Source organism: Myotis daubentonii, chromosome 6 (genome assembly GCF_963259705.1).
Source record: "Myotis daubentonii chromosome 6, mMyoDau2.1, whole genome shotgun sequence".
NCBI classification, from domain to species: Eukaryota; Metazoa; Chordata; class Mammalia; order Chiroptera; family Vespertilionidae; genus Myotis; species Myotis daubentonii.
Window position 1 is genome coordinate 12,780,830 of NC_081845.1, and position 225,471 is coordinate 13,006,300.

The following is a 225,471-nucleotide window of genomic DNA, read 5'->3' on the forward strand; positions in this document are numbered from 1 at the left end:
TGAAATGCGAGGAAGCAAAAAACACCCAACCGGAAAAGCAAAATGAAAAAAGAATCCAAAAATGCGAGGATAGTGTAAGGAGCCTCTGGGACAGCTTCAAGCGTACCAACATCAGAATTATAGGGGTGCCAGAAGATGAGGGAGAGCAAGATATTGAAAACCTATTTGAAGAAATAATGACAGAAAACTTCCCCCACCTGGTGAAAGAAATGGACTTACAAGTCCAGGAAGCGCAGAGAACCCCAAACAAAAGGAATCCAAAGAGGACCACACCAAGACACATCATAATTAAAATGCCAAGAGCAAAAGACAAAGAGAGAATCTTAAAAGCAGCAAGAGAAAGAAACTCAGTTACCTACAAGGGAATACCCATACGACTGTCAGCTGATTTCTCATCAGAAACTTTGCAGGCCAGAAGGGAGTGGCAAGAAATATTCAAAGTGATGAATACCAAGAACCTACAACCAAGATTACTTTATCCAGCAAAGCTATCATTCAGAATTGAAGGTCAGATAAAGAGCTTCACAGATAAGGAAAAGCTAAAGGAGTTCATCACCACCAAACCAGGATTATATGAAATGCTGAAAGGTATCCTTTAAGAAGAGGAAGAGGAAGAAAAAAGGTAAAGATACAAATTATGAACAACAAATATGCATCTATCAACAAGTGAATCTAAAAATCAAGTGAATAAATAATCTGATGAACAGAATGAACTGGTGATTATAATAGAATCAGGGACATAGAAAGGGAATGGACTGACTATTCTTGGGGGGGAAAGGGGTGTGGGAGATGCGGGAAGAGACTGGACAAAAATCGTGCACCTATGGATGAGGACAGTGGGTGGGGAGTGAGGGCGGAGGGTGGGGCGGGAACTGGGAGGAGGGGAGATATGGGGGGGAAAAAAAGAGGAACAAATGTAATAATCTGAACAATAAAGATTTAATTAAAAAAAAAAAGAAGAAGTTCTTCTTTTCTTTCACAGCCGAAACATGATCCTGCAATTCAAACTCTTGTGGTTGGTCCTACCCCCTAACGCAGTGGTTCTCAACCTTCTGGCCCTTTAAATACAGTTCCTCATGTTGTGGTGACCCCCAACCATAAAATTATTTTCGTTGCTACTTCATAACTGTAATGTTGCTACTGTTATGAGTCATCATGTAAATATCTGATATGCAGGATGGTCTTAGGCGACCCCTGTGAAAGGGTCGTTCGACCGCCAAAGGGGTCGCGACCCACAGGTTGAGAACCGCTGCCCAACGCAAAGCACAAGTCAGAATCGAGCTGGCTGGGGCTGGGCCTGGCCTTGTCCCGTTACACCAACCTGAGCAGAGTGAGCTGAGCTTGACAGCCTCGTCAGCTCTTCAGCCTCAGACTAACCACCTGGAGGTTAACACATAACACACCGGGGCTGCGGGTGTGCTCGGGCGGCAAACGCAACTGCCAGTGGTTGCTGGGCTTTGGGGAGCCCACGGCATCTTTAAGAAGGTTCACAAACCCACGTTTGTAATTCCTCAGTCTGATGGAATACACAGACTAGGAAGACAAACCTAACTGGTTTCTGAGCTTCAGTCAGCATTATTCGATCATGTAAATGAGCCCAAAACCTACAGCCAGATTATTAACTTTTAAATATTCAGGAAATCAAACCGATGGTAAACAATACTACTAACTTACAAAAAATGCACTGTGTTGAGTCCTGAAACGAAAATATAATATTTGAAATCACCGTCCTAATGCATGGTCACCTTATGCAGAGGACATAAAGCTTATAGCAATTTCCTGCTCCCAGCATTGCAAGATCTATGCAGAAAATGCAAAATAAAACACACACACACACACACACACACACACACACGCACTGATTTATGGGAATGGAGAAAGAAGCTAGCTTTCCCCCTGATAAATATATATTAACGGTTTAGGTATTTGAAAGGTAATTTGAGCTCTGGGAAAAGGTGAGGCTCATCTATTGAGTGATCGTTGGGATGTCCCAAGGCGACTGCAGATCCTCAATGTGATCATTTCAAGGTCAGCACTTCCACTCTGTTGTGCAGCCGTACAGAGAGCTCTATTGTCTACTCTCAGGCCGCTCTTGCTGACAGATTCCTCAGGAGACAGAGGACAGCTCTCCTGCCTTGGCCATGGGCATGCCGGGGAGACCTCCACTCTGCCTGTTAGTCAAGCTCAGCTCCAGCCCCCTGGAGGGTGGGCTCGGGAGGATGGGCACTGACAGGTGAGGAGGTCTCCGGCGTGGCCAGGCCCCGTAGCTGTCCTGGCACCAGGCGAAGCAGGACTGCCAAGCATCCCGGTTGCACCAGGCCAGCTAAGCCCTGTGTCTGTGCTGAAATCCAGATTTGAGGGGCTCCTCTCAGATGGCACCCAGAGGCAACTGAAGGACACTGAGTTCTGAGCAAACAGAAAGAATTTGCATGGAATGAAAGAAAAGATGATCTCCCCTGTGTGTGGGGGGGGGGGGGGGCAGTGCCTTACTGGGCACACATTTAGTATTATTAATAATAGTTCCACCATGTAATGAGTGCCTGTATGTACCAACCAATCCTCAATACAGCATCTCTGATTTTTGCAACAGGGTTCTGAGAGTTTGGAATTATCCCTGACCTGAGGCTGAGAAGGGTTAAGAAACTTGTCCAGTATCACAGAGCCTAGTGCTAGAGGAGGATTCCTACCTGTATCCATCCGGTAGCAAGGCTCATATTCCGCCCACCGCAGCCCATGCCACCTCAGTTGTGAGAAGGAAGTTTCAGAGAAAGACCAGAAACATTTTAGTGGGGATGATGGCTGGTCTGCTTACCTTCCTCGAATGACTACCACAACCCCATTTCCTGGTTTGCTGCCCTATTTTATTTGACCCCTATTATTGCCAATTCATAGTAATCCCTCAGCCCTTGCCCATTAGCATCTCTTCTCGAAGGTAGAGATTAATGGTGTTTTCTTCACAGCTGATTAGAAACCTGTGTGTGAGGAAATGGGCTAAGAAGGACTGAGTCATGCATGATGTAAGACAACAATGACAGGAAGAAGACGTTGAACTGACCCTGGACAGCAATGAGAAAGTAACCCATGACCTCATCGCCCAGTCGGCGGGGTTTAATATGCATCCCGGGAAACCGGAGCTGGGAGCTCACGTCTGCAAGTCTTCCCCACGGGGGCTCATTTGAGGAATGGCTGCCATCCAGCCCTGAATTTCCAGGAAATGAGACTTCGATTCCTTGTAGTGTTAACTTTAAAGGAAAGGCATTGGGATGATTCTTGGAAAGAGAGGAGCATTTGAAACAAAGCTGAAAGAAAAGAGAGGAAAATCCGTAACTCACTTTCACCCTCAGTCTCCTGGCACCTGCTGCACAATGCGCTGGCTCTGAATTCCCTGTGGTCCCCGATCAGGCGGCAGAAGATCCGCGAACTGGGCCACTAACCCATACGTCTCCAAGCTCCTCTATTTTCCCAGAATTCACTGACCCTCTCAACCTTGGGGATGCCTTGGAGCATGGAAGATTTGAAAACAAATGCGTGTTTACAAATTCACCCCTGCCACCAATTGCAATACTATTGTACTTTCCCCGGCAGAGTTTTTGTTCCTAGATGCCTTCAGGATAAAGCCAAGGGTGCGCACACTCTAGAATAGATCAGGACCCAATAGCTTACTGTTTGTTTGAACGGTCATCAGAGTTGAGTAGGCAAAAACGATACAGGTAAGAAGCCATTTGGAGAGGCAGAGATTAGGGCAGAGAACAGAAGAGGAACAGGGAGATGGTTCCAAAAGTTAGAGCGGGAAACATATTTGTACGTGGGACTAACTGGATTGGCCAAGTCACTGAGGCTAATCAAGAAGGCCCCGCAAAGGGCAAGAAATGTGAGAATCGTCCTCCTCCCTCCCTAGATGTTTCTTCTCACCCCAGCTCTTCCCATTCTGCAGAGTCCTGGTAGGCCCGGCCTCCGGAACTCACTGGTGAGGGAGTGCTGCGGTGCAGAGAACAAGGACAAGACTGCAGGAGGGTGCACCCCAGGCAGGTTCCTACAGCGAAGAAGAGAAAATCAAGAATGAGTGCAGTTCTGACTTTGCTTACCCACAAGCCTCTGGGCACTTCTGCATCCATTCAAACCCGCCAGTTTGCAGCCCTGCCCACCCAGCGAGCTGTGGACCAGTGTTTGGGGCTGATGTAAATCGCCATCACTGCAAGTCTCCTCACTCTGACCAGAAGCCGAGCACACCATGGTTTCGTTGGCAAAACAGTATATTCTCTCATTATCCCAAAGCATCGTGTGTGTGTGTGTGTGTGTGTGTGTGTGTGTGTGTGGTTGGGGGGGGGGGGGAGATATGCACTCACATGTGGAAAGAGGTGAAGTGAGAAATCCCAGCCCAGTCAGATTAAGCCTACGACATTATTTTATTCTGGCTTGTGAAACAAGGTTTATTTCTTGTTGATTTTTTGTTGTTGTTGTGGTTGTTGCTTTTGTTTTTTATTGATTTCAGAGAGGAAGGGAGAGGGAGAGAGAGATAGCAACATCAATAATGAGAGAGAATCATTGATCAGCTGCCTCCTGCACACTCCACACTGGGGATCGAGCCCACACCCCAGGCACATGCCCTGACTGGGAATTGAGCCGGGACCTCCTGGTTCATGGGTAGACACTCAACCACTGAGCCACACCAGCTGGGCTCTTGTTTATGTTTTTAATTTGGGTGTTTTGATTTTGATTTTGAAGTGAAAAATATGGCACAGCTTTTAAAGCAATAGTATTTTTTTTTAATTTTTGTGAGTTTATTTGAGCCAAACTGTTGACATATGCTGGGAAGCAGAACCTCAACGAATTGAGATAGTGCTCTGGAGAATGGCAGGGTTACATCCATATTTATACATGAAATTCAAAGGAGGAACATAGGTGGGTTACATAAAATTCATTGGTGATAGATTAAGGAGGAGGGATAAAGAGAAGCGGGGAAACCTCTGGGATTGGATAAAAAGTAAAATGATGAACACATACTTAGGTGGGTGCAGGATCAATTCACATGATAAATGAAGGAATCTGCTGCATCTGTCCTGGGCCCAGCACACCTGGCTGTGCCCCAGGGGTTCCATAAAAAGAGAAGTCACAAGTTACCCAGACATCCCAAGGACATGTTACCTTAGATGCAAAAAGACAGATAGGCTCAGTTACGGTAAAGCGGACCTTGTCAGTGACGATACAGGCCTAGGGCGTAACTGCCCACCATTACTGCTTTTAGTTTCAGTTTAATTTCAGACCATCCTTTGTGGTTATTTTAGGTCTCTGAGTCTGCTAGGCTGCCACGCAGGCCTTCCCTGAGCTTGTCAGGTCAGCGTGTGGCCCCTTTCGTCCACACATCCCCCTTTTGGTCATAAATCAGTCCAAAGGATAAAGCAATAGTATTTAAAGATGAGGTGTGGAATGTCATGAAAGCTGGGTTATGATGATGCCAATATGAACCTGTATATGTATATGTATTTCTGCCTATATTTTTCTGGGCCTGGGCACATCTGTCTCTGCTTTTGTCTCTGCATCACTTCTCTTTTTTTATTTGTCTCTTTCTATCTGTCTCTTCTCTTTTGCCTCTTTTCCCCACCCTTTTCTCTCCTTGTCTTCCCATTAATTTATCCAAAGTTAGATTGAGTGCCACCCACTGTATATTGTCTCCAAGAATTATAAAATTCCTTCTCCCCAAACTCTGACTCAAAATTGATCTTACTTTCAAAGGTGAGTGCCCTTGAGAAAAAAAAATGTTCTTGGCCATCTTCCTGACCCACGATGGAGTTTTCTAAGGGTGTCCATCATGTCGGCCCTATATCAGTCTACACAGAGTGTTGGTGCCCTTATAGGCTAATCTATAATAATGAAAGTGTAATAAGCTAATTAGACCAGATGTCATTCCGGACGTGATTCCAGACATCCTTCCGGATGAAGCTGGGGCCAGAGCGAAGCCTGGGTCCCGGGTGCCCAAGGGAAGCCGGTGCCGGCAGCCAGGGGAAGGAAGGCCTACTCTTGAATGAATTTCGTGCATCGGGCCTCTAGTAAGAAATAAGTCGGTAAAAGGAGAACCCAGATTTTCCGATGTACAGATAAATGAGATAATGCTTTCTGTAAAAAGAAAACATTTAGATTGCCTGATAGGAAATTTTTTAAACATGAAACACATGGCTCTAAAAAAGCATGGAACAGGAACTGAATATGGAATAACCCGGTCAAAGTTTGAGTTGTTTTCAAATCTACAAACAAGGCTCTTCAATCTTAAAATGACGCAGACCTGTACCTGGAACACTATTTTATTTCTTTTAAATGGTCAGAAAACAGGCCTCCTCAGGGCCTCAGGCCAGGAGTACTTCTGGAATCCTAAACACAAGGAAGCCTGCAGCACCAGCACCACCTTGCAGGTAATCGGACCAGATACACGTGGGTTGAAATTTGTCAGAGAAAAAACAAGTTCGCTTGAAATGATTCCGCCCCTAGAATAGGCTGTCATGCTTCCTAAGAATCTCTCCATTGCCTACACTAGTAGTTACTGGAAGGCCTCAGGTTTCACACCAATCATTCCAGTGTCAGTGGGAGACTCGGCGGACAGGAGGGAAGACAGAATTCATTATTAATGAAAACGCTGCCCCCCTCTGAGGAAACACAGTGCACTTAATGCTCAGCTGACCTCATCCTTCCATCAATAAATCCATGCTCTCTAGTTGGTTATGACATCCCTGGGTAGGCTCGCTGGAGTGGATGACAGCTAATGAGCAAAAACACTTTGGCCTTAATTAAGCTACGCTTTCCTGCCTATGATACGACTTCAATATAAATGGAGACTGTTCCTGATTTACATTATCCCCATTACAGAACCGATTTCAGGTTAATTCTCTTAAGCCATGATTCAATTAAGCTTCCCTTATCTAATGAAATGCACATAGTTTGAATTTTAATGAGAAGGGGAATTCTCTTAAACGAGTCACTTCTTTTTTGCTTCCCCTTTCTTTGGCTCCTTCTTAACTGATGGTTTATGAGGGTATTAGTTCGCTAGCGCTGCTGCAACAAAGTGCCACTGACTGGGTGGCTTAAACAGCGGGAATTTATTTTCTCACAGTCCTAGAGGCTGGAAGTTGCAGATGAAGGTGTAGGCGGGGTTCTGTCTCCTTAGGCCTCTCCCCTGGGCTTGCCCATGGCCGTCTTCTCCCTGTGTCTTCACATCATCCTCCCTCTGTAAGTGTCTGTGTCCATATTTCCTCTTCTTATCAGAACACCCATCAGATTGGATCAGGGTACACCTCACAGGCTCATTTTAATGCAATCACCTCTTTAAAAAACATTTCTCCAAATACAGTCTCATTCTGAGGTACTAGGAGTTAGGACTTCAACATGGGAAGTTTGAGAGGACAAAATTCAGCCCCAACAGGAGGAAGAGGTGACGTTTTCAAGGCGAGGCAGGCGAGTGTGGTTAAGGGCACCCCCTCAGAGCCAGACTATCTGGGTTCAGACCTCAGCGCCTCACCTGCCACTTGTGTGACCTTGGGCAGGTCATTTAAATTCTCTGCCCTGTAGTTCCTTCATCTATAAAACAGGTTAGTAATGATGTCCACCTCAGGGGGCTCTTATGAAGGATAAATAAATGCTTTATACATAGAAAGACCTTTAGCAGTGTTTGCTACAACTATTTCAAGCTTTTTCCTTAAAATGTTAATGAGTGCTTATACATTTTCCACATAGGGTGAATTAATGCAGTATCGATACACTAATAATATGTAAATAACATCTTGATCTCAATGTTATAGTGAAATGCAATGATTATTTTTAAACGTCTGTATATTCACAATTTTCTATTATACTCAAAATATTTAATGACCCTTGCATTAAGGCATGAAATGAATTTCGGGCCTATGTGGCAGATTTCAGCTGAGACTAGACCCTGCCACCCTCCTCACCACAATTCTATACATTCTCCCCATCTGAGCCCAGAGCAGGTTTAAATTGTGTGCCTAGTTCCATCTGAGCAAACCTGGACCAAGATCAGAGGCCGCAAATCCAGATGCCTGCCTTTGTCTTCACAATGAGACCCTAATCCTGAACCAATGTTCCCTTTACTGCCATAGGTACATTGGCACCTAAGTATTTCTGGAGAAAGTCACCTTACATGGGTGAGTTCCTCTAAAATATCCTGGTCTCCTGGGCCCTCTGCCCCCCAAATCTTCCTCCTTATCCTTGGTCCGTACCACCTCCCATTCTCCTAAGCAGCTAGTCCCAGGTCTCAACTCTGTGAGCATAGGAGTAAGTCCTATACCAGCCGTGGGCAAACTACGGCCCGCGGGCTGGATCCGGCCCGTTTGAAATGAATAAAACAAACAAAAAAAAAAAGACCGTACCCTTTTATGCAATGATGTTTACTTTGAATTTATATTAGTTCACACAAACACTCCATCCACGCTTTTGTTCCGGCCCTCCGGTCCAGTTTAAGAACGCATTGTGGCCCTCGAGTCAAAAAGTTTGCCCACCCCTGTGACCTATACCCAAAGCACACCTCTCTTTCTCAGGCCATGACCACTTGCCTCTTCTTCCCCAGGAGCACGGTGCGGTGGTCCTGGCAGCACCAAGCTGCTTCATTTCCCAGGCGCCATGCTGAAGCCCTCCTCTGGCCTTGGCTCTTGCACATGGGAGGTCCCCTTCTCCTCCAGGCTCCTCTGTCTTGGCCTGACTTTCTTTTATTCGTCTTTTAAGACTTGGCACAAACTCCGCCTTCTTAGATCAGCACCCCCTCACCTCGTCAGGACTGGATTCGTCCTTGGTGCTTCCACCTCTCCTGCACACACCTCCAGCACTGCTTTTATGGCCTGGCTCTACCGTTGTCTGTTCACGTGTCTCTCTCCCCCAGGAGAGTGAGTCTCTTGTTGTCAGGAGTCCTGTGCGTTCATTACTGACTCACCGCAGCACAGTAGATGCTCCGAAAGTGTCCTGTCTCGCCTCCAGGACCCACTGCACTGACCTCACTTGTGTGCGGAGCTCCTGAGGGTCAGGGGTCAGGCTTCATGGGTGTCCCTCCTGTGTCCATCAGGATTTTGCAAAAAGGAATTGAGTAGCTCACCGAACCAGTGGGAAGATCAGAAAGTTGGGCCTGAACATAGGTGTGAAAAAGGTAGTCATATTTCAATATATAAATGTAATCAACTCAGCAAGTTGTACACCTTGAATTTACCCAATGTTACATGTTGGTTATATTTTTAAAAGATAGTGCAGGCCATTGATTGTGCGAGATGCAATTTTTTGAAGCTTTTAATCAAAATCTCTGAGGGCCTTGAAGCTTTGGAATCGGACTGCCTGCTCCCCAGGTCCCCCCACAAAAATCGCCTCATTATCGGCATATGCTGCTGTAAAACGGTCTGATCTCAGGGCTCTGAGGGTTTCAAAGCGCTGCTGCAGCCAGCTCTTGAGGTTCACATTCCAAAGCCTTCAGAACACGGGGCCGTTTTCATTGTGATGCACACCTGTCCTGCCCCCTCCTCCGCGGGACCGTGTGTCTGCCGGAGGCGCCCGAGTGAGACCGACCCTGGAAGAAGAGTCTTCATCAGGAGAGCTGAAGGCAGGCGTGCCTCCGGCTTTTGTGTGTGGATTTGTACTCCAGCCTTTCCGGTCCTCTGCCCGCGGTGCCCCGCGCCCCCTAGTGGCGAGAGCAGCAGGACGACAGGCTGACCTAGATTCCCTCTCCAGAGCCGACGACTCACTTGTGAGAGCGGTCATTGTGCAAGGCCAGTGAGCGCAGGAAACGAACCAACAAAAACCCCTTTGGAGGGTTACCCAGGGTCTAGCGACTGGACACTTTTTAATGAGGGAAAGTGCTCTTTGGGAAATGAAAGGGAACTGTGGCAGGGCCACCCCCTGTAATCCAGGGGTCTCCATGGACGGTGCCTGAGCCCAGCGCCAGGCGGATGGCCCCCAGGCCTGCCTCCTCACAGCCGCCCTGTGGTGTTACTGCAGTTTCTTAGGTGCCAGGCATCCACGGTCCAGGGGAGCAGCTGCTTGTAGAGCAAAGGGACCTGCCCTCAGCCTGGCACTGCTGCCGGGCTTGGTGACCACCAGGGAGGGTGCCCCCCACTTCTCTTCCTGAAAGCACCCTATGACTGTGGCCTGGCCGGGACACAGTCGCACTTCTTGGGGGAGCTGTGCTGATGGAGCTGACAGGGCACTGACTTCGCACACAAACACTTCCTCCTCCACCACCATCCATGTGTTAGCTGTGTTACCTTGAAAATTTTAAGCCCTTCTGATCAAAAGTTGCCATGTATTATGTTTTGAAAATTAAGCACCAATAAAAGTTTCTAAGAAACTTTGAGCCTCAGTTTACTTTAGCATTTTTAAAGAAAATTATTATATCTACATATCCTATACTAATAAAAGAGAAAAATGGTAATTGGCGTACAACCGATACCTTTTTCATTGGCTAATCAGCGAGATATGCAAATTAACTGTCAGCCAAGATGGCGGCTGGCAGCCAGGCAGCTGAGAATAGGAGGCTTGGTTGCCCCAGCGATGGAGAAAGTCAAGGATCACCGCAGCGGCGGGGCTCTGAGCTCCTGAAGCAACAACTCCAAAAGATACAATGTTTCGATTATAGAAGCTAAAAGATGGCGGTTAATTTGCATACTCAGGCTCCAAGCAGAGCGAAGCCAAACAGCCCTGAAGCAGCAGGGCAGAGAGGCCTCAGGGCCTGGGATCAGCGGAGCCGAGAGGCCTCCCGGCCCAGGTGATCAGCGGAGCCGAGAGGCCTCCGGGCCAGGGATCAGGGGAGCCGAGAGGCGTCCTGGCCCTGGGATCAGCGGAGCAGCGAGGCTTCCCAGCACCGGGATCAGTGTGACAGGGTGCGGAGCCCCAACCCTCTGATCGGCCCTGCTCTGTGCATGACAGGAGTGGCGCTGCAACCTCCCTATGGACCCTGCCTTGAGTGTGACAGGGGGTGGTGCCCCAACCCCCCAATCGGCCCTACCCTGAGCATGACTGAGGGTGGCATGGCAACCTCCCAATCCGCCCTGCTCTGTGCATGACAGGAGGCGGGGCCCCAACTCCCCAATGGGCCCTGCTCTGAGCCCGACCAGGGGTTACACCTAGGATTAGGCCTGCCCTCTGCCACCCGGGAGCAGGCCTAAACCAGCAGGTCCTTATCTCCTGATGGGTCCCAGACTGTGAGAGGGCACAGGCCAGGCTGAGGGACCTCCTCTCCCAACCCCGAGTGCACAAATTTTTGTGCACTGGGCCTCTAGTCTAATTATAATGAAATTAAAATTCTATTGCTGTTGTAACCTTCAACACATGATATTGGCAAGAAAAACAACTGGGCAGTGCCCGCCAGGTACCTTCCCATTCAAGGGTGGTTTATAAGATACTTTGTTTTTCCCAAAGGTCTACAAACGGGAGTCTTCTAGGGATTTGTCTGCCCCAGGCAACAGTGTCATCCCCCATTCACCTTGAGTCCCCTCAGGGCAGCAGGTCAAAGGTCTTTGATATGCTCAGTCCCTCCAGGTAGCTTTGGATTCTCCTCTTTAAAAAGCAATTTAGTAACCAAGATGGCGGCATAGGTAAACACCGGAGTTTGCTGCCTCGAACAACCACTTCAAAAATACAACTAAAAGACAGAACGGACATCATCCAGAACCACAGGAAGGCTGGCTGAGTGGAAGCTCTACAACTAGGAGGAAAGAGAATATCATACCCAGACTCAGAGGAGGCGCAGTGCTGAAGTAAAATACTAAGGTGCAGAGTGCATGCGGAGCCGGCTGGCGGCTGAGGGTGTGGTTGTTGTTTTCAATCGGGAGGGAGTCTCAGACTCTGAGCTCCAGATCCGGGCGAGTCTCTAGGGACCCAGACTCATACGGGAGAAGCGGGACTGTTTGGCTTCGGTCAGAACTCAAAGGCAGCTTTCTCTCCGAGGTTTGCAGCGGTTGCTGGGACTCTGAGAGGCAGAGCCCCTGGGGACGGGACTGAGAGCAGCCATAACTGCTCGCTCCGCCCGCCCTGTAGATCCCCTGGGACCTGCCCTGCCTAAGCCCTGCAGGGAGACTTTTGCTGGATAGCCTCAGGCAAAGGCTAGATTAGCACCTCCCTAGAGATCCAGGAGCCAGGAAGCCCAGAGGTCAGAGTGGGACCATCCAGTTTGCAGCTCCATGGAACCATAAAAGACACACTCAGGGGGCAGACTCAGTGAGCACCAAAGCCCCATCGAAGCAAGTCTACCCCCAGAGGGGTGTCTCCAGCACAGAAGTTCTCCCACTGCAGACACAGCTGATTCTCACAGCCAATTGGCCTGGAGGTCAATTCCTCACAGTGATAACTACAACAATCAAGGCTTAATTACAACAAGACTGTGCACAAAGTCCACAAGGGGGTGCACCAAGAGTGTCCACCTCAGGTAATTGGGACACTTAGCACAGAAAGGCACTCTATCGACACAGCGAAGCATAAAAAATGCCGAGACAAAGAAACAGGACACAAACGACAGAATGGGAGGAAAGCAAACTGCTGGATATAGAGTTCAAAACCACACTTTTAAGGTCTTTAAAGAACTGTCTAGAAGCTGCCGATAAATTTAATAAGGCCCTCAAAAAGACTGGTGAGACTGCCGATAAATGTAGTGAGATCTTCAAGAAGACTGGTGAGACCGCCGATAAATGTAGTGAGATCCTCAAGAAATCTAATGAGACCCTCGATGTTGTGATAAAGGACCAACTAGAAACTAAGCATACACCGACTGAAATAAAGAATATTATACAGACTCCCAACAGCAGACCAGAGGATCGCAAGAATCAAGTCAAAGATTTGAAATACGAAGAAGCAAAAAACACCCAACCAGAAAAGCAAAATGAAAAAAGAATCCAAAAATACGAAGATAGTGTAAGGAGCCTCTGGGGCAGCTTCAAGCGTACCAACATCCTAATTATAGGGGTGCCAGAAGAAGAGAGAGAGCAAGATATTGAAAACCTATTTGAAGAAATGACAGAAAACTTCCCCCACCTGGTGAAAGAAATGGACTTACAGGTCCAAGAAGCACGGAGAACCCCAAACAAAAGGAATCCAAAGAGGACCACACCAAGACACATCATAATTAAAATGCCAAGAGCAAAAGACAAAGAGAGAATCTTAAAGGCAACAAGACAAAGAAAATCAGTTACCTACAAGGGAGTACCCATACGACTGTCAGCTGATTTATCAACAGAAACTTTGCAGGCCAGAAGGGAGTGGCAAGAAATATTCAAAGTGATGAATAGCAAGAACCTAATACCAAGACTACTTTATCCAGCAAAGCTATCATTCAGAAGTGAAGGCCAGATAAAGAGCTTCACAGATAAGAAAAAGCTAAAGGAGTTCATCACCACCAAACCAGTATTATATGAAATGCTGAAATGTATCCTTTAAGAAGAGGAAGAAGAAGAAAAAGGTAAAGATACAAATTATGAACAACAAATACACATCTATCAACAAGTGAATCTAAAAATCAAGTGAATAAATAATCTGATGAACAGTATGAACTGGTGATTGTAATAGAATCAGGGACATAGAAAGGGAATGGACTATTCTTGGGGGCGGGGGGGGGAGGGAAGGGGTGTGGGGTGAGGGAAGAGATTGGACAATAATCATGCACCTCTGGATGAGGACAGTGGGTGGGGAGTGAGGGCAGAGGGTGGGGTGGGAACTGGGTGGAGGGGAGTTATGGTGGGAAAAAAGAGTAACTAATGTAATAATCTGAACAATAAAGATTTAATTAAAAAAAAGCAATTTAATCTCGCAGCAATGAAAAAATAGTATTATTAAGGATCAATATCACATTACTTGTCAATTTAGTGATTCTGGGCCCCCTGTAATTCTAAAAAGGATTAAAGTGGGTCTGTGACACCTACGTATTTCCCTCTCCTCATCATGGATCTCTAGTCCCTGCTTTGTTGGAAGGTATAAAACTAAAGATCTGGGAAATGTTAAAATGTATCTTTACTGCAGAGAGTATTCCTAACGTATATTTCAGAGTAATATCCTCACATACTCCCATCTATTTTTACTCCTATTTAGGGATTTCTCAATGCCATGGTGTTGTTATGTTGAGCAACTTATGCTTAGGAAAACAGAAGCCTGAAACCAGGTGAGATAGCAAACAGCTTCCTATGTGGCCTGGAACATAAGTTGCACTTTAAAAAAAAAAAAAATTATCTTTATTGTTTAATGTTACAGATGTCCCCTTCAATACTGTCGAAGTGGCCTGGAAATGCTGGTTGCTGTCGGGTCAGGAATTTACATGGCTTCCTTGGGAAAGATGATCCAAGTACCTTTAGAAGCAAGCTCAACTCAGTAACTGATAAACACAATAAAGTTTATTGAATTTTTAGAACCTATAACAAAAACGCGTGAAGACAGTGTGATAGACTGGCCAATGGCTGCCTCCCACCCCATACTTTTGGAGGCTCTAGCTGCTGTTTGTACCAGGTGGCCACCTGCCCCATGACGCCCCTTCCCCACTTCCTCTTGAACCAAGGAACACAGAGCCTGAATCAGTAAGACGAAAACAGGTGCATTATCTGGATGGTCAAAGGCACAGCTGGAGCCAGACCCCAAACCAGACCCCAAAGTCACATGGTACCTGGAGCGGAGAAGCCTAAGGGGCACATACAGCAGGGCCCTGGAGAAGGGCAGCACCTGGGAGTAACTCGCCCAGAGGAGCAGTGACGAGGGACCTTGAGGCCCAGGAGAGGCTGAGAGAACGCCCAGTTCCAGGGCCAGGCAGCCTGGTTAGATTTTGTTTCCCGCCTTTACTGAGACTCCCTGATGTATCCTTAGGGGAAACCCACTTTTATGTCAGCTAGCTTGAGGTTTCCTTTTTTGTAACTCAAGAATGCCTGACTCAGGGATCCTGGCTCAAAGAGGGCAGGAGTGCCTGTGGGGCTCACCATGTGACCTGGAGCCTGAACCAGCTGTTTGCCCAACTGTTCTGCTGCATTGCATTTAGTTATATTCAACTTACCTGTGATCACAAGGCCGGTGGTCTACTGAAGAAAGCTTCACACACCTTTCTGATTCAGGCCCATGCCCACATGTGCATGCAAACACACACACACATTGATTGATGCTACCTAAAAATGCCTTCACCACACTAGTATTGTACGGTTGTTCTTTTCCTTTCTCTAAACAATATTTTTTTTTTTACAATTTGTTTTACATCCTACCAAAAATTTAACATTTGAAGTTACCCCTCAGAGTACAGATTCATAAGCATGTTTTTTTCAGATGTCAACTTTAATGAGAATGAGGAAGACTATCTTTAAGTCTAAAAAGAAAAGAATACCTGACTGAGAAATGCCCAATCTGCTCTGCTGTGGACGAGGTCACTCATTGAAGACAGCGAGGTCACCCTGCAGGCAGTGATCATTCGGGTCTAGAACCCAATTTGCCTGATTCCTAATTGTGCTATGCTACCTGGTCTTGTTGCACTGAAAAAGTTAGGTTGGAAATATTAAGCAACATACATGAACAGTGGCTTGGATTGTTATGGAAGTCCTAAATGAAACCAAGTTTGTCCCACAGAAAATGCTCTGCTTCAGATGCTTTTCTGGTGGTCCGACTCGGCCAAGGTTTACGCTTCCAGCCAAACACAGAGTGGCCTAAAAACCATCTGCGCTCAAACACAATCGCCACCCTACTTCCTGGTGAGGTCGGGCCCGGCGTGAACATCCCATTTCCCTTCCTGGCTTGCATTGGAGTGTTCACATACATATGCCATCAGTTTAAGCCTAATTTAACATTATTGTTAAGTTCTCTTCTACAAATATTACCTTTAGACATATTTTTAAGCCTTGAAGAGGGGAAGACAGTGGAACTGCTATAAGAACAACAGAAGAGGGCATCATAGGAGGCAGCTTCCTATGAGACAGGGGATGCATTTCCTGCATGAACTCTGAGTGGCAGTGAAGGAGATAGTGTGGGTAATGGCTCCTCATATACCTGGGTACTATGCCACCTGCAAGATGGGACACAGAAAGCAAAATCCTGATTGGAGTGAATATTAATATGAGCCAGGAGCCTCTATTTTTTTTAATCTTTGTTGAAAGTTAAAAATATGGAAAGCAGATACAAAGGTTATTATTCTGAACACTGAGGAATATGCATTGCCTAGCATTCCACATTATGAGCTTGCTAAATTTGGAATTAGGTTGTCTGATAGGCTGCATCTGAAAGATTAACCTGGTTTCCGGGTAGTCCCCATGACCTAGACTTCAGGGTAGGTTGGTCTGAACTCCCAAATGTTGTGCATTGGCTAAACGTGAGCTCTAAAGATTTTTCCTAGGATTGGTTTTCCAGTAATTCCACCAGTTAGGCAGGTTTAGCACCTGGGAAAGGCATAGAAACCAATATACACATAAAAAATATGTAGGTTTGTTGGAATTAAAATTTGTCAACCAAGAATAAATCTCTATTACTAAAGTTTTGGTATACCTTCAGAAAAAGTTTAAAGTTTGGTTGAATTCAGCCAGAGTTAAAGATACCAAAATAATATGCTTGTTTTGTCTGTAAAGAAACACTAAAAAGTACAATGAAATCCCTGTTATAAATTATAGAATATCACATATACACTGAAGAGCATATCTTTTACAGTGTACATTATTCAAATGTTTTCAAGGAGTCCACTGGCCTGCAATAAAAATATTCTGATATGTTGATTCAGAATTAAAGGTTATTTCACACTCTCCTTTATCTGACTTCTGAGACTGTACATATTTCCCTGAGACACCTATGTGCTTTGTTGGTACACTGCTGAATACCATGTAAGAGAAAGTCTTAGTTGTGAAATCACACAGTTGGCCTCTAACACCATTAGACTCTAAAGGAAATAGAGTGCCTTGATTCTATGATTCGAGGGAGGGAAGAGTATCAAACTGGGTCTAGAACATGCTGCTATTTTCAGATAGCATGGATGCTCTTAGCAACGTCAGGCATGAAAGAACACTGGTGTCGGCATAAAGGACTTCCTATTGGCCCAGTTGTGAGACTTTGAGCATCAAATACAAACACAGCAAGGCAGTCATAACACAAAAGCAGGCTGTGATACAAGTTTAATTTTTTAGCAAATAGGAGAGTGTTCACACTGAATATTTTATTACTTCTAATAATTATGTCTATTTATAATATTTACATATATAGTTATTTTTATCTGGGTAAGCACTGAAGAATAAACACATGGAACTGTAACGTGGTCAAATGATCCTGTCAGAAATTACTAAAATAAAAAATAGGGTGGCTTCATTAGCACAAATAATAGGATATGTGCTGAGTACAAGTAATAACCAGGTAGAAAGTGACATGGTGGTCAAATACAATCACTAAGGAAGAGAGACAGTTCAACACTGTATTGTAAAATATCAATTATTCAAAGTCCTGAAGAGACAAGTTAATTGCATAAACCAAATCCCTTACTGCTAAAAAATAAAAACCCTAGAATCAAGATTCCTGATAAAGAATACATTTTTCCTTTCCTTCTTTTTTTTTAAAAAAAACATATTGTTATTGATTCAGAGAGTAAGGGAGAGAGGGAGAGACATAGAACCATCATTGATGAGAGAGAAACACTGATTGGCTGTCTCCTGTACACCCCCCACTGGGGATTGAGTCCGCAACCCAGGCATGTGCCCTGACTGGGAATTGAACCATGACCTCCTGGTTCATAGGTCAATGCTCAATCACTGAGCAACACTGGCCAGGCAGGAATACAACCATTTTAAATGACAAAAAAGAACAGATCAAAGTACCCTAAATGATAAGCCAAGAGGTTAGGTGTTATCATCTATGTAAAGCTTAATACATCATTACTGCAAAAGACACCAAGTTTCAAAGACAAAAATTTGTAATAAAGGTATTTAAAAAGTTTATCATAAATAAAGCAAAACAAAACAGTCAGCCCCACACGGTGGCTCAGGCTTAACTGAATTACCCTAGTTTACACAATCAGAACCAGTCCAGTCCAAGAATCAACTAGTCAATAACCCAAATTCTTTCCTTTTCCCTTAAGTTCTAGTAAAAATACTAAAACCCAGGAAAGTATTAATATCGAAAGGTTAGGAATATATTACGCTAAGACTCATACTAAGAATGAGGTTACTAACACAGAAATAATAAAGAAATGTTCAAAACCATAGTCTTGATGTTTTAGAATGGGTTTAAGAGAATGTGCAATAAGAAATTTTAAATCACTGCTTATGTATGTCTTGTATCAGCTGTTTGAGGTGTTTAAAGATTTCAAAAGACTCATTCATACTAAGTTTGTACTCGTAGCTTAAAATTTTTCAGAAAATTTAATGAGTCACTTTTGGAATTAATGCTTAAATAAATGCTGAAGAAAAACTCGGGTACCTAAATTTTTCTGTGTAAATTTAATGCAATGATCATTAAACAAAGTACATACAGTTTTGAGTATTCTGCATGTCTAAGAATCTCTCAGACAATGAAATAATCTTTTTTTTTTTTTTTTTTTTACAAATTCATACTTCAGAAGATAAATCCTGTAACTGTGAATTCCTAAGAGCCTCTGCTAGAATTCAAAGAGTGACTTTAAAGGACTTAAGACACGGCTTGGGTTGTCTATTACTACCCAATACAGTCATTTGTTTGGATTTAAAGACAAATGAGTCACAATAGTAGGAATCACATTTCCATATTAACTATTTGGGTAGATGCCATGATATATGATTGGGACAACTGCATACTCTCTTTCCTTCCAATGACAAGACTGAAGTTGTGTTGAAGCGAAGTCCCCAAAAGATAAAAACAATCTGAAGCACAAAATATTGGCTGAAGGAGGAAAGAAAAACTCAAAGGCCACTACTTCAGAAAGCTATCTGACCAGTTGCCAGATCTTTAGGAATACCATGGAATTGTGAGGTGCCTCTCAAAGAAAGAAAAGCATTAGTCACCTTTACTCTTACCCATAATAAACACAAAAACAATATTAGAAAAATCATACGATTCTGTCAAATCATAATAAATATTCACCACACTTGGCACATCATGGGTTTTAAAAAAGGAAAAACTAGAAGAGTTCACCTATCTTGTTAGCTCTATGAGTGCTACTATCCTGACATTTGTTCCTGAGTGAATGAAAGAAGGAATCCGGGGAAGACCCACCCCTTAAAAACAAAACAAACAAACATCTTTGGGAATGTAAGTATTCCATTCAGCAAAATTACGCACAATGTCAATTCAATCCAAGGGCTGGTATCACATAAATCTGTAAGGATTAAACAACTTGATGAATCATGAAGATAAACCTGAAACTACAAAATGTGATTGGGGAGCTGGTATTTAGAATGGCACTCAACATGGCCAATAGTCTGGACATATATAAATACCATGTAGGTATCCCAAAGGTACTGTGTCGAGTTGGGAAAGATGCAATTTGACCAGCAAGCTTTCCATGATTATGGCTTTTTTCTCATCTCTTCATCCCAATCAAAATCTAATGCTTCGTCTTCTAGTTCTGGTAAAGTAAAGAGAGACTTTTTGGAAAGACTGGGTTTCTCAGGGGGCCCCTCCAACTGAAAAGTTTTCCTTTTCCTGCCAAGCACTGTCGCTGTGGCGGTGGGAGGCGGGCTTGGGCCTCTCTCACCCGAGCTCTTACTTTCAGGAGGCCGGGATGCCGATTTGGATTCAGGGGAGGAAGTAAAGGAGAAGTTGGCCAACTTGGCTAATGTGCAAGCATGAACCTGGCTGCTTTTATTCCTGCACGAAAGCCCTTCCTTTTTGTCTCTCTCACCAGTGAGGGGCAAATGCCCAGTCTCGTTCCCAAGCTCAAATTCAGGCTGAATCTCTCTCTTTCCAGGGCCACATGCCCTCTCTGCTCTTGACCTGTCTTTCCCTGATGACTGCTGTGACACCCCCGTGGCCCTCCCCTGCAGCAGATCTGAGCCTCCCTTTCCTGAGGTCAACTTTTCTGGACCCTTCACCGACAGAGCTGCTTCTCCCCTTGTTCCGTGCTGGGAAATTTTCAGACTCCGAACTGCTAGGTCAGTTCTGCCAGGAGACACAAGGCTTTGGTCCTCAGGGGAGTGGATCAGTCTTGACTTCTGTTTGAAAGTAAATTTTGCTAGTTTGGCCACAGGGGCACCCGAACTCTCAACACTTTCAGGTTCAGGCTCTTTCACCCGAGGGAGGGACTTCTGTCTCTTTCTTTCTGGGCCACGTACAGGGATGGATGGAGGGTGAGGAGGGCTTACGGGCTGTGAAGGCGGCCTGGCAGGATTGCTGTACAACTCCTGGGCCCTCTCCTTGCGCAGCCTGTGCAGTTTCCTGGGGACATGATGAGTCAGCACCGAGTCTGGTTCATCAGCAGTTCCTGCTGTTTCAGAAACGGCTGCTGCCTTTTTTCCCTTTTTCCCCTTAACACTCTCTGGCCTCAATGGAGCTTCTGTCTCTCCTGGTGCTGGAAGCAGTCCAGTTTCCAATTTGCTCCTTTGGTCTGGCTCCCTCTCTTCTTTACCCTGAGATGTGTTGTTGGATTTTTTCAAAACCACTTTCCGCTCAGTTGTTTTGGGACCAGGAGACACAGAAACGGTGCTTTTCGGTTCAATCCGATGAGTTGTCAGGGAGTCAAACCAATCCAAACCAGCATCTCTGCTGTCGTGCTGAGCTGAATCTTTTCTACGTGCTGACCTATTAGGCCCCAGGTGGGGTGGAGGGTCAAGAGGTGGGCTTCCCCTGGGGCTGCCTCCGGTAGAAGAGGAAGGGATACCACAGTTCACGTCCTGCTGTGTTGACGTTCTGAATTTGGATTCTCCTCCTGGGTCACATCCCGAGGAACCTGGAGTAGTCTCTGCCTCTGTCCTTGGCTGGGATTGGTACACACTCTGATTCTGTAACCTATAGCAGAAATAAGGAAAACATGTATTGAAGAGAAGGAAAGTTGCTTTACCCTTTTCATTTCTTTAGTGTCTGAGATGCCATCTAAAGGGATAAGTCCAACATAATTCCAGGTTAATACCAAATACAGTCTCTAAAAACAGCAAGAGGGAATTATCTGTTTTCATTAGAATAGAGATTAAGTGACCTGATAATCATTCTAATTTAGCCTTAAATTGAAGTAAAATTTAAAAAATGAAGTGTTGAGTTTGCCTACATTTTCCTTCTCTCTGAAAGTCCACTGAATTCATTTAAGATAGTTTGAAGGCCAATGTAAAAATGCTGTCTTATCTCTCGTGTTATATGTGTAACTACAATACAGACTGTTAGCTATTTGCACAGTAGCTTATTGCTGATCAAGAAAGTAGCTCTATCCGGTTGGTGTGGCTCAGTGGTTGAGTGTTGACCTATGAACTAGGAGGCCATGGCTCGATTCCCAGTCAGGGCACCTGCCCAGGTTGCGGGCTTGAGCCCTACTAGGGGGTCAAGGAGGCAGCCGATCAATGATTCTCTCTCTCTCTAATCATTAATGTTTCTCTCTCCCCTTCTTCCTTCCTCTATGAAATCAATAAAAATATTTTTTGGGGGGAAAAAATCCCCAAAAAACCAAGTAGCTTTCAAAGTTACTACTATCTAGTATACTTTCAGCAGCAAGTTGAGGTAAGGGATACTAGTAATTATTAAAGCTCCATAATAATGTCCTAAAAGACAGGAAGTTTTCAGGGGTAGAATAATAATTTAGCCCACTATTTTAGTCCAATTCTGACTTTGGGAATTAACTTCTCCCCTACATAAAAAGTACAGTTTTACTATAACTTCCTAGAAAGATGGCATCTTTGCACTCTGATTAGAGGTAGGTAGAATGGCCACCATTTGAGGCAGGATGTCACTAAAAGCATTTTCCAGAAGGAAAGTGTGATAAAAATACACATAGTTTTATGATTGATATGTGATCTCCTTAAGGAACAGAGAACCCTTACCTAAGGGGATATACCGTATGCTACTTGGGGCTTTCCCACTGTTAAGATTAGCTTTAGATTGTGTTCTATAGGTAATGCACTTTCGTCTGTGGGGCACCTGGTTTTGTTGCTTTGAGGATCAATACCCAACAGGCCTCTACATTACAAAGAGATACTAGAAGAAAAGAACATTTTAAGGCCAAATCCTATCTTTCAGATCATCACCTACTCTTTTTTTCTTCTTCCCCCTGTTTTCCTTGCAGGAAAATCGTTCTGAACTTGGATAGTCCAATTGCTATTTTTCTATCACATAACTGATTCTGAGCCTCGCGTTCCTTCCCTTCCCGAATCCAACATGTTTTTGGTAGTCAAAATGATCCGTTCATGGTCAGTCTAAACAAGCAGTATCTCCAAAAGCCAAGGCAAGCCCAGGGCAGGCCTGAAAAGGATCTGTGACATCAAACCATAAAAGAACCAAAGGAATCTCTTTGATCTTAACACTATGCTCTGGGCCATTAAAAAACCAGGAGACCAAAGGCAGGGGATTGATTTTATACAAAGTAAAGTTTACCGAGGCTGGCACCTGGTGCATTAGTAGGACAAAGCCAGCCCCACACATCCCCAGGAAGGCTGTGCTGAGCTTTATAAATCAGAAAGAGAATTCTGTTGGATGAAGGGAAGAAACAAATAGGAGAGAAAGCCAGGACAAGAATTCTCAGTGTTTTACTTAATACAGTCAGCAATCCCACCAGGGACCCCACATTCTTCTTCTGCAGCTGTTCCACTTCCTCACGCACCCCATTCCCAGACCCCAGCTTTGAGAGCAACACCAATAACCAGATTCAGGTCAATTATCCAGCCACTCAACTGATCATGCAGATACGCAAACGGATACACTCGCCATTCTTCACTCCTGCTTCACAGGCACAGACTCACAGTCTAGCTTTTTAGAAGCTCATCTATATAGGGACATGCAACATTCAGTTCCAGGCAACAATTCTTCAGGTGATGCGCTTTCCTTCCCATACATCCGCATTGTAACAAGTCCTTAAAAAGGTGAGTTTTGAAACATTGCTGTTGTCATTCCCGAGTTGTTTGGATGTTCCAAACCAGTAGGATGATCTCCCTCTTTAAAATAAAATACATCATTCTCACTGAGGATTTTTTAAGTCTATTAGATATGTAAATTTTTAAAGGTCATGGATTTGGGCACGCAGGAAAGGAAAACTGCTGCCGAGGAACCAGGTGGAGGTCAGTATAATTATCTCTATTTCTAACTTGCCCAGCATACTAGCTTAGGCTGGCCTAAAACCATTCTGCGCCTCAGTCTTCTACCTGTCATTTTTTTCACCAGGGTTATCTAAGGACTAATATCAAATATTTATTATGTTTGGAAGAGAGCTTTAGAAACAATAAGAATAAAATTAAAATATTAATAAGCACTAAGATTCTTTATGTAAGCTCCCGTGCACGTCCTCTCCTGGTGAGGGAAGACGGTGAGGCCAAGTCGATATTTTGTGTTGGGGTCTGGGCTGGGATAGATGGCTCCTGGAATCTAACTTCCTCTTTCTTAATAGCAGTCCCAGCGCCTTGTTGCTCTGGTTTGCACAGGGAGCCAACGAAAGAGAAGAGGAAGAAGTGGTGAAAGCAAACATGATAGAGGCCACTCACCAAGGTGTCTTGGTTCCGCAGCAACTGTGCATACTGGGTGTGAACTGTAGGTAGCTTACCTTAGTGCTTCTCACGTAATGGAGACCCAGTGCTATACATTTTACTACACAGAGTAAATTTATATATAGTTTACAACATCGATACAGCAAACAACCAATCAGTGTTCTCCATGAGGCTCACCAAAGCAGCAAGTCCAGAAGATGGAGCTTTGGAAGGTGGTCTCTAAAGATGGCAGCCATCAATTCCTCCGTTCCCGTATGTCTGTGCCACACCTCCCATCACCCAGTGGTGTCTATTTCCTTTCACTTTGCTTGTGACTTGCTCTAACCTATAGCACGTGGCAGAAATGATTCTGCTCTAGTCCTGGCCCAGCCCGTAAGAGGCCTGGCAGCTCAGGCTCTTGCTATACTGGAGTCCTAAGCTACCATGGCAGAATTCTGACTACCCTACAGCAGAGAGAGCCCAGCCAGCCCCCAGACATTTATGCCACCCAGTGAAGACATCACACATGTGATGGAAGTATCCTGGATGATCCGAAACCAGCTGAGCTGCCAGTTAAAGGCAGGTGTGTGAGTAATTCCAGCTGCTACTACATTGATTAGAGATGAGCCATCCCTGTAAGACTCCTGAATTTCTGTCTTCTAGGACCCTGGTCAGCAAACTGCAGCTCGCGAGCCACATGCAGCTCTTTGGCCCCTTGAGTGTGGCTCTTACACAAAATACCACGTGCGGGTGCGCACATCCAGTGCGATTGAAACTTCGTGGCCCACGTGCAGAAGTCGGTTTTTGGCCCGGGGGAGTCTATTTTGAAGAAGTACTGTTGATATTTGGCTCTGTTGACTAATGAGTTTGACGACAACTGTCCTAGGAAAATGAGCACTATAATGGGGGTGATGTCTTTTTTTAAGCCACTGAGTTTTGGGGTAGCTGATTATAAGCAATAGATAACTGAAACAATCCCCTACAGATAGCACAGACAGATTTTCCACTTAATGCATTACTTCCTTTGTTTCACTAAATGCCAAATGATTTCCCATTGCATGCCTATCTTGGCTTTCTTTTCTCACCTTTCAAGTCTTCTTAGCTCTTCACTCAGGAGGCTGTGCAGCTCCAGCTTTTCCAGAATAAGTTCACACTGCCTCTGGTACTGCTCCAAAGGGTTTTCAGGGAAGGAAGTGTGGAGTGCGTTCACGCCTCCCAGCAGTGCGCCTCCCTGAGGGTGAGGAATGGAGAACACCAGGGAGTCACCAGGCCAGCCTGCAGAGAAGTCCACACTAGGCACCACTGGTCCCAGATGGCTGAGCCCAGCCCTCCACACTCCCACCTTGAATGAGAATCACCTGGGCATTTTTCAAATTTCAATCATCTTCTCCCCCGGTTCTTGCTGGCAAGCATTGCTCTGAAGCCACGCTCTCACTAGTGAGACCATGACCATCCCTCAGGTACGTCAAGGAGAAGATGGACTGAGACCCACCACTTTACACCGATGGGAAAAGCCATTATACTGAGGCAGAGAATGTTTGCATGACAGTATTTTTCCTTCTTTTAAATGGTCTCCTTTGGATATATTTCCAGAAATTATTAGGTCTGGAATATAATCATTTAAATAATAGCTCCTGATATGCTACAAACTGTCTTTTATTTGATGCCTGTGACTACAGTTCAGATATTAGCACCCAATGTCCTCACCTGCATGGAGGACTCCATGACTGACACCACTGTAATGGCGTCTTCTAGAGTCACAGTGTCACGAAACATCAGGCGAGCATGAGCTGAGAAAACAAGGGGCATTTTAAACCATGAAGACAGAAATGCTTAAAAGAAATATCTGAAGTGATAAATGCAGTACTCTACCTGATCCCCCTCAAAAATTTGTATGTTATGAATGAGCTACTAATAACAAATTAATTTTTCCCAGAACAAGCACAAAAGTCTAAGTTCAACTCGCTTTAAGGCTGTTCCTGTAATAAAGGGCCACATCCTTCTGCACATCCCATGGCAACTCTGTGTATTTCTATGAAAAGCACTCGGCTCCAGCAAAGAAAGGGGCTACCTAAGCATATGTTTAATATTCAACAGCTTTTAATCCTCACTTTCTAGTCTATTATAGAAACACACAAAATTAAACTCATTTCTCATCTCTGGCAATTTTCTTTATCTGTGAGCTTTTCAAAACTACCAAACTCATGAGCATAAAATTTATGTATTTCTTGCTCTAATATTAGCTACAAATCTTTGAATAAGTTAAGTGCATCTGTTTTATAGAACTTTTTATTAAGCATACATAATGTTATCACATGGTACAGTCAGTTCATGTTAAATTTTTTTATTTATTAAAACAAGGGCTAAATGTAAAAGCCAATGTTAAAGAAAACATCTTGAGATACATGTTAGCTGCAAGTCTGCATGTCTCTCATGCCTTAGGGATGGGCTAGGGCAGTGATGGCGAACCTTTGAGCTCGGCATGTCAGCATTTTGAAAAACCCTAACTTAACTCTGGTGCCGTGTCACATATAGAAATTTTTTGATATTTGCAACCATAGTAAACCAAAGATTTATATCTTTGATATTTATTTTATATATTTAAATGCCATTTAACAAAGAAAAATCAACCAAAAAAATGAGTTCGCGTGTCCCCTCTGACATGTGTGTCATAGGTTCGCCATCACTGGGCTAGGGCCTGGCATTATTAATTTGGTGTCATTATGTTAGCGGTGGGTTGCTACATAGGAAACAATTCCAAACAAGGCAGTATCTCACCCAAAATGCTAACAGACTGCCACTGAGAAATAAAACCTTAGTAAATAAGAACTGAATGACACCTTAAGTTACAGGAGCTATCATAAAGCCTGAGCTATCATAAAGATTCCTCTTTCTTAATGACACTACATTTCACTCAACACCCATAAATGTCCCAGAAGAGTGGAGGCTTCATAGCTCAGAGCCTTTACTTTAATAAGCACCTGTGAGCACCTTAGAGTAGGGATTATTCATCTTTGAGCTCATGGTGTCAATCCCCATTCCTTGTACATAACGGGAACCCAATAAAAAATTCATTTGCTGAATGAAATAAACCTTCTGCTAATCGTATCAAGCTCTCCAACAGGCGGATGGTGGTCCGGGCGGCGTTCCGGGAGTCACTCTGCCTCTGCATCTGGTAGTACCGGAGGAGAACCTGATTGCCCACGTCAGACAGCGTGGGCTGAAGCTTCCTAATGAGGCTGAAGTAGGTTTTCATCTTTTCCATGCTCCACAGCTTCTCTGATTTGCTTGGGTAACCTGTACATATTAGGTGTGGGTCAGTAATTTCTAAGAACAGGCAAACATCTCATTTTAAAGGCTTTGATAAAGTTTTTATACTCTTTATTTTTTTAAATAAAGTTTCTAGCCTTCCCAATCATCCCCTCAAATATGACAAGATTTTTTTTTTTTAATTTTAGAGATTGGAAAGGGGGCAGGGGAGAGAGGGAGAGGGAGAGAGAGAGAAAGAGAGAGAAAGAGAGAGAGAGAGAGAGAGAGAGAAAGAAACATCAATATGAGAAACATTGATTGGTTGCCTCCTGCACACACCCCGATCAGGGATTGAATCTGCAACCTGGGTATGTGCCCTGAACAGAAATCGAACCCACCACCTTTTGGTATATGGGATAATGCTCCAAGCAACTGAGCCACACCGGCCAAGGTCTTATACGTTTTTAAAAGGATTAGCTTTAGGTTGGTGGCCATTGAAATCTAGACCTGTTTCAGCACAGCATATACTAGTAGTTCTAAAACAAACAGTCTTAGGATCTAAGATTAATAAAGGTAAGCTTCCTACAGGGGTTAATTATGAATAATTCTGGTCTACCCTATAGTATGCTATATAATAAAAGCCCAATATGCAAATTGTCCCCTCAGGCGGTTGTTTGACAGGGAGTTCAACCACTTGCTATAATGAGCACTGACCACCAGGGGGTGGTGCAGAACATGGCGGGCATTGGCAACGTGATGCTGGCAGCAGGCGGCAGTGGAGGCACTGCCAGCCTCGATGGGCCCGGATGAGAGTAGGACCGCAGCAGGATGGTGGAGAAGATGAGCGGGCGGCACCAGGTCAAGGCAGATGGGAGCGAGGGCCTGATGGCCCTGCCGATTGCCCCACAGACAGCAACCAGTGGTGGCAGTGGGGGTCAGGGCTGCCGTCTGGCTCCCAGGTGCTGAGGAAGCCGGGCAGGGGGCCCGGCCCCGACTGATCGCCCTGCAGGCAGGATGGTGGGGCAGGTGAGGGGGTAGCAGCAGGCCAAGGCGGGGTGTCAGGCGGGGCTGTGGGGCGGCGGGGCTGGGGGTGCGAGCTGGGGGTGGGAGGCTGGGGCCCTGAGCTGGGGCCCAATCTCTGCAGGCCACCCCAGGGACTCCACCAGTGCACAAATTCGTGCACCAGGCCTCTAGTTAAGTAATACTTGAGTAAATCAAATTTAATTGAAAGAGAAGCCTATATTTAGATTTCTGTTTCATAATTCAACCCAGTTTTCTTTGCATGCAAGAAGTAATAATTATATATCATAAGATTTCCCCCCTTTCATCACAAAAACATATTCACAACCATAATCTCATCAATGGCAGACAAAGAAGGGCCCTTTACCTCTTACCCATTATTCTGGCTCACTAACTGGTCCTCTCACTGCTTTCAGTCTAAGCAACTCTCTGTTGCCCATTAGTAGGGTACCTTGGGTATTTATTTAATTTTCTTCAAAGAGAATTTCATTTGGCTGTGTCTACATTTTTTCTTTGTCAATAATTTGCTTGTCTCCACATACCTTTGTTTTCTAAGATAAAAGAGGAAATTATACGATCCCAGTCTTCATTCTTGGTATCAAGCAAAACCAGGATCAAGTCAAATCGACTTAAGAGTGGGCTGCCAAGGGCAATATTCACAGACACAGACTCCTGCGGGTCATACTGGCCTTTCGGGTTAGTTGCTGCCAGGATGGTGGTCCTTGTGTTCAGCTTGCACACGAGGCTACCAAAAGAGAGGGTACAACTCACTGACTGTTGAGGTTCAAATAAAAAGCAAGATTAAACTTGTTAATGAAAGGGGCTTCTCTTGCATCTTGAAAATCTAGGGAAACTTATGTAAAAGAGAATGTGGAATGATATCAGGATGTATCACAAACACCAAGTCCAACCCAGTACATTTACACTAGCCTATCTTGTAGAGAAATAAACGCTCATAAACATTTTTCATAACACTGCTATGCGCACACCCTCTGCTGGGTGCTGAGTCATACAAAGTAAACCGAACATGGATACTGTCGTAAGGAGCTTGCAATCTACTAGCTATAATGGTAAGACCAAGAAGGATATGGTAAGTTCCAGAAGTATAAAGGTCCCGGGAGAAATAAAGTTGATATCTATTCATCTATGTGGACGGAAGTGATGATCAGGAGAACATTACAAAGTAGCTTTTGAACCGGGCCCTTAATGATGTGGACTTTTTAAGTGGAGAATATATATATTCACGGAGAGGGTGAAGGTGGAGGGTGAGAGTGATTTTGTAGAATTTTGAGTTGGCTGAAGCAAAAACTTTGTGTGTCACCTTGTTTTGATTTTTCTAAAAGTGAAAGAAACAAAAAAATAAAAATAGAGAGATGGAGGGAGGGATGAAGAGAGGGAGGAAAGAAGCAGGGGAAATGAGGAAAAATAAATGCCGTTTAGCATCGAGTTTTTGAGGAGTAACAGCAAAGGGAAGATTGAAGGGGCCTAGGAGTGGTGGGTGGGTTAGATGGGGAGGACCATGGATGGACACAGCGAGGAGACGAGGACAATGGTCCAGGAAGAGGCATGAAGTCCTAAATCAAGCATGTCCAACTCGCAGCTGGCGGGCCACATGCGGCCCGCAACAAATATTTTTGCAGCCCAGCCAATATAATGGTATGTAAGAAACACTTTAAAATTTTGTAACTTAATTTTTACAATATCCTTTATACATAATTATTAATAAGGAGCTACAACATTCATTAATGACTGATTACTATAATCGTGTTGCATTCATTTCCCTTGTGCATCTTTTGTACAGGTGCACCATTTCTCTAATACCAGCAGGGAATATTTTAGCAGCTGATGGCCACATCATTAGTCTTGGACTGACTTGTTTGGTGTGCGCAACAGGAAGTATTTTGCTTTCAAAGAACAAGAAAAATCGGTTTATTTGCATTACATTTATTAATTTGTGCAGTTATTCAGTGTCTGGTAAGTTAATGTTCAAGAAGAAATATTAATTTTTATTAAAATGTTATATTATTTTATGTTAACGATTACTCATTTATGTCAGCCCTTTGTATTCAGCATGTCTATCGAAAGAAACCTACGTTTCTATGAAAATTGAAGCTTTTGTTTTTTTGCAGCCCACATAAACTTAAACTCTATTTATCTGGCCCATGTTAGCCTTTGTGTTTGAATTGCTTGTCCTAAATGGAGCAGTGGCAAGATAGGTATGGGTATGCCTGACTTAGATATTGTTTTTAAACTTACGAATGATGGGCAAGTCCTCAAGGTAATACAGCATATTCGTTGACAATCACAAATGCAACGTTTTCCCCTATACATTGCTCTGCTGCTGACTGCTTTTAATTATAGTGGCATGTTTGCCTCTCAGCAGTCACGGCACATGGCATCAGTGACATGTGCTGCGTCTGTTAATCCCCGATCTATTTCCAGTTGGCTCTAGCAATCACCTTGTGCCCTAAGACTAGAAAAGTTTGAGAATCCTAGTGTGTGGTAAATGGCATAAGAAGACACCCATTAAAGGAGAGAAAGACAAACAAGGTACTTTCACTGAAAACTAAGTCCCCTTTTAAGAAAAATTACTGAAAAGGAAATATTCTGAACAGACAGTCCACATCTTATAAATTATGTGGCCAAATGGCTTTGTAAAGGTAAAATCCAGTTTGCCCTAAAAACAATGTAATAAGTGGTTCCTAATGAATCCCACCAAAGCACATTTAATTCATGTTGAAGTGAGGCCGTTGGCATTTATCATAAAAAAGGATACTGCTGCAATACTGGCAATGAGATAAAATTCAATTGCATGTAAAACAATTTCTTAAAATTATTTTCAATGTAGGCGAAAGTAATTGATTGTTCTTCCTCTCTGATCAACAAATATTTATAAGCCATTTCCTATGTGCAAAGAGCAATACTGAGAATTCAAAAAGCTGGCCTCTGCCTCCACTAGTTTACAGTAGAAATGCTGGCAGATGAGGAAGCGCAACACAGCGCCCAGCAGACAGTACGTGTGCAACGGATGGGGGTTATCAGCATTAGCATCAGCAAAGAGAAACTTCTGTGGAGACGCCTGGGTATCTGTAAGGTATCTGATCTTAAAGCAGCGCATGTGTTAGAAGGAAATGAACTAGCAAAGAGAGAAAGAAGGTGGTGAATTATTTCTGAGGTAACTAAAAAAAATAACATAAAAAAAAGACAAGAGTAAGGGAGGGGGCTAAGGAAGGAGTATGTGAAGCAAAATGGCTGCCTGAGGAGCAGTCAGCAGAAGTGCCAGCGATGGAAGTAGAGGGGTGGGCAGGGGAAGCGGAAACCATGTGGGGTAATAAGCCAGGCAGCTGCCTGTAGCACAGAAAGGGCCTGGGGACGGTGCCAAGAGGGACAGAGTGGTCTCTGCTCATTTGAAAGAAGGGAAGACAGATACTGTATAAGCCTGGCGCTTGCAGACCTGTGATACAAACATTACTGCATTCAAAACTGAATGAGGCTTTTGAAAACAGATACAAAGACACAGTCTAATCCTAAGTACTTCCTGCATAGTAAGTACTTCCTGATGTTTTAGGCATTTATTTACTTACCTTACTTTTTTTCCTATTAAATTTGATCTTCCTTGAGGGACTGTCACTTATTGTTATAATCCTCATATTGTCTATCACATATTAAATGCTCAATAAATATGCACTAGATTAGTGACAAGAAATAAACCTTTACTTAGTTCAGTATTTCTAAAATTCAGGGTCATCTTATATTCACAGGCTTCAACAGTTATAAACTAATCATGCTAATATTTTTTATGGTTAATTTGCAGTGGAAACATTTCAGTTTTTCCAAAGAACTATTGTCCCATTTTTTTTATCTATATAGGTTAACTTTCCTACATAGTAGTGACTCTTCTAAATAATACTGTACACATTATTTTCAGCACTGCAGGCCCGGCAGAAAGTGCCCTTTTCGTGTGACAGTCTCTCATTACAGCCTTTATAGGGGATCCCTGTCTTCACTCATGGCTTTATTCACCTACATTCTGTCACTTCCAAACTTAACTCTGGGCTGTGGTGGTAGATGCTATATGTTCACCAAGCCTTATTTCCCTTTCCCCTGGGAACAGAGCAAGATGTATTTCCCACCCCCCTTTACAGTTAAGTAGGGCTGTAATACTAAGTGCAGCCGATGGAGTGAAGGTAAAAGAACCTATGCTACTGTCAGGTCAGGCAATCATCAAATTCACAGAAACAGAAAGTAACACGGTGGTCGCCAGGCACTGGGAAAGGTGCAATGGCAAGTTGTTGCTTAATGGGTATAGAGTTTCAGTTTTGCAAGATGGAAAAGGTCTGAAGATCGGTTGCCCAACACTGGGACTACCCTTAACACTACTGAACTACACACTTAAAAATAATTAGGATGGTAAATTTCATGTTACGTGTTTTTAACCACAATTAAAAAAGAAAGTAATGGAGGCTGTTATGGACTGAATATTTGTGTCCCACCAAAATTCATTATGCGGAAGCCCTAACTACCAGGGTGATGATATGAGTTGGGACCTCAGACAGGTATTAGGCTTGGATGAGGTGTTGAGGGTGGAGCCCCATAATGGGATTGATGTCCTCATAAAAAGAAGCAGGGAGACACAGCTCACTCTCCCCACACTCACGCACTGCGGAAAGGCCGAGTGAGCACATGGTGGGAAGGTAGTGGCCATAAAAAAGAACCAAACTACTGACATGACAACCTGGATGAACCTTAAAAACTACATTATGCCAAGTGAAAGTTGTCAGAGGCAAAAAGTTAGATCTTGTATGATTCCGTTTACATGGGATGTCCAGAGCAGGCAAATCCACAGTGACAGAAAGTGGATTGGGGAGACAGACATACGGAGTGGAGGGCTGAGGACTGACAGCTAAAGAGCACGAGGCTTCTCTTTGGGGTGATGAAAACATTCAGGAATTAGACAGTGGTGGTAGTTGCACACTCTATGAATATACTATGATCCAAGAAACTGTATGCTTTAAAAGAGTGGATTTTATCTGGTATGTGAATTATGTCTCAAAGCTGTGATGAGAAAAGGTCAGAGAAAAGTATCAAAATAAATGGTATGTTTATAAAAAAAACAAACAAAAACAATCTTTGCGCCCCTAAAGAGGAGTATGCCAAAAATGGGATAAAAATCCCACACAACTATATAAAATGAAAACATATTAATGATATTCTCACAAGAATACCATTGAAAGCAGACATTATGTTTTGTCTTTTTGAATCTTTCAAAATTCCTAACATAATAATATACCCAGAATAGACACACAATTATTGAATGAGATAATAGGTTGGAGCCTGAATTGAAAGCTCTTCATAAGTCCCCTTCATGAATTCAATCAACTTACATTTATTTTACACTTTAGTTTTCCTTTCTTTGTTCCAACAACTAATTTTTACTTCCCTCATTCACCTCCATGGGAAAATTAATATGTGTTTTGAAGGGTGATAACTGTGTCTCCGAGAGGACCAAATATACCTTACAGGTCAATAAGGTTCGCATTTTCCATAATCAGATATTAACTAATCTCAATGATTCAAATAGATTTAACACTTACCCAGCCTTAGCAACACTTATGGTTTGTTGCTCCATTGCTTCATGGATACTGGTTCTATCATGCTCTTTGAGGCTATTAAACTCATCGATACAGCAAAGGCCCGCATCTGCAAGCACTAATGCCCCAGCCTCCAAATTCCATTCTCCTGAGTCTTTTACAGCAGTTACCGTCAGACCTAAGGAAAGAAGAAGGTTGTGTCAGCTTTTATTTTCAAAAGCCTATCTTATACCTATGAAGGGAAATAAACACCTACATTTTAAAGGGCAGGAAATAAATACCTACATTTTAAAGGGCAGAATCAAGGCTTTTATTTGTACTCCACCAAGAATGGATGGCATCAGAACAACTATTTCAGGTTGTTACTAGAGGGTCTTGGAATATCCTATGTTCTGAAATTTTAATAGGCATTAATAAGTATTTTGTGGAAACCAGAAGTCTTCAAATTTTGTCTCTTCTTGATAAGTACACTCACTGAGTGGCCGAAACTTTTAGAAGGAGCTAACAGATCTCCAAAGATCTTATGACAAGAGGTTTTGTACTATGTACTGTTTATGGAAAAAGGTCCAAAGACAGAGAACAGTGAATATTAGTCCAATGATGAAAATGAAAAATTTGCTCCCAGTTACAGAGGATTCCCTTCATAGGTCTTATCTGATTATAATTCATCCTTTAAACCAGTCAATAAAGCAGAGTGGTCAAAAACAAAGCCTTTGGAGTCACCTAGACTTGGATTTGAATCTGGATTTGTCATTCTGGCTATCATATAGTAGGGAGTTTCATAACATAGTGAGACCTAAGTTTATCTACCTATAAAAGAGGATAACAATGGAAAATATTTTATAGATTCTTTCTTGAATATTTAAAAAGAATATAAATAAAGTTCTTTACAAGCTGTATGATACATAATGAGTATTTATAATAACTACTAGAGGCCCAGTGCACAAAATTTGTGCGGGGGGGGGGGGGGGTTGGGGGGTTGGGCAGGTAAGTCCCCTCAGCCCAGCCTGCACCCTCTCCAATCTGGGACCCCTCGGGGGATGTCCGACTGCCGGTTTAGGCCCGATCCCAGGGATTGGGCCTAAACTGACAGTCAGACATCCCTCTCACAATCCTGGACCGCTGGCTCCTAACTGCTCACCTGCCTGCCTGCCTGATCGCCCCACGCAGCCTGCTTGTTCAGGCGTTTGGTCGTCCCTCACTAACCCCCCTGCTGGCCTGGTCATAGGCAGCCATCTTGTGAGGGTTAATTACCTCTTTATTGTATAGGATTGTTGATAAAAAAAATTGATAAACCTCTGGCTAGACTGATTAAGAAAAAAAAAAAGAAGATAAAAGCTACAAATGTCAGGAATGAAAGGCGGGACACCATTATAGATCCTACAGATACTAAACTAATAATACAGAAATAAAATGAACAACCTATGTCCTAAGTTTAATAACTTAAATGAAATTGTCAAAATATATAAACTGTCAAAGTTTATCTTAAAAAAAGATAACTTACATAATCTTATATCTACTTTGAAAATTGACTATGTAGTTAAACATCTTGCAACACACAAATCTACAGGCTGTGATGACGTCATGATGAAGTCTACCAAACATTTACGGAAGAAATAATACGAATTCTATACAAAATTTTTAGAACTGTAGAAAAACAAGAAACACGTCCCAACTCAGATAATGACGTCGGCATTATCATGATATCCAAAACAGATAAAGATATAGTAAAATGAAACTACAGACCAGTATCCCTCATTAACATAGATTCAAAAATCCTCAAAAAAAAGCAAATTAAAAAATACATAAAATGATAATAGATCATAACTAAGTTGGGTTTATTTTGGGAATGCAACACTACTTTTCAAAGACTAATAAATGCAATTCATCACATCAACTGAGGAAGAAAAAGCAAACGACCACCTCAACAGATACAGAAATAACACTTGACAAAACTCTATGGTCATTCATAATAAAAAAAAAATTCTCAGATAACTAGGACTAGACGAAACTCCTTCAATTTGATAAAGGGTATTTAAAAAAATCTTTCAGCTAACACTTAATGATAAAAGATTGAATGCTTTGAGTCCCATACCCTTCTACCCTCGAGATCAGAACAAGGCAAGGAGATTTGCTCTCAACACTTTTTCTTGAAAAGGAAAACCTAAATTTTAAAAAATATATTTACAGACAATATGATTATGTAGAAAATTCCAAAAATTACAATAAAGCTGCTAGAACTAATAAATGAGAATAGCAGGGTTGCTGTTTGAAAGTCAATATACAAAAATTAATCATATGTCTACATATGAGAAAACATTAGAAATTACAATTTAAAAATAATAGATGATAGCATCCAAAAATATTAAATACCTAGATATAGATCTTTTAAAATGATGTGTAAGACCTGTATGCAAAAACTACAAAACATTTTTAAAGAAAATTAAAGATGACCTAATCAAATAAAGATATCCCATATTCATTGAATGAATTAAAAATCTCAATATTTTGCTCTAGCCGGTTTGGCTCAGTGGATAGAGTGTCAGCCTGGGAACTGAAAGGTCCCAGGTTCGATTCCGGTCAAGGGCACATGCCCGGGTTGTGGGCTCGATCCCCAGTGAAAACTTGCAGGAGGCAGCCAATCCATGATTCTCTCTCATCATGGATGTTTCTATCTCTCTCGCTCTCTTCCTTCCTCTCTGAAATCAATAAAAATATATATTTTAAAAAAAAAATCTCAATATTTTAAGATGTTTCCCCAAAGTGCTCTCTGTCCCCAAAATGCTTTATAGATTCAATACAACTGCAAACAAAATCCTAGGAAGATTTTTCTTTTTCTAGAAATTAACAAGGTGATTGTAAAATTTATATGGAGAAGCAAAGAAAACAGAAGAGTCAACCAAAAAATAAAGTAGGAAGTCTCACATGACCCATTTCCAGATTTACTACAAAGCTAGAGCAATCCAGAGTAGTAATGGAGAAAGAATATAAACAGATAGAACAATGGAAAGAATAGAGCCCAAAAAATAGGCCCACACATATATGATCAAGTATATAAAAGTAAAAGCAATTTAATAGAGAAAGGATACTCCATCCCACAAATAATTGGATAGCCTTATAAAAAAGAAAAAAAATCAATCTTGATCCATACCTAATTTTGTAATACAAAAATAAGTCATAAGAATTAAAGACCTAAAAAAAAAAGAATTAAAGACCTAAATGAAAAATGTAAAACTTACGGAAGAAAACATCTGGTTTCTGGTCCAGTATTTAAGGAACTTAGAAGTTACTGCTCCATCTTAACACTAAGTAAACTCTAAACAAACTGAGAAATCAGTAATTCTGAGATCCATCAGAGAAATGAGGTCACAGGTCAAACCCCTGCTCCCCAAATTGGAAAGACATAAAGACAGAGAATCACAACTTACTAGAGCAGAAACCTCCATGGGAACCTGTACTGGGATAGGAAAATCTGACCATAATTCTCAAATTACTGGAGACTCAGTGTGGACAATTCTGAGAATTAAAAACTCCAGAGGAACACATTCATGGGAGGAAGAGAGTTCCCACACTTTTGTGAGTGTTAGTTCCAGGAGCTCTTACAGGTTCTCACATTAAATATTGACAATATTTCTCTGATATTATAAACAAAGAGATGGAAAGTCTAAGAAATAGTAAGAAAGACGTTCCAGAGATCAAAAACACTACAAAAGAAATGAAGAATGCCTTTGATGGACTCATTAGTAGACTGGACATGGCTGAGGGGAAAAAAATATCTGAGAGTAAGGTTAGTCAATAGAAGCTTTTAAAACTGAAAGCAAAGAGAAAAAGATGGAAATAACAGAACAGAATATCCAAGAACTATGAAAACAACTACAAAAGATATAACATACATGTAATTTATGTAATGGCAATACCAGAAGAAGTAAGAGAAGGAACAGAGCAATATTTGAAGCCAATAATATTCCCTATATTAATGTCAGACACCAAACCACAAATCTAGAAAACTCAGAAAACACAGAGCAGGAAAAACATTAAAATGAAAGATGAAGAAAAAATCTTGAAAGAAGCCAGAGGGTAAAACACTTACTTATAGAGGAGCAAATATGAGAATAATATCTAACTTCCCCTCAGAATATTTTAATACAGTCTTCAACATACACTAATGCAACAGCATTCATAAGTGATGATATAATCACACTAGGTTCTGCACTGGTTAGATAACATCTAGCAAATTATGATCTATGGTCAAAATCTGGCGCAGACACCTGTTTCTGTAAAAACAGTTGTTGTTTAACACAGTCATGCTTATTATATATGGCAGTTTCATATTACAATCAGAGTTTAGTAATTGTGACAAACATTGAATGGCCCTCAAAATCTAAAATATTTGTATCTGGCCCTTTATAGGAGATTGCTCACTCCTATTCTAGGACTTAATGTCTACTTTGAGACATTAAATTTTAAAAGAAATAATAATTTTTTAAAAGGATAAACGGATTATAAAGGACATCTTAATAATGCCTTAAATTTAAGGAATATAGCATGGGATATAATTAGCCTTAAGGAAAGACTTAGAGAAGTGAAAATAATGTTTATATATTTAGAGAACTATCCTATGGAAGAAGCATTAAACAAATTTGGGGCAACTTCAAAAGAAATAACCTAGAACAACATGTAGAGTTTTACATGCTGGATACATTGAGATGTTTAAAAATGAGTGGGCTACCTTACAAAGTAGTGAACTTTTCCTCAAAGTAACTATTTAAGCAAAAATGAAATGTCCATTTGTCAGAGGTAGTGTAAAGAGGTGTTCATGCGATGAACAGATAGCTGGACAAAAGAAAAATTAGAAAACACTGAGATGAAAGAAAATGAAGATACAACATACCACAACTATGGGATGCATATAAAGCAGTGCTTAGAGAGTAACATACTCATCATTAAAAAAAGACATTGCAAAAATACTAAAAACCAATATCTCTTATGATTACAGATACAAATATCCTCAACAAAATGCTAGCAAATCAAATTCAGCAATACATAAAAAGGATTACACATCATGACCAAGTAGTGCAACACCTGAAAATCAACAAATGTAATATCCTTACACTTATAGAATAAGGCACAAAAAGCATATGATCACTTCAACAGAAGCAGGAAAAGCATTTGACAAAAATTCAACAAATTAGGACCCTGATAAAGGGCAGCTACACAAAAACCAGCTACTATCATTCTTAATGGTGTAAGACTGACTGTTTTCACGTTAAGATTAGAAACAAGACAGAGAGGTTCATTCTCACTACTTCTATTCAATATTGTACCGAAGGTACTGGAGGTTCTAGGAAGGGCAATTAGGCATGAAATGTAATAATAGTCATTAGGAAGGGAAAAGAAGTCAAATTATCTCTATTTGCAAATGTCATGATCTTGCATATAGAATAATCTTAAGGAATTTACTAAAAAATTATTACAACTAATAAACAAGTTCAGCAAGGCTGAAGGATAAAAAAAGCAATCTTTAAAAATCAATCATATGTCTATATACATGCAATGAAGAATACAAAAATATATTAAGAAAATACTAATTCCCTTTTCAACAGCCTCAAAAAAAACACACAAACCACTTAGGAATAAATTTAACAAAAGATGTACAAAATCTTACTTATACCCTGAAACTACAAAACATTGTTGAAAGAAATGAAAGATTACTAAAATAAATGAAAATACGTCCCATGTTCACTGACAGGAATTTTAACATTGTTAAAATGGCAATATTCCTCAAAGGGATCTACAGATTCAATGTAGATTTCAGTTGGCTTCTTTGCAGACATTGACAAAGTGATCATAAAATTTATATGGAAATTCAAGGAATCCCGAATAGATATAATATGGGGGGGGGGGGGGAAGGGGTTTGGAGGTCTCAAATTTCCTGACTACAGAGTGACAATAATCAATACAGTGTAGTAATGACAGAAGATATAGATCAACAAAAAAAATTAATTTTGCAGAAATGAACGCACACATTTATGGTTAACTCATGTTTGATAAGGGTTCCAAGCCAATTCATTGAGGAAAGAATAATTTTTTAAGATGCTGCTGGGAAATTGAACATCCACATATAAAAATAGGAATTTGGACCCCTTCTTGATACCATATACAAAAAATAATTCAAAGTAGATCAAACTTAAATGTAAGGTGCTAAAGGTATAAAATGGTTAGAAGAAAACACAAATATAAATCTTCATGGCTCTTGATTAGGCAATATTTTTGAGAAATGACACCAAAAGCACAAGCAAAAAAAGACAAAATAAAGTGGACTTCATCAAATTAAAAGCTTTGAGCTGCAAAGGACACCCTCAAGAAAATGAAAAGATAATCCACAGAAGGGGAGAAAATTTTCCCAAACCTGATCAATATGTCTCTGATGAAAGACTTGTATTTAGAATCAAGAACTCTTACAGCTCAATAATAATAATAAAAAATTACCCAATTTTTTAAAAGGCCAAGGATCCAAATAGACATTTCTCCACAGAAGATATACAAATGATCAATAAGCAAATGAAAAACAGTCAAACATTTTTAGCCCTCAGGGAAATGTAAATCAAAACCACAATGAGACTCTACTTCACACATCACCAAAGTCTATAATCAAAAAAGCTAATAAGGGTGGGGAGGGAGGTGAAGATGCTGGAATGCTCATACACTGCTGGTGGGAATGTAAGTGCAGCCACTTGGGAAAACAGCCTGGTAGTTCCTCATAAGGAGGTACCATATGGATCCAGCAATTCCAATCTCAAGACCCAGAAAAATGAAAACATATGCGCCTCCAACAGAAATCTGAACACAAAAATTCACGGTAGCATAGCTGTTATTAAAAAAAAGTCACTATAAAGTCATAATAGAGGTACTTGGAGATAGGTTCTTTTATGCTGGATTCAAGACTAGCAGGCACAAAACTACCAACCTAAATCCACCAATTAATTACCTATCAGCTCATTTGTGAAACCTTTCTCCTTCCTATCTTGTCCAGTTTTGACCTTTTTTAGACAATCCTGCATATAAGGCATCCAATCTCACAAAGCTTACTTGCCTAACTTCCCTCAAGCATGTCTCCATTTAATGCCATTTGTCTCTATAGTAACCAACTAAAAAAGCTGCTGTGTTTAGCAGTGGCTTTGTGCAAGCAGTAGTCTAGCCAAGAGCTGTTTTAAAGATTTGAATCCTCTTTCTACCTATGACCACATTTCTCCTGGTTATCTGATGAATGGGAGAGGTGGGCGGTTAGAGAGAAAAGAATGGAATGTAAAACATGAGAAGATGTATTATAAGTGGAGAGTGAGGTCAGGAGGAAAACAAGTTTAGAAGGAGCTTCATATAAGAGGACTAAGAACACAGGGTAAAAAAACTAGATACATGAAACAGAAAATAATTACTAAGCATTTCCATTAATATTCTTCTGGTCAGAAAGATATTAACATCAACAAGTTGTCAACAGCAAACATAATTATGGTGCTTCAGAAAGAACAATAATCTCATTGATAGATATCCAAAGGGTGTTTAACAGTATAGTCCAGCTATGGATAAGGGCTCAGACACAGCTTATATCTTCAACAAAATTGTAACCTAATGGTGGGTAGTGATCAACACAAAACAGTGAAACTGTTATTAAAGAGGGGGAGCAAAAAATGGGGGAGGAGGACACACTTTATGTAATAAATATGGAAACCATAAAGCATGAGGATGCATTCCAGGACTCATTCCACCCCCCCCACCCCACCCTCACCCCCCCCACCCCCGTCATCCCTTCTGCAATAGGAGGCTTATCATCTGCAGTGCCTCATGGGGAGATTCTCACGGCTTTGCCTTGGCTTGGGCCTCCTCTCACTCCCAGTATGTACCTGGGCCAACTTCATTCATGGAGCTTTGTTCCTCAAGAGTTCATTAATCAAGTCATTACTACAGTGTTTGCCAGCCTGTGGAAACTGATATCATTTCTGCCAGCCGGTGGAAATTGATATCATTTCTTCCAGGAAATGATATCAATTGCTTTTTCTACACATAAAGTCCACTTTAAGTATTATCTGACACAGTGACCAAAAAGTAGAGAAGCACTTGGTCAGCAATTAAAGGAACAGGTTTCTGAGCACCACTGTCCTCCTTTGTTATGTGGGGATGATAACACCCTCCCGTCCTACCATTCCAGGATGTTTTGAGGATCAAAATGTTATCTATACATACATACCATATCACCACAGTATGACTCATACTTAATGCGCACAAACAACTGGGCTTGAGGAAACCATTTTTTTGGTAGGTCCTATTTGATTATTTAATCCATTGACAATAAAATGGGACCCCCCACTCTAAGTAATTTTCCTAAATGTGGGAAGTCCTGGTATTAGCTGTCCAATATTAACTTTCAAAAGACCGTCAGGCCCCAGGTTGTGGGCTCAATCCCCAGTAAGGGGGGCTGGACGAGGCAGCCAATCGATGATTCTCCCTCATCACTGATGTTTCTCTCTCTCCCTCTTCTTTCCTCTCTGAAATCATTAAAAACATATTTAAAAAAGACCATCAGATGAAAAAGTTTTCATCAAAAGCAACCTACTTAAGTATGAACAATGCCCAAAGAATGACAACTCAAAATTCTGGGCACTATACTAAGAGAAAATTATTCCAGCATAGATGATACTTAAGAATTAGTTTTCTCGATTTCGGCTGGAACCGCCATCTTCCAGTAATTCGCCAAAATGACTAACACAAAGGGAAAGAGGAGAGGCACCCGCTATATGTTCTCTAGGCCTTTTAGAAAACATGGAGTTGTTCCTTTGGCCACATACATGCGCATCTACAAGAAAGGTGACATTGTGGACATCAGGGGAATGGGCGCTGTTCAAAAAGGAATGCCCACAACTGTTACTGTGGCAACACTGGAAGAGTCTACAGTGTCACCCAGCATGCAGTGGGCATTACTGTGGACAAGCAAGGTAAGGGCAAGATTCTTGCCAAGAGAATGAAAGTACGTATTGAGCATATTAAGTTCTCTAAGAGCCAAGAAGCTTCCTGAAAGGTGTGAAGGAAAATGATCAGAAAAAGAAGGAAGCCAAAGAGAAAGGCACATGGGTTCAACTGAAGCCTTAGCCTGCTCCACCCAGAGAAGCACACTTTGTGAGAACCAATGGAAAGGAGCCTGAGCTGCTGGAACCCATTCCCTATGAATTCATCGCGTAAATGGCGAAAAAATAAAAAAGACTTCTGTGTTGATAAAAATGTTTCTCTTAATTGAGTGGAAGTGTGGTGTCCCTTCCCCCCAAAGAATTATTAAAGAAAACTTTGTGAAACCCTCCCCCTGGAAAAGAATTAATTTTCTCTCTGAATTTAATTAGCCAAGTTCAGTGGTTTCATTCACACCTCTTGAGGAAAAATAATGGTTTATAAAAAGCAAGCAATAACCTAAACCTTTATACCACTTTTATTTAGTAAACAGAAACAGTTCAACAACCTCATAAATGTGTTAAAAGCTCTCCCTTTTCCAGCAATGGTAGTTAAGCAGCGTAAATGAATCCACACTGAATGTCCATGAATCAAGCAAAGGCTCCTTGGAACTCGTGTGCGGTGCCACACATTTTTATTTACTGACAGTTTAGGTCATACATTTTTTTGAAAAATCACACTTGCTATCCCTTTGTGTTCTCTACTGGCCTTTTCCCTTATATTTGTTGCCCTCTGGTATCCTTACTTCCATGTTCTCTCCATTTACGTTCCTGTTATGCCCTCAAACGGTAGAAACATGGGGTGTAACTAACCACATCTCTAGTAATCTTTTTCTTATTCTAGGACTTTCCAGACTGGAAGGAGAGGAAGACCGAGGTGCAGCCCAAATAATATCTATTCAGATTTTCCAAGCCAAGTGTGTGTGCAAATGTGTCTCCTCGCCCTACATTTTGTATCTACTTAACTAACAGCCCTGTCGTGCCCAAACGCAGAGATTGGCTAAGAACTAGATTTCCAAAATGGCTTTGCTCCTTTTGAGCTGGCATCGGTCTATAAAATATGATTTATTTCCACTGCAACCAATCCTTCACTCTACCGCAAATATTATCCAATACAGAGGCAGCTAAACCTAATCTAGTGTATACAACCGAGTCATATCTGCTCAATTAAGCAGACCCAGCATAGCCGTTGGACAAATGAAAAAAGGGAAAAAAAAAACCATACCACTAAGCAGACCCGAGGGGCGGGCGTGGCCCAGAATCGCGCCCTCCCACCGCAGAGGCAGCCGCGAGCACACCTCCCCGCCTCGGCCACGCCCCCCACCGCCTCTGCGATGGCCACGCCCCTTCCGACCCGCGACCCGCCCCGCCGCGGCCACGCCCGACGTGAGGCGCGGGAGCCGCCGGGCCGGGGGCGGGGCCTGCGCTGCCCCGCCCCCCGCCGGCGGCAACGGCGGCGGCCTCCGCGCGGGCCTCCCAGCCTGCATTCCACTCACTTTGTTCTCCGCCTTTGTCCTAATCCGCACCAGCAGGTGGAGCCGCAGTTAAAGTTTCCGAGTCCATTCCGGGAGCGGGAGCCCCTCTTGCTCGCCGCGGAGGCCTCGCTGGAGGAGGAGGGTCAGAGCTCGGGTGCAGCCAATCGCGAGCAACGCTGCTAGTTATCAGAGCAGAATGGGCCGTAGTTTAGTGAAATAGGAAAGCTGCACAACACCGTGGAGTGCTCCCGTGTAAATAAAAAGGGGAAAAAGTTTCTCAAGTCGCCGCTGCACGACGTCGGGCCGGCGCCGGGCGGGGGTCTGCGCTCTCCGGGGACGGCCGCGCGCTGGGCTGGACTGTGCCGCACAAGCCCCGTCCCCATTGTTTGTGCTTCTTTCAAAATATGGCAAAGGTTCAGGTGAACAATGTAGTGGTGCTGGACAACCCGTCTCCCTTCTACAACCCCTTCCAGTTCGAGATCACCTTCGAGTGCATCGAGGACCTGTCTGAAGGTGAGTGGGCGCCCGCCCGCCGGGCTGTCAGTTGCGGCTGCAGACGTTGAAAGTTTCCCGGGCCCGGCCTCGCGAGGGCGGCGGCGCTCGGCGCCGGGCGGGCTGCGGGCTCGGCTCTGGAGGGAAACTTGAAGTTGATGGACGACGGCCGCCGGGGCGCGGGAGGCGTTCGCCGTGGCCGGGCGCCTGCCGCCGCTCAACTTGCTCGGAACTTGTTGGGGCGGAGGTAGCCATGTTGTCAGCTTTGTCTGGCGGGCGGCGACTCGCGAGACCCGCACTCGCGCCCGCGGCGCCGGCCGGGGGTCCCGCCGGGCTGGCCCCGCGTCGCGAACGGCCTTGGCGGTCCCCGCGGCCCCGACGGGAAGGCCGGGAAGGGAGAGGCGCGTCTGTGGTCGCGCCGGCGAGTTCGCAGCGGAGCCATCTTACCCCGAGGAGAGGAGCGGGCCACCGACCCGGCGTCACGACGCCTCCTCTCCGTGGGTGACGAACGCGGCGCCGCCGGCCCACCTTCCTGCCCCGTGGAAGGGCGAGTCCCTGCGTAGAGCTAACGCTGGAGTTGCCGGCTCTCCCGGTGGCCATGGCCGGCCGCGGTGGGGAGGAGAGCGAGGCTGTCCTCGCGCGGATTTCCCGCTGCCTCGACCAACCAGCGGGGGAGGCGGGCGCAGGCTCCGCGCTCCCGGCCCGCACTCGCCGCCGGCGCCGGGATGCTCGGATGCTCGGCGCCCGGACGCTGGGGCACGGGCTCCCCGACCAACGGAACTCCGTTCCTAGCGACTGAAGTCTTCTCTCTCGGGAAGAAAGGCATGGCTCAGCTGTAGCGTCACATTTCACCCAAGAGCAGAAATAAGAAAAATACTTAAGTAACTGCCAGGACCGAATCACTACTGGCTTCTAAGTAGTCTGAAAGGTTGAATTCAAAAAACGTGTTGAAAGCTAATGAAAATAACTCGATATCCAAACACCCTGAACATAAAACACGAAAGTGGGCTAGGAAGTAAAAGGTAAAGTCATAATGGCAATGCACAAATTTTGATAATTTTTTCTAAGTAATAAAGTAATAAAAAAGATAAATATTCTTAATATGTGCAGTGATAAATATTTAGAAAGCTGAAACTTGCCAAGGTCTTATCGTTGGGAATTTACTTAAAATACTCCGGCGCTTTATTTTCAAAATTTGAGGGGAAAAAGTTTAACTTCATCAATGGTAATTTAAAAATTTAAATAGGGGGACACACATCTTTGAACTTAACAAATCTATTTAACAAAGTGCATTTAATATTATTGTACTAATCAAAGCATATAAAGCACTTTCGACTTAAATTAGTTTTGAATCTATAAAATATATTTTAGGGGGTTAATTTTTTAAATTATGAAAATACGCACTCATTGTAATAAACTTTCAAAACATACAGAGTAACAGTCTGCTGTACTCAGTACCTTTCCCATTTCATTCCTATAAGTAACCATAGTTAACACTTTAATCTGTGCTCTTCCATACAGTTTAAATACATTTATAAAGCATATATGCACATGTATAACATGTAGTGCACATTTTGAAACTTGTTAAATTTCTAAATAGGCCATTGATAATAAAATTAAAGGGGAATGTTCTTACTATTTTGAAACCATTTGAGTACTTTACCTTAGTAATACTATAAACATTTCAGCTACCAGCCCCATTTTTTTTTAATAAGTCTGTAATTTTTCCCATCTTATTGCCATTGCCAATTGCATATAAAATGGGTGAATGTAATGAAACCATTGATTGGTCCATTCCAACTTATACTATAGTGGTTTAGGCATTAGAAGTTCTTCAGATTACAGGTATTTCTCAAGTGATAACTTTCATTTTAGGAGACAATTCTGAACAAGGAAGTTAGACGACTAAAGATGTTGTTCCAGGGCCTTGACATGGGATGGTTGAAGTCTGCCGTTCATGGAGGCAGAACTGTGTTCCCTTTTTTACTGGAATCTATTCAGTTAAATCACTTCAGAATTTTCACAATACTCATGTTAACAATTCACCTCCTTCCATTTGTGTACTTCACTTCCCATGATACCTAGACTCGGCATTTATTTAGTGTTTTTTTTAAAGAGTTTAAGCTGAGTCATACCAAAACTGCAAAGGAATCTTTCAAAAAGGTGCCATGCTTGTGTACTCCACCTAGAGGTTGTGTGAATTAAGGAAACCGAGTTTACTTGGCAAAGGCTTCTTATCGGTTCCATAATTTTATACTATTGAAATTCTTTATTTAAAAATTTTTTCTTTTCACTTTATAATTGTCTCAATCCCAAGCCAGAGATGGGCCACCATTTTTGATACTTTAACTTGTCAGTAGCCCCCTCATTGTTTTACGTTCCTTTAAAAGCTTTGTTTCAGAAAAGCCTTGAGGAGTAATTGTATTTATTATTTCTTTAAAATTTGTTTTTACAATATGTTCTTTTGATTTCAGAGAGAGGAAGGGAGAGAAAGAGAGATAGAAACATCAATGATGAGAGAATCTTTGGCTTCCTCCTGCACGCCCCCTACTGGGGATGGAGCCCACAACCCCGGCATGTGCCCTGACGGGAATGGAACTGGGACCTCCTGGATCATGGGCTGATGCTCAGCCACTGAGCCACACCTGCAGTGCAGAGGAGTATTTGCTTTTAAAATAATTTAGTTGTTTCCAATAATGGCTACATGTTAGTTGAATACTTACAACGTACCAGAGTAAAGCATAGTGCTTCATACTTTCAAATTTTCCAAAGACTACATACTTTCCACTAGACAACAAGTCTTGCCAAGTAGTGCAATTAGTTGAAAATTCCCTTGGTGAATCCCTCACTCCCAACACAGATACCTGCAGTCTGGGATTACCATAAGTAAGTGAAACAATCAGTTAACTTTTAAAATAAGTGAGTAAACGCCTTCAACTAATAACCTGTGCAAAGCATCTGCGCCTTTCCCTGCTTCCAATACAGGAAGAGGGGAATAAAATCTAAGTTCTAAGAATAAAACAATTGATGCTAATTTAGAAATGACTACTGAGCATTTCAAACTCAGTGGTTACAGCAAGCATCCCATAAACAAAAATCAAGGCATTGGTGTTACCCTGAGTTACAGCCTAGATTATCTCCCCATGGCTAGAAAGGGAAGAATTTATCTTCCTAGTTAAATTTTTGGAAAGAGCCCAGGCTTTCGAGTTGCAGAGACATAACTTTGATTCTAATTCTTTGATTTACTAACTAGGAGGTAGATTACTTGGCCTCTCGGAGCCTCAACTTCCTTGTTTGCATAATAGGTATAATTAAATCCATATGATAAAGCTATTGAAGTGTAAACAACAGGTGTGAAGTGGCCAGCATGTAATAGGTATTTTATAAAAGGTTTATAAATCATGACTGTGTTCCTGTCAGACACAAATGCCAACTTATGCCAATTAGGAGGCCAAGGGCTCTATATTTTGAGGTACAAATACATATGAAATGAACAAAATATGCAAATCTACACTTGACAATTCCTAGTCATATCCTCACTTGGCTAGTTTAATAGGTTCACACCCTTAAAACAGTCCTGCCGCTTGGCTTTTGGGTTACTACCTCATTGGCCACTAGTTTTGTAACCTACTTTATTGAGTCTTCCTCATCTCCATGACATTTTTGGACAGTCTCAAGGCTCACTCCCTAGGAATCCTACCTATTTACAATTTCCAAACTTTTACCAGATCTATTCATTATCTCCACTTAGATATCTAGTAGACACCTCAAACTGAACAAGTCTAAAATTAATGCCTGAACACGTCCTCTGCCGCTGTGCTTTATGAACCCTCAAGACAAGGCTGAAGCATTTCCCAGGTTTTGAGCCACCCTGTTTGTGAGGAGACCTGCCCAGGTACTAGTGTTTCACAAAAGAACATTTTGAGAAACTGGTACAAAATGTAAGAATTTTTTAAGGAACCGTTTAGTGCCTTCCTGGATTTTCTGCTATGAAAAGCCAATCTCAGCAGCCAGTAAATGGCTAAGTGGACATTAAAAGGGTTTTTGATGTCATATTGTAATATAATCACTGAATATGAAATAATGTTTTGGTTTTAACCCTAGACCTGGAATGGAAAATTATCTATGTGGGCTCTGCAGAAAGTGAAGAATACGATCAAGTTTTAGACTCTGTTTTAGTGGGCCCTGTTCCTGCGGGAAGGCATATGTTTGTATTTCAGGTAAGATCATTCTTGGTAAATATGTATGTAAAATATGTTTCTTAACAGACTACATCAGATGGTTCTTATCCCTTTCCTTGTGGGTTAAATCACTCAGCTTCTGCTGCATTCGCTTTTTATCTGCTTCTCTCACAGTTTAGGAAGTCTCTGTGTTATGCAGGAACACCGCCTCTTGATTTTGTTTGCTGAGAGATGTTAATGTGATATTTACTTCAGGGATTGCACAGCATGCAGTAACTTTATACGTGGTGGTTAATTTTGGGCTTTTCTGTGACTAGTCTCTTAGTATCAGACATTCAGGGGGGTGCTGTCCAGCAGCCCCAAACAGAGATTAAAGATGCACACTACTGATTGGTGTAGTCAGTCATATGCAGCTTTATGGTTTCAGCCACTAGGAGTGATGATAATAAAAAAGGCAACAACTTGATATCAGCATAATCAGTAATGAAGCTAGGTTAAAAGGTATGTTAGTAGAAAGAGAGATGTGTGATCTTGGGTCATTGGAATTGAAGTCCAGTTTACTAAAGTATCTAATCTACACATTTTATAAAGGGTTACTGTTATAAAGCTACTACTCTGTTTACTGACTGTGAGGGGAAATTCTAATATAAAATATGTTCTCAGATATTACGGACAGTATTGAGATCTGTGCCAAGATTACAGCATTGTCTTCTGTATTCAAAAGTTCTTTTAATCCATGCTAAATTGTATAAAACTATTCAGTCACTTTCCAATTATCCATGCTTATTAGAGAGATACTTATAATAGTTGAAAGAGTAACTAGCCACAGGTTTTTACAAAACTATTAAATTTATTGCAAATGTTTCTACAACAGGGTCCCTTCAGTTAAGTAGAACCCACAGAAGAGACTTCATCCAGAGAAAAAATGAACTCTTCCTATTGCTGACTCCTGTTTTCTCACTTCACAGATGAGACCCATTTAAATGAATACTGCTGCTCAGATAATCCCATGAGATACGGGCTAAGACTAATTCAAACCTATGGCATCTTTAGAGCTGCTATCTTTCCCTCCCCTCTCCTAAACAGGGAATTCCAAAGTGCTGTTAACCCAGATTGTGAGTGTGCATAATCTTGGTGAAAGACATGGGTACCAGAGAATGAGTGTGTAGGGGAAGCACTGCAGTTATAGATCTCGTTCAAATCCCACTTCAGTGCTTATTATGCACACTAGTAGCCCTGCGCACGAATCTGTGCGCCAGTAGCTCGCTGCCGCCCTCCAGTTGCTCTCTGCCCGCTGCCCCGTTCTCCCCCCTCATAGCTTGCTGCCCTGCCCCTTCCTGTAGCTCTCTGCTGCCCACTTGTAGCTCGCTGCCCCACCCTCCTGCTGATCCGTGATCCAGTCGTTAGGCGGTCGGTCCTTATGCTTCACGGACTAATAACCATTTGCAAATTACATATTTATTATATAGGATATAGCTTCAGACAAGCTCCCTAACCTCTGTTAGTCACCTATAAAATGTGGCGAATATCCCACCTCATAAGAATGTTTTGAGGATTAAATGAGGAATGAAGCAGTCAAGTACAATCACTGACAAATAGTGCCCTATTTCTATGTTTAGAACTAAAATTTCAATCTTTTAGCTTCTTGAAATTGTTATATAAAGAAGTAGTATTTGCTTTGACCCACAAACCTGGAGAACCTGACCTTTACTGATAATTCATGATGTAGTAAAGAAACTTAGTTTGAGATGCAGTGAGCGATATATGCACCTTTTTATGCCACTATAAAAACTTCTAAAGAAATCCCTTGTTTTTTAAACAAACCCTTAAAAATATGTCCTATGTATTTGTTGTTAAGAACATTCCTAAGCTTTTGGCTTAGAGTGCTGAAGAAAAAAATTATTCAAAAATATTTGCTTCTAGTGGTTTTCCACTGGTTTTACCTTGGTAACTGCACATTGACAAAAAGCAACAGAGGAAGCACATGTGATTTAGATCATGTGTTCAGCCTATAAGTTTTACAAAATGTACCATTATCAGCAGAAAGGGACTGAAATACAGTTTTTTGTTTTGTGCTTCAAACAAACTGCCATAGTATTCTCCTGATCTGTCCTATTTTGCCTCTCACTTCTCCATCCCGTGACTTCTCCATCCTAAATGATCCGAGAGGTTTACAGGTTTTTCTACTTAAATTTGCCCACGCTGAATCCTTTGGCCAACAAATTTTAGAACACAAATATGCCTAGAACCAATTTGCTGAAGAAATGTGAAGCACTATGCGGGGAAGTCCCCATCGCTCTGCTAAAATACCTCTCTGTTTCTTATCTCTACCCACTCCCAGGTACACGGGGAACTCTTTGGGGACCCCGCAAATAACAGAACACCTCCATGGAGGGGTGCTCAGGATTCCTAAGATAAACAGCATGTTCTCAGGACAGACTCTCTCTCTGTCCCCATTCTGGTGTCTCCAAAGAGATCATAAACCACTTCAGGGCAGGAACTGAGTTATGAACGAATTTCAAAATACTAAGTACACAGTGTGTGCTCAGAGCTGTGCCAGACATGAGATTATATATGAAGACTAGAGGCCTGATGCACGAAATTTGTGCAAGAGTAGGCCTTCTTTCCCCTGGCTGCCGGCACTGGCTTCCCTCCAGGACCCGGGCTTCCCCCCAGCTGCCGGCAGGCACCTGGGACCCAGGCTTCCCTTGCAGCCCTGGCTTTATCCGGAAGGATGTCCAGAAGGATGTCTGGTCTAATTAGCATATTATGCTTTTATTATTATAGACGAACTGGATAGGACTCCTGCCCAAGATAAAACTTAGAATGACAGGCAAGATTGAAGGGTAAACATATTTGGGTTGTTAGACATTGCTAGTAGAGGATTTATGTCAAATAATATGAGTGCATAAAAAAGATTGCTATTAATTCTAACTTTTGAGCTAAGAAGAATACATTTGATGCAAACTTTAAATGATGAATTTTTCAGGCTATTAGGCAAGAACATTTCAGGCCAAAGGGACAGTGTATGCAAGGCAGAGGCATGAAAGATCACTCTATTTTAAAGAACCTGTGTAATTCCAGAACAAGAGAGGTGTGGAGTTAAAGCAGTGGTTCTCAACCTTCTGGCCCTTTAAATACAGTTCCTCATGTTGTGACCTAACCATAAAATTATTTTTGTTGCTACTTCATAACTGTAATGTTGCTACTGTTATGAATCGTAATGTAAGTATCTGATATGCAGGATGGTCTTAGGCGACCCCTGTGAAAGGGTCGTTCGACCACCAATGGGGTCGTGACCCACAGGTTGAGAAATGCTGAGTTAAAGGGAGTGTGAATGGAGATGTGGGTTGGAGACAAATTGTGAAGGGCCTTACAGGTGAAGTTAACTGAGATTTTTATTTTAGAAATGGGGGTAATCATCTGAAGTGTTAAAACCTGGTGAAGGAATAGGATTAGAACTGAGCTTAGGTAACTAATGCTGGCAACAGTGCAAATGATAGGCTAATTTAGGGCTGAAAATTATGACTGGAAAAGGTTGCAATAAATAAAACTATTGATTGTGTATTATATTTTATGAAAGGTTTTATAATTGAATATTGCATAAACCTCATAAACGACAACATGCTGTAGCCAGATTTATTTTACTCTGAAGTAGTGATGCTTTCAAGCACCCATGGTACTTGGGTATACCGTGGAGAAACACGTGAACTGTATTTCCTGGCTATACGTCAGTCTCAAAAATGAGCATTTGTCTTCCCCAATATGATGCCCTCAACTGATGGTGTTCAAAGTAACCAAAATTCTAGTCTTCCTTGTAGTTAACGGCCTTTTGTGATATGTGTTTCTTTTCTTTTAAAATTATTCTAGGCTGATGCACCTAATCCAGGACTCATTCCAGATGCAGATGCCGTAGGTGTAACAGTTGTGCTAATTACATGCACCTATCGAGGTCAAGAATTTATTAGAGTTGGCTATTATGTAAATAACGAATATACCGAGATAGAACTAAGGGAAAATCCACCAGTAAAACCAGACTTTTCTAAGGTAATGTTCTGACTGTTCCTTTTTACAGTTTTTTACACAATTGCCATTTCACAGTGTACCATGAAAATGGTAAATTTGAGGTCCTTGTGCCAAGTAGGAAAACTAGTCATGGTTCCATTACCATGGATGACCTCAGACTCTCTCCAGATGAGTCATAAGTACTGTTGGTCAGGCACCTTGAGTCTCTGGTTTCAGAAATTGAAAATGCCTCCTGTGAAAAACAGACCTTTGTTTATGACTTTCTGTATGGCATTTTCCTTGCATCATAATTCTATTCATTTTAATCCTTAGGAGATTCAAATTCATGTTTGTTGTACTGATTATACAATAATAGTTTTGTCTGTAACTCTTCTCAAAATTGCAGGAGGAAGTTTTATGTTTGTTTTTCATATCAACACTGTTCTCAGAACATCTATATGCCTTGTTTTATCTGCTACTCTTACAAGTTTAAATTAAAGGTATTAAAGATTTTTAGTGATAGAAAGCAGCTTAGCTTCTGAGTGAAAAGTTGAAATCAATGATTCAATATTCTCAAAAATAATTAGTACTTTATGATTCCATTGGGAACTGTAACAGTTTAGTGACTAGTGATTTTTGAGATTGAATACGACACTACCATGTAAGAAAATTTACATAAGTAGAAAGTAATAAGGCTAGAATGTTTTTTATCCTGGTGTAGGGCCTTCCATTGATCCAATTTATTAGTTACCTGTATGGCACGGCACCTTGTATATAAAAAAATGAAGAAATTAGAATGTTGGGTTTTTTTTTTTAATCCTCACCCAAGGATATGTTCATTGACTTTACAGAGAGGATGAGAGGGAGGGAGAGAGAAAGAAACCTTGGTGTGAGAGAGAAACATCAATTGGCTGCCTCCCATACACACCCCAACCAGGGACTGAACCTGCAACCTAGGTTTGTGCCCTGACTAGGAATTGAACCTACAACCTTTCAGTGTATGGAACAGTGCACCAACCAACTGAGCCACACCAGCCAGGGCTAGAACACTGTTTTTAAGAATGAGCCATAACAATTAAAAGGTAGGAAGCCACTAATAACAAGAGGTTATATTTGAGGGAATTTTTCATTCTCTTTGAAATATTACTGAAGAGACACCATATCTCTCTAGAAAGCATCCTCTGAAACATTCACCTTTTAAAACCAAAAGTATTGAGGACTTGGGTATTTTCTTGGATAGTATAAGTATGAATTCTTATTTTCATTAGGCTAAATAGTTTCTTTGCAGCAGCCCTAGTTCTTCTTTATTAGTTATGTTTTAGGTGCTTTGACTTACACATTTGTATGTATATGAACTTAGCCCTTGTGGAGTATTAATATAAAAAACCATTCTATCAAGCTCCTGTTTGTATATGGTGATCTAACTTTCTTCATGTTTACAATTTATATATTTTCTTCTTCCTATAGCTTCAAAGGAACATTTTGGCATCTAATCCCAGAGTCACAAGATTCCACATTAACTGGGAAGATAACACAGAAAAACTGGAAGATGCAGAGAGCAGTAATCCAAATCTACAGTCACTTCTTTCAACAGATGCATTACCTTCAGCATCAAAGGGATGGTCCACGTCAGAAAACTCACTAAATGTTATGTTAGAATCCCACATGGACTGCATGTGACCGCCTCCCATCTCTTTAGTACAAACTAAGCTATTAAAACACAGAACTATTTCCCTGAAATTCTGTAAGTCATACTCACTAAGACACAATGTGAAGAATTTGTTTAAAAACCATCCTGTAGAAAGTTTATAAGAAAACCAGTATTTGAGCAAATTGTGGAATATAAATACAACTATTTTTAAGTAATTTTTCTCTAATGTGTTATTTTATTTGTTCTGAAACTAATCTGATTAAATCATATATATTATTTTCTTCTCTATATGTAATTAAAGCACTTATAAAGAAATATGAATTACTGGACCAGGTTGTAAAGATGTCTTAGCCTCTTGGACAATAATCTTTGGACCACTATTTTACTGACCTTCAAAAGAACAAAGTTCACTTCAACTAAAATGTTTCTTCCTGTAATAACATAGTTTGGTTTAATTTAAGGAGTGAATTTCCATTATTTTTTGGCATGTCCTTAAAGAAGGGATTTGAAATCAATTATATGCTACCAAGAACTTTAGAATCTGAATTTCCAGGCCATCTTAAAGCCTTCTATGGCTACTATTGTAGTTCATGTAATGTTAGATAGCATTCATTTTGTTTTCTAAGATAATAACAAGTGTGGTTAATTCTTTATAAAGTCCTCTGGCTATGGTTTTTGTTTTTATGAGAGTTTAGGACATCAGAACACTTAATGAATCATATACATAATTACCCAGTGCAATCAACATGTCAAGAGCAAATACAAACTCCCTCAGTTTAAAAACAGGAGAATATAATGACTTAGATCTATTCATTAGATTTATAATAATACTATAAACTTAACTCTTTAAAACTGTTTCATAGATCATCTGTTGTTAGCATTTATATAAAAACTGGATTTGGGGCAGTATATTTAGCTTTACCCTAACAGGTAAGTTATTATTTTGGAAATGTATATATCTTCACACATGTAGTACTCTTTCCATTATCCCCAACACTCATGCAGAATAAGATTGACATATTCTTGATAGCTTTTCCAGATAAGTTTTTTTAAAAGCAGTCTTGGAAAGGAATTCATAAACTAAATGGGCCAAAAGGTTCTTTTTCTTTGTTAAGAGCTAGGTCCTTCCTCAAAAAGTTTCTTATACTCCATTAACTTAAGTGTAGAATATTCTTGTTGCTCTTGCTGCTAAGCAAGACATCAGCCATATGATGCAGTTATGCAGTGCCTTCATATCGGAAACTTTTATACTATACTAAACTTTAAAGCTTTTATTTTGAGGAAGAGGAAAGGGCATTTGTCTGAATATGGAATCTAAGTTGTACATATTTCCTGTCATTCTAAAAGTGAGTTTGTGAAGCAAAATTTTGCTAAATGTTAAAGTTTGAAATTTAATATACCAGATTATTAAAATACTATCCACTAGTCCATAGACTATAAAAATAAAATACATCCTACTGTCAAAACTATAAAGAAAAATTTTATATTTGTCTAATTGCAATGAAAATAAAATGTTAAAAGTATTAAAAATAAAAGCAATATTTTCCAACGAAGAGCTCAGTGATTAATATAACAGGCAAGATATGTGCTTATTAGAAATAAAGCATATATAAGCCAGATTACCAATTATAGTTCACTGCTAAGGTGTGTTTGTTTTAGTTTTTTTAAAATTGATTTTTAGAGAGAGAGGGAGAGGGAGGGAGAGAAACATAGATCAGCTGCCTCCTGCAGGCCCCCGACTGGGCTTTGAGCCTGCAACCCGGGCATGTGCCTGACCAGGAATCCAACGAGCAACCTTTCGCTGCACAGGATGATGCCCAACGAGCCACACTGCTGAGTTTTTATTCTGATAAATTATAATACTGGTTTGTATTGACAACTGAGGGTTAAGTCTTTTTATTGTAAATGGACAGCCAATTTTCACAGAAGTTTGAGACTTTAAAACTATTATTAAAAATTATGGTTCTATGCCCTAGCCAGTTTGGCTCAATGGATACAGTGTCAGCCTGTGGACTGAAGGGTCCCAGGTTCGATTCGTGTCAAGGGCACATGCCTGGGTTGCGGGCTTGATCCCATTGTGGGCCTGCAGGAGGCACCCGATCAATGATTCTCTCTCTCCCTCTCCCTTCCTCTCTGAAATCAATAAAAATATATTTTAAAAAAAATATGGTTCTATAAGATAATTTTAAATATTAAAATTAAAGTAGAAAAATTTAGAATTCAAACATTAAGAACTGAGAAACTAGTTTTTTCCCCCTATTTAGCCTCATTTACAGACACTATATGAATTATGACTAGAAGGTTTGGAACTATTTTTCCCCTTTTTTGATCATAGCAAATAGCTGTGTCCTGGGAAAATAAATAAAAACAAACAATATGCTACAGAAGAGACCGAAGGGGAGGTTGGAGGGAATGAGGGTATCATCTGAGCTAAGAAAACATTCAGAAATAGGAGGAGCATGCTTTGTTCAGCTCCTTAGAATGGAGCTCTCATTATGTAGGACCATTAATGGAGATTTGCTGCTTTATGATAACTTTAAAATATACATTTCTCATAAGCAATCTGAGCACAGGGTTAGGCTCCCCTGACAAGTAATAAATAACATTTATAAAATGTGTAAAATCAAAGGCCCATTATAGAAGAACAGGAGAAATATTTCCCCAGTCAAAATGGAGTAAAAATACAAAATGGGAGCAAACATGTCTTTTAAAATAAATTTTTCCTAAAATCACTTTGTAATCAAATCTTGATATCCTATCTGCAAAGGCTTTTAAGTGCATTGTTGGAGAATCATTAGAATTTGTGAATAAAGCTGCACAATGCAATGATGAAAAGCCACTTTTCACATATTGAGACATTTTCTACCTAAGAATTTTCCACAGGAGCTTCCATTGCCCGTGAGATCTATGAGCATAAAAATGCCTTAAGCGCAACATGATCTATCTATGTACAGTGAAATTTTTACCCTCCTATTTAATTTATTTCATTGTTCTGCTCACTGGGTCCTCAAACAATGCCAGCTAATACATACTTTTTCATGCATAAGTATGTATGAAGATAATCACTAGATTATGAGAAAAGTGAATAGCATCATTCAAAACTAAGATGCAAAAAGATGTATAGAATAAGTTTTTGGAAAATAAGTGATGGTGGAGCCTTTAAAATATTTTCTTAAGAGCTACAAAAGAAATGCTACATATTTCCTTCCATTTTTGGCAGTAACTCAGAAATTAGTTTGAAATTTATCATACTGTAGGTACTTTTTAATAAGAAAAAAAAACATTGTATTAGTTTCTGTAGTGACATTAAATGAAATTGTCATGTAAAATACCTGCACTAGTAGATCCAATTCCTGTGGTAAGCACAGATCTTGGTGTAATCTTTGCTGCATATTTGAGGAATTGAGATTTCCCTGTGCCAGGATCCCCAACCAATAAAAGATGAGATTCACCTAGAAAAAAGTAAACGTCAAGTTTTAAATTTCTATGAACAAGTATAATTAATCAAAAAGGAAATGGCCCACTTGGATTGTCAACACAATGTATAATTTATACTAGAGGACCAGTGCACGAATTCGTGCACGGGTGGGGTCCGGCTGGGTGGCCGGCCCCATGGCCAGCCCTGATGGGGGCCCATTGGGCCGGGTCAGCCAGGGGGAGGGGCCGCGGGTAGTTGGCCAGCCAGCCCCACACCCAATCCGGGTGTTGGGGGCAGATCAGGGGTGGGGCCAGCCAGGGGGGCGGGCCCAATCGGAGCCTGGATCAAGCTGATTGGCTGCTGCAGTGTGTGTCATAGCCACCGGTCGTTCTGGTCGTTCCACTGTTCCAGTTGCTGGGCTTTTATATATATAGATAATGCTTTTGTTGTATACTTGGTCATCTGAGGAAAGATTTAACTAAAATATCTTTAGTAAAGTTAACTGTCATCATAAATAACAACCTTTAAATGATTTCTGAAGGTGACATTTAAAATAAAAATTTTCTTAACAGACTTTGTGTTATTTCTAGATGTCCAGGCCTATGTTTACTGTTTTTTTAAAATTTGGCTTATGAAATTTCTGATTTTATTTATTATATTTTTATTTGAGCACTTTGAAAAAGTGGAACTTTTACCTTGGCCAGTTTATTTCAGTGGTTAGAGCTTTGAACCAAAGGGTCACAGGTTTGATTCCTGTTTCCTGGTCAAGGGCACTTATCTAGGTTGAAGGTTTGTTTCCGCCCCAGTCAGGGCATGTGCAGGAGGCAACCAATTGATGTGTCTATCTCACATCAATGTTTCTCTCCCTCCTCCTCCTTCCCTTCCCCTCTGTCTGAAAATCAATGGGAAAAATATCCTTGGGTGAGAATTTTTAAAAATAAAAAATAAATACCAAATGCTTGGGGGGGGGGGGCAGTGGGAGCAGCTGGGAGAGGTCAATGGGGGGAAAAAGGAGACATGTAATACTTTAAACAATAAAGAATTTAAATAAAATAAATACTGAAAATGTGGGACTTAAATGTAACACAAATGAACATGAATATTCTGTGGCTGTATTATATCACTGATCAAACAAATTTCTTCAGTAATATTTAAGTATTTTCTAAATGTATTAATAGGAAACTCCTATTTAGGTACAACATTTGGCAGAGTGCCTTGCAAACAGTGGGTTATCAAAACATACCATACACATAAACCTTATGACATTTACTATTCTATACTGCAGTACATGGTTTTAGAGTACCTACTAACCGCCTGATTGACATTAATGTATTTGGAGTCTTTTGATCTAGTCTCTGGTTATTATGACTCTCATATGCCCTACACAAAGACATAATAAACCTACTTTGTGCCAGATTCAGGTAGTTAAGTGTGTTAGCAGCAAAAGAGCTTTCTGCCACTTGGACATAATTACATACATAGAGTAATATTTGCCTGAATGTGTGACCTACAGCAGCACCAAATGGCAGATGGCACATTTGCAACCCATTGGCAGAAGGGGAATCAGCAGGCAGATGACTGAGAGCAGCAGTCTGAGAGAAACACACTGACAGTCACAGATGGAGGGACGCTGACTTGGTGACATTAAAAAGCACTATTTCTAATCTTTTCCTCTTTTTAAACAAATTTTTTAAAATATATATATATTTTTTATTTCAGAGAGGAAGAGAGAGAGAGAAACATCAATGATGAAAATCATTGATAGGCTGCCTCTTGCATGCTCCCTACTGGGGATCGAGCACACAACCCAGACATATGCCCTGACAAGAAATCGAATCGGAACCTCCTGGTTCATAGGTCGAAGCTCAACCACTGAACCACCCTGGCTGGACTCTAATCTTTCCCTCTTAAAGAAGATGGTGGATCTGATGAAAAACACAGACAGAAATAGAAATGTGAAGATTTTATTTTGTGACACCCTGAGAGGTTAGAGCAAAACTTACTCATTGAAAAATTTATGATTTCTTTTAGTTTTTGTAATTCTAGAAAGTAGCTACTGATATACAGATGTTGGGCTAAGTATTAGCCAGACAACTGTCAGCTTTAAAGACTATATTTGCAAAGTAAAGCTCAAAAAGCAATTTTTACTCAGGAAAAACAAATTCTCGTTTCTCTCCTTATATGTGTTAGAACTTTTCAAAAGTTTTAAATAGGTACTAACCTCTGACTCGTGTTCCTGTAGCATCAGTCCTTTGAATCCCACCAGCCAGTACCATGGCCACAGCAAGCTTTACTAGATACATCCCAAAAACTTGAGGGCATAAACTGGCCAATATTTCATTCCTTCCTAGAAAAGGTAGAAAGACCAGAAGTTGCCAACAATTTTTAAGAAATCATAACTGAAAATTTCCTCCCTACCCTATAACACACACTACCATCTAAAATGATTTAAAGGCCCTGGCCCAATAGCTCAGTTGGTAGAGTGTCATCTTGGTATGCCAAGGTTGAGGGTTTGATCTCCAGTCAGGCACATACAAGAATCAACCAATGAATGCATAAATAAGTGGAACAACAAATTGATGTTTCTGTCTCTGTCTCACTTCCTCTGTCTCTCTAAAATCAATCAATAAAAAAAATAAAACGGTCAAGAGGACCATTTCCAAATGACTAAAAGCAGTGAACGATTTAGTTCTCTTCTTAATGCCATGAGGTGAAATGTCTGCTTTATTCCTGGGTGCTACCTGCTTAAGTTTCCATAAACTTATCATACTTTAGAAGGGACAGAAAAGAATCTCATTTTCTCCTTCATCAGGCTAGCATTACCCTTAAAAATAGAACTGGCTGCACTTTCTGTGCAGTAATTTCAGTAAAATCACTACACTGTGTAAATAAAAGGAGAGTGCTTGATCTCAGAACAGTAAGTTGGATTGTAGGAGCCAGAACCTTTACAGATACTTGGAACTTCTCCAGGGGAGTCAGAGAAATAAAATCAGTCCACCCTGTGAGGCAGTTCAGCATCTGCTCTGAGCAGTTTGGTAAATTCTGTTGTACTTAGAATAAGTTACTAGGGTATCAGGATATTAAGATCATCATAAGCTTCAAGTTCGCCAATCCAAGCTGCAGGTCTTGGATTCCTCTGATCATGTGCTTTAAATAAGAGACTACCAGTGTTTTAGGATCTGTTTTCAAAAATGTCCAAACACCAAATCTGAGACCCTGCCTATCCCATTCATGAATAAAGTAGGTATTTCATTTGGTTTCTGGCCTAATCAACCAACAGAGGAACATGAGAGTCTAGCAAGCCTTGCCTGAGCCTAACTTACACAGAATTCACTACTAATGGTGCTGTGTCTACGTTCCTATTACCAGAAGTTAATGTCCACATACTGGTAACTAATTTGCATGTTTTGGGACTTTTATACTTATCTGAATTTTTACTCATGTTTCAGTGATAGCTGTTTTGAGGTGAAAATAATTGTATGAGTACTCCAGCAGCTGAAGATTCCAGTTCCAGAAGCTTTCCTGCAAAACCATCAAGGAAGAGAAAGGGCCTTCCTCTACAATTTATGGGCCAATACACAAAGGCTCCTTTTGGTAATATATCCAAATTGCCTCATAATCCTTTTTATAAGGACCTGATCCTAAGAAACAATTTCAAGAAAAAATATTCTTTAAAAAATATGATTCCTAGAAGGTTTGGGAATATGACCTGGGATTTCAGAAACGGTGAAGGAAATATTTCAGTACAATGGGGACGAAAAAGAATTAGTAAATCCTAGAGGAAGTTAATTGACTGCTGGAGGGAATCCATTCCATTGCTGTGGTAGAAAAGCCAATTAGGCAGAGTTGGGCTGAGGCATCTATATTAATAAAAGGGCAATATGCTAATTAGACCAGGAGACCAGACATCTTCCTACTGTCCAACTTCCTTCCGGACAAAGCCATGGTGGTGGGGGCCGAGGCAGAGGCGATCAGGCCAGCAGGGGAGGGCAGTTGGGGGCCATGAGGCCGGCAGGGGAGGGCAGTTGGGGGCCATGAGGCCGGCAGGGGAGGGCAGTTGGGAGCCATCAGGCCGGCAGGGGACTGGTTAGGTGGTGATCAAGCCGGTAGGCAGGCAAATGGTTAGGAGCCAGCAGCCCCAGATTGTGAGAGGGATGTTCGACTGCCTAAACCGGAAGTCAGACATTCCCCAAGGGGTCCCAGATTGGAGAGGGTGCAGGCCGGGCTGAGGGACCCCCCCACACACACACACACACAAATTTCGTGCACCAGGCCTCTAGTCCTATATAATAAAAGGCTAATATGCAAATCGACCAAACAGGGAAACGACCAGTCGCTATGATGCACACTGATCACCAGGGGGCAGACGTTCAATGCAGAAGCTGTCCCCTGGTGATCAGTACGCCAGAAGCCAGGCTCACGGCTGGCGAGTGCAGCAGCAGTGGTGAAAGGAGCCTCTCCCGCCTCCGTGGCAGCACTAAGGTGTCAGTCGGACATCCCCCGAGGGCTCCTGGACTGCGAGAGGGTGCAGGCTGGGCTGAGGGATGCCCCACCTCCGCCCCGCCAAGTGCATGAATTTCGTGCACCAGGCCTCTATTTGTGATTAATAAGGAATGACTGTGGTCCAAGGGAGGGTTACAGATTTTTATAAGGACCTGATTCTAAGAAACAATTTCAAGAAAAAATATTCTTTAAAAAATAAGATTCCTAGAAGGTTTGCTTATAAAAGCCACAATATAGAGACCTGTGGTTCTTTCTGTATAGATCAGGTAAAAGAATGATCATATATGCTACACGCATAAGCAAAAAAATATATCATGCCACAAAATAAAAGCAAACTGCCTCTATTTTGGCAAATAAGGGCCTTTTTTGTGTGGGTGAAATGATAACTATCCAGTTCAGCATGTGATTTAAGAATAAAGTAATCACTATGTAGTTGATTGGAGATGAAGTTTATTAGAAATAGCCTATTACTGCCCGGTCGGCATGGCTTAGTGGTTGAGTGTTGACCTATGAACCAGGAGGTCATGGTTTGATTCTCGGTCAGAGCACTTGTGGGAGGCAGTTGATCAATGATTCTCTTTTATCATTGATGTTTCTATCTCTCTTTCTCTCTCCCTTCCTCTCTGAAATATTAAAAAAATATATATTTTTAAGAAGAAAATATTTTTTTTAAAAAAGTAATAGCCTTGCCCTAGCCGGTTTGGCTCAGTGGATAGAGCGTCAGCCTGTGAACTGGGGGGTACCAGGTTCGATTCTGGTCAAGAGCACATGCCCGGGTTGTGGGCTTGATCCCCGAGGGGGGCGTGCAGGAGGCAGCCGATCCATGCTTCTCTCTCATCATGGATGTTTTTATCTCTCTCCCTCTTCCTTCCTTTTTGAAATCAATTAAAAATATATTTTAAATAAATAAATAAATAAATAAATAAATAAATGTAATAGCCTATTACTGCCTTTGGTTTATTTGTCTCAGAAGATACCTCCAAGGAAGAATGAAAACAGACATTTGAAGATTAAATTGGTGTTTTATACATTTGGGATTTTTATTAAAAATACTTTATAAACTCAAAGGCTGTGATGTTTTAATCTAGGTAATTATATTTTAGTGTCATAATCAAAATTTTTGCTGTGATGACAAAGCTTATTTTTTGCATCTTTCCATCTTTCTCATCTCTTTTCTACGTAGTTCCTATTTTTAAATCTTCAGCTAAAATCATGTGAAGATGTCCATATAATTTAAAGGACATCAGACAAGGTGTCATAATAGGATGAGTTTTTCCTATTTAAGGTAAAGAAGGTAGAAAATTCTGAAACGACTTTGGCAGTATAAGATGTTAAAATAGTTAGAAATGAAAAACCTCTTGGAAGTCAGCCTTCTTCTTCCATCTCTCTAAATAGAAGAGGCTATGCCAGAAAAGGGCTTCAGGGAGGCTGTGGCTAGAGGCACTGACTGATGCTACTACCCTGTGCACTCAGTCGCTGAGTTAGGGGACATGTAAGGCTCCCCCCAATCAGAGACAACATGTTTAATTACTGAACGAAATGCCATTAATGATGATCAGCTTTATACCCTTAATCACAAACCTGCAAAGGGATCACTCTTATAGTGTTCCCAAAAATCTTCAAATTCCTTTCGGACCTCCTCATCCATAATGATCCCTGCAGACTGCTCATTATTTACTTGGACATAATTGGCTTTCAGGACTATCTCCACTTCACAGCGCACATCTCGCTGAAAGGGCTTCCACCGTTGCATGACAACCCCATAAATAGTGAGGTCATCACCTAGGAAAAAGCACCAAGTGAGTCCAGCAGTAGCACTCTGCATACTGGGCACAAACTCCCATGACAAAGGACAAGGACATAAACCACTTCCTGACCACTGTTTAGAGTGCTATACACTCATCCAACACTCATTCGGAAAACACTTTGGGTGCAAAAAACCACCAGAGATTCCTAATTTTTTAAAAAATAGGCACTTGTATCTGTACAACTAAAAGCAAAAGTCAGCATTTTTATTTTTTCTTAATCTGTCACATTATAATCACACCAAATTATTACCCTTCACTGGGAAAATAGTTTACTGGATGACTTATTCATCATTATTATACTGGGTGAAAGGCTCATCCTCTCAGAATCTCAAGCCACAGAGATTTCATTAAAGAGGTGAGAATTGCAGCCAAAAGATTAAACTATAATCAGTTTGCTGTCAGGAAGGAAAGAATTTAGTGATGACATACTACTTTTAGTAATTTATAGATTAATTTTTACTTAACACATTTACTAACATTGTATTCACCAACTTTTTTTAAAAGATCAAAAGAATGAACAAAGTAATGAATGAATGAATACCTGTTCTACATCAAAACAACTTTGAATAGACTATGAAAGCCCAAAAGACAACCCTGCTTATTCCTTCTTGGTTGGTTCCTTCCCACCTTAGGAACGCTCTAATTCCTACTGACAGGATAGGAAACTTTTACAGATTTTCCTAAGAGGCCTTGGTAGTTTACAGGCACCTTCTCCAAACATTTGATTTTCTGAAGTGTACTGTAAAGGCTAAATGCATGGAACCAATGGTAGCAATTCACAGAATAGAAAGCATATTTCTAGCCAAAGGCAACTTTATAAATAACAAATAGGTGCTTTACACTTGTTTTTAAAATCCTTTCCAAGCTACTGCCTGGTGGTTTTCAAACTCAATCAAGAATAATGATCATTTACTATATTGTCTACCCCAAATTTTGTAGATGAAAATAACCGGGGCAACTTTATATGCACATTGGAACAATCCTCTAGTATGGTCATTTTATGGGTTATATTTAGGTCGTTTTATGGGTTATATTTAGGTTGTTCCTAATTCAGTCAAATGAGGAACTTTTAAATATAGTACATACTAGTAAAAATCTGACTTCAATAGCAGTGATAATGTGGAAAATGTAGAGTACTGAAGAATGGCCATGAATACTGACTCATTAGATTTAAACTCAAATCCCAGCTCCACCACTTACTAGTTATGTGACCTTCGGCAAGTTACCTAACTTTGCTGAGCCTATGTCTTGACCTACAAAATGGGAATAATTATATTTATATCACAGGACTACAGTGATAATTAAGTCAAATAATGTTTGTAAATTAACGCAGTATCTAGAAATATAAATGCTCAATAAATATTAGCTATAATTATACTAAACCTAACCTTACATTTGTAGAGCAATGATACCTTTAAAAAGCCCTTCATATATACATGTTTTGAATGGCAGATTCCTGTGATCATCAGAACAATTATGGGGTGCATGTGACAGTGCAAGTGAATACTCATTTTAGTTTTCTATGGTAAAAATTATAAACAATGTTATTTGCAGGAAACTAAATTTGTTACTTTCATATAATCCAGTCCAGTCACTTTGTGCTATTCTGTCTTCTGCAGTGTATTTACTACTGCAGCCATCCCTGTCAGACCCATCTCAGATCTGCTGCCCTGACAGCTTTCAGCACATAACCTCCAACTTTATTACTCTGCAACGTCAGTTTGGGTTCCTAACTAGACTGTAAATTCCCAAAGGACAAGGATTATGCCAATTATGTCTTTTGATATTTACAGAAGTTTATAGCTATGGATAAATGAAAAAATAGCTGTTGACCGACTGCTTCCATCCATTCTTTTTTATTAGTGACCTGTGAAAGAAAAATACCTTGAGGTGTTGTGTTTTTTTTTTCTGTGTAGAAAGAATTCAGTTAGATGAAATCTCTGTGAAAGGATAATTTCATGTTCAGGCTAAACTCATATAAGCACTGCTTTGCTGATCCAGACATTACAGATTTGGGTTAAAATCTACGGTCCTATATGAACAAGGTACTCTGACACAGACTTGTCCATTTAGCAGGAAATCCATGATCAAAGCTGTTATTTCCTTTGTATACTGTTTAGATAACTATAAATTGTTAATGTATTTGACATAAATTTCAACTACACTGAGTGGCCAGATTATTATGACCGGCCAGATTATTATGACCACCCCATCAGTACTTCATTGACACTTCCAAAAATACTGAATATTGAAAACTTCCTAAACAAATACTCTCAAGGTTTTTGTTGAGTGTTTCCTTCCCACGTCCCGCATGGATCAGGGTTCAGGAACTGGAAGCAGAGCTGCACACAAATGAAAATGAAAAGACAAGAGATAATTTGAAATATAGGGGGACCAGGCAGGCAAGTCCAACTCAAGGGGAAGGACTTCCACCCGTGCTCAGGAAACAGTTTCCCACAGGTTTTATTATTATTATTATTTGCATAACTAATTCACTTCATTGTACTGATGGGGTGGTCATAATAACCTGGCCGGTCATAATAATCTGGCCACTCAGTGTATGAGTTGGTGATTCTTGGATGAATGGGGGAGTCTTTTGATAAAGAATTATTAATGACTCTAGATAATGAACTCTTTTATTTCCATACAGTGTTTGCCTCATCATTTTAATATCAGCTCAGTAAATATCTTCTAAATGAAGCATTTGGAGAAATCTAAGGTTAAAAAAAGGGAAATGATGGAATTTGAAAAATGAAGCATTTTCTATCTGACCTTTAGGGGAGAACTGGAATGTGGAGTAAGAGATCAGGTATACCTGTTAATGCCCAGCATATCCAATGTGCTATCTGTTTTTATAGTTGAAGGGTGCTTTAGAGAAAATGGGAAATATTTAAAGCAGGTGAATTGAAAGGGAACTGCTGATATTCAGCTAAGTTTTAGCAATCACTTCCATTTTCTGACCCACCTTCAATTTAACTTAAATGTCAAAAAAAAGGAGTGGAAATCGTTAGGCAATTTTTAGATTAATTATAACAACAGTTAAGAAAGAGAAAGGATAAGTTCTCATTTTTCCTCACAGACAATGGTCTGGATAGGCCTGGGAATGCATGCAGGGAACAGAAGATGCTGGATTAAGGGGACAGGCTTCCACTCTCCTTTTCTTGGGTTGGAAACTGGAGCCTTAGCGAAACTGATTAAAGATGTGTAGCTCTGAGGACAACTTTGTTTAGGACTGAAAGTCTACAAACCCAAGACTCTCAAGCTCTATACCAGAGTCTTCTGTCAGTATGGGAAGATGACAGTGAGGAAGAAGTATGGATGAGGATACCTGTGCTGATATATGGAAAACATCAAGTACTTTGGTTAGACAAAGTTTTTGATTAAAACTTTAAGATGATCACTTTGAAGGCAGTCTGCTTCTGTCTGTGATCTGTACCCTTTGCTGACCAGTGCCATGTAAATTTTAAGCCCTACCCTCTACCAACAGCTAAAGAAAGCAACCCTTGCTCTCTCATTATCAAGCTATCACCAACACATCCATTTTAAAAATCTTACCAAATTTTATTAAGAATATCACTTATGATATTTAAATGTGGTTCCTGCAAAAGACAGAATAGTATTTACTGTTTGGGTGGTACTGCTAATTTACAAAACTTTCTAATATCTTAATTTTTCAAATAAAACTTTTCCCTACCATTTTCTGTGTAAAAACAAAAGTTTAAATAAAAGTCAGTGTAGAACACTTCCATTCTATAGCCGTGGGCTGAGATTAATCCTCGCCCTTCCACATGTACTTTTTAAGTTTGCTTCTTCCCAGGCTCCCCAGTGAGAAGAGTAAGAGGAGACAAAGTAAGTTGAGAGGGGCAAAGGAGAGCTTAGGAATTGTCTGTCTGGCCTAAAAATCAAAGTAGAACTAAGAATGACGTCACAACAACCAGGCTTCTGGAGCCTCGGATTTTCAGAACAGCTCTGAGGCCCAGAGAGTCTGTAATTTGCCTGGAACCTGTAGATCTCCAGATCATGAGACCTAAATAGCTAACAAGAAGCTGCACATCCTCTGCTTAAACTCACCATCATCTAAGGCCCATGCTGGACACTTCTGATTAGTAGATACTGAGTCAAGTCTACCTTCCTGCACCTCCAGCCCACTGAAACCCAACAGCTCTTCTGTACTTTCAATTCCATTTCTATATGACAATCTTCCAACAAACAGAAGTTGGTTGTCATCTCTTTCCTGAGGCTTATCCATGCTAACCACCCACAGCTCTTTCAGTATGATTCAAGTTCCTTCCCAGTTCAGGCAATTGGCTAGTGGAAACACTGAGGACCCTCGGAGGACAGAAGACCAGCAGAGAGCAGAGAGAAACAGTCACCTTCTCTTTTCTAGACACCATTAAGGCTGCAGCAGCATTTGACAGAGTCAGACCCTCTGAAGCCTATCCCTCCTTGTTTCTGCTCTTATCTAGTTGCCCACTAAAACCAACATTTTTAAAGTTGCTCCTGTGAAGCGATGGTGCACTGAAGAGCGTCCCAAACTAGAAGTCCACAGATCTGGGTTCACATTCCAGTTCTGTCACTTAACTTTCCAAGGGACCTTAGGCAAGTCAGGTTCTTCATCTATAAAACAAGCAGCGGCACTAGATTGCTAAGCTCCAGCCCAGCTTCATTCCTGCTGTCCTGTCCCACCTCCACACCAGTCTCTGTTCTCAAGGTAGGCAATTAAGTCTCCACACTCACTCTTGGGAAAATAAAAAGTGGCTTTCTATATCAATGTTAGGACCTCCTATATAAGCTAACAAAAGTTAATTCTTACCAGATTTGCAAGTGTCTACTAAGTCATCTTCTAGGATAACCTTCATGGATCGTGGAATATTTCCAACAGCTAGCCTTTGAACCTAGCAAAGAAAAGAAAACAGATACTGAATATGCTTAAAAATGTGCTAAGTATTCTGAAGTCTAGCAATTCTTGAAATTACCATTTATATTTCTCTGGCATTGTAATACAATCTAATTATGATAGGGATTCAGACTTTTCTTATAAATTGTGCATACTATCAGTTTAAGAATTCACTATAACTAAAGTAAAATAAAAACACCAATATTTGGAAAACATCTGCAAATATAATCTACCTTGTGGATGGTCAAAATAATTCCAACTACTACACATAATAATAAAGTTATATACCCAAAATAAAGAGGCACTTCTTTCCTGATTTCTAGTCATAAGACCTGTTACTTAGAAACAGGACCCTGATTTTATTCTACATGAGCAAGTGCCCAGTAAAAAGACTGAATCTCCCAGGCTCCCTTGCATCTAGGTATGCTCATATGACTAAGTTCTGGCCAATGAGATGTAAGTAGACATGTTATAGGAGATTTTGAAGGAGATACTTAAATGGACACTTAGGTGACATGGCACGTGGTTTTGCCTATCCTCCTTTTTTCTGTTCTGACTAGGATACAGATGTGATCGAATTGTGGCTGCCATTTTGGAATATAGACAACCATAAAAACAGAAACCATGAGTTAAGAATGGTGTAGAAAGACAGAAGTCTAAATTCTTGACACTGAATAAGCCTTTGTGTATAAGAGGCAAGTAAAATAAAAATCAGGTTCACTCTCATGTAAGAAAAGGTGGTTATGTACACATCATTTGGCATAGCAAATAAAAATTAGGCCTAAACCCTAAATCTGGCCCACTCCCATGTTTAACAACCAATTAAACCCATTTAATTTTCTCCTATCCCTTAGTGAAGAACATCCAGTTTGAACTTCTTAAATATTCACTTAATTTTAACATAATTATTAAGTCATTCCACAATCCTCTTGCCAATGCTTTACATAAAAAAATGTTTATATCACAGTCTCTAAAGACTATATTCTGATATATGTGCAACAGTTTCACACTTGATCTTCTACAAAATAATGACATTAGCTTCATTTGTAATCCGTTCTGTGTTCCCTAGTGCTGGCAATCTGCCCGTAGCTGAATAATACTTCTACAAATTTGTCATTTTCCCATTGATTTGCTCATTTACCTGTTCCTGAATTTTGATTTCCTGATAATCTCTACACTTGGTTGGAGATGAAGACAAGTCTGAGAGGCAAGTGAATTTTGAAGAATCACAGCTCTCCAAGCTGGGACATGAGGAGGGCCGGCAGAAGGTATAATACTGCTCAAAGTCAGCCTTGACCACAAATACATGCTTGCATTTGTTACACATGTAATCCCGTTCAAACTCCAGGATCTTCACCAGACTTGTTCGAATCACTGTCCCAGTGACAGATAAAAAGTGTCCCACATCCTTCGTTTTTGGGATGTGCTCCCTCACCAGCTCAGGACAAACTGGCAAACCTAAAGAAGAAGAAGAAGAAACTACATCAACCTTCGCATTTGACTCCATGGAATATACTTTTCTCATATTTCCTGAGGAAGAAAGTATAATTTCAGGGGGAAAAACTCTGAGTTGTACTTAAGAAAAAAATCAGATGGAGTCAAGAAAATAGAAAAGAATTCTATCAAATAACAATTATCAGTAGACTCATTTTAAAAGTATATATCTAGATGATATAATAACCAGGATTTAAAAAAAGGATTCATTCTCATAAGAGGGCTATCTCAGTAGGATCTAAATACAGTATATAATTATAACTACATTCGACAAAGAATATACTGCTACCAGTCACACGTAAAATCAATGTACTACTCTGAGTAAACCACAATGCAAAGTGATAAAGAGATGGTAGCATAATGACCAAATGCCACAGTGCTAGAAGGCCACTGCTTTTTCAGTGAGGTTCAGGATTCATTAATATGTAAGTCTGACAGTGTTTCCAGCCCGTGAATTACCTAGAGGTTTACCCACAGAATCACTTATCTTTTAAAAACCTTGTGATTTTCACCATTAGTAAAAAAGCAACTTGATAAGTGCAAAATACCAAAGAAAATTTTTATGTGGAAATGCCCTCTCTCATGGTTGGCTAATGTATCTTTGGAGTAGAGCAATGCTGGCTGTGATAGGCAAAGGCTGCCTTCTAACGGCTTTATCAAGGTAGCATTTGTTACATTGGTTCATGTCACATGGCCCACTGTCTAGGCCTCAGAATTTAGTAGCTCTGAAACCTGATAAGTATGCACACAGAAGACAGATCTGTCAAATTTGCCAAGCTCATGAGAAAGAATCATAATAGGTATGATTATCCTTTAAGTTTCTATGGTTAGCACATTTTCTCCCTGAGAATATATCTACTCTGAAAGCCAAATAATAATAATAATTGGAAGGTGGTTTGGGAAGCTTGGATTTTTTTTTTTTAAAGCAAATTAGGCAGATGAGCTGAATGCTTAAGGTGCCAGATTACATTAATTTAGTGTTGCAGGTTACAAGTCCACAGATACTCGAAATTTCTGTTGCTTGCTGAGACTCCATATACTATGTACTATACAAACATGGCGGGCACCACCAACATTTGCCTCTATGACTTCTTTTTCTATGCTTCCAAGACTGACTTGCCCACTCTCTAATGAAAATATTCTGTATTTATATTAACGTAGATTGTATCATATTTTGCCAATAAGGGTCCATACTTTTGCTTAGGATAATTTTTTTATATTCTCTGCTCTATTCTGTGTTGCCTTTACAATTTAACTCTCAGAAAACAAACTTATTTCCAAATTTCTGTGGAATGCTTCACAAATACCCCTGGTGCTATATCAACTGCACAATGAAAATATATTGAAGTACAAATAACAATTATTTCTTAGTATTATATATTCAATATGTGTTAAGGTTTCTCAAAAATCTTCCAATGAGAATAAGATGGCAATAAAATTCTTAAATGATTCACCTGATATCCTGGCATGAAGATTCTGCTTCATGGAGACACCCTCAGGCTGAGAAAGGGACTCGAGAATTGTCATGGCTGATCTTCTCAGTGAATTATCAAAAATAGTTAGTACTTCATTGGGGAATGCATTGAAATACTCCCCAATTTCCATGTTGGTCTCAAAAAGGGTCATGGCATTAACCACAACTGGGTAATGAGCATCTTCATCATTTTCCTTCAGGATTAAAAGAATATCATTCTTATGGTATTCTGAAACATATGACTCAAACACTTGACCAACCAGTGCAATTTGATCACTATTCATCTTGAACCTAGGTAACAAAAGAAAAAAAGAAAGAACTGTATTATACCTTTGTTGCTAGACTTACACACAAATTAACAAAAATGTGTGATTGTAAATCATCCTGACTTTAGGTCACACTATAATCTCATAATATTGCCTGAATTTACATTTTAATTAGATCTAAATTATCTGTTATTTGGTAAATGTATTATTTTTAAGTGGGTAAAGAATTATGTTGATACTGATTATCAGCTCCAAAATGGTCCAATGTCTTTCCCCTTTCTTTTCCCAAAATTTCTTCCTCATTAACTCTATATTAGGTAAAAGGTCCTTGCCTTTTCTTTAACTAATTTCCACACATACACTTGTTCTCAAGTATAAAATCTTATGTGCCAGTCTTTTGGCTAAAGTTTCTCCTGGTAGAGTTCTTTGCAAGCGTCCTACTTCTGGGTTTTATTATAAAGAACATCTCTCTCTCTCTTTCTCTGTAGTTACACACACACACACACAGACACACCCATGCATGCATGTTTATTCTGCTACATAAATAGAACATACACTACTATTCAGATTGATCACCAGTTATGACTTGAATAGTTATTAGACTGCCTTTAGAAATTTCAATTTGGAGGCGAATTTATTTCCTATTTTCTCTTTCTGATCCAGGAAAACTATTGGCTTCAGCAAAAAATCAGCCATCAAGAGTGTAAAAAAAAAAATAGATAAATAAGTACAGTATATTTTATTACATCATCTATCCTATTCCCCTGGTAATAATTTTTTAAAATTTGTATCTACAAATTGTATCTACAGATTAAAAGGGCCTACCCCATTCTGTGTTCATGTACACACACAGATACCTACCATGTACAAGGCACTACGCTTTGAAAGAAAAGCACAATTAAAAGGTCCTATATCCCCTCAGAGAACTAAGGGACAGATCAATGTAATAGCACTCTAACAGCGGTAAAAAATGCAATATGAATAGGAGCAAAAAGGAGAAAAGGATTAAACTTAAATGGGGTGACAATCCCAAATAAAGTGTCTAAACTTGATCATTTAAGACACTTTGGTTTGGAAACAGAGAGAGAACACTGGAGAACAAGTGTACATTAATTTGACTTATTTCATTCAACTAACATTGACTGCACTAGGCTCTATTAAAAGAAAGATGAGTAAAGAATCCTGACATGCCAAAACCGGTTTGGCTCAGTGGATAGAGCGTCGGCCTGCGGACTGAAGGGTCCCAGGTTCGATTCCGGTCAAGGGCATGTACCTGGGTTGCGGGCACATCCCCAGTGGGAGATGTGCAGGAGGCAGCTGATTGATGTTTCTCTCTCATCGATGTTTCTAACTCTCTATCTCTCTCCCTTCCTCTCTGTAAAAAAAATCAATAAAATATATTTAAAAAAAAAAAAAAAAAAGGAATCCTGACAACTACAGGATGCCAGGGAGAGGTTCCAGCCGTGGGCAAACTACAGCCGCGGGCCGGATCATCCGGCCTGTTTGAAATGAATAAAACTAAAAAAAAAAAAAAAAGACGGTACCCTTTTATGTAATGATGTTTACTTTGAATTTATATTAGTTCACACAAACACTCCATCCATGCTTTTGTTCCGGCCCTCCGGTCCAGTTTAAGAACCCATTGTGGCCCTCGAGTCAAAAAGTTTGCCCACCCCTGGAACCCATGAGTATATGTAAATCAGGGCCACTACATTGCTAAGTAATTCGTTTGTGTTAGGGAACATACACTCAGCCAAGTGAAAAGCAGACAGAGCAGCCCGGAAGGAACTAATCATACAGTATTTTCATGGTGCGGCCTTTGCTTTAAAAAACAAAAACAAAACGGTACTCCCAAGAGTGGCTACAAAGAGAATCTTTATGATTCTAGAAACGCATATTAAATTTGGAGCCACCAGTTTAGCGATTTAAAAGATAGCTCCACACTGCCCTGTGAATTCATGGTTCAAATTCAGGTCAGATTACATTTCGCCTAGTCTCTTTAAACAGAGCATCTTCTTTTAAAATAGCATTCATTTTCAATAACTGTGCAAAACTGATCAACTATTTCTAAGCAGACTGCTAACCCGATCAACGTTACCCACCCAGATAGATACAAACTGGAGACACTTAATTCTTTTGTAACTTTCAAGTCCCCTTTCCGGTTTCTTATTGAAATATTTAAGGTTAAAATACAATGAAAACCAGGCGGGTGAATAAGTGGCGACTGACTACTAGCTGGTTCCCTGGGAATCCACGCCGGTCCAGCCGCCCGGCCACACCTGCCAGGAGCCACGCCCCCTCGCCTGGGCCGGCCGCTTCCTGGGACCCGCCCCCTCCGCCCGCCGCTCAGCCCGGTGCCCGCGGGCCGCCGGGCAAACGCGAACGAGCCGCGCTCGCAGGCTGCTGTCCACGCTGAGATCTCTGGGCGCAGCCTGGGCAGGTCCCGGGCACTTCCGGGCTCGGCTCCCGGGCAGCTCGGCCACCGGACCGTCACGGAGTTGAATAGTTTTGAACTAAGCAAATGTGGGCAAGACTTGGGACGAACTGGGGGAGAAAAAATACACACGGGGAAGCGAGGCGGCGGCTGTCACTTACGGGCGAATGCGCAGCGTCAGAAGTCACTCGGGGTGCGCTCTGCCGAGGCGCAGGGGCACGGGGAGCTCCGGCCGGGCGGCGGGGTCATGCCGCGGGCCCAGGAGCGCGAGGAGGCCGGCGGCAGCGGGGGCGGGGCGCGCACGCGGGGCCGCTGGAGGCGCCGTCGGCCGCGGGGGCGCGCAGGCTCCGGAGGGCCCGCCTCGCGTGAGGGCGAAACGCGCTCCGCGAGGAGCGGCTCGGCCGGGCCCGCGCTCCCGACGGGCGCCGGGCCGCGCACCGCCCAACTTCGCAGCTCAGGCGGCTCTTCCGGGTGGGGAGGCGGGCGGGCGCGCGCCCCGCCTGGCGCCGCGGGACGCGAGGGGGCGGGACGCAGCGGGAGGGGCGGGGCCAAGAGGATCTGGGTGGAGCCGGGAGTGGACGGGGCGCAGTGGGTGGGGTGGGACCAGGAGGGTCGGGGGTGGAGCCGAGGGTGGGCGGGGCCGACAGAGCGGCCGCCCCAGGTGGAATGGGAAGGTGTGCGGTGCTTCAGCGACTTTGGAGTACGCTTTCGGTCTAACTCTAAACTCTACCAAACCCAAAGCCATGAAGATTTTCCTCCTGTGTCTTCTAGAAGTTTTGGAGGATTCTATGTTTACGCCTATGACCCATTTAGAGCTGATTTTTGTACCTGCGGAAATACGGTCTTAGGTAACTTCTTTTGCCTATGGATGGATAGCTAGCACCATTTCTTGAAAGAGCTATCCTTTTCCCATTGAAAAACCTTTGCATTTATGTGAAAAATAAAGTCGTCCTTATATGTGTGGTTTAAGACTCTCCTGTGGCCATATCTGTCTGATCCTTACAAAAATATCGTGTTGTCCTTGATTACTGTAGCTTTATAATATAGAGTTGAAATCAGATTGTGCTTGGCATTCAATTTTGTTCTTTTTCAAAGATGTTTGGAATTTTGTGTTTCCGTATGACTCTTAAAACCAGTTTGTCATTTTCTGTTAAAAAGCTGGGATTTTTGTTGCGGTTGCATAGCATCTGTAGGTCAATATAGTAAGACTTTACATGTTAATAATATTGAGTCATATGCCCTTTGAACAAAGTAAACCTCACCATTTTTTTAGGTGTTAAATAACTCTCAACAATGTTTGATTTTTTGTTAAATCTATCTCTAACTCAGATTTGCCCATAAAGGAATGCGGGAGGGGGAAATCATGCTTGTGGATGCTATGTAAATAATATTTTCAATTTCAATTTCTGATTGTTCTTTTCCAGTATGTAGAAATATAATTGAACTTTTAAAATTTATTTTTTAAATAAAAATTAATAATCTTAAGTTTTCAGAGTTTTAGGTTCATAGCAAAATTGAGCAAAAAGTACAGAGAGTTCTCATATATCCACTGTCCCCACACACCCACAACCTACCCCATTACTGACATCTGCTTACTAGAGTGGTGCATTTGTTACAATGGATGAACCTACATTGACATGATTATCACCTAAAGTTTACAGTAGTTTCACTGTTGGTGGTATACATTCTGTGGTTTTTGACAGATGTACAATAACATGTATACAGTATTGTGGTATACAGAATAGTTACATTGCCATAAAAACCTTCTGTGTTCTGTCTGTTCATCCCTCCCTCCCACCTAATTGCTAGCAACAACTGATCTTTTCCGTGTCATCATAATTTTGCCTTTTCCAAGATGTCATATAGTTGAAGTCACACAGTAGGTGGGTAGCCTTTCAAATTGGCTTTTTTCACTTAGTAATATACATCTGCGGTTCCTCCATGTCTTTTCATGGCTTGATAGCTCATTTCATTTTGGTGCTAAATAATGTTCCATTATCTGCATGTACCACACTTTATCCACTCACCAACTGAAGGACATCTTGGCTGCTTCCAAGTGTTGCCAACTATGGAGAAAGCTGCTATATGCATCCATGTGCAGGTTTTGGTGCAAATAACCTTTCAATTCCTTTGGATAAGTACCAAGGAATATGACTGCTGGAACATATGGTATTGTTTTGTAAGAAACCACCAAATTGTTTTCCAAAGTGGGGTACCATTTTGTATCCCACCAGCAATGAATGAGAATTCCTGTTGTTCCATATCCTCTCTAGCATTTGGTGTTGTCAGTGTTTTGGATTTTGGTCATTCTAATTCTAATAGGTGTGTCATTGTCCTTTTATTTTGCATTTCTCCAATGACATAAGATGTTGAATATCTTTTCATATGCTTATTTTTATCTCTGTATTTTCTTTTTTTTAAATAATTTTATTGATTTTTCACAGAGAGGAAGGGAGAGGGATAGAGAGTTAGAAACATCGATGAGAGAGAAACATTGATCAGCTGCCTCCTGCACACCCCTACTGGGGATGTGCCTGCAACCAAGGTACATGCCCTTGACCGGAATCGAACCTGGGACCCTTCAGTCCCCAGGCCGACGCTCTATCCAGTGAGCCAAACCAGCTAGGGCTCTCTGTATTTTCTTTGGTGAGGTGCCATTTCAGGTCTTTTGCCCATCTTATTTGTTTGTTTGTTTGTTTACTGTTAATCATCACCCGAAGATATTTTCCACTGATTTTTAGAGAAAGTGGGAGGGGGAGAGAAACATCAGTGTGAGAGAGACACATTGAAGGAAGTTGTGGCTGGGGATCAAGTCTGCAACCAACATACATGCCCTTAACCAGAATTGAATCTGAGACCTGGGACCCTTCAGTCCACGGGCCGATGCTCTATCCACTGAGCCAAACTAAGGAGGGTCTCTTCTGCCCCTTTTTAAATCAGGTTGCTTTATTTCTTATTGTTGAATTTTAAGAGAACTTTATCAGATATGCCTTGTAGATATTACATGTGTTTGATAAGCTGTGGCCTTATCTTCTCATTTTCTTGACATTGTCTTTCACAGAGCAGATCTTTAATTTTAATCAAGTCCAGCTTATCAATTGCTGCTTTCATGGACTGTGCATTTGGTGGTGTTTGTTTAAAAAGTCATCACCAAACCAAGGGTATCAGGGTTTTTTCCTATGTTCAAGAATTTTCAGTTTTGTGTTTAACACTTAAGTGTATGATACACCTTGAGTTAATCTTTTTGTAAAGAGTGTGAGATCTGTGTCTAGTGTGTGCACGTGGATGTCAAATTGGCAAAGATTTGCCAACTTTATTACATTTTTATTGTTTTTAATAGTTTCTGGAGTCTTTAGGGCTTTCTCTTTTTTTATGGTTCAAGAGTTAGGTAGATCTTTAGAAATTTTCCTTTTTTAATTGATTTTGAAGAGGGAGAGTGAGAGAGAGATAGAAACATCAGTGATGAGAGAGACTCATTGATCAGCTGCCTGCTGCATGCCCCCTACTGGGGATTAAGCCCAAACCTCGGCATGTGTCCTGACCTGAAATCTAACTGTGACCTCCTGGTTCATAGGTAGATGCTCAAACACTGAGCCACACCGGCCAGGCTAGGGTTTTCTGTATATAAAATTATGTCACCTGTAAATAGTGACAATTTTACTTCTTTATTTCCAATTTGGGAATGCGTTAGGAATTATTCTCTTTTGTTCAGTTTTTTTTAAGAAGTTGAGAAGGACTGGAATGGCCTTGTCAGTTTAGAGAACAGTTTAATTATAGCTATACATAGTAATGGAACAAATTAAGATGACATATTTGTCCCTCCTGATTTTGTTATGATTATTGAAACCAAATAATTTAGTATTTTTTTAATTATTGTGCAGTAAAACTTTTTGGCACGTCTTACCTGGAACCCAAATGTATTTAAAAATTAAATAAACTTACTCAAAAAAAATGAAAAAACATAAAATGCAAAGCATCATTATTTGTTCTAACAAAATTTATTATGCAGTAATTACAAAGGTTAAAGACTCTTCCATCTCAAATAAAAATAACTATTATAATTACACACATAACATAGTACCTTATAAGAATGATTCCAATAAATATCACAGAAATACAGTGCATTTTCAAATCGGAGAGACAAATCCTTTCTCGTTCACAGTGCTTGACAATAGGAAGGCCTATTCACTTAATGATCCTAAGGTCATGCTCTTAGTAACAGTCCACACAGAGCTGAGCCAACCCAAGTCTTTCAGAATGTGAAGTACCGGGCAAACCACTCCTGGCGCTGGGGATCTGGAGAAGCCACCGGGGAAGCTTCACTCTGAGGAGGACTGAATTCATAAAGAGAGAGACATGTAACCCAGCATTACGCTGCTTTGCAAAATGAAGGGAAAAGCACATAAAACATCAGTGTGGATGACCCCAAGGGGCTTTCTAGGTGGATGTGTGTTAAAGGATCGCTACTCCTCTACCCTAGATTCAGTTCTCCCCGCCATGGGGCCTGAGACTACATCAGCAGCTCGGATGAAGTCAGTTCACAATGACCAAAAACAAAACACAAACAGCTGAGGAAAACAAAAATGTCACCTTCTTTGAATTAAAAAAAAAAAAAAAAATCAGGCATGGCGGGGAATAAGAGAGAACAAGGTAACATTCCTCTCTTTCGGTGTCTTTTCTCTTTTGGTTAATTTCAGAATCCGACACAAGCACTTGCTTTTTCCAGATGTGTGCTTCAATACAGCTAAAGTAAGTAACGAAACCGCAGTGTAGTATTTTTACTATAGGTACATATTTATATTAAACTTTCACTTCATAATTCCATACGCAAATACTCCAGGGGGAAAGGAGTGCATAAAAAGGTCACTTTCCCCCCCATCTTCAAAGTTATATAATTCATACTTATCTCTTAAGTCAAACTAAAGATTCTTTGGGCTAGTTGAGAAAATAAAAGAATCCCTACCGTCTTTGGGGGAAATTACAAGGCACGCAACAATGTGTAATGGCAACTCCCGTAGTCATGTTCCTTGAGCTCATGCACATGCATCTTACTGATACCTGAACACACCCATGCACAAGGGAAAATAAGCAACACAAAATATTTAGCAGGAGACACATTCAAAGGTGAACTTGACTATTTTTAATTCTTGCCATTTTTTCTATTTAAAATAATTAGTTATTAACTATGTCATTAATCACTTAACCTAGAAAAAGATAGTCTACCTGTAAGGCTCTTACTAGTGATGCTGCTGTTAATAAAAATAAGTTAAAAGTAAATAAATGTAAAGCAGCTCATAATCAGTAATAATAAGTAAGCATAAAACGACCGTACCTTCTGACTTTAATCTTTAATGGATAACTGGATTTTGTGTAAATTTTATTCATTAATATACTTAATACCTCTGAGATGACTTAAAATTGGAATGTCAATTATAAACACTATTTATTTTTTGCTTATGTATATTATTAAGTTCCCAGAGCTTACATATTTTTTATTTTGGCAATAAGCCTGTGTATTTATAAGTAAGCCTGGTAAACAAGAAAGGGGGAAAAGAAGAAACATATATAACACAAGAAATAGAAACAAATAAAAGCCACTAAATTAAAACAAATTTTAAGCTCTCTAACAAGGATGATTATTGAAAAATTAGTGACAACACTAAAAATGAAGCAAGAGTCCATAAATATTAAAATTCTAAGCATGGGAATTACATTAACACCTCCTTAAGCATTTAGAAAATTGACTGACAAATTGGAAACAATCTTTTTAAAAATCAAAAAAGAGTTCTCTAGAGAGGTGATCAATATATTTGAAAATACTTCACAGTATTTTCCTAGCCTGTTCTTAAAGAAGTAGATTTCTACAATGTCAGAAGATAAATTTCTCAAGTTAAAAAAAAGTAAAGAAAAAAAAAAAAAACCACTGGTGAGACGGGGCTCACCTCAAAAATGTCTTGGGCTCTTTGGGTGGCACTGGCTGTGGAAGTGGCTTGTTGCTGTTCAACTCAGTATCGTGGACTGGAGAATTAGGAATGGGATCCAGACGGTTAGGATGTCCATTGCCCACTCCACCAGATTCCAGAGCACTTAGATTGGGAACACTCACAAACCTGTTTGTTGGTGATTTATCATTCTTCTTCTTTTGCTGCATTAAAAATAATACATGTGAGGACAAGTCCCTGCATAAGGACAAGTGAGAAAAGAGGAATCATAGAAGATATAAATTTGGCATGGGAAAATTTTGGAAGCTTTCTGTTACATTGGGATGTTAATATGAACCAGTGTTACCCAAAGTGCGGTCTGGGGATCCTTGGAGGTGCTCTTTATCTACATGGAATCCTCACAGACAGACATGCCCCCAGGACAGAAAGAATGAGGAAGAAACACTTAGGAATGGTTCACGGGGAAGGGAGGAAGCGGTGGGAAGAATGCCAAGTGGTAAAGAATACTGGGAGGAAAAGGGGGAAAGAAGAAGGGAAAAGAGTAGGTCTTTCAGATAGCACAAGGATTTAGGCTAAAATCAGGAGAAGGTATAAAGTTAAGCATAATATTAAAAGAGAGTCCTGTGAACTTTAGCCATCTGTCAGAAGGAGGCAGTCCTTGCCTGGAAAAAAGGGAACGAGAAAATGCTTGGCAATACAGTTTGAAACAAATCTCACATTTCTACTTAAGATCTAAAGTTGACTTAGAGAAATAATTTGGTCTTAAATTTAATGCACCATCTTTCTGAAGAGAGAAAATTAAATATGCATAATTAAGTCTCCTTTCCCAATTAATTGGTAGTATCATTAATTGGCTCACAATCTTGTAGAAAAAATTAAAGTTTATAAAACAGATCAATTTTTAAATTTTTAATTGTTCTTTAAAATTAACAGATGAAATGGGGAATACAATAGCAGATTATCAAAATTTATCAGCTTGGCCCTAGCTGGTTTGGCTCAGTGGATAGAGTCTCGGCCTGTGGACTGAATGGTCCCAGATTCAATTCCAGTCAAAGGCACATGCCTGGGTTGTGGGCTCACACCCCAGTGAGGGGTGTGCAAGAGGCAGCCAATCAATGATTCTCTCTCATCATTGATGTGTCTCTCTCTCCTTTCCTCTCTGAAATAAATAAAAATATATTAAAAAATTGTATCAGCTTGTAAATCATTAACGTTAGTCTATTTTATTCACACCTCTAGAATCAATGAACATCATCTTACTATGCAGAATAAAAATTAACACGTAAAATACTTTCAATATTCCCATATTTTACTAATTAAATGTATAGTAAATGTATGAAAAAAATTTTGGAAATGACTCCAGAGGTTGGAAAAAATACAATTAATAGATAAGATGGCCCTTTTCCTTTACTTACAAAGTAATAATCTCACTATCTAGACATTGTCCTCTATAGCATAGTCTGTGACCACAGAGTCTCTGATAAGGAGCCTATGTTAGCCTAACTAAAAAAAGAAAGAATAATATTTTCTTCAGAACTATTTGTGGAAATTGAAGTCATTCTTAGGAGTCAAAAATAATTAGAAAGTTCTGAGAGATATACCTTTTGCATTTTCTTCTTCCAGTCACCAGAGGGCATAATGAAACCTACTGAAGATTTCTATTTTAAGAAATCAAAGGTATCATTGGTAAAGTTCTATAGTAATTGTTTTGTAGCTACAAACCTAATTCTAATAAACAATAAATACAAGGAAAATATTTCAAGCGTATCTTGTCTTAACAAGTCTCATAATCTTGCTTTATAATTAAAAACTTACCTCACCCTAAATTATGAACTTAAAACTAAAACTGGCTACATTCATTCATTCACCAATTACTTATTGCAAGCCTTCTATGTGCCAGGCAGTATTTTAGGCTCTGGAGATACAGTCATTCTATTTTATAAAACATCTAAGTTTAAAGTTTAGAAAGCTTTAATTTGTGAAAGGACACATTCCATGTTCTTAACAGAACTTTTATGGCCTTTGAAAACAAACATTTCTGACTAACAGCCTAACATACCTAAATTAGGCATGATGTACAAATTAACAAATTCCGAATTAAATAATATCTTTAGCACTAGCCCTTTTGCCAAAATACATGTAATCCTATGAAGCCAGTATACATAATTATTTATTCCTTATTACTTGCTTTCATCACTAGAATAATTTTGGTGCCTTATAGGTAATGGGATAAAATTCTGCAAATGGGTATTTATTGAATACCCATTATACCCAAAGCACTATGATGGGAGCCATAGGAAGCTGGAGTACAAAGCTGTATAAGACTTAGTCATGTCCATTTCATTTGTCTCTAAGGCTCTTCTATCCTAAAAGAGTAATAAAGGGTCCGAATAGGTTATGTTCAATTTTAATTAAGGAAAAGTCGTTAAGACTGAGAAAAGTAAAGTCTTTCTCTGACAGTCGGTCCAACCCAATGTCCGTTAAGATGGCAGGCCTTACTTAGGGGGAGCTGTTGGGTACACAGAGCTGGAGGGTCCCCCAGAAGCTGGTGAGCATTAGGAAATGACAAGAAGTTATCTTGAGGAGCCTTAGAAGATAGTTTTCTTTAGAGATATGAAAAACAAAATGACAGCACCAAAGTTTTATCATATGAATAAAATGTTATTTTAAGGAGCATTATCAACAAATAAATGAATATTATGGGAGTCTCATTCTGAAAATGAATACATAAAGCTTTCATGGATTTTAGTCCTAGATTATTAAATGTAAGAAAACATATTTTGGAAGGTTTAGCCTATGCTACTCTAAGTATTTTATAAAGTTTGAATCAAGTTTTAAACCATATCCCTATTTCACAGTGTGTACAGCACATACCTTAGTCAATGGATTAATAACACCAACAGTAGGACTTGAATTAAACACTTTGTTGAAGTTAGTTTCTCGATTGACTAATTCCAGCTGATAAAACTTATTATCCTCCTATGCAAAAGAATTACAAACATCTCTTAAACATTTTCTAGTGAATGTTTAACAACTTAATTGTTTAAATGCCATTTCATTCAAAATTTGAGAAAAAACCTGAATGAAGATTTATATACCTTGCTCAAAGATTTTTTAACCTGATTGCCAGTGTCTTAAAGACTGCTGGTGGGTAAGTTTTCAACATCTTTCAAACCCTATGCTCCGGCTCTCTTCTCTACCCTTTAATACCTTTTGCCTTAAGACTGGGTGTAAATGTTTTAGGTGTTCCCATCCATGTTGCAAAGGGCTGACTGTGCAGTTTGGGCCAGCTTAACCTGCATTCGTGGAGCTGTGTGCACGGTTGAGTTGTTTCCACATGGGAAGATGACACTAGGATATAGCATTATTCTTGAGTCCTGGAAGGATAGTTGATCTTGTCTAAGCTCCTCTCTGAGACATCAATGTATGACGGCAGTTGTAAGCACAGACAGAGACACAGTGAACAGCCCATACACAGACAAACACTTTGCCTTTGTCTTCACAAACAACATGTGCTAACTGAACAACCGGACAGGTGGAAGTAAACAGAAGTAAATGGAACCGTGTGAGATGTAGGATTGTGCTCTAGTAGAACTAGATTCTTCATCTCTCTCTTAGTTACCACTATCATCATTTTCATCATTAATTTTAGCCCCTGTGCCTCCCAGTCCACAGAATCGGGGTGTAGTGGAAAGAGAGTGGAACAACCCATGGCTAGATTCCTGGCTTTGTCACACACTGTGTTGCTTTGGAAACTTACTTTACTCTTTGAAGTCTAATACCTACCCTGTTGTGAGGAAAAAAATACAATTTTATCTGTAACACTCAGTAAGAGCTAGAAAATCAACAGCTATTTCTATGGACCATAGATGAACTGAGAATCTTCGAGAGAGGGCCTGTAGCTTAGACTTCGTCGTGACACCTTTTGTCCATGGGAACAGGGTTCCACGGAACACAGTTTAGGAAATTAACTGACGAACCTACAAGAGTACAATGCAGACTAATGCATGAGTGCACTATTCTTTCCTACCCAATTCTAATTCTGCATGTATATGCAATACGCTTGCTAATTTGTGCCTGGAATGTCAGGTAATTTTCCATGAATCTACTGCTATCAGACAGAACACTCTGTGAGGCCTGTGCCCATGCTCACACTGCCTGCAGAACTGGGCGGTTCATGTGTAGAAGCAGCACAGCACATGCTCTATCTTTCCAATGCCTGCTCCTGGGCTCATCTACAAACCCCAGTCTACTGACCGCCTGTTGCTTTTGGCAGGAACTTCTAAACCTGACAACAGACTTGTTGTTGTCTAGGTCTGGATGCTAGAAGAGATGTGTTAATGGAAAAGGACGTCAGAAATAAGTGCTCTTAGGCTCTCTTTGCACGCTGACATCCAAAGTTTTTCATTGAAGGGATCGAGGAGCAGGTAGAATGATGAGTATTCAATTTCTAGCTTTACTCTGAAAGATTTCTCACGTCAGAGGCAGTAAAAGGCAATATGTTAATTGCGGATCAGAACATGTAATTTTAGAAGACTGTGAAATGTTTTATGGGTTTTAAAATTATTGTGTACTTTTTATTCTTAAGGAATAATGGCTTTAAAGAAAACAGTGTATTTGTCAAGTTTGTATTTTCTTCCCTGATGGATTTCTCAGAACCCCTAACACCTCAATGTGAACTGAGAATCTTCGAGAGAGAGCCTGTAGCTTAGACTTCGTCGTGACACCTTTCGTCCATGGGAACAGGGTTCCACGGAACACAGTTTAGGAAATTAACTGGCTAACCTACAAGAGTACAATGCAGACTAATGCTTTAGTGCGCTGACTATTCTTTCCTACCAAATTCTAATTCTGCATGTATAATACAGACACTTCAACAGAACATTAACTATACATTGACAATGACATATTATTAAACATTTGATATGCACTAAAAATACTGAAAAAAGAGGCACCAAATTTAAATGTTAAAATTACTTAGAATTTCTTTCCCTTGTTCATGACATTTTAATAAGCTTTCAATCACAATGCACATAGGTTATACTTTCAATTTTTGTTTAGCATTACTTAAAAATATTTCCCCAATCAACAGTGTATTGATTTACTACATGGTTACACCAAAAACAAAATGTCTTACAATTAGTTTCTTTATGACATGGTCCCTTTCTGTAAGCATGGTTTTTAATTCTGTAATCATCTGTACATCTTCTGGTTTTGACTCTCTCATTAGATATTTTTCTTCCATTTCTTCTAGTCTAAAAACAAGAAAATCTTTAGCTCAGTAAGATGACTCAGCAAGGTTTGGTAATACCTACAGTTTTTCATATTAGTCCAGCTGAATACACACAAAAACTAAAAACCAAACTTTTTCCTTAAAACTTTAGAGGATAATTATAGGACTATTTCAAGAACTAAAGCGGTATTAAAAACTCTCCAGGGTTAGATGCTATTAAAAGCTTTGCTGTGTACTTTTTGAATAATTCATTCATTTTATGCCATTCCAAGAGTATATGGGATTAAAGTAAGGTAAGCTCTGTACAAGAAATGATATGCTGAATGCTACTAAATTAGCTGGAAATGTAGGCTTACTATTAGAACTCACCACAAATACAACATTGTGTTATGACATAAGGCTTGGTAACATATACAAAAGGGACAAGAAAAAAAAAACAGAGGAAAGGGAAACAAGGGATACACACATGAAATCATTCTTTCCTGGTCTATAAGAAATTCAGTTTTCAAATGCTGTTATCAGCTAATCCATATGCACGGTGAAAAAGGTTTATCAGGGTTAAGAACGTTGTATGTCCTTCTAGGCCTCGTCTGCCGTGAATGAAATGACAAGGTAACTGGACCGAAGGCACTGAAGACTAGAATAGAGGCTGCATTTATGAGCAGAGGAGACATGGACTCTGAAGAGTCTAACATTTCAGAACAGGGCAGAATTCAGAAGATACAAATGGAAACTGCTGGCTTAGTTTGGGAAAAGCACTTTCCACTTTAGAAATTTTAAATAATTAGAACAATTAAAAAATCATTATAGTTTTTAGAATAAAAGGGATAAAACTTAAGCTCAATAAAATTATGATTAATGAAGATTCACAGAAAAATTTATTCAATCAACAAGATGAATTTGTAGATGATCTGTCTTCAAGGAACTGGTAACCCATGCCCATCCCCTAATTCCAGAGCAGTATCAGAATCTCTGTATTTTAGTCATTTCAGTAAACTCCTCCGCTACCTCAGCCCAAGCTAAAGGTGCGCAGATAACATATTTGGTCCTCTATCCAGTCCCATAGCTAAAGTTCTAACCTGGAGGTGGGGAGGGATGAGGGTGACAAGAGGTGTGGGGTTAGGAAGTAACAGTCTCAGATCAGATGGGATTTTGTCAGTTCAGTGTGAGGTTCCACTATCTCTATTTTTGTTCTTTTGTGACAATGCAGAATGAGCGGAAACTGTGATTCACCGAGCTCACATAAAGTGACCTTGCTTTTATCACAATACGGCATTTTATGGACAAAACTTTCTATATTTTATGGGCAAAGGTTTTAAGAAGCTTGAGAAACCAAAGAAAAAGGTATTTGGGTTTAACACCGGAGTAGCCACAAGATGCCACTGGAGTACTTTCCTTATCATCAAAAGCAAGGTAACAAGAACTACTTGCAGCTGAACGAGAATACTTGGTTGTTAGTGGTCGCTAACCGCGCCCCCGCCCCCAAAACACACACAAACTATATCTATCTTTTGTTCTAATACAGCGATATTCAAACTTTTTCATCTCATGGCACACATAAACTGCTAAAATTCTGCAGGACACCAAAATATATATTATTTTTTTGCTGATCTGACAAAAAAAATAGGTATCATTTTGATTCATTCGCACAGAACTGCTCCTGTGTTGGTTGTTCTCATTATTTTATTTGACAATCTGAGGGAAAAGAGGTCAGTACTCCTGACTAAACAGTTAGGTATTGTATGTTTTAAAAATTCTGTGGCACACCAGTTGAAAATCGCTGATCTAGAACAGTAAGAAGGTAACGTAAAGTGAGTCTAAAATCAGTTACAATTCCCAAGCTACCATTTTGCATAATAAAGGTCTGCTCTGAACCTAAATTCTAATATTTGTTTTCATTTAGCTTAAACATTCTTTACCTACAAAATTATCAGTTAATCTTCTCCACAAAATACCCTTACATCATGAAAAATTTTTTCAAATACCTGGATATTAAAGGGGAAAAAATAATTCATTAAACTGGACAGACAGAATCAACATAAATACAAATGGGAAAGCATTAAAGGAGAAAACAAGTAATATGATATGGATTTAACTTGCAAGAATATTTTCAAAATTATTAGTCTTTTGAAATTCTAATAGGAAGAACACTTGGTCCTATTTTGATACCACTTCAAGTCAACACTAGTTAACTTCCTTCTTCACTTGCCTCACACAATATTCTAAGCCGGCATGGCTTCCCAAAGCTTAGGGGTGAGTGATTGAAGGTACAGGAGATGATTTTTAACTTGTTCTCCTTTAGTCTTTCTGATCACAAGAAGAAGAAAGTCTGTTTGGGTCCATATATCTTAAAGAACCTTCATAATATATGCTTCATACCCTGTTTCACAACACTCAGGCAAGCCATGACCATCATGCTAGCTAGAATCTAATAATATTGTTTTATTTTCACAGAATTTACATTTATATAACTATAGCTTAACCTCTATTTTGAATAATAGATATAATTTTTCAGTAGTGATTATGATTTTACTGTAGAGATAAGTTTTTCTGTTAAATTTTTAAGTTAAAATGAACCAATTAAAAATATTAAGAAAATAATATCAGAGGTAACCAGAAATAACCAAATTCCCAAAGGAAATGTGAGGGAAATAACTGCCTTGAGGTAACCATACAAGTACATATAGTCTTTTCACTCAAAATATGGATTCCCATTAAAAGTAATACAAAAGAGAATAGACAGAAGCAGAATATAGAAAATTACCATTCAGGGTCACTGTTGGGTTCTCCCCAGGTATGCACTGATTTATTTTATTTTATTTTTATTTTTTGGACTTGAGAATATATAGGTCAATGTCTATGATTCATAGACAACACAAACCTAAAATATAAATGCTGCCCTGACCGGTTTGGCTCAGTGGATAGAGCGTCGGCCTGTGGACTGCAGGGTCCCCGGTTCAATTCCAGTCAAGGACATGTACCTTGGTTGTGGGCACATACCCAGTAGCGTGTATGCAGGAGGCAGCTGATTGATGTTTCTCTCTCATCAATTTTTCTAACTCTCTTTTCCTCTCCCTACCTCTCTGTAAAAAAAAAAATCAATAAAATATATCTTAAAAAATGAAATAAAATAAAATATAAATGCCTAAAAATCTGTATAAAACTGTATTTTTAAAAGTTTCCAAGTTAATAGTCCTTCCATGCTGCTTTTTAAAATAAATAATTGACAAAAATATCAGTAAATTGAGAGTTTGAAGCCAAACAAAGGTATTGCTAGGCACACGTATATTTTAGAACTAGAGGCCCAGTGCACTGGGGAGTGGGGGAGGGTCCCTCAGCCTGGCCTGCGCCCTCTCGCAGTCCGGGAGCCCTTGGGGGGATGTCCAACTGATGGCTTAGCGCTGCAATGGAGGCGGGAGAGGCTCCCGCCACTGCTGCTGTGCTCACCAGCTGTGAGCCCAGCTTCTGGCTGAGCAGCACACCTCCTGTGGGAGCACACTGACCACCAGGGGACAGCTCCTGCGTTAAGCATCTGCCCCCTGGTGGTCAGTGCGCATCATAGCAACTAGTAGTTCCACCGTTGGGTCTATTTGCATATTAGCCTTTTATTATATAGGATTTTAATTGTATAAAGACAAAAGAACTCGGTTATACCATCCTTCTCTACAGCCTGCAGGAAAAGTAGTAACTAAAGCAATTCAATGGCAACCTTTTTTCCCCCCCAAAAATTGTGGACCCAGATGACTTGTGACAATGGGACTACTACATCCTTATCTCACAAAGTTTATGAAAATAACCTGAATGGTAATTTAAGAACCAAAGGACAACAACAGAAAGCAACAGCTAAGAGAATTCAAACAACTTTTAAAGACTAAGTAATTCTGATGTGGTGGGGTGCTTCTTTTTAATTAGGGGTTACGGACCTACTTAAAGTCCGAGTACAAAAACTCAGTATTTCCTCCAAGAAGAAATTATCTTTTTTGCATCAGTATAGTGAGAGGTTAATGTAAAATAGACTGTTTTTGCATAATAAAGATCTGCCATTCTAGTGTATGTTTACATTTCGCTTAAACAGAGTTCTTTAAAACAGCCCATTCTCTCATTTGTTTCTAAAACAAACAAAAACCATGAGGTTTTTTAATTAGCTAGAAGTTTTTTTTTTACCAATATACTATATCACTCAAGAAAACAAAAATATTTCTGTAGCCCAGCCGGCGTGACTCAGTGGTTGAGCATCAACGATGAACCAGGAGGTCACGGTTCAATTCCCAGTCAGGTACATGCAGGGGTTGTGGGCTCGATCTCCAGTAGGGGGTGTACAGGAGGCAGCCCATCAATGATTCTCTCTCATGATTGATGTTTCTATCTCTCTCTCTCTCCCTCCCCCTTTCTCTCTGAAATCAATAAAGATATATTTTTTTTAAAAAAATATTTCTATAGAATGTCTGAAAATCTAAGAAAACTTTAATACCCAGCTCAACAGAAGAGGATTTCTAGTATTCATTCCATGAGATACAGAACTCTTATCACCATTTCTACAATGTTTAGAGAGCACTTTCCATCCTGTCAATCTTTTGCCCCCTCTTCCTTGGAATCCAGCGGGATTTGGGGCAGGGACAGAAGAGCCTTCCAGCTGCTCCAGAGGCTCCTGGCTCCAGGCTTCAGCCCAGGAGGCTGACACATGTTCCCCTCCACTACCACCCACTTCCAAAGACCCAGGGGTTTTCTGATTTTGAAGTTTGAAAGCCAGCATGCAGTTGATTTAGGAACTTCAAAAATGTACCTGTAGTCCTTTGGGACAGACTGGGAATAGTCCAGTGTTGTCCCCTCCCCCCCAGCTCCTAAAGCTGGGATGGACACTTCCTGCTCACCATCTCTGTCTAAATGCGAGCCATTCAGCAGATCTAAGCAGGATGCCTTTAAGAATATGGGGCAGAATTATCCAATAGTCTAAAAACTGTGTTTTCTAATATACGAGCTACTAGCTCACGTGTGGGTATTTATGGTATTTACATTTAAATTAAGTAAAATCAACTGAAACTTTAAAAAATAAATTCCTTAGTCTAGCTAGCCACAGTTCAAATGTTCAAGAGCATTATAGCTACTGTATTACATGGAGCAGATACTGGACATTTTCATTATCACAGAAGAATCTGGACAGTGCTGATCTGAAACGTTTGTTTGTTATAAACTAAAAGAGTAAACACCTAAAGCTAGAAGCAATCAGATGATGGCAGCAAGTTTCTGGTGAGAAAGGAAGTATGATTGTTTAGCATAAACCTAGTTGAAGTATAAAACAGATGGTACATTTAGAAAAGTAATAAAGTATTTTACTTATGAGTAATACTAATTCTTCACTTACTAAAAATGATCATAATAGAAAAGCTAAGTTAGTGATTTACTACCTACTGAAAATCCATAATGTACAAAACCATATAAAACAGAATTAACGTGAAAACAGAAACATAACCTTTGCTCTTTGTAAATTAACATTCCTAAGGAGACAGGGCACAGGACAGACAGAGGTCATTCTTTCTGTAAGCATGCTTTCTTAGCATATACAGTGGGGGTTGCCAGGACTTCAGCCTCAGCCTGATAAATAACACCGAGGGCAGGAAAAAGGAGAGTCAAGGTGATACTGCTGTAATTAACTAGTTATTAATAACTAGTTGCCCGATGCACAAAATTCGTGCGAGGGGCTCGGCCCTTGCAGCCCTGGCTTCATCCAGAAGGTCGTCTGGAAGGTAGTTTGGCTGTCCGGTCTAATTAGCATATTACGCTTTTAATATTATAGATAGGAAAGGAGCAGAAGGGAGGCCAGGCATTATTAGCATGGCCATTTGGGCAGGTTCTCCAGGAAGTCGCAGTTTCACACTCCTCAGGGAACCATCGGCCCATTCCCCACAGATCACTGGGGAAAGGGGCCCAACCAAAGGGAGAAAGATGCATGTGCAGTGAAGTTGGGGTGACTAAGGAAGGTGACTGTCAGTCACACCGGGGAACAGAGATCCTTGGCCAGAATAGGCGGGGCCACTGCAAGCCCAGGAAAATGTGGAAACACATAATCCCCTAAACAAAGGAGCTCGTGCTCTTGGCTCTTTTGCATTCGTCCATGTGGCCCATAGCCACGCAGACCCCTCACACAATGGACTGATGGGCTGCAACAGGGAACACAACCCAAGCTAGCCCGATGCTGGACTGGATACTGCTCCACTGAAGCCACAGCTACGCTTCTTCCTTGGTCCAACAAAGGGAAATGGGACCTCAGAAACTCAGGGGTTTGATTCACAGAAATGAAGCTTTCTACAGCACCTCATCCTCTGGTGTGAGTCTCAGAAAATTCCTTGTCTTGGGCTGTCGCAAGAAGCCCATCCCCATGAGCAACAGATGGGAACGTGGAGCTCTCCCCACACATGACAAAGGCACAGAGGTCTACTGTAACTCATTTTTGCAAAATGCCTGCGGTTATGAGCTTCTACATGGCAGGTATCCGAGCTCTTACTGTGGCTCCAATTACCTCCAATAACTGCAAGCAACAAAAATCACTGTGGCTGGGGAAATGATCTCATGGGTCTCCTCACTATTTCAAAAGTAATTTTATGAAGTGGTAAATGTTATAGAAAATCCTCAAAAAAGTTTATTCATGAAACAGTCATTGAGTGCCTACTAATGTGAAAATTTGCATTTATCCAGAGGCCGCTGAAGTAAATGCCAAGGGCAGGAGGTCTATATTGTGTTTCCGTTTACGTGAATGCAAGTATATGCTGATATATATATACTGTGAGTCTTAATTGGTTAAATGGGTGAAATGTGAGGAGATGATTTTTAGGTTGAGGAAAGGAGCTAGGGTAGTAATGACATAGGAGGTTATTCTAGATGGTAGAGGACAACACAGATAGGAAAGAAGGGTACGTGGGCTGAGAAACTAAGAAAGAAACCAAGAAGGTCAGTATGGCTGAGCCAAATGCAGCAGCCAGGGAATAAGGTGACTATCGGAGGAAGCAGAATAAAGTTTATTGAAGCTATGACTTTAACTTTGACTTTGAGACTGAGGATATGGGATTAGTCACTATTTTGACTTTATTGACGTATGTAGAGATAATTATATATCTTTTATGGACCTTTTATTAATGGATTGGAAAAGGAGAGACTGAAGGTGAATAAACCGTGTACAGCAGTTTAGAGTAGATTAATTCTGAGATAACTTAAGTAGGACCAGGGTTTGGGCCACAGAGATGAAGTAAATGCTAGTTGCATTGACTACAGCAGTTTATGAAATAAGTGTCTAGGAAAGAGAGGGGCTATTAAACATTGTTTAAAAATTAAGCAACCATTAGAAATTTGCATTTTAATAATATTAGTTACTATGTATGACTTTATTTGTTATATTTTACCTTTATTGATTTTTAAAATCATAAAACAAATGCTTATTATAGACATTCAAACAATATCTAAGTAGAGTATATAACATTAAAAAGAAAGTCTTTGCTTGTCCTTACCCCCAATACCTCCTAATTCTAGTCCCTAAAGGGAACCACTATCATTAAAATTTCGTATTGGTTTTTTTAAGATCTTTTGATCTTTTTATAAAACATGTATTATTAGTATGATCTACTGGTCATAATATGCTCTTTATACTTAACCTTATATTGGGGACATCTTTTGAGTTTTCACCATGGATGACAGTTCATGATCCTCAGGGACAATCTTTAGACAAATTCTCATCCTAGTAGAATTATAGAAGTAGCAGCTAATAAACATAATCATTCGACTGACTGACCCTAATTAAAAAATGTCATACCACAATTACCATCTGGAATATACACTTGTTTCCTTTTTTAAGTATCATTTAATTACTTCAAAAGAGTAGCTAAGCTGAGGTAAGACACAGTGCTCCTCAGGTTATTATCGGCATATGAATTTTCTTTAATATAATGTGACTTACGACACTTGTAAAGCTGCATTTATTTCCTTGAGTAGCTCGTTAGTCTTATTAAAATCTGCCCGCATGACATTTTTCTCTCTGAGGTGGTCTGCTGTCATGACATCCAGCTCTTTCTCAAGTCTCTTGTTTAAATCTTGTTCATGCAACCTGTTTAATTTATTTTTGGTTAAGAAAATGTTATTCTCGATCCAGCAGTACATCAGAAAGATCATACACCATGACCAAGTAGGATTTATCCCAGGGATGCAAGGATGGTACAATATCCGCAAATCAATAAACGTGATACATCACATAAACAAATTGAAAGAAAAAAACCACATGGTCATATCAATTGATGCAGAAAAAGCATTTGACAAAATTCAACACCCATTTTTGATAAAAACTCTCAGCAAGGTGGGAGTAGAAGGATCATACCTCAACATAATAAAAGCCATATATGACAGGCCCACAGCCAACATCATACTCAATGGACAAAAACTAACACCATTTCCCCTAAGAACAGGAACAAGACAGGGATGCCCCCTCTCACCACTCCTGTTCAACATAGTACTGGAAGTGTTAGCCATTGCAATTCGGCAAGAAGAAGAAATAAAAGGCATCCAAATTGGAAAAGAGGAAGTAAAACTGTCCTTATTTGCAGACGACATGATATTATACATACAAAACCCTAGAGATTCCATCAAAAAGCTACTAGACTTAATACATGAATTTGGCAATGTAGCAGGATACAAAATTAACCCCAAGAAATCTGAGGCATTTCTATACACCAATAGTGAACTTTCAGAAAGAGAGATTATAAAAACAATCCCGTTTACCATTGCACCAAAAAAACTAAGCTACCTAGGAATAAACTTAACTAAAGAGGTAAAAGACCTCTACTCAGAAAACTACAGGACGTTGAAAAAAGACATAGAGGAAGACATAAACAGATGGAAGAACATACCGTGTTCATGGATTGGTAGAATCAACATCATTAAAATGTCCATACTACCCAAAGCAATCTATAAATTCAACGCACTTCCCATTAAAGTACCAACAGCATACTTCAGAGATCTAGAACGAACTTTCCAAAAATTCATCTGGAATAAAAAAAGACCCCGAATAGCTGCAGCAATCCTGAAAAAGAACAAAGTAGGTGGGATCTCAATACCAGATATCAAGTTGTATTACAAAGCCACTGTTCTCAAAACTGCCTGGTACTGGCACAAGAATAGGCATATAGATCAATGGAATAGAATAGAGAGCCCAGAAATCGGCCCGAACCAATATGCTCAATTAATATTTGACAAAGGAGGCAAGAACATACAATGGAGCCAAGAGAGTCTCTTCAATAAATGGTGTTGGGAAAATTGGACAGATATATGCAAGAAAATGAAACTAGACCACCAACTTACACCATACACAAAAATAAACTCAAAATGGATAAAGGACTTAAATGTACGACAGGAAACCATAAAAATTCTAGAAGAATCCAAAGGCAACAAAATCTCAGACATATGCCGAAGCAATTTCTTCACTGATACAGCTCCTAGGGCACTTGAAACTAAAGAAAAAATAAACAAATGGGACTACATCAAAATAAAAAGCTTCTGCACAGCAAAAGAAACCATCAACAAAACAACGAGAAAACCCACTGTGTGGGAAAACATATTTGCCAATGACATATCTGATAAGGGCCTAATCTCCAAAATTTATAGGGAACTCATACAACTTAACAAAAGGAAGATAAACAATCCAATCAAAAAATGGGCAAAGGACCTAAATAGACACCTTTCAAAAGAGGACATTCAGAAAGCCAAGAGACATATGAAAACATGCTCAAAGTCACTAATCATCCGAGAGATGCAAATCAAAACAGCAATGAGGTACCATCTCACACCTGTCAGACTGGCTATCATCAACAAATCAACAAACGACAAGTGCTGGAGAGGATGTGGAGAAAAAGGAACACTTGTGCACTGCTGGTGGGAATGCAGACTGGTGCAGCCACTATGGAAGACAGTATGGAGTTTCCTTAAAAAACTGAAAATGGAACTCCCATTTGACCCTGTGATCCCACTTCTAGGAATATATCCCAAGAAACCAGAAACACCAATCAGAAAGGATATATGCACCCCTATGTTCATAGCAGCACAATTCACCATAGCTAGGATCTGGAAACAGCCTAAGTGCCCATCAGTAGATGAATGGATTAGAAAACTGTGGTACATCTACACGATGGAATACTATGCTGCTGTAAAAAGGAAGGAACTCTTACCATTTGCAACGTCATGGATGGAACTGGAGAGCATTATGCTAAGTGAAATAAGCCAGTCAATGAAGGAAAAATACCACATGATCTCACTCATTCATGGACAATAGAGACCATTCTAAACTTTTGAACAATAATAGATACAGAGGCAGAGCTGCCTCAAACAGATTGTCAAACTGCAGCGGGAAGGCCGGGGAGGGTTGGGGGGCAGGAGGTAGGGGGGTAAGAGATCAACTAAAGGACTTGTATGCATGCATATAAGCATAACCAATGGACATAAGACACTGGGTGATAGGGGAGGCTAGGGGACTGTCTAGGGCGGGGGGATAAAATGGATACATATGTAATACCCTTTGTAATACTTTAAGCAATAAAAAAATAAAAAAATAAAAAAAAAAATAAAAAAAAAAGAAAATGTTATTCTCGAGTCAAGCTTTCAAACTTTCTATATTCTACCAGATTTGAAATGGCTTTAGGTGCAATATATAGGAAACTAATGGAAATAACCTAAAGTAAGTTACTCACTTTAATCTTCCAGCTTGTTAAAGTTGTCTCCTTTAATGCTTTTTGAAATAACATTTTAAAAGGATTTAGTTAATTTTATACAATTGCCAAAGTGGATGAATGCATACACATCATTCAAAATATAACATTTCATCTACGTTCTAGATTATAACATAGTCAACAAGGTCAAAAGTGGTCTTCAATAACTTATTAGAAGACAGTCTAGTCATAAAAATAGGCCTGTATTGCTAAATACCATCACAACAGTCTGTCAGATAACACTGCAAATTCATCCTGATATAATAGTGGCATACATACCTCATCTGTTGGTTAGATTCACTTCGTATTCTGAGAATTTCTTTCCCTTTAAATTCCAATTCTTTGGTTAGGGCACTTATATTTTCATGAAGGTGTTGTACCTCCTTATCCAAGTCAGAGATGTGATGCTCTCTGTGCCTTAATTCATCTTGTAGATCTGTTATTCTGCACATCTGCTCCTTACTCTGCAAAATGCAAATAATTCTTAAAAGTTTTCTACATATTTGCTTTCTGTGTTTATCTGAGGGAAAGAAAATGGAACACTGGAATGTCAAATGTAACACATCTGGCATTACTTCAAAAGCGAACTGCTGAAATGAGAACATGTCAAGGCCTCTTCTCTTTCCGTATTTATAAGTGTTTATATGCCTACAGCTTCAATAATGTCAGAGCTACAAGAGACCCAAAAGACCATAAAAGCACATTTCCCTCATTTTACAGATGAGCAGACTAAAACCCAAGAGATGATTTGTCCAAGGAAGATTTATAATCAATGGCAGAACTGAAGTTAGAACACAGGGCTCTCACATGCTCAACAAGTTATGTGGTCTACAATAGGATGCTGGCACCATTGTCCTTCAACCTAAAAAGGACCCACATCTATGGAGGCCATCCCAACACACATACACACATATCCCATGGCTTAGAAAGCAGACTATGTCCAAAGGCCACTGAAGTAAATGCAGTTATCTTGTCTGAAAGAGAAATTTCCTTCTGTTTTCTTAGAAGTCAGTTTTCTAAAGTTCTACAGGCCTAGCTAGACATTGATTTCAATGTTAGCAGTCCACTTGAAGAAAATATAACTTCCGTCCATGATTATAAGGTTGCTCATTTAAAACTTTCTAGTAATGAAAAGAAAATTTAGGCTAGTCATTTAACATAGCTGAAGACTAATAAAGTAAAATTCATAAGTCTAATCTACACTAATAAAAGGGAAAGATGCAAATTAACTGTACCTTCACAATGCCCACCAGCCAATCAGGAGTGAGTATGCAAATTAGCCGGACAAAGCTGTTGGGTTAATTTGCATGTGCAGGCGCCAAGTGGCCAGGAGCGTTCCTCATCACCCCAGCTGCTCTGGGACTCTGGGCAGTGTGGGAAGGCAGAAAGGCAGCTCCGGGCCGGAGCGAAGGCAGTGTCGGCAGCCAGGGGAAGGAAGGCCCATTCTTGCACGAATCTTCGTGCATCGGGCCTCTAGTCCTATATAATAAAAGGATAATATGCAAATCGACTAAATTGTGGAACGAATGGTCACTATGACATGCACACTGACCACCAGGAGGCAGACGCTCAATGCAGTAGCTGCCTCCTGGTGGTCAGTGTGCTACCAAAGGGGGAGCGCTGCTCAGCCAGAAGCCCTAAGCCAGGCTCACAGCTGGCAAGCGTAGCAGCAGTGGCGGGAGCCTCTCCCACCTCTGCAGCAGCGCTAAGGATGTCTGACTGCCAGTCGTCAGTTGGACATCCCCCAAGGGCTCCTGGACTGCGAGAGGGTGCAGACCAGGCTGAGGGACCTCTCCAAGTGCATGAATTTCATGCACTGGGCCTCTAGTAAACCAATAATAGCCTTCATTGCACTGTCTAAAAAATCTAGATAGTAAATAATAATAACTTAAAAATACTAGTTATTATAAAATAATTTTCAGAGAATTGTGAACCTTCAAATCTACTCACATTTAAGAAATAATCACAGAACAGAATGTTTTCTCTACCTGTCTCCTGCTGATGTCTATGCTTCTCTCTAACTCCATTTTAGCAGCGGCCAATTCTTGGTGATGATTATGCCATAACAAATCAATTGTAGCTGCATGTTGATGGTTTAGTTCTGAACGTAAAGAAGCTGGAATCCAAGGATAAAAAGAGGTTTAGCATATTTTAAAAAATATTACAGATACATATATTTAAAAAAAATTGTGATTTCATGTTAAATTTTTAAGTAGAAGAATGTGCAAATTAATATGACAAGATTATAACCCATTCAGAATACCAAGCATCGCCTTTCCTTCATCTTCTAATTCAAACCGAAGAGTCTGGAGTTCCTGCTCCATTTCTACCCGGAAGCCCTCCATTGACTCTCTGTGTGCATCTTTTAATGACTGAAGCTCTGCAGAATGTTTTTGCTGTAAATGATTTTCAAGAGCCTACAATAGTAGAAAGATATTCAAATTATTATGTTAGACTATAGGAAGAAAACTGCAAATAAAAATAAAATAATTACCAAACCCAATTATTACTTAAGAAAAACAAGGCATTTTTAATTCATTTACCAGAAAATTGAAGATAATCACCATTAAAACATAAATTAGTAGAGCCACTTTAAACAATAAACTAATCGTCATGAAACTAGTTTGACTCAATATATTGTGTTTGAATTGGAATATGGACTCTCGCCCTAAAGCAGTTTTCAATAAAGACATTTCTAAAGCTGCTAACAGGTGTGAACCACCTGAAATCAATGAATAATTCTTCTTTCAGACTTAGAAAAAACAAGATGAGGGTATTAACATGAAAAAATCTTCGGATCAGGGAAGAAGAGATGGGGGCGCTTATACATATCCAATATTGTGTAGCTACCTCCTATAGTCCTTCTTTATGACTGCACCTGTGAACAGAAGCAAAGGCTCCGAGAAGAGGCAGCTGAAACAGGAAACCAAAGCTTTTTGTGTGATTCGTTTCAGAAGCCTAACCAGAGAGAACAGACTGCATGTGGCTAAGACTATAGCCACAGGGGAAAAGACAGAACTCAGGTACTTCAGGTTTAGAGAGTGAACTGTGCCAGGAGGGGGTTATCTGGCTGTAACCTGTCACATGAAAGGTTTCTGGGAAAGCTACTGTATTATAACTAGGGCAGCATTTCTTTAATCATTATTCTAAAATGCTGTTTTTACAAATTAGTATTTGGCTACTTTTGTACACTGTTTTAAAAAGTGTTTTTATTTCTGAAAAATAAAACATACGCTGAATAGGGTAAAATACGGTACTTTTAGTTTAGACAACATTACTTGGGTAGCTTGGCTACCTAATCATCAACAATAAAATCGCAGATTCTGATTTCTTTTAAAAATGATTAGTTTTGAAAGGACTGAATGTGTAAAATTAAAGTACTAAATGAGAGCTTTTGTGTTACTCCAATTCACAAATGGCATCCAACGAATAGATTACTTAGCAATGCAATAGGCCGCATTTTTAACCAAAGGAACTTCCTTGACCAGATCAAGAGACTTCATCTTACTGTATTAAGTGAACTGTTTTTAAAAGGATGGAACTTTCTTGTTTTAATTTCTTTATAACATAACACTTCTTATATAATAGTGCCTGCTCCCAGATAAAGAATTAAGAGACAACTTATATCTGTAATGATTATAGATATTGTAAATTATTATTAGTAAAACTGTATTTTTCTATCAATCTTTATCTTAATTACCATAAGGTCCTTAGGAGAAATTGGAAAATACAGTGTTAAGAAATAAACTATACCAAAATTAATCACAGTAGGACTATGTCAAACTACAATTTTAACAAAGAACTGAGTAATGGATACGGGGAGATTCTATATGCATAAATCTATTTGATTTAAATATCTGCTGAGTGATTTGTTTATATCACTATTTTTCATATAGCCTTTGGGCTGTACATACTGGATTGCACTATTTTCAAATGTCTGTAATTTCACTGCGAGTTTTGTACATTTTTTTATATGTGTGAGGAAAAAAATCGGGGTTAAAAAAAATATAAATTATTTGGAATACATGCCTTTTGAAGATCCAGCCTGAAAGAGAAACACTAAAAATTTGATGAAAGACTACTGTCATTTCAAGATAGTATTAAGTGATTATAGTGGTAACAGCTCAGTCAAACCATACTAAACTTATTTAATCACTGTTAACTCTATAACAAACCAGATGGACTATTAGTCTCATCATGAACTTGGCCATGTAATGGAAAACAGATATAATATATAAGCCCTAGTCTAACTTGTCTGCGATAGTGTATAACTACTGTTTATGTTTAAACACTGTGACCCCTACAGAAAGTCTTATACCAGAAAACACCTTGAAATAAAGCCACACACACAGTTTCCTCAAGTTAAAACACTGGTAAGAATTTGAAGGCTAATTATTATTAGGCGGCTGGACTTCATCTGAAGAGACATCACATTAATCTTACTCTTTGTTCCTTTTCCTTTTCTTCTTCCATAGTTTGAAACGCAAGCACATGTGCTTCCTTTAAAGACTTGTGTCTCTGTTGATGTTGTTCCTCTAATTCTTCAAGCTCTTGTGTAAGTCGTTGTCGTTCTTGTGTGAACTGGGCTTGCAGTTGCTGCAAAGAAGTCTGGGACTGGGAAAGCTGCAGCTCCAGGTTCTGTTTCAGCAAGGAGATCTGTGCCACAGGACGGGACACGGTGAAGAAGAAACACAAGGCACATTTCACAAACTGCTAATCGAAGGGGGAAGCATTTCAACAATATCCACTGGAGTAAAACAACCGCCTTAAGAAAATACCTTAAAATGTTTACCATATGTCATCGGTATCTAATCTTTAGGTAGTACCGCTTTCAATTCTATTTTTTAGTCGTTATCCTAAAAATAGAATTTAGTGACATTAAGTTTGTAGACTAAAGAACACTGAAGCTCACATTTAGAAATATAATGAACATCTATGTTGTACTGCAATAAATATTCACAATATGAAATTAAAACAAAAGTCAACTAATGTATTTAGATTATAGTCACTTCAAAGAGATAGTATGAAAAGTTAAACTGCTTATTTGTGAGGTAGTAATGTTGAGTTGTTTGGACTGTGGGCTCTGAGTTAAAATCTGAGCCTCACCACTTGCTAGTATCAACACCTCTGTGTGAGAATGAAGTATGTTACTATGCGTCGTTCACTTAGAACAGTTCCTGGAATGTAGTAGTGCTCAATAAATGTTAGCTAAGATGATTTGAGGATTAAAAAGCTGCTCTTTAAAAGATTTATCAGCTCATAATTTAGAATCCTTGTTTAAAAAAAAGATTTTTGAGTTTTTATTTAACTCAAAAACCTTGCAAACCTTCAAGCTTTTTAAAAATCATAACCATCCCACAATCCTCTAGTTCAGTGATGGCAAACCTATGACACGTGTGTCAGAGGTTACATGCATGCAAACTCATTTTTTTTGGTTGATTTTTCTTCCTTAAATGGCATTTAAATATATAAAATAAATATCAAAAATATAAATCTTTGTTTTACTGTGGTTGCAAATATCAAAAAATTTCTATATGTGACACGGCACCAGAGTTAAGTTAGGGTTTTTCAAAATGCTGACATGCCGAGCTCAAAAGGTTCGCCATCGCTGCTCTAATTATATCCTTATAATAATGACAGGGGCCTTTATTTCACTATTGAAAACTGATTTGTTACTCCTTTTGAAAACAGATATCACCCTCAATGTCTGCATTGCTTCTGGGTGTCTTAAAATACTTAAAATTAAGTCCTTTTTAAAAGATAAAGACACGAAATATGTGTATAAATATATATGTATACTTCCCCTATACAGGAACTACATAGCCATATTCTAACAGAAGTCTGAATCTAAGGGGAGCTCAGGGGAAAGGGATAAAAGTTGTCAAGTGTAGTAACTTAGGACACTATGTGTGCTCATACGCAAGTAAAACAGCTCCTGCGGCCAGGAAAGCCAACGGGAAGAGGAAGCTTCATAGTGAGCTTTTGAAAAAGGGAAAAGACTCATTTGAGTGATGAAAGGCAGATATAGGCTGCCTCCCACCGCACAGAGGAAGGCACTGGCCAAGGAAGAGAAAGGGTGGAGAATCACTAGAGATGCAAAATAAGAAAGGAGGAACTGGAAGACAGAAAGGTCAGAGGCAAGCAGCAGGAAACGGTCAGAGGCTACATTGACGTTGGGTGGATAACTAACTAAACGTCTGGGAGGGTTTTCGACAAAGTTCTAAATTGGGTTTAGTTGTAAAGGTTAGCACATGCCTTTATGAAGAAAGTCAAGCGCTGGTGAGAAATGACACAGCTGACATGGATGTTCAATCCGTTTTAATGTATTTCCAAAGGAGTGACTACCTACTGAAAGTTACATGAATTCTGCTTAATGATTCCTACACAAACCCAAGGTTTTGGAGGTTACTTCATGTGACTGGAATCTAGTGGAACTGCAGCGCTCTAACTCCACGCAATGCCCCATCCCCCACCCCCACCCCCCTCGCACCTTTAAGTGGCAGGAGCACCCATGATTTACAGATGGAAATAAACCCTGCAAGTGTGAAAATGGCAGGAGAATGTCACAGCACAGCTCAGGCCACACTTGGAATTAGGAACCCAAGACAAATTACACTCTGTGATTTCTCACCATTTTATGCAAAGAAGATCAGGATGAAATGAGCAGTAAGGACAACCCAGAAAGAAAAAAATAATAAATCACAAAATAGTAAAAAGAACAAAAATGTGTGTTTGTAAACACAGATATGTAACTAGCAGTCATTTTCTTCTCAGCTAGCTGGTTCTTGAAACAGAGAAGGAACCAACCCACTGTCTTCCCCAAATCAACTCTAGTCCCAGGCCTAGCATGGGAATTCACGTGACTGCCATGTGACAACCTGTCAGAACACATGTAAGGAAAAGACTATGTTGCATGGAAAAAAAAGGATTGGTAATCAAAGCTATTACCTGGCCCTCGTCCAAGTGAGGACTAAAACCCACCCAGCGGAACAACTGCTCACCAAGCTGTCCGCCCTGGGATGCATGTGTCCCCCCAAAGAGAATGGGCATGTGTTTCTCATGTGCACATAGGCACCACCATATGGGCTAGCAGTGGCCCTGGATCCTGTCCTCTAATTAAGTGTGCACTTAGGTTAGTAAGAAACGAATCAGTTCCCAGCAGTGGCTCTTAATTCAGCAATACCTACTGCAAAAGTTCACACATCAAAAAGAGCTCCCGAGGAGAACCAAGATGGCGGCATAGGTTAACGCTGGAGTTTGCTGCTTTGAACAACTACTTCAAAAGTGAAACTAAAACACGGAACGGACATCACCCAGAACCACAGGAACGCTGGCTGAGTGGAAGTCCTACAACTAGGAGGAAAGAGAAACGCATACCGACACTCAGAGGAGGCGCAGTGCTTAAGTCAAATTCTGAGGTGCGGAGTGCGCGGAGCGGGCTGGCGGCGGAGGGCGCGGTTGTTGTTTTCAATCGGGAGGGAGTCGCAGACTCTGAGCTCCAGATACAGGCGAGTCTTTAGGGACCCAGGCTCAAACGGGAGAAGCGGACTGTCTGGCTTCGGTCAGAGCGAGGGCAGCTTTCTCTCCCAGCTTAGCAGCGGGTGCTGGGACTCAGAGAGGCAGAGCCCCTAGGGACAGGACTGAGAGCCGCCATAACTGCTCTCTCCGGCCCACCCTGTTGATCCTGTGCGACCCGCCCCGCCCAAGCCCTGCACAGAGGCATTTACCGGATAGCCTCAGGCAAAGGCTAGATTAGCACTTCCCTAGAGGACAGAAGTTCTCTCACTGCTGACACAGCTGATTCTCATAGCCACTTGGCCTGGAGGTCAAACCCTCCCTGGAATTAGCTACAACAATCAAGATTTATCTATAAGACTGCGAACAAAGACCACTAGGGGGTGCACCAAAGAAGCATAACAAAATGCGGAGACAAAGAAACAGGACAAAATTGTCAATGGAAGAAATAGAGTTCAGAACCACACTTTTAAGGTCTCTCAAGAACTGTTTAGAAGCTGCCGATAGACTTAATGAGATCTACACGAAAACTAATAAGACCCTCGATCTTATATTGGGGAACCAACTAGAAATTAAGCACACACGGTCTGAAATAACGAATATTAAACAGACGCCCGACAGCAGACCAGAGGAGCGCAAGAATCAAGTCAATGATTTGAATTGCGAGGAAGCAAAAAACATCCAACGGGAAAAGCAAAATGAAAAAAGAATCCAAAAATGCGAGGATAGTGTAAGGAGCCTCTGGGACAGCTTCAAGCGTACCAACATCAGAATTATAGGGGTGCCAGAAGATGAGAGAGAGCAAGATATTGAAAACCTATTTGAAGAAATAATGACAGAAAACTTCCCCCACCTGGTGAAAGAAATGGACTTACAGGTCCAAGAAGCGCGGAGAACCCCAAACAAAAGGAATCCAAAGAGGACCACACCAAGACACATCATAATTAAAATGCCAAGAGCAAAAGATAAAGAGAGAATCTTAAAAACAGCAAGAGAAAGTAACTCAGTTACCTACATGGGAATACCCATACGACTGTCAGCTGATTTCTCAACAGAAACTTTGCAGGCCAGAAGGGAGTGGCAAGAAATATTCAAAGTGATGAATACCAAGAAATTACAACCAAGATTACTTTATCCAGCAAAGCTATCATTCAGAATTGAAGGTCAGATAAAGAGCTTCACAGATAAGGAAAAGCTAAAGGAGTTCATCACCACCAAACCAGGATTATATGAAATGCTGAAAGGTATCCTTTAAGAAGAGGAAGAGGAAGAAAAAGGTAAAGATACAAATTATGAACAACAAATATGCATCTATCAACAAGTGAATCTAAGAATCAAGTGAATAAATAATCTGATGAACAGAATGAACTGTTGATTATAATAGAATCAGGGACATAGAAAGGGAATGGACTGACTATTCTTGGGGGGGAAAGGGGTGTGGGAGATGCGGGAAGAGACTGGACAAAAATTGTGCACCTATGGATGAGGACAGTGGGTGGGGAGTGAGGGCGGAGGGTGGGGCGGGAACTGGGAGGAGGGGAGTTATGGGGGGAAAAAAAAAAAGGAACAAATGTAATAATCTGAACAATAAAGATTTAATTAAAAAAAAAAAAAAAAGAGCTCCCCTGTTGATTTGACTACAATTTGACTCACAGTTGAACTACTTAAGGATGAAACTTATGAAGAAATATGACATTTAAAATGAATGAAATACAGTGATGTAATAGTTATACATTTAAAATCTAGCACTCTCTCAAACCTCACCAGCTTAAATAAAATACATTTAAATACTTAAATATACTTAAATATTTTACATCATAATATACTTTACCTTGAAAGGACTCCAAAGAAATATTTTTCATTTTAGAATATATGAGTAATCTTTGTCTCTATACTCAAGAAAATATAAAGTATGTACAAAAAGACATTATCATGCAATTTAGTGTTCAAATATACTTAGTTTAGATATTTTATATTAACTTTGAAAGCACACCAAAGTAATATTAAGGCTATCTAAAATCTTCGGATTCATGCTCAAGACAGTAACATGAACTAGATGCAAAAAGCTTTTATCATGCAATGCAGCATCAAAATTTATTTTGTTATTCTTACAAATAAGTTAGTCGAATTGCATCAAATTGACAGCCTTTGTTCAGCATGAAAATGACATGGACTTTAAAAGACAAATAATGAGCAAAGCAATGTCAAACGAACTAATGTTTAATAGGTGAGTATACTTAATGGAAATATACATTAATATAAAACAAATTCTTGCCACAGCAGTTTAGATATGAATTATATAACACTAGAGGCCTGGTGCACAAAAATTTGTGCACTTGGCGGAGGGTCCCTCAGCCCGGCCTATGCCCTCTTGCAGTCTGGGACCCCTCAGAGGATGTCCACCTGCTGGCTTAAGCCCGTTCCCTGGGGGATCAGGCCCAAGCTGGCAGTCAGACATCCCTCTGGCAGCCCGGCAGCCCTCGGGGGATGGCCACTTACCAGCAGGGAGCAGACCTAAGCTGCAGTCGGACATCCTTAGCGCTGCTGAGGAGGCAGGAGAGGCTCCCGCCACCACCGCTGTACTGGCAGCTGTCAGCCTGGCTTGTGACTGAGCAGAGCTCCCGCCATGGGAGCGCACTGACCACCAGGGGACAGCTCCTGCATTAAGCATCTGCCCCCTGGTGGTCAGTGTGTGTCATAGTGACCAGTCATTCCCAGTCGTTCTACTGTTAGGGTCAATTTGCATATTACCCTTTTATTATATAGGATACTGACTGATCAACAGGTACCAGATACTTTGCAAACAATTTTAAAGGCCAAACTGCACTGATAGTAAGCTCTACCTTTTGATTTCTACCACTTAAAATACTGTTTTTTTCTGAAAATAAGATATTGTAAAAATTTCAAAAGGAAGAATTAAAATAAAAAAACATGGACATATTTTTTGAAGAAAGGAAAGCTTGACCTATTTCCTACAGATCAGTTTCATAAGGATTCTGTGCCTCAACGATGGTGCTCAAAGAGCTCCTTGAAAACAGCAACTGAAACATCAAACCTGAGGTACTGGATATGCCAGGACGTCGATATGGGGCCTGGCATTAATTACCTACAACATTTGGTTGTTGATGCACTGTTGGTGGTTTTTGTCCCTCCCAAAATATCGTCTTGTTACATAAATGAAAGAATACAAAAAATATACAAACAATTTGTCCTCAAAACAAAGCAGTTTGTGAGGTAATAAATGTAATCTGTGGTTCTCAAACCTGTCTGTGTATCAGAATCATCTCTGTAGATTTGAATAAGTATATCTGCCCAGGCCCTGACCCCTTGATATTCTGATTTACAGGGTCTAGAATTGGGCCCAGGCCGCCTGACATGTTTTTATTCTATATTACCAATGTAGTAAATGATTGTGAAAACTTTTTTAAAATATAGGAGTCATAAAATAAAAGGGAAAGTCTCTTTCATTTCCTTTCCTTGCCAAATCCCAACCCTTAGGGCAACCAGATACAATGACTTCTCTCTCTTGCTAGAATTGCCTGTTTTGTTTTCACTGATTTTACTACATCATGTGCAAGTGACTGGACGATTTTCACCAAATGTAGAGAAGACATCTGTCATGATCTGACAAAACAGTGGCTACGTCTTACACACAAAAGTTACTTTGGGGTCCCAGGACACAACTCAGGAGAACAGTGAGTGCTTAACAGCCAAAGTAGCTGAAACAGACCCACGGGCTGCAGAATGGGGCAGACACGCCAATGTGCATTGCACAGAGGGATAAAGACGACCTCAAATGTAAAACCATGAGGTGTCCTGACCTGCAGGTGTTGTTATGTGATGGAGTGGCTTTTCACACACCCAACTCTACGTAACTTTCTCCAAGATGAATATATGCATAGATTTATCTAACAATGGTTAATGATTTTTTTCCATTAGGGAGGCCAGTGAGTTTGTGGTTTTACAGGTTGGTTTTTCCCATCACAGGTATTTATAAAGTACACATATCCACAATCCCCATCCTTTTCAATGACTACACAGAATTTCTAGTGTAGACACTGTTCCTAGCCTCCCCAAGAGCCAATCTCCCCCTTTCCTTTCTTCCCAGTTAGCTGACTTGAGTTTTAGGGATTGAATAGAAATCCCTACCTTAAAGAAGGTAAGAAGGTCACAGAAATCTAATTACGAGGACATGCCAACCTGTTTTAGTTAATAAGGTAAAGGAAGTATGGGGGACTCGGGGGAAAGACGTCCTGATCAAAGTTTAAAAAGTACCTAAGGAGAGCCTCTGGCATTAGCACGGTTGGTCAGGACACGATGGCAGGAGTTGGAGCAGCCATGTTGCACCTATGACACGGCAAACTTAAGGTCAAAAAGCTAACACAGTGTGCATGGCAAAGCGGAAGTACAGAAAATGCCTGAGCTCTGAACTAAATATCCTGACAGCCACTGTCAACTGGGTGCTCTGCTGTTTCTAGTCAAGTGCATCCTAACAGACATAATTCCAGAATATAATACACACAAATTACTTTAATCCTTCTTGATGGAAATTTGGATCATCTCACCTAGTTTTGCTGTTACAAATCTCTCTCTCTCTCTCTCTCTCTCTTCCACACACACACACACACACACACACACACACACACACACACACACGTCCCCTCAAACAAAAAACCAAACAGTTCAATTCCTGATCAGGGCACATGCTCAGGAGTGTGTGTGTGTGTGGCAACCTATTGATGTTTCTCTCTCTCTCTCTCTCTCTCTCTCTCTCTCTCTCTCCCCATCTCCCTTCCTCTCTCTCTAAAATTAATTTTAAAAGTCTATTGATACTAATTTTTCAAAAAATAAACTAGTTAACAAAAGAAGAAATACATTTATATTTATTTTCAATTCTATGATAGTCAACTAGTTAATAGTTTTTCAAAAACATTACTGTATCTTACAAAGTAAATATTAAAATAATGAATTTCATGTGTGAGATGTGAAATCTTGCTTGGCTTTATAACAAAATATAAGCTTACTAATACAATGTGGTAGATGTATGCACATACACAGAGAATGGCTTAAAGTTAGAAGCTTTTATTACCCATATACAAAAAACATATCTTATTGAAAAAAAAGTGCATTTTTGTATAAGTTTAAGCTCTAAAGCAGTGATGATGTTTATGCAAAATCAAAAGTGCAACATGCCCTTGTGTACAAACTGTAAGTGCCGCTCACTTACATTGTTGATAGATTTATGCAAAGCTTCACCCAGAGAGTGCCGCTATGAAGAAAAGATCACAGGAATAAAGGGAAACATTCAGAAACCAACTCAGTGAAAGAAAGAGGGGTTAAGAGGGAGAGTAAAGCACAGAACATTCATTATAACGTACTCAAGAAAAAGTAAGTTGAAAACAGTTCTGAGAAAGAAATTAGACAAAAAGGAATTTAAGACTTACAGTCTAAATTATCTGTTGTTTTTTAAAACAGTGTCTGATGTTTGTGGGCTGGCAGACTTACCTATGCAAAATACCAAAGGCTGGTACATTTAACCAGAGTTCAATTTTAAAGTTGATGGTTATTGAAGGAACTACAAGGCATATTACTGTCCCAAATGCCTCCCAGAAATCTACAATCTATTGCTTCAAAGTATTACACTCAGTACTGATGTTGATTCATGAAGGATTTCTCTGAAGAGAAATGGAGCAGATGAGAACTAATACACTAACTCGATTGACTACATAATTTTGGGGCCAGAAAACAAGAGATTATCATTGAAAATGTGAAGATGAATAGTAAGCTCGTTTTGTACCGGGACAAAGAAAAAAGAGATTCCCTCATACCTTTTCAATCCTATTATCTAGAACATATCTGGGAAATTTATTTACCATCTGGGTTCGTTTTACAGAAATTCACTGAAATTCTGAGTGAAAAACCACTGGAAAAAAAACACTAGGCACTCTCTCTACCCCCAAATATGGAAAAAAATGTGAATTCTGTTTCAACTGCTTTACTTTTTTGCCCTTCAAAATACAAAATAACATTAAAAATTTTTATTACTAATATAAATAGAAAAGTTCCTGTAAAATGGTGTTTTCTTTGGACAATAATCAAATTTTCGGACAGAACATGATTATCTTTTTCCCCATAATGTGATTTATTCCTTGGCGTGTCACAAAGTAAAGCCAAATTTTATTTGGTAAATAATTTTTTACTAATAACTTAACTAACATATTCTAGGATAGAGTTTACTGGAGTTGACAAAAATAACTTGAGGAAAAGATTAACTTCCTATTTGATTACTCCATAACTTCTCGATCTAAACTTTCTCACACTTTTATACATATTAACTATATTAATTTTATTTTTACTTTTTTCTTATTCTTTCTCATACTATTAATATTCTTCACATACTAATGAGACCCTTAACTTTCCAGACTTCATAAAACTTAAGAAAATCTGAAAGATTTTTAGTTATAGTTTTATACCTCTTTGTAGTTCTCAGAACTGATGTCCCAGTACTAGGAGTTAATCTAAAATGTATAGCACTTGCTTATGAAGTATATTTTATTTTTCACTCTTTAAGGGATCATGATACAAAATTATACATGTTGCTGAAGATTCCTGAATGAATTGGAAAATTAACCAGTGTGACAAATCAGAGTGGCATACCAGGTCTTCCCTTAGGGATTTTAGACTTTATACAACAGAAGTATACTTGAATCTAAATTCAAATGGTCAACTACCTCTGTCAACATACAGGTGCAGGCCTTGGAACTATCTAAACCAAAAGGCATGGTCCCTAAGCTGTGACCTGGGGTGACTTACATCACAGACCTAGCAGCGGCAATCAGGAAAGGCGCAACTAGTGTTGTTGGGTGGCAATACGGTTAATAGTTAACACATAAATGAAGTAAGATTTATATTTCATTTTAAAAATATTTACTAGAGCAGTACTATATTCCAGGAAATATCATAAGCAGAGTGAGGAAACAACTGAAAAACAGTAAAACAAATAGACAAAAACAAATAAGAAAAATAAGGTTCAGGAGATATATATATATATATATATTAAAGGTTGCTGTGATAGGAAATGACTGAAGGCGATACTGGGTTGATGGCAAAGACAGATGTTTTTAAAGAAGTGACAATAACCTTGGAATTAATAAAGGAGCCAGACACAAAATGAGATGATCTTGGGAGAAGAGCGTATGGGCAAATGGATCAGCACCAACATCCTGAGGTGGGAGTAAGCTCGGAGTAACTGAGCATGTGCGTATGTGCGAGCCACGGTGCTGTTTGTGAGGCTGAAATGAGATGGGAGGTATCTGCAGGGGCAAGTTGGCTTCAGGTCTTGTTGGAAAATGAAGGAGTCGGAATAAGAGCCTTAATTCAATGGCGTGCCCTGAAAGAATTCTAAGCAGGAGAATGGCACGATCTGATTTACATTATAAAAGATCACTTTGGCCCAGCCAGCGTGGCTCAGTGGTTGAGCTTCTACCTATGAACCAGGAGATCATGGTTAGATTCCCCATCAGGGCACATGCCTGGGTTACAAGCTCAATCCCCAGTGTGGGGCGTGTAGGAGGCAGCCGATCAATGATTCTCTGTCATCATTGATGTTTCTACCTCTCTTTTTCCCTCTCCCTTTCTCTCTGAAATCAATAAAAATATATTAAAAAAAAATTTTTTTTAAAGATCACTGAGTTCAGTGAGAAAAGTGAAATTGGCGAGGTCAGGTCAGAGGCCATTATAACAGTGACTCAGACTAGTGTTTGCTAAGGGAATTGGAAGTGGAGGGAGCTGGATATGTTTTGGAGGTAGAATAAAGAGGACTGTCAGATTATGGAAGAGGTAAAAAAATTAGAAATTAAGGATGACTCTTCATTTTTTTGTTTTGAGCAACAAGCTGTGCCAAGAAGTGAAGATGCTGGGATGATAGATGGAGAGTGAAAATCAATACTTCTGAGTCAGACATGCAAAGTCTGAGATGCCTATTAGCCAACCAAGTGATTCTGAGTTCAGGATAAGAGGTTGAGGCTGGAGGTTTAACTTTATAAGCCACTGACATATAGATGGTATTTAAACCACAAGACTGGATGATGTCACCCTAAGTGTCTGTTTAAAAGAATACTGGATGAACTAAAAAATCTATATGCAAAAGTATTATTTGGCAAACATTCTACATGAATAAGACGCATGTTCATAAAAAACTGATGCCCTATATAATAGTCGATTTGTTTTAAAGCATCTTAAGCTTCTTGTTAATTTTTCACTCAGTCCCCCAACTCCCCCCGCCCTGCATCTGTCAACCATCAGTCTGTTCTCTGTATCTACGAGTCTGCTCTAGTTCATTTGTTCATTTATTTTGTTCTTTAGATTTCACATAGAAGTGAATCATATGGTATTTGTTGTTCTCTGTCTAATTTCACTTAGCATAATACCCTCTAGATTCAACCATGCTGTAGCAAATACAGTAGTAAGATTTTGTTCTTTTTTATGGCTGAGTAATATTCCATTGTGTATAATATGTACTACAACTCTTTTTACCCACTTGTCTATTGATGGACACTTTAATAATTATGTATGGTGCCAGGAGCATACTGGAAATATTGGGGGGATCACTTTGTAAAGTATATGACTGTATAACCACTCTGTTGTACAGCTGAAACTAAAACAAAATAATATCAAATGCCAACTATAATTGAAAAATAACATTTAAAAGAAAAGAAAAATAACAAAATACAGTGAACGAACACACAATGTCGTATAATATTTCCTTAGCTAGAGAATGACAAGGAAAATAGAACTTTATAATATACAGACTCTTAATTACCTGGTTTAAGAGATCTTCTACTTTCTTCTGCCATGAATCTCTGGCTGCATTTTTCTCACGCTCTTTTAACTGAAAAAGTTGAGACATTGCTGACTTCTTATCCTCTTCATGTTGAAGTCTTAGCTCTTCACGAAGTTTAGAACACTCTTGTCTAGAATGAAACAAATGCATTTCCTTTATAAAGAGAATTATTTATCTCAATAATTGTAGTGTAGCTGTTCACATGTTTCCTAAGTAATTAATCCTCCTCAAAAGTCAACTCAGAATAGGAGTTGATTATTGTATAGTTAGGGACTAGAACAGGGGTGGGCAAACTTTTTGACTCGAGGGCCACAATGGGTTCTTAAACTGAGGGCCAGAACAAAAGCATGGATGGAGTGTGTGTGTGAACTAATATAAATTCAAAGTGAACATCATTACATAAAAGGGTACAGTCTTTTTTTTTTTAGTTTTATTCATTTCAAACGGGCCGGATCTGGCCCGCGGGCCGTAGTTTGCCCACGGCTGGGGTAAATTGGTAACTTACCCAAGATCATGGGTTTATCAGTTTTATCAGTGGCAGAACAGGTACTAGAACAAATAAAGTCTTCTGACTTCAGGTTAGTACTCTTTCTATTTTATATTCAAGAAAATGAAATCAGAAAACGCCATCTGTATTCAAGCAGGAAAAAAAATTCCAATTTCTCTGCATCTAATCATGGGAAAAACTCATTGAAAATGCTGCTACTATGTCTTTAACAGGAAGACAGTATAAGCCACAGAGAAAAACATTTTCTGTACATCTGCACTGATGAGCTTACATTAAGGAGTAAAAATCCTACCTGAGATTTTCAGTCCATTTGATTTCTAGGTCCTGGGCCATTTTGTCCACTCTGAGCGTCTCCTCTCCCTTCAGGGCAGCCAGTGTCTCTTCATGCTGTTGCCTTTCTCGGTCTCGCTCACTCTGAGAACAAAAACTCCTCAGTAAAGACTAGTCTCGGAAAGCCAAGTCACGGCTGGTTATTTCAAATCAGCAGAGTGCATGCATCGTAACAAATTCTTACAGCACAATAACTGGCAGTGCGAGCTACGATAATTACTTGAGATGTTCTGACAATAAAATATATGGTACACACTCTATCATTTAAATGTCCTTGTGCAAACTAGCTTTTTTTAAGGCCTATAAATTTAAAATTTACTTTAAGTAGTTTCAAGACAGCATAATTAATAATCCTAACTAAACCTTCCATATCATGGGTATGTGACTATTAGTCGATTATCTTTACATGTGTGCACATTACATACACAGATAAGTTATTCAAATTCATTCATATACACATTCAAAAGTATGCTATTTATTCAAAGCTTAAGCATTATAGCTGTACCCCCACTGATACGATTAAAATAATTATGAGAAATTTAGGCTACTGAGTATTTTTACTATATAACCTCAAACCATGGTCCGTGTGTTTGGTGTTATGGTAATATGATACGATATATATGAAATCCCTCTAGATTAGCATAAACCAAGTGGCTCTCTGGAGCCTGGGGCCGGAGGTGACCTTTTGGACAACACTGGCAACCATCATCCCTGCCAGCACTGTAGCTATTCTTAGGGTACAAGAGAAGAACAGATGATGGCCCCTCCTTCATTATCACAACGACAACGACTCGTTCAGGATCACCCACCTGCTGACTGCAGTTGTTAAGGGGTAAATGGGAAAGCAGCAAGTCAATTGGAAACTGCCATCCCACACTGTTAACCTGGCTATTAAGCAGTAAGTACTAAGAACCGAATTCAACGCAGCACTTCATTAGGCACTGCAAGAGTGGGGGAAAAGGTTAAAGAGAACACACCCTTGCTCTTAAGGGAATTTCCCAAGTTGTGGTAAACTATAATGCAGCACCTATATTTTCTCAATTAAAACTGTCCAGCAGGTCAGCAACTGAACAGTTGATAGAGTTTTGCTTAAAATATGTATCATGTTCTACTATGTGACAGAAGAACAATGTAAATATGAGCAAGAAGCTGAAGTAAATGAAATGGGATCCCTACGTCTAATTCTCAGTGCCAAGATGGGGTGGAGGAGGAAGGCCACCAGGTTTAAATGCCCCGAAGGCAGGAAACGGGCTGCAGCAAAGCTAGGGACACAGATCCTCCATGTTTCCATACCAAAACAATTTACATTCTATCAACATTCATTAGAAATATCTCTGCAGTTTATTTTTAAGTATATTTTTACCACCTTATTTTTTATTGAAGTATCACTGACATACCATATTATATTAGTTTCAGGTATACAACATAGTGACTCCACAATTATATACCTTATAAAATGATCATCATGATGCTTAGCAAGATCTGTCACCGTATTGATACTATCATCTTCCTGTTACTTTTGACAAGGGAAAAACCACATCTTAATACAGTTTAGTCAGCTTTATGCCACAGAATGCTAATGTTGAGATTATAGTCAATATGTTTGGCATCACATAAATATATTAAGTTGCGTATTACACTAGCTCTAAATTCTAACTATTCCTTGTTACATATTAATGCTCATATCACATAGCCACTAGAGACAGGTAAACAGAAGGAAAAAAAGATTTAAAGAGAATCAATTTATTTTGTCACAGAATTTAAAAATAAAATGTAATTAGTATTCAAAGTTTTTTGTTTTGTTTTTTAATATATTTTTTATTGATTTCAGAGAGGAAGAGAGGAGAGAAAAATAGAAACATCAATGATGAGAGAGAATCCTTGATCGGCTGCCTCCTGCACACCCCACACTGGGGATCGAGCCCACAACCTGGGCATGTGCCCCGACCAGGGATTGAACCCTGACCTCCTAGTTCATAGGTTGACGCTCAACCACTGAGCCATGCCAGCCGGGCAGTATTCCAAGTTTTATATTTATAAAAATATAACTATACCTTAGCTATAAGTAGAATTATATATATATATATCCATAAACAAGCTATAGCCGCTAAAGTTTCTTGTTTATATGCTTTTGAACTGTCATCAATTCTAAGTCAAAAAAAATTTGAAATGTTAAATAAAAGGCAACATTTACTGTGTGTTATTTTGCTAAGCACTGTTTTGTAAATGGTTTATCTCATTTAATTACTACCAGAGTGGTGTGAAGTATATTATTTCCCCCTACCAACTGATCTGATGAGGAAATCGAGGCTTAGAATACATAACAAGCCAAAAGTTACATACTAAATGGTGGATCCCTCTTTGGGCGGGGGGTGCAGGGGTGGTGAGAGATCAACCAAAGGACTTGTATGCATGCATATACTAAGCATAACCAATGGACACAGACAACAGGGGGGCGAAGGCCTGTGCTGGGGGCAGGGGCAGGCTGGGAAAGGTCAATGGGGGGAAAAGGGAGCACATGTAATACTGTCAACCAATCTGACTTCAGAGCCCACCTGCGTTCTTCACCTCTCTGAAAGAAAAAGCACGAACTCCCTGACTACTATTCCCCTGGTTTTATGGTTTCTTTTCTTTCCTGTCTAAGGCAGTCTAAATATTCGCTCTGCACCATGAGAATGGAAGGGGAAAGACAGACCTTTCTTCTGAAATGCGTAGTCACAGAGAATCACTTAGTTGCTAGACGTGAGAGTTTTAACTCTTACCAGTAAAACTGCATACAAATTGCTATGGGTTAACTGTGTCCCCAAAATACATGTGGAAGTCCTAAGCCCCCAGTATCTCAGAATGTGACCTTAATTGGGAATAGGGTCAGTACAAACGTAAAGCGTTAAGATGAAGTCACACCGGAGTAGGGTGCGCCCTTAATTCAGTAAGACTGGTGTCCTTATAAGATGTGAGGACACAGGGAGAATGCCATGTGAAGACAGAGGAAGAGATTGAGGTTGTGCTGTCATTAATACAAGGAATGCCTTGGGCGACATGAGCTGGAAAAGGCAAGGAAGGATCCTCCAGTAGAGATTTAAGAGGGAGAATGGCCCTGAAAATACCTTTTTTTTTTTAATGGACTTAAAAAAAGAACAGTTTTATTGATTTTTAGAGAGAGAGTATGGGAGAGGGCAAAAGGGAGAGAAACAGCGACATCAGAGCACCTTGATAGGCTGCTTCCTGCACAGCCCCTGCCACCAAAGATCGAGCCCACAACCCAGCATACGCCCTGGACGGGAAATCAAACCAGCAACCTCCCAGTGCCCAACCAACTGCGCCATATCGGCTAGGGCAACAACATCTTGATTTCTACTTTCATCTTCTAGAACAATGAGGACAAATATCTGTTGTATTAAGCCACCCAATTTGAGGTTCTTTGTTACGGTAGCCCTAGGAAAGTAAAACACTAAATTATATGTAATGGGATTTTCATAACTTTGAAGCCAAGTGACTAAATGGAACTTTTTACCTTGCTGATGTTCAGATTATGCCAGGATTAGGACTTACCTCAACTTTTAATAGCGCCTCCTTGGCCTCCTTCAGCCTGCTTTTAGTCAAGTCAAGCTCATTCTGAAGTCTTCCTTGGGAGTCCTGGAGGCTAGCAATGAGTCCTTCCGCCGAGCCCAGCCCTTGTTCACTTTTCCTTACCAGGTCTTGGAGGCGGCCAACCTGCAAGTAAACAGAGTACTTTTAACATACCTCATTGTATTCCACTGGCAAACAGTCCCATCTATATTCCTAAAGTCTTGCCCCAGCCGGTTTGGCTCAGTGGATAGAGTGTCAGCCTGGGGACTGAAGGGTCCCGGGTTCGATTCCGGTCAAGGGCCCATGCCCGGGGTTGAGGGCTCAATCCTTAGTAGGGGGCATGCAGGAGGCAGCCAATTGATGATTCTCTCTCATCATTGATGTTTCTGTTTCTATCTCCTTTTCCCTTCCTCTCTGAAATCAATAATATATTTTTTTCACAAAGACGGCCTCATTCATGGTTGCCCCCTTTCATGACGATCATGTAAATAAATGTATATAACTCAAGCTCCTGGTTTAAAAAAGAGAAATACAGGTTCTACCATATAATAAAATGCCTATAAAAAGGATTTGAAGCAAGATTAAGATTTTATGAAAGATTGAGAAAAAGGGGTTTTTTTAATAAAAATATTTTTAAACTGCTTTTAAAAATCAAATCACATATTTCATTTGAGCCCAGTTCTCATGCTATTTTTTTTAATTGATTTTTTACAGAGAGGAAGGGAGAGGGATAGATAGTTAGAAACATCGATGAGAGAGAAACATCGATCAGCTGCCTCCTGCACACTCTCTACTGGGGATGTGCCTGCAACCAAGGTACATGCCCTTGACCACAATCGAACCCGCAACCTTTCAGTCCGCAGGCTGAAGCTCCATGCACTGAGCCAAACCGGTCAGGGCTCTCATGCTATTTTTAAAGTTGATAAGTTTAGGTCAATATTGATAAGCTGTAAATATATCATAAATTCAAATAAGTTATACTTTCTATGATTTCATACAAAATTTGTCTCATGAAATTGTTAAAAGTTGACTTTTAGGAGCTAATAGACAATTTGTTAAATAAGCAAAGCAGATCGATACCCTCAAATTATAAGAACTAAAACCAATAAATGAAATATTTTAAATTATCTAGGAAAATACTATGAAGCAAAGATTTCATTTTTATATCATTACCAAACCTATCAAGACTACGAAAATGAAAACTGGGCTCTGGCCAGTGTGGCTCAGTTGGTTGAGCATTGTCCCATACACTGAGAGGTGGCAGGTTCAATTCCCGATCAGGGCACAAGCCCAGGTTGTGGGCTCGAATCCCCAGTAGGGGGTGTGCAGGAGGCAGCCGACAGAGGAGCCGATCAATTATGTTTCTCTCTCACCAATGTTTCTATCTCTCTATCCCTCTCCTTTGCTCTCTCTCCCTCTAAAAATCAATAAAGAAGCATTTTAAAAAATCAAGTAAGTTCAACATTAGAGATAATCCTAAATTTATAAAAAAAAACTAAGACTCTAGAGACTGAACAAATGTTTGTTTAAATAGGCAAAAACTCTTAAATTCTTCGCAAATAGGAATTACAAACATGGACGTGAGTACAAGCCCCACCCCCAAGCAAGCACCATGTATTTAATGAGCATCTTCTAAACACTTCCCGTTTCCCTTAGGATAACATCCAAAATCTTTCACGGTTCTTCCAAGGCCTCCGTGGCATAGCCCCTCTCTCTAGCCTGAGCTTGGCAACTCTTCACCTCCTTGGTCTTTACACTCATTGGGAAAAAGAGTGGCACATGGGTAGGAATTGGGTTCTGAAATCATACTGCCTGAACTGGAATTCTGGCCTTATCCACTTACTATGTAACTTTGGAAAGTGACTTAACCTTTTGTGACTTAGGAGAGACTGTATAAAATAATGCCTGAGGCATATTAAGAACTAAATAAGAATTATTATCACTGCAGCTGCCATCATGCTCCATCTATATCAGCATCCTTCCAGTTCCTAGAAACTTCTCGTGCCCCAGGGCCTTTGCATAAGCTCTCCTCAGTTTATTCTCTGGCAAACCCCTATTAACCACTTATCACCATTTTGTAATGTACATCAGGCTTGTTATTACTTGTTTCCATATCTGTCTTTTCGTATAATAGGGACCATACCTGGCTTATTCAACTCTGTAACCACAGTGTATAATTCAGTGCTTTGGTCCCTAATACCATTCAATATTTATTAAATAAATGAATGAGTCAATAACAGAAAAAGTCCATATATTCTTACTAGCAATTAAGAAGAAATAGCCCTAACCGGTTTGGCTCAGTGGATAGAGCATCGGCCTACGGACTGAAGGGTCCCAGGTTCGATTCCGGTCGAGGGCATGTACCTGGGTTGCGGGCACATTCCCAGTTAGGGAGAGTGCAGAAGGCAGCTGAGCAATGTTTCTCTTTCATCGATGTTTCTAACTCTCTATCCCTCTCCCTTCTTCTCTGTAAAAAAATCAATAAAATATATTTTTTAAAAAAGAAGAAATAAAATCTCTTTTCATCTCAATCTGTAAATATTTAACTCCTAAAAGAACCTTCAGTGCCTTCACCCTCCCGACCTATGGTATAAGCAGAAAACAACAATCCCCCTCAACTCTGGTCACAGCCCCAGAGCATGGAAAGGGGAGCAAGGAGGCCTCTGTGTGGGTTAGGAAACGATTTCTACTCCTCCAGAGGCAGACAGAGTTCTGTGGAAATTTTTAAGTTGTTTCTAAATTTCTCCCACTGTAAACATTGCTGAAATTTTGTCAGTAATCCTCAAGTATTTGCTTTGGTTAAATACACAGAACTGAAACTGGTGAATCAAAGGACATGCCCACCTTAATGCTTTTAAACATGCTGCTAAATTCCTTTCCAAGAAAACGGCACGACTTTATAATCTCATCTATAAGCAGCTTTCAAGTGTTTATTTCTCCACCCTTATCAACACCACTGCATGGCCTCACTTAATTTTTTAATCATTGTCAATTTCATGGTAATGAAAATAGCATCTCACTGATTTCATTTCCAGTTTTTAAACGGTAGTGATGTTTAAATTTTTTTATGTTTTTTAGCTCATTAAAAAATGGGGGTGCCTGTTTTTCTCCTACTGTTTTATACACTTTTAAGGTATTAAAGACATGAATTCCTACCATGTATCAGGAAGTTTGAACTTTAACTGTAAAAATATTCCATGTTTTTGCCTTCATGTTTCAAAAGGCCTTCTTTGTCCTAAGATTTGCCACCTCAATTTTCATATTTTATTTTCATTCATATTCATGATTTGATATTACGTATCAATCCTTTGCCCATCTTGAGTCACTTTCTACTACTTACCATATCAAGTTCTATAAATTTTATTTTTGAATAATCCTCTCCACTCTCAGTTTTACTTTCCTAGTCGGGATGTTAATCATCTCTTGCCTAGACTACTGTAATAGCATCTTAAGTCATCTACTAGTATCCAATTCTGATCACCAACCCCTCCCCACATGGTTCATCTTCCTCCTGCCACCAGAGTTCTTTTCCTACCATCATCTGATAGTGTGGCAGTTGCTACTCTCTTGCTATCACCCCATCACCAGGATAAATTCCAAAGTCTTTGTCAGGGAACAAGAGGCCCTCGCAATTTAGCTTCAACTTTACTTTCTGCCATATCTTTTGAGGAGCCCCATCTGTATGCTATAGACCAGCCGTGGGCAAACTATGGCCCGCGGGCCGGATTCGGCCCGTTTGAAATGAATAAAACTAAAAAAAAAAAGACGTACCCTTTTATGTGATGATGTTTACTTTGAATTTATATTAGTTCACACAAACACTCCATCCATGCTTTTGTTCCGGCCCTCCGGTCCAGTTTAAGAACCCATTGTGGCCCTCAAAATGGATAAAGGACTTAAATGTACGACAGGAAACAATAAAAATTCTAGAAGAATCCAAAGGCAACAAAATCTCAGACATATGCCAAAGCAATTTCTTCACTGATACAGCTCCTAGGGCACTTGAAACGAAAGAGAAAATGAACAAAGGGACTACATCAAAATAAAAAGCTTCTGCACAGCAAAAGAAACCATCAACAAAACAACGACCAAGAAACCAGAAACACCAATCAGAAAGGATATATGCACTCCTATGTTCATAGCAGCACAATTCACCATAGCTAAGATCTGGAAACAGCCTAAGTGCCCATCAGTAGATGAATGGATTAGAAAACTGTGGTACATCTACACGATGGAATACTATGCTGCTGTAAAAAGGAAGGAACTCTTACCATTTGCAACGTCATGGATGGAACTGGAGAGCATTATGCTAAGTGAAATAAGCCAGTCAATAAAGGAAAAATACCACATGATCTCACTCATTCATGGACAATAGAGACCATTATAAACTTTTGAACAATAATAGATACAGAGGCAGAGCTGCCTCAAACAGATTGTCAAACTGCAGTGGGAAGGCCGGGGAGGGTTGGGGGGCAGGAGGTAGTGGGGTAAGAGATCAACTAAAGGACTTGTATGCATGCATATAAGCATAACCAATGGACATAAGACACTGGGTGATAGGGGAGGCTAGGGGACTGTCTAGGGCGGGGGGATAAAATGGATACATATGTAATACCCTTTGTAATACTTTAAGCAATAAAAAAAAAAAAAGACATAAAAAAAAAAAAAAAAAAAAAAAAAAAAAACAAAACAACGAGAAAACCCACTGTGTGGGAAAACATATTTGCCAATGACATATCTGATAAGGGCCTAATCTCCAAAATTTATAGGGAACTCATACAACTTAACAAAAGGAAGATAAACAATCCAATCAAAAAATGGGCAAAGGACCTAAATAGACACCTTTCAAAAGAGGACATTCAGAAAGCCAAGAGACATATGAAAACATGCTCAAAGTCACTAATCATCCGAGAGATGCAAATCAAAACAACAATGAGGTACCATCTCACACCTGTCAGACTGGCTATCATCAACAAATCAACAAACGACAAGTGCTGGAGAGGATGTGGAGAAAAAGGAACACTTGTGCACTGCTGGTGGGAATGCAGACTGGTGCAGCCACTATGGAAGACAGTATGGAGTTTCCTCAAAAAACTGAAAATGGAACTCCCATTTGACCCTGTGATCCCACTTCTAGGAATATATCCCAAGAAACCAGAAACACCAATCAGAAAGGATATATGCACCCCTATGTTCATAGCAGCACAATTCACCATAGCTAAGATCTGGAAACAGCCTAAGTGCCCATCAGTAGATGAATGGATTAGAAAACTGTGGTACATCTACACGATGGAATACTATGCTGCTCTAAAAAGGAAGGAACTCTTACCATTTGCAATGGCATGGATGGAACTGGAGAGCATTATGCTAAGTGAAATAAGCCAGTCAATGAAGGAAAAATACCACATGATCTCACTCATTCATGGACAATAGAGACCATTCTAAACTTTTGAACAATAATAGATACAGAGGCAGAGCTGCCTCAAACATTGTCAAACTGCAGCGGGAAGGCCGGGGAGGGTGAGGGTGCAGGAGGTAGGGGGGTAAGAGATCAACCAAAGGACTTGTACCAATGGACATAAGACACCGGGGGATAGGGGGGGATAGGGGACTGTCTAGGGCGGGGGGAAAAAATGGACACATATGTAATACCCTTTGTAATACTTTAAGCAATAAAAAATATATATATAATAATAATAGACAAACATGAAAAAAAAAATAAGTTTGCCCACCCCTGCTAGCGGGGGGGGGGGGGGGAGGACACATATATAATACCCTTTGTAATACTTTAAGCAATAAAAAAAAATAATAAATAAAAATAAAATAAAATAAAATAAAAAAGGAAAAAAAAAAGTTTGCCCACCCCTGCTATAGACACATGTAGGAGTCCTTAACCAGGATCAATTTCGCCTTCAAAGGCAGTGTCTGGAGACATTTTTGGCTCTTACAATTAGACGGGAAAGGATAGTGCATGCTCCTGGTATCTAGTGTGCCGAGGCCAGGGATTCTACTAAACATCCGAAAGAACTATCTGGCTCAAAACTGTCAAGAGTGCTGATGCTGCGAGGCCTGGTGCGCTGATACTGAACTTTCTGACGCACCAAGACATTATAACCTGTATACCAAAATGACCGTACTTGTGCTAGCCCGCACACCCATAGTGTCTTTCATCATTCCTAGAGCTGGCAAATTTATACCCTCCTTTCTGAAGATCACCTCCCATATATCATGTTTAAATTCTCCAATATGACATTCTCCAGGGCTCTTCGGAACCCTTTTAGTCAGAGATCCTACTCTGGACTCTAAAAATGCATTGTGTTTATCACTGAATCATAACAGCCACTTAAAATTATGAGTTCTCTGACATTTTGTCAAAGTCTCCCTACCACCTAGGAGACATCATGCAGTCAATAAATGTTTCCTAAATCATAAGAACATGAAATGTTACTGATGTTACTGAACTCTAGTTCCAATTTTTCTGGAGAACAATCTAGTAGTCATAAGTAATGAGAGCTATAAAATTATGCCTACTCTTTGGTTCAGTAACTTAATTTAGGGCTAGAACTAGACAAAAAGAAAAAAAAATTAAAAAACAAAAGTATTTATAGACCTGATAATTTATCCACTTAGCAGTAGATATAAAACCCTGATAACCAGGGTTCAGAAAGGCTTCTCTAATACCCCTGGCTTCTTAGAGTTCCAGGCCATGGTGGTCACTTGTCAGGACAAAGAACTGGCCTTTAGCCCTGACCTGTTTGGCTCAGTGGATAGAGCGTCCGCCTGCGGACTGAAGGGTTCCAGGATCGATTCTAGTAAAGGGCAAGTACTTCAATTGCAGACTCCTCCCCCGCCCAGGCCCTGGTCTGGAGTGTGCAGGAGGTAATCAATAAAAAAAAAAAATCAATGGAAAAATATCCTTGGGTGGGGATTAAAAAACAAACAAACAAACAAAAAAAACTGGCCTTTGGACAACCCCATCCTGCTACTCTAGCGAGGACCTTTGCATGATAACCCTCTCCCTTAAACCCAAGGGGAAAACTGCTTAAACTTAACACTATTTATAATTTTAAAATTTTAAACATTAAATGCTCAACAAAGAAAATGTTTAAGCAACTATGGTAAAGATATACAATGGGACACTATGTGAATATTTTAAATGACTAATATGTAGACAAAGTTAATAAATAAAAATATTATATGGAATAAAGTTTTGAAAATTAAGTACACATATCACTTGTGAATACACATCATAAACATATTAAAATACATATATATATATTAAATACCACAGAAAATCTGGAATTTAAAAAATACTCTGTTTAGTTTTGTTTTTGTAAAATTGCTTAAGTTCATAAAAGGCAATACTCAGATATTTTTGCACCTACCAATCACTGACACAATGATGTACATCACAGATCCAGAATAGAGTTAGAGACTCAATCCCTATTTTCTACATCATGGAAATAAATATTCTGTATGTCTCCTGTTACCTGAATGCTGGCACACCCACTACACGAGGCAGAGAAATGAATTATTTGCTTGTTATTGTAGGCAGAATTCTATGACCGCCCCCCTCTGAACCTACTTTCCCTGGAACCTATGAATATGATGGGATATCACTCTCATGATTATGTTACTTTATTCAGAAAAAGGGTTGTTTTGGATGTAATTAAGACCACTGAGTATTGACTTAAAGGTAATTAAAAGGGAGACTAGCCGAAACCCGTTTGGCTCAGTGGATAGAACGTCGGCCTGCGGACTGAAAGGTCCCAGGTTCGATTCCGGTCAAGGGCATGTACCTGGATTGCGGGCACATCCCCACTGGGTGATGTGCAGGAGGCAGCTGATCGATGTATCTCTCTCATCGATGTTTCTGACTCTCTATCCCTCTCCCTTCCTCTCTGTAAAAAATCAATAAAATATATTTTAAAAAAATAAAAAAGGGAGACTATTCTGCTTGGGGATAACCTAACCAGATGAGCCCTTAAGTGAGAGAAACTCAAAGCCATGGAGGTTTTCCTGCTCGCCTTGTGAAGGTAAATTGCTAGGTTATGAGAGGAGGCGGCCATGTGACAAGGGCTTGAGGAGGGTGTCCAGGGGATGAGAGCAGTTTTGGGCCAACAGCTACAAAGAAAATGGGGACCTCAGTCAGACAGCCACAGGACATGAACTCTGACCACAGCCAGTAAGCTTGGAAGAAACTCTGAGCCTGACAATGGACTGCAGTCTTGGCTGGCACACAACTCTTCCAGAGAACAGAAAGGGAGTAGTAATTCCTACTTCGCTTTATGAGGCTAGTAAAACCTTGATTCCAAAACCAGAAAAGAATGGTGTGAAAACGAAAAAGTACAATCTTACTCAAACCTAGGCTCAAAAGTCCTAAAATCAGTATTAGCAAACTAAATCTATTATTATATAAATATATATATATTTGTTATATATATATTTCATGACTAATTAGGACGTATTCTATAAATCCATCATTGCTATAATATTAGAAAATTTATTAATATAAGGTACCACATTAATAAATTACTAGTAAAAAGTATGAGCCAATATATACAGAAAAATCAACATCAGTTTGTGAGTTTTTTTAACTAAGAAGCTAGAATTACAAGAGAGTTCCTAAATCTGATAAAGATAATTTATAAAACAAAACTTTAGAGAAGCATCATAATTAACTGTGGAATGTTGATATCCCTTACTTTAAGGGCAGGAAACAAAATAATAATGCTTAAAGTTTATTATCTCTGGAGAGCCTAGTCAGGAACAAAGGACCAAAAATAATAACAATAATCTCTATATATAAAAGTCTAAGTGACCAATCAACGGATCACTATGACACGCACTGACCACTAGAGGGCAGGCGCTCAATGCAGAAGCTGCCCCCTGGTGGTCAGTGCGCTCCCACAGCCAACCTCCCTCGGCCCCTCCCCTCACCCAGCTGGCCAGCCCTATGACTCCGATTAGGGTGGCCAACCTCCTGCGGCCCCAATCGCCCCAATCGCTGTCCAGGCTGAGGCACCCCACCTGTGCACGAATTCGTGCACTGGGCTTCTAGTAATAACATAAAAAAATAGATGTCCCAGGCTGAAGAAAAGTAAGTGCATATGGAGAAATGATCCAGGCAGATTCTTGAGGAGCCAGTCCAACATGGCACAAAAACATTAGTAAGGTGCTAAAATATATCTGCAAATGCAATAAAAAGGAAAATCAATTACATGTTTATTAGAACTCTTCTTAGTGAGATCAGAGTACGTAGGCTTGAAGAACACTGAAGCCATTTAGAACTGAGAGCAGAGCTCCGGGGGGCCTGCATGAGAAACACAGACGGTCACTACACGGCCTTCTAATGCGAGTGGGACACCATAACTACGAAGACTGTGTCCTGCCAGGAGAGGTGTGCAGATTTGGAGCCAGCGGTGGATTCTAGGACACCAGAGAGAGGCTGAGTTCATCATACCAACAAGAATCTTAATTCTCTGTCATTCCCAAATGATTTCTCCTCTGGATAAGCGTTTAACTATAATTAAAGAATCCCGAGGGCAAGGCATTAGCCTTCCCATGGGCACTTGTGCATTCTGGCGCCGTTTCTGTGAGTGGAAGCAGAGCGACGAGAAGGCCGGACTTAAAGACCACGGGTACAGAAGACTCCGGGGAGGCAGGGACAGCTGACCAGACAAGAACGGCCAAGACAAGAACCTGTAGAAATATCAGTCCACAGTCCACAGGGAGGATCAACTGGAACGGAGGGAAAGAGGACAGTAGCAAGGCTGTTCCAGGGCACAGCTGAACCAAGGCAAAAGAAAAAAAGGGATGAAATACACAATATTATGAACCTACATTTTGTTTGCATTTATTCTATTCACAGCTTTTTGGTTTTAAGACTTTTATCCTATTCTATTCTTAGGCTTTTCTAGTTTTGTATGGAATTTTAAAATTAATTTAGATGTCACTATCTAGAACTTGGAGTCTTATTTATTTATTTAAAAAAATTTTTTAATCTTCAACCAGAGGATATTTTCCCATTGACCTTTTAGAGAGAGTGGAAGAGAGAGGGAAAGACAGAGAGAAAGATCGATGTGAGAGAAACAAATCAACTGGTTGCCTCCTGCAAGTGCCCTGACCAGGGCCCCAGTCAGGGAGGAGCCTGCAACCGAGGTACATGCCCTTGACCAGAATCAAACCCTTCAGTCCGCAAGCCGAAACCCTATCCACTGAGCCAAACCAGCTAGGGCTGGGAAGTCTTTTTTAAATGGAGTCAGAGTAGAGAATAGTAAGTCAATGTTTTGCAAAAGAGTAGGGAAACCTCCTTTGTTTTCTTTCCTTTGTTTTGCTTTTCCTCCCAAAGCACCTGTGGCTCATGTTTTTGATAGTCAATTTTTACCTGGTGAGATGTAACCAGTGTATTATGAATAATTCAGCATCATTTTTTGATTAGATGTTACTTTCGCCGAAGCTCACCTACTTTATACAATGTTATCAAACAAAGGTTTTGTCATGAAAACCTAACACAGGTGACAGGTCTATAGAATTCTTGCCTCTTGATTGGCTGTTTTCAGCTTGTCTTCCAGTTCTTTCTTCAGGTTTTCGAGCTCCTGTTGAAGCTGACTTTTATCCTCTTCTAGGTTTAGTTTCTCCTTTTCATATTGTTCCTCCAATTCCTTAAGAAAAAGAAAGTTTAAAAAATTAAAATTTTTTCAAATATTGTATAGTTCAAAGGTTTCCAAGAAAAAAAGACTATTCAGTTTATATTTTGAAAATTTATTCTCCAAATTAGCTCTTACCCAAAATTAATACCAAAATTAATAGTGAATCAAATTAATCCTAGGGGCTTAAATTATATCATTCTGAATAACTTATGATGGTAGTTAAATAATTTTGTTTTAATCCTTAGCCAATGATATTTTTCCAATGATTTTTAGAGAGTGGAAGAGAGAGGGAAAGACAGAAATACGGTGTGAGAGAAACACATCGATTGGTTGCCTCCAGCATGTGCCCCAACCAGGGCCTGGGCCAGAGAGGAGCCTGCAACCGAGGTACATGCCCTTGACTGGAATTGAACCTGGGACCCTTCAGTCTGCAGGTTGATGCTCTATCCACTAGGCCAAACTGGCTAGAGTTAAATAATTTCTTAAATGATAAGAATATTTGGTCTAGATCAAGATGTAGTAAACACACACACACACACACACACACACAAGTATGTCATATAAAATGATAATTTGATGAGATACAGAAAAATTCTGTCTCTTGAATACAGAACTCTTATTTTACATTGTCACAAAATCCAATAACACTCTGGAACTCAGTGCTAGACTGGGACATAGTGAAAAATTAACAAGTACAGAGTCAAGACGTCTAAAGAACAATACCAGTAAAACTGGTACTTAGTGAAGAACACCTACTATTTTCCAGGCATGTATTTAGTACCTGGGATACAAATGCAATGAGACATGGTACCTGCCTTTAATAAGGTCATGGTATCAGGCAATTAAAGAATATGTGATTAAAATCTGATGCAATGGGAAGTACTGGAGTCTATGGATGGGGAACTAGCTCTGGCTTAGTGAGGACATCTGCATAGAGAAAGCAATTTCTGAGTACATTCTGAAGGAGTGCACCAGTCAGGAAAGGTAGTGGAGCAAGAGGGAAATATTACATTAGGGCAGAAGAAAAAGCATGTGCAAAAAACCCCGTAGGTACGAAAGCAGTTTAAAACTTTATAGAAGTAAGGTGAGAAGAGGAGAAAATGGGGTTCTGTGTCGAGAGTCCCCAAGACAAACTCCTGGTTGGATAATTTGCTGAGGTGACTCACAGGACTCAGCATGAAGTCACACTCACAGCTAGGAAGACAGCAAAAGTATAGGGGACGGAATCATCAAAGGGAAAAGGCACATGGGCCAAAGCGCAGGAAACCAGGCCGAGCTTCCAAAGCCCTCTCACCCAGGACTCTCCAGCAAGCTGTGAGCACACATGCGGAATATCACCCCAGGAAAGGTCACAGAGACTAGTGCTCAGGCAGGCAGGCACACCCTGACTAGCATGTACCAAATTCCCAGCCTCTGAGAAGGAACGCAGATGTTCAGCACAAACCATATTGTTTGCATGAACAGTTTAGGCACAGGGAGCCAGGCTTATCAGGGAGTGGTAGGAACCCTCCAAAAATTCAAGTTCCCAGATACGCGCCAGGGCCAGTCAGACATGCCTTTGTAAGGACTGTAAGGACAGCAGTGTCAGGCCTGAGTTAACTCTTTTCTGCATGGATTCTCTGCTTATTTACTTTCAAATGGGTGGGGAAATTAGAGTTACAAAGGAAAACATACAGTAATCCTCCCTTATCTTCGATTTTGCTTTCTGTGGTTTGTTACCTGTATTCAACCACAGTCCAAGATGAAACAGAAAATTCCAGAACAATTCAGTTTTAAATTGTGCACTCTTTTGAACAGTGTGATGAAATCTCATGATTTCCTACTGAGTCCTATTCCCCATTACTCATCCCTTTGTCCAGGGTATTCATGCTATATCTGCTCCTACCCGTTAGTCCCTTAGTAGCCGTCCTTATGATAAAGTAATAAGGAATAAGAAATATAGAAGAAAGCTCTTAGTAAGCGCTAAAGTGCTATCAGATAAAGCATACAAGCACCATCATTAATACATGCCCAAATGCTGTGGTGTTAAATGCCACAGGGTTTGATATCTGAGACCTGAGTTCAAGGCCTGACAGGTCCTTCTTCCTAGTTGCATGAGCTTGAGGAAGTGTTTAACCTCTCTGTGCCCCCATCACCTCTGCTGTAAAATGGGTACAGCAGTGCTATAAGGATTAAGTGACAAGGGGATTAAACGCAAGCCATCACTGCAATGTCTGACACACAGCGAGAAACATTAATACTCAACATTTACTTATCACTATATGCCAGGACATGTCTGGGTTCTTTTACTTATTTTTTTCTTTTTTTAATATATTTTATTGATTTCAGAGAGGAAAGGAGAGGGAGAGAGAGACAGAAACATCAATGATGAGAGAGAATCATTGATTGGCTGCCTCCTACATGCCCCACACTGGGGATGGAGCCCACAACCCAGGCATGTGCCCTGACCAGGAATCGAACTGTTACCTCCTGGTTCATAGGTCGATGCTCAACCACTGTGCCACGCCAGCCGGGCTGGGTTCTTAACACTTTATCTCACTTCACCCTCACAGGAACATTATACGATGGGTCTTATCTCTGTCAGATGAGGAGCCTGAAGCATAGTATTTCGGGCCCAAGTTCAGGCAGTTAGGAAGCACAGGGTTCAGTGCAAGGCCCAGATGTGTCAGACACCTTGCTTTTTCTACTATGCAACACTGTCTGTCGATGCATTCCTATTGGCAAGCTGAGTACTGCATTGTGGGGAAGCAAAACAGATCATTTTCCCAGGGAAGAAGACGACAGAAAGGGAGCGCTTCATCTGGCTGAGGCTCCCTGAGGAGCACACCTAAGTTGCTGTCTCATGAAGAGAAAGCTCGAGATCCAAGGAGTATTTCTATTATGGCTTATACAAAATAGAAATGCCCCGTATCGGCTTAATAAGCTGCATCCCACATCAAGAGCTCTTATGTACGTTATTCTTTGAACCAAGATTTACAGAGTGATTACAAGACAGCGGCCATCAAAATGAAGCAACTCATTACTCCACAGCGTAGGTCACATGGGGTCATGACAGGAACACCACGGATTTAAATGCCATCCTAAACTGCATGTTTACTCACCATTTGCAGTTTTTTCTTATCCCTGCTTGCATTACTGTGGACAGCCTCAATTGCCATATGGTGCTTCCAAGCCAATTCTTCCAAAGTCTTGGAATGGGCCTCATTTAATTGAGCCACCTCCCCTTCCAATCTATTTTGCAGGTTTTTTAGCTCCAGCTCATAATATTCTTGCTGAGTTTTATTTGCTTCATTTACTTTCTAAAATTAAAACAAATAAACATCAATAATTGGCATCTGCTTTTTTCATCACTGCTATTAGTATTCTGAGTGCTCAGTAAATAGGTGAACTTAATGAATTGAGTGCCGTGAGATTCAGACTATGGAACGTGAGAATAATACACACACCACTGGTGTTCTGAGAAAATGACAGGGTGGCACAGGCAAAATAACTTTAAAGCAAGTGATAAAATATACTATTAGTAGGTTAGAACAGCCGTGGGCAAACTACGGCCCGCGGGCCGGATCCGGCCCGTTCGGCTGTTCTATCCGGCCCGCGGAGCCGGAAAAGCGGAGGGTTCTCTTGCTCTCCCCTCCGCTCCTTCACCAGCAGCAGTGTTAACATGTATTAGTGCACACAAACACTCCATCCATGCTTTTGTTCCGGCCCTCCGGTCCAGTTTAAGAACCCATTGTGGCCCTCGAGTCAAAAAGTTTGCCCACCCCTGGGTTAGAACCAAATATGAATTAGCACATCTGCACACTGAAGAGAGAAAGGCGTCCTATATGTCAAAGTTGTACATAAAATGTACATTACCCATTCAAATGACATTTACTCAATATAATTTTATTGCGTGCCAATTATACGCCTTTACACATTCACAGTCTAATGACAAAAAATCAAAAGATAGTGGTGATATAACTGCATAAGTTCTATGACAGAAGTGTGCGTCGCATGCTGTAAGATTATACAAGAAAGGAGCCTAACCTGGTAGGTGGGGAAGTGTGTGTGTGTGTGTGTGTGTGTGTGTGTGTGTGTGTGTAAAAGAGGGGGAGAGAGAGAGATCAGGGCAAGCTTTTCAGAAGAGGGAACATTTGAGCTGATGATGATTACATGTTCTCTCCTTTACATTCTTACAAGCCCATTAGGAAACTAGAGATGAGAACATTTCAAACATAGATCTGATGTCAAAAGCTTGCATTTATAACCATTTATAGCATTTTGAAAGATGAAGGTAGTTAAGCAGGTGGCAATGTTTAGGTGTGTACAAAACATGAGATATAAGGCTAAGAGTGATCAGGAATGAGGCTCAGAAGTAGGCAGGAGTCAAATGATAAAGGGTATTTTCTGCTAAGAACTCTGAATATTATTCTGACAGGAATGAGAAGTCATTGAAATTTAATTAAATGATATATTTTCAAAACCAATCATCTTGACAGAAGGCTAGTGAGCTGACTCAAGGCAGGGAGTGTGGGTGGGAGGTTGTAACCGTAATCCAGACAAGAAATGACAGGTGCCTAAATCTAGCATCATTGAATGGGTATGAAGAGGAGAGGATGGGATAAAAATACATTGAGGGAGTAGAACCGATGGGCCTGGGTAACAGATAAGGGGGTTAAGGAAACACTAATCAAAACGACTCCCAGGGTTCTGATTTACCAAATTAGAAAGACTGTAGTGCTACTTGTCCTTTTGAGGGGACAAAGTTCTAGGCATGGTGACTTGATACGTTCCTGAGATATAGTGGGAGTTAGATACACAGGATTCGAGTTCAGGGAAAAGATCTGACTTAGACCAACGGAGTTAGGAGCTGTCGCCGATGTTACTGAAATTGATGAGGGTGTAGAAGGAGATGAAAATGCTAGAGAACATCACTGGTAAGGGAACAAACAGAGAAGGGAAACTCACAAACAAGCCTGCAAGGCCAGGAGACAGGAAGCACACAGAGAGGGCGTGAAACACCCAAAGAGAGGCGATGTACATCAGAGAGGAGGGAGTACCGCGGGAAGACACGAACTGCCAAGCCCAGCAGCCAGGATGCCTGGAGGTTGCGGCCAATGCAGATTCTGTGTGGTGGTAGGAAGAGAAACCAGACTGCACACGGGCAAGGAGTGAATGGAGGTGAGCTGGGGACAAGGACAGACATTTTCCAATATGCGTGGTTGTTGAGGGAAGGAAAAAGATTGCCCAGGACTCCCACTTGGTATTGTAGGTACCTGAAAAACTGGGATACATATTCAGAACTACTCTAAAATGAGATGTCTTACTTGTTTAGTCTAGAAATTCAATATGTTGATATATGAATGTTCAGAGCTCGATGTTTGGCATCCTTTTTGGTTTTATAGACATTTCCTAGGTATATATGTGGTAATACATTTCATCCCTCGCAAACCAAATACAATTAACCACATATGTACATTTCAATCAAATAAGAGTCTATTCAGTTTGAAATCAGTTTACATGTCTTCGTTTTTACATTATAAATTGTTACTGACAATATTTTGAATAAATACACAAACGGGATAGTATAGATTTATACCTTCTTTCCTGGAACAAAATTACTAGGGTGAAGAAATAGACTGAAAAGAGGAAAACTGAACTTTTCTTCCTCTCCTTCCCTGGGGAAGGGGGTCCTCCATTCATTTTACCTTCTCCAGTTCCAGAATCTGCTGCTTCTGCTCTTCATCCAGACTCAAAGTTTTGCTTTGCAAAAAAGATCTTTCTTCTTCAAGCTGAGATAATCTCTCACTGGCCCTTGATTTTTCTGATTCTAGATCTTTAATTGTAACCTCCTGGTTCATTTGAGTTGCTTGAAGCATTCCAATATGACCTACTCCCCCAAAAGAAAAACGCTCCAATGTAAAATCTGTTGCACTGTGGTATAAAACAGTCTATATCTATTGACACAATTGTGTTTGATACCTAAGTGCAGTCAATGGTCTGCATGTACACATAGTTTTTTTATTTCTTCACTAAATAAAATTGAAATATTTGCCACGGGAATACTTCATACCCAAGTAGAAAATGTTAAAAATTAGAAAGAAGTGAACTGATATTGCTCCCTGCGCCCAGGACTATACCACTTACTTTTTTAAGATTTCAAGCTATACAAAGTGAAGCAGAAGCAATTCCTCGGGGATGGGAATAGAAGTGTTGGGAGTGAAACAAAGTAAAGGCGGATGCGCCAAGGTTATGGCACCAGAATGAGTAATCTGTTTTTTCTAATGTCTTCTTTTTCCAAATTCTAGCATGAAGAAGAAGAAATCTGTATGCAGGGAGTAAGGACAGCAGACAGCAGTTTGATTGAAACGGAATTTGTTTTAGACAAGACACCAGATAAAGAACTAAGGCAGAGCAGAAGACAGATAAAGACAGCAATGTTATGAAAAAGTGAAATGACAACAGTAAAGAAAAAGGGGGGGGGGGATGGGGAGAGAGATGAAAAGTGAGTGTGACTGTTTGAGCACAATTTGCACGTAGCTTGTTAGAAAGGTATTAAATGTACACACAGACAACAGGATGGTGGTTGCCAGAGGGGGAGGGGTGAGAGAAGAATTAAGAGGTTAAAGGGGGTCAAATATATGGTGGCAGAGGCAGACTTTGGGTTGTGAACACACAATGCAGTACACAGATGACGTATTATAGAACTAAACACTTGAAACTTATATAATGTTATTAACGAATGCTACCCCAATAACTTTAATAAGAAATTTTAAAAAATGAGTGAGATTAAAAAAAAAAGTATGGGAAAGCATGTGTTGAGGCAGATCTCAAGGCACCCTGCACCAGCAGCACCTGGAACTCACCCCCCCCCACCCCCCAGCCCTACTGCATCAGAGACTCTGGGGCCAGGGCCCAGCATCTGAGGTTGTACATGCCCTGCTGATGATTTCTATACATGCTAGGTTAAAAAATGGTTACTTTGGGAAAGGGTAATCTGGGATTCACTGACGAACCATTAAGTCAGGCAACATCTGCAAAGAACTAGTTCAAATGGTTTCACCTGGCCCACTAAACACTCGGGCAAAATATAACTTCAGAACTGACATGGGTCACCTCCTCCTCTGATAAGGACTAGGAAATTAACACCACAGCCACGTCAGAAGGGGCAACTCAGCTTCAGTACATAAAACGATCCTTATTAATAAGTAAAAATGATGGTGTTGTAAGTTATATATCGTTCCACTAATTTAGATACTTTACAATACGTGTTTTTAATAGACAAACCCTCTTAAGAGTGCATTTTTAAAAAAACGTTTTATAATTGGTTTTAAAGAGAGGGGGGGAGAGAAAGGGGGTGGGGGAGAGAAAGAGAGAGAAACATCAACAGGTTGCCTCCTGACCAGGAATTTAACTAGTGATTCTTTGAGGCACGGGACACACTCAACCAACTGAGCCACACCGGCCAGGGCTTGAACTGCATTTTCATTTTAGTGTCTGGCTTACGGGTGCTTTAACAATTGCTAACTCTTAATTTTCCTATAAAAATATCCATTTCTAAAACTAAGTTGTCATTTGCTTATTTGTGACTAATGAATAAAATATGAGAGTCCTTTAACATAGACTCTAAATAATTTCAAAACATTAGACGAATTTTGTCTTGAATCAACATTTAAGTGTTAGTTTTTGCTGAGGAATACACCAAGGACGAGGGTCAGACATACTGGCTTTGAGGACAAGGTCGGAAGCTTGCTGTTGCAAACGCTCTCTGGCTGCTGCCAGCTCACTTTCCACTTCCTTGTGCTTGCTTAACAAAGCCATCTCTCCCTGCTTGGCATCGTCAAGCTGTTTCTGAAGACCCTAAGAAAGATCAAGTAGCCATTACTAATATGCCAGAATGATGCTAAGCTAAATAATTAAATTATAAGCATCAACAACTTCTTTTTTAAAAAAAATATGTTTTTATTGATTTCAGAGAGAGGAAGGGAGAGGGAGAGAGAGGTATAAGCATCAGTGATGAGAGAGAATCATCAACAGGCATGTGCCCTGACCTCTTGGTTCCTGGTTGAGACTCAACCACTGAGCCACACCGGCCAGGCAGCATCAACAACTTCTTATTCAAAAGTCACACTTAGCAGTACCAAGTTTTTTTTTTTTTTTTTTAAATATATTTTATTAATTTTTTACAGAGAGGAAGGGAGAGAGATAGAGAGTTAGAAACATCGATGAGAGAGAAACGTCGATCAGCTGCCTCCTGCACATCCCTCACTGGGGAAGTGCCCGCAACCCAGGTACATGCCCTTGACCGGAATCGAACCCGGGACCCTTCAGTCCGCAGGCCGACGCTCTATCCACTGAGCCAAACCGGTTTCGGCAGCAGTACCAAGTTTTAAATCTGTTTTGGTGGGTGACACTTATAAACATTTTTAATGAAGGGAAAAGAGAACACAAGTAAACTCAGAGCCCAATATTTTAACAGCCCCAAAGCACTTATGGAAAATACTAACATGTTATTTAAATAAAACCCTTTTGTAGAAAACACTGAGCAAGATTTGAAATTATTGTTTCGACCTTTAATATCTTTCAGGCCTTTTGGGCCCTGTAGCTCTAGTAGGAAATAGTAATAACTACAGAGTAGCAAAAATGACCCCTTTATTGATTTTTCCCAAAAAGGAACAGAAAAAAGCAAAATGGAAAAAAAAAGTTGAAGTATTCTCATAGAAAAGAAAAAGGAAACCGGAGGGAAAATCCTTGTGTTGGAAATAACATTCTCCACTCACCTGAACACTGTTCTCCGCTGTAACAAGGGCCTTCTGAAGCTTTTGGCATTTGTCACGGAGACTTCCAGCTTCATCCTGTACCATCTGTAACTCTGTCCTTAATTTCCCTATGGTTTTTCGTAAAACTGCTTCTTGTGCCTGAAATTCTTTTCTAAGCTCGGCTTCCTTTTCTTTGCTAGCCTGCAGGCTCTCTGCTGTGAAAAGCTGTGATCTTTTCAAGGTATCAAGCTCATGTTCATAAAAGGACTGAGCTTTATTCAACTTGCCTTCATAATCCTCAATTAGCCTCTTCTGTTCCAGTTTTAGCTCTTCCAGGGTTTTGTTTAGGGTCTCCTCCTCCACTTCCTGCGGGTCCCCCGCCTTCTCCTGCTCCTTATGCACCGAGGCACTGTGATCCTGCTGTGACTTCAGCAGCTCCTGGATCTCCTGTCGGTGAGCAGTCCGCAAATCTTCCAATGCCAACCTTTTGTCTTTTTCAAACTGTACTTGGAGTTGCCCAAAACTCCGTAATCTTTCTTCAAACTTCCTTCTAATCTCTTCAAGCTCCCTGGACATGGTTACTATGCGTTGGACGTGCTGGGCTTCTGCACAAAGCTGCATGTCCTCGACTCTGTGCTTGTAAGCTTCGAATTCGGCCAACGCCTGCTGCTTCATTTTCATGTGATCCTCTAAGGATGCTTCTAAGACCTGGATCTTTCTCTTAAGGTCTGACTCCTCTGTCACCCTGCTTTTATACTGTAGTATTTTTTCCCTAGTTTCAGCAAGAATTTGTTGGATTTCTTCTTCGTGAGCATCTTTGAGGGCTTGAATCGCAGATTCATGCTCATCATTTTTAGTGTTCAGAGCATATATTACCTGCGTGGTTTGAAAGAAGAAAGGAGAAAATGTCAGTGAACATACACTTTATTTTTTTTTTTTTGCTTATCTCACTTTTGTTTCTTTTTCTAACCTGAAGTTAATTCTTTCATTCTGATTGATAATTTTCTATGTACTTCATACTGACTGATAAATATTACGTACTGAAACGTCATGCATTGTTTTTGAACTCATAGATTGATTTACTTAGCAAATTGTTTCCTTAGAACAATCCTAAAATATGCATCTGAAGACTTTTTAATTAGGACTTTAAAACACTCAAAATTAAGAATGTTTTACTACAAATCAAACAGTGAGGAGGAAAGAGACAAAGGAGGCCACCTGATCTAGGAGAAGGGAGTTTTCCTATGGCCCAGCCTCGCTTCCTGGGGGCGGTGGTAGGGTCAGGAGAAAACCCCATGGAAAGTCTCTGCCCTCCCTCCACTGGTGGCCTAGAGGGAGGCTTTGCATGAGTGGAGGCTCTGGGCCCTAAACCTTCCCAAAGGACTCTTTCGCCTGTTTAGTATCCAATACACTTGAAATTTAAAAATTTCCTTTTCTAATTCCCAAAGGTTTTTAAAGCCAGATCCTCTTCTCTCCCCAGGGATCTCCTTAGAAATTCTAATTAGTGCTTTTCTGCTCACATATCAAGTGCTGTGGTTTGACTCATCGCCTCATTTTCCCTCTGCCCCCAAGCCAGGCGGTTTCCTACAGCCAAGAGTTCTGGGTACAGGCCTTTGTTTCCATTTCAGTCCTGAGTCTTAATGATTCCTTTGAGGTATCCCAACCTTCATTCCAAATGACAATCTGTCCCCTTTATAGTAACACTTCCCTTCCTCTTCGTTCCCTGACGCCCTCCATCACACCACTGTGGTCCAACAGCACACACTGCATGACTGTTATTTAAGGCTTGGCGATGTGCCCACTGTCTTCTGGAGAAAAAAGGAGTGAACACACAATCCAATAACCCAGAAGCGAAAAGGCAGTGTCCTGGGGCTCTGCTCATTTTAATGTGCTCTGACTCTGGCTTTGGAAATGAGTCCCAGCACCAAACAGCAGACACTGCAATTAAAATGCAAAAGCCTTGCGGTTTTGGTAGAGAACGTGCTTATGTAACCCGGGGCAATTAGACAGACTACCTGGCTCTTCACATTATCCTGGCAGCTCTGATCCCACTGCTGATTCTGGGCTGTCACCTGCTGGGCCCCCAGCTGCACCTGCAGAAGGAGGGCGCACTGCAGGCCTCTTCACACAGGGCTTTGCTGCAGACCCAGCCCCCTGTCTGTGCCCTCGCTTGGCCTGCTGTAACTATTCTGTGAGATCTACTCAGGCCAAAGGTAAAGACACTGAGGAATGACAGGACCCCCAACTCTCTTTCTTCTCCGAGGTCCACAGGAAGATAGATGCACAGAAGGGAAATAAATGCTTATTTATAGCCTTTATCTTTCTTTAATTACCGTAATTCCAAATCCCAAGTTATGTCCCTGGTGAGCTAACACAGGTCCCCGTGGAGGACTCCTTTCCCTTGCACATTTATAAATCCTGGAACGTTGCACGGCTTCCTATTCCCTCTCCAGGGTCAGACCTGCCTACCATGTTGATGGCCAGAAAAGACAGGGACACTATGAAAACACAGGCTGGCTGGCTGGACGGAGAGAAATCCGTGTGACAGAACGCCCAGAGCAGAGCTGGTCTGGGCCCTGGTCTGTGTGCATCGCCTATATATTCAGTAAGCACATGGAGGGGAAAGTGATCATCCAAAGAGATGGAATCTCCAGAGAAAACACGTGACACCGTCAGCACTTTGCTCAACGTAATGATCTTGGAAAGGATCAGTCCATGGTGGAATTCCATCTAATTGGCGATAAAATGTGGGAGGGAAGCAATATATGAGCTGTCCCTTGTCAGTAATTTATTGAAATACTTTTCTTTTTTTTCTAATATTTAATTTCACCCCAGTCTCTCAAGAGTCAGCTCAAGTCCTGCATCCTTTAATAAGTCTTGCCAGACCACCCAAGACCATCCAAACCCATGGGAGTCTAGTCAATCTTTACATTCAGCACTTCCATTCCCTTAATAACACTCATCCCTGAAACTCAATAAATGTTAGAATAATTTTATATTGGGGGGGAAGAGGGGGAGTCTTGAAAACAGGCTGGAAAGTTGTGTAAGGATGTTACAGAGCCTGGAAATGTAGCTGATGGTATAAAAAGCACAGTAGTACACACAAATGTGAATAAAAGTAATAAAAGGTGAAATTAAAAAGGACGGAAGTAGGAATTATAGCATTAAGTTAGAAAGAATAATTTAAGAAAAGGAACCAACACATCTGACAAATAAGAGGGAACCATTATGGTGAGGAGCTCTGTTTCACTTTAGATTCTAATGCAGGGGTCAGCGAACTACAGCTTGCAGGCAGACCATGGCTGCTGCTGCTGCTCTGACATGACGCTGTATCAGAGCACAGCTATGCCCATTCGTTTATGTACAGCGGCGCCCTCTTATCCACAGAAAATACATTCCAAGACCCCCAGTGGGTACCTGAAACTGCAGATAGTCCTGAATCCCATATATACAATGTTTTTTTCCTATACATACCTACCTATGATAAAGTTTAATTTATAAATTGGCCATAGTAAGAGATTAACAACAATAATAATATAGAACAATTATAATAATAGACTCTAATAAACATTATGTGAATGTGGTCTCTCTCTCAAAATAATTTATGGTACCGGATGTACAGCATGGATAAACTGGACAAAGGGGTGACGCACATCCCGGACAGCTTGGAGTGGGACGGGACCACATGAGATTTCATCAGGCTACTCACAGTGGCGCATAATTTAAAACTTATGAATTATTTATTTCCATTTATTATTTCCGGACTTGGTTAACCATAGATAACTGAAATCTCAGAAAAGGAAACTGGATAAGGGGGGCTACTGTGTTGCCTACAGCTGCTTTCCCACTCTAACAGCAGAACTGCGTAGTTGTGGCAAAGACCTTATTACCGACTTCTGTTCTGATCTATACATAGACAAGCCATCGTATCAGATAAAACTGGTAGCCAAAAATAAATTTTAAAATCTCAATTTGCATCAACTCTGTTTACTAGACCACTACAACTCACACACTGGAAAAACCAATTATATGATTTAAAAGTGTATTATATAAAAGAAATACAATATCATAGTGGTCATATATTAATATTTCTTCCATGAAAAAAATGTTAAATTTCTAAAAACATAAAAAGTAACAATAAAAGGGTGCCAAACAATAAAAATCAGTAGTGCTCTTGTAAATGACCTTTTGAAATACATCACTATTCAATTACATTATATTGAAATAAAAATGCTATAGTGAATGAGCGTCGACCTAGGAACCAGGAGTCACGGTTTGATTCCTGGTCAGGGCACATGTCCGGGTGCGGGCTTGATCCCCAGTGGGGGACATGCAGGAGGCAGCCGATCCATGATTCTCTCTCATCATTGATGTTTTTCTCTCTCTCTCCCTCTCCCTACCTCTCTCTGAAATCAATAAAAATATATTTTAAAAAAAGAATGCTATATATAAATTTTCAAGTGGACCTTTATTAAAGGTGGTATCCTCTAACTGTTCACTTTTCTACATAATTACAAAGGTAACCATAGTATCTTTCTCTGATTAATCACTGTTTCTCAGACCAAGGTAATATAAATGTTCCATGTTCTTTCAACACATTGCATATATGACTTGAAGTAGTAAAAGTGATACAAACTGGATTAAGACCCTAAGTGAAATAATTTCTCCAAGCTTCACGTTTCTCAATGTTAAAGAAAGATCATATTTATCCTATTCTAGTGACGTTGTTAAAAGATGAACCTATCTTTGAAATTTTTAGAATAATGTTACATAAGGCTTTTTTGAAAAATACAAAGCACTATAAGATGGTAAGGCTTCCTTCTCATTGCATAATTAACTTATAGAGAGAATGAGACTAATTTTACAGTAAGGGATCATAATCATCTATAAAATTGGCTACTATTTTCCACATAAGAAAAGGAAACTCTCTAATGTTTCTTTTCATAAACTATTTTAAAAGACACTAAGAGTCATTTACAGTTTTCTGGAACTACGGCCATTCATGGAATGGGATAGTACAATCGTTTCAGCAATTTCAGGGTTCCACTTTATTCCAATAATGTATAATTTAGCTACAGATTCCAGGATGAATAAGCAACAGTAATTTTTACTTTTTCTATGAAATTTCCAGATAATCTTACCCACAGATAAAATGAGAAGAATTCTAGCTCCCAGTTTAAAAAATGTCACTCAGGTAAAAACAAATAGCTTCTGAAATAGTTCTCATGATTGGCTGCTATGGACTGAATTGTGTCCCTTCCTCCAAACCCTCCCCTCCCCCCCACCCCCACACACAAATTCATATGTTCAAACCCTAATCTCCAATATGATGGTATTTGGAAAAGGGGCCTTTGGGAGGTAATTCAGTTTAGGCAAGGTCATGAGGGGGGCCTTCTTGGTGGGACTTGTGCCTTTATAAGAAGAGAGACCAGAGAGCTTGCATCCTCTCTCTTTCTCTGCCCTGCGTGGGCACAGTGAGAATGTCTATAATGATTTGTTATGTAGATCAAGCTGACTGATACATTGGCAATACATATATATGTTCCCACTAAAATCTAACCCATTAGTAATAAAGTATATTCACTGAAAAGTATGTGTTATATTAGCTTTAAATCTTTTAACAGGTTTAACATTGCTAAGATAAGGGAATCATTGAATAAATGATGCTACCTTCATACAATGTAATGTCATGAAACCATTAAAAAACACATCTCATTTTGAAGAATATCTTATAATATAAGAAAGAGCTTCTAATATAAGGCAAATACACAATGTTAAATACAATCATTCAGCTATAGAGGGAATCTTATAGAGGGGGAAAAGGGTGCATGTGTACAGATACATCTTTAAAGATGTGTAAAGAAATATATCAACTTTTAACTGAGAATATTCAGTATTTCTAAACCTTCTATAATGAATGTATGTTACTGTTATAATCAGAAAACATTCAACCTTTTTAAATGATTAACAGTGCTAAAAAAAAAATGAATCAAGCTCTGGCTAGTGTGGCTCAGTTGGTTGAGTATCGTCCCATGCACAGGATGTCAATGTTTTTCTCTCCTCCCTCCTCCCCTCCCATCCACTCTCTGTAAAAATTTTTAAAAAAATAAAAGAAAAAGAAAAAATATCCTAGCATGAGGATTAACGTAAGTAAGTAAGTGAAGAGGAGCTGAAATTTCAATCCTGGGAAGGGTTCACTGTTGAAGCAAAGTCATGGAGAAAATTTGAGGCCAGGATTGCCTGATTTCCACACAGGTGGAAAGTCTGGTGTTGGATGAGAGAAAAGAAAAATTCCTCCTAAGAGAGAAAGGAGAAAGACTGAGATTTGAGGTGGAGAGGGAAGGAGGGCAACTCTTGCTTGATTGCTTCATACTCCTCCATAGCAGGGAGATGAGATCTCAAAGCACAGGAGCCAACAGCAGCTTCTCTCCATTCGGCATAAATGACGCTACTAACCCAGGCGAGGCCAGCCTCAGCCTTCCCAGTATGTGTGCCTCTAACTCATGGCAGACTCCACCCCACAGCAATCGCAAGCAGACCCTCTCAGCACTGCTCTTCTAGGCAGTCCTTTTCCTACCAGTCTCAATGTTTATTTTTTGTGCATTTGAAAATTCTGGACACTTATTCAGTTTCCCTTTCTGATCAATGTCTGAAACAGATAAACATGTAGGCCAACGAGAGAGAGAGAGAGAGAGAGTGTGTGTCACCCCCCCTTAGAGTACATATACACTACACTGAGACACAAGGGAACTTATAAAGTAGTAAAGGAGCAAACTCAGATGCCATTTTTTTTTAAAGACCTGGTACATCCTATCTAATAATAGACAAACATGGTAATTGACCGTACCTTCGCTACACCTCCCATCGGCTAATCAGCACGATATGCAAATTAACCTTTAACAAAGATGGCGGTTAATTTGCATACTGCAGGCAGGGTGGGACAGCGCAGCCGCCAGCACGAGCTGCCATCCCGGGCCGCAGGCTGGCCCCAGAAGCCCCAGAAACCGGTGATCAGGGGGAGATGGGAGTCCCCTGCCCAGGCCTGACACCTCTCACCGAGGCATAAGGCCTGGGCAGGGGGCGGAGCCCGCAATCGGAGGGGTCTGGGGGTCCCCTGCCCAGGCCTGACGCCTGGGCCAGAGGAATCAGGCCTGGGCGGGGGGGTGAAGCCGGTGATCAGCGGAAGATGGGAGTCCCCTGCCCAGGCCTGACACCTCTGGTGGAGGCATCAGGCCTGGGCAAGGGGCCAATCTGGCGATTGGAGGGTGATGGGGGTCAGGCCTGGACAAGGGCGGAGCCAGTGATTGGGGGGTGGGGGGGGTCCCCTGCCCAGGCCTGACGCCTCTGGTGGAGGCGTCAGGCCTGGGTGAGGGGCTGATCCGGTGATTGGAGGGTGGTGGGGGTCCACGCCTCTGGCCAAGGTGTCAGGCCTAGGCAAGGGGCCGATCTGGTGATCGGAGGGAGATGGGGGTCCCCTGCCCAGACCTGATGCCTCTGGTGATCAGAGGTTGATGGGGGTCGATGCCTCTGGTCATGCCTGGGTGAGGGTGGAGCCGGTGATGGGGGGAGATGGGGGTCCCCTGCCCAGGCCTAAAGCTTGGGTCAGAGGCATCAGGACTGGGGCGGAGGGGGGTGAGCGAGGGGAGCGAGGGGGGGCCAAGCCAGCGATTGGTGTGAACTATAGAGGAAACACCTTTTCTGACTGCTCACTGGTTAAGCTCCCTGTATGCCACTGGTAATATTCTTAGTAACTTGGGTAATAATCCAAAAAGGTGATCTAGGGTTTTTCACCACACTCCTGGAGGAAAAAAAACGAAGGTCCGCTGCTGGAGGGCTAAGAAATGTCATATCCTGCCCTAGCCGGTTTGGCTCAGTGGATAATGCCTTGGCCTGCCAACTGCAGGGTCTGAGTTCAATTCTGACCAAGGGGATGTACCTAGGCTGCAGGATCCTCCCTGGCCAGGGCCCAGGGCAGGGCTCATGCAGGAGGTAACCAATCAAAGTGTTCCTCTCACTTTGATGTTTCTCTCTGTCTTTCCCTTTCTCTTCCACATTCTCTAAAAATCAATGGAAACATATCCTCAGGTGAGGCTAAAAAAAAAAAATAATAAAGAAATTATTATTATATGAAAGACACATCTTGAAAATGCCTAAAGAAAGTTGTCATTTTTTCATAGTGAAGGGATGGGAGTCTGTGTTGATGAAAACACCTTGGTGGCTGTGGTGACTGGAAGTGGCTGCAGCAGCGGGGTGATGGGGCTGGTGCCTTCCCCTGATCAGCCCGGTCACCTCCCAACAAGGGAGGCCAGACTGCGGCTTAAGCCCTATCCCCAAGGGGAGCAGGGAGCGGGCCTAAGCTGTCACTAGGACATCCCCTGTATGTGAGAGGGGGCTGGCTGGGCTGAGGGACATCTCCCCCCCGCCAGTGCGTGAATTTCGTGTACCGGGCCCCTAGTTTTAAATAAAAGAAGAATATGTTTTCATAATTCTATTTTTATTATTAAACCCTCAGTTCTTCTAGTTGAGCTAGTCACCAAAGGATTGCTGAATAGCTTGCTTAGGGACTCTAATGTTTCTATGAAATGGTCCACCTTTTGGAGCCTGTACACTATAGCATCCTTACAATATAAGAGCATGTTAAAACTGTTTCTCCTTCAGAGATGATGGAATCGTCCACCTTTCTTTTCTTGAGTGAAGATTGTAAGCTAAAACTGGGCTTAAACTGCTCATAACTACGGAGGGAATTTTTAAGAGGCTGTGAGAGTGGTGAGAAAAACAAGGCAACTGGCAGGTTGAATATCTAAAGAGGACTTCAATAGTCTTTTATAATATGATGTGAGATGTCAACCCTCTTAACCCCTATTCTCACAAAATGCTCAGCCCTATATTTATTTAAATGATCGTAAAATTAGGCCTACTAGAGAGATGCACTGAAGATCTAAAGTTCAAGGCGAGAGGGAGGGGAACAGATGCTACCCATACAGAGTCATTTAGTACCGGCAATGAATTACTTCCATCTTTCTTCATTTCTTGGTCCAGTTTCTTTTCTTCTAAGTTAGAACGAAAACAAAAACAAAAATGAAAAACAAAAAAACAAAGGCTGTTCATCACACATTATGTAATCAAATTAATTCCAGCAACAGACATATGTCCAAATGAAACATTTACAAGGCAGTTAGCAACAACAATAAAATGCTCATTTGACTTTATTTAAGCCAAGGGCACTATAAAACTCTAATTTAAAAAGAGCTTTAAAACCCAATTGCTTTGAAAATTTTCTTTAAAGATAGGTTTGCTCTCTCTGAGTTTCTATAATAATTGTTGAAAAAGTCCTTTTGAAAAATATTTAAAAGGTCTAACAACAGTGGAGGTAGACATTTTCCTCTATGGTGATGTGGAATACATCTGTTTCCCCAGAAGATTTAATTTGACTTCTAAAATAGCAAACATAATTCTTCTTATAAGACTTATTGAGGGTCCATGCAATGGGATTTGGCTACTAAACTTTAACAACAAAAAATTAATCAACAAACATAGTGAATGCCTTACCATGTGCTCAGTACTTTTTAAAATGCATTCTGGCAAAGAAAAGTATAAATGTTCTTACTTAATAGAACTTATTTAAATAGGACTGCTTAAAATAAAACATACAAAATAATGATAGACCATTTTAGATAATATATGCTAAGTGTAGAGTACAGAAAACTATGCAGAGCATGAGAAGTTGTCAGTAGAGATGACTGGATGAAGACTGCTATAGGCAGGAAGGCTGACAGACCAAGGATATTGTGGAGAGCTGTGAGGAAAGTAGCCTGGGGTAGGGACGAGACAGGAATGGCTTCAGTGGCTGGTGTGGCCAGATAATCCTGAACAGAGAGGGTGAGGCCAGGGGAAGCCAAAGTTCCTGTTGACAAATTTTACCCCTGCAATTTAAATGGGAAGTGGGTCTCTGTAGGAATTTTAGGTTAGAATCCATACACATTTTTCTGTTTGTATGGTCACAGTGGTGCTGGACAATGATTTTAAGACATATTTTTTCACATTTAAACATCTCTTAAATTAGGATCCATCTTAAAGTCAATTGTGTATTATAGTTTAACTGCCTTTTTTCAAGATGCATCTTGAAAAATCAACCACTATTATGAATCAAGAGTGCTATGAAGCCATTAGGAAGAGTGGATAAGTGAAGTATTTTATTGTTAAGGAAGAACATAATTATTAACCCCTGAACCTCTTGCTCACAAGGAATAGAAGAGACCCGATGCCATAGAGCAGGAAGAAGCAGGGACGTCTAAGTTGTGTCATACAAAGCAGAGAGTTCAAGGCCAAAGAAACCAGAAGATGTAGAAATAGGAAGTGATTTGTCAAGAACGGAGAGAGAGAAATGCCACTGGTAATTAAGCAAATTGATTTGTCCAGCACAGTGCTAGAAAAGCAGGGGGTAAAATCAGGGCCTGATAGGCTGTTTCCAAGTTTGTTAAGAGCAGTTAAGCCCCCAGGTTATCAGTTGGATCAAGAGGACAATTAACTCCTTCTTTACTGGTAAAAAATAGAAGGTTCTCTATCAGATAATCAAAACAAGAGGATAAGAATATTCCAGAGTTCCTATGCCATTGAAACAAGATGGAGAATGAAGTGTCCTCAGCCAGGAAGAAGGATGATGAAGCCAGTGTAAGGTCCCAGCAGGCGACTGGTACCTTCTTTTCAGAAAGCCCAGGCGGGCAGCCCATTCTTCTATGGCTTTCCCGCCTCCGACTTTAAGAGGCAGTGCAACAAAAGTATGAATTCCCTGAGCCACAAATCAAGTAAGGGCAGCCATAATAACTGCCATTTCTCCAGTATTTGGGAGAGGCCATACCAGACCCCAGCCCTGCTCTTACATATCCTGGTCCTGTGCCTCTGCCAGGAATGTGGAACAGAAATTAAGAGAAATGAAGAAGAGCAAATGCATGACAACAGTTACCTGGTCCATCAGAGCATCCACAGGACTGTAGAATCTTTATTGGTAAGAACATCTTGCCCTTGGACTGATGGGTGGAGTTGGAATGGGAAGGCTATAATGTGTTATCTTGTATTGACTTCATAAGAGCGTGGATGTCAGCGAAATGATAAGGTCAGTCAGGTAGGATCGGGATAAGATTTTTCTATGGAACTTATATGATAGAATCTGGTGAGACATCCTCCTTGAAAAGTCAGAGGCTTCAGAACCAGTGGCCATCGGAGGCCCCGGTTCCCAGCTACCAGTAACTAGGCATGAGACTCAGGTCCTGAGCTGGGATCCGGCCTCTCTGAATATCTCCTGAGGCCTCTACTACCTCAGCCTTTGACTAGCACTTATATTCTCCAAGTCACGTACTCCCTTCCAATCCCTGACATCAGCTACCTAACTCATGCATAATTCAAAGACTTGAAATAATTTTAATTATCTATTTTGGATATAGACACCTATATTCTAATTTTCTCATTTCCTCCTTTCACACCTAAATGTGCTGTTAAAGAATGAAAATATACAAATGTGTCACCTAAAAGTTCTTCCTCTACTGTTTCCTTCACCCTTGACACAAGGCCATTTTTAGGTCCTATCAGTTACACTTCCAAAATAGGTCACGAACCTCTGCACACCTCTCCATCTCCACTGCGACCACCTGGGGCAAAGCCACCATCCACTGACTGTCTCTGGCTGCAGGGCCAGGGTCACTGCAGTGGAGATCCAACTGACAAGCCTGCTCCACTGGAGCTGTGTCGCAATCCATTCCTCACCCAACAGCCAAAATATAAAATGTAACATAACTCTTGCTTGCAACCCTAAATAGTTTTGATCATGTGCATACAAGGGGGAAAAGCCAACATCCTTTTTGTGGCCTTCAAAGTTGTACCTGATCTGGCCACAACTCCTGTCCTACCTAAGCCTAAAATTACTTTCACTGAATGAATCAACAAACATACCACCAACGAGGGAATAGGAAGCAGCGCTAGTTTACAGAGACCAGTTACACAGGCTGAGCTGACAGAGACTTTGTGCAAAACTCACGGGGAAGCTGAATTTCTACACATTGAGTTTTCTTAATATCTATAATAATAAAAGTATAATATGCTAATTAGACCGGATAGCCGAACAACCTTCTGGACAACCTTCCAGACGAAGCTGGGGCTGCGAGGGCCGAGCCCCGTGCACGAATTTTGTGCATCGGGCCTCTAGTAATAAATAAGTATAATATAATTTTATATAATAAAAGCATAGTATGCAAATTGTCCCCTCGACCAGGAGTTCATCAGGGAGTTCAACCAGGGGCCAGCCTGGGGAAGGAGGGAGGCCCCAGCCAGCAGCGGTGGCAGGTGGCTGGGGGAAGAGAGGGAGGTCCTGGCCGAAAGCTAGGGACTCTGCCAGTGCACAAATTTTGTGCACTGGGCCTCTAGTATATAATAAATCAATCAAGAGTTAAGATAGCAGCATACAGTACCTTTTACTGAAATCAATAAACAGAATCAGCGAAGATTTAAGCAGAGTTAACTTAATCCTACTTGTGATACCATTGTAATAACCTGGTTATTATTTAATAGGAAAGGAGGAAAGGGAAGACTAGATAATATAGCATGCCATTTATAAAGCTTTGCCATGAAGTTGTAGTTGACATTCTCCAAGTCTGTTGGCTGATAGATAGGGGAAGGGACTGGACAAAGGCAGTTTGGATGCATGCCCAGTAAGTTCTGAGTGACTTGGGAAGGCGCATATCTCTCAGTCACACCTGGAAGCAAGTCAGTGGCCAGAACAGGTGTGGCCACTGCAAGGAAACGAAACCTGAATATTTGACTCCTAGACAAAAGGAGTTCTCTCTCTTGGCTCTTGGCCCTCTAGCTCTCTTGGGACTCCTGTTGCAGGAGGTGCACTCCCCTGCATCACTCACGTGGCCCATGGCCATGTGGACTCCTTACAATGGATTTATGGATTGAATCTGAACTGAATGTCCTGGACCTGGCTGCAACATGGAACGGAAGTTCTGGACATTGGCACTGCTTTTGGCTCTATTGGAACTTCAGCTGCACCTTTTCTAGGATAGGGTTAAGGGGCATGGGACTTTGAAACCTATGGAATGTAACTCCACGCAAATAAAGTCTTTTACCACATCTCGTTCTCCTGTGAGGGCTTCTGATAATGCTTATTTTAGTGGTACCCCAAGAACCCCACTCCCACAAGCAACAGGAAAATCTGGCCCACTAACTTCTCCGGTAACACTTGCATTTTAGAAATTAAAATTCTGGTTGCACAGTGGAGGATATATGGGATGAGGTTAGACAATAAGGCATCAAATAACTTGGGAAACAGCCTTGAGGTCCCTAACACAAACCTTGGCAGGGAGCGACGACACCTGAGTGAATTAGGAGGTTAGACATGGCCAGGGAATCTGGTGGTTGATTCAAAGCAGGAGGAGAGATACCCTCTCCAGCTGTTCAGTCTATCAGGAGGTTATGTACCTCTACAAATTTCATTCTATCTTCAACCAGGACTCAGGCCTCATGAGTCACAGCAGGCCTTTATAGCGCCTGCTAACTGAGATTACTCACATGACCGACACTCTGCAGCCCCCATGGTGACTGCTGTTTCGGACAGACTGGGATGGAGCAGATGTAACTCAGGGGCCTTGATTCCCAGGTCTACAGTTCTGCTCTTAGTTCCTATCAGATCAGGCACTTCTAAAAATACATCACCCCAAATCTCTCTAATTTTCTCTAAGGCTAATTGGGCGTAACCATTTTTCTGCCCAATAAACAAAGGGTATTTTTCTATTGATTTTTAGAGAGAGCAGAAGAGAGAGCGAAAGACAGACAGAAACATAGATTGGTTGCTTCCTGCAGGAGCCCCAACCAGGGCCCAGGCCAAAGAGGAGCCTGCAACCAAGGTACGTGCCCTTGACTGAAATCGAACCCTTTGGTCTACAGGCCAACACTCTCTCCACTGTGCCAAACCGGCTAGAGCCATTAATAACTTTTGATACTTTGGTAGCCATTCTCAATGTGACACAGAGGTAAGAGGTAATGTAAGAATCACCAAGTGGCCTTTTAAAAAACTACATATTCAATCCCCTCTCCCATTATGATGGCCACCCACACAACTACCAAGAGGACTGACTGAGTGGAAAAAGGATTAAGAACCACCTACTGCTTTACTTAAATACGAAGATAGGGGTCTATAAAATTAATTCAGCAATCAAAAAGAAGAAATACCTTCTAACCTATTTTATAAGAATAAGAATTCTAAAATATAACAGCGGTAAACCCTATTAAATTCTAAGAGAAGTTACTCTGTGTTTTTGGAATGTTTTTTGTTGTTATTTCCTATGGTGAAGACATTTTCAGGTCTCAATCTACTTCTCCGCAGGAACTACATATAGTTTAATGAGATAAATATTATGCTGGGCTCCCTACTGAGAAAATATCAGTGCCATTCTGAAAAAATCTAAGAAGTTAAGAAAGGTAATGAAATTCTAGGAAAGAGCTTTAAAGTTGTCAATATTCAAATTCTTTAGAGGAAAAAAATCATATTTAATGACCAAAAATAAAACAAAAAATATATATATTCCTCTTTCTACTATTCCATCTCCATTTTTTTACAGAAAATTTTAAAGAAAATACTGTATGTAACCTTGAAAGGGAAGTTAAGGTAAATGAGTGAATTACAATAAAATAGAGCGTGTTAGCTTGGCAATTACATACAATAATCCAGATTTTCCAAAGTGTAGGGCATAGGAGATGATTTATATCAATAAATTTGTTTCAATGGTCATCCTCCCATGCAAGTCTCAGGAAATTCCTTTCCTTATGACATGGCAAGAACTCCATTTCCACCGGTAACAGGTGGAGACGCAGAGGGCACCCCATGGATAAGATCAGTACTTCGCTCCTTTTTAGAGCTGACAATACTCCATTATATGAACATACTACATTCTGTTTACCCATTCATTAGCTGGATAGATATTACAAGTAATAGCTATCATAAATAATCCTGCTAAGAATGTTTTTGTATAAGTTTTTACATGGATATATTTTCAATTCAAGTAGAATTTGTGGAGAGCAGCTACAGCGTTTGGACTGATGAGAGGGCATGGTCCCCTTGTGGCAAAGCCACATGCAAGTCCCAGCTTGGAAGGCAAAGCCCTCCCAGCACAAAGGCTATGGTTGTATGTAAGCTTGACCTTATAGTCCGACCTTGTAGTCCTAGGTGGCTGAGGGATGCGGGCTGCGGGAGGTGCAGCGAGTGCTGCCAAAACAAAACTTGATAGAGTTCAGAGAATTGCAACAACAAGAAAGAGGTAGATTTGAAACTCGCAAGAACATTGTAAACATCTTGACCACTCCCTCGTTTTGCTTTGTGTGATCTGACTATAAAATAAAGCTTCAGCTTACAGGCAGGGTCACTGTGTCCTCTTCCAGGTGCAGTGAACCACCTGGCCCCGACTATATTCTCTTGTCTGTTTTCATTAATCCTTCACTGCCCCTCCTCAGGTTCACCACTGGCCATGAGGGACACAGTTCAGAATTGATGAGTCATTTGGTACATCTATGCATGTTAACCTACTGATACTAAAAAACAATTTTCCAATGTGGCTGCATCATTTTACAATCCCACCAGCAATGTATGAGGCTCCAAGTTCTTCATATCTGCAGAAAAAAATCACTTCTACTGTCGTGGTAAACCTGCTTCCCTATTTATAATGGTCTGGCCCTCTAGCAACTTCAGCATGAAATTATAGCTAATTTGCCTACAAACGTCAGGTGGTCATAATAATCTGGCCACTCAATGTATATCCATGACATATTGCTAAATGAAAACTGAGGCATAAGATTTTAAGAGTTTTTATTTGAGTGTCTATAGCAATGGTTCTCAACCTGTGGGTTGCGACCCCTTTGGGGGTCGAACGACCCTTTCACAGGGGTCGCCTAAGACCATCGGAAAAAACATATATAATTACATATTGTTTTTGTGATTAATCACTATGCTTTAATTATGTTCAATTTGTAACAATGAAATTGGGGGTCACCACAACATGAGGAACTATATTAAAGGGTCATGGCATTAGGCAGGTTGAGAACCACTGGTCTAGAGCTTAAAGCCTAGTCGGCCGTTTGCGACTGGTTTGCCCTTACATTTAGATTTTGTATCTTTGAGGCACTTTCAAGGTTAAGATTTTAGTTTGCTTACATAGGCTGCCATGGCATCAGAGCCACCTCGGCCTAATGGCCTCCTTGCTTAATTAATGTAACAATATCTATCATCCATCCATCCATCCATCCATCCATCTCTGCTACTGGCTCTCTTTCTGCAGAACATTTTAATGTAGGTGCTTAAGCCCTGGAAGCTCCTTACCCCACAAACAGGCAAACAAGCAAAAACAGACAGAGGACTTTAGATTCGATCTAGTGGACAACAAAGAGAAAATGAGTCCCTAGGCACAGGATTACATTTATTAATGGAATCATACCACGAAGCCAGATAAGCTGAAATAAGGAGAGCATGAAAGTAAGGAGACTACCAAAACAAAGTCTACATTATTCTTACCTGGGAAAATGAAAATGAAAACCTAAAGGATATTTCAAAGAAAAAAATAAAACTACTTAAGAGAGAAAAACAAAAAAAGAGAAAAATTTAATTGCAAAGTTCCACTTTAAAAGGAGGGTAGGGTCAGACTGAAATGCTAGAATTGAGAAAGGAAAGTAGGTTTTTGGGGGGTTATTTCTTAATTCTTTGGCATCTGAGAGATGTCTGATGGAGAAGATGATTAATTTCATTTTGGACATGTGGCATTTGAGGTGATGGCAGATATCCAGGTACAGATGACAGTCTTAAAAGATGAAATGGCCAGAAGTTTCCTAAAATTAATTAGGGTTCTCCATCCCACAGTAACATTTTATGCTCACCAGAATAAATCTCTTATCTTATTCAAGGACATCACTTGGCATTAGGCATCAAAGTAACTGGCGACTGGACCAAGGTTCTACTATGCAGTCAGTTTATCAGCTCCATTACTAAAATCTTCAACTATTTCCCCAAACTAAAGCTATTCCTACTCATATCATCTACTAGAACTTCCTTCCTTTCCAAAGTGATATAAATTCGGGCAATCACACATCCTGAGCATTTACATTGTGGTGAAACGAAGCCAAGAGACAAAAACAGAAGAGCAAAACTATCATATATATTCAGTATTTCAACTACAAGATCACTAACCTCCAAGATTTGTGTATCTTCCTTCATGACACAACCACTATATGGTTAAAAATTAATGTTGCACAACTTGAAACCAATAAAAGCTGCTACCCAAATACTCACATATACACTATTACCACTAAAGCAAAGATCCAAAATCTTGGAAGTAATCACCAAAGTCCTTGAAATTATGGTCCTCTTGCTTATTATTCCAACAAGTAAAACACTGGCAAGTGGCTCAGCAGTGACAATATCCAAAGTGCACACCATTATATAGTGTAACTTCTAACATTCTGCTAACCTTACAGTAAAAAAGCCTTTCTTAGTACCAGATATCATTGTATATCTAATAACCACCTTTATTTAACGCTGAGGGAAAGTCTCTGTTAATCTGGAGAGTCTACATTTGTGTTCAAAATGACAGAAAAACCTCTTGCCTGATAATGTGTATTAGGCTTTTTTTTTCCCCCCTCACTGCCTTAAAAGTCTGGGTAATTACTGGAAAAGTTGTGAATGTGGCCCGGTTAGTGGTTGAGCCTCAGCCCAGGAACCAGGATGCCAGGGTTATGAGCTCGATAGGCATGCAGGAGGCAGCCAATTAATGATTCTCTCTCACCATTGATGTTTCTATTCCTCTCTACCTCTCCCTTCCTTTCTTTGAAATAAAAACATTTTTTAAAAAAAGTTGTGTAGCCAGAACCGGTTTGGCTCAGTGGATGGAGCGTCGGCCTGCGGACTCAAGGTTCCCGGGTTCGATTCCGGTCAAGGGCATGTAACTCGGTTGCGGGCACATCCCCAGTGGGGGATGTGCAGGAGGCGGCTGATCGATGTTTCTCTCTCATCGATGTTTCTGACTCTCTATCTCTCTCCCTTCCTCTCTGTAAAAAAATCAATAAAATATATTTTTTTTAAAAAAAACACATATTTTTTAAAAAAAGAGAGCCAGAAAAAAAAAAAGGAACTCTTGCCTTTTGCAACAGCGTGGATGGAAATGGAGAGCATTATGCTAAGTGAAATAAGCCAGTCAGAGAAAGATAAATACCACATGATCTCACTCATTTGTAGATTATAGAGAGGAACATAGACTGATGAAAAGGGACAGATCCAAAGACTGAGAAACAGCGATCAGGCTATCAATCCCCAGAAGGAAAGTAGGGGAGGGCGGGGGTAAGGGGAAGAGAGCAACCGAAGGACTTGTATACATGTATATAAGCCAAACCAATGGACATGGACAACAGGGGGATGGGAGCATGAGTGTGCGGGGCGGGGGGGTTGGGGAGGTTGGAGGTTAATGGGGGGGATGAGGACACATTTGTAATACCTTAACTAATAATAATAATAATAATAATAATAGAGAGCCAGGTTTCAATTAAAGTAAGGAGATAAGAGTGTTTTATGAAGCGATGTGGCTGCAGAGACATTTGTTCAGCATGGAATGAGAGTTCTATAGAGTAAGCATAAAAGCTGAGTGTCCAGGAAAGGGAAGCACACAGCTGCCTGTGGATGAGCTAGATCAGCCGTGGGCAAACTACGGCCCGCGGGCTGGATCCGGCCCGTTTGAAATGAATAAAACTATTGGAAAAAAAGACCGTACCCTTTTATGTAATGATGTTTACTTTGAATTTATATTAGTTCACACAAACACTCCATCCATGCTTTTGTTCCGGCCCTCTGGTCCAGTTTAAGAACGCATTGTGGCCCTCGAGTCAAAAAGTTTGCCCACTCCTGAGCTAGATGGTGCAGAGGCCTGCATTGGGAGCTGCGGTCCAGGGACACAGATGTGAGCTTGCTTGAAGCTTCCAAGATGCACTCTGGACTTGCCATTTTGGACATAACAGACTGTGGATTCCCCCAGAGTGAAAAATGCCTCTTGATGTATGACTAGTCCTATTATTTAGTTATGTCACTCGACCTGCCTCATCACAGTAATCATCCAGTCACTGCCCCATGTGCTGCAGATTCAGGCCTGAGACTCGCAAACTTCCCTCCTATCCCAACCCTGCTATTGCCTTTGGAGCTTTCAAAATGCTTGAGGAATCTGAAAGACCAGACTGACAGTTCTTTGGGATTCCTGACACTAATAACCTCCGCTCCCTAATAAACATTCTCAAGACTGTATCCTGGATGTTCTTGTAACTTATTCCATCTAAGAAGTCTTAAGATAGCCCCTAGCATCCCTCAACCTCTGGGTGTTGTCTGCGTACACACCAATGGTTCTGTCAACTCCTACATTTTCCTATCTGTTGGCTCTATCCTAGCCTCACTTCCTTCCCAGCAGCACATAACTAAGGGTAAATTAACCAAAATACTCTCTATCCAAGCTCTTGAACTCTCTTAAACCCAAGTTCTTCTGCTCTACCTCCCAGGCAAAACTCAGACTCTGTATTAATCCTTTAACAACCGGCCTGCTTCTCTACGTTTGGTAAACAATGGTCCTCCCCATAGGACTGCATAGGACTTCACAGAACACTGCAAAGCATTCAAGCTGATACCAAGTGTCACATCTAATTTTTTCTTGGGACAACAACATGTCTCACTGATCTTTTCACTTGTCTCTGGTCAGCTATTTTCTCCTCCTTCGCCTAGCAATTATTCTAAATGTTTTCTACTCTGCTTAAGGCCTCAACCACTCATGATTTTAATCACCACCTATATCCTAAGGGCTTTTACATTTTCATTTCTAGTATGAATCTCTCCTTTGAGCTTAAGACGCATATGCAAATGTTTGTTAAATATTTCTACTGGACTATACATGTTCACCGCAAATTCTCTGAACTCTTTGTATCTCTTCCATCAATTCTGCTTCTCTCTCGGTGTGATCAGCCTTTAAAATGGCCCCAGTGATCTTTGTCTCCTGATATTCAAGTTTTGTGCAGTCACCTCCTCCATTATACTACGGGTGGTCTGTGTAACTAACAGGATACAGCAAAGGTGATGCTATGACACTCTGAGATTGTCATGAAAAAGCTAACACTTCCATCTTGGTCTGTCTCCTCCCGCGCCCTTGCATCACTTGCCACGGAGAGGCCCATGTAGTGAAGAACTTAAGTCTCCTCCTAACAACCATAGGCGTGAGCTCCCAGGTCGAAGCTCCAGCCCCGCCAAGTCTTCAGCTTGACGGCAACCTCATGAGAAGCCCTGAGCCAGAACCACCCAGCTAAGTGGATCCCTCAGCTTCAGACACTGTGTGAAATAATGTTTGTTGTTTTAAGCCGCTAAACTTAGGGGTAATTTGTTACCCAGCAAGAAGTGTCAGGACAGAAAACAGTAAGAGTAATTATCTGCCAAAGACATTCTATTCCAACTAGCAGTTCTTTAAAGTTGTCTTTATGTTGGGTAAATTGCAGAAACTTCCAACCAAATGTGCTCTAGCTTCAGAGAGTGTAAGATGTTTAGTTATCTTCAGATACTTAGACAAAGGCTTTTACCCAAACCAACTCCTACACTGACAGTTCGTGCTGGGAAGGGAGTAACTGCAAACATATTTTAAGCAGATGATAAACATAAAAAATAAAACTTTATTTTAAGAAAATTAAAACGTCAACATTATATTTTTAAAGGTTTCACTCCACCCCATGGAATAATTTATAAGTTTTATTCCTTTTATGACCTAGGGCAATGTGGTAGATTCGGGTTCAGTTTAGGAAGATTACAATTTACATACAAGGAGAGAATCTGCTTGCAATTTTATCCCATGCTTATGATTGCAGGGTGGCTGCTAGGTGATTGGCAATCACACAAAAGATGAGTATTCCGGCCCCCGCTGCCCCACCCACCCCTCCTATTATCTTTTAGGGAGATAATAAGAGTCAAAGCCACACTCGTGTGAGAGTGTTTAAGGTGGTAATAAGAGTCACAGGCCGTGACAACAGCTGACAAACCAGAGCTGAGGCTAAGAAAACAGCAGATGCAAAGTTCTGCATCCATTTTTAGATACCGTGCATCCTCGTTATTCATGGGTTCCATATTTCCAAATCCACCTACTTGCTACAATTTATATGTAACCTCAAAAATCTAACACAGTATGTTAGATAAGCTTCCTTTTGGCATGAGTTCCAGTGCCATTGGCCGTGAATTCACTGTTGATAAAAAATGCGTATTAAATAAGGTGTCTTTCAACTGAAACACACCTAAAACAAGGTTAGATATTGATTGATGAAAATATGACCAGCGGTGTCAGAAACATAACCCTGTACTTCCCCTGGAATAACTTGATACTATATGACTATCTCAAATAATGAGAATCAACTGTATTTTATTTGCTGCTCAAATTTACTTGTGATAGCTGTGGTCCCAAATACTGTAGGACACATCTGCATCAAAAGGGAAAATACATATAAAACATAATTGTAACAGATAAAACATAAATGTCAGCAGAGTCTGAACCAAAGGGAAGAGTGAGTAGAAATTGACCTTTATTGACTTCTCCTACACAAATCATCTCATTTAATCTTTTCAATAATTCAATGAGAGAGGCTTTGTTATTTTCATTTTACAGATGAGGAAACTGAGGCTCTGAGAGGGTAAAACACTGAAGGTCACAAACTGGTGAGGAGGGAAGCTGAAATTCAAACCATACTGTATCTAATCGGGGAACCACACCTCTGACCCACATGGTGGGCACAGCTGCCACACTGAGACACATGACTCTGGGCATGTGGCTCTCTGCCCATGAGACCTAAACTTAATACAGACCCGTGAGCTCCTGGGATTCAGAAGACTGGAATTTCCCTTCCCCCTAGCCAGTGGTCGGCAAACTGCGGCTCGCGAGCCACATGTGGCTCTTTGGCCCTTGAGTGTGGCTCTTCCACAAAATACCGACTTCTGCGCATGGGCCAGGAAGTTTCAATCGCACTGTACGTGCACGCCCGCACGTGGGATTTTGTGGAAGAGCCACACTCAAGGGGCCAAAGAGCCGCATGTGGCTTGTGAGCCGCAGTTTGCCAACCACTGCCCTAGACAATGATGCTATCGAGGTGTCCATTATTTTTTAAGTTATTCTTAAAACCCTCATTAAAGAAGAATTTGGAAGGCACTAGCCTAGTTTCTTTATCTAAGAAAACCAGATATATAAATTCTACCCAAAACAAGCCAGACAGAAAAATTTGCTCACAACTGAACATTTTATATATGTCATGTAAAATTAATCGTTTTATTAAAATGTTCACCTGCTTTATTCTCATCACATTTTCTCAAGTCTATTGGAAAAAAAGAAGAAAAACTTAGAGTTTAAAAATGGAACAGTAAATTAATATGGTTAACAAATGGTGCCTAGTATAGTATCTTTTATGGACTAGGCATTTGGCAAAAGTTTACCAACCATATGGACCCATATGTTCTATTTTAGTCATATTTAAGTATATCTTCTTTTGTTACTCTGAGTAGAGCACCATATTCGGCGCACACCCATACACATACACACACACAACTTCCCCTCAAAATTACACACACTCTGTTTATATAGTGTTTCTCTAAGCAAACGATCTAAGAATAAGAATGAAATACTATTCAGTGTTTTGGTTATGAATTTTTTTTTGAAAGAAATGAGATTCTGGTAAGACTGTGCTGAAGGAGAAACAGGATGAAAAATGCAAAGACCTATGAACACGCAGACACACATTCAGCAGAATAAATGAAATCTTTCCGACCAGAAAGCCCAATGTCTAGAATATGTAAACAGTCAAACTTTGTAATTCATTTTATAAGAAAGAGAGACACTGCAAATAAAAAAGTAATAGAATTTATTCAGAAATAAAATGTCAGCATATGCCACAGGATTAGCATAGGTTTGGCCTAATCTCCCATACTTATGCCGAGATGAGAACAATGGCTTGAAAGGGATAAAGGACTCCATGTAATTTATAAACAGCATGGTTTACATGTAAACACATTAGTTCAGGGATGGCTGGTGTGGCCCAGTGGTTGAGCATTGACCTATGAACCAGGAGGTTATGGTTTGATTCCAGGTCAGAGTACATGCCGGGATGTACTTGATCCCCAGTAGGGACCATGCAGGAGGCAATAGATCAATGATTCTCTCTCATTATTGATGTCTCTCTCTCTCCTTCTTCCTTTATCTCTGAAATCAATAAAAATATATTTTTTTAAAAAGATTACATTCAAGCTACTGCATAATAACATAGCAAAGCTACAATATAACAAAGAAAGAAAAAAAGATGTCGCATTTAGCCTGTTCTAAGCTAAAACAACACATCATAACCAAAACTGAATATATTATAAATAGTACCTAGGTAATTCAAACAAGCCAACAAGTGAAGAGTCCCATGTACTTAATGTACAAAAAAGGACTGTTTGAAAATATCACTGGTTTTGGTGTTATCTAAACACATTCTAGTTATTGATATAATAAAAGCAGAGTTAGGATTAAGTGCCTGATCATAAGACTTTATTTGTTAAGAATCTGGTATATCAATTACCTATCTCTGAAATGACAAATGATATTTATATTTAAACAGAGTGCTTATATTTTTATTTTTGCATCAAAAATATAAGTATATTATGAAAGCACTTTAAAAGGAAGCCAAGAAACACTTAAATATTTAAGAGTGATTTAACTTGGCTGAAATTACCTAGCATTAACCCAGAAGACAAGCAGACACAATTCCTCAGACTACTACTGACTCTCTACTGTATAACAAAATTACTTGAAATAGCATCATCATAACCACCACCATCATCTTCAATAAATATTTACTAAGCTTTTATACTATGTGCAAAGTATTCATACTAAAGTCACATAAAGCCGAAACCGGTTTGGCTCAGTGGATAGAGCGTCGGCTTGCGGACTGAAAGGTCCCAGGTTCGATTCCGGTCAAGGGCATGTACCTGGGTTGCGGGCACATCCCCAGTAGGAGATGTACAGGAGGCAGCTGATCGATGTTTCTCTCTCATCGATGTTTCTAACTATCTCTCTCCCTTCCTCTCTGTAAAAAAATCAATAAAATATATTTAAAAAATAAATAAATAAATAAAGTCACATAAAATATGCTAGAGTCTCTACAACTGAGGAATTTACAGTCAAATTAGAGAAATGAGAAGACGTAATGCTAGGCATAAGGAACACAGAGCAACCACTTGCTGCTCTTGGAGCCTTACAGTACTCTACCTTCTGCTAATTATGTCTGCAAGTGATAAATGGACTGAACTATATCGAAAGTGCAATCAACTAAGAGGCACTGGGTGAACAGTGAACACAACAGGATATTAAAAGGCAAGTTTCTATTGAGAACCCAAGACAATCGATGTTCCAAAGCAGGTGCCAAAGCAGTCTCAAATTTTCCAAAGGCAGCCTACAGAGAGAGGTGCAGAGGTGTGTTACCTCCTACCCCCAATGCCAGGGAGAGAAGCTTCCAGGTTGTAGAGGAGGGTTCTGGAGCAGTGTTCCTTGAGGAGTGCTCTGGGAACAAGTGTTCTTGCCCCAAGGAGAAGGGTGGTGGTGGATGCTTACCCTTCACCTAAAGTCTAGGGCAGGGGTGGGCAAACTTTTTGACTCGAGGGCCACAATGGGTTCTTAAACTGGACTGGAGGGCCGGAACAAAAGCTTGGATGGAGTGTTTGTGTGAACTAATATAAATTCAAAGTAAACATCATTACATAAAAGGGTACGGTCTTTTTTTCCGGCCAGTGGGCTGTAGTTTGCCCACGGCTGGTCTAGGGGGAAAGCTTCTGATGGGACCACTTGAAGACCTTGATATGTGTCTCACACTATGAAGAACATAACTGAACTGGTACCTGATTCATCCCCGGGAAATCTAAAGATGAGGAGCTGGATAAAGAGGCTTGTGAGCGCAAATGAGAAATGGCTGAATTGGGACCCTTCCAGAGATTGCCTGGGCAAAGAATGAGTGCTACCTATCAACGAATGTGGGCCTTAGGGGAAAGAGACAGGGGAAGCTGGGCTGGGGTCACCCAAATCCATCCAGACAGGTTACCTGGAGCTTGAACAGACCTCAGCAAAGTGAACATGAAGGTCCCTGCCAGATCCAAGAGGCTGAGGAAGGAGCAAGCAACCAGCCAGAATTTAGACACGTTCTCAATGCCAAGCAAAGGGAGGTGAGGGATCTCGAGCAACCGAGGTGGAAGTTAGAGAAACCTCATCTGCTACTCCTCTTTCCTCGCTTCCCTTCTCCCTTGTCCAACTTGGGAGGGTCAGAAACCAGGACTGGCGAGACAAAGCAGGGGCAGAAAGCCCAATCAGAAGGAAAAAGTCATGATGCCCACTTCCCAATTACTGGCTTCTTCCTTGCAACTGGCAGAACTAGGGAGTGAGCACGGGGAGAAGCCTGATCCTTAGCTCAGCTGCTGCGGGGTTTTTATTTGTTGGTACTGGACATCTTGGCGATCAAATTGAGACCTTTGCAACTTACCTACCGAAGAACAATTTGCATGAGCTAAAAGCAACCAGAAAAGTCAAGTTGATCCATGGGCAGGGGATGAACGGACCTCACAGAGTAAACTGAAAGGGACAGTGGGTGACAAAAGCTGCTTTATTATTACACCCACAAGTCCTGCTTTTCAACCAAAGTGCTAAAGAGCCAACATCGTGGAGAATAGAGAAGTACACAAATGTGATCCTATAAAACAGAATTCAGTCCACCCAGCTGCTCTGCCAATCCTGAGATGGTTCGGCCATTAACAAATCCAGAAACTCGCCACGTGATTCAAGAATCTAATAGATAGAAATTCTTAAAATCTGACATGAGCAACCTATATCTAATCGACTGGCTTTAAACGCAGAGACTGTGCCTTGCTCTCTGCTGTGTCTCTAACACTTAGCAAAGCGCCTCTTACATCACAGGTGCTCAAAGGACTGCTGTTGTCCTTTCCATGAGATGGCTGCTGTGTCAGGTTCTTAGGAAACAGGATCTCAACCAATATATCTGCAGCTGCAATGGCTTTTTAGTTAAAAATATATTGAGCCCTACTGTGTGCAAAATTATAATATAGATTGCTTTCATCCTTTTCCTTTCACAGCCAGCCAAATCTCTGCCAAACGCACGTTGTATTTTTCAATGCTGTACCACAACAAAGCAGAATAAATGTGAAAAAGTTAAACTTGCAAACAGAAGAAAAATTAGTATACATCTTTTCTTTAAAGTTTAGCAGAAAATTATCAAAAGAAGTACTATATCCATAATGCTATTAAATGTAGAATGGTTTATTTAAAAAAAAAAAAAAAAGGGAACATTGAAAAATATATTATCCAGTATTTTACAAATACTTTGTTGGCATATGATATCTCTTTTACTTAATACCAGCCTGAATTAAGAGCCTGGTATCTCAGAGAGTTATAGTATCATCATCCCTCTTTAAAGACTAAGGAACTGAGGCTCCGACTTAAGTGACCTGCTGCCCACGGTCATACTGCTAGTAAGTGGCAGAGCAGGAGTTTGAACTCAAGACAGTGTGTCAGATTAGATTACCAAGCCATGCTGACCATAACGCTGAAGAGTTGGGTTCTACTGACTCATTTCAATGAAATGCTTACCTTTATAATATCTAACTATGAAGTATAAGCAATTGTCAAGTCCCAGCCACAGTTTTATTGACAAACCTATGCTAATGTAAATTTATTAGTAAACTCATCATGAGTGAAACTTCTATACAGCAAATACCAGTAAGGTTGAACAGTTAATGTATTACTCATGCTAGCATTTGCATGTTACAGTATTTACAATGTGTATGTGATTGTAAAATTTGACAGTTTCCAGAACGGTACATTAGAGAAGCAGGTCTTATGGTATGCTTCACAAACTAAAGCGGCGTGGCTGCAACAAAACCCTACTATCAGACTGTTTCATTCTCACGCCTTATCTTAGAAATAAAGGCATGAGACAGGGGTGGGAGAAATGCTAGACATTTCGGTATAACTCAGCGTTTCTCAATCTGGGATGATCCCTCAACTCTCACTCCAGGTACATCTGTCAATATCTAGACAATGTTTATCGTCACGACTGTGTAAGTGGGTGGGGAGATGGGTGTCACTGGACCCTACTAGGTGGCACCTGCTAAACATCCTGCAATTATAATATAGATTGCTTTCATCCTTTTCCTTTCACAGCCAGCCAAATCTCTGCCAAACGCACATTGTATTTTTCAATGCTGTACCACAACAAAGCAGAATAAATGTGAAAAAGTTAAACTTGCAAACAGAAGAAAAATTAGTGTACATCTTTTAGGAAACAGGATCTCAACAGCCCCACCCATTCCCAACACAGCATTGTCCAGTCCAAAATGTCAATAGTGCAAGGCTGAGGAACGAGTGTGAGAGCTTAAATGTCTGAGGCGCTTAGCGGAGTGGGTGGTGCAAGTGGTAGAGACTGTAACTATAAACACTAATCAGGAGTCCGTGTAACAGTCAAGATTAGGTGCCGTAGTGAAGCTGTGATGAGGACACGGCCATGGGAGCAGTCCCCTGCTTCCTTAGATGTGAGGCCGGTAATGGAAAGAGAGAAAGTGACAGCAGCTGCTAACAACACTCCCCCCTTACACAGTTGTGCTACTTTATTTTTTTCTGATAAAAGAACAGGAAGTTGAAAAAGTGTAAGTAAAAAGAAAAGTAGTTTACTGGAGAGATGAGAAACTTCTGTAGAACAGTACACAGTTTCGCTACCAACGTATAGGGGTTTCTACTACTTAGAGCAGGGCTCTGGAGGGCACGATCTAAAATAGGAACGATGGATGTTGCGGACACACCATAAGAGAACATCGGAATAAATAAACATCCATGGGCTTCGTGTTGGACATCAGTGTTCTGAAGATCAAACCCGATTTCAAGAAGCCTGGCTTGTAGCTCCCAAAGGTACGCTGTACAGGTTTGCGTGGTGTCGTAGCGTTCCTTCATGAGCCTTTCTTTCTCTGAATTCGGGGACCCTCTGTCACAAGAGGAAACAGTAAAAACTGGACACACGCTCAACCTCCAAGTCGGTGCTGACATAAAACAACAAGCAAAACTTCACCAAACGTTGCCTTGCTTTGCATGGCTGAGTGCGTGCACTCCTGCCTGTCTCTTCCATTTGATCCCTCATCCATTGGTCCTTGGTGGTACTTGTCTTCCTACCCTCAATCGCATTTCTTCACCAAAATCTTTTTTATCCTCTTCATCCCCTTTTCACTCCCATGTCCTTCTTTTCCTCTCTTCCAACTCTTGTCTTCCTTTTCTCTCTCAAAAGTGCCAACCAGTAATGGAGTTAGATGAGAATTTTGGAGTGGAAAGAGTCCGACTTTAGAGGTTCCCTAGTGACAAAGCCCCACAATGCCCCTCTCTTCAGCATACCAACACTCCTAACAAGTGGTTAGTTGAACCAACTTAATCGCATTAAGATCTATCACTTCACCTAATTTTCAGAAACCACCAAGTGGGTATTGAGAGACTGCCCCTGAGATCTAAAACAGGACAAGATGATCTAAGTTGCTCTTGCTTCACAGATACCAACTCTTTCTCCTTCTCAACATTTACTAAGCCTGTAACGCTCCCCTCCCCATCCAAGCCCCATCCAAAACGACAGGTGGCCAAATGTGCTGGCTGTTCGCCTCTTGATAATTATCTTCTGATAGTCTCAAACAGTTAACTAAATACAGACACGATTCATCTCATAAACCTTGTTGGACACTTTGTCAGGATAAGGAATGACTCATTAAATCCCCCAAACGACAGGCACGGTATGTTTTACCCGCCTACACTGCTTGCAAGGTTTGTTCTCCCTTTAACTAGGGAACTAGTGATACTGATTAATTCCGAAGATTCCGGGTCATGTTGGGGTACAATACTTCATTCGGTGGAGTATAATGCCTCGCTTGGCACAGGCAGGCGAGCAAAACCAATGGGATCGATGACCTATGACCGTGGAATAAAAGAAATAGATCCTGAGTTGTTCGGAGCCGGCTAATCCCTACAGGGCGGCGGGGTGCAAGTCCCATAAACGCGGCCGAGCCTCTGAGCTGTCTCCTGCAAACTGACGCCGCCAGCATCCTACCCAAGTTTGAACGGCTCCTGGAGGCGAGTCTCCGGTGGTTGCTCCGCCAAAACAGCCCCCATGCACTCGCCCCGGGCGCGGGGCGCGCAGCCTCCCAGCCGGCAGGTGCACCCCGCGCGGCCCGCACCGGGTCCCGCCGCGCCCCCCCCCCACCCCCCCGAGCCCCCGTACCTTGGTGAGCTGGGCGATTTTCTTGCTCATTTTCAGGTGCAGGTCCGGGCTGTAGTCCAGGCTGTGCCCCGCCTGCTGCGAGGGCACGAATTTGGCCGCCGAGCCGCCGTAATAGTGCTGCTGCCAGCTCATGCCCGGGGTCGCCATCTTCCCCGCGGACCCCAGCCGGGGCACCTGTCCCCCCGCCCCGGGCACCTGCCCCCGCGCCCCGGAGGCGGCCCGCGGGGCAACGGCGTCGGGGAGGCAGGAGCCGGGGCGGCCGCCTGGGGACCCGACACCCCGCGCCCTCCGGCCGCTGCGGCCGGCGCCCTCCTGCCGGCGACCCCTGGGTCACCCCCGACCAGGGACGGGGCGGCCCCGCCGATCAGAGGCCGCGGGCGACCCCGGCGCGGGACAGACGCCCGGGCCCCGGCAGCACTCGCCCGCTCCGAAGCTCGCGCCCGGCGGGGCGGCGGGGCCCGAAGGTCGGGCTCCCACTGGCACCGGGGGCCGGCGAGGCGGCCGCGGGCGCTGCGGAGGGAGGCGGCGGCGGGGCGGGCTGCTGCGGGGGAGGCGGGGACACGGAGGGGCCGCGGGAGTGCGGGGCCGCCGTTACCAGGGCGCGCGGCTCCCGGCCCGAGCGCGGGGACGGCGACGTCATTTCCCCGCAGCCAGGCCCCGCCCCGCGCCGCCACCGGCCGCTCCGCACCCCGAGGGCCGTGGGGGCGCCTCGCGACAGGCGCGCGGGGACCCCTGCGCCCGCGACGCGCGCTCAGCCCCGCGAGCGGCTCTGGGTGAACAATTCTGCCGGAGAAGACGGGGTCGTGGGCACCTTTGTTGGCAGAATGCGCGCCGGGGTACGAGCCTGTCCACGTGCATCCTCCCGTGCGGGGGCCTCTGGCTCCCCTCCCGCTCCCCTCTGGCTCCCCGCCTGCGCTGGCCTCAGCCCCGAGACCGGGGCGCTGAGATGGCAGGGAATTTGATCATCCCTGCCCTGCCCCTTACTTCCCAAGTCACACAAATAGGATCGTTAACAATGTCTAAGGCCAACCTCCTCCTTCAAAGCCAGGCGGCTAGGTGTGGGGAGAGCACACCTACCAGTCCCTCCCTGGTGTAGGGTCGCTTTCTCCTTCTCGTGGAGCCTGAGACAACGTTTATGAAGCCAGCTGGCTCCAGTAAAGGGGGAAAACAAGATGGAACAACATGTCAGCTCCTTAAGGGGTTAGGGCTGGGCCAAATGTGTCCTTACTTGTGCATTTTCCTCTTCCTAAATGTGTTCATTCCCTAGTGATTTTCTCCTAACATCCCTTACTCCTAAAAGTCAACTGATTGTTTTTCCCCTTTTAATTTAAGGTGTACCCAGGTTGAGTAAATACATCGTTTGGGGGCAATCTTCACACCAACTTCAAAAATGTAGAATTGTGACTATTTTTACAATGTACGTTCTCCGTGCAGTTTTGCAGAACTGAATTCCCCACATTGTAATATGTGATTTCTCTTGAGCATGCAAATAAACATCACATAGATCTGATATTATTTACAAATTTGAAGGGGCCCCAAGATCTTGAAACACTTCCAGGACTGTTGGAATTTCAGAAAGGAAGCCTGAAATTGGCTACCTCTTTTCCCAGATGCTAGCAATTCAGCCGAACCTGGAATAGACCTTTCAAAAAATAAATCAATTAGTTGTCTGGTTTCCAGGTTCTGAACGGAGCAGGTGGCCAGAAACAAATATCAGGGAAATCGTGCTCCCTTCTTAAGCTCTAATGATTAAATCTAATTAAAGAGAATTAGGAGCGTGCTCACTTCGGCAGCACATATACTAAAATTGGAACGATACAGAGAAGGTTAGCACGGCCCCTGTGCAAGGATGACACGCAAGTTCGTGAAGCCTTCCATATTTTTGACTGGTTTGGCTCAGTGGATGGAGTGTTGGCCTGCGGACTGGGGGGTCCTAGGTTCGATTCTGGTCAAGGGCATGTACCTTGGCTACAGGCACATCCCCAGTCGGGGGTGTGCAGGAGGCAGCTGATCGATGTTTCTCTCTCATCGATGTTTCTGGCTCCCTGTCCCTCTCCCTTCTTCTCTGTGAAGGGTCAATGGAATATATTTTGAAAAAAAAAAAAAAAGAATTAGGAGCTAGTGTTCTTTCATCCAACTCTAGGAAGATTCCTAATCATTTCAGCTCTCGGGTTCTGTACATTCTAAGCAGATGTATATGCTCCAGGGCCCCCTGATGAGTTCCCCTCATATTTTATAGCTAAGTCTTGCTAGGGCAAAGGGGGATGTTTTTGTTTTTGTCTCTATGACACAGTGGAAAGACGACAGGACTAGAAACAAGGAGACCAATGTGTGGCCTCAGCAGTGTCATGGAACCTGTTTGCCACCCCTAAGCACCTCCTCTGAAGAATGTTACCAGTCCCTTCCCACTGTAACTTGGGAGTTAGAGGCTGCTGCTCTTGTCCACTGGTAGCTCACTCTGAACCCCATCACATGAGCTTCTGCCATGACTATACAGCATAGCCCAAGAGGAGCCTTTCCCTAAATGCCACGCTCGAAAGTCACCAGTGTCACTCCATGAATTTATTATTTCGCCCTACCACGATAGGATAAAAACAGGTTCTCAAGTGGGAGAGGCTAGTTAAGCAAGAAATCTGTGTTAAGTACCTGTTCCTCTGATAAGATGAAATATGTATTGAATGCGTTCGGTGCTGAGGCTGCAGTGGTGACTAAGAATCAGTCTCTGTCCTCAAGAAATGAGCAGCTAGTGGAAAAGACAGACAAGTAATGACTAAGATGCAACACAGGGTGGGAAGTGTTAAAGGAACTCGCAAGAGGGCGCTTAACCTAGCCTTGGTGTCAGAGAAGGCTTCACACACAGAAAGGTAATGTTTTTTGATTTTTGTTTTTTAAATATATTTTTATTGATTTCAGAGAGCAAGGGAGAGGGAGAGAGAGATAGAAACATCCATGATAGAGAATCATGGATTGGCTGCCTCTTGCCGGACCCCCCACTGGGAACCGAGTCCACAACCCAGGCATGTGCCCTCGGACCCGCAGACCCTTCAGTCCACAGGCTGATGCTCTATCCATTGAGCCAAACCAGCTAGGGCCAAAAAGGTAATGATTGAATGGACTCCTAAAGACAGGTAGGGAAAGCGGGCTGCAAGCTCTGAGGAGAGCAAGCACGAAGCCCTGGAGATGAGAGAGAACAAAACCCATGTAGGGACTGCAAGGGGTACAATATGACTGAAGCAACGAATTTGACGAGATGTCAAAATATGACATCGAAAAGCAGAGCAGATGTCAAGATTTGCTGGCGGGGGTGTTTGGGGGGTGGGGGTCTTAGCTGCCTTGATAAGGAAGCTGAGACTTTATTTTTAAGGCAATGATGAGCCACTGAAGGGCTTTGAGCAGGAGAATGAAATAATATTTGCACTTCAGTAAGCAATTCTTCTGACTGGAGGAAATGGATTACGGAAGCAACTTTCTAGATGAGGAGACCAGTTAGCTAGGGGGCTATTGCACTTACTCAGGTGAAAGAGGATGGACCATCGACTTAAAATATGGCAGAGAGAATAGAAGAGATGATGGGTCATCTCCTCTCAGGGCCCAGCCTGTGCTTGGCATTGGTAGATACAGGGCTGATGTCACAACGTTTTGCAGCAAGGGTTCAGGATCCGAAGAAGGGGCTGTAACATAAACAGATACACTAGACAAGAAATATAAATTTAGAAGGCATGGGAGAAAGCCAGGCGGAGATCTCACCTTCTAGTGGAGTGGCTCCCTGACTTTTCCATCCCCTTTGCTTTTATTTACTAGACCATACATTTGCCCTTTATGAAAAGTTTGGTAAACAGTAAAAGATTATCAGGTTAGGGATTGCCTTCAGCTACCACTGTCTTGACAGAACAATCGGTGCATAGCCTTTAGCCCTTGCTAAAAGCCCAAGGCCCATCAGCCTTCTGAAGGACTTCTTGCGTAATTATGACCTGCTGGTCTTAGCTTCCAGCAGGCTGATCTCCAGGCAGCCCATCCAAGTTCAGAACTTAGAAACAAAGCAGTGCATTTGGCACAATCCTGCTTGAAGCTCCTTCCCTTTCCTCATTCGAAGGTTTGATTCTGTCACCCTGTAGGATGAGAAATGGGGTTAAGAAGGAGGGATTCAGGGAGTACGAAGAGTGGGGGCCGGAAGAGGCAATAATGAGAAGAGTCTAGACTTGGAGAAATTATAACTAAAGGAACATTGAGGTCAGAACAATGATGACATTATCTTTTATTTTTTCCATCTCAGTGGTTCACACTGTTCTCTCTCACCTCAGCCTCCTGACTGGTTCTGTTCACAACTTGCAAAGTGCTGCTTCCCTTTTCAGAAATATTCACTTAAGTAAAAGAGCTTAGCTTTCAATTCTCCACCTCTTTTCCTCTTTCTGCTTCCCGCCCTACTCTCCGATTTCTCATGCCACCTTTATAAGAAGAGCAACGAAAAGCAATGACCGAAATAAAATGTGAGCCATCACAAACCTATAGCTGTAAAACAAGTTTTACCTCTCCACTCAATTGAATTAAGAAAATGAAAAACTGAGATTTTTTTCATTTCTCAAAAGCAGATTCCGCAACAAGGATTTGGATACAGGCACTTTATTTGGAGAGTGATGGCAGAAAGCATAGAGGGAGGGAAGTGAGACAGGAAATGGTACATTGTTACTGTGCAGGTGACGGCGTGAACAACTGGGTTCACCACCACTGTGGACCCTCCAGAGACTGCAGAACACACCGGAAATAGTCCCAACAAGGGGCAAGGAGGTGGGAGCATTTACTCATCAATATCTACCCATTATGGGTTCAAGTTTGCTCTCAGGGCATTAACTCCCCAGGCAGAGAGATACTTAAGGTAAGAAGTCATTGGAATGGTGGGAAAAAAAAGTAACTAATGTAATAATCTGAACAATAAAGATTTAATTAAAAAAAAAAAGAAGTCATTGGAGGTAAGCAAATTGTCTACCCAAGCACAGCTGACCTCCATGATGGGCTGAGGGGATGTGAGCAGGGCACTGATATCACAGTTGCTTATTTTTGTCTGCAAAGTCATCTGTTAATTTAGTTTTCTTCTCTCTCTGAATTAACTGTTTTAGTTTACTTAGAACATTAAAAAACACTTTTCTATATCCTGATTACGTTTTTGTAAGTTCTATGAAAAATAGAAATACCCTATAATGTCTCATGTTTCTCACAATTCATTTTCTTATTAATGATCTCATTTAATCTCAAAACAGTCCTTGAGATAAATATTATTAGCCTCACTTTACCATAAAGTTCCCTTTTATTTTCATGTAAAATGTACATAGCTCTCTATTCCTTAAGTGTGAACCACACACCTCTTTCCAAAAGCACCATGGAAAGATGGAAAAGGAGTAACTTTAGAATATAGGAGCTTATAGATTTCATAACATAGAAACCTACAACTGAAATCTATATGTTCATGTTGACCAATGTTGCCCCAATATATTTAATTTAAAAAAATAGAGTATAGAAACTGACAATCACTACCTTAGCCAGGTCTTCACAGTCAACATCAACAGTGACAAGTCACTTTGATAGCAGGTACCTTTGATATGATGTGATGAAGTGGGACTTTAGCTCTGTGGTCTTCCTCCCCCAAACTCGTAAGCCCAGTCTAATTATGAGAAAAACGTAAAGCAAATCTCAGTAGAGAAATGTTTTACAAAATACTGACCAGTACTCCACAAAACTCTCAAAGCCGTCAAAATCAGGGGAAGTCTGAGAAACTCGCAGCCAAGAGGAGTCTAAGGAATATGGCTATTAAGAGTAGTGTGGGCCCCAGCTGGTTTGGCTCAGTGGCTAGAGCATCGGCCTGCAGACTGAAGGATCCTGGGTTTGATTCCGGTCAAGGGCACATGCCCAGGGGCGTGCAGGTGGCAGCCAATCAATGATTCTCTCTCATCATTGATGTTTCTATCTCTCCCTCTCCCTTCCTCTCTGAAATCAATAATAATAATAATAATAATAATAATAATAATAATAATAATAATAAAAGAGTAACTTGGTAGCCCAGCTAGCATGGCTCAGTGGTTGAGCGTCAACTTATGAACCAGGAGGTTAGGGTTTGATTCCCGGACAGAGTATATGCCCGCATTGTAGACTCGAGCCCCAGCATGGGGCGTGCAGGAGGCAGCCAATCAGTGATTCTCTCTCATCATTGATATATCTACCTCTCTCCCCCTCTCTCTTCCTCTCTGAAATAAATTACAAAATTAAAAAATTAAATCAATAATGATAATAAAAAAAGAGTAATGGGGTATCCTGGATGGGATCCTGGAATAGAACAAAGGCAACAGTAAAAACTAAGGAAGACTGAGTAAAGTATGGACTTCAGTAAACAATAATTTATCATTCATTAATATAAAATGTTAATAGAGGAAACTGGGTGTGGGGTATTGGAAACTCTCTGTACTATTTTCATGTAAATCTAAAATTGTTCAAAAATAAAATTATCAAGTCTCCATCAGTAGATGAGTAGATAAAACAACTATGGTATATTTACACAATAGAATACTACTTGGTCATAAAAGGAAAAAAAAAATGTTACCCTTTGCAACAGCATGGATGGACTTGGAGAACATTAAGTGAAATAAGCCAGTCAGAGAAAGACAATTACCATATGACTTCACTCATATGTGGACTTTAATGAACAAATATAACTCATAAGCAAACAGAGACAGACTCATAGAGAGCAAGCAGACAGCTCTGGTATATGTGGGGGATGTTGGGGAGGAGGGTGGAGGGATTGAGCCAAAAAAAAAAAAAAGAAAGAATGAACTCATGAACACAGACAACAGTATGGGGAGGGGGAAAAGGGGAGGATGGAGGTAGAAGAGGGTAGAAGGGAGATAAATGGTGATAGAAAAAGAAACAATTAAAAATAGGTTAAAATATATATGGGATACAAATAGTTAACACAGACGTATTAACTTTCTAGCTATGTTTTCTGCTTTTCCAATCATTTCCATCTAAGGAAAGTTGTTTTTGTCTTTTAATAATAGAAATACACATGAAAACAGATTCATATGACAAATTCATTATAATCTGTACTTTGACAGCTAATAGCAAATATATCTATTGCCAAGATACTAGTAAATTATTGGCAAGCATTAATTTTAATTAACTGTGTGTCACTAAGTTAAAGATGTCAGTCATGAACAGCCCAGTGTCATTATCATTAAATTACCTATTCTATACTTAAATTGCATCATTATTCAAGGTCAGAGAATTGTCTTGGGTTTTGAGCATGCTTTTTATAAATGTTCATTTGTGAATTGGATAACACCAGGAAGTGAAATGCTATCAAAAAATCAAACTATTTAAAGAGGGAATATATTAAACAATAATTTGTATAGCTATTACCCAGAGTGGAACCTTTGGTCTTTTTCTATCTTTCTACAGTTAGACTCTAATGATTTTTGAAAAACAAAGAAAGCTAGAGCTGACTATACCACAAGGTTCTTTTACTAATTTAACTTTCATAATTAGAGGTCATATGAATTATTCAGGATAAACTCAGTATATCTACTTAATTGCTTGGTTCTCATCTTAGTTTTGAAACTAATTAACTGGATGGACTTTGGTAAATTAACCTTCTGTGTCTCAGTTTCCTCATTTCTAAAAATGACAAATAGCAGTTTGTTCATAGGACACAAAGTTGTCAAGACAATAAGTGAAGTAATAAGGCATGAAAAGTATTTGGTAGGTAAGATATATTTTAGAGTGTTAAAAGTTCTTTGTAAACACAAAATGCACTGAAAATAATCTTTGAGAAGTTATGGTGAATAGGAAAGATTCTGTAAGAAGAGAGATTGGTAATTGGGACTAACTTTTTCCAAAAATGAAAAAACAAAAACAAAACCCATATACATTTGTAATACTAATTCATCTAGATTACTTTGTGAAATATTTCTGTACACTATATATCCCTTTCACAGCTCTCATGGGAATATCAAAAGTTAGGGGGAAATCTATTATCTTAAAGTTTTAATAAAACGTAATTAATAGCAAAAAAACTTAATAGAAAACACCACTTTATTTATAGTAAATATTAAATATATAAACTGCATATGGAAAATAATTTCTGCATGATCATAGTCTGCCAAAGCTAGTAACTTATCTCATAGATACTTCTGTTCATAGTGCTTTCCTTGGTTTCATGGGATTGTAAAGTTTTTTTTTAAAAAAACTTCTATTTATTGCCCTGACTGGTTTGGTTCAGTGGATAGAGCGTCGGCCTGCGGACTGAAGGGTCCCAGGTTCAATTCCGGTCAAGGGCATGTACCTTGGTTGTGGGCACATCCCCAGTAGGGGGTGTGCAGGAGGCAGCTTATGGATGTTTCTCTCTCATCAATGTTTCTGGCTCTCTATCCCTCTCCCTTCCTCTCTGTAAAAAATCAATAAAATATATATATTTTTTAAAAACTTCCATTTATTAATACCCTGAATGTGAATTCAAGGTTTCTGAAGCAGAGTGGATTATTACTTGCTTATGGCAAATAACTGTGCCAGTTCCCTTTGCCACAGTTCTTAACCCTATCATGATACAATGAGAGGTAGATCTGGTGTTATCCTACACATAGCAAAGTTTGTAATGTAGGCAAAGAACCCCAAAATATCTGGATTTTGTTAAAAACCCTCATCTGAGGATATTTTCCTTCTTCTTGCAAAGGAGACAGAGAGAGAGAAACATCAATGCTCCCCACCCAGGGCTGGGGATCCTGCAACCAAGGTGCTCTAGGGCCCTAGACCAGAATCAAACCCAGGACCCTCCAGCCTGCAGGCCGATGCTCTATCCATTGAGCCAAACTGGCCAAGGTGATATCTGGGTGTTTTTATGGGAGGTGAAATCTGTCTCCCCTCCCCTCCTGAAAGGTGGGGACCAAAACCATTGTTAGAAGGACCCTGGGTTCTTAACTCTTACCCTTTCAAATGTAAATAAATCTCTCCAGGGGAAGATAAGACTGGTACCTCCCTGAGGGGTTATGGCCATTTCCTAGCTAACCCAAGTGTGGGGCTGAAATTCGAGATGCTAAGCACTCCTGCACTGCAGGCCACAGGGATAAACTTGAAGGGCACAATTTTTAAAGGATGTCCTAGCCAAAAGTGGTTTGGCTCAGTGGATAGAGCGTCGGCCTGCGGACTGAAAGGTCCCGGGTTTGATTCCGGTCAAGGGCATGTACCTGGGTTGCGGGCATATCCCCAGTAGGAGATGTGCAGGAGGCAGCTGATTGATGTTTCTCTCTCATCAATGTTTCTAACTCTCTATCTCTCTCCCTTCCTCTCTGTCAAAAGTCAATAAAATATATTAAAAAAAAAAAAAAAGGATGTCCTAGATGGAATTTCTGTATCAGGAAAGGTGGTAGAATAGTGAATCTCCACACTTTCTCCCTTTGAGTATGTGAGTAAGTAAAAAGGACTTGATCCCCACGGCCCCTATTCTTGGATCTGCCAAAGTTCTATCAATCTGGGGTTGTTACTCTTGAAAATTGTTTCCTGACTTATTTTTTAGGACCCTCTGCCTTTTCGAAGTATACGTCTCTTCAAATTGCAGAAAGCAGCTGGTTTCCCGGCCCCTCTCCATGGGTTGAACATGACTCTACCCCTGGAGGTTGGGTTGGCTTCTTCTTTGGAAGGAGTGTTCCAGGCCTTGCTGGGTGGTTTGATGGAGAGTGAAGAGAGCTGCTGGTCCATGGGCTGAGACTCAGGACAATCTGGGGCACCCTAGGATGCGACCTGATTTTCCAGTCATCAAGGGTTTGAGTGGAGTTTGCAATGCTGAACCAATCATCTCTATTCTCCAGGAAACAGGATGGTCCTCACTTAGTCAACTTCAAAACTTTTTCTTCCTAGCTTTTGAGGGCACCCACCAGCTGACCCAATACTACAAATCTATTCTCCACTATTTTCCAAAACAAGATTTCCTCCTCATCCCACAATTAAATCAATTGAGTTCATATCTCTTTGCTTTTCCTTTCTTTCTACTTTTCTACTTGGAAAGTTCTTCTTTTAAACCTTCTTCCTTCACAAATTCTTTCTATTCCCAACTCCTCCATAAAACCTTTCTCAATTATTCTTGGTCTTAAGTATTCTCAATTTCTGTATTACTTACCCTCCAAATGATATAGGCATTTATTATATGCTGTGCTACACAATTTGCTCTGTTTTTTAATTTTTCATTCTCTAACTAAATTATAAGTGTCATGAGACATTCCCCACCTCTCACTTTACAAATGCAAAGCCTGCTCTTAGTATAGGGAAGAAATTAAGGCCACAGACTTAGAATTGGTTTTTGCACTCAAGCCTCTTCCCCGCCCCCCCCCCCCCGCCCCCCACCTGCTTAGTTCTGTCCCATTGGGTGGTCTGATTCTGGAATATTTTTTCCAAACTCTCTCATTTTTACTTATTTAAAAATATATTTTTATTGATTTCAGAGAGGAAGGGAGATAGAAACATCAATGATGAGAGAGAATCATTGATCGGCTGCCTCCTGCACAACCCCTACTAGAGGTCAAGCCCACAACCCGGGCATGTACCCTGACTGGGAATTGAACCGTGACTTCCTGGTTCATAGCTCAACATTCAACCACTGAGCCACACCAGCTGGGCACTCATTTTACTTATTTATAATGAATCATTTTCTTTCTCTCTCTTGGATGTTGATAAATGTTCATTTCACAGAATAGAATTATTAGTTATGTACACAAACCACCAAATGTTCTCACAAAACATAATATGGGTAAAAACAATTATCTTGACCTTGTGGCATTTCATAAATGAATTATTATTAGCATTGTGGTAAAATAGGACAAACTGAGCTCTTTAATGAATAGGCACTCCTACATTCTTGAGAATTTTTATGAGAAATAATAGGCAACTCAAATCTACTCTTATTATTTAAAAAGTCATTCTTTCCAAGCCAGTGTGGCTCAGTGGTTGAAAGTTAGCCTCTGAAACAGGAGTTCATGGTTCGATTCCCAGTCAGGGCACATGCCCAGGTTGTGGGCTTGACCCCTAGAAGGGACATAAAGGGGGCAGCCAATCAATCGTTATCTCTCATCATTGGTGTTTATATCTCTTTCCCTCTCCCTTCCTCTCTGAAATCAATAAAAATATATTTTAAAACATAACAATAAATAGTCATTCTCAAAAAAAAAAAAATCGTTCTCTCTGCTACTTTCACTCCCAAATGCCATTCATTCATTTACCTAAAGACCTACTAACTCGTTACTTTAAATACCACACAATATCTGCGTTAGTTGCTTATTTTTAGATGCACACTGATTAAAATATAATTCTGCACTTTATTGTAGGCACCTTTTCTCAATTTAAAAACAAGTATGTTAGTATTTCTGTCTTTAAACACACCTTTCACTCGTCTACCTGTTTTGAGAGTATCCATCCATCTCACTCAGGGGCTGGGTTCTGCTTCACCTGCCATAAACCTGACCATGTTAATTTAACCAATTAGGGGAATATTTTCCCCACAAAGCAGGAAGTAAGAAGTTCTTCGGAAAGTGAGCAACCCAACTAGAGAGAGGCGGTGGCCCTGGGGTGATTGGCACCTCACCTGAGTCACCTTCCCCAGGCTTCTTTTTCTACTTTGCAATGTTGAACATGTGGCTTTTATTTTCCTGGTCGTCTCATGGTTTCAAAAAGCTGCCCCATATTTTGTTTCCCATCCAAGTTTAATTAAGAAGCAAACTAACCAAATGCACAAAGTAGAACAATAAAGCAAACAAATGACAAGGCAGGAGGAAGGGCCTCTTGCATCAGGAAAGCAAACCCTTTGATCTGCAGTGGACTTGAGTTTACGTCTCAAGGACAGAACCGTGTCACGTCGTCCCATCTAGCTGCATGGGAGACAAGGAAATATAGTGTTTGTTTTGTTTGTTTGTTTTCTGGTAGGGTACATGTGGGCCTATTAAAAATGTGTTTTTTATTATTAGGGAAGAAGGTGAAAGGCTGTCAGGTAAACAACTAGCAGCGTCTGTAGCAGGAAATCCAGAGGCAAGTCACTCATGAACGACCAACACCTAGTTTCAACGTTCCCAGATGTGGCTGTGAGGTTATAATGAGACTTTTCAGGCAAGGTTGTTGAAAGCTCTGAGCAAATTTTAAGCACTCAGATACTGCCCGATTCATTAGTCTCTTATATTTCACAGTTGAAGTACTCCTCATTATAACCGATTGCTTCAAATTAACACAAATAAATGCTTCGAATGTTCCTTTTACTGAACGTAGGAGACCTAGAGAAAAATGTTGATCCTGCTCTGAAGGGGCAAAATTTAATAACAGTACAAAGCCGCTGGGCTTCTGTGAAGCACGTTTAGTTAATGAATATTTGCTGCCACCTACTGTTCCAACTTGATATTGATCCTGGTCGTCAGCAGTAACTGGAGCATGCTAACTAACTCCAGGAATGAAAATGGCCATGAGAGGATCCTTGCCACGGCTACAGCCATACGCTTCTGTAAAGTTGAATGTCCTATTGGCACACCAGGTTCATAGCAGCATTATGTGCAATAGCCAAAAGGTAGAAGCAACCCAGGTACCCATCCACAGATGAATGAGTGAGCAAGATGGGGTATATACATACAATAGACACTTATTAGCCTTAAAAAGGAGGGACATGTTGACACATGCTACAATATAGATGACTGTCTTTGAAGACACTATGGTCAGTGAAGCAAGCCAGTCACAGATGGACAAATACTGTGGGGTCCACTTCCATGAAATTCCCAGAGCAGTCAACTTCATAGAGACAGAAAGTAGAAGGGTGGTTAATGGGGTGGGGGAAGGAGGGGACCGGGGGGTTAGTGTTTAATGTATGCAGTGTTTCAATTCGGGGGAAGGTTAAATAGCTCTGGAGATGGATGGTGATGATGGTTGCACAACAATGGGCATGGACTTAGTGCCACAGAACTGGACAGTTAAAAATGGCTAAAATGCTAAGTTTTATGTCGTGGATATTTTACCATAATAAACATTTTAAAAAGTATATTTCGAGGGAAGCAAGTAAGCTAATTCTGTGGAAAGCAGAAACTGGGCATACTCTAATGTATATTACCATGTAGTAACACATCGGTGCTGTTTTTTCCCTACTCCTGAAAAAGCAGGTCCCTGGCTGCTGATAAAGAAACTGTCATGTTCTCATCACTCTGAAAATTGTTTTCGCAGCATCAGGGATGTAGAAATTTAATGTCCTACAAAAAAGAGTGTAGCAGATTCAACTGCAGGGAAGAAGACAAGTAGGGTAATTTGGGCAATTCATATTTCTCTAAAAAAAAGCAATTTCTTGGTATATGGATCTGAATAGTTTCATGACAAGATGTAGTTTTTGGACTGTTAAACAGCCTTAGAAAAATTCAAAAATTTTTCTATGGTTATTTGGTAGTTTTAGAATATAGAAAAATAATAATACCATGGTTATGTATATATATTATTTTAACTTAAATACTATAAAATCCTAGAAAGAAAGCACACCAGGGCCTCCTATTTCCATGAAATGATTTATTACATAGGATTTCTGAATGATCATATTCCATATAGAATCTGCCATACATAATAACTTCCATCCAGGTTATGTTTGAATCATTTAAAAGATCTTTTAAGATAATATCTTTTCTGGACATTGAAAGTTTAATGGGTTTTACACATAGCAGTCCCCTTATCCCTTTTCCTCTTTCAGTTTAGGGGTTTCCACCCCAACACGTGATTGAGATGCCCAGAAGCTATTCCCTGAGGAGCCCATCTGACAGGCCTCGCTCCAAAGAGAAGCGGAATTTTATTCTTTTAGGAATAAAATCAGGAAAATGACTGCAATCCTGTTTCATTACTTGAGACAGTCACACTTTTTTTTTTTTAAAAAAAAAGGAAACATGCATAGAAAAGATAAAAAGTGAATTGAGAAATATATGTAAAATATCAGGAAAGATGCAAAGGGGTAGATGCAGCACTTTTATGGTGGAGTTGTTACTATTTTTTAAAAATAATAATCTTATTGCTAGATAATTCTAATATCCTACAGACCATCCTTTTAAAGTATATAATTCACTGATGTTATTATATTCACACAATTGTGCATCACCACTATCTTAGAGTGTTTTATCAGCTCAACAAACGAACAAGCAAACAAACAACATCACCCTATACCCATTAGCTTCACTGCCCGTTCCCTCGCTTCCCTCAGCCCTGCCAACCATCAACCTACTGTCTGGTTCTGTGGATTTGCCTATTTTAGCAACAACAACATTCAAGTGCAGATCTCTAAGATATTTGACATTTAAGTATAAATGGACCCATCACTTGTATCACTGAGCCTGGCTTCATGCTACATAGATAAGAAAGCTGAGTGGGGTGAGAATAAGGCAAAGCAGTTCCTCAAAAAGGCATAAGGTCTGAACTGTCAGTACTCTCTGTTTTGCCAAGAAAGTGATGCAGTACCTAACAGAATTGGGCTCTATTTATCATCCTTTCTAAGTAGACTATCTGTCACTGTTTAGTGCACCTTTTTTATTTTAAAGTGAATTAACTGACCCATCACCTAAGAGGACTACTATTTCTGTGTAGGGTTACGATCTTTTTAGAAGTACCAGGTGGACAGCCTTCCTGTAAGGAATCTTCTAGCCCCAGTGGCCAGAGCAAAGTGAGAAAATGCTTCCAAAGGGCATGCCTCGCATTAAAGGGCTCCTGGGGGAATTCAAGTATTGATGGTGCTTTTAAATCTTTGCTGTTTATGTTGACAAGTTGATTGTTGTTGACACTATAATAGACTAGAGGACCAGTGCATAAAATTGTGCATAGGTTGGGGGGTGGTCCCTCAGCCTGGCCTGCACCCTCTCACAATCAGAGACCGCTGGCTCCTAACCACTAGCCTGCCTGCCTGCCTGATCACCCCTAACTGCCTCTGCCTCAGCCCCTGCCACCGAAACTTTGTCCAGAAGGATGTCCGGAAGGTCGTTCGGCTGTCTGGTCTAATTAGCATATTATGCTTTTATTATTATAGATATTTGGTCATATAATCTTTGGGAAGACAGATAGGTATTTAAACTGTGGAAAAATATATCTGGAACATTTGTTTCCTCCTTACTCTATTTTTAATTCTAAATCACCCATTTGCTGATGGTGGGATTACATTCCAGTTGTAATATACAGGTTTAGATAGTTCTTTAGACAGAAACATTTACAAAGCACAACCACAAAACCTATTACATATTACAACTGTAATCATTATCAATTACTATTTATGGGCCCCGTGTTACTGATTATAAGTAAATTGGTCTTGAACATTCTCATTTTGTTTCTTTTATAAATTTAATATGTTCTTGGCTAGTCATAGTTTTAGTTAATCATATTTATGGAGTTAAAGATGATTGCCCAGGAAAAATTTTAATTTAAAGGATTTAAAATATATATGTCTTTATCGATTTTAGAGAGAGAGGGAGAGGGGAAGAGAGAAAGATTGATGAGAGAGAAATATCAACATCTGCCTCCTGAATGCCCTCCCCCAACTGGGGACTGAGTCCGCAAGCCCATGTCCCCTCACTGGGAATTGAACCAGCAACCTATGGGTGCATGGGTTGACACTCAACAACTGAGCACACTGGCCGGGCTAAAGGATTTTCATCTCTTCATTTCATTTGGTTTCATTACCTACGCTATAAACAACTTAAATTCTGGCAGGGTTACTATTACTTCAGTTCTTAGCCACTGTGTTGAAGATTTCTTATGTATGTTAACTATGCAAAGAGCTTTACGGTATTAAAGTTCATCTTACAAGTTCAACAACTTTTACTGACTGGCAATATTTTGTGTATTTTTAGAATTAAGTTTTGTTGGAGCCCATGACAGCATCTCTTAAATGTTTAAATCAGGGTAATAATAATTATAATTAGTCCATTGGCTTTAAGTTTATTGTCAGTAAGTATAATTTCAAAAAATCGACATTTATAAAATTTTACCTGGGGTGTAAAAGCTTTCTCATACTCTATTAAACAGATGATAGTTTTATACACTATTAAAATGAGTCATGCTGAAATCATTGCTTACAAGGGGTTCATCTAAATGATAATGGGCACAAAAAGTAAGTTCCACCCTGGTAGTAGAGGTCTTATTTTTCCATCTGTCGTAGCTAACACTTGAAAAGATGTAGTGAAGTCAAGAACGAACTAATGGTCCATTTGGAAGATCAAATAAACCATGACCCAAATGACTTATTTTATTTCACATTTTTAAAGTACCTCGGTAGCGATTGCTAATCTGTAGAAAGGGACACAACCGCAGAACCTGTTCAGGATAAAAGTTGCTTTTAGCTTTCTTGGGGTTATGTTTCTGATGAAAAGTGATGAACCCTTTGGCCCAGAAAAACTCATATTTGCATAAAAATTCCTGGGATCACTAGAGCCCTAAAACTCCCACTTAGTTAGTCTTGGAGGAAATATTCATTGTAGTTAAGCTAATTTTACAAATGCATTGAAAGGTATTATTTATAACTATATTTTTTTTATAAATACTGTTGTAGCTTGATATTTAGAAATTTTAATTTACTTCTAGTTCCTAACATTTATTGGCAGTTTTTTAAGGCTAAGCTTTCAGAAAATTTGTATACAAGTCTGGCTTCAGCCAGCTTCATTAATCAATCAATCAATCAACAGATTCATGGTTAACAATTACTATGGTGGCCTGCTATAAGCAAGTCCAATAATGACATATTATTGCCTTTTTCTTCAGGATTGGTTTCTTACTTTCATTGATGAGCTGGTTATATTTGCTTATCAGTGTTGGAGATTTTGCATTTCCTGGTATATAAATTATATATCTACAAATTTGCACCTACACCTGGCAAACTACTGTTGAATTCCCCAAAACGTTGGTGTGATTGATTCCACAGGGGGTCCCTAGGCCAGCATTGGACCTACTGAGGGAGAGTTTTCAGAATCTTCCTCAGCGTGTGGGCCACAGGGAACTTGTGCCAGGAAGTAGCATACCGGCGAGGAGGAAGTCTGACAGTGGAAGTTAGGGTGTGGCCTGGAAGGAAGAGCTTCTGCACAGTGGGTGTGTCAGTCAGGGGCCCAGCAGGAAACGGATGGCTCATTCAAATTAGGATAGTTTATAGGGTCCATTTGCAAAGAGATAATTACAAAAATGAGGGTAGGGAAGTTATTACAATAGTGCGGGAACCCGGGGCTATGAACAGGGGGGTTGTCACCACCACTCTTAGGTCTGAAGGACCAAGACAATGGAGAGGTTACCAGAAGCGGGAGAGGAAAGAGCCAAAGAGAGCAGGTCACCTTCTGCCAAGGGACTCAGCCAGCCCGGGGTGACCTCACTTAGAGGGAGCCAGGGGAATAGCACCTCTCTGTCGCTCTCCTCCCAGCCTCTGACCGCTGGCTGGGCTCTCTTTTGTCAAGACCCCAACAAGAGCCTTATCCAGGTCAGCCTCCTAGGGCAGAAAGTGATAACAGGTAACAGATGGAGAGCGGAGCTTAGGGCAAAGGGAGGGTTCTTCCAGACAACCCTCAACCCGGAAGTTAAATGTTTGAAATGCCTCTTTTTTTTAATCATGAATGACATTTAAAATATATATATGATAAAACACTGTAGGGGTAAAAAATTTTCCCTTTCTAGGTACTTTGGCTGGTCTAATAATTAAATTAATATAAGACAGGAGAAAAACAAACTTAATTTTGTATGTATGAAAGCCCCATACAAATATGATACTCAAAGTGACCAAAACAGGAAGCTTTCATACCTTTTCGACAAAGAAACAATAGTTTGTGAAGAATTGACAAGACAAAGTGGCTGGAGCGAGGGGTAGTAAATTGTTGAAGCAGTAGCAAGGGTTGTTTATATAGCCTCCTGGGCCCTGAATTCCCTACCTCTGGTGATAAGGATGCCTTCTACCCTCCTGGCAGAGGGTGAGTACCTTTCACTTGGGAGATTCATCTTTTGCTTTCAGGGGAACAAAGGCAGGGCAGAGTGTCCTTTTGCTAGCAGCTGTTTCTTAAGTACCTTTAATTCAAAAGAATCAATATGCCAAAGTGGCATATTTTGGGTTGACATGTTCTGAACCCCTTCAATACACATAAAATAGAATCCGTCATCTTAACCATTTTAAGTATTCAGTTCAGTCATGTTCAGTACATTCACATTGTTGAACAACCCATCTCCAGACGCTTTTTATCTCGCAAAAGTAGAACTCTATACCCATTAAACAACTCCCCACTGCTTTCTCCCCCTGGCTCCTGGAAACCCATTTTCTACTTTCTGTCCCTAGGAATTTGACTACTCTAGACACCTCATATGAGTGGACTCATAGAATATTTATCTTTTTGCAGGGATGGCATTTTAAAGATGGTGTTCATAGGCATTTTGTAGAAACATTTATTTGCAGTCATTAATACAGCATTTTATTTTGGAAGAATGTTCTACTTGCTAGAGATCCCAAACATGACAGATTTGCAGCAGAACAAATAATAACAGACATAGGGCATTGGAAATAGAGTTGACGAAAACCAGTGTACTTCAAGGGTAGAGAGAAAAATTAAGCATGTCCCCTTCTTTCCCTAGATGTTGTAATAGTGTTGGGAGGTCCTCAGAAGGTATAATTAGCATTGGAGCTCCGTGCCTGGGCAGAGACACCTGCATGCAATCTGCAGGGACATCACTGAGAGAGCTCGGCCTGTGGTTTACCCACCCAGTGCCAACCTGTGCTCACCCCTGGAAAGCCATCCAGGAAGCAGATATGGTGGGACTTTTCCACCCTTTTAGAGCCAAGACCCATTTCATTGGGCTGTGTATTGCCTTTTTCTGAATTCCTCTCATAATTTGTCTTTACCTGCATTTTAATCTAATTTCACTCTCGTAATTGCTTTTAGAGGAATTGTTATACGTGCATTTTATTTTAGTCCACTAGAGGGAACCAGAGGGATTTAGAGTTTAGACAATGGAGCCAACAAGATTCACTGATGTCAGTATTAGAGAAATTTCCAGGGGTTCTCAGAGTGAGCTTACTATCAAAATCACTGGTGTGTGTGTGTGTGTGTGTGTGTGTGTGTGTGTGTGTGTGTGTTATTCTTACTTTTTAACTTATTTGCATTTTTTAAAAATAGATTTTATTTTTAGAGTAGTCATAGGTTCACAGCAAAATAGCAGAAGAGGAGTTTTAAAAATATGTAGTTTATAGACTGCCCCAGATCCAGCAAATCAGAAGCTTTGAGGGTGAGGTCTGGGAATCTCTCCTATAAGGGTTGGTGGAATTCCTGCCTTTGTAAAAAGCCTACTTAACTATATCAAGTTAGAGCCAAGGACAGGGGCAGGAATGCATTAAACATTATGTAGCATACACAGCAGGATATAAAAACAGAAGCTCATGATGAATATGTTTATATCGTGATATTGATATTTTACATTTATGACATACGCATAGGTCATGACTTATCAATTTGTGCACATTAAATATCTGCAATTTATTTTATGCCTCAACAAAGCTGTTTTTAAAAAAGTACCTAAACAACACACAACCCTCACCTCCTGTGTAACCCTAAACAATAAAAAATAAAAATAAAAAGTACCTAAACAAAATTGCATGTAATTCCAGCAATATAAAAATATAACAAAATATATATTATTAATAATATTATAACATATTCTATTAATAATAACAATAAATATGAAAATGTTTAAAAACAACAACCTAGAAGGTCACAAGGATTTAAACATAAAAAAAGATAGATGTTAAACACTTGGAGATTGTCAATATTTATAATATCAGTCATATGTTTTTTCAATTAAACTATTTTAGTTGCTAAATAGAACCCACATCATTCACTTTGAGCCAGAGCAAAATTTGAATAGTTAGAGTAAGACTTCCAGCTTCAGAAATGAGATTTTAGGAAACTCCTAAAGCAGGAAATAGTATATTGTTCCTGAAACAAGCATTTCAAGAAAGACTGCCAGATTCCCGTGGATCTTACTCAGGGACTGGAAATAAATATCCTGATCTGATTGCCATCAGGCACAGATGTTTCCACAGTATCAAATACACCCTGCCAAACTGGCCCGCAGACACAGCTGCTTAAAAAATTACAGAAAGAAGAGCGGGCACCGAGATCATTATAGGAAGAGACTTAATAATTTTTTTCCACATAAAAAGCACTTTAAAATAAAATGAAAGTAATTTTATTGATTTATAGGAAAGTATGTTAGAAAACCCAAATGATAGGGAGAAAATCAGTAATCTAGCTTAGAAACACCACACTGCCTGCCCTATGGACACTACTGGCCCTGTGGAAATTTACATATTCATTTAAGTCAACATCAAATAGCCAGAATCCTTGTGATCAGAGCTGACCTTTGTAACAAGTCTCTAAAACCTAGCTTGAATATCAAATAAACTCACAACAACACCTCCACCCAGGTCCACCCTAACTTGGCATTTGCTACAATCTCACGGTCAGAATCGGATTTTCTGATGCCAATGTATTTTCTAAGCCAATGGTTATAATAATGTCTCCTGAGTTACTCCTCCCTCTAAAGCCATAAAGATTCTGAGCACAGTCAAACTTAAAACATTTCTCCTAAAAGACTGTTCTGGCTCTAACATTTTAAAATAATAATTTAAAAAGTTGCAAGGCCCAATAGGCCAACAAATCCTGATCAGTGTGGGTGGATTGGCAGCAATCATAGAGTTCTTCATTATTCTTTCTTCAAAGGTTAATTTACTGTGTATGGAGGGCCCTCATACACTTTTATAGCCTAATCTACTCAATCATAAAACACAATCTTGTATCATGTTTTATGTTAGAGATATATTTCAACTCAGAAAAACAGTAGTGTTTTGGGAGATGAGGTAGAAGAAGTTATAGAGGTAAATCTATTCTTTTAAAATTTATTCTCAAAGCAGCATTTGGAAGGGAGGTTATATGAGGGAGAACAATATAATAATTTATACTGACTCTTACAAGTAAAGCATGCAAATGAATAAAATTCCATTTCTAGCTAACTTGATTACACAATCATGCATTGCTTAATGATAGGGATACATTCTGTGAAATGTGTCATTAGATGATTTTGTCATTGTGCAAACATCATAAAGTGCATTTATACAAACCTAGATAGCATAGCCTACTGAACACCTACGCCATGAGGAATAGTCTATAGCTCTTAGGCTATAAGCCTGTATAGAATGCTACTATACTGAATACCGTAGGCAATTATAGCACAAAGGAAAGTATTTTTGTATCTACATACATCTAAACATAGCAAAGATACAGTAAAAATAGGGTATCCTATATAATAAATGGCTAATATGCAAATTGTCCCCTCCACCAGGAGTTCGACTGGGAGTTCAACCAGGAGTTTGACCAGGGGGTAGGGCCGACTGGCCAACTGCCTGCAGCCCCTCCCCTTAGTCGGCCCGCCCGATTGGCCCTGATCAAGGCGGGCTGGCCGGACCCCACCCATGCACCAGTTCATGCACGTGCCTCTAGTAAAAGATAAAAATGGTACACCTGTTTGAGCACTTATGAATGGGGCTTTATTCTATTTTTAATTTTTTTAACTTTATAAACTTTTTTGTTAAAAACTAGGACACAAACGCATTAGCCTAGGCCTACACAGGGTTAGGATCATCAATATCAGTGTCTTTCACTTTTACATCTTGTCCCAGGTCTTCATGGGCAACATATGCACAGAGCTGTCATCTCCTATGATAACAATGCCTTCTTCTGGAACGCCTCCCGAAGGACCTGCCTGAGGCTCTTCTTGAGATGTCCCTCTTTTCAGAAATATGTCTATGATGGTTTGCTTGTTTTTTATTTTATAATTATCATAGATTTGCTTGGAAGCAGATAACGTACCATGCACATTCCTCTCTACCAATGAAAACCTTTCAGTGTTGGGGTCCATGTTTTTAAACTTTTTAAGGAGCTTGTTGAAGTCTGCAAAACCCATCACTGTGAATTTCCTTCGTTCCTTTTATTGTCTTGCAGTTTCCTTTTCTCTTGCCTCTTCTTCAGCTGTATGTTCCCCTTTCAGTTCCAACAACTCATTAGTCAGTCCCTCTGGACCACCTCTAGGAGCTCCTCACCCAGGTTAAAGTTGTTTGCTGTCTCAACCAACAGCCATGTTGTTTTTTGCAACCTCCGCATCCTTGGCAAATTCTTTGAAGTCCTGGGTGAACTGTTTGAATGTCTTCTCCCAGATGCCATTTGTACACTCCTTGGTGACATCACCTCAAGCCCAAGCGAGGTTCTCGATGCAGTCATAGATGTAATCTTCCAGAATTGCATCACTGTCTTTGCAAGTTGCAGAAAGCCTGAGCAAACGTCCTCCTCCGGTATAGGCTGCTTTAGCTCCTTGCTCCCTTGGTTGGATCAGAGAGGTAGTGTTTGGAAGGAAAAACATCACTTTGATATTCAGATGAAGATCAATACAAGGAGGATGTCTGGGAGCATTATTAACAATAAGCAATATCTTGAAAGTTATATTATTCTCCATTTCGCTGGCATTGCAATTCAGGAGGCATTTGAAAGAGGAGCTGGGTCATCCATGACTTCTTATTGCTCCTGGATTACCCTGGCAGTGTGTGGTGGCTGATATGCTTGAAGGTCCCAAGATTCTCACTGTGCCAGATCACAAAGGGCTTCAGTTTGTAGTCTGTAGTATTGCCCCCAAGCATAGTCATGTCTGTCCTTAATCACCTTGAAACCTGGCATTGACTAGTTCTTCTTATAATAAGAAGAAGTCCTTTCTGGCATCTATTTCCAGAATAGGGAGGCTTCATCCATATTGAACATCTGCTCTGGCAAGCAACTGTCTTCCACAATCAGCTTATCTAGAGTTTCCAAAAATTCTTTGGCTGCTTTCAGATCAGCACTTGCAGACTCACTACTCACTTGCACATTATGTGATGAATAACAATGCCAGGGCTAGCAGCGAATTCAATACCGTAGCCAGTTCCAGGCTTTTCTTTTAGCGTTGCACACAAACTTTTTGTTTTGGCAGTGATTGTAATGGCGCTGAGAGAGACACACTGCTGTATCTTGTCCTCAGTCCTGGTTATTAGAAGCTTCTCCATGTCTGATGTAGGCCCTTCTCAAAATTTTGCTTGTCTTCAACGAAGCAGATCCTTTAAGTTTCTGTCATTTGGTTCATGTTCTTTAGATTGTAGATATGGTGGAATAGAATGTGCCTGACTGGCAAGCAATGACCATCACTGAATTTCACTTTTGTAGTCTTTAATCACTTTTAATTTCATTTCCAGGTCAGTTACTAGATGCAATCTCTTACTGGCACCATTAGCAGTAGATTTTATATGTTTAAGGGCCACGATAAACCAAACGGCTCAAGATTAAATCAAGCACAAGGGAAATTATTAAATCAAGAGAGGAGGTAAACAAGAGATGTATAAGGCTGCTGCTGGCGTAACATGGCATAATGTTTCTCAGCAAACTTCTTTATAAGTAGAAAGAGTACATTCGAAAATAATGCTAAAATGAATAGTAAAAACAAGCTAGAACAGTTGTTTATTTGTCATTATCAAGTATTGTGCACTGTATGTAATTGTATGGGCTATCCTTTCATATAACTGACTGCACAGTATGTTCCTTCACATCAGCATCACCACAAACACATGAGTAAATGTATTGCCCTATGATGGGGCAATGGGGGTGACAACACTAGGAAATAGGAATTGTTCAGCTCCATTGTAATCCATGGGACCACCGTTGTCTATGTGGTCCTTCATTGACACAAACTCATTATGGGGCACATGACTGTAGAATATCCTTTCCTCTGTAATCATGTCCCATTTTGAGAATAAAATTCTAAAAAGATTTTTCCATAAAAGTATTCCATTAATATTATTTTCTGTTTTGAAACGGCAAATGCTGAATTTTGTGTAGATTTTAAAAATATATATTTTTATTTATTTCAGAGAGGCAGGGAGAGGGAGAGAGAGAAACATCAATGATTGATTGGCTGCCTCCTGCAAGCCCCACACTGGGGATCGAGCCCACAACCCAGGCATGTGCCCCGAATCGAACCATGACCTCCTGGTTCATAGGTCGATGCTCAACCACTGAGCCACACTGGCTGGGCAGTTTTCTGTAGACTTTAATGATACTGAGTATCAGAATATATTTTTCTCTCAGACTGATAGATGCCAGAGGGGTGGGGGTTGAGGGGTTGGGTGAAAAAGGTGAAGGGATTAAGAGGTACAAATTGGTAGTTACAAAATAGTCATGGGGATGTAAAGTGCATAGGGAATATAGTCAATAATATTGTAATAACTATGTATGGCCAGATGGGTATTTAAATATTGGAGGGGGGGGCATATTATAAAAGTACTAGTATATGATTGTTTAACTGATATGCTGTTCACATGAAACTAATACAAAATAATATTGAACGTAAATTGTAATTGAAAAAATAAAAAGTACATATTTCTCTCACAATAAAAAATACACTTACACTGTTTGCCAGAAGAATCAATTTTAGTTCTTTGCCGGCCCCTATGTGATAAATATTTTTCTCCTATCAGCCTGTGGTTGCAAATGAAATGCAATTTGCAATAAGTTAGTTGGTGGCAAACCCCAGTCACTCCTCCTGGGCTGGCTTGGCCAGAGGACAGCAGCTCTTGTTGAGGTTCTGATAGAGCTCCAGCCCCACTAGATCATTAAAATGTCAGCTGGCGGTGCAACAGCTGCCTGGAACCCAGTGTCAAAAGCTCCTCCACTCCAAACCTACATTTTAGAAGAGAAAGGTTTCCCAGTGTGAATGCCGCTTCTGCTTCTCATTCATTTGCAAATTTCCTCTCTTATTTATTCAATCTCTGATTTTTTTCACACAGTAGCCACTCCTCATTGTGCCCTGTCTGCCCCACCCAGTGAGATGGATCACGTCTCTCTTTTCCTTGGAATGGGGATGTAGCCCTCCAATGCTCTGTTGCATAGGGATCCATTAGTTCCTACCAATTGCTGGGAGTTGGCACTTGAGGTGGCATCTATTTTCTACCTTGGCTTTAAGTAATACCTTTCAGAAGCATTAATTACAATTAAATTTTCCCTTGGTAATCAGAAGCTTAGAGGATGGGTTGGACTGGGATTCATATGGTCACATAAGACAACCGATGGCAGGGGAGGATTGAAAGCCGCCCCTTCTCTGGGGCTCTGTGGTCACTCTCCCAGGAAATGACCATGACATCTCCTAACAGTGCTGGCGTCCTTAGGGAGAAATGCAGAATCTCCATCAAAGGCCACAGAGAAGTGGGGGGAAGGGGAGTCAGGGACAAATGCGACACGGAGGAAGTAGAGGAACTGAGGGTGTTGGCAACTGAATCCTCCTTGCTCTATCTCAGTTAATACAGCTAAGATTTGGAGATTGTTCTGAATTAATCAACAGAGCCAAGCCAAAGGGAAAAAAGTGAACTTGGTTGGCTGATCCACTAAAGGTGGTCTAAGTGGCTCAAATTGGTGGCGTGGGTGTCTGAACCACTAAGGTTTTATGAGAGGTTGATATAAAGCTGACAACAGAAAAGCTAAGCACCAACATAATTTACTTCCATTGAGCAGAGTGTTTGCTCCAGGTCAGGCCCGGGCTGAAAGACTGTGAAGACAGCGTGAGTGACAGGGCCCCAAATGACCTGCTTCGTAAGAAGGGACAGTTAATTACAAATGCTCCCTTCATTGTAATCAACACCTAGAGTTGGAAAGAGCAGGGACCAAGGGCTAAAGCTGGCAATAAAGACAGGCTTTGTTCATAAATATTACTGGTCTGAGACTTCTCACGAAGTTGAAGAACTGGGTCATGACAAATACTGTTTCACTGTGGTTGTTTATATTCCATTATGGCCATTTTTGTGTGACCAATGGGCGAGAATCTTCTCTGAGTTTTGAGAAATAGTAAATTCTCAGGAGGATGCATGAGTTCAAAGGAGAAAGCTTGGCAAAGTGTTTAGTATATAAGTAAACTCTACGAATTGGTTGTTGCCAGCTGCAGTCTACAGCCTGATTCCTATACAGGCTTCTCAATGTGAGTTTTAATTTATCCTGGATCATTTTACTAATTTATCTGAATTATCTTAATTGATTGAAAATGTTCGACAGATAATTTATATTTCCACTTCTGACAGTGTGGTAGGTTGAGGGAGATGGTGTGTATATTTAGCTCTGGGCCAATAAGGTATTCCTCAAACCACTTTACCAGGCCAATTTTTGTCAGGGGTACAAAACAGTGTTTCTAATGCAGTCCTTTTGATAAGTTTAGGATATTCCTATATCACAGTGAATCTTTAGTGTTTATATGTAAATTCTTTAAAAAATGGTGTTTCTCTTTGACAAACTAAAAATCTTGGATAAATAGTTGTTTGTTTGTTTGTTTTTAAAAAAACCCCTTTCTTCCTCCCTTTCTTTCTATCTTCCATCTTTCTTTCCTTCACTGGTAACTGACACAAAAGTAAGGAAACTGAAGATCTCCTATACAGAAGTGAAAGAGGAATTCTGGAAGGCATGATTAACTGTAGTTTTTAAGTATGTATAGTAAAATCATAGTAAAATAGCTTGCGTTGCCATTAAAAGACTGGCAGTAGTATAACTTCCAAATAGAGGAAGAAAAATGGATTGGGAAAACCAAAACAAAACAAGTCTTAATTAATCTAAAAAAGGGAAGAAAGCTAAGAGAGAGAGAAAGGAAAAAGAAAAAAACAGAGAAGACAGAGAAAAAAAAACCAGCCAAATAGAAAACACATGATACAGTGCTAGAGAAAAATCCAAATATATAAATAATCATAATAAGGTCTTAAAAGGCAAATCTTGGCGAACTAAATAACACCCTGCAGTATGCTCTCTATAAGAGAAATACATAAACATAAAAACACAAAAAAGATAGAAAGCCAAAGGATTGGGAACATATCCAGGCAACATCTAAATGAAAACTGGTATAACTAAATTCATACTAGACAAAACATAATTTAAGGATCACATTATGATGGTAAAAGTTAAATTCCATCAGGATGATATAACAAATTAAAACTTGTATGTATTTTAATGAAGTCTCAAAATACATAAAGTGAAAATGGACAGAACTTTAAAGATGAATTCATAAATCCATAAGTATAATGGGAAATAGTAAATATCTCTCATAGTAAATGATAGATAAAGCAGACAAATATATCTGTAAGAAAAAGGATACATATGTAATACCCTTTGTAATACTTTAAGCAATAAAACAATAAAAAAATATCTGTAAGGATACAGAAGATTTAAAGAGCAAACTCAGCAAAGTATACACATTTCTTTGAAGAACCCATGAAACATGAAAATTGACATTGTGCTATATCATAATCATACCCACCCTGTATAAAGACTCAGGTCAAAGGACTGGTATCATCTATCCACTGAGCCAAACCGGTTTCGGCAGGACTGGTATCATTAGATCACTGCTCTAATTAGTTTAGAGAGCCTATATGCAACTAGCTTAGAAATCTTTAAACGTAACAAGAAAATCCTATACATTTCGAAATTTAAAAAAAAATCACACATGTCTAAAAGTTAAAGAAAAAAATTAATGAAGATTAGAAAATATTAAAATATAAACAACTATAAAAATACTACCCATCAAATCTTTGGGGATCTGATTAAAATGATATTTAGAGAAAACTTCTATTAGAAAAGAAGTAAAGCTCAAAACTGATGAATTAAGCATCTAACTTAAGAAGTTAGAAAAAGAAAGTAAAAGGAAGGGGAGCTATGGGGGGAAAAAAAGAGGAACAACTGTAATAATCTGAACAATAAATATTTAAAAACTGTATTAAAAAAAGAAAGAAAGTAAAAGGAAGAAAAAAATACGATCTGAGCAGAAATTATTAAAATGTAAAACAAACATACAATAGAGAGGATCAACTTAGACCAAAGTTGAGTCTTTGGGAAAAACTTTAAGAACAAACCTCTGGGAAAGTTAAGGAAAAAAAGAGAGAGTACTCTAAAATAAACAATATCATAAATGAAGAGGGATTTAACTAAAGATGTACAAGAGTCATTATTTTAAAAGTCATAACCAATGGACACAGACACTGGGGCGGTGGGGGCTTGCCCTCAGGGGTGGGAGTGGAGGCGGGGATCAATCAGGGAAGAAGAAGACATGTAATACTTTAAACAAACAAAAAATAAATAAATAAAAAGTCAATAAGTGTTAAACCTAGATGAAATGAATAAATACTTTTAAAATATAACTTGCTAAACTTATCTTGAGAAGAAATGGAGAATCTGAATAGTCCATTAAAGGAATAAAAGTAGTAGTTTAAAATCCTTACACAAAGAAATATTGACTTTCAAATAATTCCAAACTGACACAAACCCTTTTCGAGAATAGACGCTGAGGGACTACTCCTCAATTTATGTTATGAAGCCAATATTACTTTGATGCCAAATCTAGACAAGGACATTGCGAGCAAAACCACAAACCAAAAACATAAAACAGTTCACCTTCATCCATGACCATAGACACAAAATCATATTAGCAAATTGAACCTGAAAAAAATACAAAAAGATACTACCTTATGATCACATTGCATTAATCCCACAAATGCAGTGTTGGTTTACTTTAATTTGTTTAAACTTCAGAAACAAATTAAAAGAGAAAAATCATGTGATTATTCCAACAGCTGAAGGAAAAACGTTAGAAAAACTCATTCATTCAGATCAGGGAAAGTCTTGGTTGACAGATAACAGTTATTGTCACAACTTGGGTTCCTCGGGAAGAAGACTTTGAGATACAGATGAACAGGCCAGAGGTTTATTAGGGAGTGTTCCTGGTGTCAGCACCTATGGATTGGAAGGAAGTAGGATTGGGCAGGGGGACTTCAGTGTAGCTCAGGGAAAGCCTCAGGCAAAACCCTAAAGGGAGCTCCAGTATGAGGCTGGCCTGTCCGTCTTGGGGTGAGTAGGCTGGGCCTCAGTAATCTGCCAGGGGTTTGTCAGGCTCTGTGGAAAGCCCTGCTCCTCCTGGACTGAGAAACTGTGCTTCAAGCCAGGGGCCCTGTCTCCCGTTCCGTGCGCCAGGCTGGCTTGTCCGAGTGCCAGCTGGCTTGTCCCAGTCTGTTAGTTCTCTGCTGTTCAGCTGGACAGTCATCACTGCTCCAGTCTTGCTAGTGTCTCCTGGGTTTTAGACACCCCGGCAGGAATTACTTAGAGAGGCTACGTGGAATCGCGCAAGATGCAGAAGGCAGAACACCTGTGTTCTCTCCCTCGCAACAGCACAACAAGCTGTGTGACTTTAGGGAAATCACTGAGCTTCAGTATGTTCATATGCCACCAATGTGTATTACTTTCTTACAAGTTTTGGGCTAGGTGTTGAGAAGTCAGTGACACATGCTATGAAGAGAAAGTGTAGGATGCTGGGTGGGGAGCCTTCAACTCACCTGGTAGTGTAGGTCTTTCCAGAGGAAATAACCTTTGATAAGAGAAATGACGAGCAGGTGTAACCTAGGAGGAATGGGGGAGGAAACACATTCAAGACAAAGGGAACAACATGTGCACAGCCCTGAAGTAGGAGGGACTTAGCACCTTGAGCTTCCGGTTGGATCAAAGAGAGGCCTGGGAAGAGGGAGCCACGATGAGGCTAGGCAGGAAGGCAGGCCAAGAGCATTCCCATGTCCCAGGGCCAGTGGTGGGAGGAGGAGAGAAACAGGCTCCCAGATGTTTTCAGAAGCTCACTCTCACTAGACTGTGGAGATGTCTGGCGAGGAGGAGAGGTGGCTATGGCGAGCTCAGTGAAGTGGCCAAGGAGGACAGTGGTGTGGAACAGGATGGGGGGAGTAGAGGTAAACAAGCATGGTAATCATTTCCAACCAGGGTGGCAATGCCTGCAGGTGGCGTTCCATCTACCTGGTTGGCCCGGAGGGTCATTTACTGGGCACGACATTCATTCAACAACGTTTATGGAACCAGACACCTTTCCAGGTGCTGAGGATAGAGCAGTGAACAAACACAGACCCCACCTCAGAAAGCTCACCTTCTAGCAAAAACGGTTCACATTCTAGCAGGGAGGATCAAATGAGATTTGTACTAGTAAGCTACCCAAATGAGAATGGTTGCTTTGGAGTCTCTAGTTCACTTGTTTCTAGAGAACACTGTTTTCAACGTCGTCCCTGTACTAACTCCCTGTGGCTGCTGTAACAAATTACCACGCACTTCGTGATCTAAAAGACTACAGACGTATTACCTTGAGTTTTCAGGTCAGAAGTCCGAAATGGGTCTCCCTGGGCTAAAATCAAGGTGCTGGCAGGGCGGCATTCCCCTGAAGGTCCGTGGGGAAAACTATTTCCTTGTTGTTTTTCCAGCTCCTAGAGGCCCCTGGCACCCTTGGCTCATGGCTCTCGCATTGTCAAGCAGCAATGCCAGTAGAGCCTTTCTCACATCCCCTCACTCCGAACTTCCTCTCCTTCCTCTCGCCTTCACTTACAATGATTCTTGCAATTGCATTGGCCCCACCTGGATAATCCCGCAAACTCTCCATCTGCAGATCCTCCCAGTCATCGCATCGCAGCTCCTTTTGCCCTGTAGCACACGGCCAGGTCCTGGGGCTGGGAGGTGGACATCTTCGAGGGCGGGCGTTATTCTGCCTGCCACTCTCCCAGGTGCAGCGTTAGCAGGTCTGATCATGTAGCGGAATCCAGTTTTCTCTTCTCTCCTTCTGGATTTGTTCCCTGTGTGTTACTGAGCAGTAAAGGGACTGAAACACAGGGACAGCCAGAGCTGAATCAGTCTCTTTTTTCTGTGTCTGAGAGGTTTTAAGAGAACCCCAGAAAAAAAAAAAAAAAAAAAAAAAAAAAAAAAAAAAAAGAACCCCAGAGAGCTCCTTGATGAAAGGGCCAAGTGTCAAAAACACGGGTCTCTCCCAGGCTGCTGGGGAGAAGCCCTCAGAGACCTTCTGGTTGTCACGGCTGACTCGCTGCTCTCACAATCAACCAGCCCGTACAGTGGGGCCTTGACTTACGAGTGTCCCGACTAATGAGTCTTTTGAGATACCAGCTGTTTCTCAGCTGTTTTTTTGCATTGAGTTGATAGAGTAATTTGAGTTAACGAGCTCCTTAACGAGCTCGATCTCCAAACGAATTAAACTCGTAAGTCAAGGCCCCACTGTATCTGGAAATCTTTACTTGTGAGCGCTCTGTTGAGGAAGATTTCCTACCTACAGGGTTACTAGTCGGGGAAAAGAAAAAGACACCTAGAGGATATTTCCTGAGCCCTGACTGGACGGCTCAGTTGGCTGGAGGGTCATCCTGTGCACCAAAGAGTTGCAGGTTCGTTTCCCAGTCAGAGCACATACCTAAGTTGTGGGTTCGATCCCTGGTTAGGGCACGTCTGGGAGGCAACTGATGGATGTTTTCCTCTCACATTGATGTTTCCTCTCTCTCTCTCTCTCTCTCTCTCTCTCTCTCTCTCTCTCTCTCTCTCTCTCTCTCTCTCCTCTTTCTAAAAATCAATCCACATATGCTTGAGTAAGGATAAAAAAGAGAACATCTCCTGACATACTTTACAGCACAGAGGCAGGCAATTCAGGCAGAGAAGATTTGGAACTTTATCCTTTGGGAGGGGGGGGGGGACACACGAATTTATGCAAGTCCTTAAAGTATTAAACTTTCTTATAATGCTGCTATTAAAATATGAGAAAAGCTACCACTGAGGGGTTTTAGTGACCCATTTAAAACAAAATTAATTGGCATTTCTTCATCAGGGACCAGCTGCAGCTTAATTAATCTCTCCTGTGGCCGCTCTAGAGGAGCAGGTCTGAGAAGGAATAAAGGACTGTGTTCAAGTTCCCTTTTTACCTTCAAGCAGGCGACTAGGGTTTCCTGACTCCAGGTAAGAAATGGATAACTACTCATAGCAGGTGGAAACGTACTCCCTTCCGATGCATGATCGTGTGAGATGCTTGGGAAGTCTGCGTGGCTACAGTGTCCCGCTGGCTCCTCAGCCCCCCACACCTGCCCTTCGCTGGGACCACCAAGCCCCCGTGAGCGAGGGCCTTAAGGACTGGCTGGGCAGTATGGTTTAAAACAGGGGTCCTCAAACTTTTTAAACAGGGGGCCAGTTCACTGTCCCTCAGACCGTTGGAGGTCCGGACTGTAGTAAAAAAAAAAATTATGAACAAATTCCTATGCACACTGCACATATCTTATTTTGAAGTAAAAAAAACAAAACGGGAACAAATACAATATTTGTATTTGCATGTGGCCTGCAGGCCGTAGTTTGAGGACCCCTGGTTTAAAATATGTGGGCGATGCCCGGCTGGTGTGGCACAATGGTTGAGTGTCAACCTATGAACCAGGAGGTCACTTTTTAAAAATTTATTTATTTTTATTGTCAAAAGTTTTACCTATGTCTCTTTTTCCCCCATTTGACCCCCCTCCCCATCCCGCCAGCCATTCCCACCCCGGGCAAGCGTCCACCACCCCAGTGTCTGTGTCCATGGGTTGTCCATGCATACAAGTCCTTTGGTTGCTCTCTAACCATCCCTTTCCCCTACCATTTGTCTCTGGATCTATTCTTGTTCATCAAATTATGCAGAAGGTCACTTTGATTCCCAGTCAGGGCACATGCCCGGGTTGCAGGCTCCATCCCCAGTGTGGGTGTGCAGGAGGCAGCCGATCCATGATTCTCACTCATTAATGATGTTGCTATCTCTCTCTCCCACTCCCTTCCTCTCTGAAATCAGTATAAATGTATGTTGAAAAATAAAATGTCTGGGTGAAAATGGGCTGGAGAGGAAGGCTCGGAACAAGAATGTTCAAGAAGGCAAGGCCGCTGACTGAGAAACGGTGCGATCTGCCCTCCTGAGTTGCCTCCCGTGTGACAGGGACCGGAGTGGACACTGTACAGGTGAGCTGCGGAAGGGGCAGGGGAGTGACCTTTCTGGTCAGTGTCTTCATTGCTTACCATGTACCACGTGTCTCGTCAGATCTGCTGCTCCAGTGACAACGATTCTCCATTTCCCCTGGCCTGCTGCGAAGGTCCCTGGGAGAAGCAGCCAACCTTACTTACTTTAGGCGGGGACGAACGGGCCTCATCTTTGAAGGGAAAATGCACAAGTGGCCCCCCATGCGCCATATCCACTTCCTGGACTCACTGCCCTTTCTTTCGTCCTTTCTGGGCCATTCTCAGAGCCCTGCTCTCGCTTTCTCTCAGTCCTTGTAATCAGCATCAACTCGTCCGCGCCTTTCAGCTGCTGGCACCCCAGCGCCTGCAACTAGTTCCCCAGTCTTAGTTCTCGCCACTGTGGTCTCAAGTCTCAAGGGCATGGGCCGAAAGGCAGGGGCTGCTTCCACCAGAAACCGAGTCTCCTTTCCCACGCTGCACGCAGGAAACTGGGTGAACGGCGGGGGGTGGGGGGAGCTCTCTTTCCCTTTCAGAATCCTGGCCTCAAAACCCTGCTAGGATTTGCATGCCCTACTTCATTGCGCATTGCGGTCTATAGCCGATGTCTTTCTATTAAAGCCAGAATCGATTCGCGAGGTAATAAATGGAAGAATCTTCCCCAGGCTTTCCAGCAAAATTACTTGTGCTATTAGTAGCAGTAAGCAGGCTTTTACAGCTGGAGATAAGCCCCTCTGATGTTCTGTGTGTCGGGATGTGAGAGACCCAGGGCTGCTAGTGTGGCTGCGACCAGGAGGCAGGGCCGGAGGAAAATCTGGCCATTAGTGTCCGCGGTCCCTGGATGGGTTCCTGCGAGGAACTGCTCTTTAATTCTTTCCCTAGAAAGCCACAGCTCGTTAAAACCAGCCAGACAGAGAGCGTGAAATAACAGCACTTAAACTCTGACTTTGCCTTAGGGTTTAGTGACCTGCCTGGTTAAACTGCCCTTGTGTTGACTTTAGAGCACAGCTGCCTCTGTAAATAAATCACCAGGTGGCCCCGTCTGAGCCTCTGAGAAGTGTGTGCCACCTGGTCTGTCACTTCGCCCTCAGGCTGGAGGCAGGGTTGGCATCAACTGCAGAGGCCTGTTTGCAGGGTGGCGGAGCTGCTGACCGTGGAGATCAGCTGAACGCCTTTCCATTAAGTCCATCTCGGGGCCCAAGAGCTGCAGATCCCAGGAGGAGGCTGTGCACAGATACCCAGCAGCACCTTTCTCAAGAGGTGAACCTGGAAACATTTCCAACGAAATCTTATGTTGTTATTATTGTTATGATAGTCTTCTCTTTTAAGGAATCACTTAACGAGTCCTTTTTAAACCCAACTAATCCTCCCTTAATTTTCTCTCCTCTGGAAATGCTGATTTTCACATGTTGGAAAATGGTCATTCCTCTAGGGCACAGGGGTAAGTGGGCCATTTAGCAGCAATACAGTTAAAGCGTTGAGAGTGAGTCATTTCTATTCCTAGTGCCAGTAAATCTGCTTTGTGTGTCCCAGGTTGGAGGATGCTACGGGGCACGTGGACGAACATCTGAAGACACTGCATCAGCCAGGCAGCCCAGGCCTCTCTGGGGTGTGGTACGTATGGAGGTGGCGACCACTGAATGGGCCCGGGAAGGACACAGTGAGCTCACAGCCCTGATTCACTTCCCGAGAGACCCCTAGGCACGCCTTTTGTTTCTGCCTGTCCTCCTTGGACAGAGGGGAATGCAAACCAGCAGAGAAGGTGTTTTTCAAAGGCCAGAAACAACAACAACAAAAACAGCATAAGGCGCCGACTTGATCTACTGAAGTCCACGCTCACTGTCCTTCCTTCTCCCAGGGCTAAAAACGACATTGAACACTTAACAGTGCACAGCGAGTGTAGGCCCCGTTGGAACCAGAGGGACACTCCGTCAACAAGAATGGATTTAACACTGAAATAAACCAAGCAGCACAGGGGGAGGGAAGTCCTTGCAGTCAGAAGACATGCCAGCTGAATGTCAGCTTCGCCATGATCGTTACTTTCATCCAGGAGTGCTGCTTCAGCTTTACAAAGTGCATTTAATGCTCACAGACATCCTGGAGGGTGGGTGTGGGTTGAACATGTCTCCCCGGAAAGTAATTTAAGTCCTAATCCCAGCACCTGTGATGTGACCTTATTTGGAAAGAAAGTCTTTGCTGATGTAATCAAGTTAGGATGAGGTCATACTGGATTAGGATGGGTCTTAACCCAATGCTAGTGTCCTTGTAAAATGAGAAAAATATATATGGATGTAATGAATTCAGAGAGGAAGGGAGAGGGAGAGAGAGAATCATTGATTGGCTGCCTCCTGTACTCCCCGCATTGGAGATTGAGCCCACAACCCAGCATGTGCCTTGACTGGGAATCAAACTGTGACCTCCTGGTTCATAGGTTAATGCTTAACCACTGAGCAACACTGGCTGGGCTAAAATAAGGACAATTTAGACAGATATAGCGAGGAGAGTGCTATGTGAAGACACCGGGGAAGGTGGCATGTGGCAGCAGAGGCAGGCATTACCACCATGCAGCTGTAAGCCCACACCCAGGACTGCCACCAACCCCCAGAAGCTCGGAGAGAGGCAGGCACAGATTCTGAGCTGCCAAGAAGGAACCAGTCCTGCCAACACCTTGATTTTGGACGTTTAGCCTCAAGATCTGAGAAAATACATTTCTACTGTTTTAAGCCCCATAGTTCGCAGTACTTTGCTATAGCATCCTTAGGAACCTAAAAGTGCAGGTATTGCATTTTCATTTTATAGAGGAAAAGCACAGGTTTCAGAGATGTGAAGAAACTTGCCGAAGATGACCGAGCCAGTAGAAGGTTGACATTGAGACTTAAAAGCCAGAACTGTGACTTCAAGTCCTAGGCCCTTCCCCCCACATGATCTCTGACAGCCGTTGGCTTAGAGGTGAACAAAAAAGAGATGCGCAGCCATTCCATTCCTGGGTCTGTACTCAAAAAACTGAAAGCAGGGTCTCAACGAGCTATTTGTATACCCACATTTGTGGCAGCATTATTCACAATGCCCCAAAGGTGGGAGCAACCCACATGTTCTTCCATGGATGAATGGATAAACAAAATGTGGAATAGACGTGCAATAGAATATTATCCAGCCTTAGAAAGGAAGGAATTCTGACACATGCTACCACATAGATGAAACTGGAGGCCATTTTTTCTGATTGAAATAAGCCAATCACAAGAAGACAGATACTGTATGATCCCTCTTATACGTGGTACCTTGAGTAGTCGAATCCCTAGAGACAGAAAGTACAATGGTGGTTGCCCGGCCTGGGAGGAGGGGGCAATGGGAAATTGTTGTTTAATGGGCATAGAGTTCAGTTTTACAAGATGAGAAGAGTTCTTGGTTTTACAGCCACATAAAAGAGTTCTTGGTTTTACAACAACATAAATGCACTTACTACTGAACTGTACACTTACAAACGGTTAAATGGCGAATTTTATGTGTATTTCCCACAATTTAACATCAAGCAGAGATGTGGTGGAGCTTGTTCTGATGGCGATTGCTGGCTTGGCCTGGCCACGGGCAGGCAGTCGGATTGGACAGGCTGGTTCCACATTCTGCCTGTCGGGGACTTGCTTCCTTTCCCCTGCCTTCCTCTCTGCCCTGCATGCCAACCCACACTCTGTTGCTGTTACTCCAAACTGCTGTTGCAGGCACTTGGCTCAGGTCTTTAGCATCTGTCCCCTTCTTCCCCCCCTGGGACGTACAGTGCTGTTTTCTCAGAAGACTTAGGGCACACTCCCTTTGTTAGAATGAGTTGTAAACGCCGAGTGAATAGCAGTGTGGCTTCCTGTAAACCTGACTCATGGCAGTTGAAACGCCAGGAGGGCAGTTTTGGTTGTGTTGCTTCCTGACTTTGCCAGCTTGTGGTGAGGATGAGAATAGGGAGGGTCCCCCTATGGACTATTCCCCTCACTTCCAAAGCCATGCTCCTTGCCGGCCAGTTCCTAGATGGGACTGAGAGCTGCGGCTCCTGGCCTGCAGGGGCTCTCTCTTGGTGCTCTATGGGTGGTACATGCCTCTATTTTGTTTGCCCCACCTCCCATCTCATCTTTGTGTCGCTGATGCACACATTCACAGTTCGATTCACTTGACATTTACAACTCAACCTACTGAGTTTAAGGGGTGCAAAGGTGCATCACAGATATCTGACCATCATAATGTTATGTGTTGGTTGTTCTCCATCGGGTCCTTCTTGATCCATTCTTAGTCCATCTAAAGATGACATAGTCAGTGTTCCCCTTGTCCTCCAGCTTCCAGTTGGGTTAATCCCCTGGCAGGCACTGGCAGGGGACATCAGGCAGGAGGAGAATGCACCCACAGAAATCACTCCCTCTCTGCTGGCCCCTTGGCAGTGACCCACAATCTGCAGTGATCTTCCCAGAAAACCAATCCTCTTCTCCACAGTAAACAACCCAGAAACCCAGCCGGCTGTGAGTCAGGGTCACTGGAAGCCAGACTGCCATCTCTAGTGACAGTCCAGGAAGCCAAACAAGAACTTCTGTAACAAGTGATCCCACATGGCCAGGACTTGATTCATCACTGACAACTTCCCTAATTTATGTCCCTGCTTCCAATTTAGGACCAACCAGGGAAAACCACTAACCAGTTATACAGAATGCCCACTTCTAGTTAATCCCCACTACAGCTTCCCCAGGCCAATAGCCTCCCATCAGCACACACCTGCAGTCTCCTCCTTTTGCTCTGTAAAGCTGTCCCACTCCTCTGCCTGCCTGGGGTCCCCGAGAAAAGGAAACCAATGGTGGCTGGCTCCCTTGCTTGAGCAACCTAGGAGTGAATAGCCCTGCTGTTCTCATTTGGTTGGTCTTGGTTTATTTCCACAGAGCCCATGACCTTCTTATCTCCCTGGTGTCCTGCCCTCTGATGAAGACACTCAGACTCCAGATTCTCCTCTGTGGACTGGGTTCCCTTCCTCTGCTGGAGAGAAGTGTGAGGCCAGTGGAGTGTCAGCAGGAGCACCTTCCCAGGGAAGGGCCCAGGCAGGGCTTGGCTGGACTTCTGGCATTCATGAGTGAGACACATGGGGCATCTGAATTCTTTCTTTTAAAAATTTAAAAAAATATATATTTTGTTGATTTCAGAGAGGAAGGGAGAGGGGGAGAAAGAGAAACATCAATGATGAGAGAGAATCATTGATTGGCTGCCTCCTGCTTGTCTCCAACCTAGGATCCAGTCAGCAACCTGGGCATGTACCCTGACTGGGAATTGAACCAGGACCTCCTGGTTCATAGGTCGATGCTCAACCACTGAGCTACACCAGCCAGGTCTGAATTCTTTTAAGAGCCAGTGATCAGGCAAGACCATAACTAAAGTTTAACTCTGGTTCCTACTTTATTTTCCAGTCCCATCCACCCATTGAGGGTTGGGGCCTATCCTTACTCTTGCCAATGAACCCAAGCCCACTAGTGTGGCCTGAATCCCCAGTGGACAGTTTTCCTCTCTGCCAGCTGCCTGTCCGCATGCCAAGTCCAGCTGCCTGCTTTCTCCTTGCCCCACCCCTGCTCTCCTCCAGGGATCTCAGCCCTTTCTTTCTCCTCCCTCCCCCAGTGCACACACATGGTTGCTGCCTGTATCAGATGCAGGACTGGCCAGCATCATTCTTACAAGCTGCCCAACACAATCATATCTGAATCATTCAGTGTCTCTCCTCCAAGCTTGGCTCTAGTGGAATTTTTGAACAGATTGAGAAGTGACCACATGATGGCACTATAAAGCTGTTGATGTTCTCATAAAGTTGGCAAACTGCAGAGCTTCAGGGCGTCAAAATCTGCATTCTTCTGTTTTTGTGAATGTCAGAAAATAAAAATTGATAATGGTCAACAACCTCCAGAAAATCGTACTCTGCTTTGCCAAGGACTTTTCCTAATCAATGGCCATCAGTGTTTGACACTTGCCAACATCAACTCTCCTTCCTCCGCACACGTCCCCACTGCCCAAGGCCCATGTCTCTTTGCACTCAGCACATGCACTGCCTGTCCTACATTGTCTGTTGGTTGCTATGAACCAAAAAATACACACAGAGAGATTTAAGAAAGGTGAAAATATCTTACCTAAGCAGGAGTGAAATGATTTCTCCTTTTGTTTTGGGCCATCATTATGGTAAATATATAGATGCATTTTTTCCTTTCCACGTGTATAGCTGGGCAAATCACATGCACAAATGAAAACTGCCCACATCTAGAAAAATCCCTCAGCGGCTCTAGTTGATTAGTCATGATCATAGTTAGCTAGCACAGTCAAGGTTGCCCAGGTAATCACACAAACATTTGATATTTTCCCACACCTCTCCTGTCTGATTCAAACTCTTAGGCATTAAGGTTTGTTTGGGGCACACTCTTAAAAACAGCACTGGTGAGATTCACGTGGATCTTAATTTTTCATGTGACCAAATGATAACCTGATAGTCCTGAGTTCTGTGTGAAAGGCAGCAAAGCACAGTGGGGAGAAATACACCTCCTGGGTCAAGATTGGGGAGGTGGTGACTCAAATCCTAGCTCAAGCCTTACTTTATTTCTGATCTTGACCAAATGTTCTCAGCTTCTTTGACCTTCAATTTGCTTATTTGTGAACTGATGTAAAGAGTATTTGGCTCCTAGAGTTATTTTGGGGGGGGGGGGCCGAGGAGGAGTTAAATGAGATAATGCAAATATTCATACTAGGTGATCAATCATTGGGTGCTAGTATTCCTGTGAGTAGATTGGATGATTGCAGAGCATAACCTGTGTCAAGCAACTGAAAGTTCAGGAAAATTCCTTATGCTCCTTTGGAAACCCCCAGTGACAATTAAGAGCATGATATTTTGAATCAAACTGTCTGGACCCAAACCCTGGGCCTGCCATTTATGCAGTAAATGAATTCAGAAAAGGTAAGCAAAGCTTTCTAAGCCTCAGTGTCCAGCTTGAAATGGCAATAATCATAGCTCCCACTTCGATGTTGAGTATGAGATAATGCATATGCTATGGGTTGAATTGTATTTCCCCCCAAAGATGTTGAAGTCCTAATCCCCAGCACTTGGGAAGGTGAGCTTATTCAGTAATAGGGTCTTTGCAGATGGGCAAGTTAGGATGAGGTCATTAGGATGGGCCCTAAAACAATACAACTAGAAGAGAAAAATTGGAGAGGGACACCCACACAGAGAGAATGCCATGTGAAGGTGAAGGGAGAGATTTAAGTGATGTATTTACAAGTCAGGGAATGCCAAAGATGGCCACCGAACACCAGGAACTAGGAGAGAGGTATGGAACAGGTTCTTTCTCATAGCCCTCAGAAGGAAGCAACCCTGCTGACACCGTGACCTCCAACTTCTAGACCTTTCTTTCTCCTCCCTCCCCCAGTGCACACACATGGTTGCTGCCTGTATCAGATGCAGGACTGGCCAGCATCTGTGAGACAATACATTTCTGTTAAGCCACCTAGTTTGTGGTACTTTGTTGTGGCAGCCCAGGAAACTCAGACAGCATGGATGCACTGACCCAATGCTGGGCACCCAGTAAGCATTCAATGAATGTTACACATTATTGCTGTTGCTGTGTGCTAGTGAGATTTCTCACCTTTTCTAACATCAGTTCCTCTGCACAGGAATATTCCCATCTGGTTTCTCTTGACTGGTTACTAGAACCCGCATTTCACTGTGATGCCTAAACACACGCAGAAAGGCACATACAAAAACAGATTTCAATCACGCTGCTGATAAGATTTAAAAAAATGTAATCACCTTGGGCAGAGCATCACTAACTAGTGCATAAAAGATGATTTTATACAAGATGAGGGTGGAACAAGACAACTTCCATAATTAAATGTCAAGGTGTCCTCGAGGGTGTCAGGCCCATGGCTAGCCGCAGACAAACCAGCAGCACCCAGGCGGGCTCCCAGCATCCTGATTGGCTATTCACTCATCTCCAGGGAGTGGAAATTCACCTCATGAAAAGCACAAGATTCCTGGTAGGGCTCCTTGGTGGCTGCTTTATCTTACCCTTGTCCTGTGACAGCACAAAGGAAGCAGTGTGATTCTCTCCGTTTTCCATGTGACCTGTCTAGCTGATGACAGCTATGCAGAAGTCTTGACCCATCTGGCCTGTGCCTTCGTTTTGGATGTTGGCATCCAAAGTGTCTCTAAACCACCCACACAGCAGAGAAGCGCCACGGCTTCTGACTCACGCAAGGTGTTCAGTAATAAGCATGTGTTGTAAGAACAAATGACCTGCAAAAATAAGTATGTATTTTATGAATACTTAATTCTGGGTCTTAAAGATCATGAAGACAACCTCCCAGGAAAATGCACTTTAAAAGTTGGAGGTAGAAAGCACGAGTGGTCTTTCTTTCTGGAGAAATTAAAAGTATAAGCATTTCCTTCTTCTCTTACGTGCCATGTACAAACAATCCCTGGAAACAAACTGCCTGGAGTATTTTATTTCTTAATTAATCCAGTTTTGCTATTTGGTATAAATAGGATGATGTTCAGGCTGAATGAAAGAACAGGAAAGTTTAAGGGATACAATCCAAGGAGGATTTTCAACTCCCTCCACATCTGCTGCTCTATTTTGCTTTAAATTAGATTTGTAAATTAATTTAATTTTTCATTTGAAATTGCTCAGCTCTCCCTCACCCCTTTTTCTTTTCTTCCAGCAGCTGGTCCTCTTGTCTGTGTCCCCAGTCTTTCCCCAGGAGGCCAAACTCTACTTTCTACTTCATCTGACAATTCTCTTTCCATATTAAACATGAAGCACTTAAGCTAGACAGGTAATGTAAGAAGAGCATCACTTACAGGCTAATTGGTATATGAAAAAGACAGAGATCTCCCACACTGATGTTAGAAATTCCCTTCGCTGATTTGTCTCTTTCAGCATGAAAATACTCAAGGCAACACAATAGTACACATCTAGACCCAGCTTCACCTTTGTTTCCTCATCTAGAAAAACTGAGACACAGTATGGGGCTATTTTACACGGTTATTGTCGGGAATTATATTTTCATGTACTTATTAATACTCAGTTTTCCACCAACCAAGATTTTTATCTGCTGATCACAGATATCATACAAAAATGGTGAAATAAAATTAAGGAATCAGAAACAATAGTAGAGCATGAAGACTAAGTTAGGAAAAATGTTCAGGGGTTGGGGTGGAGTGGCTACTTAGTTTCTGTAATTAAGCTTTAAATATAACTCAGATTCTTGAAAGTTCAAGGTTAAGGGTCAGTTACATGAGCAGAGAAAAAAATAAGGGTCCTAAGAAATGACATATGGAACTTGAATGTCTCTCTGTGTCCTCACATGGTGGAGGGAACAAGGGAGCTCTGGGGGTCTCTTATATCAAAGGGCACTAACCCCATTCATGAGGGTTCCACCCTCATGACCTCAGTACCTCCCAAGGGCCCTACCTCCTAATATCATCACTTAGGATTTATTTTTTATTTGTTTAGAATTAATTTTTTTAAATTTATTGACTTGAGAGAAAGAGAGAGAGAAGGAGAGAAATGTTGATTTGTTGTTCCACTTATTGATACATTCATTGGTTGATTCTTATATGTGCCCTGACCCAGGATCAAACCCAAAACCTTGGCGTATTGGGACAACGCTCTAACCAACTGAGTTACCCAGCCAGGGTGCACCACATAGGATTTTGACACATGAATGTTAACACATTCAGTCTATGGCAGTGGCAGATTCCTCTGTTCAGCAGTGGGGTGGTTCTCATCATGGAAAACTGAAATCTTTTTTTCAATAAAAAAATGAACTCTTTTTTTTTTTAAGTTGCCTTTTTTGGACAAAGTTAAATCCCTTGAGTAGGAGGGATGAGGAGACGGTTAGCAAGCTGACATAAGCCACAGAAAGAAGCCATGAGGAGTTTACCTGCATCGGCTGGGCACTTGGCCTCTGGTCAGTAGCCCATTATGCTCCCTTCCCCCTTTCCTGGCAGATTTCCTCAGCCCGCACCCCTGGGCCTTAACAGACTTGCCTGCCTCTCATTCTAGAATCGAGTTGCTTGACGGGAGAGGTTCTTTTTGTCTTTTATCTCAGTATCTCCAATTCTGAGCAGATTCTTAGCTCCAAGGGGGCAGAGAATCCCTTCTGTTCTTTCCTGTACCTCCTGCGCAGTCTCTAGTAAATATCTGCTGCATGAATAAATACATTACCCAGCAAACTGTAGGCACTTAATAAGTATTTGTTCAATTAAGGAATTGTGCTTAAAAGTAAATCATATTTTATGCAATTTGGGAGTTAAGTATATTGAGAAACATTTAATAAATCTTATATAAAGTGACTATCTTATCTACTTAAAATCTCTAGTCCTCTCTTTAGGCTTCTGATTATACAAACAGTACATGTTTCTTGCAGAAAATGGGGAAAACAGAAGAAAATAAAAATGATAGAGGATTCTCCCATATAAAATTAAGAACTGTTAATATAGTCTTAATAGCACACACAATTTTTTATTCTGCCTTTTACTTATTTGTGAATATTTTTCTACATTGATGTGCCTTCATTTCACCTAGCTATTTTTCTTATTATTTCTAATATAGGTTGATTTCCACTGTTCATTATTATAAATAATATTAAAATGAAAAATTTGAATCAAAGTTTCTATCTGCATTTCTGATGGTGTGCTTAGAATAGATTCCTAAAAATCTTCTCCCAAAGTCGTTCATGTTTATATATTCAAGAAAACACTGGTACTTTCTGCCTTTTGGTAGTGACTCCGGAAGGCGGTCAACATGGTTACCAGCTATTAGTTTGCTAATTGTCCTTATTTGAAGCCAGTGACCCAATAGTTTCTACTACTCTAGCCTTGTTACCACCTCAAGATTGCATTGTTGTCTCAGCCAGGTTGATAATAGCCCACCCCCTCCAGGGTAGCCTGAGTAATGCTAGACGCTTCCGTGACATCCAAAGGAGGTTTTGAAAAAGCCGAGATTGATGGAGTCCATTTGGAGTGTGCTCTTTAGGTGGAAAGGATAAGAGGTGAGTGCATTTCGATGATGGCTTTCGGTCATCCTGAACACCTACCGACCCAACCAACCCCTTGAGTTTATGGCCCTCATAACCCTCTGCAGAGCACTCGGGACTATACAGACTCAAGGGCATGTGATTCTCTACACACAGGCTGCGACAGCCGGCCCTCGCTTCTCCTTTCTGCCTACAATACCTCATTAGAAGAGGAGATAAGTATCCTTTAGCCCCATATGCTAGTTACATCAGCAATGCGGCCTCCGCTGCAGCAGGGATGGCTTACCTTGACCCTCCAGAGGTAGTCCTTTCCAGCTATAACCTAAGTGGCTACAGATTTGAAACAGGGCTGCAAAGAAATTGCCACAAGGCTGAAGGCAGAGCTGGTCCTGGTCACCAGCTCCTCATGCCCCAAGGAGGCTGCCGTGCAAATCCCTGTGGCCGCTGCCCCACGAGCTCCAGCAGCACCTGGGAGAGAGGCTGAGGGTCTGCAGGTGAAGCCACAGCTGAGAGGACAGGATGGCGCTCAAGATGGTCATGTGGCCCGGAAGGGGGTCAAGAGGGTCAGGATGCCAACGTGCCCACTCTGTTTTAGGAAACGTGTGGGTTACAGTTCCCCGGGAGAAGAAAGGGGAATCGCAGTCATGTGTGGGAAAGCTGCGTATGTCAGGTATGAGATAAGCACAGAGCCAAGCAGAGGGTGAGAAGAGCAGTGAGGGGTGGGGGTGCAGGTAACTATTAATGGGCCCAAGTCCATAGCCAACTAGTTATTCTGCTACCCCGAGAGTTCTGTTTCAGAACAAAAGACACATTTGGTCAGGAAGTAGATGACAGGCAGGATTAAAGCAGACGTTTATTAATTAATAGCATAAACTTTAAATAAGTGAGACACACACTTAACTGCAGCCCAAACACTGTGGTTTAAATAATATTACATGGCCAACAACTGTTGCCAATATATTTTTACAAGGCTGTTAAGTACTGCCAACACTCTGATGTTGAGCCAAATTGCTCTGGAATATCGTGGTGCAAAGCACAATCCTGTGTTTTTGTGAAAGACTCGGGATACCGAGGGAATAATCCATAAGGCTCATGAATGTGTGGTGGGTGCCAGAAGGTATGGGTGAGAGCCACCCCTCAAAACTGAGGTTCTCACCTCCATGCCTGTGATGGAATGGGGGGGGGGTATATTTAGAGTGAGAGGGACATCTGATTAGGAAGCAGGGGAGGCAAGACCTGGGATTTGTCTTTAAAAACCCCAAAGATAGCCCTGGCCAGTTGGCTCAGTGGATAGAGTGTCGGCTGCGGACTGAAGTGTCCCAGGTTCAATTCTGGCCAAGGGCACCTGCCTGGGTTGTGGATCGATCTCCAGTAGAGGGCATGCAGGAGCCAGCCGATCAATGATTCTCTCTCATCATTGACGTTTCTCTCTCTCTCCCTCTCCCATTCTCTCTGAAATCAATAAAAACATATTTAAAAAAGCAACAACCCAAGGATACATCTCATAACCGATTGGGAACTTCTCCTGACTTAACCTTTGCCTCAGCGTGTGGTGCCCTAAAAGTGCCAGTGATCTCTTCCAAGAGCAGATCTCAGCTCTGGCTGGAGCTCAGCTTGCAGACGCTTGGAGCAGGTCTCCTTGAGATCATCACCGTCAAAGCAGGCCCCGCATCCATCCAGTGCTCGCTGCATCTGCGGGCGGCCAGGCCTGCCACCTGCCTTCGCAGACCCTCCTGGCCAGGGCTGCTTCCCCGCACTCCCAGTGCGACTTCCTTCCTGCCGTCCCTCTTAATTTCCTGACATTTAGCCAAATCGCACGATTAGTAAGCTATGGTTCAGAGGTACTTCAGAATCAGGAGATGCAGAGGCCTGGAGTTTGGCTGAGATTTAACTGGTCACGAAGCCAGAGGAGAGCTGAGAGTGTGCGGAGGGGGCAGATGGGTTTCTCACATCGGGCTTTTCCGGAGGTTCTCCGCACAGTTGGCTCTGGCCTGGCCTGGCCGTGTATTGGGATCTCCCATGGGGCTGGTGGAGATGGGCAGGTGCGTGCTGGGGGAAGGCACTGAGTTACTGCGGCACAGCAACTACCAGACCATCAGCAGAGGCATCTAACACTTGCCAAGGAGCCTGGGGTAGGTGTGCCATGACTATTTGCTAAATAAAGAAATCACCGATTTCACCGCAGATCACACTGTGAGAGAGGGAAGGAGGAAATCTTTTTTTATACTAGGAAGTGTGGATAACTAGGGTTTTTTTTTAAATTTTATTTATTTTTTCCTGGGCGTAATCACCCTTCCCACCCCAACCTCCCCCCTTTGGATGAAGGATGATATGGAATATGTAACAGAGGCACATTGATCTTTTTGTTTCCCCCCCCTGCAGTTTCTCTGCCATCAAAACTAAGCCATGACGAGTGGGAAAGAAGGGAAAAGGAGAGGAGAATGTTCTTTTTGGGGGGGTGGACATAAATAATGAGAGGAGAGGGGACATGAAGGCAGGCAAGGGCTCTGCTGTGAGTGTCCATCTGTTGAGGTGAGGTGAGGGGGGGCAACAGCTTGAGGGGCAGACTTGTCAAGTACCGGTGGAGCCTGAAGCCCTCCTCACTGTCCCTGTCCCCTCCCCAGCTCAGCTCGGGGTCCCGAAATGTCTCCTGGGTCACTGTGGTTGGAAGCTGAAAAGGAAAAATAAAAGCACAAGAATGAATGGCGCCCAAACAGTGCAGGCTGAGCTTGCCGTCTGCGAGTTTTCAGAGTGACTTGCTTCCAACATCCCCTCCAGAGGCGGCTGACGCTGTTTTCATAGGCAGAGCTTCCCATACCCTGGCCGCCTTCTCTGGCTGCCAGAAATGGAGCACAGGCTCGAGGAGCTTCCCCAGAGATCCGATCCGTTCAGGAAGAACGTTCTCTGTGGCTGCCCAGGGCCCGGGCAGCCCTGGCTCCCGGGATGCCTTGAGCGTGCGACCGGCTGTGTGGAGGAGGCCTCCTGAGGGCCGTGCAACTGCACTTCCAGCAACATCAGCCCAGCACATGCAACCTTCCATGACCCGCATTTCCTAATGGAGCATTTCTTAATGGAGGAGCCTAAGTTTTTCTTCCTTGCTTTCAACACCCTCCTTAATCTGACCCCACCCTGCTTATGCAACTTGTTTTGTCCTCAGCATCTCATCCTCAGTCTGGTTGCCCCGTTGGCTTATTTGTAAGTTCCTCATCTTTCAGAGAATCTTCCAGGTCTCCTGGCTCTCTTCCTTTCAGACCCCTGGTGGTGCTTATCGCACGTTAGTTATGCACGCGCTCCCAAAGCTCACCCAGGTCTCCCTTGTGTGGGTTTTGTTCCACCCAACTCATTTACCGATGCAATGAGGTCGGAGTCACTGCCCGATTCTCCCCCTTGGAGCCCTATGTTGGTAAATGCAGATAAGGCGAGCTTTCCCTGGGGTTCAGGTCTTGGGTCTCCTACCTGGGACCGTGCGCTTTTAGCTGTGACCTGCTATGCAACAGGGAGGGACAGCTAGTTCTTGGAAGGGTAGGAGGAATGGGGCAACTGCTGGCTGACAACTAGGTTGAACAATTCCTGGAAGTCGAATGCACACAAGTAGAACAGGTTCGTTGGCTATGAGGGCTCCTGACCCTTTTTTTCTTTTGGTTAATCCTCACTTGAGGATTTTTTTTGCCCCTATTGATTTTTAGAGAGTGGAAGCAAGCGGGGGGGGGGGGGGGGGAGAGGGGGCAGGGAGAGAGAGAGAGAGAGATATGTGTTGCCTCCTGCACACGCCTGGACCCAAGCCGAGATCGGGCTGGAAACCCATGTACATGCCCTTGACTGGGAATTGAAGCCGGACCCTTCAGTCCTCGCTCGGGTTGATGCTCTAACCCAGGGGTCCTCAAACTACGGCCCGCGGGCCACATGCAAATACAAATATTGTATTTGTTCCGTTTTGTTTTTTTACTTCAAAATAAGATATGTGCAGTGTGCATAGGAATTTGTTCATAGTTTTTTTAAAAATATATTTTATTGATTTTTTACAGAGAGGAAGGGAGAGGGATAGAGAGTCAGAAACATCGATCAGCTGCCTCCTGCACATCCCCCAATGGGGAAGTGCCCGCAACCCAGGTACATGCCCCTGACCGGAATCGAACCTGGGACCTTTCAGTCCGCAGGCCGACACTCTATCCACTGAGCCAAACCGGTTTCGGCTCATAGTTTTTTTTTAAACTATAGTCCGGCCCTCCAACGGTCTGAGGGACAGTGAACTGGCCCCCTGTTTAAAAAGTTTGAGGACCCCTGCTCTAACCACTGAGCAACTGGCCAGGGCTATCCCTTCTTTTCATTTCTCTTCTCCCTTCAGGCTAGCCATAGGTTGGGGCTGGGAAAGAAACCACAGCCGTGGTCCCGCTGGGGAGGGGTCCACCCCACCTCACTATGTTGGGCTCCTGCCTGCGTGGGAAGGCTCTGTGTGAAGGCGAGAGCATTTGCCACAGAAATTGTGCTTCTGGAATTCTGGCTGCCGTAGATGCCCATCTAAGCGCCCGTACCTCTGAGGCAGGAAGGCGAGCCTCCTCTCTCTGCCTGTCTGCACTCCACTTCCTCTTGTTGGCCGAAAGAGAAGTGGGGGAATCCCAGCCAGAGCAGTTGCAACAGCTTCTGCTACCTCCGAGGGGGGGACAGCCCCTCAGATTCCCCGGGCTAAGCAGTCCTCCCCCGGGAACGCCCCCACCTGCTTTCCTTCCCCCGTGTGGTGTGCCTCCTCCTTCCCAAGAGCCTGTGATTCGCATCCACGTCATTCCTTAAAGAAGGTGGGACTCTTAGCTCTGCCCAGGGACAAACATCCAGGGGCCCCCATGACACTGGGCAGCAGGGTAAGACCTTTCCCCCCAGTTTAGGGACTGGCCAACCCTGGGTATAGGAGGGGGGAGGGGGCAGGGGATGAAAAGGAAATCCCCTTGAGAACCAAATATCCTCCATCTCAGACTCTTTCCTTTGACCTTGGGTCTCTAGGTCGCAGTGTCCACTTGCTGCCAAGGACAGTGGGGGCCATGAACTTGGACTGACGGCTGGGGGTGGGGTGGGGGAGAGTGGAGGGATCGAATTTGTGAATATATATATAGTCACATCCACAAAACAATGAGGGCTGAGATGAGGTGATTTGTTCCTGACAGTGGTCTCCACAGCCCCTCTGCAGTCCTCCTCTCAGTCATGCCCTCCCTCACGCCATTCCTGTCCCCTCACTGTTCCTCAGCCGTCCCCACCACTTCCCCAAGCCCCACAATCTCTTAAGTCCTTTGCTCCAGCCAGTCCCTCTGCCTGGGACACTCTTCACCTGGATAACCCCAATGGTTCCCTGGCTAATTCCTCACAGCCTCGTGCCTTCACTCCAATCTGTTCTTGGTGAGGTGCACCCTGACCACCTGCCTTCATACATACTGTATACGTGGTTCCAAGCACTCTGATTGTCTTACCCCGTTCCATGTTTACATTTTCCTGTAGTTCTCATCTTCTAGCATTTGTGCAATTTCCTCATTTATGAAGACTTTTTTTGTCTTCTGCTAGAATATAAGCTGCCCAGGAAAAGGGGGTGAGGTCCCTTTGTCCTCTGCTGTCTCCAAAGCACTTGGGATAGTGATTGACACATGGTAGGCACTCCATCAATAGCTAAGACATCAATGTAATGAAAGGTGACCCTAGTGTGGATCCAGCAAGGGCAGAGCTGGATTTGGATTCCAAAGCTGGTCATCCTGCGTCCCCACCTCAGAACCCATGGCCTGTCCGGGTGGAGAGCACATTAGCGGCTGCTCTAGAGATGCCTGTTAATTAGATTTCCCCATCAGACCGCTCCCTCCCAGCACAGATACTAGAGCTCTGTGTGTGAACACAGGGCCTTGCCTCGTTTTTCCTGGGTGACAGGTTTGCTGGCATCCTGCACGTCCTGATGAGGTGGCACGTCCCTGGTCACAGAGCACTAAGCGTTATGGTCCCTGGGAGTGTCCGGAACGAACCCTCTTTGAAAACAACACAAGCTGTTGGCCCATGCTGAGTGCTTAAGACCATATGCTTGTGAACTCTCCAAGCAAAGACACCTGTCAAATCCAGAATTGGCTCCCGGCCTTGCTCGAAGGATTGGCTCTCTAGGAAATGATGGAGGAACACAGCTGGGGCGTGTAAGGCATGAGCTGGAGGTGCCAGGGCAGGACAGAGCCTGAGGGGGTGTGAGGGGAAGCCCGTGGAGCAGGGACACCAGGCATTAATTACCTGGGTGGCTACTCTCTGGGCAGAAATGCAGCTGAGCCCCTGAGGGTTGGGTTGCTGCAGTGGTTTTTATCATTTTTGTTTTTAATTAGGGTCTAAAGATGGATCTCAGTTCCTGTGAAGAAACTCCATAATGTGAGGGCAGAATTGGGCCAACTGGGTCCACCGGCTTTGAGGATGCAAGCATTTCACTGCTTCTCCCGCGATCAGGTCCCTCAGGACAGACCCTCTCTTGGGCTCTCGCTCACCTGACCCTTTTACTTGTTATGCTTGTGGTTCTGGTTTCTGTTTTGTTTTTCTTGTTTTTGTTCCTGTTATTAGCTGACCTTGTTTATGTTGGAATTAAGGACAATTTTCATCCTAATCTCAACATCTTGGTAATAGAAAGTTACACATTATATGGATTCCGGGTGAAAGGGAACAGTCAAATTAGACTCATACGTACTGGCTCACTGAGTGTATTTCTAGAATAGCCCCAGAATTAATGTTTTAATGAACACTCCAACTGCTCAGGAATACCATTCTGGAACATATTAACCTAGAGAGCAGCCAGTTAAGCTGGTATTTGGTCAACAACAAGCATTTCTTTCCCACAAAAGACTGTAATGGGATTAATTTAACATTTCCTAGCTTGTGGCATCTATTTTGACATAAATCTTTATACAGAGTTCGATTACACATATAACTATAAAACAGGATTTGGGGAAATATTTTGATGAGGAAAATCAGAACACAAACACAAATCAGGCCTTGGCTGATGACTTACAAGAAAACCAATGCATGTTCTGGGAACAGCACTTGGAGGTTGGGGGTTTGGGTAAGAAAGGTGAAATGATTTTTTTTTAAAAATATATTTTATTGAGTTTTTACAGAGAGGAAAGGAGAGAGATAGAGAGTTAGAAACATCGATGAGAGAGAAACATCGATCAGCTGCCTTCTGCACACTCCCCCCCACTGGGGATGTGCCTGCAACCAAGGTACATGCCATTGACCGGAATCGAACCTGGGACCTTTCAGTCCGCAGGCCAACGCTCTATCCACTGAGCCAAACCAGTTTCGGCAAGGTGAAAGGATTAAACAACAAATAAAATAAATTCATAGACAAATACAACAGTATGGTGATTACCAGAGTGCAAGGGGCTTAGGGGAAGGTAGAAGAAGGTAAAGGGGATAAATAGTGACAGAAGGAGACTTGACTTTGGGTGGTGAATACAATATACAGATGATGTATTATAGAATTATACACCTGAAATCTACATAATTTTATTAACCAACTGGGGGCTCAGTGCACGAATTTATGCACTTTGAAAGGAACTGTGGGCTGCGAGGCTGCGGTGGGCACAGGGGCGGGTTTACGCCCAGCCCCTCCTGCTGCGGCCCCTGGTCCCCTGTCTGCCGGCAGCCCTGCTCCCGCCGCCGCTCCCACGTGCTGCTGGTGCTGGCCCCGCTCACACCTGCTGATGGCACGGAGTAATTGGGGCCAGCACTGTCAGTGGGTGTGAGCTGCAGCTGCTGCCCCGATTGCCCCTCAGGAGCAGGGGGAGGTGGAGAAGCCCTGAGGGGCAATTGGGGCCAGCAGCCACCGCTTGCATCTGCTGATGGCGCCGAGTGATCGGGACCGGCGCTGGGTGTCAGCAGCGGGTGTGAGCAGTTGGCGGGACCGCACCGTGCGGGAACAAAGAATTTTCAGTAACCACCAGAGGCTCGCCCCAGTGACAGCAACCAGTGCCCTGCCTTGGTCTGGCACCTCTGCTCACCTGCTCCACCATCCCACCGCAGCTGATGCCCACCATGTCCTGCGCGCGTTCCTCTGGTGGCCAGCGCACGTCTTAGTGACCAGTTGTTCGGTTGTTCCACCATTCGGTCTATTTGCATATTAGCCTTTTATTATATAGGATGTCACCACAATAAATTCAATAATTTAAAAAAATGAGCTTAATGAAAAGAAACTACCTCTATATGACTTCCCATTGCAAGATGCTGGTGTCGGCAGATAACCTCAGTACTTGCAATGAGCATGGCATTGTTTTAGTTAATTCTGGGTGATTTAGTTTTGCTCCCAATGGTTATACATTTTCTTCACGAGTTGCTTTGTAACAGAAGATCTCAAAGTATGTTGTAGGATTCAGATTGTCACTGTTTGTTTACCTATCAAATAAATACAACAAATCTCTTAATCAGCACCCTGGTGACTTGAGAGAATATGCATAGTTTCCCAGAGTGGGTAGCTTGCCAGGATGCAGTGTGCCCCTGGCGCAGACTGCCTGGTCTAGCAGAAAATGTATAGAGTGTCACACATAGTGGCAACTTCCTTTGATATATGTGCATCTTGGTATTCTAGTAAAAACTACCAAATGAATAAAAAAAAGAGTTCACCTCTTCACCTTACATTTCGTAGGATTACAGAGGGAAAATGAGCCATTTTAGCAGAATTCTCTAGATCCAAGCAGTGCAACAAACCTACATTTGGATAGCTCCGAGGTTAAGTGAACCAACTATATTTGTTAACTGTAGCATCTAAACATGACCTTTCCATTTTTATAGTCCAAAATACCTCTTTATTCCTGTTTCTTATGATTTATTTTAAAAATTACCACATGCCTACACTCTAATTTTATAGGATAGGTAGTTTTGGGTGTGTGCATTCTGTAAAAAATACAACAACAAAAACCCCACTTCTCTGCAGTTCTCTGATGGGCTTGCACCTGACTGTAACTCCAACAGAGGTCTTGCCAAAAGCAATCCAATTCTGACTTGAATTAGTCATTTTATTAATTACATTTTAAGCAAGCCGATTACTTGTTTGACTGATTTCTTGTTAAAGCCATTAAAGTTCATTAATATTCTGAATTATATATCCTACTTCCTGCACCAAATACTGGAAATAACACCAGTCACCACTATGCCGGATTGGTTCCGAAGGATCCCTGCTGCAACCTCACTCTCATGTATGACTTCGGAAGTAGTAACCATCCAAGAATAATTTCTGAGCTGGCTAATTCTTTCTTCCCCCTTGTGCCTTCTGTTATGAAGAGCCCTTAGGAGTGCTGTTTCAATGAAAGTCTTAGAGTTGGGCGGAAAATAACTTATGAAAGGGATCTTTGTCCTAGCACAGTGGTTCTCAACCTTGGCTGCACATTAGAATCACCTGGGAATCTTTTTAAAATCCTGATTTCTGGGCCTCATCCTCTGGAAATTCTGTTTCTTTATTATGGGGTGGGGCCACAACATTAGTAACAAAGAAACAGAATTTCCAGAGGATGAGGCCCAGAAATCAGGATTTTAAAAAGATTCCCAGGTGATTCTAATGTGCAGCCAAGGTTGAGAACCACTGTCCTAGCATATGGTTATAGATAGAGAGAGTTTGGCTTACCATTTTGGAAGGGGGGCTAGGGAATGGGAGGAACTGGGAACTGGAGAAACAGACTGAGAGAAGAGTAGGGAGAGAAACGATGTGTACTTCCCACTTGGAAAAATAGAATCTTAGCTCAGTAAAATTAAATTTGAACCAGTGCATTCATGCAAAATCTTCCATAAAGAAAGATCTCTCGATACAGGCACATGTGTTGAATGCCTGAAAGAGGGAGTACCTTCTATTGAGATGGATTGAACTTAGAAGGAAAAAGAACAAAAATTATATTCATACTGTCTTAGTACATTCAGGCGGCTTAACAGACTCTCATAGATCAGGTGGCTTATGAACAACCTCTCACAGTTCTGGAGGTTGGGAAGTTTAGGGTCAAGGTGCTGGCACATTCAGTTTCTTGTGAGGGCCCTATTCTTGGTTCATAGACTTTGTGCTATGTCCTTACATGGTGAAACAGGTGAGGACGCTCTGTGGGGTCTCTTTTATGAGGGCACTAATCCCATTCATGAGGGCTCCACCCTCATGACCTAAACACCTCCCCAAATCCCCACCTCCAAATACCATCACCTTGGGAATTAGGTTTCAACGTATCGATTTTTGAGGGGGGCTGTCACAAATATTTAGTCTATAGCACATACTCATTTATTAGATGCTTATCTTATACTGTGAGCTAGAGTCAAGTATTAACAGGCATCATTATAATATATTTCTATGAAAAGAAAAATATAACTTACCTATTCTTTTCCAGCCAATCGATTTAGGATTTTAAGGTTGTTCCAGTTTGTCCTTGTACTGAAAACTTGTTCCCTCCAATCTCTTAAATTGGATATTATGGTTATTTCAACTTTTGAAATAACACAGAGTAGCAACACCTAGCTGAAAATAAATGATCAAAGACGAGAAAAGCTCCACTCCCATTCCTGTAAAAATGACAAAAAAGCTTAAATTCTGGACCCACAAAGTATTGCAAAACAACCTCATTCCACAACAAAGTTATCAAACTTGGCAACAGTGACTGGGGATATTAATTTCTGACCGAATTGTAGTGTAGACCAGCCTATACTTATTTAATCTGGAAAGTCAAATTGCTTTTGACAGGTTATTTTGTTCTAAATCACTAGTAGAGAGAGAGACTGGCAGCAAATAAATGCAGTAAAATGTAATAAGTACACCTGTTGAAGCTTATGCAGGCTGCTAACAGAGCAAAAAGAAGACGTCAGGGAAAGGTTCAGAGGTTGACATTTCAACTGGGCTTAGAAGATTAGGCTTTGTCATTTAAACCCAGTGAGGAATACAAAACAAGATGACTGAAAACGTCTTCTCTCTGAGTGGTTAAAAAAACACACCACAGGGTTCTTGTGCTGATGAGTAGTACTATTAAACTAATAGAGTCAGAATATTTTTTTTTTTTTAAAAAGAAGCATAAGTTCTATCCCTTGCATGATCATTTAGTTTTCATCATTTTTATGTTCCACTAAATAGGATATTAAACCAGGCTGATGCATTTGGGTTGGCAGATAAAGGCTTAGAAAGTGCTAATATCAGTCATGTGAAAATGTGGAGTTAAAATAATTTGTGATCCAAGGCAGGTTGGCCAAGGTTTAATCACTGACATCTAAAGAGGATCCTTTTGACGGCCATGCCTTTGGTAGGTTTTCTTTGAGGCCTACCTGTCTTTCTGTCCTCTGACAGCAAGCAAGTGCTTCATGGAGCCACAGCCTTCCTTCTCTCAAGCCTACTCTTTTTACTGAAAGCACCTGTTAAACTTTTTTGGACTTTCATGGATGGGCAGATGTGGCTTCTCACTAATGAGTTCAATACTGAGATATGAAGGCTCAAAAATATGTCAAATATATTTGCTGTGTAGCTCAGGGGTGATGCATTGATCACTGCACTCACGGCTCTCTGTCAGTTCTAGGATCTGGTAGTCTTGAGGCCTGTTTTTTCCAATAAAGATGTCAAGCTAAGCAGAGGTCCTAAATGACAGGTCTAGCTATTGTCACTTTTGCCAGTAATTCACCTACTTTCTTTCATAAATGTTACTCCTCAGCTTGGCTCTGCGTCTCAAGGAACTACATTTCCCAGACTCCCTTGCCCTGTTTTCTGTCATCTTGACCAATGGGAGGCATTTATGGAAGATTGGAAAGTAGCAGACAGAGAAACCAGGGTATTTCTCCCATTGGTTGTGCTTTTAGTGGTGTTTCAAACAGCAGCTACCATCACCTTCATGATTCTAGATTCTGTTGGCCTATTTCTCCCCTCCTGATCCCAGTTCCTGCTGGCCAGTCCTCCATTGTAGACCTAGTTCATGCTCTGGCCATTTCTGGTCTCTGGTAACATTACCTCCACCTCGTGTCTTTCTAACTCAGGCCCCAGACGGTGGCATCCTGCAGCTGCTCATTTCTGACTTTCCATGAGAATTCACCATTCCTCTGGCTTCTCAGCTCTCCTATCACTTATGCAATGAAGTTCCTGCATTAAATTTATTCTTTTTGAGACAATGATACACCACTTGTAATAATCACAAAGCCAATGACCACAAAAGAACACACACACACACACAACAAATTAGTTCACAATGTGATGCCTGCTTCTGAGGCTTCTATCTAGGAATCTTGGTATCTTAACCATCAGGCTCACAGAGAAAGCAGGGTTTCCCTGTCTTCCCTTAGAGATGTGGGGCACAGCAGTAGTTAATCAAAGGTCCCAGGGCAGTTCCTAATGTGTACTGGGGAGCAGCCAAGTGACCTCTGCCCAGCGGAGTCGTAGTTGGCACTTGGTCTTGGATTTCTATCTCAGGAGGAAAAATACAATCTCATTGCCAAATGGATTTCTTTTCCTGCTTCTAGCTCTTAATAGAAATATCATGGGCAAAAAAATAATATAACATATTTGCAGGGTTGGGGAAGGAAATGCATGTCTCGGTTTTCCCTTTACAGTCTTTATTCTAAAATAGAATAAAACATTTACTTTAGAGAGTATTCATGAATCATTTTAAACAAAAACTCTTCTACAGTTAATCAATAGATAAAGACTCTTGAGAAGTCTTCGCTCCTGCCTGGACGTGCTGAAACTCTTATTTAAAGGATGAGCTGTGTACACGAGCCAAGAATGCTTTCTGGCTTGGCAGTCTTTTCTGATCTCTGGGAGAGGTTAAAAGCCCAGATATGCAATGTGGAAATTTTGAAACTTCTCCTTAATGCAGTCCTCATTATGTGAAGGGGACCAGAAAGAAGAAAACAATCTCTCCTCTACTTTTTCAGAGCTGCAAAACAAATCTAAGCTCTTGTTAGAATTTGCGATGTTTATTTACCTTTTAATCACGGTTTTGACATTCTATATGGTTTTTATCGAGTCTTTAATGGAATCCTGCATATTGATTTATAATTGTGACAAATGTCACTTTCAGATTTTTCAGGGACTGATTCATCGCCCTGGGAGCCTTTGTTTTTCCTCCCTGTCTGCTCATTTATATCAGCACCTCCCCTAGATGCCAGAGACAAGAAGATAAGGTGGAGGAGAGCGAACGTTCTAATCAGTCATTTTTGTCACCTGTAGGAATGCTTGAAGAAAGGCCCTCTGAGAAAAGGAAGCTGAACTTATTAGAAAGAATACCACGATATAAATAATAATGGATTTGCTTTAGCCCCAGACTCCTTTGTCCTATGACTAGAGGATTACAAAAGGGCTGCCATCACCACAGAGGAGTTATATGTTGTTGACATCACTGAGAGTGTCCCTCAAGTGTTTCATTGACAGATGCCAGCCCCTGATGTGTGAGTGTGCCAGTGAGCAGTCTTCATCTATGATGGATAGAGTAAGCAAGCAAACAAACAAACAACTCACCCCCCACAAACACAACAACCCAAACCCCAACGGCCCTGAGAGGAGCTGATGTGTCTTTGATTTTACCAACAGCATGGAGTCCAGAAGCAATTACAATGGAGGGACCCAGCTCGGGCTCCTGGGGTTTTCCCTGAGACAGTTGATATATTATGAACATATTAAAAGATGACAAGTGGCCTATTTTGGGTGAGTTTGCTTTTGCAAGGACAGTGATGAGAATTTTCTAATGACAGCTCATAATTAGGCATCTCACAGTTAAGGTAAACACTAGATTATCCCCTCAATATAAGCTCTGCATTCCACTGTGCAGGTAGCTGCACCACGGAGTTAGCAGGGCCTGGCGGGGGCTGTGTTCTCTTGCAGGAAAACTTAAGGAAGGTGAAAACTGTGTTTATATTTTTTGAAGGAAAGTTTGCAACTTTTTCTCCATTTATTAACGATTTGTCCGTTCTTTATCAAATGACTTCTGAGTGCCTCCTATATATAGGATAAAAGGATGCAATTGGGTTGAAACAAATGTGTGCCCGATGCCGTATTACGTCCTGTATTTATATGAATGAATAAGTCATGGCACCTTCCTTTTTTCTAGTCTTCAGCTCCATGAAAACAAGAAGAAAATCTTGCTCCCTGCTGAACCCCTAGGGTAGTGTCCAGAGCATTCTTGGAGCTTAATAAATATTTGTGATAGAATGAATAAATGAATGAAAACACATAGTGACACCATAGTGTGCTGCACGTGAATAGAAATTTGCATAAAGTCCTTAGGAGTCCCAGAAGGGCAAGAATAAGTTGGGGGACCAGAGAGGTGGACAGGTAGGCATTTCCCAAGAAGAGGAGGAAAAGATTGGGAGGGCCATTTCAGGAAGAGTGCCAGGTTAGCAGAGGGTGGCATGGGGGGAGGGGTGGGGGTGGGAAAGAGGGGACCCTGACCGCTTGGTTAGGCAGAACCTGGGGGCAGGACTGCACGCCCCTCTTCAGAAGCCAAGTCTGACATTCCTGGGGAGGAGAGTAGAAGAAAAGGAAGTGTTCTTCTCACCGAATTCATGTCCCCAACGCTGTGGAAACTAAGGTTTTTTTGGGGGGTGGGTGGGTGGAGACAGGTTAAGTAGACTCTGAATCAAAATCACTTTATGTATTTTCCTTTGGATGTGATTAGTTTTCAGTCACTAGAAGCAATTTTTAAACATATAAGCTGATTTTGGAAGCCATACTCGCTCTTTCAGAAATGATTCCTTCCCAATTCATAAAATTGATTTGTTGGTTTTCAAAGCGACTCTGGGATGGAAATAAAACTAAAATTTAAATGGAGTTCTTAACGTGCAGTCATGGTTTTATTTTCACTGTGCTATTTCGATAGATCAATGACGATCGATAATAGTGCTCTTACCAGTGCAACAATCAGGCAGGTTGATCTTTACTCCTACAAATGCGAAAGGAAAACCTGTTCTTCAGAAAAAAAAAAGTGAAAACGTCTTCCATTAGTGCACAATTCAGGTGTGAAGACAGAGCAGAGTATTTCTGCCTTCTCATGTCAGAAAGCAAGCGCTAACTCTGACCTTGGAAGATGAGCAGGAGCATGTGTTTGCAGCAGTCTGCCGGGAGGACGGCATCCAAAACCCGGCGGCAGTTGGAACCAGCAAGCGAAATAATCGCACACGTGTTGTCCTAGCAGAACACGCTGGCAGCTTGCCAACGTGGAGCAGCGAGGCTTCCATCCCAGGATGTAAGAGCTGCAATCAGGGCCTGGAATTCAGGGTTGAGGGCCCGATCCTGCCAGGTAGAGAGCTAAGAACGTTCACCTACAAGAGCAATTTTCATCCTCAGGAAGTGGGTATTATTGGTCCCACTTCACAGATGAGGAAACTAAGGTCTGAAGTCTTGTAATTCAGGTGTGGTGGTCCCTAGTCCATGGACGGGAAACTCCTGGTTTGGGTACTGCTGGTTCCTGCTCCAGGTCCCCACACAGACATTGTTCAGGGCAGAGCCCAGCGGCTGCCTCTGGACTAATTGCTCCTCCCTAATTACAGATGAAGAAACCGAGATGTGAAGACTGGAGGGCTTGTTCCGAATCACACAGGAAGTTCATAACAGAGCTAAGTTTGGACCTCAGTTGTCTTGATTCCTAGTGAAGTGTGCTTA

At 41.3% G+C, this 225,471-nt stretch overlaps 3 protein-coding genes, 1 non-coding gene and 1 pseudogene across 39 annotated transcripts; 3 read left to right on the top strand and 2 right to left on the bottom strand.

The window, feature by feature from the left end:
* Positions 1 to 15,283: 15,283 nt before the first annotated feature.
* On the bottom strand, positions 15,284 to 74,790 carry MCM9 (minichromosome maintenance 9 homologous recombination repair factor). 25 transcript variants are annotated; one of them, XM_059700178.1, is made up of 14 exons: positions 74,653 to 74,790; positions 71,772 to 72,082; positions 69,965 to 70,281; positions 68,740 to 68,821; positions 63,700 to 63,900; positions 59,837 to 59,962; positions 57,530 to 57,649; positions 33,401 to 33,575; positions 28,349 to 28,551; positions 26,631 to 26,834; positions 25,245 to 25,327; positions 24,623 to 24,768; positions 20,507 to 20,886; positions 15,284 to 15,997 (listed from the first exon to the last, which is right to left on the bottom strand). In XM_059700178.1, exons 2-14 carry the CDS (start codon positions 72,073 to 72,075, stop codon positions 15,771 to 15,773), a joined length of 2,568 nt encoding a protein of 855 aa, XP_059556161.1. In that variant the 5' UTR covers positions 72,076 to 72,082; positions 74,653 to 74,790; the 3' UTR covers positions 15,284 to 15,770. The 25 variants fall into 25 exon arrangements, 19 of the variants coding, with proteins under 19 accessions (XP_059556161.1, XP_059556163.1, XP_059556162.1 ...); XM_059700180.1 differs by lacking the exon at positions 15,284 to 15,997 and adding an exon at positions 17,530 to 19,507 and having other exon boundaries at positions 20,680 to 20,886; XM_059700179.1 differs by lacking the exon at positions 15,284 to 15,997 and adding an exon at positions 17,530 to 19,507.
* On the top strand, positions 42,122 to 42,631 carry LOC132236837 (large ribosomal subunit protein eL21-like; annotated as a pseudogene).
* On the top strand, positions 44,247 to 54,412 carry ASF1A (anti-silencing function 1A histone chaperone). Its single transcript, XM_059700193.1, has 4 exons — positions 44,247 to 44,381; positions 48,465 to 48,580; positions 52,412 to 52,588; positions 54,014 to 54,412. The coding sequence occupies exons 1-4, from the start codon at positions 44,273 to 44,275 to the stop codon at positions 54,224 to 54,226; spliced, it is 615 nt and encodes a 204-aa protein (XP_059556176.1). The 5' UTR covers positions 44,247 to 44,272; the 3' UTR covers positions 54,227 to 54,412.
* Positions 74,791 to 78,470: 3,680 nt separating the features above from the next.
* FAM184A (family with sequence similarity 184 member A) lies at positions 78,471 to 166,644 on the bottom strand. Of its 12 annotated transcripts, XM_059700194.1 has the most exons (20): positions 165,931 to 166,640; positions 136,582 to 137,436; positions 135,526 to 135,661; positions 133,510 to 133,691; positions 130,924 to 131,121; positions 127,712 to 127,834; positions 117,153 to 117,314; positions 113,563 to 113,684; positions 112,742 to 112,892; positions 109,148 to 109,189; positions 100,849 to 101,061; positions 98,669 to 98,822; positions 98,394 to 98,521; positions 96,685 to 96,869; positions 93,612 to 93,758; positions 85,571 to 85,688; positions 83,308 to 83,412; positions 82,035 to 82,091; positions 80,434 to 80,636; positions 78,471 to 78,825 (listed from the first exon to the last, which is right to left on the bottom strand). In XM_059700194.1, exons 1-20 carry the CDS (start codon positions 166,075 to 166,077, stop codon positions 78,744 to 78,746), a joined length of 3,510 nt encoding a protein of 1,169 aa, XP_059556177.1. In that variant the 5' UTR covers positions 166,078 to 166,640; the 3' UTR covers positions 78,471 to 78,743. The 12 variants fall into 12 exon arrangements, with proteins under 12 accessions (XP_059556177.1, XP_059556184.1, XP_059556182.1 ...); XM_059700201.1 differs by lacking the exon at positions 130,924 to 131,121 and having other exon boundaries at positions 165,931 to 166,641; XM_059700199.1 differs by lacking the exon at positions 93,612 to 93,758.
* Positions 166,645 to 167,707: 1,063 nt separating this feature from the next.
* On the top strand, positions 167,708 to 167,814 carry LOC132237732 (U6 spliceosomal RNA). The gene has a single exon (XR_009453576.1). It is a non-coding gene; the product is annotated as a U6 spliceosomal RNA (small nuclear RNA).
* The last annotated feature ends 57,657 nt before the right edge of the window (positions 167,815 to 225,471 follow it).

Excerpts from the sequence above, each read along its gene's own strand:
- ASF1A (XM_059700193.1), top strand. The coding sequence starts at position 44,273 with ATGGCAAAGGTTCAGGTGAACAATGTAGTGGTGCTGGACAACCCGTCT. Across the intron at positions 44,382-48,464 it reads CATCGAGGACCTGTCTGAAG|ACCTGGAATGGAAAATTATC; the intron begins GTGAGTGGGCGC and ends TTTTAACCCTAG. Across the intron at positions 48,581-52,411 it reads GGCATATGTTTGTATTTCAG|GCTGATGCACCTAATCCAGG; the intron begins GTAAGATCATTC and ends AAATTATTCTAG.
- MCM9 (XM_059700171.1), bottom strand. The coding sequence starts at position 72,075 with ATGAATAGTGATCAAATTGCACTGGTTGGTCAAGTGTTTGAGTCATAT. Across the intron at positions 70,282-71,771 it reads TCTTCATGCCAGGATATCAG|GTTTGCCAGTTTGTCCTGAG; the intron begins GTGAATCATTTA and ends CTTCTTCTTTAG. Across the intron at positions 26,835-28,348 it reads TTTTATCTTAGAAAACAAAG|GTTACCCAAGCAAATCAGAG; the intron begins GTATGTGGAGAC and ends TAATATGTACAG.
- FAM184A (XM_059700194.1), bottom strand. The coding sequence starts at position 166,077 with ATGGCGACCCCGGGCATGAGCTGGCAGCAGCACTATTACGGCGGCTCG. Across the intron at positions 101,062-109,147 it reads TGCATAAATCTATCAACAAT|ATCTCCTTGCTGAAACAGAA; the intron begins GTAAGTGAGCGG and ends CCTGTGGCACAG. Across the intron at positions 98,522-98,668 it reads TGAAGGAAAGGCGATGCTTG|CTTCTTTACGTTCAGAACTA; the intron begins GTATTCTGAATG and ends CTTGGATTCCAG.